The sequence below is a fragment of the Coturnix japonica genome, chromosome 3 (assembly GCF_054131305.1).
Source record: "Coturnix japonica strain WE chromosome 3, WE-NBRP24, whole genome shotgun sequence".
NCBI classification, from domain to species: Eukaryota; Metazoa; Chordata; class Aves; order Galliformes; family Phasianidae; genus Coturnix; species Coturnix japonica.
Genome location: NC_140665.1, coordinates 60,685,011 through 60,936,883, shown reverse-complemented (window position 1 = coordinate 60,936,883; position 251,873 = coordinate 60,685,011). Strand labels below are relative to the sequence as shown.

The 251,873-nt window shown below is 39.7% G+C and overlaps 14 protein-coding genes and 1 long non-coding RNA gene across 37 annotated transcripts; 8 read left to right on the top strand and 7 right to left on the bottom strand.

Moving 5' to 3' along the window:
• The first annotated feature begins 9,702 nt into the window (after positions 1-9,702).
• On the top strand, positions 9,703-42,274 carry DSE (dermatan sulfate epimerase). 5 transcript variants are annotated; one of them, XM_085541799.1, is made up of 7 exons: positions 9,923-10,198; positions 17,911-18,036; positions 21,542-22,006; positions 31,374-31,627; positions 35,267-35,506; positions 37,363-37,570; positions 39,241-42,274. In XM_085541799.1, exons 4-7 carry the CDS (start codon positions 31,519-31,521, stop codon positions 41,000-41,002), a joined length of 2,319 nt encoding a protein of 772 aa, XP_085397925.1. In that variant the 5' UTR covers positions 9,923-10,198; positions 17,911-18,036; positions 21,542-22,006; positions 31,374-31,518; the 3' UTR covers positions 41,003-42,274. The 5 variants fall into 5 exon arrangements, with proteins under 5 accessions (XP_085397924.1, XP_085397925.1, XP_015714102.2 ...); XM_015858616.3 differs by having other exon boundaries at positions 21,542-22,010; XM_085541798.1 differs by lacking the exons at positions 9,923-10,198; positions 17,911-18,036 and adding an exon at positions 9,703-9,830 and having other exon boundaries at positions 21,542-22,010.
• Positions 42,275-42,599: 325 nt separating this feature from the next.
• CALHM6 (calcium homeostasis modulator family member 6) lies at positions 42,600-57,568 on the top strand. 3 transcript variants are annotated; one of them, XM_085541801.1, is made up of 3 exons: positions 42,600-43,925; positions 54,808-55,133; positions 56,271-57,568. In XM_085541801.1, the coding sequence occupies exons 1-3, from the start codon at positions 43,847-43,849 to the stop codon at positions 56,679-56,681; spliced, it is 816 nt and encodes a 271-aa protein (XP_085397927.1). In that variant the 5' UTR covers positions 42,600-43,846; the 3' UTR covers positions 56,682-57,568. The 3 variants fall into 3 exon arrangements, with proteins under 3 accessions (XP_085397927.1, XP_015714107.2, XP_085397926.1); XM_015858621.3 differs by lacking the exon at positions 42,600-43,925 and adding an exon at positions 53,834-54,660; XM_085541800.1 differs by lacking the exon at positions 42,600-43,925 and having other exon boundaries at positions 53,836-55,133.
• A 4,447-nt stretch (positions 57,569-62,015) lies between these two features.
• TRAPPC3L (trafficking protein particle complex subunit 3L) lies at positions 62,016-79,567 on the bottom strand. 2 transcript variants are annotated; one of them, XM_015858630.3, is made up of 5 exons: positions 79,367-79,567; positions 75,140-75,237; positions 72,233-72,332; positions 63,607-63,792; positions 62,016-62,583 (listed from the first exon to the last, which is right to left on the bottom strand). In XM_015858630.3, the coding sequence occupies exons 1-5, from the start codon at positions 79,406-79,408 to the stop codon at positions 62,467-62,469; spliced, it is 543 nt and encodes a 180-aa protein (XP_015714116.1). In that variant the 5' UTR covers positions 79,409-79,567; the 3' UTR covers positions 62,016-62,466. The 2 variants fall into 2 exon arrangements, with proteins under 2 accessions (XP_015714116.1, XP_085397922.1); XM_085541796.1 differs by lacking the exon at positions 62,016-62,583 and having other exon boundaries at positions 63,658-63,823; positions 79,367-79,534.
• Positions 64,326-68,557, top strand: CALHM5 (calcium homeostasis modulator family member 5). Its single transcript, XM_015858624.3, has 2 exons — positions 64,326-65,100; positions 67,784-68,557. The coding sequence occupies exons 1-2, from the start codon at positions 64,561-64,563 to the stop codon at positions 68,171-68,173; spliced, it is 930 nt and encodes a 309-aa protein (XP_015714110.2). The 5' UTR covers positions 64,326-64,560; the 3' UTR covers positions 68,174-68,557.
• A 12,819-nt stretch (positions 79,568-92,386) lies between the features above and the next one.
• On the top strand, positions 92,387-96,018 carry CALHM4 (calcium homeostasis modulator family member 4). The gene is made up of 2 exons (XM_015858623.3): positions 92,387-93,076; positions 93,857-96,018. Exons 1-2 carry the CDS (start codon positions 92,519-92,521, stop codon positions 94,241-94,243), a joined length of 945 nt encoding a protein of 314 aa, XP_015714109.1. The 5' UTR covers positions 92,387-92,518; the 3' UTR covers positions 94,244-96,018.
• A 585-nt stretch (positions 96,019-96,603) lies between these two features.
• RWDD1 (RWD domain containing 1) lies at positions 96,604-103,686 on the top strand. Its single transcript, XM_015858629.2, has 7 exons — positions 96,604-96,708; positions 97,971-98,036; positions 99,551-99,681; positions 99,929-100,072; positions 101,028-101,160; positions 102,502-102,564; positions 103,375-103,686. The coding sequence occupies exons 1-7, from the start codon at positions 96,636-96,638 to the stop codon at positions 103,485-103,487; spliced, it is 723 nt and encodes a 240-aa protein (XP_015714115.2). The 5' UTR covers positions 96,604-96,635; the 3' UTR covers positions 103,488-103,686.
• Positions 103,687-106,107: 2,421 nt separating this feature from the next.
• Positions 106,108-139,956, top strand: LOC116653225 (uncharacterized). 2 transcript variants are annotated; one of them, XR_014944115.1, is made up of 4 exons: positions 106,108-106,316; positions 134,918-134,972; positions 138,485-138,582; positions 139,848-139,956. It is a non-coding gene; the product is annotated as an uncharacterized LOC116653225 (long non-coding RNA). The 2 variants fall into 2 exon arrangements; XR_004306743.2 differs by lacking the exon at positions 139,848-139,956 and adding an exon at positions 139,095-139,266 and having other exon boundaries at positions 106,150-106,316.
• On the bottom strand, positions 108,757-113,958 carry LOC107311777 (amine sulfotransferase-like). Of its 7 annotated transcripts, XM_085541786.1 has the most exons (9): positions 113,835-113,951; positions 113,493-113,613; positions 113,001-113,092; positions 112,089-112,259; positions 111,476-111,684; positions 110,909-111,035; positions 110,299-110,393; positions 109,366-109,546; positions 108,757-109,113 (listed from the first exon to the last, which is right to left on the bottom strand). In XM_085541786.1, the coding sequence occupies exons 3-9, from the start codon at positions 113,044-113,046 to the stop codon at positions 108,989-108,991; spliced, it is 954 nt and encodes a 317-aa protein (XP_085397912.1). In that variant the 5' UTR covers positions 113,047-113,092; positions 113,493-113,613; positions 113,835-113,951; the 3' UTR covers positions 108,757-108,988. The 7 variants fall into 7 exon arrangements, with proteins under 7 accessions (XP_085397912.1, XP_085397915.1, XP_085397911.1 ...); XM_085541789.1 differs by lacking the exon at positions 113,001-113,092 and having other exon boundaries at positions 113,800-113,958; XM_085541785.1 differs by lacking the exon at positions 113,493-113,613 and having other exon boundaries at positions 113,800-113,958.
• LOC146761430 (amine sulfotransferase-like) lies at positions 117,168-124,381 on the bottom strand. 4 transcript variants are annotated; one of them, XM_085541781.1, is made up of 8 exons: positions 124,312-124,381; positions 123,478-123,569; positions 122,646-122,816; positions 121,438-121,646; positions 120,871-120,997; positions 120,261-120,355; positions 119,306-119,486; positions 117,168-119,032 (listed from the first exon to the last, which is right to left on the bottom strand). In XM_085541781.1, exons 2-8 carry the CDS (start codon positions 123,521-123,523, stop codon positions 118,908-118,910), a joined length of 954 nt encoding a protein of 317 aa, XP_085397907.1. In that variant the 5' UTR covers positions 123,524-123,569; positions 124,312-124,381; the 3' UTR covers positions 117,168-118,907. The 4 variants fall into 4 exon arrangements, with proteins under 4 accessions (XP_085397907.1, XP_085397908.1, XP_085397910.1 ...); XM_085541782.1 differs by lacking the exon at positions 123,478-123,569 and having other exon boundaries at positions 124,277-124,381; XM_085541784.1 differs by lacking the exon at positions 123,478-123,569.
• LOC107311808 (amine sulfotransferase-like) lies at positions 127,544-134,968 on the bottom strand. 2 transcript variants are annotated; one of them, XM_085541793.1, is made up of 7 exons: positions 134,864-134,968; positions 132,756-132,926; positions 130,788-130,996; positions 129,670-129,796; positions 128,892-128,986; positions 128,572-128,752; positions 127,544-128,319 (listed from the first exon to the last, which is right to left on the bottom strand). In XM_085541793.1, the coding sequence occupies exons 2-7, from the start codon at positions 132,913-132,915 to the stop codon at positions 128,195-128,197; spliced, it is 897 nt and encodes a 298-aa protein (XP_085397919.1). In that variant the 5' UTR covers positions 132,916-132,926; positions 134,864-134,968; the 3' UTR covers positions 127,544-128,194. The 2 variants fall into 2 exon arrangements, with proteins under 2 accessions (XP_085397919.1, XP_085397920.1); XM_085541794.1 differs by having other exon boundaries at positions 134,899-134,968.
• On the bottom strand, positions 139,930-147,113 carry ZUP1 (zinc finger containing ubiquitin peptidase 1). 4 transcript variants are annotated; one of them, XR_014944113.1, is made up of 9 exons: positions 146,810-147,113; positions 145,084-145,200; positions 144,085-144,194; positions 143,616-143,784; positions 142,998-143,186; positions 142,512-142,694; positions 141,523-141,674; positions 140,987-141,207; positions 139,930-140,700 (listed from the first exon to the last, which is right to left on the bottom strand). XR_014944113.1 is itself a non-coding variant. In XM_032443817.2 (9 exons), the coding sequence occupies exons 1-9, from the start codon at positions 147,084-147,086 to the stop codon at positions 140,653-140,655; spliced, it is 1,452 nt and encodes a 483-aa protein (XP_032299708.2). In that variant the 5' UTR covers positions 147,087-147,113; the 3' UTR covers positions 139,930-140,652. The 4 variants fall into 4 exon arrangements, 2 of the variants coding, with proteins under 2 accessions (XP_032299708.2, XP_085397906.1); XM_032443817.2 differs by having other exon boundaries at positions 142,512-142,680; XR_014944114.1 differs by lacking the exon at positions 145,084-145,200.
• Positions 147,114-147,200: 87 nt separating this feature from the next.
• Positions 147,201-169,034, top strand: KPNA5 (karyopherin subunit alpha 5). The gene is made up of 14 exons (XM_015858619.3): positions 147,201-147,314; positions 149,291-149,424; positions 150,957-151,058; positions 151,140-151,239; positions 151,989-152,083; positions 154,162-154,293; positions 154,947-155,035; positions 155,953-156,052; positions 158,572-158,735; positions 159,405-159,483; positions 160,793-160,918; positions 161,367-161,494; positions 163,378-163,556; positions 165,405-169,034. The coding sequence occupies exons 1-14, from the start codon at positions 147,311-147,313 to the stop codon at positions 165,590-165,592; spliced, it is 1,620 nt and encodes a 539-aa protein (XP_015714105.3). The 5' UTR covers positions 147,201-147,310; the 3' UTR covers positions 165,593-169,034.
• FAM162B (family with sequence similarity 162 member B) lies at positions 166,086-173,019 on the bottom strand. Of its 2 annotated transcripts, XM_015858631.3 has the most exons (4): positions 172,554-173,019; positions 172,029-172,140; positions 170,104-170,212; positions 166,086-169,916 (listed from the first exon to the last, which is right to left on the bottom strand). In XM_015858631.3, exons 1-4 carry the CDS (start codon positions 172,822-172,824, stop codon positions 169,818-169,820), a joined length of 591 nt encoding a protein of 196 aa, XP_015714117.2. In that variant the 5' UTR covers positions 172,825-173,019; the 3' UTR covers positions 166,086-169,817. The 2 variants fall into 2 exon arrangements, with proteins under 2 accessions (XP_015714117.2, XP_085397921.1); XM_085541795.1 differs by having other exon boundaries at positions 169,859-170,212; positions 172,554-172,922.
• Positions 173,020-174,577: 1,558 nt separating this feature from the next.
• Positions 174,578-186,707, bottom strand: GPRC6A (G protein-coupled receptor class C group 6 member A). Its single transcript, XM_015858587.3, has 6 exons — positions 186,436-186,707; positions 184,410-184,713; positions 182,211-183,038; positions 179,899-180,111; positions 178,393-178,516; positions 174,578-177,707 (listed from the first exon to the last, which is right to left on the bottom strand). The coding sequence occupies exons 1-6, from the start codon at positions 186,627-186,629 to the stop codon at positions 176,587-176,589; spliced, it is 2,784 nt and encodes a 927-aa protein (XP_015714073.2). The 5' UTR covers positions 186,630-186,707; the 3' UTR covers positions 174,578-176,586.
• Positions 186,708-203,295: 16,588 nt separating this feature from the next.
• RFX6 (regulatory factor X6) lies at positions 203,296-237,283 on the top strand. Its single transcript, XM_015858800.3, has 19 exons — positions 203,296-203,620; positions 203,759-203,915; positions 205,610-205,733; positions 207,237-207,298; positions 213,437-213,514; positions 216,706-216,733; positions 221,229-221,336; positions 223,293-223,370; positions 223,464-223,577; positions 225,497-225,546; positions 226,314-226,473; positions 227,238-227,382; positions 228,561-228,670; positions 230,537-230,654; positions 231,740-231,862; positions 233,296-233,505; positions 234,048-234,557; positions 235,480-235,698; positions 236,445-237,283. Exons 1-19 carry the CDS (start codon positions 203,437-203,439, stop codon positions 236,609-236,611), a joined length of 2,745 nt encoding a protein of 914 aa, XP_015714286.2. The 5' UTR covers positions 203,296-203,436; the 3' UTR covers positions 236,612-237,283.
• The last annotated feature ends 14,590 nt before the right edge of the window (positions 237,284-251,873 follow it).

Here is a 251,873-nt window from a genome sequence, read left to right as displayed (position 1 = left end):
TAAAGACTCTTATAGTGATTATTCTTGTTAAAGAACCTCTGAAGATATTACAAGTCTTATTACAAAGCCCTCCAAAACGAAATAGAACATAAACCCAGACAATTGTTCTGATCTTCCCAAAAGGATCTGTTGTCCTAGTATCTTTTGATTTGGCCACTAGCCTGAGGAATCACCATTGCTGAGTGAGGCCTGGCCACCCAAAAGGCTGCTGGAGTGAAGGTCAGCAATGGAGGACCTTTGGGAGGTGGACAGGATAGCCCTTGGAAATGGAGAAGGCATGGGGATGACAGAGAAGAAATGTGAATGGAAGAAAATTGATAGAGCTAGCCCCTATTGAACAAGGCACTGTAAAAACACAGTCTTTCTTGTTGCTTTTTTTTCTCCCTGATTATTTGAACCTTTGGAAATCTTGAATATTTCTTGGATTCTGCTGTGAGAGATCTCTGACAGAAAGATCACTGAAGTGAGGGTGATGGAGCACTGGAACAGGCTGCCCAAGAAGGTTGTGGAGTTTCCTTCTCTGGAGATATTCAAGACCCATCTGGATGCCTACCTGTGCAATACAGTCTAGGGAGCCTGCTTTGGCAGGTGGGTTGGACTTGATAATCTCTGGAATTCCCTTCCAACCCCTGCAATTCTGTGATTCTGTGATCTCTGAAAACTACCTTAAGTATCAGCAGGAAGACATAAAGCTGAAAAGAGTCACTAAAATCACCATGTCTGTTTAAATAGCCCTGAAAGCCGCAGTTTGGCTTATAACTTGACATGACCAACAAATCTCTTTTGTCATCCACTTTGATACCAGGCATATGTGTCTCAATTTTAAAATAAAAAGAATTATTTCTTAAAGAAAAATTATCTGAATTTACTTTATAGATGAACATCAAAAACAAAAAGGAGAGGATAATGCTGCAACCTCCAATAATGCAAAGCTTGACCTACTGCAAATAACAAACATGCGAATCAACCGAAACACAATATAAACTAACATTTTAATAAATTAATACCTTTAATACCTATAGGAAAATCAGCATTGACAATGTGCAGAGGCCAGTGTGTTTCCTGAACAGGACTTGTTCCTGAAAATTAAAAGGCTTCTCAGTCCCCAGAGAGTAAAAGTCAAACAAACAAATGCAGATAACTTATCTGCGACAGCCAGCCAGCCATGGCCTTGCTGAGGCCAGCACTACCTGAGGCTGCAGGAAGGGAGCTCCTTACTTTCTTACCTTGCTGGGTCCCACAGCTGCCCAGTATCCAAGGTGTGAGGTGGGATGCCAATGCTGGCTCAGTTCCTATGGGAATTCCCAGGAAAATCTGCTTGTTCCAGTAAGTGATACTTTGAGATAACCATGCTGGTGATAGGCACTGGAAGCAGCAATCCTAAAACTAGTTTAAACCTACAGGTTACAGCTAGCTGTTGTCCTGGCTGGCATAACAGCTGGAAACCTAACCTAGCAGGGGAAATACTACTTATTAAAGAGGGGCATGGTAACATGGCAAGGTGGGTTCTGATACAACTATACCATAGGTAGGTCTCTGGGAATATGGAAAGATTCCATGGCATGCTTCCTCAGATCTGGTAGAAACCTCAGTTCTCTTTCCAGGAGTCCTGATGTAATCTGACGGAGGAGTCTGGTAGGGCCAACACTTATTACACTATTAAAAAAAGAGGTTTCCAATGTGGCCTTGGAGTCATTCTCTTTCCTGTGGTTGCACAGTCATGTTTTCTAGCTGTGTGGGATGATGTACAGTTTGTGATCATCCTTTTTTACCATCAGTAGAGATGTGGCTTTACATTCCTCACAGTGGCTTTGTTTGAAAAGTGTTTCTCCATGACTTATCTAATCACATACTGAGTAAACATTGTTCTTTAAACCTTTCCTCCTGAGTCCAGGTGCACATTAAATCATATCAAGGCAAGTGGGAGCAGAGTGTAAGGACATGGATTAGAATGAAGATGCCAACAATCAGAATATGATTACTGACCTTCAACATTCCATGTGTTCTTTTGTCACCACAGAGGACAAGAACACTCTAAGTCTAAAATATACTTTTGTACACAATGTTGATAATTTATAGTAGAGATAGATATTTCCTCAGAGAATAAGGTTTAGAAATAAAGTCCTGTACAAAAAGGTAAAAGACACACTAGCATGTAGAACTTGGGATCTGGTACAAAGATGTTGCTTGCCCAGAGTTTTGCCTCTAAGTTGTCTTCTAAATTCCCTGGTGGAGGGATATGAGGTCTACTGCACCTTGGCATTATGGAGGGAACAAGACAAGTTTTCTGGCAGGCCTGGAAGCAGCTATTTCCACTTTGTACATTTAAGCAATCAACATTTACAACAAAATATTCTTTTGTACACTTGCTTTGTGGCAGACAGTAGTTCATCTGAAGAATAGTTCATCAGGTTTGGAAGGGAAAGCACTTGGCTAAGCTACAGAAACCTTACCTCTGCAGAGTACCGGTTGTAATGGTACAGCTGTGATAATGATGCAGCCACAAGATGTGCATTAACTGCCCAAGAACCACCTCGAGCTTGCTGGCACAGTCTCCTGGAAAAGGCTCGGTCCCCTAATCAGCTCCATCTCCTGTAGCAGTGTTTGTTCAGTTCTGAGTGAGTGGAACATCAAACTTCCTCAGAGGGTCACAAGAAAGAAAAAAAAATGTACAGAAATAAAGAAAAAATGGAGGTGTTTTTTGGAAAGATTTCATTGCAAGAAACAAATCTTGCTTTACTGTAAGCACTATAAATAGAAATGCCTATTTGAAAACTGAGCATGGATTTGGGCCAAAAGAAAATGGAATCCAGGAAGTTAAACAGACTTGGGAATGTTTGCCAACAACTGTAGAGGGCAAAATGGGGATTCCTGTGTGCAGGCCAGTGGCATAGTGCTGTGGTCAGGGTGAGTGGTCATTTTCCTGAATGTAGGACTAAAACCAAAGGGAAATCATTCAGAATGAACTGAACACCCACAGCAGCTCTCTAACAGCATGGCAAGACCACAGCAGGCTTGCAGCTGACCAGATGTCACAGTTCATGGAAGGGTGAACATCTGAAGCACCGCATCTAACTTCTGCCCCCACCAGAGCTAACCTGATTTAATCAGAACTGCTAAAAACCCTGTGTGCTTCCCCCTTCCACTGCCAGGGCTCATGCATGTCTCTCACACATGATTACAACAGCTTTAAATACTTGCAGTGGGGGCAGAAACCATCCTAGCAACTTCAAAACCACATTATGGCTTCCATCCTTCTGCAAATTAGAGGGTGCAAGGCACAGACTGAGTGGCACAAGTGAATCATAGAATCATTGAATCATATGATCATAGAATGTTTTGGGTTGGAAGGAACCTCAAAAACCATTGAGTCCTAACCCTCTGCCACTACCAGCCACCATCTCAGCTGCCTGGGGCCCCATCCAACCTGGCCTGCAGCATCTCCAGAAATGAGCTTCTCTGGGCAGCCTGTGCTAGTGCCTCACCACCCTCTCCATGAAAAATTTCCCCCTGGCATCTACTCTAAATCTCTTCTCTTTTAGTTAAAAACCATTCCCCCTTGTCCCTATCAGACCACATGTAAGCTGCTCCCCCTTTCCTGTTTATAGGCTCACTTTAAATACTGAAAGGCCATACAGTGAGGTCTTCCTCAAGCCTTGTTTTCTCCAAGCTGAACAAGTCCAGCTGACTGAGCATTTATTTGCAGAAGAGGTGGTCCAGCCCTCTCATCATCTTTATGGCCCTCCTAGACGAACAACTTTTAAAGGCTCTACCAGCCCTGTGGAATAAAAGTATCTAGGTAAATAGTTCTTCACTTACTTACCTTATCTCAAAATAAAACTTGAGAACTGCTGTTTTCCTGCAGTGTCATCCTCTGGGACCTCAGCCCTATTCTGAGAATTTCAATGCGTGTCACAGCTGCTGAGCAGTTTGCATATTGTTATAATTCCAAGAAAGGAGATGGCACTTCAGACTTACTGAGAAGAAATGTTTTGTTGTGATATGGAAAGACAGGAATTCTTTATCTTACACCAACGGAACACTTATGAAACACAACTACTGGAGGGCTGCTGCTGGAACAGGTGCTGCAATATTAGAGTGATGGCACTGAAATTTCATGTCTTTTTCTTCCCTCAAAGCTGCCCAGAGACAAGGGTGGTAATGTCCACTCATATATACATCTAAACAGGCAGCAATTAATAGCAAGGATCCCATGACCTGAGAATGCAGAGACAGAGGGAATGAGGGAACGATCTGCATTTCATAGGAAGTTGGTTTTGTGTGGGGAGGTTGTTACTGTGGTATCTCACGATGCTGCTTATGCAAGTGTTATTGTTACATAGAAATGAGTCTCCAATGCCTGCACCCGTGTTTGATTCAAAGTCCCACCTTTGAGTCTCAGTTGTAACTGGTGCACAGCAAATCAGGGTGAGACAGTTCTGAAGAGAAGCAGAGGCAGCAACATGCCCAAAGGCAATCTCTGAGCCACACCTTCTGCACTGACACATCTCTAAGGGTAATGAGGAGAGAGAAATGGGAGCATGAAATACAATACTGAGGGGGAGGGGTGTAAGTAGGTGACGTTTAAACATTTTCACAAATTCCAGCAGTTGTGTAGTTGTCTGCTTGGCTTTCCACATATCAAGTGACTCCATAAAATAGGTGGATTCTGTTCATTGAAAACAGCATGTTACAAATGGAAAACATTATTGCGACATATCTGGCATCCAGAGAGGGAGAACGTGGCAGGCGGCTGCGAGGCAGTGCTGATGGGGCCCATCTGAAGGTTTCTCTGGGAATGAGCACTGATGCTTTGTTCTCCTGGGGACAGTGCTCAGGAAGGAGAGATTCTGACATGTTGTGAAAGATCACACATCTGTGTACAAGAAGTAACAGCAAGTTCTGCTGGAGGGCCTGCTACATCGTGCTCGGAGCCCAACCTGCTCCAGTCACACTCAGAGAAAGCAAGGGCTGAGCACTGAAGGAGCCAGTAGCATTGTACTGTGGCAGCTGCTGGGCAGCAGTACACCTAAACACAGCCCAGGTACAGAGATGCAAAAGCAATAACAATACCGTCCTTCTACTTTTTAATGCACCCTGCTGTTGGAAGGCAGAGACCAGAGAATACATGGCATTTTTTATCAGAGCCACATCTTTCTTCTGTGTATTGGGATATGCAACTTTCTACCTACCTTATGGCTGCTTCCTTCCAAGGCGTCTGAGGAACATGATAGTCTCCACTCACCGCCTTTTCCATCCTTGCCGAGGTTCCTGTCACAGTTCCTCACTCGCTGTGAAATCTGCAGGAATTTCTTCTGGTCTGACTTTGTCTGCTGGCCTCAGGCTAAACCAGGCTGAACACATGGTGAAAGCCAGAGAAAGGGAAGGAAAGGAAATGTAAAGCAGAGAAAGATGTTCCATTTACATATAAAAAAGTACTGTTTAGGAAACACAGATGGTGCCTTCCCCTTCCAGCTGCCTACCACTGCTTTGGCTATGAAGGAGTAAAAGACATCTGTAGGACGGACAGCACCATGCCCACAGTGTAGATGTAGCAGAAGACAAAGGGAGGAGAAGCTTTTTTTGCACTAAGGCATTGTGCCAATCCATAAATGTGCCTGGCACCTGACAGACCCATAGGAACATCAGGCTAGATGTTCCTGAGAGAGGAATTGCTCTTTGCCACAGTGTGTGTGACAGATCCTGGAAGGTATCTGAGCTAGTTGGGAAAGAGTTCCAGATCTCCAGTTCCTTCTGATTCTCAGGGCTGTTTTCAGCCACTCCTTCAGCTACTTGGCTTTGGAGTTGTGACTGTTTCTGCCCATTGCCTGTGCGGCGAGCCAGACCCCAAAATCCCCAAGTAGTAAATGGTATGAATCATGCAATACTCTCATAAACTTGAAGGACATAGCAGTAACAACTGAGTTAGGACACTGTCTGGTCCACACCCTGCCTGGAAAAGAGGCCATATCCAACATTTCCCCACATGGAATTAGGATAAATTGTGAAAATTAGAGCTCCCTTCATGTGATGCTAATGCAGTAATGAGGGAACCTCCAGACAGAGCAATCCAGAGTGAGGAGGGCAGGATGAGCATTATGCAGGATGTGGATCTGCGACTCTGCTGCTCAGTGACAAGAGGAGGCTGCCCCAGTGCTCCTATCCTGAGGATTTCAGCTCACAGAGCTGAGATCAGAAATCATCACAGCTGGGCACAAGAGATGAAGAGAAACAAGGATTATAGTCATAAGGAAATCAATTGTTTTGGAGAATTAGTAAAAGAATCTGGAGAATTTGGTACTTTTCTCTCTTTCCGTTTGAAGAGTTTTGTTACTTAACGGGAAAAGTAGAAGTGCCCCTACATGGAAATTAGAGACTGAACACATCACACAGAATAGGTCTTCAGTGAGAGGGTGGGGCTTGAAAAATAATCACCGAGGAAAAATAAAAGGAGAGAAATTACTGTTGCATTGACTTGGGAGGAAGGAAGACAAAAAAGGACCGAGGCTGTGTGTGTGAAACAGAAGGAATGACATACAGCTTCTCTCTGTAAATTAGCATCTCCAGTCCTAAGGAAAAGAATCTTTCCCACATTTTCACAGCTAATTAAGAACCAAGAGCTTTAAATTGTATGAAGCATCAGCAGGCATTTTGTGTCTCCTCCAGAAATGATGAGCCCTACCTCACTGCCTTCATTGTCCATTGTGTCTAAGGCAGTGACTCCTCTGTGCACACAAAAGCCTGCTGGTGCCATACGTTTTTCTTAGTCACAAAGGCACCAGGATTTTCATGTTGCTGGTAATACTGTCATTTCCAGAAAGGCCAAGGAAAAATAAATAAGGGTGAGTGACGTATGAATTGAACAGTTTCCGACCTGAGTAGTTTTCAGACAATTTCCATGGAACATGCTCCTCGCAATGGCCAAGCCAATGGTCTTCAGCTCCAATAGGTAAATACAGTTCCTCTCCTAGTCTGTTCTGGTGCAATGCCACCCAAAAGGTCAATGTGCTATATGTTTCAGTGTTGAATGATGTAACTTAAGGAAATGATATTTGCAAAATGTACTAATGTCAATGGTTGTTTCCAGTAAAATAAAAGGAACAAATAAAAAGGGCTTCTGATTCTTGGGAGCAAAGAGGAAGTGAAAGATGTCAGGGACAGAGGCACCACTGCAGTGGAAATTGTATAGTGTTATGTTAGTCATTTAAGCCAGCCCTGGTGTTGGTGGCAAGGACAGCTTGGGGGCATGATTCATCACCCCCTAAAGAAGATGTTTGAAACAGACCAGATGAATTCTATTCTGAAAGTTCTTAGTCTTGTCTATATTTATAAAGGGCTTCCTAATGTGTCAGGATCAGAAATAGTTCACAATTACTATTGCAAGCTACACCTGGAACATAACCATATAAAGAGGACTGAAAAGGACATGGACAGGCCATGTGGCCATAAGCAAGGTACCCCTCACTCTAAGGGTAAGACCTGAACTGTTCCTGGTAAATACATGCTTAACTGTTCTTAAAAGACTTCAGGGACAGAGATGCCATTTACTCCTGCTAGTATATTTACCCCTAAAGATATCTTTTTTCCCTACTTAGCTTAAAATTCTCTTCCTGCAGCTTGCAGGCTGCTCCCAGAGGATATGGATAAGAGATTATTCTCTTCAACAGTTTTTATGTAGCTGGAGGCTGCTGTTACATCTTCCTCCAGTCTTCTCCTCCCTGGTATAATTTTTTCCATCTCCCCATCCACATAACATCTGCTAGACCTGGGGTCTTTCTCATTTCTTTCCTCTCTCCACTTCTTAAATGATGTGGTGGCAGAAGCACGGCACAGCAGACCATCTGAGGCCTTATTTGCTTAGGGTAGAAAGATTTCTTTCCTGAGCCTGATATGTAATTCTTTTGTTTATGCACAAATGAATGGAAAAGTTAATAATTCTTCAGAAATTCTGGAAAAAGCCTTTCCTGATTTTGGGAGGATTGTGAAGTAAGCAGCACATTCAGGATGCAAAAAGAAAACAATTAGTCATGAAGCTGAAATTAAACTAGAATGGAAATTTCTTGCCTGTTGGGCATCTCCAAATGACTGTATAGAAATTTCATTGTTACTGAGCAGTAAAATAAGCCCCATTTTATGCAAGAAGACATAAGGAAGAGGGGCTTTGCTCCACCACTGCCCAATACCATGTCAGAGCAAGACCCAAGCACATCTCAACTCATCCTCTGAGATAGGAACCTGAGTGCATAGGCTCAATGGGATCACAGCACGCCTTGCCCAGGTATTCAACTGTGACAAAGCAGCATAGTGCAGTTTATCTGAAATACAGACGAGCACTACCAAGAACTGAGGTTTTGCGTTATGCCGTTCAGAACCGCAAGTTAACAATGCTGTGTTACTTAGATTCAATACATTTAAATACCTAATAACATAATGCTAACCTAATAACATAATGCTAACCTATGATCAGTATGCTGACATCTCCCTTCAGGCATCTCAACAGTTCTGGGAATTCCCATGCAGTTTCCCTCTGTTCCATGTCTGGCCGGTGGTGGACGCAGCTTTTCTCATGTTCATTCATGTTACAGCACCAATATTTTACAACTGCATTATCAATGCAATATAATCCAATACTGTTCAAATAGATGTTTAGAAACAGATCTTCTAATGCTTAATCTGGTGTTTGCATGACTGAAAATGAAGCATTCCCATCTTGTCAGCATATCACTACTGGTACAAAGCAGGGCTTCCTTCCAAGCTCTGGCACTACTCTGAGTTTGAAGTAACTGCTGGTGGATCCCAGTAAGATTGTTGATAGGCAGAGAAATACCTCAGAAGGGAAGGAATAAAATAAATGCATAGTTTCTAGTTTTGCCTCATTTCTACAAACTTATTAGTCTTTGTATAACAGCAGGAAATCACATTGCCATAAACCACAAAGCTTATTTAAAACTATCCTCGCAAAATCAGTTTTGTATTGTATGAACACTTATGGGCAAAGCGATGTTTTGTTTTGTGGTGGAGAAAAAGAACTCTGAGGGGACTTTTGGATCAGGTGTTCCACTGGGACTCTCACTACCAGAAAGACATTGAGGCTCTGGAGTGTCCAGAGATGGGCAACAGGTCTGTGAAGGATCTGGAGCACAAGTCTTATGGGAAGCAGCTGAGGGAACTGGGATTGTTTGATTTGGAGAACAGAAGGCTCAGGTGAGACCTTACCGGTTTCTACAACTACCTGAATAGAGGTTGTGGAGGGGGGGAAGTTGGCCTCTTCTCCCATATAGCCAGTAATAAGAAGTAATGGCCTTAAGTTGCTCTGAGGGAGGTTTGGGTTGGATATTGGGACAAATTTATTCTCCAAAGAGTGATCAGGTGCTGGAATGGGCTGTCCAGTTAGGTGGCAGAGTCACTGTCCCTAGAAGTGTTCAAGCCTTTAGAGGAGGTGCCAATGGATGTGGTTAGTGGATACAGTGGCGATAGGTTGACAGTTGATGATCCTTATGGTTCCCTTCCAACTCGGGATATTCTATAATCCTATGATTATGTAGCGAGTCCCCTCTGTCTGTTTCCATCTCCGCACTCCGTGCAGAGCCGTGCAGAACCCACAGTTCCGACAGCCGGGGTCGGGGGCCGAGTGCGCATTTCCTTTTGTTGTGCTTTTTTGCGACCGGCGTTCCAACAAGCGCACCCCGCTACAAGGGGCGGCCGCATTGCTTCCGTGCGGGAATGGCAGCGGAGCCGGGGGCTGCCATAGGGGCGGCGGGAGGAGCACGATCGTGCCGCCGCCATGGCGTGAGGGGCTGGGACGGGGAGGGGGAGGAGGACAGGGAGAGGTAAGGAAGGAGGGCGGGGAGGAGGGGGTGGAGCGGGAGGGGGTAACCGCTTTCTTCCTGAGTAGAAAAACGTCCCCCCCGCTCCGTGCCCCGGGGCTGCTCGGCAGGCTGCCGAGGCAGGAGCTGCGGGGCTGTGCCGAGTAGGGACCGCCAGCAGAAAGTGCTCGTCCCCGCCCCGTCGTGTTCCCCCGTCCCTCCGCTGGGCGCTGCGGGCCCAGAGGCTCTTCTCGGCGGCGCAGCGGGTGCCGGCGGGGCGCGGGTAGGGTCCCGCGTACTGGAGGTGCTTTGATCCGTGCCCCACTCCCGCAGCAGCACCGGAGCCGTCCGCAGGCGCTGAGTGGAGCCTCACAGACGTGCCCGTGTGAGAGGTAAGTGGAAGCATCCTCATCGTTCGTCTAGGGGAGCCCAGAGACAGGAAAAGGGAGATCTGCCCGATGCAACTTCCTGCCGCTTTGCTTTTTGCTGGTGGTTGGAAAAGTCGGAGTGAAAGGCGAGCGCGGCTGCCGTCTCCTCCAATGCCGGCGGCCCTCGGGCCGCTCCGTGCGAGACCCGCACCGCCTCGCAGTGCCTCCTGCATGCCCCGAGAGTGCTGCCCGACGGCGCTGGGAGCAGCCGCTCTGCGCCTCCCTGTGACATCCCTTCTCGAAACGACGTAAAGCTGTGCTGCTCCCCAAGCTGCCTTTTGGGACAGTGACAATATAAGAAGCGAATGCAGCTGGGAATGAAATGCAGGAATTATTGCTCAAGTAGCTGCAGGGTTTACTCGCCCTGAGAAGATCAATTGCAGTTTAAACAGCGCTCAAGTTTTAATACAGCCCAAACAAAGAGCAAGCAAATCTCGGCTGAGCATTGCCACGCGATGGTTATCACGCCAACAATGATCATAACTCAGCACGGGGTTTGGGGAAAGGAACAATAACAGTGAAGGGCAGCAGTGGGAATCAATAACTCAGATTCTGCTCATTGCTCTGAAAGTCTCTCGCTGGGCAGCCCCGGGCAGTGTGCCCCACCTCGCTGTGCCTCCGCTTCCCCCCTCATAAAGCAGATAAATGTGCCCACTGCCTTATGGAGGTGCTGAGAGCCCTAATTAATTAATAGAGTTCATAACTGCTCAGAGATCCCTGGGTGCATTTTTCAACAGAAGCGCTAAGTGTTACTCCAGCTGGGGGTTCTTGCATTGTGAGGCACTGCTCCTATGGGTTTCTTTTGTGACCTACATTAGCTGAAGTTTTTTAATGGAAGGCAACAAAGTGCCAGTTCTGGATTGGAATTTTCTTGACTGTAAATTTTGCTGGCAAGCAAAGCTACAATATACTTCTCATAAGCTGTTACACTGGGACTGCTAGTGCTTTAACAAAATGTTTTCTTGTTATTCAAAATAAGTTTGCTTTTGTTGCTGGAAGTATTGGGATGCTTAGCATTGACTGGTATTGCCATGGGAAAAAGCAAACAAACAAAAAGCTGGTATTATTTAATATAAGAATAAGATACGTTTATACATGTATCTGCATCCCATGTGTGGATGTTGATCTGAGGTCAGTGGCTCTGTCACTCTGTATCCGTGTACAGTCACTTCTAAGACCAGCACTTAGGTCATAGAGAATATGTCCTGCAAAGGAAGTGCTTCACAAATCAGTTACCTGTGGTAAAAGCTGATAGTTTCTATTCACACAAGTGAACTCAAGTGTCATCATAGTTTAATTGTTCTAATGAGGTACTTAGTAAATTTCTACATCACAGTGGAGAAAGAAGTGCATTTAATTACCTGGCCAAGTGTTAGGTGTTATTTCCATAGATTGCATGCAGTTATAATAAAGTTGAAGCTACTTTTTCAGCTACTCCTTTATTTGCAGTGATTCAGTTTTGGTGCTACTTCTTTTGGCACTTCTTCAAAAAAAGAAAAGGTTTTTCAAGACCGGGACAATGGTGGTACGAAATCATTGCCCCCAGCAGGCAGGTGGTGGGTTGCAAATGAGCATCACCATCTTGTTTGCAGGTGAAGAAATGGTCCCATCCATCAGTGGCTGGCAGCCTCAGCCACTGGCGTGGGGTGAAGTGAGGCTGTAAGTGAGGCCATGCAGCAGCAGTGTCTGCACAGGCCTGTGACTCAGTTCTCACTAAATGCAATCACAGAAGTTTGGTTAGAACTGAGTCACATTCCTACGGCTGTGTTTGGAAATTTGAACGTCTGGCACCCCCATCATACTCCAGCAATGAGCAGAAAGTGATTCAGTTACTACTGCTATTGTTCCTGGATATTTTGCAAGAAATAAGGTTTGTTTTCCCCTTATTTATTTATTTACTTAGCAGAGATTAAAAGTATAAACAAGGAAAGAACTTTCTGTATCTCTTGTTTCCTGGTTTAGACTTGGTAATCCAAGTGTGAGTATAGTAGAAGTGAGGATAAAGCCGTATGGCTTTTGCTTAGTGAGCTGCATTTGATTGGCAAATAGAATATCTCAGCAGCAAGCTTGTCCTGCCTGTTTGCACTTCCTTTCAGCTGGTTCAGATAAAGGAGTTTGGTTACAGTGTTGTACTCCCAAAGCTGCTATAGCACAGTGCCAGTTTGTGTTCACAGCTGTAGTCATGTCTTTATTATACTTAGGCTTAATATTTGGTTGAAAGCCTAATCCTTGAACTGTTCCTTGTTTGGGTGGGTGTGATTTGTGCCAAAGTGTGGAGCATGACCTGGGGATGACATTCCAGATACTCACAAGGCGCAGCTCTTCTTCACTGTAATCCAGAGGGCCAGGTCCTGCTCACCTTATGCAAACATCAGGATTTATTCACTCTACAGTTTCAATATTTTCTCACGTGAGACCTATGTTATGTGTCTGTTAGCACAGCTAATCATGGCGGGGATATGATGAGGTGTGACAGCTTCATTAGCAAAAGCCCCAGACCCTTATGCACTGTGCTTTTTCCAAACTCGATTATTTGTTCAGGATGGGAATGGAGCAGGGAAGGGGATTAAATTCTGCCAGGAAATAAGTAATACTGCTGACGTGATGTGGGTCCTTTCTCCCAAATGCTTGGCCAGCAGAAGCAAGGTGTTGGTAACATGGACCCTGACCTATGAGGTCTGGTAATTTGGGAGTCACGTGAAGGACATAGCACTGGGAATAGCTTCTCCCATCAGATTTTGTCACAATGAGGCCATTATTTTTACATGATTTGAAATTACCTTTGTTCAGTCCTCTTTTCTGTTTTCTTCTCCTAGCTGAGAGTCAGAGAGTGTACCATAGGGATAGGCAATGGTCTCATTTAGAGGAAACAATGGACTGTAGGGATTCTGGTCAGTTTTCTCAGATAGGTATTGTATTTCAGTAGCAGATAAGCTTAATTTTAACATTAGAGTTCTTTCAGCACAGCTTTCTTTATGTTCTTGTTTGTTGTTTTCATTTGTTTTTATCACAGATAATAAGTATGCTGAATGTTTGATAGAAACCATGTATCCCATTATAAGTTTTCAATTAATATTTGCTATAGCTATCAAAGTATTTCAAAAATTCCTCTAAAAATGTTTCTGTGGATGTCAAGTTACTTTAAAGCTTTTTGATCAGATCCTTGTAACTGTGCTATGTCACATTTCTTTTGCTGAAGGGCTACAGAATCATAGAATCACCAAGGTTGGAAAAGACCTACAAGATCATCCCTTCCAACAGTTCGCCTATTACCAATGGCTGCCACTAAACCATGTCCCTCAACATAACATCCAGTCTTTCCTTGAACACCCCCAGTGTCGGTGACTCCACCACCTCCCTGGGCAGTCCATTCCACTGCCTGACCACCCTTTCCGAGAAGTAATATTTCCTAATGTCCAGCCTGCCACAGCTTGAAACCATTCTCTCTAGTCCTATCACTAATGACATGAGAGAAGGGGCCAACCCCCAGCTCACTACAACCTCCCTTCAGGAAGTTAGAGAGAGCAATGAGGTCTCCCCTGAGCCTCCTCTTCTCCAGGCTCCTTCAGCCTTTGTTACCCTCCTTTGAACATGTTCCAGGGCCTCAATGTCTCTCTTGCAGTGAGGGGCCCAAAACTAGACACAGTCCTCAAGATGCAGCCTCACCAGTGCTGTGTACAGGGGGACAGTCACCTCTCTGCTTCTGCTGGCAACACCGTTTCTGATGCAAGCCAAGATGTGTTGGCTTTCTTGGCCACCTGGGCACACTGTTGGCTCATATTCAGCCAAGCATCAGTGAATACCCCCATGTCCATTTACTCTACACAGTCTTCCAGCCACTCCACCCCAAGCCTGTAGCATTGCCCGGGGTTGTTGTAGCTGAAGTGTAGGATGTGGCATTTGGTCTTGTTGAACCTCACCCCATTGGCTTCAGCCCAGCCCTCCAGCCTCTGTAGGGCCTCCAGATCTCTGTAGGGCCTCACTACTTCCAGGCAGATCCATGCTCCCAGCCAATTTGGTGTCATCTGCAAACTTACTGAGTACTTGTTTTGGTTGAGCTGTGAGAGCAGTGCCTGCACAGCACAAGGCCAGAAAAATTAGAATTTACAATTCTAAATTTAAAGATTAACCTATAATTTAATGGTAATGTTGAGCCTGCTCAAGAAAAATGGTTATGCCAAACATGAGCAGTTAAACTTTTCAAGAGTATGTCTTTGCATGTCTTAAGAGTAGGTGTAACTAATATAAAACCAAGGGTTAAGTCAGATTGTAACCTTTTTTAGATTCATGAGTTGACTAGTATAGATTACTTTGTTTTTTACCAGTGTTCCTTACATGTCAATACAACATAAATAAAGTTGTAGGATAGCTTTGTATACAAGGCTGAGTCACTGACAGGATATGGAGACAGTTAACGTGCACTTTGATCCCATAGCAAGCAAAGGAGGTGATGCATTCCCATCTGCTGATATGAAATTCTACGGATATGTTAACAAACATAAATATTTGATATCTTCAGCTGCTGAAGTTTGTAAATAAGGGCAGATATACAGAGAGAAAGAGCTGAGTTTATAGAACTCCAGCTGAGACATTAATCTCCATTCATCTTGGAGGGCAATTAAAACAATAAGTTTAAAGTTTAAAGTTAAAAGTTTAAAGATGTCAGTTATACATAGTAGAGGTGAACAACTTGGGGGTTGGAGCTACATGATCCTTGAGGTCCCTTCCAACCCGGGTAATTCTGTGATTCTGTGAACCAGCCATGGAACTTGAAACATTTATAAGTAGTAGGAGGAGTAAAGAGGAAGGCTAATAAAGAAATATTAGTTGGAAAAGGGAATAGAAACTAAAGTGAGAGATCGAAACACCGGTGCCAGAAGTTTCTGATAATTGGCCTGCTGAAGCAGCAAGGGAAGCTCCACAGCATGCAGCAGTCTGAGTAGGCTGGATTAAGCACAAGGAAGATTTTTGTTTCGACAGCAGTAAAATTGCCTTTCCCCTTTTACATGTATGATTAATTTTTGCTGTCCTCTGTTTGTGCCTCCTGGGCATTGCCATCACACAATGTTTTGCAGCTTTTCCTGAGCACTGTGCTTCTGTTGCTTGATCCGCACACAGATCATGCCCTGGGTAACCTCAAATAATCTCTTCCTTTGCTTATTTCCCGTGGTGAGACACTGTTTCACTTCTGGCCTGTAGGCTGCTTTTAGAAGTAACCTTCTGTGTGGTTCCTGTTACCCCAAGCCCAACTGTTCACACATTTCAGGCCTGCTGAATGGGTCAGAAAAAACTAAGCTTCTTAGCAGCAGCCAAAAGAATAACCTGAACTGTTACAGGCTTCTTTGTTCTGAGTTTCTGCACTATTGTGGTGATAGTTCCAGTCCCAAGAAGCCTCCTATATGTGGACAAGTGGTTTGCAGATTGACCTCTGGGACATCAGTGGAATGGGCAAAAGCAGTTAATACTTTCTAGTTGCTTTCATTAGTGCTAGCTTCAGTGAAAAATAATTATTTCTAATTATTTAAATGGCCTTTTAAAATTTCTTCCAGTTTGGGATAAAATAAAAAACACTGAAGCTCTCAAAGAGATCTTTCTGTGGAGTTCATAGTTTTATAGTCCTTGATGGTAGAAATGACTGAGCTTCCATACACTGAATGCCTTAGCAGGCATGTCCAAACTGGCTGGGAATTACTGCCTTTATGGTGTTGAGTACCAAAATTATTTTCTTAATCATTCTAGGCTGTGAATTATAGAATAAAGGATCCCAGTAAGAGTTAAGAACAGTAACGTTTGCACAACTGAAAAACTGAGAAAGCATTTGTGTAGTGGAATAAATCATAAACTAGAAGAAAATTCCAAATTCCCAGGTTATGGTTTGGGCATGCAGAAAATTTAAATCCTGTTTTTGCTTGAGGCAGAGAAAAGGTTATGCACTGGGTGTGTGTAGTCCGTGTTAATTTCCTTATATGGTGGTAAAAAAGACAAATAATATTTAAAATAAAAGGGCTAAGTAGAGGAAGCATCTGTGGCTGATAACTTACAGGTTCTACAGTGAACTCGTAAACATATTGCTGTTCTGTCTTCAGCACAGTGCAGAATTGAGCGCAGCCCGTCATGATACTCATACAGCTGCATGCTGCACTAAATAGATCCATTGAATTTTGTACGTACATCAAAGAGCAGGCACAAGTTTAAATCTTGACTGCTGACATGATGTCATAGACTGATAATTAGTTTAGGAACAGCTTCCTTCTAGTTGCCTTTGTGGTTTTTGGAGTTACAGCAATTGCTCAGACATGTGAGTTGATGCAAAACCTCTTTTAAGGTTATTTTAGATCATATTAGAAGAAGTGCAAAACAAACACATGGGTACCTGAGCTATGCTTTATTGCAGATTGTATTGTTAGTTACGTTTTGCATTTCAATATTTAAGCTTTTAAATACTTCTCAGATTACGTACTTACGGTGTAGCATTTTTCTCACAGTGGGAAAAAAAAGAGGAAGAAGCAATGTAATGTCCCCTGGTGGTTAAGGTTGTAATAGGTGTTACTCAAGTTGTAGGCAGTGGTTTTTCACGTTCCTAGCATTGACACTGAAGGGACAGATAATCACTGACTTTGGAGGAAGGACTCCCAGATGCAAGTCAATCTCCTGCACTTGTTGTCCAGCCCTGCAGCTCTGAAAGCGTCTCAGTAGTACTTGCTGATGTGGGAACATTAGTTCTCAAGCCATTAGGCTTGAGAGTTTGGACATGGGATTTGTTCTGTTTACTACCAGTGTACATTTAAGTTTATACTTTTCTTGGTCTTTCTTGTTGCCTAATTTTGCCCATAGATAAGTCTGTGAGTCAGTAGGAACTGAATGACAACATCTGGGAATTAGTCTCTATTGACTCTTTCACCTCTCTGTTTTTGTGGATTCTAGATGCATTGTTCTGTCCTTAAAAGTAACTGGTTTCTGTTAAATGACTTGATTGCACTCCTTGTTTGCAAAATACTCGAGTCAGTGGTAAAACTGATATTCTTCTGGTGAGACCAAGTGGGCAGGACTGGTTTGTATGTGTCCCAACCTTGGACTCCGGGGAGTTATATTCAGCAACCTGAAGAATCCATTCTGTTCTGATGGAAACTTTAATCACCAGAAAACCTACTTTTGCTGGTCACAGATGCAAGAAATGATGAGATATTATTTCAGAGCTGACATGTGGGTGAGTCTGGGAGATGCTACCAGGGACACCCACTACTTCCTTTTTCTAGGAGATGATACAAGAGCTGTCCCAGTGAAAATCATCCACAAAGTGCCTCTTCAGAACTGAAATCACTATTATTTATTTATTTATTTATTTATTTTTTAAATAATCCACATTGTCAGGGTACTTCAAGTATTACTGGTCCAACCAGTGCTGTCCTTTCCTCACAGCCATCCACCCCCCTTTCCTGCTCCTTTGCTCTCACTGCTGGAGCTGTCTTTCAGTGCACAAGCAGCTGGAGTCAACAGGGCCTCCATTTTCCTTTAGACAGTGTTTATTTGGTGAACCTACTGTGTATAACAATGTCCATTTAGCGGCATCAGTTTTACAATACTTTTTTTTTTTTTTTCCCAGTAGAATATCCAGTGTTTAATGTGGGTGGAGAGAATGGAAATAGTTAAGATTTATTCATTTTTTTTCCCCCTAGAATAAATGGTGTTCTCTACTGTTTTGTTTCTGCTGGCAGTGGAGTAGAAATCATGGCAAATGCTTTTTCAGTCTAGGACTGAGTGACAACCCTTCAAAGCGTATGGTATACTAACATCTTCTGCGGGTAAGCATCCTTCACTCTCCTTATTTTTAATACTTTATCAGGTTGTGATTTTCAAACTAAATAAAAAACTGTTTTCAGAAAAGGTTGAGTTGCGTGACAAAGTTGTTCTTGGAAGATGTGGTTGGTAATGATGTAGTGTAATACGAGAGTAAGGAATTCTTTTTCATTTAAAAAGTAGTATTGTGAGTGAGATTTAAGCAATCAGAAAGCCCAGGCTCTTTTTCATTTCAGCCCTGTTTGTTGAACAGACTTGTTGCAGGTTCATTCACAACTGTTAAGTTGGTGTTTATGTGGCCAATTGTCTATCCACGGCTTCACCTAAGCTATGGAGATAACTGGGTTTCAGATGCATGTTTCAACAGTGCATTATGGTTCTTTAGGTTTCAGTAGGCAAATAAGTTAGCTAAAGAAACATGAGAGTATGGAGTTCAACACATAAAGCTTATGCATTCTGCTTCAGTGGTTAATGGTTGTCATCCCCTCCTCCCTAAGGACATTCATACCATTGCATTGGATTTTAAATAGTCTATAAACTTTGTTTTTTACCAGGTTCTCCTGTCGAAGGTGAACTGGTTCTTCTGGAGTCTGTTGCATCTCACACCTGATAATTTTTGAAGTGGTTTTGTAGACTCCTTACAAGCCAGTTTAGTTTCTAACCAATTGCAATGAGGAAGAGTGCTGACACCTCAGAGCCATGTGGAGTTACTGGGAGAGATCAGTAAATCAGTATAATGTGTGGTCAAGCCTGTCCTAGTCTCGGGAGACCTCAGTTCTGCTTGTGGTTCAGGGCAGCTAAGCCGCTTGAAGTCCCTGGGGAACTGGTTTGTCTGGGCTCTATCTGTAACTACCCAGTCTGTATTTCTTCACTGGCTGATAGTTCCCATCCACATCTCTGATTCTTTTCGATATCACTTTTATTAGTCCTGGTCTTAAGGACGTTGCAGCTAAGGTAACACATAACACCTTTCTTTCCTCTGTAGCATCACTTTGGCCATGCTCATGTCATTCCAGGTCCACTCTGTGGTTGTGGCTGGGGCCTCCAGAGAGGTGCATGTGGAGAGGAAGGTCACTCTGTACTGGTGCAATTTGAACACAGATGAGTGACTTTGTAGCTCTGTTTTTGTTAATGCCCATTTACTTTCTTCCAAACCCTCATTCTGCCTGTGCTGGCTATGAATATACTGCATACCTGTTTTGCAGTTAATCCCATTTCTAGTCCAAATGGTGTGGTGTTGTGGTTGCCTATGGTGTATGAGGCTTACCTTCTTTATTAAATGCACACATGTATGAGGGGAAAAGACTGGGGAGGGGAAGAGGAGGGTGAGCGAGGGGAGGATAGAGGATATAGAATTCATATAATACAAACTATGGATTTTAGACAACACAGGAGCTGTTTGTTGTTGGTGTAGTGCTAGGAAATGTGTGTCCAAATTTGCAAAGGGGGATGTCATGGGAAACTTTGCAGTGTATACTCTGGTTGGAAGGACCCTAATTTAGGGAGATTTTAAAATCATCCCTAAATTCAGGCATGTGTGTAATTTCTCACTGATGTGTGAGAGTTCTTACAGGAATCAAACCAAGGCAAGGAATGCATGGAGTCCTTTCTGCTGTGTGGGATTTTAAGTGTTTTGTTTTCATTTTTTTCTTTTCTCACCATTTCAGAAGGATCATAAAGTTTTGTTGGTTGTTTTTTTTTGTTAAGAAATGTGATAATTTTATTTTATTTTTATTTTGGTCATGATAAAGCAGTTCTTCTCAACAGTTTTCATTGAGAAACAAAAATAATACACTTCAAAATGTTTTATTCAGGCTTTATTTAAAATATATTTACCCTTCCTTTCAAAATATTTTCCTGTATGTATTCATTATTTATAGACAAGGATACCAACAGAATTGAGTGTGTTTGGATAAACTACAGTGAATGTTTCTTTGTGTATGAGGTGAGCAAATCTGTAGACGTAGTACAAGTACTACCAACTAAACCACTCTTTGATCTGTGTAATGTGTCCTGTAATGATTGGTTTACATCCCAAAAAGGGCAGAACTTACCTGCAAAATGTATTAGCATACTATGAAAATGTCATCTTCCATTACTTGCTGCTAAAGCAATTATGTTGTGCTCTGTAATGCATAAATGTAGACTGTTAGAGAATATGATGTTATTTTTACTCTAAGGAGGAATGCGAAAGAGGAGATGTACTTCTTGGCCATAATTACTTTCTTCTGAACTGACTGAGCACAAATGACTGGGGGTCTGTGTACCCAGTTGTTGATGAAGGACCCAGTCCAATGAGATTGCCTCACTGTGCATGCAGTAATGACACTGTGGAATCAGGATGTGGGTCTCTAAACATGGTTTTAGCAGCCTACGTTTCTGTTAGGAAATGTTGGCTTCTATACATAGGGAAATGTGGGGAGAAATAAAAGGTTTCTTTGTACTTCAGCCTCTTACAAGTTTTATTACTGAATTCTATGAAACAGGTTTTCCATGGAAAAAAAGATTTCATATTTGTTTTCAGTTTTTCTTTCCTCCTGTCTATTTCTTTTTTCAATAATTGAAAACTACTGTTCATTATTTACATAAAGCTGTCTCTCTTGAGTCTGCTTTCTGTAACCTTTCCCCTGTGAAGAATTTTAGGAATTTGTTGGCTTTCCTCAGGGGAATCCTGGCCATGTTTTATCTGAGACTTCAGGCTTGATAGTTGGTGTTTTCTACGAAGTAGCTTACTATGTTTAAATACTTCCATTTTACCTCAGAAGAGGTTTGCCATTGGGGCACATTCTGAGAAGTTGTGTATGTAGGAAAATATGTACTTTACTTTAACCTTCAGCCTCTTTGGTAGCTGGCAGTAAATCTCCAAACGCAAAATGGAGAGCTGCTAAGGGGGGGTAGGGAGGAAGATACAAAATACCTAAATGCCCTAAAGGCTGGGTATTTCAGCTGCATTTCTAAGGCTCTGCCTGTTCCCTGTTCTCTTTATTTATTGGGTTTTTTTTTGTTGTTTTTTTTTTTTAAATGAGGACGTGTCAGAGCGCAGTATAAAATGACCCCTACGCAAACTCTAGCATTCCACATCTTTCGTTCTCCAGCTGTTAACATCAGCCAATGCAGCACGCAGGCTTGGCTGCTGCTAGCACCATCTCAATGGCAGTCCCCGCTCCTCCTTCCTTCCCTCTCCCTCCCTCATCTGTTTGCCAGTACAGTCAGCAGTGCTTTGAATTAGACACTACTGCAATTAATTGAAATTTTGTTGAGTCCCAAATTCTAGAACTGACAGTGTGTTCATTCACCTTGTATCAGCTCCTGATAGGAGTATTTAGGTTTCAAAACAGATAGGAGTTTCTTTGGGATGAATTGCTCAGCCTGAATGACCTGTAGAGAAATGATTTGAAAGCCACGTGGCTTTTTCAAGTCTCCTTGGAGTCATATTTCCTCAAAAGCATCCTTAATTATACTGCCTTACAGATTGTTTTTCTAACTCTCTTTTACATTTGTCTGCCGTAGGATATTTCAAAGATGATTTGGCTCCCACTGGGAATTGGAGATCTGATGCCACAATGAGGACTCACACCCGGGGAGCCCCAAGTGTGTTTTTCATACACGTGATGTGCTTCGCCTTTGCTTGTGGCACCAGAGAGGACGTGGATGCCATGGTTCCTTTTGTCAATGCCAACTACGACAGCTATCCCATGCTCTACTTTTCCAAGGGTGACGTGGAGGGTCTGCGCCTCCAGGCAGCAACCACTCACCGACACATCACAGCTCGGCTGATGGAGGCAGTGCAGACAATGCTGTCAAACCCCCTGGAGTACCTCCCGCCATGGGATCCAAAGGAGTTCAGCGCTCGGTGGAACGAGATTTATGGCAACAACCTGGGGGCCTTGGCAATGTTCTGTGTTCTCTATCCTGACAACACTGAAGCCATTGGCATGGCTAAGGATTACATGGAGAGGATGGCAGCTCAGCCTAGTTGGTAGATTTTTATCTTTTTTTTTATGGTGTTATTATCCTATAAACTGCCTGCAATTGGAAGAGTGAGTTTGTTAGATTAGTAAATTACTTATTTCAGTTGCTTCAGCATTCATTTTGACAGTAACTAACTTGCCTAGAAATCATTTAGTTCCAACCCCCTGCCATCGACAGGATTGCCACCCAGTAAATCAGGCTGATTTCTGAAGCACTCTCTTCACACTCCTTTGTTTTTCACACCTGATTATTCCCCTTTTTTTCCCTCATGCTTTCGTCATGAAGTTCATGCTGTAGCTCTGTCAGTTCTCTCCGTCATCCAGCAGTGGCTTTCTGGAAGGCTACAGCAATCTTACATCCTTGGGGCATGTATTACCGTGTCTGACTTTGATCAAAAAGGTCAATATGTTCACTCCTACAGCTTCTGAACAGGCAGATTTCATAAATCTGAGAAATATAGTTAAAAAATACCAGCAAAACATGTTACTGCACACACTTCTTCACTTAGAATAAGAAAGATGACATGTGCAACAGTTTTTGTCTGGTTGTTACTAGCAGATATTTAGGTGTTCTGGAGATAAGCCCTAAATAAGACTGGTCATGAACAATTCTTGCAATGTCACAGTAATGGAACTACTAAAAAACCCAATATTGTTCAGTCTATTTAATCATTTTTTTGTTCCCATCAGACTTTGAGGAAAATATTCTGGCTGATAAATTAAGAATATTATCCTTATTTAATAATTCGAGGGTAGATGCTCTTCACAGGAGAATGGGAAGAAAGAAGGGTTTTGATAGTACTTGCGTTTGGAGCCTTGAATGTTCTTAGACTTGTGTCAGAACTGCTCATGTCAGAGTAAAGAAGGCTTGTACAAAGAGGTATCAGCAAGTAAAGCAAATCTGGAGAAACGTCTCTCCTTAAACTACTTCTCTCACGTAAGTACCTAGACAGCCATGTGAACTGGCCTAAAATGACTTTTATTTCTGATGGGTAGTCAACATGTATTGGCAAGTTAGATCTGGCTGTCATATGAATTACTTTTTGGCAGCTAATTTCTTTCAAGAGTATAATCTGGATTTCTCTTGACTTCCATTTAAATGACATTGACTCTAAAGTAACTAGAATAAATTTTTTTTTTTTTTTTTAAAGTGTATTTTGGTACTGTGGGGAGTAGTTGGGTAGAATAAATCAACTTTTAGGCATCTCTGATTACTTGTTCCAGAATGTCAAAAGATTAAAGAGACTGACATTTAAAAAATTCGTCTTTATGTTAGTGAGAACCGTCTATAGTCCAAATATAGTTTTATATATCAGGGCACAGTTACGATAAAGTCTACTGGTAATTGATACATGCTTGGAAAAAGCATGTTATTAGGCACTTTTGTCTTTTCTCAACTACTGGAATAGTCATTTGTGTCACATAATAAAAGGCACCCTTAATTGAATTCCCGTTTGTGTAGACTAACACAGCTTGAGCTGTTTGTCATAACAACCGCTCCTGAGAGGCATGCTGCTCATAACAGAGCATCCGTAATTGCTACATCCTGGAGTAGGTTTACATTTAGATTAAACAAGGGGTCAGTGGCTAATAGCTAGCTATAATAATCATCAGAATAATATGGGAACAGGCAGTGTTTTGGAGGCTAGCAGGAGCAAGGAAATGTAGTGCATTAATGTTTTGATAAAAATAGATGAACTTATACTGTTTTGCCTGTAAAAATTAAAAGCTGGTAAATAACTTGCTTGATATTCCTGGAATTCAGTCTAAATGCTGCCTAAAAACATAGGGAAACTTTGTCCTTATTTAAGATCTGATTTTTTCAGAGAGGAAGATACAGATCAGTTTTCTGGCATTTTATCTTCAAGTCACCTCGCACACTCCCTTACCAGACATGCGTTGTTGGCTGAGGGATCTGTACTAGTGATTCTTTCCATATGCTGTCTCGGCCTCTTCCAGCACCAAGTGAAGTGATGTAATTAGAGTCAAACACCATGCAGAAATAAGAGCCCAGTCAGATTTTGTACTTGGACAAAGCAGTCGGAAAAGATTTTTCTTTACAAAGTCTTTTGTGCAAACAGATACTTCAGAAGTTCACAATTTCTGCTCCCTTTTCACAGTGGAAGAGATTTCCCTGCTTAGAACTGGCAGACAAAAGATTTCTGTACTGTTCTTTTTGATACACAGCTCATGCACCATTTTTTTAATGGAAATATACTACCAGTATACAATAAGGTGTAGGATTTGACAGTAAGCCTGACTTCATGGTTTCACATTGGAGATAAGTGCTGTCAAACACATGCAGACATTCCAAGGAAATAGAAGCAAGTAAATAGAAACTAACAGCCGTCTTCAACATAGCAAATCTGTGACCCTCCTGGTATCTCTTGTTATCCAGCAATCCTGTAGCCTTCTGTTAACCTATGCTTATTGAAAGTATTGGAGTATGGTGAAGGCTGTTGCCGTTAGTGTCTAGATGATGCTCAGCATTGAACAAAATGAATTGTAAAATAAAAATTCATGAATACAAATACTTAAATGTAGAAATAAAATAAGTTCATGTGTGGAGTTGAAGGCTCTGTGCTGAAACACAGATTTAGCACTTATTTTTGACTCCCAGTAATCAGCTGTTGGACACGTTCAAAGAATACTGAGGAGAATTTTGTAAGACTGTTGAATCACTCTACAACTTCCTGAAGGGAGGTTGTGATGAGGAGGAGCTTGGCCTCTTCTGCCAGGCAACAAACAAGACCCGAGGAAATGGCCACAGGTTGTATCAGATGAGGTTTAGACTGGACATAAAAAGGAACTTTTTCTCTCAGACAGTGGCCAGGCACTGGAGTGGCTGCCCGGGTAGGTGGTGAAGTCACCATCCCTGGCAGTGTTCAAGAGGCATCTGGATAGGGAGCTTGCTAGTAGATGGTTTAGTGGTTTTCTGTAGGTATAGTAAAGGGAAGATGATTGGACTAGATGATCTTGTAGGTCCTTTCCAACCTTGTGATTCTATGAATTTTTGCACATGTTGCGTTAGTATGTCAAAAGCTTGGAGGATGCTGTTGGGGTAGTCTCCTAGAGTGAGAAAGGAAAAGAATGGTAGGTGGATGAATTCAGTATCTGGAATATGCATTATGTTAGTAAGTGAAATATCAAACCCTTTCATTTTTATCATTTTCATATGTAGCATTTAAAAATAAAACTTGTGCATGACTCTGAAATTAAACTGCTAGCTGAAGTGAAGAGTTTCTCTTATATCTTCTATTTTAAAGTATGATTCTGGACTGGTTTTCTGGGAGATAAATCAGCACACAAGTTCAGTGGTGACTACAGGGAGCTTACCTTCCTAGTCTAAAGATCTGCTATAACCTGGAGCTTACAGTAAAGAGCTGGAGTTAACATAGCTACATTTCTTTACCTGCTTTACATAGAACTGAGAGTTACTGAAACAGATTTTATTAATATGTCAGTATAGAGGGGTCATGGTTAATATTAAGAAAGAGTAAAATTTGAAGGGGACTCTTATGATCAAAGGCAAAACTGAGAGAAAAGGATATGAAGGCAATTTGAGAATCAGTGGAATGATGGTTACAAGCCCATAGGGAAATTGAGAGAAAGAGAGAACAGAAAGTAGCTAGAGGTTTCCAAAGGAGTAAAGCTTCAGTTGTCTCCTCATCACATCAAGCAATAGGACCCTACTTGTATAACATGCTCTTAAACTTCTGAAAAATACATTGTCTGTGTTGTCTTTTTTGTGCTATGACTTTAGAGTTGTATATTTAAGCAGTCCTTTGTCTCTATTCTTGTGAACTGAGCTGAAGTGAGTGTGAGTGACTGCTGTTGAAATATGACATATAAAGGAATAGGAGCAAACTTGTGTTCTTTTACCTTAGACACCAGAAATAAAAATCTCCAGTTTTTCAAGGTCTTAACAAAACCCAAACTCAACCTGTTTCTTTTTACAAAAGACCAAGTACTTGCACTTTGCAGATTATGGAATTTTTGCTTTGGTAGCAAACAGAAAAACTTTGAAAGGGTGAAATGTGGGAGATTGATTTGGATTGAACAGAATTTTTCAAGGATTTTCTTTATTTATTTTTATTTTTAAAATAAAACTTGGAAGATATTCTTCTGTAAGTGAACAACATATTCAATTTGAGCACAAGAAAATAATTTGTTTTGGAGACTTTGTAAAGAAAATATTGGGCATTGGATCTAGTTTATAAAATAAATGCTGGTGGTTTCATTTCCCATGGTGTGTACACTCTCTCTTGGTATGTATGCTTCTTCTAATCAGGGAGAATATTTCTCTTGTTTGCCTGATGAGGAGTTGAAAGCTGTATCTCCTGCCCCCAGAACAATAGCAAGGATATCTAGAATGCCAGGGCACTAGCATTGTCATTAGTGGGTCTGTACAATTACGCGCTTGTACACAGGACTAAGAACTCACTTGGCTCTATTACATGCACTATTTGCATCATGCTTGGCATTTAACACGCATTAAGCTCAACCAAGCTGTTAGCTAGCTACCATGTCTAAGATGGACTGCACCTAAGTGCACTGAGGGGGGGTCCTTGGACTGATTTCCAGTTGAAAGTCTTGTGAATAGAGCCCTGATTCATTGCATTTGCATCACCCTAATGTGAATGAGAGTTTCACTACTGAGGAGTGATTTCTGTCATTGCATTTCTGCAGTCATTAGCTCAATGTGCCCTCAACCAAGTTATTCTTCAGTAAGCGTTTGTCATGAGGAGGTTTTGAAGCATTAAGCTTCAGGATGTGATCTATATTTGTAATGCATGTGTCAGGGCATGTTTAATACTTCATTCTAGATGCAGTGATACCATATTATTTTTTGATACAGAGGTTGGAGATCAGGTATCACACTGCCCAGAAGGGTGTTTTGTTTCTTAAGTCAGTATGTTATGTTCCTGTTTGCTTCAATTTGTTTTTAAGAATTGGGTGAAGTGAAGGAAGGGAGGTTCTAAATATCCTCTAGGCCAGGATCAGGGATCTCGCTTAAGCAAGAGAGTTTTACTTGGTTCAGTTCCTACCTTGAACTAAGCAGAGTGTTTTTTCCTCTTGGCTTTCACCTCCTAGGGAAATGATAATGGTTTAGGTTTTGATGAGGTAGAACTTATTAGAAACAAGGGAATTTATACAGAAATGAGGGAAAAATGTGTCAACAGTTTCTGAGAGAAAGGACTTCAGCAGTGTTAGTTGTGTTGCCAAGAAGTGGGGAGGTTGAGGTAGTCTTATCATGATATTTCTTGGTTTTGTTTCAAAGAGACAGAATATTGATTTGTTACTTCCCATACAAATTTTTATTCAGTTTGTATCATTTTTTAAAGTATGGGATCCCATTCAGTGGAGGTAACTTGTATGCTGTTAGTCTGGGACCGTGTGGTGCCTGCGTGGTGGTTCTTGGCATCATACGCTGATGTCTGTAGAGTTGAGCTCTAACCCCTTCCAGGCTTCATTGTTCATTGCAGAAGGTGGCAAATCTAAAACAGAAACCACCTTGCACTAAACCAGAGTTCTCAAAACACATAGGAAAAATACACTACTTACATTATCCACAATCCCTTAATTTCTCTGTGGTTTCCTTATGGATGTTCTATGTCAATGTTTAAAATGAAGTAACAAGGAGTATTTTAAACAGCAAAGATGAAGAGAACCTCTCAGGCATGTGTTTATGTTTGGAAGTAGTTGTTCTGTACTAAGGAATCTGTTGTAGACATTATTTACCTTGGATGTTTTTGGAGTGTCTGATACCTTTGAAAGACAAGAGAGGCTGCTACAGCACTAAAATAAAAGTTACTTGCTGCCTTCAGACACAGCTGCTAAGTTGTGGTTCATACTGTCTGATGTTTTACTCCTGAGAGGATTAGAAAATAGCTGTTCTCCAGCATGTTTTTACCCATCCTTATTTGAATAAATACAAACAACTTTATTTTTTTTTTATTTTAGAGCAAAGTAGTTTCTAATAGCCTTGAAAACTCTTTATTCACAGACCATGGTAAGTGCAGGCCTGTGGTCCCATGCTTTCCCACGGCTTATCAACCAGGCTGTTTCCCACATTTGACTCTGGAGATCTGTTTGAAAAATGAGAGTGCGGTTTAGATACAAGAAGCGTTTAATGCTTTCTACTTGTCCATTCTTCTTGTGTATCATTTTACACATTGTTTGGTGCATGTTACTTGATTCCATTGAGATTCATTTAATGGAGACACACTGATTTATATCAGCTAAATAGTTACTTCTTAGAAGGGGAGTTCATTTTAAGAACAAATGTTGGCTGTGATTTTTGTATGTATGAGAAATAAGGGTCTTTAAATGGTCATCCTTGTGTTGTTGTTGTTGGTTTTTTTGTTATTTGTGTGCATTTCTTCTGTTAAACCCTGTATAAGACCCGCTACACAGAATTGCTGTTTGAGGGAAATAATTACAGAACTATATTATCTAAACAGGAGTTGAGTATGGCAACATGTAGCCCTAGGAAGCCTAACATAAACTTTTTATATTGAATGGTTTGATATGATTTATTTTTTCTAAGGAAGTCAGCTTAAATGCAGTCATAACTGATCAGCTAATATCAAACCAAATATCTTAACAAAGAAATGTACATTACATTGGTTCCGTTGTAAATCACGCTTAAGATGAAGTCAGACAATGAACATTAAATAGTTTTTAATACATTCAGATGAGCAATTTGTATGTTTTTATAAGGATACTGAAATTTGAATTAAATATTTTAAATTAATTCCTTACATTTAATTATTTCATTATTCTTTCCCCCTCACTAATGTATAGCTTAGCCTCAAGCACTTGTTAATTGTTCCAGGCTGAAGTCTTTAAAGTGACATTTCCTAGAATCATAGAATTACTTAGGTTGGAAAAGACCTTAAAGATCATCAAGTCCAACTGCAGCCTAACCATAGTACCCTAACTGTAACAACCCTCTGCTAAATCATATCTCTGAGCACCACATCCAAACGGCTCTTAAACACTTACAGGAATGGTGACTCAACCACCTCCCTGGGAGCCTATTCCAGTGTTTAACTACCCTTTCTGTAAAGAGCTGTTTCCTAACGTCCAACCTAAACTTACCTTGGCACAACTTGAGGCCGTTTCCCCTTGTCCTGTCACCAGTGAGAAGAGACTTGCCCTGCTCTCACTGTAAGCACCTTTTAGATACTGGAAGAGGGCAATAAGGTCTCCCCTCAGTCTCCTTTTTCCCAGACTAAACAGCTCCAGCTCCCTCTCTCATAGGGCTGATTTTCCAAGCCCTTGACAAGTCTCGTTGCCCTTCCTGTCCCCATATGAACTTTGTACAAAGATTTGTACAAAGATTTGGAAAAAATAAAATAAAAAAGATGTTGGAAATTTGGATTCATGATATAGCTTATCAAAGATATGCATGTTCCGAGGGATTCTTGGCAGCAAACGCAGTGCCAGAGTGTTCCATATAACTAGTGTAGAGTGCAGGTTTATTTTTACATATATGGCCAATTAGAATTTCAAAGTTTTTCCAGTGCTAACCAAAGATGAAATAGCAGAATTGAAATAGATTGACAAATGACCAATTCACTTAGATTTTTAGTTTTTCTGGGTCAGTGATGCAGTATGAATGTATCTGGGGACTGTGAAGTGTTGCTTGCCTAGTTATGTTTTCTTGTAGTTTATCAAGAAGTATGGAAATAATAAGCACCTATGTAAAGTATTTAAATATTTTGGCCTACAGATCTATAACTTTTCCCACAACAATTAACACAAACCTAAATAAGAAATTTCACTGTATCTGGCCAGAAACTTTTGCTGATTATTTTTGAAACTGAAGCAAAACAGAAAAGTCCCAAACAGTGTCCACCAAAGAGTGTCATGAAGATATAGAGAAGATGCGTTGTACATTTTGAGAACTTTCATTCCTGACACTTTGGCTGTTATTACCACATTTTTAGCTTTCTGTCCTAATACTGTTCACACCTTTTTCCTGTCAATGCCTACCTACTGACCAAAAAAGAAATAACAATCTACAAACAAATTAATTTAGCCCAATAAAAACTTTGGTTTAAAACAGCATTTAATTATTTGTTGAATACATTCTTATGTTTAACTGAACATCCTTGAAATAATGAATTCATTTAAGAGAAGTAAAAACAATAGATAACTTCATTCAGGATAAAATGGGATTAAAACAGCTTAAACTGTTGGAAATTTAGCTAATCCAGAAGCCCTTAGAGACTTTCCTTACATACAGGTATGAATGCATCAAGGTCATTTGAGTTAGATGTACTGTAATAAAAACTGAACATCATTTTCCTTGCTTGCAAATCTTGTGACTTATGATAACTGCACTACTCTGATCCGATAGTCTTAATTTCTCAGTGCTTCATTCATGCATTTTGAATGCAAATAAATGCTCCTAAAGCAGAATGACTATATGTATGTATATAATCCTGTCCATTTCATATCTCTTTATCATCTTTTCACATTACTACTCATACAAATAGAAAATGAAATTGTATTTACAGAATCACAGAATAGTTGAAGCTGGAAGGTGCACATCTTCAGGAGCACAGCACAAAGCTCATTGATTACAGTAGGGTACTATCCTAACAATTGTAAATTAATTTCTATGGTAAAAAATTCATGCAGAATAAGTGAACAACTGGAACAACTGTGAAAGCATCTAATGGCTGTTAGACTTTTAAAACACTTTTTTCCACTGTGCATTCCTTCATATTTCCTTTTCTTGTGGGACTGTGGCCTGAAAATATGCTCAGTATAACAAAAGTAAAGTCTTTCTTAGCCAATATATGCTTGATTTAAGGGAAATATTTGTTCTGTGCTACCTCCTCCTCTGTTACGAATCTTCTTGGTACATCTTTACTATTTTGCCAGTAATTATTTTGCTTTAAAGTAACTTCAATCCCATAGCCACCATTGCTAACTTATTGACCTTTGACTCATTTGGAAAAGATTCTTGCAGATTTTTTGGAAGAATGTAAACTCTGGGATATTGTTTTCTTAGAAAAATGCTTTAAATTTTGCTTCAGATAAGTAGGTTATTCTTCTGTAAAGTCAATATTTTGCATATCTGTTTTTAGCAGAACCTAGAAATGTCACAAACACTGCTTTAATACTTAAGGATTTAACCTTTCTGGTAAAATTAATGACATTTGAAGGTTAATATTATCCTGACTTAGGACAGTATAGAATGCTCTCAAAGATTTGGTAAGTATCTTACTACCATGTTAAATTCAGCATCCATTGCCTGACTTTGGAGATGTTAAGTCATACAAACCTTTAAGTATATTCATAGAGAAAAATGAGTAGGTGAAACTCAATTAACTGGTATCTTTCTTTATTGACAGGCTAGTGAAGGATGCCCCATGGGATGAGGTCCCTCTGGCCCACTCCTTAGTTGGCTTTGCCACAGCTTATGACTTCTTGTACAGCTATCTTAGCAAGACTCAACAAGAGAGATTTCTTGAGGTAATTGCTAATGCTTCAGGATACATGTACGAAACATCATACAGACGAGGATGGGGTTTCCAGTACCTCCATAACCACCAGCCTACCAACTGTGTGGCCCTGCTGGCTGGAAGCCTGGTTCTGATGAATCAAGGTATGTGCTAAACCATAGGAATGTTTTCCTACAGCATATCAACTCAATTGCCCATTTGTGGAGTAACATGCAGGAACTGATACTCATGTTTTTTCTGCGGTTTTCCACATTAAGTACTCTGCCTATATGGCAGCCAGCTGCAAAGGTGTTCTGCTTTGTGTGTTTTGAGAGCTCCGTTGCATTGGGTTTGCTCTTATGCTGCTTAGAAAAAAATGTGTGTACTGAATAGAACAATAATCTGTGGGCAGATATACAAGTTATGATATATGTGCACTGTATCAGTGAATATATAAGTAGCTGCCTAACTTGTATTTCTTACCTCACTGTTGCTAAGAATTGACTCTTTCCTAATGTGTACCATTACCAGTTCAGGTTTGCAGGCAGTCTTTTAGGGTAGCTTATCAGTTTGGAGCTTGTTCTAATGCCTGCAGACAGTCTGGCATTAGTCTGCGTTAAGGTCAGTGGCCAGAAATGCCCTGGGCCCCAAGCTTTCAGCTAGACTATAGCACTTCAGTCTTGTTTCCCTGAGAGGGCTGCCGAGCTGGAATTTGATCCACCCATAGGCCATAGCTCAGTAACTGTCTCTTCAGCATCTTTTGCTGAGGAGATGAGCAAATCCTTACCCTTTTCCATTAAAGCTACGCCCACTCTGAAGGAGAGTGGGAGTAAAGGAAAGAGCAGGCAAAGCAACCTTGGCATAAAATCCCTGTGGTACTTAGGCTGCGAAGTGGAAGTTATGGAGCCAGCTCTAGCTTATAAACATGTGTCAATATTTTATCAAGATTTTATTTAAAATGTGCTAGACATATCTGGAAAACGCAGTGCCTGGTGGAACTTCTTACTTAGCACAAGTCAAGGAAAATCTAGTTTCTGTATGCTGATGGTGTTACCAAGCTGTTTAGTCCTGCCAAACAAGGGCACATCTGCTTGTAGTTGGACTTTTCAGACACCCAAAGAATGTGTGCTAGAAAAATGTGACACCTACTGTGCTGGGAGGTCAATTTTTTGTTAAGAGCTTTTCATGGCAAGTGCGTTCACTTATGTGCATACGCTCAAAACCAGAAGGGGTATAGATGGAAATTACTCCCTTTCCTTGTTCTGTGCTTTCCACAGATTGAAGGCTAAGACCATGCTTATTCAGTGGGTTTTGCTAAATTCCTTGCAATTCCATCCTTCCCTGATCGTCCGTTCTTGCAGAAGGCCGGCAGTTTGCAAGAGGTCTCTGCTTTTCATTAGAGTATAGACCAGAAGTGTGCTTTGTGCACACAATGGTACCATCACAAACACTGTTGGATAATATTTCATTCACCAAACTTCATATCTTTTTGGAAAGAAAATAAGCAACACTTAAGCAAGTACTGTGAATATTTCAAATGAAGATCAGACAATACATCCAGACTGTATTTCTAAATGAAAGTGTAGTTGTTGCAATATAGAGCAACTTCATTTAAAAAACAAAACGAAAACTTAAAGTTTCCCTTTTGATCAAAAATTACGAAAAAAAATAAAAATAAAAATCCCAGTTTCTTAAAAATTTTCATTCCAACATGAAAGACTTTTTCCTAAGGGGAAAAAAAGGGGAAGGATGGAGGGAGTAAACAAATCCTACTTGTATCAGGTTCAGAGCAGTTGCAAATAGTGTATCTTAGTGTAAGCATTTCTCCCATAAGGTTTAAACTTCACTCAACAATTTCAGCTAATGAAGTAGGTAGAGCCTAAATAACCACTGTAGAGTCATGTAAACACTGTCATAGGACAGAAAAATGAAACTAACTGAAATAATTTCTAGGTACCCACATATAGTCTTTGCAATTCATATACACTCAGATATTCCAAAAAGAGACATAAATAAGGCCTAATTTGACGTACATGCTGTTCATTACTTGTGGGATTAATTCTGGAGGTTTTGGGGTTTTTTGTGTAGCCTGGCAGAGTGTTGAGTTTCTTCCTTTATTTTTTTTTTATTCAAACATGTCATTATGTCATTAAGGTACATATGAGAATAGGCCAGTAGCATCAATATAACGTGAGTTAACAGAACATATGTGCATTACAACAGTAAATGCACTATGCTGAACCATGGAAATCACTGTTCTTGTTCAGGCAGTGTTCAAAGCTAACAGGTATGGCTGTAATGTCACAGTGGAAAATGAGGGTGGAAGTAGTTGGGGTTGTGTTCAGACGGACTGCTGCAGTGTCCTGCTCTATCAGAGTGAGGAAGCAGCATTGTACTGGCTGTGAGCAAGGAGGCAGAACTCAGTAGTGTGTCTCACTCCTCCTGCTCAGGCCTTCCTGGTCATGTTTCACTTTTCAGCCTAAATCAGGTTGTCTGTTTAACTTAGACTTCACATTTTTTTCCTCTCTGTTAACTGAGTAGGATTTGGCAGCCTTGACTGGTAGGAAGTCTGAATTGCTCATCACTCTGCTGAGCATGAATATGGTAGTTGTGGCAAAAAAGCAAAACATTCTTGGTAGCGGGTTTGAATGTAGCTCATACTCCCTCAACCTGGCATATGCACTTCATTTACCAGACACTGTTTCACCAAGTAATGCATGCCAGTTGCCCTAAAGTTGAGCTCTTCTATACGGCAGAAAGAATTCAGGTTAAATCTGTGCCCAGACACTTTGAGCTGCACAGACACTAGGTAGCCATACAGACATACAGGTAATTGTTTTCTTTTTAGTCCTACCTCTGTTGCAAATGGATCTAGAAGAGAATAAGAGAAGGCATGCAGTCTTTCATCTGCTAGGATCCACAAGCTGCCTTCCTTTTGCAGTTTATACAGGCGCTGCTAAGGATCTCATGCCTGTGGTTACTCCATGGTAAAGGCAGCTAAGTCCTGAGAAGGATTTCAGGCAACCTCTTCCCAGCTCATGGTTTGTGTGGAGCAGACCACAATAGTAAGATCTCTAGAAGTCTTTTCCTTAGAAGAAACATAACTGTTCAGAGCTTGTATATGTGAAGGCTGGAACTTAGTTGGAAGCTAGGGAAATGAAGAATCTGCATTTGTAATAAACCATGCAAATCTTTTCCAAAAGAACTTCTATTTTTGGATAACCCTGTGGACTGTACAACACTGAAAATGTAACTGGAATATAACATCTCTTAAAATAGAGCGTACTGTAGTAGATTATCAGTTAACTGCAGTTCAAGGGGCAGCTTTTTTTTTTATAAACTCCAAGAACCTTTTAGCACACTGGTGATCATACTAGTGAAAAATGACTGATAAGAATACTTGCTTTATTGGAGCCCTCTAGTGGGGGCTGTAAAATTGTTTTCCTACTGTTTTAACTTGAAATGCAATAAATGGTGTTGTTCTGACTCTTCTGTCTTTATATGTTCTGAATATATTAAGTAATTTTTCCCATTGGGGTGGATCACATAATCCCACACAAGTAAAAAGGTGTCTTGGTAGTTTTCTCTCCACGCAGGTAACCTTGCTCTACTGTGTTTAAGTATAGCATTTTATCTTTTACCCTGTAACCACAGAGATGCTGCAGTGATGGGTCATATTTTAGTGCTCAGGCAGCTTTCCTTGTGAATTCATTGCTATGAAGAATCCAACTGAGTGAATCAAGCGATATTATCTATGATTTACAGTGTTGTGAACAGATTTTCAAACACCTCTTTTCTTTCAGGCTACCTTCAGGAAGCTTACTTATGGACCAAGCAAGTATTGGCAATCATGGAAAAATCAGTAGTCCTGCTGCAGGAGGTCACAGATGGCTCCCTCTATGAAGGGGTGGCTTATGGCAGCTACACAACCAGGTCACTGTTCCAGTACATGTTTCTTGTCCAAAGGCACTTTGATATCAATCACTTCAACCACCCCTGGCTCAAGCAGCACTTTGCATTTATGTACAGGACTGTCCTGCCAGGTAGGTCATTTGAACTAATGAAAATTCATCTTCCAATTTTTGAAGTAATTTTGTACTTAAAGTGGGCTGTTTCCAAGTAACCTTGTACTTGGGCATTTGAAATAACCTTCTTCTTTCACTACTGCTTTCATCATCCATGGAAACAGTGATATCATTTTTTATCACTGCTTATTAAACACTATTGCTTATTGAACTGTTTTTTAGATCCAGATGAAAAACAAGAATGTTACTTGAGAGAAAAAGCAGTGCTTTAGAATTTGATTTCTGGTTTTCAGAGTTTGGCAGAGCTGGTGCTGGGGCTTTCTGCTTGATAAATAATATTCTTTGAGATTCTTACTGATTCTTTTTCTTTGCCAAAAGGAAAAGCAATCACATAAAAGTATTAGATGAAAGGAATGGCAAATCATGAAGGCAAGGTGAAAGTATCAAGGAAGTGCAGGGAAGTTTTTTATAGGATCATAGCATCCTTGGAGTTGGAAGGGATCTTTAAGTGTCATCTAGTTCAGCTCCCCAGCAATGAACAGGGATACCTACAGCTAGGTCAGGTTGCTCAGGGCCTGGTCCAGCCTGAGCTTGTATGTCTCCAGGGATGGGGCATCCATCACCTGTCTGGATAATCTGTTCCAGTGCCTCACTACCCTCACTGTAAAAGATTTTTTCCTTGTATCCAGCCTAAATATATCCCTTTTTACTTTGAAATCGTTTCCCCTTGTCCTATCCCAAGTGATCGTTCTAAAGGTCTGTCCCCTTCTTTCCTGTAGGTTCCCCTTATTTACTGAAGGGCCCGCAGTTTTCTGCAAAATGTTTAAATCCACTTTTATAATCTTTTTTAGTTTTTTTTATCATACAGAAAATGTAATTGGCTCAACTTGTGGGTTTCTCAGATATCAGTCCAGGAGTAAATGAACTTCTTTCTTTTGTCAGTGTGAGAATTAAACAGAAACACTGGGCACCTCTGGTGGGTCAGTTTTGCAGACTGTTTATGTTTTCATGCTGAATCTCTCCATTGTCACACAGTGCATTCAGCACTAGGAAATCCTAGTTTTGACTAAAAGACGGTAATCTATAAATATGCAAACAGTATAAGCTAATAAATATTCCCAACTCCTTGCAACTTTCAGATAAGATTCAGTTTCAGGTAGCCTTGAAAGTTTTCAGTAGTGATGATTTTGTGCTGCTTATTTATAGGACAACTCATTGGGAGCTTATATTGTTTAAACTTCTCTTTAAAAAGTTAGTATGATAACTTAATACATATTAAAAATTAGCTCCGTGTTTGAGGGCAATGATTGCTGCTTTGGCACGCCAGCACAGATGTGTAAGGAACTGCACTGAATCCAGGCTATACCTCAGGCATGTACTGGGAGAGAGGTTCCTAAAGAGCAAAGGAAACTCATCATAGCTATTTCAGGATGAAAGCTGGATTGAGGTTATTGGTTTGGTTTGGTTTGGTTTGGTTTGGTTTGGTTTGGTTTGGTTTGGTTTGGTTTGGTTTGGTTTGGTTTGGTTTTTTTTTGCTTGAGTGGACCTTTCTTTTGTTGCTGTGGAGAGTTTGGATTGACATGAGAGGAGTGAAAGCTGCAAGATCTGAGAAGTGAATGGGACATTGTCTTTTATATTTTACTTGCACTTTGGCTGGTTGTAGTGTATAGCCAAAGAAGAAAGATGACTATTCAAGTTATCTACAGGAGAAGCAGACAGCTCCTGTGTAACTCATGGCTCATTTATAAGTATAAACATCTGAGAAGTCAGCTTCTGTTTGTGTCTGTTTGTACCGCTTGGCTTCATCTTCATGCTCTACAAACATATCTGTGTTTATTTGTTCTTTCTCACATTCCTTTTAACTTTTTCCCAAGGGTTTCAAAGGACTGTGGCCATCGCAGACTCCAACTACAACTGGTTCTATGGGCCAGAGAGCCAGCTGGTGTTTCTTGACAAATTCGTCATGCGCAATGGCAGCGGGAACTGGTTGGCAGACCAGATCAGGAGGAACCGGGTGGTGGAGGGCCCGGGGACTCCATCCAAAGGGCAGAGGTGGTGCACTCTCCACACTGAATTTCTCTGGTATGAAAGGGAATGAGTCCTCAAAAAGGACTGGATGGCTGCATGCCATTTGTGATAAGATGTTATTTTTAGATTTGTACTGCAGAGGCAGAGATTATGCTATGCTGGTCATGTGTAGGACAGAGTTTTTAGGCTCAGAAGAACTTCTTAACTTAGCATAGATGTTCAGTGTACACTTGCTACAGATTACACTTTAGTCTTATCCTGTGTGTGCTTTTGTGTTTTCCTCCCATTGTCTGTTGCAGTTATAAAAGGAAACAACCCTGCACATATTCTTTCTTTTATCTGGTCTGTTCTAATGTTTAATCCTGTTGTTTTTTTAATGATTAATTAGGTAGATATTTAAAGTGTGATTTTGTTTTAAATGCTGTAAGTCCTGATGTAAACGTTCTGTAAAAGCTGAAGTAATGTAAAAGGTAGTGTTATTACTAGTTGTGTGACCATACTAATTTGCAAGCCAAATTTAGAAAAAAATATGATAAATTACTAGATCCACACCTTCCATGTTATTTACAGCTCTTCTAACTTCTGTGTCAGTTTACAGAAGTTAAGAAGTAAGATCCAAGGTGTAAATATAAATGTACATGTAAATTCCCTCTGTTTGTAGAAAGAACACATTTCTGAGCAGTCAGTGTAACTCTATTTCTCTCTTAGAAGAGAAATATTATTGAATGTATTGGTTTGTATTTAACTTATGCATATTAATTTTTTTCCTAGGCTCATAGCACATTTCAGTTTGTTATTTGAGAAATACAGAATCTTTCCTTTATGACCACTGTCACACACACACAAGCACACACATGGCCCCTTGTTAGCTGTAGAAGATAATTCTGATGAGCAACCATCTAATAAAAATTCTATTGATTTGAATGATGGTTTTGCTTATTAAAAATAAGGTTGGGTTTTGTTTCTCTTACTTTTGAGGGGTGAGTTCTTTTAATTCCTGTGAAACAAACAAAACAGAAATTAAAAGCATTATAATTTTTTTAGGAATTAACACCTCCTTTTAAACAGGATATCTTATGACCTGCAACTTATGCAAGGAAGCTGTAAATTTCTGGAAAAGGAAACTAATATAGTGATGTAAATTAAATGACATAAATAATATGTGTCCTTTAAGATGCTTTTTTATTAAAATTTAGTTTATTCCCAATTCTGTTTGGAGGCTACAGACTTCCTATGATCATCACTTTGGGGGTAACAGATGCTCTTTTTGACTCTTTTGGTTAGGTAGCAAGCAAATAGATGTAAATGCTGATGACCAGTGCAAAATAGTGCCTACAACCTGTTCCTGATGTGCCTATTGAAGTATTTATGTTGCAGTCAGTAGCTATATGATACAAAACAAAATGTGGCTTGTCTGAGAGTAGTTCACCATACTCTTATTTTTGGACTGCAAAAGGATTAATTTTAAGTGTGGAGTATATGCTTTCAGTTGTTATTCTATAAAAAGCATACAGTGTTAATTTGGCTCTTTCAAATTTACTTTGGGATTAGTAGGAGAAATATCATTACAATTATAGGCTTTATTTTTGCTCAGGAGAGACACTGGTGGGCTTTATATTGCTAGGTAGTTCTTTGATAAAGAATTGTTTTTTGAATTTTCTATAGGTGCTGATAGTGGAATTAGTCAAGTGATTTTTAAACTATTTTCTTCATTATTTCGGCAGGTATGATGCAAGTTTGCGCTCCATTCCTCCGCCAGACTTTGGGGTTCCAAAGCTGCATTATTTTGAGGATTGGGGAGTGGTAACCTATGGAAGTGCTTTGCCAGCTGAAATCAACAGGCCTTTCCTTTCTTTCAAGTCAGGAAAGCTGGGAGGACGTGCAATATATGATATTGTTCATAAGAACAAGTACAAAGAGTGGATCAAGGGATGGAGGAACTTTAACGCTGGCCATGAACACCCAGACCAGAACTCCTTTACTTTTGCTCCCAATGGTGTACCTTTCATTACAGAAGCTCTGTATGGGCCAAAATATACTTTTTTAAATAATGTGTTGATGTTTTCCCCTGCTGTGTCCAAAAGCTGCTTCTCCCCATGGGAAGGGCAGATTACAGAGGACTGTTCTTCAAAATGGCTTAAATATAAACATGATTTGGCTGGTGACTGTCAGGGACGAGTGGTTGCTGCCATGGAGAGAAGCGGGGTGGTTTTTATCAGGGGAGAAGGAGTGGGGGCATACAATCCTAAACTGAAGCTGAGAAAATTGCAGAGAAACCTCATACTTCTTCATCCTCAACTTTTGTTGCTGGTGGACCAAATCCATTTAGAAGATGACAGCCCTCTGGAGGCAGCAACCAGTTTCTTCCACAATGTGGATGTGCCTTTTGAAGAAACAGTTGTTGATGAAATCCATGGGGCATTCATTAGACATCGTGATGGAATATATAAGATGTACTGGATGGATGACACTGGCCACAGCGAGAAAGCTACCATTGCCTCAAGAATGTATCCCCGGGGCTACCCTTACAATGGAACAAACTATGTGAATGTAACAACCCTCCTGCGGCACCCCATCACCAGAGCCATTTACTTGTTCATTGGGCCCTCCATCGATGTGCACAGCTTCACTGTCCGTGCAGACTCTCGGCAGCTGGATGTTTTTGTCACCACCAATGAGCACTCCTATGCGGCTTACCTGTGGACGGTGGAGGACGGGCCTCGTTCTGCCTTTGCACAGGTTACTGCAGGTCGTCAGAAAATTGTCTTTGACCGAACATCTGCCATTAGGAACTTTGCAGTGCCAGAAGTGAAGGACTACATGGGGATTGTGGAGAGGAACCTGCAGCATTTTAAGCCTGTTTTCCAGCAGCTTGAGAAGCAGATCTTGTCTCGTGTACGAAACACAGCTAGCTTTAGGAAGACTGCTGAACGCCTGTTGAGGTTTTCAGATAAGAGACAGACAGAAGAGGCCATTGATAGAATATTTGCAATCTCACAGAGGCAGCAGCAGCAGCGTGGAAGAGCAAAGAAAAATAGAAAAATATCCAAAGGTTACAAATTTGTTGATGCTGTTCCTGACATTTTTGCACAAATTGAGGTAAATGAAAGAAAAGTGCGACAGAAGGCACAGACTCAAGCACAAAAAGAGTTGCCTGTTGATGAAGATGAGGAAATGAAAGATCTTTTGGATTTTGCAGATATCACTTATGTGAAGCACAAAACTGGAGTTTCAATCAAGGGCCGATCAGGGTTGGCACAGATGGTGGCAACCACTCGAAGTAGTGCCCCATCAATATCAGCTTCTTATACCCGACTCTTTCTAATTCTCAACATTGCTATTTTTTTTGTCATGTTAGCAATGCAGCTCACGTACTTTCAGAAGGCCAAGAGACTGCATGGCCAAAGATGTCTGTATGCAATACTTTTAGTAGATAGCTGTATTTTATTGTGGCTGTATTCTTCCTGTTCTCAGTCACAATGTTAGCAGAAGACCTCTACTAGTCGACCAATTTATGGTCATATATATCTATGCAAAAGCATTAACCCTAATAGGGCCAAAGTTTGTGTTCTTTTCTTTCTGAAACATTCCAAAAACAGCTAGGAAAATATTGGTTTCAGGCCAGAAAGGACTGACAAATTAGGCAGGCAATGAATTTCTCAGAAAATTAAGTACTTAGTAAGTACTCCTCCTTAGAGTTTTGAGTTGGGCCTCACATCTGAGGGAACATTATGCTTTGTTCTTCAGACTTCAGTGATACAAAGCTGTAATTAATTTTTTGGTGAGAAGAGCCCTCTTAAGATATATGTTTCTAAGGGCTTTTTTTTAAAATATGGAATTGGATTTGCATTTAGTGACTTTTCATTTCTAGGCTGCTGTGAATGCTTGTGGACATTCTCTTAAGGAAAAACTATTCAATCTCAAGTATGCAGGGAAGATCGTATCAGCAGATGCTTTTTTTCTCTGCCAAACCAAAGAATATTTAATTGTGGGACACTCCTGTATAATTATTTCAGACACTTCCATCATGTCATCTCTTCCATGCTTTACAGTCTGGCACAGCTGGAGATGGCAATCCTGTCAGTACTTACCAATGAGCAGCACAATGTTTAGTAGGCAGCAGCAGAAGGAAGAGAATAAGGAGCTGCTTCAAAGTACAGAGGAAGACAATTCTCAGGAAAATAATAAACAAAATCTTTTTCAGTCAAGAGTAGACTGTGGAAAGATGAATATTGTGGGGTCTGTTCTCGATTTTTACAAGGCAGGGTTTCACAAAAGTTTTCTATAGTTTAAAGTGCATCTTAGTAGAGAAATAATGTTCTTCAGCATGCACTTGTAAAAATACAAAAACCAAAGCAATCCTGTGGTAACCTCAATAATTGCTAATAGGGAAAAAAAAGGTATTATGGAAGTATTTTGTGTCTTTTCCTTCTTTTCACAAGGCTAGAAGCAGAGGACAGTTAAAATTATGTGAAAAATCTGTTCTCTATAAAGCACCAGGAAGGGTTCTGCAAGCTCATGTTGGCCCCTGGATCAGTAGAAAATAGTGGAAAATGGAATCATGTGGTTTACAGCAAAAATAAGTTTGACATCTCCACGTATGTCTCCTTCTGTTCATTAAACTGATTTTAAGAAATCACAGCTATTTGAGAGAATTGAAACTCTATGGAATCGGGGCATATCTGTATGTCTTTACAGGAAAGTAATTTTTCCAGTACATTTGTTAAATAAAAATATAATTTTCTCCAAGGGAAAAAAGATGTTTCTCTTTGATCAGAATATTTTTCTTATTAATTGCAGTAATAATGTTAATCAGTGCTTTGTTCAAACCATAAAACTTTGCTTCCTTTTCCTTACACCCATTTAGATATGTTATCTACACTGCTATTTTTAAGCCTTCTGGAGACTATGCATTGAAATATGCTGAGCTTTTCTTGTCTAAACCTTCTTAGTGAACAGATCAGAATATTTTCATTATTACATTCCAGATAGTGAGCCATATCTGCACCGTGTTCACATGCAGAAGCACTGCTACAATCTTTGATGCCTGGATTTAGCCAATAAAATTTGACATGTTTAGTCTAGGAAAAGGAAGCTGACTGGTTGCATGATGTTACTTACAGTGTACGTATGTCTAGATTGTGAAAAGCTGTGTGTCACTAGACATTTCCTTTTTGTCTTTGCACAGGAATAACAGGTATGTATGGAGAAATAGCTGTTGGTTATTTTCTTTTTTTAGTATTAGATACTTGTAGATCCGTGTCCTCTTTGGAGATGGTTGAACTTTTAGAAAAATGAAGATCTGTGATGACTGTGAGCCTTTACTAGACTAACGTAATCAGTGGCATTTATATAGATCTTTCACTACAATTGACAACTGTGTATGTTTTCCCTCATCCAGGTCACCATTGCTTTGCTGGACAGTCAGAAAGGTAAACTCTCATCACTCTAGTCCAAAAAGCTTTTGAGAAGTGCCTGCATTTCTTGTCTGGCTCTGTACAGTGTGCCATCCAAATTCTAGTACAGGATTAGTATGTGTGTCCAATGAAACTACAGAATTATGGAAAATAAGATATGGTTGTGGACATTACCTCTTGTTTGCATGATGCTTCTCTGCACCATTGTATCAATGAGAAGACGAAAAGGTGGATAGAAGAGATCTCTGTGCTCAGAGCCAGGTCTTACAGCAGCTTGTACAGCCAACTAGCATTTAAATGTGGAATGAGTGTACATGCAGTGATGGAGTGAAGGGAAATGAAAATAGTCTCATGTACTTTTTTACTTATTCTTTTCTACACTGGCACCTTTTAAGAAGTCCTTCTTTAATGTTTGTTCAAGTTTTGTTTCAATTTCTTGCTTCCATTCTTCTTCCTCCTTCATCTTTCTCTCAGTCCTTAGCAAAGTTTATCACAGAATCACAAAATTGCAAGGGTTGGAAGGACCTTCAGAAATCATTGAGTCCAGTGCCTCTGCAAGCAAGTCCCCTACAGCAGGCTGCATGGGTTGGTGTCCATGCAAGTCTTGAATATCTCCAGAGAAGGAGAATCCACAACCTGTGGCAGCGTGTTCCAGTGCTCTGTCACCCTTATGAGTTCCTTCACATATTGGTATGGGACTTTCAGTGCTCGAGTTTATGGCCATTTCCCTTTGTCCTGTCCCCAAAGACTGCTAAACATAAGTTGGTCATGTCTGTCTAACTCCCACACTTAAGATATTTATAAACATTAATAAGGTCATGTCTGACTCGTCTTCTCTCCAGGCTGAACAGACCCAGTATGCTCAGAAAGGCTCTCCTCACAGGGGAGATGCTTGAGGCCCTTTATCATCCTCATGGCCCTCTGTTGGACTTTTTCCAGGAGATCTCTGTCTTTTTGTACTGGGGAGCCCAGAACTGGATACAGTACTCCAGGTGAGGCCTTACCAGGGCAAAGTAAAGGGGGAAGATCAGGTTCACACTAGTCATGCTACAAAGCATTTCTGGCCTGTACCTCTGATCCCATTCTTAGTCTGCCTCTTTTTGCTTTCTTAAAATGTTCATGTTCTGCATCTCTGGCCACAGGAAAATATGGTTATTCTACAAGTGGCTTCTCTCAGCTTCGGTTCAGAACTTGATTTTTTGTCATGCAAATTTGTTTTAGGGATACAGTCTAAATTAACCTGGACTTAGTTCAATGCATTCTGAGCAGTCATTGGAAATTCATCTCACTGGTAGTTGTGTGAATCTTTAAGTGTGGAATCTGGTTCTTAGATTTGTAAGTTATTTCAGATTATCTAAAAACTGGATGTTTATGTTATATACATCATTGTGACTAAGGGAAGCAAAGGGAATGGAGCACATTACCTCATTTCTTAAATCTTTGAAGATTAGAGTTGATTCTTAAGTATTCTATCTCTGAAATGTATCAAATTATTCTGTTACCTATGTACTTTCCAGTGATTAATTTTTTTCTTAGTCTTTGAAAGTATATATTGTTTGGAAAACAGATTTTTGCACCAGGCTATTACAAGCATATTTATTGGGTCTGTTTAAGTCTTACTTTGGACCATATACACTACTGTCTAACATTAATCCTTTTGATCTGGCTACTCTTTTAGAATTCAGAAGGATAATGTTAAGCTGTAAAGTTAGACTCAGCTAGTGGAGACCAGATTTTATTTCCTGTCCTTTCTTGGTTGTTGACTCCAGAAGTCTGCACCAGGAGGCCTATGTCGTCCAGTGCTGGATGTATCCATAAGGTCCTCAGCACTCAACCTGTTTCCTAAACCAGTTCAACCTTGAAATAACTAATAAATATGAGTGGTTAATTTAACTCCATACTTCCCTGGTTTGCTACTCTAATAAACAGCAAAACAATTAATTTCATTAGAATTCAGATTTCATCTTCGGTTTTCAATGAATCTGAATATAACTGCAGTAGCCACAAGATACTAAGGAGAGTGTGAATCCATACAGGCAAGACCATATCCTCCCTCCTTTAATTCACATTAATAAAACTATCAAGGAAGCAATGTAAATCAACCTCTAGCTTCTGCGGTAATGGAATTATGCAGGTAATTTCCATGGGTGTGATCACTCATATCTCCAAAAGGCAGAAGAAAAAGCAGGAGGAGATGCTGTTGTCAGGTACATATGTATGCTCTCTACATGAATGTCTGCAGCACATACTAGAATTATTGTGGGAATCCCCTTTATACTGATGGACAAACATCTCTTTAGCCTTGGTGCTGAGAAAGCTGTATTTTTCTCAGTTGTTCTCAGATGAGTTCTAACTTGTTTTTGTGTAAGGTCACTTCAAACCTCTTCAGCTCATTGTCTAACTCAGGGCATCCTGATACATGGCCTTATCTATCTGAGCTATAGATATCCCCCAGTCACAGAAAGAAAAACACTGTAGGGTCTCTAGGTAAGAAAGCCACGAGGAATGGTCTGTCACCACCACCTGGGTGGCTGGTAGCCTACTGTGTCTGCTTGTGAGAGACCCTCAGCAAAGACATTGGTCCAGCAGGGTTTCTGCGACTCATCACAGTGGTGACAGTCTACATCCACGTTCCCTCTCTAAGAATCTCTTTGACAGGTGTGCAGGCAGCAGTGTATTTGTATCTGTGTGCATAGCATATAGGCAGTGGATTGGTACCTGTGGCATGTGTCTACCCTACTATGCATGAGTTGTATCACATTCAGTCATTTGACAGGACAGAGCCCAGTATGGATGTACTCTAAGACAGACAGTATGTCCCACCCCAATAGTGAAGTTGTGCATTGCCACCTAAGCGGATGCCAGTTACTTTTTCTTCATCTATCTATTGTAGGCAATAAATTGTAGCATGACCATATGACTCTGTAAAGACAGAAACTCCCAAACCACAGTGAGTTCACTGGTTTGACCTGCCTGACCCTGGAACAATGGAAAGGAAGGCTGCCCCTGCTTTGACCTCACAGCCTGAATCCTCTTGATTTCTGTTGTCAAGTTGGCTGTAGGGGAGTGACCTTCCCCTTTCATGCTCCCTTGAAGGTGCACACTTCCTTTAACTGCCTGTCTCCTGTGATAGCGTAAAAGTTCTTCCAGCAGATGGCATTGCCAACTTAAAAAGAGCATTACTTTGGTTCAAGTGGTTAATGAAAAATCCTGTGTTAAAGTCAGAGTGAGTCTTTTTGCTGAAGAGCAAAAAGGACCTGCAGCTGCTTTTCCCCTCTACACCCCATCCCAAACTCTCTGTCCCACCAACAGAGATGTGTTTACTAAAAGATCTGCTATTCATCCCTCCTACATTGCATCAGCCTCTTCATTTTTTCTGTCCCTAGAGGGAATTAGATCTGAAGCACTAAAACCAGATTATGTGGTAACAAACCATGCTTGTTGCTGTGAGTACCAGAAAAACAATTACGAAAATTATGACTTAGTTATTCTGAGGTCTTTGTACTTCAGAGAACCAAAATGGAGCAAGAAAGAAATATATGCACGAATGAGGTACAATATATGCAAGAATGACATTTGACTACAGTCAAACAAAAGTCCACATCAAGTAAGGAAGTCTTGAACCATGCTTACTCCTGTCTCCTGATGAAAGTCATTCAGCTCTGTTTCAGAGCCTCCTCTCTTTGTTCTCTGATTCTTCCCCAGAAATGAAAACACAAGTCTTCCACAGAGTTACAGTTTCTAAGATGTGAATTCCCCCATGACTGTCACCTTCTATCATGATGTCTTATATGCATATGCCTCTGGTAAGCAATCCTTGGCAGAAATTTGAATGAAACCTCCATTCCAAGGAAACCAAAGAAAGGATTTATTGTTGATGACAGAGATTTTATCCATATTGCAAGATTTATGTCTCCTATTTTTTATATCAGGTTCTAATTGGTTCTAAATTAATGTTAGAGTTGCTGGCTCACAATTTGTCAGAGTTTTCTAGCACTTTTTTCCATATGAATAGCTGGTTTGCTAGTAATCTGAATTTATTAAGAAATTACTTGCTTCCCTTAAAGGGAAGATCAAATGCTCGCTTCATGGAAACAGAAGTGGTAGTTCCTCTGTGTATTCTAAAGGCCAGATGAGCCTGTTAAACAGTTGTTTTCTGCCTTATGAAAGATACATAGCAATTTCTCAACCCAAAATGTAAAATGCATCTTGCTTTTCAGATGAATGGAAAACTACCTTTTCATCCAGAAAGAACCCCAGATGTTTAACAGTAAGCTAATAGTAATTTTCTCATGGTTAATTCACAGCCCTGCACTTCCACGTGTCATTCAATAGTGATATTCTTTCAGATTCGCTCAGTATTCACTCTAGAAAATACTCTAAATTTCCCAGAACTCCCCTGTTGCTGGGATGTAGATTTTTGTAGATGCTTCTAGACCAGGAGGTTTAAGTCTGCTTAGAATGGAGATGCCATTGGGGTGAAGCCGCATAATCACAGAAAAACAAACCCTGGTCTGACTCCTTGAATTTCTCTTTTTTTTTTTTTTTTTTTTAATCCCATTCAGCCAGGGGTTGCTTCTTATGTCCAAGAACGGACACATTTTTTCCAAAGTTCAAAAAAAGTTGAAATGTCTCCTGATGTACCAGAAAACCAGACTGTATTTCCCTTGGGAGCAAAACCACTCGTCTGTCTACAAAGTTGTCATTCTTTGACCAAAGATTTGTTAATACTCAAATCCACTTGAAGTGGAGGGCTGTCACTTCTTTCCAAAAGCAAAAGATTCAAAGACTTGATTCCACTTGCCCCTGACGTGTGCATACAGCAATCTTGAATAAATGTATGGCTAAAGGCCACATCACCTCCCCCATTTCTGTTATACTTGAGAAACGTGAGAAGTTTCTCATGGCTTCAAGCAGTTTTAGATAACACAGACCCACAGACTTTCCCTTGTAGATTGTACCTGAAGTTCAGATCTGTGCAGAGAGACAGAATTAGTGCAATTTAATTTTTTTTAGTTCTGTGTTGAATCCACAGAACTGAAATAGTCGAACAGTAAGTTGCCCTATAGACCAAGAGGAATTCATTAAGTTTCTTTTTGTCATTTATAACATTCTCACTTGATTTCATGCAGAGAAGTCTCTAAATGTAACAGCATAACTAAGACAGACAGCTACATTTGGGAAGCTTTGAAAGGGATAAGGTCTCAGCTCTTACACTGCCTCCCTGTTAGAAAAATGTCTCCTTGGGTATCAAAATTCAGACAGCTAAGAAGTCCAAGTTGGGAAACTGTAAAGAGCAGCATATCACCATGCACTGAAGAATCAACTAATTAAATTAGATAGAATGGTTAATTTGTTCAAGTTTTAAAAAGTGGAGAATAATTAATGGAATGAATCGGTGCAGAACATATTTTGTAGCATATAAACAGAAAGCATTAGGACACAGACATAGGAGGATAGCATCAAATCTAAGCTATTTGACAATCAACACAGCAAAATGTGGTGTCATAATGTGAAGATAGCCACATTCTTCTGCATTCCCATATATTATATATATGTATGTGTGTGTGTATAAAAATAGAAGCCATTGCACCAGCTTTCTCCTGCTGTTATTCCCTGCTGCTTTTCACACCAGCAGTTCACATAGGTTCCTTTCTGGATAGCTGGCTTCGTGTAAACAAATGGCCTACAGCCATCAGAGGGTTTTACTGCTCAACCTATATTCACCTACAATCTACATGTGCTGTAAGGAAGTCTGCATGCTTCTTTAAGCACTGGCTGTGATCTGTGGCATATTTGCAGAGCTTATAAGAAAATATGTAATATTTTCGTAGGATTAGAAAGGAACAAGTTGTCAGGTTTTATGAAGAAATCCAGAAGTGCTGATGAGGCAGATAAAAGAATTAATACATCTGTAGTCAGGTAATTCACCCTGAGAAGCCAATTAGTAACTTCCAAGAAAGCAAAGCTCGGTCTTTTTCCTCTAGTATGTCGAATGATATGGCATAAAACTTCTTTTATAATTATGAACACATTAAATCTGAAACATCTCTGTAATGTCACATTGAGCACCAGATTTCACCTGCAGAGCCTCCTTCAGAGCTGTGCTTCGTTTTGGTGTCCCTGTTCCTTTCTACCCATTAAAATTGCTTTTCATTCTAAACGTAATAAATGCAATGTCTTAAAATACCAGAGTAATGTACCCCAGTACATGCAAGCCACGCAGTGCTACTTCTCCGCCTACTGCTCTGCTAAGTATTAGTGCTACTAATGATTTACGTGGTGCTACTGGGATGTGTGACACTTCACAAACATGTAGGGCTGGTTCAATCATAAAGCCAGAATGACTTCCTTCGTTTCACAAACTGAGGTAATGGGCCTCTGGGGGAGGTCCGTCCACCTGGAGGGGAGGTGTGGGGCTGTGTGCAGACAAAGATCCCACTAGTAAAGATTTAATTTCACCAGAAAAGCGACAAAAAGCATTACAAGAATTTTCCTAGGATAAAAGGAATTTTCTGTCTTTTTTAATTGGGCACCAAGAATATAGCTTACAAATCTTTAACCTGAAGAAACAAGTACAGTTGTTATAAAAATGAAACCCATTGGCAACACTGTAGAGCTCAAGCTCTATTCTGTCCATGGCTTTTGGGTTAATAAAGTGAAGATGAATTTGGGCTTGGTAAGACTAATGACAGAAATTTAAGATACAATGAACTTTAATAGAAGCAGCTAGAAAAAGAATGATTTGCAAAAAATGAGGTAACATAAAACAAGATCCTCTCAATATTTACTGACAAATGCTGCAGTGAAGATATATACATACATCCTGCATTCAAGAGCAGCATCACACACTCAGTATAACAGCAAAACTACTTGGACTACAGCTATTTCCTCCCAGAAAGTATGTGAGATTCACTCAGCTGCAAAAGGAGGAATAGAATTTAAAACATTAAAGAGAAACTTGTTGAAACTTTGAACAAACTGATTTGCTTTGAGCTGATTTTTTCATTTCAATAAAGCATACTTCAAAATGAAAGGATATTTCAACTAACAAAATCGCCTTTTTATTTTATTTTTATATCTCTCTGTTTTTACAGTGACATTGTCTTTATCCCATTTGGTAGGCATGAAATTTAATGCCAATAAATGCAAAAATGCCAATTAAATTGGAATTCTGAGTTCTTTAATAGAAGCCCGTTTTTCTGAACACTTCCAGTTAACGCCTTACAGCTATTGTGGAGACAGAGGTGCTAATTTAATGGGCAGGAAACAGCTACCCTGAGAGAACAATGCTAACAGCAGCCTGGCCTTGCAGCTCCACAATTGCTCTGTCTCTCCATCTCCAGCACCCCAGTTCTTCAAGGCCGACCAGTGTTCCCCTCGGGCAGGATCATTGCTGCCCCTCAGCCTGCCTCATGACACAAGCATTCCCCTCCTTCCAGCCAGGGTGGTCTCCTCCTTCACCCACATCTCTCCAGTATTTATTGAAAATGCTCAGAGGGGAGGGTTAATCTTTTTTCACAGACAGATTTTTTCCCTTTTTTGATGAAACTTGTTCCTGTAATCATATATTTGATTACAGAGAAATAAAAGAATGCTAAAGTCTCAGGTGAATCACAGGATCATAGAATTGTAGGGGCTGGGGAATTGTAGGGAATCTTGAGATCAAGTCCAACCTGCTAAAGCAGGTTCTGTAAAGTAGGTTGCAGAAGAAAGCATCCAGGTGGGTCTTGAATATCTTTCAACCTCACAGTAAAGAAGTTTTTCTTCATACTTGTGTGGAATTTCCTGTGTTCCAGTTTGTGCCCATTGGCTCTTGCTCTGTCACTGGGCTCCACTGAAAGGAGCCTGGCCCCATCCACCTGACTCCTGCTCTTTAGATATTTATGTGTTGATAAAATCTCCCCTTGGTCGTCTCTTCACCAGACTGAACAGCCCCAGGTCTCTCAGCAGTTCCTTAGAAGAGAGACATTCCAAGCCCTTTATCATCTTTGTGCCCCTCCCTTGGACTCTGTCTAGAAACTTCCTCATCCCACTCCTCTTGTCTGGGAAGAGGTTTAGAAAAAACAGCTTGTTTTTTTCCCCTAGAAGGTAGAATTTAGATAGAAAATGAGCATTTTTCATAGCAGCATTTTTATGTAAGGAAAAAAAAATTCCCTAAATACCAGATTGTCACAGGTTACCTAGATTTACCTATACCCGTGACAGGGGGCAGCCACTCCATGGGGCCCCTGGCCAGAAAGGGAAGGGAAAAGGTGAATGGGAAAAAGAGAACAGCAGGGACAGTCTAAAGAGGAAAACTTATTTTACTAAATATGTTATCGGAATACAAGATAACACAATATAATACAATGTGATTGAGGCTAATAAATTGAATGAAATAGAGAGAGAGAGTCCCCAAAAACCAAGAGGCCTACTGTGAACTCTAGGCAACACGGCTGGAACGTTTCCCACTCTCCAAGAGTCCGAGAGAGAGAGAACTCCAGCCTGGGACCAAGATTATATATGTCCTCCTCCCTTGACTTATCTCACTGCAGAGTCCTCTGGGATACATAGTTTTCTTCTGGGAGCTGAGTATTCAGGTTTTTAATGGTCCATACTGCACATGATGTTATGATGTGGAATATTGACAGCAACATTACAAAACAATGACACAGATTTTCCCCAGAAAATAACGTTAATATTAATTATAAAATGAAAGAATCTCCTTCTGATGTTTGTACTGGGCAAATAAGTAGAAATTAAATTATATTAAAGAATGAAAATAGTATATACATACATAATCCTGAAGGCAAATTAACCTGACTTGGTTCTGGTTGGATTTCATTTGACAGTTTGTCCTGCAGAAGTTAAGAAAAATTAAAAGAGTAGGTAGTTCTGGAGTGAGAGAGGAAGTCCTTAGGGAGTTTTAAGTTTGCTGAAAACTGGAAAAAGTAGTGCATCTGTACTATGAACAATACTGCTTATATCTTTTAAGTGACCTGTAAGGGGTGAAAAACAAAACAATGATCTTCGCTAACTGTATGAATTTATTCTGCATAGTTAAAAACACACTGCTGATAAAAGAACCAGAAAGCAAAATGGCAGGTGCAGCAAAGTGGTGTTCAGATGAGATTCAGTCCTTTCTTCATATATAAACAGATATACTCTGAGCTGACTGAAAAGACTGCTTAGAACTTGTATTATATGAAACCTCACTAAAATGTCAGCACAGTGTTTCAAGCATGATTTAGAAATAAACAAATAAATAAAAGAAAAAAAAAATTCAAATTCTAGAAACTGTTAGAAACAGGATCATCTAGTCTAACCATCCTTCCATCGCCATTGCTACCACAAGCCATTAAAACATATCTTGTATTTCCTCACCCAGACACTTCTTGAACACTGCCAGGGATGGCAACTCCTCTACCTCCCTGGGCAGCCATTCCAGTGCCTGACCACTCTTTGAGGAAAAAAAAAAATAATTTCTTTATGTCTAATCTAAAACTTCTCTAGCACAACTTGCGGCCATTTCCTCAGGTCCTGTTTGTTGCCTGGGGGAAGAGTCCAAGCCTCTCCTCATCTCAGCCTCCCTTCAGGAAGTTGTAGAGTGCAGTGAGGTCTCCCCTGAGCCTCCTCTTCTCCAGACTAACCAATCCCAGCTCCCTGAGCTGCTCCTCATAAGACTTGCGCTCCAGACCCCCCACCAGTTTCATTGCCCTTTTCTGGACACTATTTCTAAAGCAGGCCAGGATGCCATTGACCTTCTTGGCTACCTGAGCAAACTGTTGGCTCATGTTCAGCTCAGCATAGACCAACACCCCCAGGTCCCTTTCCTTTTCACAGTCATCCAGCCACTCAACCCCAAGCCTATAGTGCTGTGTGGGGTAATTGTGGCCAAAGTGCAGGACCTGGCACTTATCCTTGTTGAACCTCATTCCATTTACCTTGGCCCAGAGATCCAACTTGTCTTGATCCCTCTGAAGGGCCTCCCTACCATCAGGCAGAGCAACACCACCTCCCAACTTGGTGTCACCTGCCAACTTCCTGAGGGTGCGCTCAATCCCCTCATCTAGGTCATCAGTGAACACATTAAACAAGATGGGCCCCAGTACTGATCCCTGGGGGACATCACTTGTAACAGGTCTCCAGCTGGACTTCATTAATCACTGCCCACTGGGCACAGCCCGCTTGCCAGTTCCTTACCCGAAGGAGGGTGTACCTGTTCAAACCACAGGCAGCCAGTTTCCACAGGAAAATACTGAGAATCTGTAGGTCTTGAGTCCAAGCAATCAATTCAGTTTTCTGAGCTGATGCTTTGAGTACATGTCAAAATTAATGGCCATTCTTTGTCCTGTGGTAAACTTTCAAGCCTCTTCTATTAGCCACATGGTTACTGAGACTGCTCTGATACCTAGACCATCCCTGACTCATTGTGTCCAGTTGCTTGGAGAAATAAGCTACTGCCTGCCTACTTCCCCCTCAGGTACTGTGCCAGAACCCTTAAAGCCATAGCCTGTCTCTCATAGTCCTAAGGCCACAGCTGTTGTTAATGTTCTTTTAGGCTGGGTGTAAGTATTTCTACTTTCATTAGTCCATTGCAGAGGTCCTTTTGACATTTCCAGTAATTACTTCACCCTATCATTCTTAAAAAAAAGTTCTCAGCCCATGGACATTTTGGGGTTCTGGAAGTTGGCAGGTGGCTTGTTTTTTGTCGGCATTTTAGCTGTCTCTGTACTCTCAGATATCTGAGATAATACCTAGATAAGTTAGTTTCCCATGCAATTTGAGCCTATTTTTCCCATACTCAGTAACCACTCAGTCCAAGCAAATTCAATAAAACATTCTTCTTGAGACTTTCCAGATAGCAATATATATCATTGCAACACAATTCAAAACCTTAACTATTTCTGTACTGTGCAAGTAAATGATACATAAAGAAAGAAACCAAACAACCTTTTCAGCAAATCCAAGTCCATAATTATAAAAACTAGTTATTCCTTAATTTTATGTTCCCTTTCGTGGAGCCAACCATGATGGAAGCTTTAGTGGCTGGATGAAAAGAAGTGCCATCATGCATCAAGAGAATCCATCCAGAACATACCACTTTCAGAAAAATAAGTCTTTATTTCCTTTTAAAGCAGGATATACTGTTTCTATGCTAAGAGAAAATAATATATGTGATAGCTTACTTGGTTGGCCATGTAGGTTGCTAATCTGTAAAGAGCAAATGCCATACTAGCACCTTTAGGTAAGTCTTAAAGAAGTTAGTTGTTCACCATGGGGCTCACCAGAATCTGTCGCTGACAGTGAACACAGCGGAAAGTGGTTTTCTCACATTTTGTTAATACTTTGAGCCTGATGCCTCATATAAGAAGAAATATAAGGTATTTTCTTGGAGAAAAAGACAAATCAGTACTGTTTTATTGCTGATCTCCACTGCAATGAGTTTTCACTTGACTGTTACACAATGCAGTAAGTTCATGCACTTCTGTGCTTCCCTTAAGGAGATGTTTCAAAATTGCTAACAGAAAGTGAAAGCTCTGTGATAGTCTTTAAAAGTTGTGGGCTTTGCAGAACTGCTCTTTTTCTTTTCTTTTACTGACTGTGACTGCACTGCCCTCAAAACGCAGAGAGGCCACTGGAAGCTTTAGCAGAAAATGGAAAAATTGCGCAAAATAATGGATTCTTTTATCAGCAACAAGAAGACTCTGGGTTACAGCATTGTGTCCCTGCTGACAATTGCCAGTGAGCAAATCTTTTCCTCCGTGGCCTTCAAGTGTCCCTGCAACTCTTTGAACACCCTGTATGGCTGTGTCTTCCTCCTAGTGCCAGCCCTCCTTCTCTTTCTTCTTGGCTACTTTGTGAATGCTAGGATTTGGCTCCTGTTTACAGGCATCCGTGTTCGGGAGAAGAAACACTGCTGTGGCTTTTGGGAAAAAGGTTGCTTCTACCTGAAAGTGCTGGCACCAGTGACAGCCGGCACCGTGGTGGCCCCCCTCACCTGGATTGCTGTGGCCCTGCTCAGCGCCAGCTTCTATGAGTGCGCAGCCAGTGGGAACCGCTTCATCAGGAACCAGGTGTGCACAAACCAGACAACCTTTAAAGAATGCCAGAAGCTGCTGGAGAAAATACCCTGTGATGAGAGTGCTGTCAAACCATTTCTGAGTGAGAATTCAACTTATATAGCTAAATTTGTCAGCTTTCGAGCACAGTCTCAGGTAAGACCTCTCTGCTCTCTTCTTCCCCCAAGGACTCCTGTCCTGCCTGCTTCACACCCTGGAACCTGCTAGCAAAAGTATATGGTTAGCAAAAAATACTTTGGTCAAAAAACACTAACACAGAAAGGCAATAAGTGGCTATTTTGTGCTAGCTTCTCTTTTCAGTGTTTGCATTGTAATTTCTAGGTAATGGCACTGGCAAAGCATTTGTCAGAGCTGGGCAGTAGACCAGCCTAGATATCAGCACTTTCCACTGCAGCTTTTTTCTTGTTTAAATTATGCCTGGTGCAAGCTTTTCTCTGTTACCCTTTCAAAGATCTCAAACTTTTTAAAGTATGCATTAGCTGAGAGGAAGCTGAGGTCATTAGCACAGGTGAGTTAACAAGTGAAACAAAGAATGACAGCTTGTTTGACCATGAACCTAAAAGCTTGACTCTATTACTAATTTCACATTTATAGTCTAGGTGAATGGTTAAAATATATGTGTATCTATCTTGTTAAAGTTTCCTTCTTGCACTGAAGGAAAACAGCATAATAAAAGATAACTCTTCTGAGTAGATTGTTTCCATTTGGACTGAAATGAAACCAAAGTGATTTGGCAGCACTCCAGTTTTGTTTCTGTGCTTGTTCCCCTTGACTCCAGGAGCAAATTAAATTATCATCACTTATTCAGGAAAACATTAATGCTGATTAATGTAGTTAGGTTTTACAGGAGATTATAATGACACACACAAAAAGTGTTTAAATTTGTTACATATTTATCATATGGCTTCTTCAAGAAAAAGCTGAAAGAGAAGATACTATGCCACTGAATTCTGACAGAGTAAGAAAGGAGCAAAATTGAGGAGGATTGGCTGTTACTGATATTTAACAAACTGGTCAAACACAAATGGAAGATGCGAGATCATTATTATGTACTTCATTTCTTATATCTGACCCACTTCCATCAAAATTAGGTGCCAAAAAGTGGTGTGGGTGACAACATTCCATATAAAATAGGAAAGATTCCTGTATTTGACAGACAAATCCTTGTTCTGCCTACAAAGCATAGCTTTCGTGTCTAGTTCAGCGTTTTGTTCTATACACCAGCACAGGACCATGTGAAAACACTATTAACCCATTTATTTATTTTTCAAGATCATAGGATGGTTGCTGGTAGCCACCATCATTATTGTGGCACTCATTTCAACATGCATCAGCCGCTGTCACTCCCCAGTTAGCTATTTGCAGATGAAGTTCTGGAAAATTTATATGGAAAAGGAACGAGAGCACTTCAAAACCAAGGCTGAAGAACATGCAGGTCAGCTGGCCAGAAGAAACATAAATTGCTTTTTTGAAGCCACCAACCCACCGCCATTTCAGACTCCTCACAGTGAAGACTGGCAGAAGACTTCATTCCCATATACCTTCAATAAAAATGATCAGTATTACAGCATGATACACAAATACATTGATACAAACAGAGGCAGTACATCTGGTGAAGGAGGTCAGGTTTTCTCTGTTTTTGGGTTTGTGGATGAAGCACATGCAAGTGATCAAGGGGTTTAGTTAAAATATATATATATATGCATACATATATATATATATAAGCAGTTTGTAGCACTGGTAATCTTTTAACCTTACTGATCTAATAGAAGCTTTATTCCGTGCTTTTACTGAAATCAATGAGAATTACGTGTTAAAGGCTGGTATTGTAAACCCTGGGAGACTTTTAAAAATAAGCTTTATACTTTTGCTTAAATACATTTAAATTAGAGCATGGTTCACAATGGGGTTTTTTATTATTATTATTATGTCAGTGATCATTAGGAAAAAGTCCTATGTGAAACAGTAAGCATCCACAGCAAAGATGTCAGCCGGCACTGCGTGATTACTACTAAACATCTTAAGGCATTTAGCAGCTGGAGTGACCAAGCCAAGCTTTCATGTTTGTCAGTAAAGGGAACGGAAATTTTAACCAGCATTTTGGCTTAGTATCTTAGCTATCATTTGACTTACTTAAGAATATATTTTTTCAGAGGAGAATGGAGGAAGCTCAGGTCCAAGATATTCACTATCAGACATTCAGTTTTTCAAGGCAAGGAGGATGTCTTTTAAGATAAGTTAGCATCTTGGAGCTACCTGCACACAAAGACTAGATATACAGAGAATGACTTCAGGTGGTCATCAGCTGGAATAAGTGTGCAAAACAATTCCAGCAATTTACTCCTTTGTCTCCAGCTGCCTTAGCTAATAACAGTGCAACTGAAAACTTCACCTGTTTTGAATTTTCTTTACCCCTGTCTGATTGTGATCAATTTTTGCAATAGGATTTTTTAATTAGCTTTGTTACTTGTTTCCTGTTACTCTAAAACTCTTCCATAGGAAAAATAAAAGTACATTTTGGATTGTTTCAAGGAAAGCAAAATAACATTAAACTTCCAGTTTATATTCCATTTGTATTGATTTCTATTTTATCTGACACATACATATTTATTATGTAGATATTATTACACACAGATTTCTATCCATGGTGTCATTACCTAAGCTTCTCATGGAGGTATCCACCACATAGACTGTTTAACTTCACTTTTCACCAAGTGTAAATGAGCATTAGGCTTATGAATAAGATAGTAGCATAGGTGAAGCTTATATTAACAGATCTGTATAGCACAGCTGTAGGGATAAGTCTGCAATCCCTATTAGCCATCAGCAATACTTTTATCAAAAAGTCTCTAATGATAAGAAATCGATACCAGTTTTGAATGAAAGATGACAGAATTCAGTTTTTTTCTTTAACAGCATTTCATTTACAAGAAATGAGTCAGTAAGCTTGATACAGGCCATAACTCAACTACAGTGTTACAGGGGGCCTGATGACCAAACACATTTCTGGGACATTCTGAAGAGGTACGTGTTCAACTAGTGACTGAGTTCCCTGTTAGTAAGTGGAGAGGGGGACATGATTGCATAAAAGGCAAAAGTCTGTCAAGTCTGGGTTTGTGCCCATCACTGGAAGAACTACCCTGTCTACTGAGAGATTGCTGAATCCAAGGGTGGTGATATCTCTGTATCTTTCTCTCTCTCTTTTCAGGTTATATTAGAATGCTACACCAGCCTTATCATCCAAACTTATTGCTGATAAGGTGTAGACACATAAATCTAAGTATCGTAGTAGGGTGCAAATAAACATTTAACTGATTGGTGTCATTTCACCTTAATTTACCCTGAAGGGATCTCAAACACTGCAACGTCTGCATTTTTCCAAGGGTAGTTTGGAGTTGGATCATGACAGTAACAAGTATCCAGTCTGTTACCCAGGAAGCACAATTATGCTTAATATATTTCAGTTCTCTCCTATTAAAGAACTCAATTTTTCACAGACATCTAGGAGGCACAAGAATTAAACACAAGAATTTCGGCTATTTTGACCATGGGGCAATCTACACTGCACCTGGAATGATGGCTGCTGATGCAAGCAGCCTGTCCCTGAGGGGTAAGAGGGTATTAGCTGAAGAATTAGCGGGACTCATTGATAGGTCTTTAAACTAGGAACGAAGGGGGAAGGGGGCAAAATAAGGGCTACTGGGGTTGAACGGTACATTCGAGGGATTGTACCAAACTCTGTGGGCAAAGATTGCAGAGTGCAAAAGGAGGGAGTAGGGCAGGGGGATGCTGGGGATGCCGCTGTTCTAGTGGATCCTGGTTCGCTTATGAAGGTGGTGAGACGGACAGCCCGGCTGAAGTGCCTTTATACTAATGCACGGAGCCTGAGTAACAAGCAGGAGGAACTGGAAACTGTGATGCACTCTGAAAATTATGACATTGTTGCTATCACAGAAACATGGTGGGATGACTCCCACAATTGGGATACTACCATCGATGGCTATAGGCTCTTTAGGAGAGATAGGCGAGGTAGGAAGGGTGGGGGAGTCGCCCTTTATGTCAGAGATTGGATAAACTGTGAGGAGCTCCCCATGAGAAACAGTCAAGAACAGGTTGAGAGCCTGTGGGTTAGGATTAGAGATGGGACTAATAAAGGTCAGCTGGTATTAGGGGTATACTACAGGCCACCTGATCAAGGGGAGGCTGCTGATGAGGCTTTCTTGCTCCAGATGCGTGAGGCGTCTGGCTCACGGGCTCTTGTCCTGGTGGGGGACTTCAACCACCCTGACATCTGTTGGGAAAACCACACGGCGAGCTGCAAGAGCTCCAGAAGGCTCTTGGAATCCATTGATGATAGCTTTCTGGTTCAGGTATTGGACAGACCGACCAGAGGTCAAGCGCTGCTGGACCTGCTGCTCACCAACGCTGAGGAGATCATCAAAGGCGTCAAGGTTGGAGGCTGCCTGGGCTCCAGCGATCATGCCCTGGTTGAGTTTGTGATCTCAAGCGATGTGGGCCTGGCAAAGAGCAGGACCAGGATGCTCAACTTTAGAAGAGCAGACTTCAAGCTACTCAATGGAATGCTGGCCAAGATCCCCTGGCGCGCTGCCCTCAAAGATAAGGACGTTGAGGAGAGCTGGCTACTGTTCAAGGATGCCCTCCTGGCAGCACAAGAGGTCTCCATTCCCCTGATTAAGAAAGTGGGCAGGAGAGGTAGAAAACCGGCATGGCTCAGCAAGGACCTGCTAAGAGAACTGAGGGTGAAGAAAGGGGTGTACAAGCTCTGGAAACAAGGCTGTGTCACCCGGGAAGAATACAGGGATGCCGTCCGAACTTGCAGATGTGGGATCAGGAAAGCCAAGGCGCAGGCAGAACTGAACTTGGCGAGGGATGTGAAAAACAACAAGAAAACCTTCTACAGGTACATTGGCCAGAAGAGACAGGCCAAAATGGACGTGCCTACTCTGGTAAATTTAAAAGGAGAAATGGCTTCAACAGATGAAGAGAAAGCTGAGGTGCTGAATGAGTTCTTCACCTCGGTCTTCACTGGTGGCCAGGATTCTAGTCTTTTTCACGTCCCTAAGTCTTGCACCCCCATACCTCCATGTGGGGACCAAGGAGGTAAATCCCTCCCCACTGTAAGGGTAGAGCAAGTCCGAGAGTGCCTCCTTAGACTGAATGAGTATAAGTCTATGGGGCCAGATGGCGTGCATCCCAGGGTCCTGAAGGAGCTGGCTGAGGTGGTTGCTGAGCCGCTCTCCATCATATTTGAGAAGTCGTGGCTGTCAGGTGAGGTCCCGGATGATTGGAGGAAGGGTCACGTCACTCCCATTTACAAGAAGGGGAGCAGGGACGACCCGGGTAACTACAGGCCGGTGAGTCTCACCTCTGTGCCTGGGAAGATTATGGAACAGATCCTCCTGGACAACATGCTTGATCACATAAAAAACAAGCATGTGATCCGAGACAGCCAGCATGGCTTCACCAGGGGAAGGTCATGCTTAACTAATCTTGTGGCCTTCTATGATGGAGTGACGGCGTTGGTGGATGAAGGGAAGGCGACCGATGTCATTTACCTGGACCTGAGCAAGGCCTTTGACATGGTCCCCCATCACATCCTCATCTCCAAATTGGAGGGAGGTGGATTTGATGGGTGGACAACTAGATGGATAAGCAATTGGTTGAAAGGCCGCAGACAGAGGGTGGTGGTCAATGGCTCTATGTCCAGGTGGAGGCCGGTAACAAGCGGCGTCCCTCAAGGGTCTGTCTTGGGACCGGTGCTCTTTAACATCTTTATTAATGACATCGATGAGGGAATGGAGTGCACCCTCAGCAAGTTTGCTGATGACACCAAGCTGAGTGGTGCAGTCGATACGGTGGAGGGAACAGATGCCATTCAGAGGGACCTTGACAGGCTGGAAAGCTGGGCTCGGGTGAACCTAATGAGGTTCAACACGGCAAAGTGCAAGGTTTTGCACTTGGGCCGGAAGAACCCCAGGCACCTGTACAGGCTGGGAGGAGTTGTCCTTGAGAGCAGCTCGGCTGAAAAAGACCTAGGGGTCCTGATAGATGAGAAACTTAACATGAGCCAGCAGTGCGCTCTGGCAGCCCGGAAAGCAAACGGGATCCTGGGCTCCATCAGGAGAGGGGTGGTCAGCAGGGATAGGGAGGTGATTGTCCCTCTCTACTCTGCTCTTGTGAGGCCCCATCTGGAGTACTGTGTCCAGGTGTGGAGCCCTCAGTACAAAAAAGATATGGAGATTTTGGAAAGGGTCCAGAGGAGGGCCACAAAGATGATCAGGGGGCTGGAGCACCTCCCCTATGAGGACAGGCTGAGGGAGTTGGGTTTGTTCAGCCTGGAGAAGAGAAGGTTGCGGGGTGACCTCATTGCAGCCTTTCAATACCTGAAGGGAACTTACTCCCAGGAGGGGAATAAACTCTTCGAAAGGGCTGACAATAGCAGGACACGGGGAAATGGTTTTAAGTTGAAGGAGGGAAGATTTAGGTTGGATGTTAGGGGAAAGTTCTTTACTAGAAGGGTGGTTAGGTCCTGGAACAGGCTGCCCAGTGAGGTTGTGGATGCCCCATCCTTGGAGGTGTTCAAGACCAGGTTGGACAGGGCCCTGGGCAACCTGATCTAGTAAATGTGTATGTTTGGTGGCCCTGCTAGGCAGGGGGGTTGGAACTACATGATCCTTGAGGTCCCTTCCAACCCGGGTAATTCTGTGATTCTGTGTGATTCTGAGGCAATAAACCTGCTCTGGAATGTTGTAAATTGGAAGTTAACAATGGGCCCTGAAATCAGCAGCAAGGTGTTCCTTGACTCAATGGAGCCAGGCCCATAGAAACACAGTAAAATTGTTCAGGACAGACTGAAAGCATCTGGGGAAAGTTATGCCTTATTTCTATCCCTGATGAGAAGGTCCTGTGAAAATGAAAGGCAGGAGGATGCCCAGTGTAAAGGACAGTGAGTGGCAAAACACTGCATACCAAAGCAGACAACTCACAGTGAGAAAATGCATGTTGTAGGATTTATTATACTTAACCACAGCCAGACAGGGAAATAAAGTATATCTTATTAACTGTGCTTTTAAACATCACAAAAACAAACAAACAAAAAAAAACACCCACAAAAAAACAAAGTCATGTTCACCTGAAAACAGTAGGTGTCTGAATGAATATTTTGCACCCAGCATGCACTGAATACTGACATAAAGCATCCATTCTGCTCAAGAGTATGGTTATGGGAAAAGGAAGAGTAAAGGCATTTTGATCTTTAGTACTGATATCTGTGCCAGGAGGATTAAGATTTTTGCTCTGACCTCATCTTTTCCTTCCAGATTTCTTCACCTCTCCAACATCTGGTGGTGCAGATGACTTAAGGAAACATTTCTACCCTGCATTTCATCCTCAGAAACAAAAGTTCTAAGGCATCCCTTAAAAAGATTTATTTTGACATTTCTTTCATTTATTTCTTCTTTGCTTTCTTGTCTTCAGCCTTCCTTAAAAATGTAATTCCTATTTCTGTCACAGCATCACCCCTCAGCCTGTCCTGCAGGAAGGTCACTTCTGCTGCCAAGTGTACCTAGGAAGAAGCAAAGAAGCACTGAGTTTGTCTCCTTCCTCTGGTGTAACAGCATTTTCATCTCTCTCTTACCACAAGGGGACCCTCTTTTACAGGTTTTGTAAAAAACAGATTTCATGATTTTTAAAAATATATTTTCAGACCAAATTAATAGAAGCCTACATACACTAGAATTAGCGTATGTTAATCAGTTAACCATCATTCCAGTGTTTTGCTTTGCTTTGAGAACAGAAGATCTGATTTTGTGATCACAAAATCTCCTGATCACTTACATAAGTTATTAATACTTCTGTAAATTGGTCAGATATCATATATATATCACATACTATGATTCTGGGACTGATTTACAGAAATAATGCTTACACAACTTTCAATTTCTTGAAACATAAGATGTGACAAATCATATACTTATTAACAAAAACACAATGCAGCCCAAATGTTATCATCCAGAAAATGGCACAGAAGTACTACAGCTCAGTGACATTCAGATTATGGCCTTTGTGTATTCTTTTGTAAAAGCCTTGAATGATTGGGGATGTCATCCGGTATACTTCTGATTATTTGTTTTTGTTCTCTGCATCCTCATTTCTGTTCTCTCTTTCACATGATGCTGCAGTTGTAATGCTGTTATGTGAGAAATTTTTATTGATTCTCACACATCAAGGATGGAAAGAGTCAGGGATGTTTTTACCAATAATATCTATGCAGAAAAAGTGAAATAGGATTGAGGAACAAATGGCAAGTCCAGCACAGCACGCTGGCTCCTCCTATTATTTTTAGCTAGCTTCTTGTCCCACCAGCCTTCAAAAAGGGCCCAGCTGAGAGACTGTGTTTAGTGAGCCAGCCTGTGTGCTTCTTGACCTCATGATCAGCCTGACCCTTTCAATTTCAGTTTAGACATTAAATCTGAGAAACAAATTTAATACTGGTAAGCTTCCTTCAGTTATCTGAGCAAGAGGTGTAGCATTTCTGCACCTCTGCATGTTAATAAAGAACAGAGAAAATGCACGTGTGCTTCCTTACCATTTCCAAGGCACCTCGAATCACTCCGCAGAGGAGGTTGCAGTAGCAAAGGGATGCTCGCTCCGCTGGCAGCTCCTCCACAAAGTCCACTAATGGGTTTTTGTCCAGGATTAAGGAGAATTCATTTCCTGCAGCACTACTGCAGCTCACACTGGGGGTGACCCCCAAGTACATCTTGAAAGCCACCTGCAAAAGGAGGATACTCAGCCACTTGAATCTGTTGGGCACAAACCAGAGGAGAAACTTTAGAATACAACATTCTGCAGACTAATTTTGCTCCAGGAAAGCAGGGGTAAGGAGCAGTTAGTCTTGAGATCATACTAGATTAATCTCTTCTGTGTTCTACTTTAATCACAAATTTGGAGTTATGTGATACTTTAGAGAAGTACACTGTAAGGCTGCTTGTTCTTTACTTGATGTTCCCGTATTTACAGCCCCATAAAAAAAAAGTTGTATTTTATTCCCTCATGCTTTCACAGTGTCGTTATGCTCTTCTGGAGCCATTAGCTCTATACTGGGCTCTACCTTGCCCTACATTGCCAGCAACTTTGATAATCACTGCTCAGGAACTCCTGTAACTGTTAAGTGTGTTTACTCAGTTCTCCATGTGCAGCCAAAATAAATAAATAAATAAATAAATAAGTGAAACTACAACTGAAACAAAAGAAGAAAGAGTAAAACTACAGGGATGTATTTGATAACAGGGCGGGATTTGCATCTCTGCCTCTACTGGTTAGTATTACTTTAAATATGCAACATCTGCTCTGCTGGTAGAGAGGTCCCATATGCATGCATTTTTACTGAGATCACTGTGTGACCCAGGCGGTGTTGAAGCACCAGGTTCACAGCAGCTGTTCTGTCTGTGGAGAGCTCTCCTGAAACACACAGCCACAGGCTGCTCCAGCTGAAGCTAAGTTTTGTTTTGTTTTTTTGCCTCTTTGGTGAGTATCAGACATGGATGGTTTCCGAACAATCCTGAAATTCTTTATGAACCGGAGAACTGCTATTGGCTACAGCGTTATGGCTCTGCTGACACTGGGAAGTGAACGTGCATTTTCTCTTGTTGCTTTCAGATGCCCCTGCAGCAATGAAAACTTCAAGTATGGTTTGGCTTTTCTCTTCTCTCCAGCTTTACTTTTGTTTGTTTTTGGATATTTCCTGAATAATAAGACCTGGAAGCTCTTCACAGGCTGCTGGGTGAACCCCAGAAAAATATTCCCCAAAGGGAATATCTGCCATTTCTTCATCATCTTTGGACAAATCACTTTAAATGCTCTGGTAGCCCCAGTGATGTGGCTTTCTGTGGCTTTGCTTAACGGGACTTTTTATGAATGTGCCATGAGTGGCTTGAGAAATCCTGCCTACTTAGATGCAATTTGCCACAACAAATCTGTGAAGTGCTTTGAGGAGCTGTACAAGGTGTCCTGTGACAAAAGCACCATGCCCTTTTCAGAGAGTGAGGAACTCAAGCTAACACTGCAGGCACACTCCCAGGTAAGAAAAACAAGAAAGAAGATATTGAAGTTCGCACTGCTGCTGTGAATCATCTAAGGAAGGTGTTAAAACCATTGGCTTTACATATAGTTTTGTCACAATGCAGCCCTGTAAAATTCAGTAATTGATATTTTAATTCCATTTGAACAATGACCTGTCTCTGGGGAGAGGGGTGGGCGGGTGGGCATGGGGGTGTGGATTCCACTGTAGTAAGGATCAGTAAAGTCAGACAGTTTAAAGCTGGTTTTCTGAAAGAAAAAAGCTCTGAAAAAAAGAACAGCACCGGACTGTTTAGTAGTCCAAATCAACAGGTATTACCCTATCTGAATGGTTTGTTACACTACAAATCCATATAACAATCATCTCCTATTATCATATCATTTATATCATTATATGTACCATAAGGAAATCTTAGATCGTTAGCAGTAGGAAAATACCGAAAAATCAGATTTGTGACTCACTGTCTAGATAACTTATTTCTGTTTGCATTTCTCAAGTTTATGATGCCAGATGAAAGCATCTTTTTGTCCTGCTTGCAAGAAGAAAGAAACACTAAAATGAAACAAGAGAATGCAAGGCTGAGATTACATGCTGCTATACTTGTGCATTACAGTTGTTTTCATTGTCTTGCAATGTAAATAAATTTAGAGATGAAAACAAAATAAAGGAAAGGAGAAAAAAATGCTATAGAAAATGATGGAAAGATTATTGTCAGCATATGTCAAGAAGCATTCTGTGGAGCCAGTAAGTTTTTATTAGATGATTGTATTCATCTGGAAATATTTCCTATCTGGGAGCTGTTTTTATTTTCATTTCCTCAGGCAAATAGGAAGAGATAATAGGAGACCACGAAGTGAGCAGAAAATGCATAAAATAATTCAAAATCATTCTTCCAAAATAGTCCCTAAAAATAATAGTTAGACAGACTTCCCTGTTCCCCCAGGGAAAATTCCCATGTTTCCATTGGCTAAATACAACTATTTACCAGGAGTTATTATTCCAACATTTATTCAAGAATTCCCATGAGGCAGATTGCAGCTTTTTGTGTCATCCCCATTAAGACAGTGCATGGGAAATCAGTTCCAGTTCATATGGGTCTCTGAAAATTAAATGATTTATTCCACATTGGAATTTGTCCCTTCATTTGGAAACAAGCATGTTTTGCAAATCTTGCACATCACAGTGGAAAAGGCAGGTGAAGCTGCTGGCTGTGACAGTGGCATTAGGTAAGAAAAACCTGCATCCACACCTCTGCTCTCCTTAAAGGAAATCATCCCACAAAAACAGTTGCTCACATTTTTTTCACCCTTATTCCTTGCTATAAATATGGAAGTTACTCTTTCCCTTAAAAAATTCTTAACATTATTTAGTAAAACTCAGAAGTAGCTACAAAGAACTTGAGGGATCCTGAAAAAAACTTGAGGGATCTCTGAAAATATGGCAACTATTTCTAATCAGTGTGTAAAAGAGTTGTGCTCTGTTTCAGTGCCAAGGCAGACCTGCTGATGGGTATGTTATTTCCTTTTTCTCTTGTTCTCTCCAGTCACAGAACTGAGCAAGAACATTTAAAAACAGTTTTGGAATGAAAAATGATTTTCCTCTACAAAGGGCTGACCTATCAAAGTCAAAAAACATTCACAGGAATGGGTTAGATTTCAGTGAATCTCCTAGAAAAAAGAAATGAAACAGACAAGGAAGAATTTATGTCAAGATTTTAATGTTAAAACATATATTCCTATTAACTAATTTATGCTAAAACATGGGATTTTTTTGTTGTTGTTTTTAATGAAATCTCAAAACAACACATTTAAGAATATTTAAAGTTTAAAAGGTTGATTGAGCTGGGAAAAAGGTTACTTATCCATTGTGTTTTTTTTTAGTTAGTCACAATTCAGAACTGTATTGCAATCCTAATTCTTGCTGAGTGATTCTATTTAATTTCTCAAGTGACAGAAACTCATTTACCATCCGGAGACTGTGCCTTTATATTCTACCTGTGCACTTCTCCCTCTATGTGGCAGAATTCAGCGAGCAATTCCAATATGCTACATGCCAGATCACTATATTTTGCAATAAATTCTCATCAAAATCCTCTCTCCATTGTCCAGATGTTATTACTTGCCCTCAGGTCCAATCCGTTTACTGTGCTAGCCATTATTCAGCTGGTGCATTATTTGACTGACCATTTAGACTCCTCTTAGATTTTTCTTTCTGTATGGTCTTGTATCTGAGGTCTGATTTGAGTTCATCTGTCCCTGAATTTGCTATTGCATTTGCACTGGTCTATTCAGCTGTTGTTATCCAAGTTCCCTTCATATAAGATAGGATCACATAAAACTAAGGCAAAGCCTATCTCTTGGTGGTCAGACAGCCTCTAGTATAAGCTATCTTTTTTTTTTTAGAGTTTTACCTCAAGAGCAACTTTCATTCACTTTCCTGAGAAAGAGACATCAAAATGAACAGTACAGAAAAGCCTCAGTCCTGACTTTTGTTTCATTTTCATTCAGATGTGTCAGCCTCATTAACACAAATGCCAGTCAACAAATGAAAACTGGGAAGATGTGTACGTGGTAGCTTTCCTAGAAGAGCAGCAGACCCACTGTACAAAGCACAGTCACTCTGACAGACATTCTTAAATAGTGTTCGCACTTTAACCTGAGGTCTGTTTCTTTTGTTTTCCCAGATTTTAGGCTGGTGTGTGATAGTGGCTATGGCTCTTTTCTCCCTGCTAACCACTTGCTGTGCCAGCTGCCAGTCGAAAGTCAGCCATCTCCAGCTGAAGTTCTGGAAGGTGTATGCTGAGAAAGAGAAGGAGCAACTGGAGCAGACCTTCCAGCTGTATGCCACCATGCTGAGCGAGAGAAACCTGAAGTGTTTTTTTGAGAACAGCAAGCCAGAAGTTATGCCCCTGCCAGCTTTTCAGGCATGGGAAGATGCTTCCCAGCTCCATACTTTCAGCAGTAGCAAACAGCATTACAGCACAATTCACAGGCTAGTAGAAGAAGGCCAGAAAGAAGTCAGTGAGGAAAGAGAGACAACATATGACTTCGTAGACAGAAGGGAAATACCATAGATCACATATATCTTCAGTCTTTTTCTACTGCACTAATATAGCATACTTCTAGCTTCTTTAATGTGTATATTTTCTTTCACAGTGGCCCTTTTCTTCATGATTACATTCAGTCCCTGTTTCATACTTGCATTTTATTTTATTTTTTGATGAAATGAAATTACTTCTCAACAACAGTGAAGACTGCAGTACTCACTAGTGCTTCAGGCTCATGCCCTGCTGATATCATTGGCTCCAGATCAAGAGACAACAGCAAAAAGGATTGAATAATGACTTTTGAGAGGGTTTGAACAATATCCTATGTAAAAGATGCTATAGCACACCTGTCCTGTATAAATCAAATGGCTATCACAAAGCAATGCAATTTGAAATGGGTGGACACAATAATAGAAGTTTGTTGCTTTCTTACAGTCCACAGAAAGTAAAGGTTTTGCTACCAGATCATTTCCAGTTACAGGAAGTATTGAGACACAGAGATGTTTGGCTACTCGGGGCATCTCAGTGTCTTTGGTCTCCTGTTGCATGTAGAACACCACAGATGGTCTCCTTGATAACCCGTCCTCCTTATTCCTGGGATGTCTTTGGGGGACACTGAACAGTGATTTCACTTCACAGTGAGATACCAGGTAATTACTGGGACAAATCTTGCAGTCAAACTTTTAGGTACCAATAATTTTGAAGGGCATTTCTAATGCTGCATAGAACCACCAATGAATACTAGGCCTGCAGTCAGGATAAGATAGAGGACTTGGAAGACAGTTCCGTGTTTTAAGATGAGAAAATACTTTTGCAGAGGACTGATTTTCATATTTTTTGACATCCTAGGAAATGGTGATTGTGTCTGGAGCCAGAGATGCAAGCAGGTCATCCAGGTGGGGCACAGTCCCTGCTGTGGATAAGGCTTCTCATTCCATAGATTTCTGCTTCACTTCATTCACGTGGAATGTACAACATGGTTCTCACATTGGGTACGTGAGCCTTTGCAAATGCTATATAAAAGGCATCACATTTCTGCCAAGTTCCTCTCCCTGAAATTACTCGGCGGGCTTTTATGCAGGATTTTACTGCCAGGCTCCCTGAGTCTGCAAAGAATCATAGCTTTGCACAGCTCTAATCAGGCTCTTATCAACAAAACAATATGCATTACCCAGCTCTTCACATACTCACTGTGTTTCTTGAGAAAAAAAAAAAAATCTATCTGCATTTACAGACCATTAATTTTTTAGTTCCACTATTTACTTAGACTTCTTTTGGTGGTTTTTTTTCTGTATATTAAGAAGTTTTTTTGCTCTTTGAGTAGTTTTACTGTTTGTTTTTTTCATCCTAGCTGCCTCACTTTGCAGCAGACTTACGTTATGTTATGCACCTCAATGTACATGCTGCAGCTGAAAGCCTAGAGGCAAGCCTGCCAAAATTAAAGTCATGACAGCAAGCAGGTTTGGCAACAGTGAGACAGACCTGCAGGTTGTCACAGAACTATGGCCTTTCACTTCACTAAATTCATGGCAGAAAATAACCAGAGCATGGGCGAAGCTCTGGGTATGTGTGATTACAACAGACAGGAAGGATGCTGTTTGTAAAAGCCCATATCACAGGTATTCTGATCTCACCCAGAAAACTATTCACAAACTAAGCTTTATTGGTGTAATGGCAGGGAGTTTGGAACTAGATGGTCTTTAAGATCCCTTCTTACTGTAGCTATTCTATGATTCTATGATTCCCTTTGATTTGTTCTCTTTACTTATTTTCTTCTGACATTCGTACAATCAGTCTCATACTGATCCTGTAGGATTTTGTATCCTGCAGAAGATGATGATCTTTATTATATGCAGTTTAAAAGGAGAGACAAAGCCTTCCAAAAGAATCAAATGCTGGCTTTTACTTCAGGCCTACTGAAAGAAAAATCATTTCTATTCCTCTGCTAAATTTTCCTTCCCAAAGCTGTCTGTTTACCTCACCAGCACCAAAGAAACCCAGAGCAAGCAAGGATGAAACAGAGAGTGCACTAAGTAGATTAAAAAGCTGATATGTTTATATAAGGAACAGGTTGGGTTGAAATAATGATGGGTTCTCTACTGTTCAGTAAGATCTGGGAAACAAAGGTTAAAGCATGTGTAGAAGATGAGGGAAAGGTGGGAGGACCAAGCGGACAATTTTTCTTCCACAGGAGGTAGAAAAGGAGCACTCCCCTCACTCTCCCTTTGCTGCATGCTTACATGTGATTTGTACTGAGAGTGTGAGGAGATGCTGGCTGCAGCTATCAACCCTCTGTTCTGGTCTGCTGAGAGCAAGATGCACTTAACAGCCCTATGGCATGAAAGATCTGATGGTTTTGGCTAGCCAGCTGCAGGGGGCTGCTGCTTCTGCATTCCCTTTTCCCTGTGCCTCATAGCATGGTCTCTACTTTGGAAGTACAGCTGCTGAGTGCCGAGTACTATGACAAGTGCCTGGTTGGAGCCTCAGTATCTCAGTGAACTTTGTTCCCAGGGCAGTGTTATTTTAGCTCTGCTCTACTTCCAAAATGTCTGTGATTTAATGCAATTGCCATGTGGTTCTTGGAATACTTCTATCAAAACAGGCAAAAATAAATTACAGTTTGACCTATTTTTTTTCAGAAAGAATCTGATTTTGGCAAATTTAACTCTATTCCTAAATCAGTTATCACAAAAAGCTTTTTTGTATCAACGCTGTCACAGAATTAAAGTTAAGCAGCTGCCACAGAAGATCATTTTCAATACTATTAAAAACAAAGTGATCAAAAAAAAGAAGCAGAATTGACATTTTCTCTCAGAAAATTTAGATTTTGTATTAACTTTGATTCCTGTCAAATGAGTCCACAAATAAACAGGAAGCATCTGGTCTCTTTCTATTCCACATTCAGTATTCCAATTTACTCACTTCTTCCCATCAGTGAGAACCAGTTTTCTCAGTTAATTTATCTTACCTCTTTTTCCGCTATCTGCTGCTCAGATTCTAAGCCTTACTTACAAGGACAATGACTAGTTAAATGTGTGAGGCCCTCATATGTTTTTGATTTAGTTTCATCTGGGCTTTGAATTATGGTATGACAAATCTTTCAAAATTCTGTTGTTAAAATTTCTGGTGCAAAAGATGACTTACATGGAAACTATGCAAATTCAGCAGCTGCTTTGCAGTGTAATAGAGCACAAAATGAAGGCAAAATTGAAAATTATATAGTGCAGATTTTTTAACTGTCTCAGTAATATAAGTAAGTGATTCACGTGCATACATAAGTAATTCAACAATTAAATAAGAAATGAGCTTTTATTATTTTATTATATAACTTTTTAAAGCCAGGCTGCCTGGAGAGAAACTCCTTTAAAACTATCATGCACAGCTTCCCTAGGAGTAGAACAAAGGCCTCTCAGTCTTCCTTTGGGACTCCAAAAGAGAGAGAAGTGAAATAAATAAACCATTTCAAAAGTTACATTTATAAATTTTCCTCATTTCCATCTGTATGAATTAGAATAAAAAAGAATATATGTTTAGATGAATATATAGGCTCTTCATCAAAATGAGCCTACATGAAGAAAAACAAACAGAACTGTTTCTTGAAAATGTGACTTGCAACTCTATGGGATTATATGTTGCTTAACATCAAACAAGAAATCCATGCAGTCAGCATTTAAAGTGTACCACAACCTTCTTTCAGATTCTCATACTGTCCTCGACTCAGATACAAAACTACTACGAACATGAATCAGTATTGTGGTTCTGATGACCCAGAAGCAAACTTGCCATTATCATAACCAACTGCAAAATTCTTATCTCATTAAGCATCACAGTTTTTGTTCTGTGTTTTAGTGCTTTAGGGACTGATATCTTCTCTCAAGAAGAAACTCTGTGAGCTAGTAAGCTGAAGTGAAATAGTACATAAAAGCTATATTTCACACAAGTAAAGCATGGGTGTGACTGTAGAAGTAAAACAATCCTCACATAGCAGAAAATGCAAGTAACACTGTTATGGAGCAAACTGATAGAGAAAGTAAAGCTAAGACAACTGAGGATAGCAAAGCTCCGAAGAACATAGATCTTAATTACCTGTGCAATCATGTCTGCCGTTTCAGAATAACTGCGACACCGTTTCACATCTGAATGAGCTAAAAAATCATCTATCAGTCTTATGCCAATGCCGTAACCCCTAAGGGGAGAACAAAGAAAGTTAGCATTCAAAAAGGGATAGCTTTCCCACCTGTCATCCTCCTAATCTGTTTTGTGTTCTTTCTCCATTAAAAAACAAAAACAAACAAACAAAACTAACAAAAGAGACATGCTTCTAAATGAACGGTTTTAAGAGCATCAGACTTTGTAGTCTAGATTCTTCTTTCTAACATATTTTACAACACACTAGGACATAGTTCATGTAGTTGTATAGGGAACTATACTCCTTTAACCATGATATCCCCAGCAAGCAAAGCATAATGCGAATGTTGTCTACATACACGTGCATATGTGTATTTGCATATATTAGAAATTATATGAATGAGCATAATATACATAAATATTAATATAAATATAATATTCATTATATTTATATATCATTATTATTATATATTATGTAAATATAAAATTATGTTAAATTCATATAAGTATAAATATTGATATTAATATTAATAGAAATTTAACATAAATTAATATAAATATACATAAATAATATCTAGTGAAGGCTGATTGACACTCTTCTGTCAATAAAGGATAACACAGAACAGGATTTCTCCATTCCTGTGCAATCCTCAGAGTTTATGTCACACCACCTCTGTGGAAAAGAACAAAGCAACAGTCCCTTTCAGTCACAGCACTTGTACATGCATTGGCATGGACTTTGGCAAATATCTATTTCCTTTATCCTCTTATCTTTTCATCTCTGTCTTCATTCTTCCTTCACAATCCCCTCTAACACATTTTCTCCCTTCATCTAATGGTTGAGAATGAATCCAGAAGTGGATATTTAATATACAGTTTCAGTGCACCACTACCTTTATTTTCTATTTAAAATACTGCAAGTTCAGAGAAATTAGGTTAAAAAAAAACAGAAGTTAATGACGATTTTTATTAAACAAAAATTAATTCCTAGCTCTTACATGTTAACAGAATTCAGTAGCTGCACAGAGTGAATAATAAATATTATCACTTCAATCATTTTTGGAACAAAAACCAAAGTTTATGCAATTGACAGAAATGTCACATAAAATATCTGAAAAAACTCAGAAATTATTTTAGGGATCTTCACATGTTCATGCATGCGGATATTTTTATTTCTTCCTGTGTGCCAGGGGCCTTACACCTTCAAGATGGCAGGCTGCAGTCAGTGGAACTTCTTACTGGTTTTGTAACACATCTTTGAAAAGAAGCCAAAGAGTGATCTGATGTTCAGTGTGATGACAAGACGGAATGTGGCATTTGGCAGCATGAGGTTCAAAACTGCAGCATGTTATGCATCAGAAAATGATGAAATTTTTATCACATAAATATCAATATCAATTAGGCTGGTAAATAAGTAATCAGCAGTTAGCAAGGCATGCATTAGTGATGCACAGATTTTCAAATTTTATGCATTAGGTTTGCAAAGTTAAAAGAATAATAAATTTACAAGCAGCAATTTGGCAACTATACAGTGAAAAACATTCGTCTCACTACAGATTGTGTATGTGCACTTATACAGAGGGAGAGACCAGAACTTTCCCATCTGCTACAGATCTTCACGCAATATTCTGCTACAATATTTCCTCCCAAAGTGAGGCTGTTTCTGTTGTCCCAGTAGTAAAACTGTTCATATTGCAGCAATAAAATCTGTCAATATTTTATCAAGTCTTTCTATTTAGTGAGAAAGATAAAAAGATTTTATAGAGACAGGTGTAAGAACAAAACCACAAGGATCAAAATACATCTATGCACCTTTCAAAAATAGCCTTTCCTAATTTCTACCGTAACGTCAGAAATAAGTCTTCTTTTGTGGTGTTGTTTTGTTTGTTTATCCTTTTCTCAATGTATGATTTCTATTAGAGCTGAATGAGGGTTTCAAATCAAATAACTATTTGAGGGATGTTGTTTCTTCACAGTTTGTGAACAAATTTCTTTATCAGATCAATGATATTTTACTTACTTCCATGGACAACTATTGGACTATCACCTCATTGTAACCTTTTAGTTAAGAGTGAAGCATCCATAATCCAGTAGAGCACCCAAGCGAGAGATCTGAATTATACCCCTCAAGGAAGGGTGTTAGCTATAGAAGTCTGTTGACTTGGTCACCTAAAACAAATTCCTACAACTTTGAATTATTATTACTTCTTAGCGTCCAAGTCAGAAAACCACTTTAGGTGAGGGGAAGTCAAAAGAAGGCTGTGTGAAGCACTGCTTAACAGACTGCCAGAGAACTTGTTGATGTCCCATCTCTGGTTGTGTTCAAGGCCAGGTTGGATGAGTCCCTGGGCAATCTGATCTGGTGCCTGATTTAGTGGCCAGCAATCCCCTGCCAGCAACTGGGGATTGAAACTAAAATGATCTTTGAGATCAGTCCCAACTCAAGCCATTCTATGATTCTATGTTAACTTGGAAACACCTGTGAAAAGCAAAAAGCTTTAGTAGTTTGAAATGACATGTATGTGAAAGAGTGGAAGAGTCAATGTAGAAGCTGAAGATTAGTACATGGAAATGGATGAAATTTAGAAGCCTATTTTATTAATTAATTGATCAAAAAGTTAACGAAGAACATGTAAAAACAATTAAAAAAATCCTGATGTGTTTCTTCTGAAATTTAAAGATAGCTGCTCATCATAATTCACAAATTAATGTTTCTATTGACAGAATATTTAACTTTACACACAGGTTGTCTGTAATCCTTGACAGTGCTGGAACCCATAAGACAGGAGAAACAAAGCTGAATGGTAATATATAGGTGATCAAATTGCATTATCAAGGAGGCTGAATATTTAATGCAGTACTTACATTTTGTCTAAACAACTGTTGACATCTTCGTCTTTTTCATAGTCCTTACACAGCTGGGCTACCAAGGCCCCGTATGTGAGCACAAAAAGTTCTCTGCTCTGCAAGAGAAAGTCAGAAATTGAAAATGAAACAAATTATAATCAAATTTTTCACTGTTTTGTGTTGGGTTTTTTTTTGTTTTTTTTTGTTTTTGTTTTTTTGTATGTGTGTGTTTCTTTTTTGGGCTGCTACTATATTAAAACAAACATTTACAAATTCCATTTATATTAATAAAGAGGCTTCCGTCCACTGACATGTAATCACAGAAGTCCGTGATTTAACTATGGCAGAGGCTGACTTGATCATCACTTGAGTATGTACAGGGATTTTTTTTTGTCAGAAAAACCATTTAATTCACTAGATTCACTAAATTCACTAAAGTATGATTGGTCTGACTCAAATCATCAGCTGATTTCCTTCCAGAAAGATTAGTAAATATAAAAAAATATTAGCTCAGAATAATGGAAAATTTCTGTAATTCAGCACAAGTATAAAGAATAACTATAAACAAAGAAGAAAAGAATCAATACTACTGACATTTTTTCTTCTTCACAAGTCTTTACAAGTAATCAGAGAACACCCCAAATTGGATGGGATCCACAAGAACCACAGAGTTCAACTTCTGACTCCACACAGAGCCACTCTAACTTAGTGTCAATACCAGCTCTCCAAATACCCAGACAGATGCATTGTGATAATACTTCCATCACTCATAAGCAAGCAAATAGGCATTGCTGCTAATGTGGCCTGCTTTTGAAGTTTCGTATCCTGTCAAACAGAGGGTAAAAGCCTGTAGTTTCTGAAAAAGACTTGATTACCTACATTTGGAAACACTGATTTCTTTTGAAGGATTTGTCTGCATTAGGAAATGTAATGTCAGTTATCTAACATCATAACTAAGTTAATTTCAACACATATTTGATAAATATACAGATTTATGTTTTTCCCTTCATTTAGCAAGTGGGTCTCCCTTTTCCAAAGTAGTCTTAGGCAAATTTTCTGGCCCAGATTTATAGCCATCGTTTGCTTATGCAGTTCCTCTACAGCCAGGTATGGTTGGCAGGAGTGTGCTGACTGGAATGGTGTGTCCGGTTCTGGGCTCCCCAATACACAAAAAACAGGGATCTCTGGAAAGAGTCCAGCAGAGGCCCACAAAGATTATAAAGAGCACTTCTCTTATGAGGAAAGGCTGAGCAACGTGGGTGTGTTTAGCCCTGAGAAAAGAAGACTGAGAGGGGATCTGATCAGTGTCTATAAATATCTAAGGTGCAGGAGGAAAAGGGATGACACCAGACTCTTTTCACTGGTGTGTGGTGATAGGACAAGGGGAAATGTCCACAAAGCCTAGAAATTACCTCATAAATATGTGTAAGAACTTCTTTATGGTGAGGGTGACAGAGCACTGGAACAGGCTGCCCAGAGTGGCCATGGAGTCTCCTTATCCGGAGATATGCAAGACCCACCTGGACACCTACCTGTGCGACCTGGACTAGGGAGTCTGCTTTGTCAGGGAGGCTGGAATTGATGATCTCTAGAGGTCCCTTCCAACCCCTACATTTCTGTGATTCTGTGACTGGTCTGAATGACTAAAATAATGTCACCAAAATTATCTGAATTGTTTTCAGCACACTGCTGGACATTACTTACAGTTGATGTTAACAACAGAAAAATTACATCAACTGTTCCATCACTCAGTTGCTACCAGAAAATTGTGACTGAAGGATAAATTCTTCTACATGGCACATGGTGCTGGACATGATTTCAGGCACAGAAATGCTCTTATTTATTGACATGACTAAGATACACTCACTTGTGATTTGAGGAATGTAGAGAACAGCCCAGACCTATATGAAAATGCTTATTATTTTCTGCAATATAATAAAAGTGCATTAGGATATCTATTAGAAGAACAAGAGGATTTTTCCCTGAAATTATTTTTTACATACAGACATGTACATATATACATGCATACATACACATATAAAGAAAAATTGTATTTCTAAACTTTCAGTTCCAGAACATCAAGATCATTGTACACCATGTGATCTGCAGAGAAAGGGAATAGATTGCTATGTAAATGTTAGTACTGCAATATTTAAAGAATTATAGGGGGAAAAGTGCCACAGGTTCATGCAATTCTACTTTTTTTTTTTTTTTTTTTTATGAACACCAAAATGAAGTAAAAAAAATGTGATGCTCTGAAATGTAAATGCAGTTTAAAGGAACTTATATATCATATTGGCAAGAATGAGTTTCACAGCCAAGTCAGATGAAATATTGGCCTATGGCTTACTTTCCTCAGTCTTGCCATACCAAATCTCTTTTTGATGTGGCTCCAAACGGTAACTGAGAATACTGGATTGACATTCGGTTTCCCTGTCTCCTCACATTCCTCTTCTTAATTTGTAATGAGAGAGTAGGCAATTGAAAGCAGTCACCTACAAATTAGGTGGTTAACATTAAACAAAACAAACCCTGTATTTGATGTGAATGATATAGCAAGATTGGCTAAAGCACAGGTAACCATTATGAAAAGACAGTGTCTGAGTTTCTCAGTACAGAAGATGTAGTTGGTATGGCTCTGTCTCATGAGCAACACTGTGGAGATGGGCAAAGATTACAGCCACCTGTCAAAGGAATATATAGAAAGCATGGGAAGCACTGGGATCCTTAGCTGTTCATTGATCCGGAATAAAGTTATCTTCCCTTCTCACCTAAGTCATGATCCTAATGGATCACATCTACGGCACTGCTGAACTGACTGTATCTAGCTGGCGTAGTAGCTGGTCTATAGATCTGAGAGACTAGGTTGACTGTCATTAAATTATTGGACAGAAATTAATCCATAGGAATGCTGCAAGCCTGTGACATGTGGGCGTATAAGAAATGCTTTTTATTTATAGTCAGTGGACAAAATAATAGTAAATGCCAATGAAAACAATGGAACAGGAAGAATGGCTTGGCAGAAAAACCCTTTCCTGCTCCCACTACATCAACAGCTTGAAGTTTAATAAATGTTTCCATTTTAATGTCACTTGCCAAAATGTTAAGTGGTGTGGAATTGTATCTTAAAGTCACCTTGGTGATAACTCCTGTTTACAATAGCATTACACACTTCAGCAAATTCTCATAAACAATTTTTTAATGCATTAAGTGGACATTATACAGATTCTGTATTGTTCTAGTCTCAACAGGTCAGTGTTGCAGTAAGACAAATGCCTTAGAGAAACATAAGCACAGTGTAACAACATAATTGACATCATTGGCCACTCTTTCAGTCTATTGGAGAAAGAATCTATTTGTTTGACATCTTTTTTCCATGAACTAATATAAGTTTATTATTTTACACACACACACACACACACACACACACACGTATATATACATACATATATACATATATATATTTCCCCAGTGGAGACCTTTGTCATCTGCTAATTCTTTTCTTCTCAGGAATAGCTACAATAATGTCTTGGAGGCTTCTTTTCCACTTTTCCACTGTGCTTATACATCAAAACTCACCATTAACCACCCAGAAAGCCCTGAGGCTCTAAGTTCTTGAAGAAAGATGTGGGCAGAATTGAACATCCAAACACAAAACAGATTTCATTTTGCACTTAATTTAATGACTACATAAACACAGAGACACATACACTCATCCGACATTTCTATTTTTGACCCTAATGCTCCCTGGAATAATTAAGTCTTCTGCTTCTGAATATACTCCTATATAAGTTACTGAAGAGTCAGTAACTTTGTGTCCATGTCTTTCTAAGCCTATTTAGGTCTTCAGAATCAAGGATGAATTAAAAAATAGTAATAATTAAAAAAGAAAAAGAAGTCAAGCCCCTGATAAGACAATAATTTTGTGTACAATTATTTATTGGCAACCTCATCTCTTTAGTTTGTTATACAGGTGTGTCACACTTACACTTCTAAGCACTTCTAAGCACATAAATTTACTGCCTCCAGTGGGGTACAAAAGACCACCCTCCTGATCCCTGCAACAAGAACAGTCCCTTCTACTCTGGGCAGCAAGCCCCTCAGTCTAATACTGGCAAACTCACTTCCATCCCATCTGTACTTTCAAGCTGTTCAGAAATATTTCTGTACAAAACACATCAATACAGTAATAGCTCATTCCTTCTCCATGCACTATTTCAGTTGCACATAGCAAAAACATCTTACTATTTTGTGGCTGTCCTGCTTTCTTCCCGGAGGCCGTGACATGTTGCTTGTGTAAAGCCTGACGTGTGTGTCAGGTTATACTGTTCCTTCTTCAAACAGCATTTTCTTTTTCCCTCTCCTAAAGGTCTCTCTTTTCTTCTGCCTTTTGCATGAGATATGCTCACTGCAGTCTATAGTGCTTCTGATGCTCCTCCTATCCTCTACGTGTACAGAGCCCTTAGGGAGGAATGAGGCTGGCAGACCCTGTACACAATATAAACTGATCCATCTGCGAGAATGGACTGTTATCAAATACACAGCAAACAGCCATGGGAAGCCAAACTGGGCAGCTACAAGAGATTTGCAGGTCTTATTTTTTTTTTTCCTTAGGTTTCAGTTAATCCTGTTGCTTGTGTTAGGTTTTGGTGTTTGGAGAGCTAAGAAACATTCTCTCTTTGAAGAGAAAAATCACACTGACATGATAATGATAAACAAGGTAATAAAAAATTAATCATTTACAACTTCAGGAACAATAGTCCTCTCTCTACCAGCTGTGACATCTTTAGTCTAGTGAGTTCATGTCTGCCTATGCAGGACTGGCATAGGTTACAAGTGCTACTGTCACTGTGGTTCTGAGGATGTAAAACTGGTGGGATGGAGCTGGAGCACCCAGATTCCCAAAGGAGTAAGCTAAGTACATGCTACAGCTGCCAGTTTTGGTAAATGACACTTTCATTACCAGTGTTTCATGTGGATTTTACATCATTCTTAGCCTGCTATTAACTTTGCATGTAAAACTCCCCATTACAACAGGAAGGTTTGGCTTTCTTTTCCTGTTTTCACCTAAGGTAAATTCGGCCTCTTTCTGATAGCTTAGGTTTGCCACAGATCTACTCTACAGTCACTAGTGAATTTGGAAATTAACCTGGTAGCTGTGTTTTCCTTATTGGACTCATCTCCTCATACAATCCCAGCAGAGCAAGTAAAGATATGTAGCCTGATCTGAATGTCATGCAGTTATGAGATTCTAATTCATTTGTAGATTTAGAGCTAGGGTAAAATTACAGATATCTATTACTTCAGACACACAGAAAGCTCATTTGGGATAAACAGAATTTATTCTTTTTTTTTTTTTTTTTTTTTTTTTTTTAAATGCTAGTTTAAAATAATGACATAAGTCAGCAACAAAAATTAGGACAAATAAAAGCATTCTTTAGCTTCTCCTTGTGAAACATAGCCATCCTAGCAGCTTTTGTTTTACCCAGAACAAGATGGTGTTGACAACTGTATGCACTTTTTTTCTCAAGGCACTTTTCTGACCCTGTAAAAGCTGACTCCATTTCCTAAGTGAAAATACCGTAGGTACTTTCCATATCTAATTGTAAGTAAATTGTAAAAGTCAGCATTAAAATTCTCAAGATAATCACTTGCATTTCTAAATGGAGTCTGAGATGAATTTGTTTCCTGGATTGTCTCCAACTGGCCACAAGTGCCGAGTATGTCTCTCATTGCAAGAGATGTTCCGTATTCTGTAGGAAAATGTACTGCATAGCATTTTAAAATACGGCTCTAAAAGATTATCATTAGCATAAATTATGTGCACTGAAACCATCACAAAGCACTTAAGGCTGCCCATAAGTGAACACCATTTTATTTATCCAGTTTTGAGTATAAGGATGAATTATTCTAAGCCTGCATTATTAATACTGAAATCACAAAGGAACACTACAGAGCAGAAAGTGAAATGTGTGATATGTGCATACAGGTACATATGTAATTTCTCACAGATAATATGATGTATTAGAGAGTATATGCTATATTTTGAAAGGGTGCACACACTACAGAAAATGAAGCTCAATGCTGTGTCCAAATAAACTGAAAATTAAATGATTCCAGAGAGAGTTGACTCAATGGTGGATTGAAACCATGTCTTCAGGATCAGAACGAAACCACCCCATGATTTTTAACTGCTATCTGATTTTGCATCCCCACATAATGTGTAGAGGCTGACACCTGGCAGCTGTTTTTAAGACTTAGAATAGGTTTATCAGAATATATCCGAGGTAATTTGAATAGTGAGGAAGTCAGAATGGCCCTCTGCCTCCCTTTTGCATTTGTCAGGAGAGGATTTTTGCCTTCAGCTCCAAGTACTAGGTATGGGGCACGTTGCTTAAGCACAATAACAGTTCCCTCCCTTCTCATTAAACTGGAAATAAATATACATAAAATATCTCCCAAAGTTCAAAAGCATGCATCAACACGGGCGCCAGCCCCCTGCCTCTTACAGTAGACTAGCTGTTATGGCAAAGCTGAAAACTGTGGAGCTAAGTGCATGATCTCCTCAGTTGTCCAGTGTCTTTCCCTCAGGCAGAAATACTCCAGAGTGCAGAGCAATATAAAGATCACTAATGCTTTCAGTATCTTAAAAAGTTATTTAAACCAAAATAAGAATACATTTCCCACCAAAGACAGGTCCAAATTTCTGCAGTACAGGACTGGGCTTTTGTTTGTTCTTCGTCTTCAACTTGATAGATGTTGTGTTAAATATTTTGCACGTAAAGTTGAATTATTTCAAACTTTGAGAAGGTAGGTGATGTGGTATTTGGAGCTACATGAATACAAGCAAACAATGTACTTGAACACGTCTCCCTCATCACAATGAGTGCTCTTTCTCAGAGGCCAGTGTGGCTGCCACTTTGGCCATGTTTCAGAAGAAAGCAATGGCATTGCTGACATTTTTTCCTTTTGTGCCCTATCTGGGAAGGATTTTGAGCATGAAATTGCTTGATTAGCCTATACAGCTTAAGAACAGTTTTCATGTCTTCAGAAGAAGCACTTATTGTTGTTGAGATTCCTGGGAGAATTTAGCTGACAGAAAGTCCAGCAAAATGACAAGCTAGAACACGACAAAGCTTTGCCCATGTATTGCTACTTGCCTCAGACATCAGCTACAAGCATCTCTTTGCCTCAGAGGTGAGCTGGCTGTCACCCCAACTTGTTGTATCTTGGATTGCATTCAGTCCTAACTCTTCTTGAGTATCAGATAAAGAGACAATATGTCTACTTGAGACATCAGGTTCCTCTGCAACGATGACTACTCAAAGGTTTGATGTGCTGCCCGAACTCCTAATTGGATCCAACAGTGTAATTTGTTCCACAATAGGATGACCCAGCATGGTTTTTCCAGCACAACATGAAAGAAAATGAAAAAAGAGTGGCTCTACAAAGCTGTTAAATTGATTCTATAAATTGCATCACTCAACAGCCTCAGGCTGACTATGAATATTTCAGTACTGTTCATCTCTTCAGCTTCACGTCTAATGTTCTTCTGGAGTAAACAAGTGTTGTGTGGGAAAGCCTGCTTCCGTAGTAAATAAAATGCGTTCCAAAAGAGAGCTCAGTAGCAATTACTGGAAATTTGAAGATGAACTGATGTAAAATTAAAGAATCTTATAAGACACATTTTCAAATTAAAGAATCTTATTAAGCACAATTTCAGTATAATTCTGCAAGACACAAGTTTGTTCTACGGAACCTGAAGGGTATAAATTTTATCAAAATATGATATTACTGACTTGAAAAAAGTACTAAAAAATCTGTGTTTCTGAAAAGAATTCAGACAGTGCTGGAATCTGTTATGGTATTACACTGCCCAAACAACCAAGAACTTATCAGCAAAGTCCAGAAAAGCAGTAGCAAAGTGATACTAAACGTTTCATCACATATCTCTATTACCTTAAATTTTGTGTAATAGTGTCACAGAATCACAGAATCACAGAATTACCTGGGTTGGAAGGGACCTCAAGGATCATGTAGTTCCAACCCCCCTGCCTAGCAGGGCCACCAAACATACACATTTACTAGATCAGGTTGCCCAGGGCCCCGTCCAACCTGGCCTTGAACACCTCCAAGGACGGGGCATCCACAACCTCACTGGGCAGCCTGTTCCAGGACCTAACCACTCTTCTAGTAAAGAACTTTCCCCTAACATCCAACCTAAATCTTCCCTCCTTCAACCAAATATCAGTAAGGCCCTCATTTATATATTAGATAATCAGATGTCCACCCTAAAAATACACTAAAGGAAAAGGTTCTTGCCTTGAGAACAGGAAATTCATCACCAGGGCAACAAGAGTGTTTCTATTATCCAAGCAGAGACCATGGGTGCTAAAACTACTTTTTATACTGGAAATTATTATTAGCAGCTCCTCCTCACAGGGACTGAGGAGGCTGCCAGACTCTATCATGCAGCAAAGCACAAGAAAGCTGCATGTGACCATCTGTACAACTTTCCTCATGTCCTATATGGATCTTCTTCCTGTTCTTGTTAAAAACCTTTGTATTACAGGCAATTAGACTTCTCAAAAGTTAAATCCTTGCAATTATTTGCATATTCAGTACCAAATTGGACTGGAGTGTGCAATGGACAGAACTGCCAGACAGCAAGACCCTAGACAAAGTGCAACCTGAAGAAAATCATCAACAGTGGCATGTTTTAAATGAACCTGCATTTAGGGCTTGATTTGTAAGAAGCATTAAGAGCCCGGATCATGCACTTCACTGCTCAGAAAATGGCTGTGAAAATGTCTAATTTCTATCTACCTGAGTCCACAGGATGGGATTGATGAGACATACATAAATCTGAAAAATGCAAAATGTGAACATGCTATATAAAGGCCAGCAATTTCCACAAGTACATCTGAAGATGACTTTGACACAGTATGAACAGCAGATTATAGATTGTCAAAGAAAATCTTTCTGAAGGAGATAGCATAAAGGATTGTTCAGTACTTCCAGTAAATGAGACGTGGTAGCTTCTTGCCCCTGCAAGTGAAGTGCTAAAATCCTAATGGACCAGCAGCTAACTGTGATAAAATGTTTGCTCATTAAGACCGGGATGTAGTAGCATTGTGGTGGAGTGCTTGTTCATTAGGACCGGGATGTGATGGTGGAATATGGAGGCCACAAGGGTTGCAGAACACTCTAATTTTATGGGTAGATTGTGTACTCTGCATAGTTACAGGCAAAGCGCGCCCTGATGGATACAAAGTTTCACGGAAGGACCAACCAAGGAACGACACACCAAGTGGCACGATCACGACCGACCAATTAAAGGACAATACACTCGGGATGGACCTTACAAAAGAAGTTGCAAGGGACGGGAAGGCGCGGCAGTTGGAGGAACGAGGATTCCCCTGTCGCCCAGCGCTGAATTGCCTTTTTGTTTTACCCGCTACAATTAATAAAAGTTTCTAATTGGAACATTATCGGCTCATTGCTTGTAAATTGATGACAATTTGGTGCCGTGACTCGGATGGGAATACTGGCGTGGGTACGAGCCTGAGGGGGCGCCCCGCCTAAATAGGTGGCCTCGGCTCCTATCCTCCCGCCCTACTCCTGCCGACGATCCGAAATTTAAAACACAAAGGCAAGTAAAAACCGGTTAACCCTTTAAATTTCGTGCACGAAAGTCCGGACGAAGACGCAGGACAGGTGAGTATAGTCCGGTCTGGGTTGGGAATCCGGCGTGTGGCGAGTGTTGTGTGCTTGTGAAGGGGGGCCGGCAGCCGGCACTAACCCGAGCGAGTGTGGACCCCACAGTAGTGCGGTTCCCATTGCCCGCGAGGGCGTGGGCCACGACCTGGGGGAAGCGAGTGAATGCAACACTGAGTGAGGGCACGCCGAAGGGTGGGTACAGGGTATAAGCGGGACCCTTTCACCACCACAACCCCTAGGGCTATGGGCTCTATGGAGGGTTATTCTTTGGTGTTCCCCTAGAGCTACGAGCACTAGGGATGATTATTATTCAGGTGTTCCCCTAGAGCTACGAGCACTAGGGATGATTATTATTCTTTGGTGTTCCCCTAGAGCTACGGGCACTAGGGATGATTATTATTATTTAGGTGTTCCCCTAGAGCTACGAGCACTAGGGATGATTATTATTCAGGTGTTCCCCTAGAGCTACGGACACTAGGGATGATTATTATTATTTAGGTGTTCCCCTAGAGCTACGAGCACTAGGGATGATTATTATTTAGGTGTTCCCCTAGAGCTACGAGCACTAGGGATGATTATTATTCAGGTGTTCCCCTAGAGCTACGGACACTAGGGATGATTATTATTTAGGTGTTCCCCTAGAGCTACGGGCACTAGGGGGAGCTACAGACGTTGAATAAAACAAGAGAGCAAGAAGTAAAGAACGAGATGGGGCAGTGTAAAACTAAACCACCCACCCCTTCTAAACGACCATCCATTCCTAAGGACTCACCTTTAGGGTTCATGCTAATTGCCTGGACGCACTATCCAGGAACAAGAAATAAAGATAAAGCAAAGATGATTTATTATTGTATAGAAATTTGGAGCGGACAACAAATTGGCCCGGCAGTATGGTGGCCTAAGTATGGTTCTAATGAAGATTGGGTACAACAGCAATTAAATTTTTGGGTAAACTCCAAAACCCCTTTCAATCAAGAAGAAAGTGACTATGCAGCAGTATGGGTCACTCGCCCAGAGGGTTTAGGAGTCCCCATTTTTAATTTGACACGAAAAGAAAAAGATGTCGAAAAACGTAAACCTCGAAGGGAAGAGGAGGCCTTAGTGGGACCCCCACCATATGCTGTACCACCAGCAATTCCCCTACCTTCTCCTCCTCAGTTGGATCATGGGCAGATGGATTCGAGAGAGGGAGAAGTACAAAAGATAGAAGGGGGAGGGCCTGTGACACGGGCAAAGGCACGACAAAATAACCTCTACCCTTTAAGAGAAATGCCCATGGGAGGTCCACAACCTCAGATGGGGTTTATATCAGTGCCCTTAAATTCAGGGGATGTTAGAGATTTTAAGAAGGAAATGGGTAATATACTAGAAGATCCCCTGGGGGTGGCAGACAGAGTAGATCAGTTCTTAGGGCCAAATGTTTATACCTGGGAGGAACTACAATCTATTCTAAGTATACTGTTCACAGCAGAAGAGAGAGGTATGATTAGGCGTGCAGGGATGCGCATTTGGGATGCTCAACATGCCCACGGGCCCGCTGCGGATATTAAATGGCCCTTACAGAATCCGCAATGGGACCATCAAAATCAACATCATAGGACTCACATGCAGGACCTGCGAACTATCATCATCCAGGGCATTAGGGAGGCAGTCCCAAGAGGTCAGAATATAAATAAAGCTTTTAATGAAAGACAAAAGAAGGAGGAAACACCCACTGAATGGCTAGAAAGGTTACGCAAGAATTTACAACTATATTCAGGATTGGATCCCGATACACCGATAGGCCAGGCTCTGCTCAAAACACAGTTCGTAGCTAAGGCTTGGGAAGATATCCGCAAGAAACTAGAAAAGATAGAAAATTGGCAGGATCGGGGGCTTGATGAACTTTTGAGGGAAGCTCAGAAGGTATATGTAAGAAGGGAGGAAGAAAGACATAATAGGCAGGTTAGGATGATGGTAGCAGCGGTCAGAGAAAGTAGGGAATTGGAAAGGAAAATGGGGGGATGGACGCAAAATCGAATTCCAGGACAGCAAAAATTTAGGAAGCCTGAAAACAGGGAGGAGGAGAGAATATGCTATTATTGCAGGAAAAAGGGACACATGAAGAGGGACTGCAGGGTTAGAATGAGAGACGAAAAGTCCTTCCAAGAAGACTAGGGGTGTCAGGGGCTCTATATATTGGGGACCCAGAAACAACAGGAGCCCTTGATAAAATTGAAAATTGGTCCCCAAGCTGAGGAGGTAGTGTTTCTAGTAGATTCAGGAGCAAAAAGATCTACTATACAACAGATTCCCCTCGGATGCAAACCTTCCCGGGAAACTACCAAAGTAATAGGAGCAAAGGGAGAACCTTTTACAGTAGGAATAGTTAAAAATGTAATGATAGAAGCAGAGTCCAAAGTGGGGTTGGGTGATTTCTTGATACTGCCTGAAGCGGAGTTCAATTTGTTAGGACGGGATCTGATTATTGCATTAGGCATAGGACTAGAAGTAGAGAATAAAGAATTGAGAATCAAACTCTGCCCTCTTAGGGTAGAAGATGAACAAGAGATCAATTCTGATGTCTGGTATACCCCCGAGAGTGTGGGACAACTAAAAATACCCCCTTTCACGGTAAAAATCAAGAATCCTGAAATCCCAGTAAAAATAAAACAATATCCTATTTCCCTGGAAGGAAGGAGGGGTCTCAAACCAGAAATAGATAGATTAGTGAGCAAAGGATTACTGGAACCCTGTATGTCCCCATTTAATACCCCTATATTACCGGTAAAGAAACCTGATGGAACATATCGGTTGGTTCATGATCTGAGGGAAATTAACAAGCGCACTGTATCTAGGTTCCCAGTTGTAGCTAATCCCTATACATTGCTAAGTAAATTAGGGCCCGACAACTTGTGGTATAGTGTCATAGACTTAAAAGATGCTTTTTGGGCTTGCCCTTTAGATGAGACATGCCGCGATTTTTTTGCATTTGAGTGGGAAGACCCAGATACTAACAGAAAACAGCAATTAAGGTGGACTGTACTCCCCCAAGGCTTCACAGAATCCCCTAATTTGTTTGGGCAAGCCCTAGAACAGATCCTGCAAGAGTATCAGCTAGATCCTGATACCAAATTAATACAGTATGTAGATGATCTATTAATTGCTGGAGAGGATGAGGGAAAGGTTCGGAAAGAAAGTATTAAATTGCTGAACTTTTTGGGACTGAAAGGACTTAAAGTATCAAAAAGGAAATTGCAATTTGTGGAAGAGGAGGTTAGATATCTAGGGCATTACCTGAGTAAAGGAGAAAAGAAGATAGATCCTGAAAGGATACAAGGAATATTGTCCCTGAAGTCGCCAAACAATAAGAGACAAATAAGACAATTGCTGGGATTAGTGGGATATTGTAGACAATGGATTGAAAATTATAGCAGTAAAGTAAAGTTTCTATATCAAAAGCTCAGTACCGATGGATTAATAAAGTGGGATAGACAAGATGAAGAGAATCTACAAAAGCTGAAGGAGGATCTCATCAATGCCCCTGTCTTGAGCCTGCCTGACTTAAAAAGACCCTTTTATTTATTCGTTAACATAGACAGTGGTACAGCGTATGGGGTTTTAACACAGGATTGGGCAGGGAAGAAGAAACCCGTTGGATATTTGTCAAAATTATTAGACCCTGTGAGCCGAGGATGGCCCACTTGCTTACAAGCAATTGTTGGGTGTGCGTTATTGGTAGAAGAAGCCAGGAAAATTACTTTTAACAGCAATATAAAGGTACTATCTCCCCACAATATTAGAAATGTGCTCCAACAAAAAGCTGAAAAATGGATATCTGATTCTCGTCTTCTAAAGTATGAGGGTATCTTACTGGAAGCCCCTAACTTAACCCTGGAGACCACAAGTCTCCAGAATCCTGCAGAATTCTTATATGGAAAACCCGAAAATGTGGGACTCATTCATAACTGTTTACATACGATAGAAGAACAAACAAAAATCAGACCAGATTTAGAAGAAGAAGAATTAAGAGAAGGGGAAAAATTATTTGTGGATGGATCCTCTAGAGTAGTGGAGGGAAAGAGAAGATCAGGTTATGCAATAGTAGATGGAAAGACCCTCCGGGTATTGGAATCAGGACCCTTGAGTAACACTTGGTCAGCTCAAGCTTGCGAGCTGTATGCTGTTTTACAGGCACTAAAAAGATTACAGGGAAAAGAGGGCACTATCTATACCGATTCCAAATATAGTTATGGGGTAATACATACCTTTGGGAAGATTTGGGAAGAAAGGGGATTGATAAATTCCCAAGGAAAGGACTTAATACATCAAGAATTAATAAAGCAACTCTTAGTGGCCCTACGAAAACCAAAGAAGATAGCGGTGGTACACCTTAGAGGACACCAACAGGGGACCGATTACAAGACTAGAGGAAATAATGCAGCAGACCTAGAAGCTAAGCAAGCTGCCCTCAGGGAATTGGTCCTGAGGCAGGAGAGGCAGGAAGAATTGACACATGATGAGGCCCCTTCGTTTACACCGAAGGAAGAACAAAAACTGAATCAAATGGGAATAACTAAAAACACAGAAGGGAGGTGGTATCTAGCTGACGGGAGAGAGGTACTGCCTAAGTCAATAGCATCTCAGGTGCTGACCCAGTTGCACGAACGGACCCACTGGGGAAGCCAAGCTTTAATAGATCATTTTGCCACTAAGTACATGTGTATAGGCCTACATAATCTAGCTAGACATATTACTCAAGGATGTATTACGTGCTTAAAGATAAACAGAGCCGTACAAAGAAAACTGCCTATGGGGGGAAGACCCTTGGCCACTAGGCCATTTTCTAGAGTCCAAATTGACTTTACCGAATTTCCTAAAGTAGGAAGATATAAATATGTATTAGTCATAATAGACCACCTCACACATTATGTAGAGGCATTCCCCACAACTAAAGCAACAGCTCAGGTAGTAACAAAAATATTACTCGAACAAATCATCCCTAGGTATGGGGTAACAGAAGTAATAGATTCAGATCAAGGACCACACTTTACATCAAGAATCACTAGAAATATAGCTGAAGCCTTGGGAATAAAATGGGAAGAACATACTCCCTGGCACCCACAGAGTTCAGGGCGAGTAGAGAGAATGAATGGGGAACTAAAAAAGCAATTGGCCAAATTAACACTAGAAACTAAGCTCTCATGGATAAAATGCATTCCCCTTGCCCTCTTAAACCTTAGGGCCCAGCCCCGGGCTGACATAGGAATATCTCCCTTCGAAATGTTATACGGAATGCCATATGATGCAGGAACCCCTAAAGATCACCCGGGGGTGGTAGATCAGAACATTCAAGCTTATATCACGGAATTAATGAAGTATAAACAGGAATTGTGGAAAAAGGGACAATTGACTCAAAGACCCCCTCTGGACATTACCCTCCATCGAATAAAGCCTGGAGATTGGGTTCTGATAAAGACCTGGAGAGAAACCACACTGCAGCCTCGCTGGGAAGGTCCCTATCTGGTGTTATTGACTACCAATACTGCCATCAGAACTGCTGAAAAAGGATGGACACATGCTAGTCGTGTTAAGGGTCCAGTACAAAATCACGAATGGAGAGTCACTAGTCCAGCGGGTGATTTGAAAGTAAAACTGTCACGAAACCCTCCGTCAAGGAAAATGAGAACATGAATTAACAATGATTGTATAAACGTATCAGTATAGAATTTAATGTAGAAGGGAATATTTTGACTATTGTGAATGCAACTGTTGGGATATGTTTTAGAAAGGTAGTGGACCCACTGCGGAAACAGGGATACACAAATTGGTTATTAGCCTTCAGAGTGGCCGTGGAAATTTTAATAGAAGGGGGTAAACCTGGGGGTGAATTTGGATCCTTACCAGCATCACTTAAGTGTATAACCAGTGGGAAAAAGAATAGGGTGCAGTACCCCAAAGACCCACTTAAAAGGGAAGCAAAACCAGCCCCTCCTGAAGAATACTCTTGCTGCCGAGAAGATTATACACCCCATGGCTCGAGGCAACCGAGTCGATGGGCGAGGCAGAGGAGATAAAACATGTGGAGGAGTCTGCTCCATTATGAATGAATCCAAAGATTTAGGATCCAGAAGATACCCCAAGACTGGAAATAACTCCCCCGAGCAATTAAAGACTCACTACTGCAGTGGGAAAACTGCCTATCTAAAACTAGCTCAATTGATAATAATATTAAGTCTCATTAATGAGGGTTGGGGTACAGAGGTACAGACACATGAGCCATTTAAGTGGTCCCATCAGAAGTAGTGTTACAAAATAGAAGGGGGTTGGATCTTCTCCTATTGCAGCAAGGGGGACAATGTGTGGCTCTTAAAGAACAATGTTGCACCTACGCTGATCAAACGGGGGTAGCAATAGATACAATGGCTGAACTAAGAAAACAGAACAAAGAAAAAGAGCCCAGGAGTCGACAAGAACTAAAACGGTTTAATGAGCAAAACAAAATAGTACAATAAAAGAAAAGGGGGGACTGTGATAAAATGTTTGCTCATTAAGACCGGGATGTAGTAGCATTGTGGTGGAGTGCTTGTTCATTAGGACCGGGATGTGATGGTGGAATATGGAGGCCACAAGGGTTGCAGAACACTCTAATTTTATGGGTAGATTGTGTACTCTGCATAGTTACAGGCAAAGCGCGCCCCGATGGATACAAAGTTTCACGGAAGGACCAACCAAGGAACGACACACCAAGTGGCACGATCACGACCGACCAATTAAAGGACAATACACTCGGGATGGACCTTACAAAAGAAGTTGCAAGGGACGGGAAGGCGCGGCAGTTGGAGGAACGAGGATTCCCCTGTCGCCCAGCGCTGAATTGCCTTTTTGTTTTACCCGCTACAATTAATAAAAGTTTCTAATTGGAACATTATCGGCTCATTGCTTGTAAATTGATGACACTAACCATATTTCGTATACTGGGAAAGTAAATTGAAACAAAACCAGAATTGCCATTAAACATGAACAGAACTGGGATTCCCAACTTCATGCAGCTTATTGAATATTTTCCATTTTTATTTTAATGTTGAAGCATTTTAAAATATCTCTGCTGCTTTCTTTTATCATCAGTCCACTTAGCAAGGCAATGGTTGTTGTTTTTAATGAAGAATAGTTGTAAAAAAAATCCATTTTACTCTTTTCTCAGTATTCCTTTTTCCTAACCTGATGCCATGCTTCTGCTAATTACCATTGACTGGAAAACAGCTGACCAATTAACCCTGGCAAGGTAGTCATTAGTTTGTTGGCACTGCCTGTCTTCCATCAGGCAGAGAGGACTGATTGGTAGGTTCAGCTAATTAGCAAGGAGCTGGCAGAGCCCACTGTTCCTTAAATGATGAACAGCCCCAAACCACTGAGAGAAATTACTGGATCATTTAAAACACATGACTGAATATCTTCAAGTAGATAAAAGCTAGTAAACAAGGCTATAGCTCTTACTAAGCAGAGTCAGAAACTAATTGGAGAGGAAAGGCTAACAGGCTTTCTATTGTTGTTGTGTTGGAGTTTTGTTGTTGTTTTATATTTTAAACTATTGAGATTGGTTTGTTTCCATTGTAGTCTACCATTAATATCAGTTAGCTATAATTAAAAGCTAGTAGTGACTTAAGAGGATCTATTTGATAAACAGTGAGACCTAAAATGACTTTTCTTCCAAAGTGGCTAACTTTTCTGAAAGGCAAAGAAGTTGTTATTGCTAATGCTATAATTGCAATACTGACAATTGGTGGGCAGCAACTCTTCTCTTTCTTTACATTCAGCTGCCCTTGTCATGAGGGGCAGAACCTCATCTATGGGTTGGCCTTCCTAGGCGTTCCTGCACTGATTCTTCTGGTTCTTGGCTATGCTCTGAACAACCAGACCTGGAGGCTGGTTACAGGCAAGAGATCTCCTCTCCTGGCAGAGAGCACATGGAATCACTTACTGCAGTGCAAGCTGACCTGCTTTGTACTGTGCAGCATCACTGGGAGAGCACTGGTTGCTCCAGTGACATGGCTAGCGGTCACTCTGATAAATGGCTCCTACTATGTCTGTGCTGTGAGTGAATATGCCTCTGCATATTACTATGGAGACATTCCTAATGTGACTATTAGTGAACGTCAGAGGATTTTGGCTGCATTTCCTTGCAGTCAGCTAGTTCCACCAGAGCTGAGCAGGGCACGAGATGAAGTGATCCTCCTGCTCCGGTACCAGTCACAGGTGAGTAATCAACATTGTTTCTCCTGCAGTTCTAACAATGGCACCACAGTTTTTTCAGCAGGCTAAATGTGAGGATAGAACAGGATCAACGTCTTCTGTTTTGACTGCCAAATCTTTTTAGTGTTTTGTGAAGCCTTTGTTCCCATAGGTGGAACTGAACGTTCAGTACATAAATTATTACTTCTGGTCCTCCCGTTTGCTACTTGCTACTGGGAGATGCATTCTTGTGTATTGAGAAGCACCACCAAGTAAGACAAATGGAAGTTCAAGAGTCACTGAAGGGCAGGAGGCTTCTTGTACTCAAGCACAAGAAATGTGACTCAAGGGTCCAGACTGAGAGCTCTACACAAACAGAAGTCCTGTTGTTGCTTTTTTAGGTCAGACTTGATTCTAGAAGCCAATATTCCAGCTAGATAGTAGGGGGAATGTTAAGATTATTACTTCAAGGAAAATTACTTGCAAATATGGCATAAGGTAACCTGGGCTAGGAACTAGAGGGTTTTTATGTTGCAGATTCACAATAATAGCTGTAGAGGCAACATCCTTAAATTATTCATCAGGGCTTCCTTAAACTTGATGGGAAGAAATGAGTTTGACACAGCTGTCTGCAGTAGTCAGGGATTGCGATGGCAATAGATACAAGCCATTCTTATCTCCTGTTAGCCTTCTTATTCAGGAAAAGCAACTGAAGATTGTCTTAGATTTTTATTCTGTTTTTTTTAATGCCCAAAAAGTACCACTGTGGTTTCAGCTGTGATCTTGTTTGCTTGCTTCTGGCAGGTGGCTGGCTGGCTTCTGATTGCTGTGGTAGTCATCACTGTCTTCCTGTCTTACTGCCTAGCAAGCTGTTTTTCTCCGCTCAGCTTCCTGCACTTCAGATACTGGACCAGCTATGTCCGTAATGAGCAGGAGCTCTTTGATGAAGCAACAGACCAGCATTCCAAGCTCTATGCCATGAAGCATGTGAAGAAGTTCTTTGGATTTGTCCCAGGAAATGAAAATATAAATGAAATCCGTATCCCATCACTTAGAGAGTGGCAAGCCATCTCCGGACTGGCCTTCCTAAAATTAGTGGATGAGGAGCACTACGACTACAGCCTTCTTCATGACTGGGCACTCAAGGACTCAGCAGACAGAAAATACCTGAAGCTTGATGAAGACCCCTGACCATAACTTAGCTGTGAGGTTCTAAGCTCCTTCCAGCACCTTGTGGAAAAATCAGGGGTGTCTAGCTCCGTTTTAGACCTGAACTGCTGTGGAGATTTTGGATATCATATTACATAAAGGACACAAATAAGTACTTTGTTAATGTAGTCTTTCAGAAGCTTATACACTGTTCTTGATGTGATGGTGTCTGACCCTGTGGGATGCATACGTTAGATGCCCCATCTGACTGTGGTGGGCTGTTTTAAGCTGAAGCTTCACTTTCTAACAGTTCTGCAAAGGGGATGAGTTGTACTGGGTAAGAAAGCTATACTCAAATGCTTTCTCTTCCCACTTGTTAAAAAGTCTTTAATAGTGGCTTCTGAACGATTAGATCCTATGAGCCTGATCCACTATGTATAAAGTAGAAGCAAGATATCTAGCTTTGTCTTAAAGACCTCCAGCAGAAATACTTTATTTTTCCCCTTCCACTTTCTTATATAAAACACTTCCTCAACCAACGCTGAGTCTAAAGTAGTATGAAAACTTTCAGTGAGCAATTGATATTTCTAGCAGAATTGAGATGCACAAGATGGAGGGGTAAATCATATAGCAGTTCTAAGGGGAGAGGGGGAAGGATGGGAAGAAGAGAAGGGGAGGGGAAAGAAAACAACAAAGCAAAAAGGACACTTTACATGTGGAAGCTTGAATTTGAGCACTTCCTAAGTTGAAGCAGTATCAAGGTTAGTTTCCTGTTCCTTTTGCATGTACCCCAAAATGTGTCAGATTTTACAAATAAGCTGGCCTACTATGCAGGGAAATATCCTTCTGAAGTTAGGTTTGCTTTGCCTCTGAAAATGCTAAAGTTCAAGTCATACTATTGTGCCCACAATTATTGCTGCGGTTATTGCTTCCTGAATTGCCTTGCAGAGTGTGTGCTACCTAGTCATAGGACAGGCTGCACAATGCTACCTACTGGGGGGTTTTGTTTGTTTGTTCTTGTGATTTTATTAAAAACAACAACAAAAGAACAGTCTTGAAATAGGAAAATACATGTAGCACTTTCCCTTGCAGAATGCAGGAGCTGAGAGCATGATAAAAAGCAGGTCTTGGTAAGTGCGTTTGCGTTTCCTTTGAGAAACTTCTAAGCACAGACTTGAAAAAGATGAAGATGCTGAATAACTGGAGAAATGCGTATTTTACATCACTGAAAATTTTGCAAATCTCACATGTTCCACTTGACTCCTGAAGTTTCTATTAATAGAACTGTATGGTATCTAGGTTGAGTTTAGGAAGCAAAGCATCTGTTAGTGAATACAGTCTCTAATTTCACTTTGAATTCATTGGTGTTTGGTTTTGGTTTCTTTTGTTGGTTTGGTTTTTTGTCTTTTTTTGAAGATGGAACACTGTGCACAGTCTAGAAGACAAACAGCTGCTTTGTGTATCTGAAAGTTTCTCCTTCTCTCTGATTGGAGTAACAAAAACTAACTGCTACCTGTTCTGTGATTCGTTTTCCTTCCTGCTTTGTTTTATAGTGCCACTATGAAATGATGCAATGTTTGTAAGAAAGCGAGCTGTCAGCCTCTTACTAATAGTGAAACTATGACTTTTAAATCTTCATGTTCTCTAGCTTTGTCCCAATTGCTGTTTTTCCCTTGTTTTTAGAGTTTATTTAAAAATAATAAATCTGGGTAAGAAACTTTATCTGTTATTGTGAATTTAGCCTGCTAATGTGCATAGTATTGCCTTGTTGGGATATGTTAATCCATAGTATTAAATACAGATGTATCATGATGGATTATGGTGCATTTCCCATCATTTATCTTTTCCTTAAATATGTTATGGATGGGTAATGAAATAAGGCACTGCCTCCTATTTGAAGTTAGAGAGAAACCCACACAGCACTGAACAGCCCGTGTCTGCTAACACTAGCATCACCTCACCCCAATTAACCCATCATTTTAGAGCTGCATTTTCTCACTCAGACTGAGAATGACTATTCCTATAGCAGTAGCTCCCTTCGGCTGCCCTTAGACCCCCACCACGTATTTCCTGGAGCTCGTTTTGCATACCCTGCTGACCCCTGCAGGTTTCCAACTGAACAACGGCGTTAATCTAACAGAGCAGCGATGTCCTTTTAAAAGCAACTCTGCAGGTGCTGAACTTTCCAGGTAGAGCACAGAGCTCTCCAGGTGCCAGAGGCTGAACCTCAACTGCTGCTGTTTACCCAACTAAAGTGGATTTAAACTAAAAAGATCAGATCCACGATGGACAGCGAACACAAGAGTGAGTCCCACCCCCAGCCCTAAGCCATCCACAACCGAGCGAGTCGCGCGGCCGGCGCCAGGCAGTGCCAGCCGATGCCGGCGGCCGGCGCATGCGTTGGGTGTGTGGCGGCCCATGGCCGTTGGAGGCGATGACGGACTACAGCGAAGAGCAGCGGAACGAGCTGGAGGCCCTGGAGTCCATCTACCCGGACTCGTTCACGGGTGAGCCGCGGCGCGCAGCCCGCTCCGCCCCACGGCTGCTACGAGGCGGTGGAGGCCCGGCCGGGTACGGGGCGCTGCCTGCCGCCCCTTTTGGCTTTTTGGAAGTGAAGGTTGAGCGGAGCGTGGGGTGTTTGGGTGCCGGGGTGCCTCAGTTCCAGGCCTGGGGTGGGACTAGGGTAGGCTGGGTGCAGGGTGTGCACTCGCTGGCCGGCATCCGAGGGGCTGCAGTTGTAGGCTGTGTGTCTGTGTGATTTTTGCACGTTCTCGCCTTCCTACCTGCGCTGCCCCACGTCCCGCCTCGTTTTACTCCGCACTAACTTCACTCTGTTATTTACCCGCTGCGTTTGTTTGTTGCTTTAATCTGGAAACGCTTCTGGTTCTTCGTTTTCACGTTAAAGCAACGTGGAGTGGTATCTTTTAGGTGAGGATGCTGAGTCAGTGACTTATACGCTTTCATACAGTCAAGTGTTTATTCTGGTTTATTGTTTGCTCTGGTAATAATGTACTTATACCCATGAAGAAGAGGGATCACAGAAGTCTGTAGTGGTGGTACATTAGCAGTTGGGCAACATTCAGTTAACACTGTTAGATCACATATACTACATTGGTTATAGGTTACAGCAGTGGTACAGTGCAATCCTTAATTAAGGATTTCACCTGCTGCTCACTCAAGCAATAAGATGAAACCATCTAGTCTGTGACAGCTGAACATAAGTTTACCCATTTTTTGGTCTATTAAGCACCAATGTCTGTCTTTCAGCTACCTTCCTTTTTTAGGCTATTTCTAGAACTGTGCTCTTGAATGAAAGCATCGTCCATCACATTTGTTTGTTTTAAGAACCATTTTTCACATCAAGCAGTCTTAAATACAGTAATAGGAACAGATTTACTGTAAAGGTAGTCTAGAGTCAGAAATAGACTGGTTACCCATTGTACCTATCTAGCACAATAAAGTGATCTGGCTTTGGGACCTTTCTGCTTATACTGGCTTTACTAGTTCAAGTCACTCAGTGGTAGGTAAGTCTGTACTCTTGGTGACTTCTTGCTATTGTGCATGTTACATGCTGTTATTTAAAGAGCACCTCAAATATCACATCATGTGGAAAACAGTAGTTAACTGGAAAGCACCTTTTAATGATTTTAAAGGCTCCTAACACTGTATCAAGGCTTCTTTACCTTACTAGTCCTAGAGAAATTCAGTTTTAGTTATGTGAAGAAGTTTTATAATTTAAAGTAAATGTATTTTTCTCTTTTTTCAACAGTGTTGTCAGAAAAGCCAACGACTTTCACAATTACTGTGACATCAGAAGCAGGTGAAAATGATGAAAGTAAGTTGATTATGTCTTAATATACAGGAAGGGAGATTATTCTATGTAACTTCTGAGTTTATATATATATATATATTAGCTGTTTCGATGCATGTTTCTGTATACCCGGCTATTTTCCAAAGTCTGTCTTTAAGCATCTTACGTTTATGAAACTGCTGTAGGAAACATTGATGCTGTTTTGCAAGAGGTGGGTAAGATTCATCTCTCAAGTATATAGAAGTTGTGGATGTTGATTGTGATGTTTTTTGTTGGTGTAGTGTTAGGAACCTGCCTAAACTGTTCGTGCTGGCACCAGAATGGTTGGTCTGTTCCATGCTTGTTGCCATAAAATGTTGATTTGGTTATTGTTGTGGAGCAGCCTCTGAAAGATGAGATAACTGTTTAGGGCTTGGTAGCCTTGGTAGTTCACTGAATCAGTTCCTTGCAGTGAAGTTCTGAGCAATGGCTTATTCAGTGGAAGATTTCCCTATTCCTTCTTCCAAACACATCTTTTTTAGATGGAGAAAAATGTATTCTGAACTACTTTAAAATAAGGTTCTGCACATGCAGAAAGCTCTTAAATGTTATCATCTAGTGAAGTATCTGTCCAAATTATCTTCTCTTTATGAAAGGGCTTAGGGTTCCATCATCATCTGGTGCTCTTCTGGCACGGAAAGTCTATATGGTAACCTGAAGTACGTCTGCCTTCTGGCATGTTCAAGAATGCTTTATCTCTTTTGGTATCAGTGATTACATGAATTTGTTGTAAGCAAATTTCATTTCAGATAAGTTCAAGAGGTGTTATTCTGTGTTCGTGAGTTAGAGGAAAGAAAACTGCTGTCATCTCCTTTGGCCTTAAAGGAGTAGGCACTGTGCGGAGCAAGTGTGTGTTAAAGGGAGATCTGAGCTACCAGAACTGTGAGTCGTGAACTGAAGGAAGGTTCCTCCCTGGTATTCTGTCAGGATAAATGAAAGGAAGGAATGTAATTCTTTCTGGCCTTACTTCCTTGCTGGACTAGCTCTCAGTTACATCGGGTTGAGTGTGTGTTCTTCAGGCAGTTTTTCTCCTTGCTTATTAACTTCTAATGGACATTTATGTTCGTGTCATATGTGGAGCTGTTGGCTACCACACCAGTTGTTGCTCCAACTAGGCATGCAGAATTTAAAGCAGTAATATGCTGAGATTCTCTCTACGTTTGTTTGTTAGGACTCTTGCTTCATTTTCTCCAGCATTAAGTGGGATGCCAAGGAAAAGAGGTACCCACTGTACCACAGAAAAAAATTTCCAGTCTTTCTAAAGTCTTTTAAATAGTCTGAAATAGCTTATGAAAGGGTAAACTTCAGTCTTAGTTATTTACTATTCTTGCATTATATTTAAATTTGTTCTGTAAGATGTAATATGTGTGTAAGATGACTGGTCCTTTAAGACAAGTTTTTTTCCTACCTTAAACTATTTAGGCTGTTGATGCAATAGAAAAATGTACAATCAGAATTAGGTAAGATAATCACTGTAATGTGTGTTCTTTGTCTTTTAGATGTCCAAACAACCCTTAAGTTTACCTACAGAGAAAAATACCCCGATGAAACTCCCCTTTATGAAATCGTCTCTCAGGAGAATCTCGAAGATAATGATGTCACAAGCATAATAAACCTATTGGAACAACAGGTAAGGAACTTCATGATCCTTGAGGTCCCTTCCAACCCAGGCAATTCTTTGATTCTGAGAGTGACTTTAACTTGTTTATTTGGCCAATTGACTTTGGATTTTACGGTGAACTTTGAAATGGATGTAGAGTGCCTCAGCTGTGTTATCTGTGTGTATGCATACAATTATGCTTTCTGAACAGCTATGTGTATTAAGCTTCTGAAAATATGGGGTTCTTCTGCTTGAGTTTGCCTTCTTTGTGTTGTAGGCAGAAGAAAATTTGGGAATGGTAATGATCTTCACTCTAGTGTCTGCGGTACAGGAGAAATTAAATGAAATAGTGGATCAAATAAAAACACGAAGAGAAGAGGAAAAGAAACAGAAAGAAAGAGAAGCAGAAGAAGAGGAGAAAGTATGTAAAATATTGTTTCTAACTAAAGATTTAACTTTTCTTGATGCAAAAGAGCAACTCTGAGCTGTAGTAGTAGAGGAACATCTAGCCCAAAGTTGATATAGTTAATGCTTAAGGTCCACAAGGCAGTTCATTGCACTTCAAAGATCTTTATTTACTTTTCCCCTCACTTTCTAAAGCAATCTTTTCACAGATGTGTTGCGTGTTCACAACCCCCTCCAGCATTACTCCCTAAGACTGAGGCAGGGTTTTTTTTTCCCAAGTGAAAACAAAGTCTGTAGTCAGTTTCTTATTTGAAGTGGAAAGGATAGAATATGTAGCGCTGTGCACAGACTGCTCTTGTTCTGTAGAAGCAAGTCTTCCTTGGTGGAGCAGAAGCAGTAAGGACCAGTCTTCAGGATGTGGTTTGTCCTCCCTGTACATGTACTTTCTATCAGTCATCATGGAATACTTTTTCTATCCATGGGACATATTGTGTTAACTACTGATTATGTGCTTTCTTCAGTAGCTAGAGGCTGAAGGAACATGAAATGTTCGCTATGTCTGAAATAGTAGGAAAAAAAAAAAAAACTGCCAACCTTTTTTGTCTGTCATTGAGAGAGAACAGTTAATGTATTTTTTAATAGAAAGTTTCAGTCTAGATTGCACGTAGGAGTTGATAAGTGCTGCCTACTTAAGCATAACCTTTATTATTGCACTGTGGGTCCAAAATGTATTGCTTGGTGTTTTTCTATAATTTCCGCCTCAGTGCAGCTCTCTGAAGGGAGAGACCTGTGGGGAGAACAGAAACAAGCAAGAATGTGTTCTTTGTATGTGCTCGGGGTTAGAATTAATTTATGAGAATGCTTCACAGCAAGCAAATGCTTCTAGGGTGCTACAATGTAAGTAAGGAAGAAAATGCTCATCTTCACTTGTCGATTGTATTTGCAGCCTTGTTTTTTGTTTGTTTTTTCAGCAACGCTTTCATGGCACTCCTGTTACAATTGAGAATTTTCTGAACTGGAAAGCAAAGTTTGATGCGGAACTCTTAGAAATAAAAAGAAAAAAGATGAAAGAAGAAGAACAAGCAGGCAAAAATAAATTAAGCGGTATGGTTTAAAACTGTACTTGAAACTTTTGCAGTGTTCTCAGACTATCAGGATAAGCCTTAAAGATAATCCTTACATCGATAGATGATAGTAGTAAATCAGATTTTAAAGCAAAATTAAATAACTGTTCACATTTCTCCAAGTTTTCTGGGGTCTTTGGTGGGCTAAATAGAAAGCTGATTGGGAACCTTAATGACTTCAGTAGAAATCTTGACCCAAACTGTGTATTCAAGCTTCTTTTGGTTTTATGCCAGGCTGTGTACTGCTTTGAGCTCCTGCTGATGAGCATTGCTCTGGCATAAATTGCTGAGGATTGTCAAACAACAGAAAGAATCTACACTGAGCAGTTTAGTGATTTGGCTTTATTTGTATTGGAGCATGCCATGACTTAAAATTATTTGAAGGCATGTAGGAGTTTGGGATGTTGCTGATGGACTGAAGCAACACAGCAGCTGTCTAGTATACGCAGCAAGCTTATGATGCCTCGTGAGAGTGGTAGTTCTGCTACTCAGTATTTTGGAGAAGAGCTGTCATAATGATGGTTTCAGGATGTATTGTCTGTAAATCCCAGTCCAGCAGAATCCAAATCTACTGGGAAAAAAATGCAGAAGAAATTATTTTAAGAGCCTGTATGCAAAAATAAGTCTTAAATAGCATTGTCCAGACTCTCTACAGCTTAACTTTGATTCTCCTGTGATGATAAATCTACTTTCTAACCTGACTGCATCAGAAAACATAACTGATGTGACTGTGTGGTATCACTGTATGGCAAAAGGAGGCTACGACAGCGCCTTCTAATGGGATACAAGTACTGCAGAGCAATAGCAGGGAACAAAGAAGAAAAATTGGCTCACCCCTTCCTAAAATCACTGATGGTTCAAGAGGAACGCAGTCTCTACCCAGTGAGATGCTGCTCACTTGGCTGCTAATGATGAGGAAGGGTGGATCCAGGCTTCACCTTTTCACTTGTGTATTGCTTGCACCTGAGCTCCCTAGGTTAGCCACACCTTCTTACCTGGTACTTAACCACTGATTCAGGCTGTGGCCTGACAGTTCCACTGTGCTTGCTGTTACCTCCCCCTTCTCTTCTGAAGGCTTTTGAAACCTTTGGGTAATTTTGATCAAACTTGATAGAAGTCTTAATGGTAGTAAGTCTTGTGAAATCTGTACAGAATGCTTGATTCGCTTATGATTGGAATGTGTTTGGGCATCTGAAAAGAGTCACTTGAAATCTGACTTCTGTTTTGGTTTTTTTTTTGGTTGATATTTTGTTGGTTTGTTTTTATGTTGGTAGTTGTATAAACAAACAGCATTTTGAAATGTATACATTTTAACTTCTAGGGAAACAGCTGTTTGAAATGGATCACAACCTTGATACATCTGACATCCAGTTCTTAGAGGAAGGTAAGTTTCTGTTTCTGCACCTGGAAGACAGTGGTTTAAAACATGTAAAAATTCCTAAGCAAAGTCTGTATTATAATTCTGACTAAAATCTCATGTCAGTGTCACTTTTAATTTTAAGATGGGTTATTGATAGAACGTTTTCCTGCCTTGAGAAGAATAGACTTCGCATTTGAATTTGGGCTCTGTTCCCAAGTTATGGGAACGTAACTTTTAATGTTAACTTTTAATCCTGTCACTATCTGTTATTTAAAAACTCCTGCACTGATCAGTGTTGTAATTTTAAATTGAAGTTGTTAATAAATAACACTGATTTTTGTAGTTGCTACAATCTAATGGTGTTATCTAGATGGAAGCAGTTATAAAAGGCTCCTTCAAAAGCAGTGAAAAACAGAACCTTTTTCAGAGGCCAGAAGATGTCGCTATTGATACATACAAATAAAGTAGTGGTTCTGAAGTTTTGCTCTTAAGCTTTGTCTATTTTAGAAGAAAGTATGAAAGCATAGAAAGCCTCATCTTGCTTTTAAAATTTAAACCTAATAAATATATATTTTTTACATATCAGTGCCTCTCTGAAGTAGTTGTCTGCCTTTCAAATTTTCTCCTGGAGAGAATTTAAAGGATAATTCTATGTGGTCTGCTGTTATTTATTGCATGTGTGTATGGTACACACACACACACACATGTATTTATTTATACATAATGTGCATATACACACCGTGCTTTGTACTTTTTGTATTCTGAGACTGTATTTTGTTGTTCAGGTACTTTTTTTCTCTTTGTGTAATTTCTTTTTTTTCTTTTTTTTTGTAGCTGGAAACAGCGTCGAGGTTGATGAATCTTTATTCCAAGAAATGGATGATTTAGAGTTGGAGGATGAAGAAGATGACCCTGACTACAACCCTGTTAATTTAGATAGTGATTAGATTTTTTTGGAACCGGCCCTGTCATCAGTATGGACTTATGTAACGAGAGAGAGGCAGGCAGAAAAACCACAGCATCTGTGGTTGTAGTAATGTGTATTGATTTTCCTTTTTTCAAAGAAAAAAAATATTTTACATCTAGGAGTATGGTCTTCTGATGACTGTCATCATAAATAAATCGACTAATATTTCACATGAAAAACTTGAGGCATACTCTTCTGATTATTATTGTTATTTCTTCCCTCCACTTCTTTAAGCATCCTCAGAAGAGAAGCGACAACAAGCAAGAAGGAAAGATGGCATGGTGATTGTTAAACACACCTGCATGTGGAAGCTGAGTTCTACTGTCTTCTTTGTAGGATATGCATGGGAAAGCGTATTGAATAGAACGGTTTACGTGCTATGCAGGTTTTTTTTCTTTGAAATTTTATAATGCAATAACTGACAGTCATTTCTGATACCCCAAATTATTAGCCGAATAGCAGTAGATAGGCAGCACTAGCCCTTTTTTAATAAGGCATAGCATTTTTAATGTTGAATGGAAGCCACTTACATATTAGAGTGAAATTTTGTTTGCCGCAGCTTCAAAATGAAATGGTTGATTTTAAAATGGTTGATGTGTTTAGAAAGCCTTTTTTTTTTTTAAAGTTCTTGTGAATCAGTGAGCTGAAAAAATAATTTGCTTTCGGCAACAGTGAATGTGAGAACACTGTCAGAGCACAGAAGGCAGTAATAGTATTTTATAGTGGTGCTTCCATTTGTGGTTGCTGAGAGTTTTTTCGAAGTAGATTGTTGGCCATCTGTGAAAGTCTTAGCATAGTAAAGTTAGCATCCGTGAGTTGCTGGGTAGCATGTTAACCCATCTGAAGAGTTCCTTGTGGAGCTACTGGCTTTATGTTAGACTCAGCCTCCCTTCAGACCTCCAAAAAACCTAGAACACTGAAGAAATGTGTGTAAAGTGTTTGGGACTGTGTCAGGTGGAAGGCGGTGCGGATGAAGGTTTCAAAAAGCAGCTCTCTGAACAGATAACTGCCAGGCACCTTGATGATTAGAAGCTTTGTGCTGGATTTTAAAACACTTCTGGTAGATTGCCTTAACTGCTCCAGCTTCAACCATTTAAAAGAGGATTGCACTGAAGTATCTATGCTTAGAAGACTAATGGATTTATGAACTTCAATATTTGGAAATTTCTTGCTCACAATAAGAAATTTGATTTCAGAAATAATATAATGATGTTTAAGATTCTCAGCTCATGCCATTTGAGAGCATCTGTGCGGATGATCTTGCATAACGTTTCAGTAGTCTTGTCTTTTTATACTCAAGAGGAATAAATAAGAGTTCCCAGTAGATAGAAATAAATATTAAAGTACCCTGTAAATGGTTTTATAAATGAACCATGTGCCTTTGTTCCTACCATCTTCTGTTTGATGTTTCTAGTTTTGGCACCTCAGAACTTGAGACAAGCACCTAAGTTTCAGTTGTAACATTGTGTGTTTCAAAGCAATAAGGAGGATCTGTGTTCCAGCAGGTATTACCAAATATATTTAAAAACTTGTAAGCTAATGTGATATTTAAAGTCTTGACTCTTCCAAAGATGAAGTGGGATTGAAAGGTTTGTAATAACTGTGTCCAGTTTCCTGTGTAATTGCTAGCACGCTTTTAAATGATGTTTAGCACAGAACTTCATTTTCTTATATGTCTCATCAGCCATGAGAGAGCCTCCCAATGTTGCTTTCAGTTGTCACTTTCTTTTTTTTTTGTCTAAAGGAGTGTATTTTTCCTAAAAGCACTGAGTAAGTTCTCTTCAAATCTGGACTGAATCCAAGAATGCTGTATAGTCTGTGCAAAATAGGGATAATCTGAGAGAGTTTTCTAAGTGGGTCACTGGTGATACAAGAATCACATCAATGTGAAAAAGAGCTTCTTAATACTTTCTAGATGAATGGGGTTTTCTGTTTTGTTTTCGCGCTGTGTTTATTGGTTTTTATGCAAAGATTGTGTAGCTTTAAGAAGTAATAACTGTAAAGTTCAAAGTATATTTTCATTGCTACTTACATCTTTTTTTTTTTATCAGCGGAAATATGGGTTGAAATGACAAAAAATTTCCTCAAGTCCATTTCTCCAAGTCTTTGAAACAAGTTTCAGTGACTCAGTCTAAAGTTCTAATTTGTTTATTAGCAATTAGCGTTTGTGGAATAAAAGGTAATTTTACCGAGTGGACTTGGGTGCATCTGTATGACTTTGTTTCCAGAGATGGAGGTTGATCTTTTTATTTTTTATCAAGAAGTTCAGATGAAGTATTTAAAACTTTGAATTAGACTGAAGTTGAATCCGTATTAGCCTAACGACGTTCCATCAGTTGAGTTTGAATGGATTTTAGTAATTCCAAGTCACCGTACTGAGAGCAGAGCTGACAACCTTCCTTGTACATTGGTCACTCTGAAAGTAGTGCCTCCTATTTCTTTTTCTAGAAACTACAACAGATAGGAAGAGCACCATAATGCTGTTTTGTAGCTGGGAATTTGCTCTACCAAACACTTTTTCAACACAGTCGAAACACACCAGTGATAAGCAAGAGCCTGCATGCCACGCTTATAAAAATCTGCACCGGCAGGGGTGACCCATTGTCTCTGCTGATAAAATGCACCACCCACTGCCTCACTTCAGTCTTTCTACTAGGAAACCTTTAACCATCAGGCTGTGATGTGTCCTGAGTATCTTCGGTTTTAACTGTGTGCTTGCTGAAGTAAAATAAGAGTTTGTTGGAGGAGAAGAGACTGCACCTGTATCCAATGTGCTGATATCCTGAATTATGAGATAAAGAGCTGTCAGGTAAGTTGCAGAATCTGGTATTTCATTTCTGTTTAATCTAAATCAGCCCTTCAGTGCATTGCGACTTGGCTCCAATTGGGAGAGGGATTTTCAGTTCTTTGGTGTAATAGCATTTATTGAAAGGAACTCGATTTTCATTTCTGCACTGAATGCTGGTGAAATCTGCAGCTGCAAGAGTTAACTGGTATCTCTGGGCTGTGTCATGAGTGTTAGGTGGACTTTTACTACCGTGATGGGACTGAGTGTAGTCTACCATTGGAAAAAAAAAAAAAGTAAAAGTTCAAGGTCCAACTTGTAATCTGTTTTATTTGTACTTAAGGCAAACTCAGCAAAAGGCCTGAATTACTATTCTGACTTTGAACTAGTTTTATGTTTTCTGTGCCCAGGGTAATAAATATGTACAGGTGGAAAAAAACAACAGTCTGCTTGTCTGAAGTTCAGGCTCATATATCAGGGGATGTGGTGTTATGTAAATCATGGATGTTTTGTGTAACTTACTTTCTTGATATCGAGGACATGAAGTTCTAGAAGGAAAGATGATCTGGCTGTACTGCTGGGGGTACAAAAGCCCTATTCTTCTTGTTGGCTTTGTCTAAATAAAGCAGCTTGCGATTTCATCTGTATGAAGTACTTGCTTCCAGAAAAAAAGCGAGTAGAATCTATCAGAAGGTGAAAACAGCTGGATTGAAAAATGAAAAGAAAATACTGATCTTTGGTACCAGTAAGGGAAAAACAAAAAGTATTTCCTTTTTTTTTTTTTTTTTAAAGCGATTTGTGGGAAAGCCAAGTTAGATGCTGTTTGTCAAGTTAAAGTGATGATTTGGAATGTTTCTGTGTTCAGAAGCCACGTCCTGCTTTGGCTGGTTGTTAGGATGTTGATTTAACAGCAACCAAAAGTGGTCGTGATACTTCGATTGTGTAAGCATTATAATGGTAAGAGTGAATGAGAGTTCAGACCCTCTAGAGAGTGCAGACGGTGTCTGAGAAAATGTTGGAACATTTCTTCCTTACATCATGATCTGCCCACTTGAGTGAGGCTGTACTGAAGAGAACAAAAGATTATCAGAAGGAATAAATGCTGGAGAAATATCAGAGACCTGACAGTGTGAATGCGGGGAGGTGAGGAGCTTGAGTTTTAGCTTGGTATGATTGCAATGGATAGAGCTAATAAATGTGGAGGAGATGGACTGGCCCTTGTAAGCAGTGAGTCAGACTGACATATGTGAGATGCCAGTATGATTGTTTCTGCATCAGCAGGAGCAGTTTCAAAAGCATCTTGTCTCAGTGTTGTTAGCCAGTTCTGCAGTGAGATTTGCCTGGGGGAAGCTTCCTATGTTTCTGACACAGGGATCTGACAAGCAAGTAAGGCCAAGGCTTTGTTGTGCAGGTAATGGGAGTTCAGCATGCACCTTATCTTGAGGTGATCCATTTTTTCAGATCAGCCCTTTATCTCATATCTGTTGGCAGTCTGGGAATGAAAGACTTCAGTGCTGTGGACATGCATGAGGTATGGCTCTGGTACCCAGGTACACCAGGGTACACTGGTACCCAGTATCTGTAACTCAGATGCCACAGTTCCTGGTGCAGCTGAGGACATATGGCTGGTATGAAAACTCAGATCTTCAGAACAAGAAGTGAGAAGATATTTGTAAACATTTTGGGATAAGGTGTCAGCAGCTGACCAGGCTGAGTCCAAGCTGCAAGTCTGCTGAGGAATGCTTTGTATCTGGGATGGGCTTCCTTTCCCTATCTGAAAGCAGTAGCAGTGAGGCCTAGAGTTGCCAGCATCGTGCCAGTGGAGGCAGTGCAGAGAGGTTGGGTTGGCGGTGTGAAGGCACTGTTGCTTTTGATATTTTTGGCATCTGAGAAAAGGTGTGGAACCCAGCAGGAAGACAGCCATGCTTCTGTCAGTAAGCAAGGTGAGAGATACTCAAGTACGCACCCGTTGTTAGCTGCAGAGGTAATAATAGTTATGTCTCTCAAATTCAAACACATGTTCGAGGTGTGTCATTGGCCTCACAAATGTAATTAACTGTTAAGTAACCAAGTTTTAGTGTTTTTTTTTTCCTGTTTGTTGCTGTCTGTTTGTTAAAATCATGAACAGATAGATCATGGGCATCATGGACAGATTAAACCCTGATAGTGAGTCAGTGCTGGTATATGTCACAGACTGCTGGTAGCTTCCAACCACAGCAGCTCTAGGAAGTAAATCTGAATATTAGAGGGAGCATTCACCAAAAAAACTGTTCTGCCTATGACATGTTTTTTTTATCAAAATTTCAAGGAGAAACTTGCCAAATCTGACCTGAAGAACTGTAACAGGCAGTGTAGAGAAGCGTGTTATTCAGTAGGCAACATCAGAACATGGAATATCAGAGCTACTTCATTTGCTGCCTGTAACAGGGGTGTTATAAAAACCAGCGAATGCAAATGGCGATCATGAAGAATGGAATGCATGGTTTACTATGGAAATTAACTAAAAGAATTCATAAAATTACAAAGAGGAAACTGAAGAAATTGAATAGCAAGATCAGATAAGTCTCATTTTCTGAATGGCTTCTCCTATTTACTATCTCTACAACATAGTTGAAAATTGTCATGTTTGGTTCTTCCTGGACTTCAGGCATGTCCATCCTCAATGAACTCCAAAGAGTGACAAAACTCAAACCAGACTACATTTCGCTGTCAAGATCCCAGGTGAACTTGATAGGCAGGGTCTTTATTTTGTCCATAAGAACTTCATCAAACCTTTCATTCTGCGCCACTGTCATTGTGTTTTTCCAGTCTCCAACGGTGCCTGAGGAAAGAGGCAGCAAAGGGAGGTGAGAAGGCAGGCATCTAACTGAAGTTGGACTCCCACCACGAAGATCTATGCTTAGGAAGCTGTTCCAGGCTTCCTCAGCATCTTTGTATTGCTGGACCTTCAATTAGGGCTTTGTGTGCTCTTTGGAGGACACTGTTCCAAATCTGGGTGCACCTCCCCCTGTAATCTCTAGGAATTTCCACCTTTGCTGTGCTGCAGGACACTTTTGCAATGATTATGTTTTACCTTTCCGTAGAAATCTGCCCTTCCCTTTCATTGCCAGGTCTTCTGGCATGTTCGCGTAGTTTGCCCTGGGGTCTTTTTGCATGTTCTCAAATGTAGCTTGTCTCACAACACTTTCTATTTCCTCTTCACTCAGCTTCTTGCCTATGAAGTTGCAGATTTTCAGCACAGCGCTTCTGAGATCCTGCAATAAAGTAACCTTGAAGCATGTTGATGATGTGAAAACCAAATGCATAAAGCAGTGGTATATGGGATTGTTAAGGACATCGTTTTGAATCCAAAGCTGGCCATCATTTTAATGACATGGATAGTCTGGCTTTTGGCCTCTTGAGGGCAATTAGGCTTTAGCTTGCTGCCAGAGGTGGACAGCTTGGCTCACCTCCCTGTGTCCTGCACCAGCTGCCCTGGCAAAGTCTCCCGTCACCATGAAGGAAGGCACTCACCCTGTGGGGTTTTTATCAGTCCTCTTGTCCTAGCTAAGGGCTAAACTCTCTCAAAGGTTAGCCTTGACCAAAAAGGCTTGAGGGACAGTCACGGTGGCAGGCAGTTTGGGCTGCACTACTGGGTCTATGCCTTCTCCAACAGAACGGCTGCCACCGTGGTGGAAGGAGAAGTTGCACTAAAGCACGGGCAGCCACCAAGCAGCAACCTTCTAGTCCGAAATTACCTCAAGTACCTCAGTGCCTGCATCTTAGGAACTTCTTTCCTTTATACCAGAGAGGTTTTTTGGGGTGCAAGCAAAGATGACTCCTGTTAGATGGGAAGATAATTTTTCCAATAATTCTGCTCAAAAAATTCTGTTCAAAGTCTCAATTTGTTTGTCCTCCACTAGGACAGAGTGTACTCTGAGCTTACAGATAAATCTAAAGACCTGTCTGAAAATGCATTCAGTATAGGAAGAAAATATCTGGAATACACTAGTACAGTGGACCTCACCTTTTTCATCTCCTCATAGGTCAGGAAGAGTATATTGAAATCCTTTGCATGGTTACACCAGCCTGAAACGTGATCAAACCAGGCACTGGCAAGCACTTAGGAAAGGGAAAACAAAAACAAACAACAACAACAAAATGGAATGTGAGGGAGATTTGCTGCTTACAGCCATCAGCTCAGTAAAACAGAAGAATTATCAGCCATGCTCTGGCACCTTTAGCCTCTAGGACAGGAGTGTATTCTTCCCTCTCTTCTGTTTCTGCTTTTCCATGAGGCTCAGACTGGGGCTGTGCCCACAGGGGCCCAATTATTTTGGCATTTACAGACAGTGGAGGGACACACATGGTCACAGACAATATGTCATGATGTTTATACTCTGAACAAATACCCACTTCCTATAGAATAAGCAGCTTGCATGTATTTGCAGAATGGCAAACCTTGTCTGTGTTCCCTCCTATGGGAGGGCCACGCTCAGGCATCAACTCTAGCTTTGGTTGCAGATAAGCATAGCTGAGGATACTGGGTGCATGATGTTTGTTATTATAATTAATCCTCATTCTCTCTGACATCATGGAGTAGGGTTTAGGCTCCTTAGTAAGAAAAAATATCCTACCTTTTCCAGCTAAAAATCTCTCCATTAAAATGTTAAAATCTGGTATTTCCTCTAGAATTACCATGAATTTGGAGAAGTGATAATAAGAAACCAACACGTCCTTAGGGTTCCTGGAGACATAAATAACCTGCAATACAACAAGGCAACAAGTCTCAGACAGATCAAAGGGCTCCAATATCCTGACTACACCATATTGTCTATCATGTGTAGTAAATTCTTGGTACTGAGTCACTGTTGTTTTGCTCATAGGCAGCAGTATTCCCTTTGTGGTTTTGGGAGGCTTTTTTCAAGTGTCATTATTTCACTGGACCTTGAAGCTTTCACAAGGGTGTCATCAGTCCAAGGCTTTTTCCCTTTCTTATCTAACTGAGTTACATTTCTGTGCCACCCTTATTTCTTGCAGCAATGGCTAGAGGAAAATGGAATAAGCAATTTCTAGATTTCCTCACTGTTGTTAAAGCAGTGATATTTGTACCAAGATGTGGAAAACTAAATGAAGAAAAAGGCAGGACTGGGGGAAATTGTCAGGATGGGATTTAACTACATGGTAGAAATAAATTCACTTACACGTCCCTTTCTGTTTCTCAGGTCTCTTGGAGTTAAGTAGTAAGGCAGGTGAGTGGCAAAAACTCGAGGCAAAGGAAGACTATCAAAATCAATGTTTTTTATATTATATTCCACCCAGGGGATTCTGTCCATGGTCTCCATGTTTTCTGTTCCATTACGGTGGCCTTCGTGGAGTATTAAGCTCAAAATATTCTGGGTCCACACTGTTCCTGATAAAGAAAATTTTTTAATCTGAATTTTAATTTTATTAGAATTATTGTTAAAGTTGATGGCAGGGAAGATCTGAGTTCTGGGTGTCTTTTCCCCTTTATGCTGTTTGCCAGGAAAGAAGGACAGCTGAGAGAATTCAGAGCAATGTAGAAGGGTGGCAAACTATTACTGTTGGCTGACTTGTACAAGCACAGAGAATGGAAGGCATCCAAAACCCAAAGCATAGTTCTGAAGACACACCTAGGAAGGAAGCTTTTGATTCTTAAGATTAGACTGTATGTGTGTTATAGATTTAAATCCACAGAATAAGATCAATAAAGCAAAGCTAACAATCTTGGGCATAAAGTTAGATGAATGACTAAAAGATGATGTATTTCCCCATTGGATTCAATTAAATTCTTACCTGATTTTGGATAAGTAGCTATAAATATATCACTGTCTTTGATTTCAAAATTCTCCAGGGAAGCTACATGCTCAGGTGTAGTATTTACGGCAAAGTAAAACCCTTTGTAGTTGAATAAAAACTCTTTTGATGGTTCCATCGCTAATCTGTTGTCGCTCATGGATGAATAAGCTGCAATAAGAAAACATAAGATTGTAGATTTTTGTTTTGCTCTTACAGGAAAACAAACAAAAAACAAACACAAAGAAATATCTTCCCATAAGATAAACATAAGATTATAGATTTTTGTTTTGCTCTTATCTCATTGAAAATAACGATAATTTTTTAAAAAAAAGAAACATAGAAAAATTCATGTTGTTGTAACAATTCACTGAAATTAAGCTTTAATTTTTCATAATCATAAATTCAAAAATGAATAAAGAAAATAAAAAGTCTGATACCATGTTTGTTTATTCATATACCTGTGCGTTAACTACACCAAAAAGATGATTTAAATAATGGTACTGCATGTAAATAAATATTTGTCAAAGTTCCATTTAGAATTTCGAAGTCTACTATTTCCTCTGGTCATCACCAGCCTTTTCTCAGATCTTACTTAGATAAGTTCTCCTGAGCGTTATTAACACTCTCCTGCTTAGGCTTTCCTGCCCTTTTGCCTTCTCACTCCTAGAGCTGCACTGACTTCATGCTCACACAGCATTGCCCTTTTTTGATGGGGGTTGTGGTGCAAACAAGGACTGGCAATGACCCTGTGCCCTTGGATTCACCTGTGGTCAGCCAAGGGCTTGCCTACATGAGGCACATGCACGTGGACATCACCTATGCGACCAGTGTTCCCTTCAGCCCGTCGGTTGCTGTCCAACCACGAGGCAGTGCCAAAGCAGGGCAGTACTGGGACTGCATGCAACTCACCTGGGCAGCCTCCTATCATGGCGTGATATGACTGGACTTCTCTCATAGTGCTAGGTTAAGTAACTCGGGAGTTGCTAATCATATCAGAAACACTGGTAGCAGTTTTGAATTCAAGTCATGAAAAGAAAACCAGTACAAAGGGCAGAAAAATGTGGTGAATAATTGAATACTTTTAGGGTTGTGAAGTAAGAGTGAAGAATTTGTAAGATACAGAACAAAAATGCATTAAATACACAGTCCATAGAAATCCTTTTTGATCTCATTCTGTCAAAAAACTGAGCTTTCATATGGCTCTCAGACAAAGGTTACTGCCCTGCTTTTTTCTTACGGACACGGGATTATATAACCAGGGAATGTACCAGGCAAGAAAAGCCACGCCACCCTTCCTAGGAAACATTCAGAGTCTAGTGTTTCAGATGGGAGAAGAAATAAACATTCCAATACTCTCTAAGCAGCCAGAAATGCATTTGAAAAACATATCAAAAAATCAACCTTCATTTGCAGACATAAAGGTGTCCACCTCTTCCTCTCCTACACCTATGGGGATCTGACCCTTCTGCTTTGCTCAGGGAGCCGCCTTGCAGCCATGACTCCAAACCCCTGCTGAACAGTCCTGAAAAAGGGGGGTAAAACTCAGGTTGCAAGACCAGCTGTCAGAGCCCAGCTCTTATGGCCATCCCCCCCTTGGCACATTCCCTGCTTCTCTAGCAGCATTTCTCAAAATGTTTGACAGAAGAGCTCCATGTGCAGCTCTACGCATCTTACCAGAAGAGCAATCGACACAAAATTGTTTACTCACCAACCAACAGCTCCAACAATGTCAGGCGTCCTTACCTTCTGTGTTCTCTTCCAGTGCTCACAGAGATGAATGTTACTATTACAGTAAACGTGAACAGTTTGAAAGAGGTGTGAGCAGTCACATTTTCTTTTTAACTACCCTGATTACCTGTCATTCAATACTTGCTTATCTGTAATGCAGATAGAGATTAGTGAACTGGCATAACCCTTTAAAAGGTTAATGCACTCCAGAGAGAATTAGGAAATAAGTTACTTGAACACAAGTTTAATTCTTGTTCCCCAATTTTTCAACTGAGTAATTGAAGAAGAGAGAGCAAAGAGGAGCACAAGTGACTACAAGATTCTTTCTTTCTCTCTCTTTTTTTTTTTCTGTGTGTGTGTGTGTGTTTGTGTTTCTTACTCAACTCCCACAAAGCTTTTGCCCACACTTGTTACACCTGCACACTGCATGTGGCAGAACTCTGAATGAACAGCCTGAGTCCACCACCCTATCACAGTGGAGTGAAATCGGACAGACCCAGACTCAGCCAAGAGCTTCTAGGAGGGAGTTCTTTGGTTGCCTGTGTATGAATGTGTCCATGTTATTGTTTTTCTGCAACTACCTTATAAGCAAAACAAAATCTTGCCTGAGAAAGGCACTCACTGAAACTTGCACATCAACCAGTTTACACAAAATACAAATTTTGTCCCCCAGTACTATGCCTTGTTTTGTGTAGGGTTACTTTTTAACCTGGATCAATTGCCCAGGTAGTCCCCAAACATGCACAACAGGGCTGTCAGCCAAGGTGGTCAGGGGACAGGCCAGAAGAGTAGGGCTGAATTCTTTTTCACAACAGAGGGTAGTTTTAAACCCAAAGATTAGGCCTGCACTGCTTTGCTTTCTGCTTCAGTCAGGCATGCCCGGTGTTCTGTAGCTGCGAATTCTAGTCAAGGACTTTAGTATGAATGGAAGGTAACAGCTCTTGATCCTAAAACAAGGCTCAGAGATCATCCACAGGAGTTCTGAAGGGGTCCAAAGAGCAAAATCTGCTGTCACCAGCTCTATGTTCAAGCCAGGGCACCAAAAAGTGTGACTTAGGGCAAGATGTTGTGTTTTCCTGGAAAAACAAATAGGCCATAAAACTATTTGGCCTTCTGACAGATGGTGAATTGGCAGAGTACACAAATTTGAACAATATCATAAAATGACAGCATCAAGAAGTTATGAGCTGCCCCTGATTGCCACTAGTCTTGAACTACAGTCACTCAGCAGCTAATTGAATGTCGTTTCCATGTATTCAACTCTACTATCTGTTCTGGGACAAATAGTCCTTTAGAGTGTAAATAATTAACCTCAAGATCCAAATACTTAAATTATACTTAAAGCGTAGTTCTTAAAGTTGCACAGAGTTAATTTGGAGACTGTAGAGGAACAAATACTTGTCGTTTATTGTATGGATTAAAGCCAACGTTTTCAGTATTGTTATTTTCTACCCTTCGTATTCTTCCCTCGTTGTTTCCTCTGTTACTTTCACACAGCATATCCCATATCATACAATCCATCACCGATGCTTACTAAATACTGATAGAGAATCAACAGTAGATGCAAGCACAGTGAAACAATGGGTGGTGCATTTCAGCAGCGGTGACTGTCAGTCAGCTCTGTTGGTGTAGGTATTTTTGAGTGTGGCATGGAAGTTCTTGATCAGCACTCATGAAAATGCAGTGTTGATGGTAGAGACTGTGTTGAAAACTAGTATGCTGTAGCTGAGAATGTTGCTCTATCAAGCTGTGTTATTATGCTCTTTGTATATGTCATAGTTTGTACAGAAATAAGTAGGTGGCAATACTTTCAGCGTGACCTATTTTCTCTCCCTCTGTTTTACAGAGTTAATATTTTGTAGTATGTTAATTTCATCACCATTAGATAAAACACACTGACTGCTTGTTTTCCAAGACAACATGCAAGTTTTCCTACAAGTAAATACAGGTTCCCTGTTCAGTTTCCCTGTGAATAGTATTATCAAGACTAATCTCAGTACCTTTGTTGAGTCAGTTAAAATCAAGTCAAAGGATTAACTCATTTTTACTTGGAATACCTCAGCAATATTATATCAGTATGCTCATTATTTGTCACAAGCATATTGAGCTTGCATTTGCATTGACAAAATTACTGCCAGTATTGTATATTTTGCTCTATTTTTCTGTATACAATATGCACATGTTCATACTACATGTACTATTGCATAACCAGGTCTTTGTAATTGGTCCTGTAAATAGTTACCACGCTTTGTGTTGATGGGACTGCTGGTTTTTACAATTTTTTACATCCAGATTTTTTCTGCCCTTTTTCCAGCTATTAAACATCAAATAAAGGTTATAAATTTCAACTTGAGAAGTGTGGAAAAGAGCATAGAAAGACTGCATGAAGACAATTCATTCTTCATTTATTTATGGTTTTTTTTCTGAATCAAATTAGTATATATTTAGAAAAGAATATTTGTCCTTTATTCAATCTTACCATAAAATCTGGACAGAGTAAGCAGCTATTGGTAATAGGGGAACGGTTGGACTGGATGATCTTGTAGGTCTTTCCCAACCTTGGTGATTCTATGTTTCTATGATTCTCTCTGAGCTGTCCCTGGTAGAAGATTAATAAAATATGCCAGTTCTTCTGGTGCTGCAACAAGAGTGGTTTTAAAGTGCCAAGGTGTCCCTAAGAGGGCAAAGGCAAAACAGGAGCCTTTACTGGTGAGGTGCAGTGTATGCAAGTAGAGCAGAGCACATTCTTTGATGCTGCTGTCTATGGTAGGAAAGACATGGTCTGGAGCAAAGTCCTCGCATTCCAAGGGTTTGCAGCATCCTGTTCTACCTACATGCTAATTCCTTTGACCTTCTGCAGACACACAGGAGGCCTTATCAGATCAGTTATATTTGACAAGACAGTGAAAACATCCTGATGTCAGGTCTCTTTGTCCTGGTATCAAATCAAAGTGCTCCTATCAGCAAAATATTTCCCACTGCTTCAAGTATCAGTAAAACAGAAATTTAAGAGGTTATCTTGACCACAGGTAACTAACAAAGCAGTCTATGCATTCAGCTGTGCTAGCATACGGCGTTACACTGGCCAAAGTGAGCTGATCGATAGGAAGAGATTTGTCAGTGTTCTGGCTGCTTCTGCTTTGAGCTGCAGTGTGAACCTGACTGGGACTTGTAATGTCCTTCCAGTCGCTCAAGTTCAAGAGGGATGCAGTGACTGCTGAGGGGATGCCTGCTGCACCACAGGCATTGGGAAAAGCAGCTGCCTGGCAGCTGCATGTTGGAGGCACCTTACCAGCACTTCTTGCCACACATCTTCAAACAATGAATAACATACTTCTCTACAGCAGCTGAGTAAAGCAGATGCACTTTTTATTTACCTACTGGGTATTTTTCTAACTTTTTAAGCCCTGCAGTAGCAGACATAAAACACAGAGATGAACATTCAGATGCAGATGAAAGATACAGAGAATGGAATGGGGTCGGTTACTGTCTGCAATCAGAATAAAAACAGGTGTAGAAATGAAACATTTGCACTCTTGTGCATAGACTTCTATAGCATTTTTCCATAAAGTATTTCCTGTACATATACTAACCTTCACCTCCATCTAACAGTGAGGTTCCCCGGACAAGTAGGGGGCAATAAAGGACACAGAAACACCAACTTATGTGAGCAAACAGAATGCAAGTTTCTTGAGTCAAGAAAGATAGCTGCAAGGCTGATAATTATAGAGACTTTACAGAAGCATAAACTTCGCCCATACAGCACTGTTTTTATTTGAACATCATGGAAAGAGGTGAAGGAAAAGTTCAGGAAAAAGAAGAATGTTCTGTAAATAGTCATGACAGAGTAGATATTTAGAAATAATTTACATTTAAAGTTTATTATATTATACAAATATCTGCATATATAAACACATAATTTCATTGGCAGTAATGACTATGTGGAATGAGAAATAGGAAGACTGATGAAGGAGTATTTAAACACCAACATCCTGTCCAGCTTTAATCAAGACTTGCCATATCTCCTTTCCTAAGTACTTCAGAGAAAACCACTGTTATGCACAATAGTAACTGCTTTGGAATACTTACTGAGATTAAACTTCATATTTTCTCTCTTTGAGAAATTTGGCAGATTTGATTTCTCTAAATTGATTATATTTTGGGGGGGGGAAAAAAGAAAGGAATGGAAGACTCAGAGATCCTTAAATTTTCTATAAATACAGTCAGTCTGCAAGGAAGTTCTATATTAATTGTTCTATTTAGGGAAGATTCATCACCTCAGTATTAAGAGTGATTTGAGAATGGGTTCATCCATGAAGCTGAATTTACCACTGATAGTATTAGAATAGATGGAAATAAAAGATTACTTTATGCTCATGTTAAACTACAAAGAAGCACTGATGTATGACAACTGGCAACATTTAGGAGATAAATGCTAATAAAAATAGTAATGTCTCTCAGATTCACACACATGTTCGAGGTGTGTCATTGACCTCACAAATGTCATTAATTCTTAAGTAATAAAAATTTGGTGTTTTTTTACTGTTTTGGTTGTTGAAGTTTTTTGTTTTGTTTTGTTTGTTTGTTTATTTGTTTGTTAAAATCATGAACAGTTCATGGGCATCATGGACAGAATAATCCTGATAGTGAGCCAATGTCTATGTAAGTCACAGACTGCAGGTAGCTTCCAACCACAGTAGCTCTAGGAAGAAAATCTGAATATTAGAGGAACACAGGCAGTGTAGTGAAGCATTTCAGTCAGTAGGCAACATCAGAACATGCAGCATCAGGGCTACTTCATTTGGCTGCCTGTAACAGGGGTGTTATAAAAACCAGCGAATGCAAATGGCAATCATGGAGAATGGAATGTGTGGTTTACTATGGAAATTAACTAAAAGAATTCATAAAATTACAAAGATGAAACTGAAGAAATTGAATAACTCCTTCAAATAAGTTGAATTTTCTGAATGGGTTCTCCTATTTACTGTCTCTACAGCACAGCTGAAAATTGTCATGGTTGGTTCTTCCTGGACTTCAAGCATGTCCATCCTCAATGAACTCCAAAGAATGACAAAACTCAAAGCCAGACTACATTTCGCTCTCAAGATCCCAGGTGAACTTGATAGGCAGGGTCTTTATTTTGTCCATAAGTACTTCATCAAACCTTTCATTCTGCGCCACTGTCATCGTGTTTTTCCAGTCTCCAACGGTGCCTGAGGAAAGAGGCAGCAAAGGGAGGTGAGAAGGCAGGCATCTAACTGAAGTTGGACTCCCACCAGGAAGATCTATGGTGGGAGATGGGAAATCTATGCTTAGGAAGCTGTTCCAGGCTTCCTCAGCAACTTTGTGTTGCTGGACCTTCAAGTAGGGCTTTGTGTGCTCTTTGGAGGACTCTGTTCCAAATCTGGGTGCACCTCCCCCTTTAATCTCTAGGAATTTCTACGTATGCTGTGCTGCAGGACACTTTTGCAATGATTCTGTTTTACCTTTCCGTAGAAATCTGCCCTTCCCTTTCATTGCAATGTCTTCTGGCATGTTCTCGTAGTTTGCCCTGGGGTCTTTTTGCATGTTCTCAAATGTAGCTTGTCTCACAACACTTTCTATTTCCTCTTCACTCAGCTTCTTGCCTATGAAGTTGCAGATTTTCAGCACAGCGCTTCTGAGATCCTGCAATAAAGTAACCTTGAAGCATGTTGATGATGTGAAAACCAAATGCATAAAGCAGTGGTATATGGGACTGTTAAGGACATCGTTTTGAATCCAAAGCTGGCCATCATTTTAATGACATGGATAGTCTGGCTTTTGGCCTCTTGAGGGCAATTAGGCTTTAGCTTGCTGCCAGAGGTGGACAGCTTGGCTCACCTCCCTGTGTCCTGCACCATCTGCCCTGGCAAAGTCTCCCCTGTCACCATGAAGGAAGGCACTCACCCTGTGGGGTTTTTATCAGTCCTCTTGTCCTAGCTAAGGGCTAAACTCTCTCAAAGGTTAGCCTTGACCAAAAAGGCTTGAGGGACAGTCACGGTGGCAGGCAGTTTGAGCTGCACTATTGGGTCTATGCCTTCTCCAACAGAAGGGCTGCCACTGTGGTGGAAGGAGAAGTTGCACTAAAGCACGGGCAGCCAACAAGCAGCAACCTTCTAGTCCGAAATTACCTCAAGTACCTCAGTGCCTGCATCTTAGGAACTTCTTTCCTTTATACCAGAGAGGCTTTTTTGGGGTGCAAGCAAAGATGACTCCTGTTAGATGGGAAGGTAATTTATCTAATAATTCATCGTAAGTTCTGGAACCAACGAGAAAAAATTCTCTTCAAAGTCCCAATTTGTTTGTCCTCCACTAGGACAGAGGATACTCTGAGCTTACAGATCAATCTAAAGACCTACCTGAAAATGCATTCAGTATAGGAAGAAAATATCTGTAATACACTAGTACAGTGGACCTCACCTTTTTCATCTCCTCATAGGTCAGGAAGAGTATATTGAAATCCTTTGCATGGTTACACCAGCCTGAAACGTGATCAAACCAGGCACTGGCAAGCACTTAGGAAAGGGAAAACAAAAACAAACAACAACAACAAAATGGAATGTGAGGGAGATTTGCTGCTTACAGCCATCAGCTCAGTAAAACAGCAGAATTATCAGCCATGCTCTGGCACCTTTAGCCTCTAGGACAGGAGTGTATTCTTCCCTCTCTTCTGTTTCTGCTTTTCCATGAGGCTCAGACTGGGGCTGTGCCCACAGGGGCCCAATTATTTTGGCATTTACAGACAGTGGAGGGACACACATGGTCACAGACAATATGTCATGATGTTTGTACTCTGAACAAATACCCACTTCCTATAGAATAAGCAGCTTGCATGTATTTGCAGAATGGCAAACATTGTCTGTGTTCCCTCCCATAGGAGGGCCAAGCTCAGACAGCCACTCCAGCTTTGGTTGCAAGTTAGGATAGCTGAGGATTCTGGGTGATTGATGTTTATTATTATAATTAATCCTCGCTCTCTCTGATGACGTGGAGTAGGGTTTAGGCTCCTTTGTAAGAAAAAATATCCTACCTTTTCCAGCTAAAAATCTCTCCATTAAAATGTTAAAATCCGGTATTTCCTCTAGAGATGCAATGAATTTAGAGAAGTGATAATAAGAAACCAACACATCCTTAGGGTTCCTGGAGACATAAATAACCTGCAATACAACAAGGCAACAAGTCTCAGACAGATCAAAGGGCTCCAATATCCTGACTACATCACAATATCTATTATGTGTAGTAAATTCTGGGTACTGAGTCACTGTTGTTTTCCTCATAGGCAGCAGTATTCCCTTTGTGGTTTTGGAAGGCTTTTTTCAAGTGTCATTATTTCACTGGATCTTGAAGCTTTCACAAGGGTGTCATCAGTCCAAGGCTTTTCCCCTTTCTTATCTAACTGAGTTGCATTTCTGCACCACCCCTATTTCTCACAGCAAGGGCTAGAGGAAAATGGAATAAGCAATTTCTAGATTTCCTCACTGTTGTTAAAGCAGTGATATTTGTACCAAGATGTGGAAAACTAAATGAAGAAAAAGGCAGGACTGGGGGAAATTGTCAGGATGGGATTTAACTACATGGTAGAAATAAATTCACTTACACGTCCCTTTCTGTTTCTCAGGTCTCTTGGAGTTAAGTAGTAAGGCAGGTGAGTGGCTAAAAGTCGAGGCGAAGGAAGACTATCAAAATCAGCATTTCTTATATTATATTCCAACCAGGGGATTCTGTCCCAGGTATCTATATTTTCTGTTCCGTTACGGTGGCCTTCGTGGAGTATTAAGCACAAAATATTCTTGGTCCACACTGTTCCTGAGAAGAAAAGATTTTAATCTGAATTTTAATTTTATTAGAATTATTGTTAAAATTGATGGCAGGGAAGATCTGAGTTCTGGGTGTCTTTTCCCCTTTATGCTGTTTGCCAGGAAAGAAGGACAGCTGAGAGAATTCAGAGCAATGTAGAAGGGTGGCAAACTATTACTGTTGGCTGACTTGAACAAGCACAGAGAATGGAAGGCATCCAAAACCCAAAGCATAGTTCTGAAGAAACACCTGGGAAGGAAGCTTTTGGTTCTTCAGATTAGACTGTATGTTTGTTATAGATTTAAAACCACAGAACAAGATCAATAAATAATTTTAGGAACCAGAGGAGCAATAACTTGGCAAGTGCCCCTCCCAGCTGACAATCTTGCTCAGCTTGGCATCATCAACCTGGACAATTTTGCACAGCGATGGAACATACTCTAGACAAATAGTAAGGAAGAAAATGGGTGGTGGAGCAGGACAGAGGGAAGGATGGAAATGGGAAAAAGGTGGCATTCTGTGCAATTCATAATTCAAAATCATATTTCTCCTCCTTCCTTTCCCTTTGCAACACAAAACTTCCACTTCCAAAGAACTTTTCACCTCAGTGGATTAGCATTTAGACCCCTGAAATCTTGCCTTCTCATCCTGCCTCACTGCCTGACCTGGACAGGTTCTCCCAGCACTGCCTGATAATGAAGTAGCATCTCCTGGTTTCCCTGTGTTCATCTCAGTACCTTAGCGTTTTGACATCTTAGGTCTTGCCTTCTTCTGAGCACACCTGCCAGACTGAATCCAGGAGCCACATAGATCAGCTCAGCAAGACACAAGCAGGAAACTTGAGTCTGATTGTTAAGGCACTGGTAAGCAGGACTTGTACATTATGATGCAATGCATGTACTCAGAGATGGTTTGGAACTAAAAGCAAAGCTAACAACCTTGTGCATGCAGTTAGATGAATGACTAAAAGATGATGCATTTCCCCATTGGATTCAATTCAATTCTTACCTGATTTTGGATAAGTAGCTATAAATATATCACTGTCTTTGATTTCAAAATTCTCCAGGGAAGCAACATGCTCACGTGTAGTAAGTTTATTAAAGTAAAACCCTTTGTAGTTGAATAAAAACTCTTTTGATGGCTCCATCTCTAATCTGTTGTCGCTCATGGATGAATAAGCTGCAATAAGTAAACATAAGATTATAGATTTTTGTTTTGCTCTTATCTCATTGAAAATAACGATAATTTAAAAAAAAAAAAAGAAACATAGAAAAATTCATGTTGTTGTAACAATTCACTGAAATTAAGCTTTAATTATTCATAAACATAAGTTCAAAAATGAATAAAGAAAATAAAAAGTCTAATAGCATGATTGTTTATTCATATATCTGTATATTAACTAGACCAAAAGAGATGATTTAAAGAATGTTACTGCGTGTAAATAAATATTTGTCAAAGTTCCGTTTAGAATTTCAAAGTCTACTATTTCCTCTGGTCATCACCAGCTTTTACACAGAACTTGCTTAGCTAAGCTCTCTTGAGCATTATTATCACTCTCCTGCTTAGGCTTTCCTGCCCTTTTGCCTTCTCACTCCTAGAGCTACACTGACTTCATGCTCACACAGCATTGCCCTTTTTTGATGGGGGTTGTGATGCAAACAAGGACTGGCAATGACCCTGTGCCCTTGGATTCACCTGTGGTCAGCCATGGGCTTGCCTACATGAGGCACATGCACGTGGACACCATCTATGGGACCAGTGTTCCCTTCAGCCCGTCGGTTGCTGTCCAACCACGAGGCAGTGCCAAAGCAGGGCAGCACTGGGACTGCATGCAACTCACCTGGGCAGCCTCCTATCATGGCGTGATATGACTGGACTTCTCTCATAGTGCTAGGTTAAGTAACTCAGGAGTCGCTAATCATATCAGAAACACTGGTAGCAGTTTTGAATTCAAGCCATGAAAAGAAAACCAGTACAAAGGGCAGAAAAATGTGGTGAATAATTGAATACTTTTAGGGTTATGAAGTAAGAGTGAAGAATTTGTAAGATACAGAACAAAAATGCGTTAAATAAACAGTCCATAGAAATCCTTTTTGATCTCATTCTGTCAAAAAACTGAGCTTTCATATGGCTCTCAGACAAAGGTTACTGCCCTGCTTTTTTCTTACAGACACAGGATTATATCACCAGGAAATGTACCAGGCAAGAAAAGCCACGCCACCTTTCCTAGGAAACATTCAGAGTCTAGTGTTTGAGATGGGAGAAGAAATAAACATTCCAATACTCTCTAAGCAGCCACAAATGCGTTTGAAAAACATATCAAAAAATCAACCTCCATTTGCAGACATAAAGGTGTCCACATCTTCCTCTCCTACACCTATAGGGATCTGACCCTTCTGCTTTGCTCAGGGAGCCGCCTTGCAGTCATGACTCCAACCCCTTGATGACCAGTCCAGAAAAAGGGGGGTAAAACTCAGGTTGCAAGACCAGCTGTCAGAGCCCAGCTCTTATGGCCATCCCCCCCTTGGCACATTCCCTGCTTCACTAGCAGCATTTCTCAAAATGTTTGACAGAAGAGCTCCATGTGCAGCTCTACGCATCTTACCAGAAGAGCAATCGACACAAAATTGTTTACTCACCAATGCACACCTCCAACAATGTCATGCATCCTTACCTTCTGTGATCTCTTCCAGTGCCTACAGAGATGAATGCTACTAGTACAGAGAGCGTGAACAGTTTGAGAGAGGTGTGAGCAGTCACATTTTCTTTTTAACTACCCTGATTGGCTGTCATTCAGTACTTGCTTATCTTAATGCAGATAGAGATTAGTGAACTGGCATAACCCTTTAAAAGGTTAATGCACTCCAGAGAGAATTAGGAAATAAGTTACTTGAACACAAGTTTAATTCTTGTTCCCCAATTTATCAACTGAGTTGTTCAGGAAGAGAGAAAAGGAGCACAAGTGACTACAAGATTCTTTCTCCTTTCTTTCTTTTTTTCTTGTGTGTGTGTGTGTTTCTTACTCAACTCCCACAAAGCTTTTGCCCACACTTGTTATACCTGCACACTGCATGTGACAGAACTCTGAATGAACAGCCTGAGTCCACCACCCTATCACAGTGGAGTGAAACCGGTCAGACCCAGCCTCAGCCAAGAGCTTCTAGGAGAGAGTTCTTTGGTTGCCCGTGTATGAATGTGTCCATGTTAATGTTTTTCTGCAACTACCTTATAAGCAAAACAAAATCTTGCCTGAGAAAGGCACTCACTGAAACTTGCACAGCAACCAGTTTACACACAAAAAAAGAATTTTGTCCCCCAGTCCTATTCCTTGTTTTGTGTAGGGTTACTTTTTAACCTGGATCTATTGCCCAGGTAGTCCCCAAACATGCACAACAGGTCTGTCAGCCAAGGCACTCAGGGGACAGGCCAGAACAAAGAGTAGGGCTGAATTCTTTTTCACAACAGAGGGTAGTTTTAAACCCAAAGATTAGGCCTGCACTGCTTTGCTTTCTGCTTCAGTCAGGCATGCCCGGTGTTCTGTAGCTGTGATTTCTAGTCAAGGACTTTAGTATGAATGGAAGGTAACAGCTATTGATCCTCAAACAAGGCTCAGAGATCATCCACGGGAGTTCTGAAGGGGTCCAAAGAGCAAAATCTGCTGTGTGTCACCAGCTCTGTATTCAAGCCAGGGCACCAAATACTGTGACCTAGGGCAAGATGTTGTGTTTTCCTGGAAAAACAAATAGGCCATAAAACTATTTGGCCTTCTGACAGATGGTGAATTGGCAGAGTACACAAATTTCAACAATATCATAAAATGACAGCAACAAGAAGTTATGACCTGCCCCTGATTGCCACTAGTCTTGAACTACAGTCACACAGCAGCTAATTGAATGTCGTTTCCATGTATTGAACTCTATTATCTGTTTTGGGACGAATAGTCCTTTAGAGTATTAATAATTAACCTCAAAATCCAAATACTTAACGTACACTTAAAGCATATTTCTTAAAGTTCATTTTGAACTTTAAGATGCACAAAGTTCATTTTGAGACTGTAGAGGAACAAATATTTGTGGTTTATTGTATGGCTTAAAACCTGGGTTTCCAGTGCTTTTATTTTCTTCCCTTCATATTCTTCCCTCACTGTTTCCTTTGATACTTTCATACAGCATATCCCATATCATACAAAGCATCAACAATGCTTATTAAACGCTGATAGAGAACAAACAGTAGATGTGAGCACAGTGAAACAATGGATGGTGTATTTCAGCAGCGGTGACTGTCAGTCAACTCTGTTGTTGTAGGTATTTTTGAGTGTGGCATGGAAGTTCTTGATCAGCACTCATGAAAATGCAGTGTTGATGGTAGAGACTTTGTTGAAAACTAGTATGCTGTAGCTGAGAATGTTGCTCTATCAAGCTGTGTTATTAGTGGTATAGTATTTGGGTAAATTTTGACAGGCCTTCAGGAAAGCTGTTTTCTTATCTATTGCCTGGTAAGCACTCCTGGTAAGCCTTGCCTACCTTCTGGGGCAGTAGTTACAACGCACCCACTTTTCTCCCCTATTTCTCTTCATGCAGACAAATACCTGTACATTGATGATGTGGAGTGGAACACTAATACATGACTTATCTTCTGTTTCAAGGCATTTGGAACTGCTTTTTGATTTAAAAGTTCCTGAAAAGTGTTGTGGATTCCCACAGAGGGCTGGATTTGGTGATCAGAGCTTAGCGCAGCCCTTGCGGCGGCAAAAGCAGAGTGAGGAGATCATCTGGAGGACAGTGGTATTGTGTTATGATCCTCAGGTGGTGTGGCTGGAAGACTGTGTAGAGGAAAAGATCTGGGGGTATTGATTAATGTTCCACTGAACATGAGCCAACAGTGTGCCCAGGTGGCCAAGAATGCCTACAGCATCATGGATTGCATTAGAAACAGTTTTGCCAGCAGGAGCAGAGAGGTGATTGTCCCCCTGCACGCAGCTCTGAAGATGCCGCATCTTGAGTACTGTGTACAGTTTTGGGCCCCTCACTGCAAGAAAGACATTGAGGCTCTGGAACGTGTTCAAAGGAGAGCAACAAAGCTGGTGAGAGGTCTGGAGCACAGGCCTTATTAGGAGAGGCTGAGGGAGCTGGGAATGCTCAGGGGACACCTTACTGCTTTCTATAACTTCCTGAATGGAGGTTGTAGTGAACTGGGAGTTGGCCTCTTCTCTCATGTCATTAGTGATAGGATTAGAGGGAATGGTTTCAAGCCGTGGCAGGGGAGATTCAGGCTGAAGTTTAGGAAACATTACTTCTCAAAAAGGGTGGTCAGGCACTGGAATGGACTGCCCAGGGAGGTGGTGGAGTCACCGACCCTGGGGGTGTCCAAGGAGTGATTGGATGTTGTGTGGAGGGACATCATTTAGTGGGAGCTATTGGTAATTGGTGAACAGTTGGACTGGATGATCTTGTAGGTCTTTACCAACCTTGGTGATTCTATAATTCTATGATTCTCTCTGAGCTGACCCTGGTAGAAGATTAATAAAATATGCCAGTTCTTCTGGTGCTGCAACAAGAGTGGTTTTGTAGTGCCAAGGTGTCCCTAAGAGGGCAAAGGCAAAACAGGAGCCTTTACTGGTGAGGTGCAGTGTATGCAAGTAGAGCAGAGCACATTCTTTGATGCTGCTGTCTATGGTAGGAAAGACATGGTCTGGAGCAAAGTCCTCGCATTCCAAGGGTTTGCAGCATCCTGTTCTACCTACATGCTAATTCCTTTGACCTTCTGCAGACACACAGGAGGCCTTATCAGATCAGTTATATTTGACAAGACAGTGAAAACATCCTGATGTCAGGTCTCTTTGTCATGGTATCAAATCAAAGTGCTCCTATCAGCAATGGTCCCATTTCAACAAGCCAGTGATATACTTAGAGGTTTTCAATTTTAATTTTAATTTTAATTTTTTTGTTAAAATCATGAACAGATCATGGGCATCATGGACAGATTAAACCGTGATAGTAAGCCAATGTTGGTATAAGTCACAGACTGCTGGTAGCTTCCAACCACAGCAGTTCTAGGAAGTAAATCTGAAAATTAGAGGGAGCATTCACCAAAAAAACCTGTTCTGGCTATGACATGGGTTTTTTCTCAAAATTTCAAGGAGCAACTTATTAAATCTGACCTGAAGAACAGTAACAGGCAGTGTAGAGAAGCGTGTCAGTCAGTAGGCATCATCAGAACATGCATTACTTCACTTGGCTGTCTATAACAGGGGTATTATAAAAACCAGCGAATGCAAATGGCAATCACAAAGAATGGTTTGTGGGGTTTACTATGGAAATTAACTAAAAAAATTCATAAAATTACAAAGAGGAAACATGGAATTGAATAGCACCTTAAGATATATCACATTTTCTGAATAATTATTTTGCTACTTACATACTGTATATTATATAGCAGATATTCATACGCTTATTATTTCTACAACATAGTTGAAAATTGTCATATTTGGTTCTTCCTGGACTTCAAGCATGTCCATCCTCAATGAACTCCAAAGAGTGACAAAACTCAAAGCCAGACTACATTTCGCTGTCAAGATCCCAGGTGAACTTGATAGGCAGGGTCTTTATTTTGTCCATAAGAACTTCATCAAACCTTTCATTCTGCGCCACTGTCATCGTGTTTTTCCAGTCTCCAACGGTGCCTGAGGAAAGAGGCAGCAAAGGGAGGTGAGAAGGCAGGCATCTACCTGAAGTTGGACTCCCACCAGGGAGATCTATGCTTAGGAAGCTGTTCCAGGTTTCCTCAGCAACTTTGTGTTGCTGGACCTTCAAGTAGGGCTTTGTGTGCTCTTTGGAGGACACTGTTCCAAATCTGGGTGCACCTCCCCCTTTAATCTCTAGGAATTTCCACCTTTGCTGTGCTGCAGGACACTTTAGCAATGATTCTGTTTTACCTTTCCGTAGAAATCTGCCCTTCTCTTTGATTGCCATGTTTTCTGGCAAGTTCTCGTAGTTTGCCCTGGGGTCTTTTTGCATGTTCTCAAATGTAGCTTGTCTCACAACACTTTCTATTTCCTCTTCACTCAGCTTCTTGCCTATGAAGTTGCAGATTTTCAGCACAGCGCTTCTGAGATCCTGCAATAAAGTAACCTTGAAGCATGTTGATGATGTGAAAACCAAATGCATAAAGCAGTGGTATATGGGATTGTTAAGGACATCGTTTTGAGTCCGTAGGAAGAAAATATCTGGAATACACTAGTACAATGGACCTCACCTTTTTCATCTCCTCATAGGTCAGGAAGAGTATATTTAAATCCTTTGCATGGTTACACCAGCCTGAAACATGATCAAACCAGGCACTGGAAGGCACTTAAGAAGGGAAAACATGGAAGAAAAAACAAATGGAGTGAGAGAAGGAACTATTACTTACAGTCATCAGCGCAGTAAAGCAGCAGAATTATCAGCCGTGCTCTGGCACATCTAGTATTTTTAAGGACAGGAGTGTAGACTACCCTCTCTTCTGTTTCTGCATTTCCCTGAGTCTTGGAAGGGGGCTGTGCTCACAAGGGCCCAGTTAGTTTGGCTTTTACAGATGGTCACAGCCTTTGCTTGACACTTCTTTATGTGATGTTGCATATGCTCCCTAACTACTGGTAACTGATACTGACAGAAGCAAAAGCATTTTTCTCTAGTTTTTGTTTTGCTTTGTTTTCTGTACAGTGTCTGTTCCTACTGTTTCAGCTCCACAACAAAGAGCAGAAAATATTACTTAATCCTCAGAAACAATGCTTATACTCTGAACCAACACCAATTTCTGATAGAATAAGTAGCTTGCATATGTCTACAAAGTGGCAGTACTTGACTGTGTTCCCTCCTATGGACCAGCTATATTCAGGAAGTAGGGCCAATCTCAGACAGCCACTCCAGCTTTGGTTGCAGATTAGGATAGCTGAGGATTCTGAGTGACTGACGTTTACTACTATAATTAATCCTCATTCTCTCTGACATCATCGAGTAGGGTTTAGGCTGCTTTGTAAGAAAAAATATCCTACCTTTTCCAGCTAAAAATCTCTCCATGAAAATGTTAAAATCTGGTATTTCCTCTAGAGTTACAATGAATTTGGAGAAGTGATAATAAGAAACCAACACGTCTTTAGGGTTCCTGGAGACATAAATAACCTGCAATACAACAAGACAACAGCTCTCAGGCAGATCAAATGGCTCCAGTATCCTGACTACACCATAATGTCCATGACATGAAGTAAATTCTGGGTACTGAGTCACTGTTGTTTTGTTCATAGGCAGCAGTATTCCCTTTGTGGTTGTTCAGAGCCCACTGATATCTCTTCTTGGGGTCAGTGTTACAGTCTACACTGATACCATTCAGTAGTACAAGGTAGGCAGGCTGCAATGTCAGCCCTACAGAATCATTCTAACATCCCTGTTGATTCAGCATCACATTTCTGCAATGCTCATGGTGAAACCTACAGCCATCTCTGGTAAGTCACAGCTCTGCCACGGTGTTGGTGATGTCAGCATTCAGTGAGCTCAACTGTTGGCCTTTGCGGATGTGCTGTTTTTCTCTGCATGTGAATTTTCTCCTCCAAATTTCACTGGGATTTTGAGCATGACAGTGCAGTGAGAAATGGAAGATTTACACTACACCTGTGTCTGTAAAGAACTTAACAGCAGCACTGCCAGCTTGCCTCCACAGCTCCTGTGATTAGAGCTCTGCCCCAGCTATAGGCTCCCTCAGGAAGTCCTACTGCATGAAATAAGAGTGGAAGGGGCAAATGTCACCAGGACTTCTATATGAGGAAAAGCAGAAACATCTTTCCATTTGACACAGGTAGCCAAGTTAGAACTGATGAACAGACAGTTTTGGCAATTTGTAAACAAAACAATATTTTCCCTGCATGGCTTCAGATTTTCTTGTGTGCCCACATTCTCAAAGTGAATCTCTGATTCTATGGATTATTTATCTCTCATTTACCTGAGACACATATTTGCCCCAACCTTCTATCTAGAAGTGCTAGGGCTGCAAGATATAGCAAGAGGAAAATGAATAACAAGGAAAACTAAAAGAAGAAAGAGGGACGATTTAAACCAAATCTATGAGGGAAATTGTCAGGATGGGATTTAACTACATGGTAGAAATAAACTCACTTACACGTCCCTTTCTGTTTCTCAGGTCTCTTGGAGTTAAGTAGTAAGGCAGGTGAGTGACAAAAACTCGAGGCGAAGGAAGACTATCAAAATCAGCATTTCTTATATTATATTCCAACCAGGGGATTCTGTCCATGGTCTCCATGTTTTCTGTTCCATTACGGTGGCCTTTGTGGAGTATTAAGCTCAAAATATTCTGGGTCCACACTGTTCCTGAGAAGAAAAGTTTTTAATCTGAACTTTAATTTTATTAGAATTATTGTTAAAGTTGATGGCAGGGAAGATCTAAGTTCTGGGTGTCTTTTCCCCTTTATGCTGTTTGCCAGGAAAGAAGGACAGCTGAGAGAATTCAGAGCAATGTAGAAGGGTGGCAAACTATTACTGTTGGCTGACTTGTACAAGCACAGAGAATGGAAGGCATCCAAAACCAAGGCCTAGTTCTTAAGACTCACCTGGGAAGGAAGCTTTAGGTTCTCAAGATTAGACTGTATGTGTTATAGATTTAAATCCACTATTTCTTTAAATCAAGAAATAATTTTCAGAACCAGAGGAGCAATAACTTGGCAAGTGCCACTCCCCAGTAATCAACCTGGACAACTTTGCACAGCAATGGAACGTACTCTAGACAAATGGCAAGGAATAAAACGGGTGGTGGAGCAGGACAGAGGGAAGGACGTAAATGGGAAAATCATGGCATTCTGTGCAATTCATAATTCAAAATCATCTTTCTCCTCCTTCCTTTCCATTTGCAACACAAAACTTCCACTTCCAAAGAATTTTTTACCTCATTGGCTTAGCATTTAGACCACTGAAATCTTGCCTTCTCATCCTGCCTTTCTGCCTGACTTGGACAGCTTCTTCCAGCACTGCCTGACAATAAACTAGCATCACCTGGGCTCCCTGTCCCTTCCATCTACTAACTGTGACATGTCAGAGTCATCTGATCCCACCGCTACCTGTACCACTAAAACATCTGAAGCTTCCTTCCGCTTCCTCTGGGCTCCCCTTCCCCTCTTCCCTCCAAAATACCCTTCCATCTCTTGTATTTTACTGAGGAATAGTAAATTCCAGCAAGATGTTCAGTGCCCCCAAGAAATGGAAGCCTGTTTGTAAAACACTGGTTATGTTATCTGAAGGTCACCCCTCTTACATTGCTGAAGTACTGTGGCAGAAGTTCCCAGAAGCACAAGCAAGACTGGTTAGCAAAAGACTTGAAACTACAAGAATAGATCGTTACCAGAGATATCAAGGCTGTAGTTAGAGATCATTGTTTAATGCATGTTCAAGTCATTAAATAATAATTGTTTAGGACTTGCTGTTTTGAGAATCACATTGACCTGTTTTAGATTACGAGGTGAACCTGTATTAAGACACACAGGTGTAGGTATTTCAGGATTTTATATTACATGTGAAGTCAGGTGGCCTCTCAGATGCTTTTGCTTCACAAGTGGAAATGAAGAATTCTATTTATATTTTATACTAGTTGTCTGTATTGTTACACAGATAAAAAAATGTATAAATTGATGAAATTAAGTATAATTCATTGAATCATATTTGCTCAGTTCTCCTTCTTGCTTCTTATTTGAATGCAGCAAACATCAAATCACCTTCCATCTGAACCCACCAATCAACCAGGATGTCCCACAGCCACCTTCAACCCCATAGATCCCAGGCTCGGGGAAACAAAATATGTGTTTTGTGAGGCCCAGGACGTCAGCTTGGTTTGAATGGATCTTCTTCTGTGCACACCTGCCAGACTGAATCCAGGAGCCACATAGATCAGCCCAGCAGGACACAAGCAGGAAACTTGAGTCTGGTTGTTCAGGCCGTGACAGGATTTGTACCTAGTGCTGCACTGCATGTACTCAGAGATAGTTTGAATCTAAAAGCAAAGCTAACAACCTTGGGCATGCACTTAGATGAATGACAAAAAGCTGATGTATTTCCCCATTGGAATCAATTCAATTCTTACCTGATTTTGGATAAGTAGTTATAAATATATCACTGTCTTTGATTTCAAAATTCTCCAGGGAAGCTACATGCTCAGGTGTAGTATTTACAGCAAAGTAACACCCTTTGTAATTGAATACAAACTCTTTGGATGGTTCCATCGCTAATCTGTTGTCGCTCATGGATGAATAAGCTGCAATAAGTAAACATAAGATTGTAGATTTTTGTTTTGCTCTTACAAGAAAACAAGCAGAAAACAAACACAAAGAAATATCTTCCCATAAGAAAAACAAACAAACAAAAAAGCCTCCAATAATGAAGGAGTAATTCAAACAAGCTATCCCAGTGCAGGCCAACTTCAGTAAAATGCATTTTTCTACAAAAGCGTACTTTGTAATTTTCATGAAAATCAAGATATAAAATGAAAAATAAAAGATTCATAGCATGATTCTTTACTTATATCCAATTCTGTGTTAAATGCTCTTAAATATAACATGAACAATGGCAACCCATATAAAAAAAGAATTTGTTAAAGTTCCTCTAGGATTTGAATGGCTAATGTTTCCTTTGGATCACCAACAGCTCTTAAACAGATCTCGTTTAGCAAAGCTTTCATAGTGATCTTTGTGACTGAAGTTGTGTACAGCATGCTTTATTTTAAATTCTAACTCCTTCTAGTTCTTCTCCATCCCTTTCTTAATGTTTTTCCCATAGTAAGATTTTCTGAAAACAGTGATGGATAGGATCAAACGTGATATTTCATAAAAGGCTAGTGATGTCATTAGATATACTTGAACCTTGTTATCAATATTGCTATGTACATGTCAGAAAAATATATTAATCATTAACGTTACTTAAGATATAAAAAAGCAAAATCTAAGTTTTCCAACTTCAATATCACACAAGTTGTTCTATTTTGGTTAAAGCACACTTTGAAACAGACAGCTTTTTATCTGAAGCTTTACCCATTTTTCTGTTCCCTGCCTTCTTCCCTGCAAAGTATAGGTGACTCTTGCTCTTCATTGTTTGCTGTTTCTTCATTATCCCTCTATCACTACCACTCAGGTTTGCCAAGTCAGCTGCTTATACCACTTACACAAACCAAATGACCCAAGTTCACTACAGCAGACAGTTCTTGGAAAGGAGGTGCTTAATCTTTACTCTCTCATTTAACATTTCCTGCCCTTTTGCCTTCCCACGCCTAGAGCTGCACTGGCTTCATCTTCACACAGCAGTGCACTTTTTTGATGGGGGGTGTGGCGGAAACAAGGACTGGCAATGACCCTGTGCCCTTGGATGCACCTGCGGTCAGCCAGGGGCTTGCCTGCATGAGGCATGTGCACGTGGACACCACCTATTGGACCTGTGCTCCCTTCAGACCGTAGGTTGCTGTCCAACCAGGAGGCAGTAGCAAAACAGGGCAGCAATGGGACTGCATGCAGCTCACCTGGGCAGCCTCCTCTCATGGCATGGCCACAGTATGCATGTGCACCCCCCAGACTGTCTCTGTGGCCAGGCTTGGCCTGCTTCACCCCACACCCAGCCACTCAGTCATGTCAGTATAAAAACCAGGCAAAAATGTTCAGAGTTAAACAACTGGAGAATCACTAATCACATCAGAAACACTGGTAACAGTAAACCCACTGAGAAAACCAAGAACAGATTTGAATTCAAGTCATGATAAGAAAACCGATGGCACAAAGGGCAGAAAAATGTGGTGAATGAGTGAATGTTTTTAGCGTTATGAAGCAAGAGTGAAGAATTTGTAAGATACAGAATAAAAATGAGTTAAATACACAGAACATAGAAATCCTTTTTTATCTGATTCTGCCAAAAACCTGAGCTTTCATATCTCTCTCAAAGGTTACTGCACTGCTTCTTTCTTACAGACATGAGATTATGTCATGAGGAAATGTACCAGTCAACCCTTTGCTAAGCAGTTCCGGAAAAATGGGGGTAAAACTCAGCTTGTGACACCAGCTGTCAGAGCCCAACTCTGTATGGCCATCCTCCCCTCAGCACATTCCCTGCTTCTCTGGCAGCTCTTCTCGAAATGTTTGATAGAAGAGCTCCACACACAGTTCTACTCATCTTACCAGAAGAGCAATCGACATAGCATTGTTTACTTACCAACCAACAGCTCCAATAATGTCAGGCGTCCTTACCTTCTCTGTTCTCTTTCAGGGCCCACAGAGATGAATGTTACTACTACTGTAAACGTCAATAATTTGAGAGAGGTGTGAGCAGTCACATTTTCTTTTTAACTGCCCTGTTTGGCTGTCATTCAATATTTGCTTATCTGTAATGCAGATAGAGATTAGAGAACTGACATAACTTATGGTTTCGTAATTTGGTTCGTGTTGCTGTTCCACATCAGAACATCATGTGGGATAATGGGAGTTAGGGAGACAAGTTTTTTCTTTTTTTCTTCTTCTTTTCTGTGGACTGCTTTAAATGGGGATTGGGGGAGAGGGCGGCACCGGAGGGAAGGTCGGGAGGGGTATGGGAATTTCGGCCTCCCCTCCGAGGAGATGTCATGGAGCTTCCCACCACCCGCAGACCGTCAGTGAGATCTGGACTTGTTTTTCTCCTTGTTTAAACTCTCTTGTTGTTGTTTAGTGTTGTTGGGTTCATTAAACTGCCGTTCGTTCTCAGATCATTCTTTTTTTTTTTTTTTTTTCATTTTTTCCTCCTAGACCCATTTGCAATCTTCACTTCTCCTCTCTGGGAGAGCACGTGGCAACGCTGATTAGCGCTGTTACAGAGGGGAGGTACTTTGTTCCTTCTCTCCCCGTGTTTGTTCCTGCTGTCATGGAGAGAGCTCTAGAGAGAACTCCGTGACAATAACCCTTTAAAGGATTAATGCACTCCAGAGAGAATTAGGAAATACATTACCTTAATACAAGTTTAATTCTTGTTCCCCAATTTATCAACTGAGTTGTTCAGGAAGAGAGATCAAAGAGGAGCACAAGTGACTACAAGATTCTTTCTCCTTTCTTTCTTCTTTTCTTGGGGGTGTGTGTGTTTCTTACTCAACTCCCACAAAGCTTTTGCCCTCACTTGTTATACCTGCATACTGCGTGTGACAGCACTCTGAATGAACAGCCTGAGTCCACCACCCTATCACAGTGGAGTGAAACTGCTCAGACCCAGCCTCAGCCAAAAGCTTCTAGGAGAGAGTTCTTTGGTTCCCCGTGTATGAATGTGTCCACGTTATGCTTTTCTGCAACTACCTTATAAGCAAAACAAAATCTTGCCTGAGAAAGGCACTCACTGAAACATGCACAGCAACCAGATTACACAAAAAATAAATTTTGTTCCCCAGTCCTATTCCTTGTTTTGCGTAGGGTTACTTTTTAACCTGGATCTATTTCCCAGGTAGTCCCCAAACATGCACAACAGGGCTGTCAGCCAAGGCAGTCAGGGGACAGGCCAGAACGAAGAGTAGGGCTGAATTCTTTTTCACAACAGAGGGTAGTTTTAAACCCAAAGATTAGGCCTGCACTGCTTTGCTTTCTGCTTCAGGCAGGCATGCCTGGTGTTCTGTAGCTGTGATTTCTAGTCAAGGACTTTAGTATGAATGGAAGGTAACAGCTATTGATCCTCAAACAAGGCTCAGAGATCATCCACGGGAGTTCTGAAGGGGTCCAAAGAGCAAAATCTGCTGTCACCAGCTCTGTATTCAAGCCAGGGCACCAAAAACTGTGACCTAGGGCAAGATGTTGTGTTTTCCGGGAAAAATAAATAGGCTGTAAAACTATTTGGCCTTCTGACAGATGGTGAATTGGCAGAGTATACAAAATTGAACAATATCATAAAATGACAGCATCAAGAAGTTATGACCTGCCCCTGATTGCCACTAGTCTTGAACTATAGTCACTCAGCAGCTAATTGAATGTCGTTTCCATGTATTCTACTATCTGTTTTGGGACAAATAGTCCTCTAGAGTATTAATAATTAAATTCAAGATCCAAATACCTAACATATACTTAAAGCATAGCTGAAGTTGCACAAAGTTATTTTGAGACTGTAGAGGAACAAATATTTGTGGTTTATTGTATGGTTTAAAACCAATGTTTCCAGAGCTGTTATTTTCTACCCTTCATATTCTTCCCTTGTTATTTCTTCTGATACTTTCACACAGCATATCCCAGTTCATACAATTTTTGGCTTTCCTTTAAGAAATGCTTACAGCACTGGTAAACTGAGAGTCCTAAAATAAGTCTCCATGTTCCCTGGGCAGAAAACCGACTAACTTCCCATCAGTATATTCAGTGTGATTAAAGAAAGAAGTAAATATCTTAGTTAGGCACATGGAATTTCAACATCAGCTTCATGCATCAGTACAAAATATATTCAATCTGTTATTGAATATCTGTTATTGTTATAATCAGGCCAAACTCACTTAAACCACTTTGGCCCTCATTCTCGGTACATGCATAGGAACAGATAGTTGCTCCACCTACAGTGACAAAGGTTTGCAATACATTCTTTTCCTTTAAACATTCCTCTGTTACACTTATACTCCATTAATATCTGGTATTGCCTGTTATTGCCCACAGTTTGTGCCACAGACATGTGATGCCTGGGTTACTGGGGTCATTTCTTAGTAAGTTATTTCTCAGTATTATCTAAGGGTGGCAACTAGTGGCAGGCTAAATGTCTGCTCATTCCTTATTGGTGAATGTGAGGACAAAAGATCAGTGTGCTTGGATGAACAATCACACACAAATATGCTTAGATATAGCTGTATGAATTTATTGCCCGAAAAGCTGTACTTTCATAGCATACAGATGAGGGTGTTCGAAAACCACACACGCTAGTTGGAGGAAAGTTACTGCAGTAACAACCCTAAACCCTCCCTTCAAAGCCATGAGCCATTCATTCTTTTCCTAGAGGTGTCCTTGGTTCTCATGCTGTTTATCCTGCTCCGCAGCTGCTGCTCTGTGAAGTCCGTATCTTGCTCCATAGCTGCTGCTCTGTAAAATTCTTCTTGTATTACCACAATTCCTCTGGGATTTCTGTCACTGGCATACTCTGCTTCCCTCTTTTTTCCAGTCCACTGTGAGAGGTGGCCAAAGAGTGGCAGTATATCAAATTGCTGTCTGACATAGAAGTGTGTATGAAGAAAAGGTGTGGGACTGTATTCCTGCATGCAGAAGATGGCAGATGGTGGTAGTATGACAGTAGAGATTGAACATTCCAGCCAATATTCCATTGCATTTTCTTGATGTGGAACAGATGGCAGCTGTTGTTTACAATAACTTACTTTTTACATTTCTGATTTTCTCCATTTATCAAGATTCAGCTTCTGGTGGAACACCGTTACACTTTTGATACCTTCTGAATAAGAATTCTGTCTCCTATCTCATCATTTGCCTTGGGGTCATTTTTCACTTCTTCAAACTTAACCTGTTCCCACCCTGCCTCTGTGCCGTGTCTGATGCATGGACTCAGATGTGAATGGTCCAAATCATTTATTACAAGTTCTCACATCACTTATATACCTTCACATGTTTTCTTTTCCTAGCTTTCCCATCCACCCTACATGTCAACAAAACACTCCACAAACACTCTTCAAATATTCATGAGGGCGCTTATCAAATCAGAGCCGCAAGCTGTTCTTCCTTCATCTAGATGTGTCCTTGGTTCTCATGCTGTTTATCTTGCTCCACAGCTGCTGCTCTGCACAGTCCTTCTTGTATTGCCACAACTCTGTTTTTTCTTTAACACAGATCTATTTTATTTCAGAGCTGCGGATTTTCTGCACAGCATCTCTGAGATCATGCAGAAGGCAGAGTCTGAAGCAATGCCCCACTCCAAATCGCATGATAATCCATTGAAATCAGGTTTGTTGCAGCAGTTTGACATTTTAACTCACAGTGTCACTTCGAACAAGATTAACTTTTTTTGTTGTCTGTATTTTGTGTCATGGTTTTATGATTTTTGGTTACTGGTATTCCACATCATAACATCATGTAGTGCACTGGGAGTTAAAGTGTTAATGCTCCAGTTCTGGGTTCCTGTTTGGAAGAGAAGAACTACATTCCCCAGGAGCCTTTGTGGTCAGAGAGGAGACAGAACTCCTTGCAAGGTCACCTGATCTCTCTCTTCACTCGCTTCTCCTTTGCCTCTTGCTGCTGCCCATCCTGTCTACGCGCATCACTTCAGCATTAGTGTACAGCCTTCAGCTTTTCAGACAGTCTTTCTCTCATTATATTTGATTTATTAGCTTCAGTTCTAATTATACTATATTATAGTGTGTTATCTTGCCTTCTGATACCATATTCAGTAAAATTGGTTTGTTTCTCCTCAGATTGTTCTTGCTGTTTTTAATTATTTTGGGGTTTCCCTTTTCCAGAGGCGTGGATTTTGTGAATTCCTTCCACCGTACTAGGCACAGAATGGGGTCGAATCAGCCTGTGAACTGTTGACAAAAGAGGAACTCATTGTCTCTGGATTAGAACAAACTAATGCAAAACCAAAATAACAACAAGAAAATATTAATGGAATAAATTTGCTTATTCTGTGTGCTTTTAGCTTATTCTTCTCAAACTGAGACACCGGGCAGTCAAAACTGTGGGACATGTCTCTGGGGGAGGGCTCTATGGGAAGGAACCTGGGTTTGCTGGTGACAGTAGCTCAGCAAGAGCCAGCAGTATGCCCTGGTATCACAGTATCACAGTCTGGTGTGGGTTGGAAGGGACCTTCGAGATCATCGAGTCCAACCCCTGGGATTCAAGCCTTCTGTGTAGCAGAGCGGCACTTCTACCACTTGCGCCACAGGGGGGATTCGAACCCAGGTCTCCGGTGTTGCAAGCGGCATTCCTACCACTGCGCCACCGGAGGCGCCCAAGGTAGCCAAGGGGCAAGCCGTATTTTTGAATGTATGGGGAATCGTGTGGGAAATGAGGAGGAGCAGTTTTGAGATGCTCAACTGCCTGCTTGCTGGTGATAAACCACAACACTGATAGACAACACTGAGAATTAAAAAAAAAAAATCCTTCCTTGACAAGCATTTAAGTACATGCCTGACATTAGAAACTTGCAAGAAGCTTCCAAAGAACCAAGCAAGCAGGACTCATAGCATCCTTTTGGTTTTTATATGTTGCAGATGGTACTGAGCAAAATGAAGTCTGATAGGATAGAAGATGCCCTGGAAGCATGACTTTTACAAACATTATCAGAGCAACACCTTAATTAAAAATATATATATTTATTCACTTTTTTTTTAAATTATTATTATTTCCACACTCTAATGGTTTGTTTCATACACAGCCCTGGAGCAAAAAATCCCCATGCTGTACATTACAGCCTCCTCATGCCCCATTACTAACACTGGCCCACTTCAATAAGTGCATTTTTGCTAGCAAGGGGAGCACCATGAGAAGGCAGACAACTAAAAGGAAGTACAGTAGTAAATGAATCCCTGATGAAACAGATCATGCCAGGTGAAAACACTGAATTGCTTCAGTACTTAACAAATAGTTGCTGGAGAAGTTGCTGAGATATAAAAGATATTTCTCAATCAAATTTTACAAGAGGTGGAACATCAACAATAAAATGAGTATAATTGTACTTATAAAGATAAAATTGACCAGGCACTCCAAAAATGAATTAGTTTCATAGTATCTTTACCTGCTGCTTGTTGAGAATTAACTAATAGTGCAAAGCTTGCTACAGAACAGTGGGTGTTACTTCATCATTTAAGCAACTAAGAAGCTAATACTGAAGAGTTATACTTCACCCCCAGGGAAGTGTTTTGAATCCAGATTAAAATTACAGGCTTAAATATGATGTTGCACTTCTCCAAGCCCCTAGATGTAAGTCCAGGAATCGTTAAGTTAGTTAGAGTCACAGTCCAGTAGTTCAATGTTTTGCATCCAGTAGATTGCAGAAAAAGGCAGTGAAGAAATCCTTTAGGGAATCTTCTCTGATGTTAAGATCCGAGAAGCCAGACAGCGAGCCTAAAAGGAATGAGGAGCAGAAGAGTGAATAGTTGAACAAATAAAACTTAACTTTAAATCATTAATTTAGAAAACACACTTAAGAGGTTATATTTCATCCTGAATGTGATCTTTCAAGGTAATATTCTAAAGAATTCATATTTTAAAATATAAATAAGATCTTTGAAAAGAAGAAAAAACGCATGTTCCACTCCCCCAGGAAACAATGCCACTTTAGCTACTGTGTTCTGAATTTTAATGCACGTTTAAGTTTTCTCACACAGAAACTATTTCCTAAAATACTTACAGTTTTCTCTTCCAATGTGAGGATGCCATCTACAGCGACTATCTGGTATTGCTTTTCTTTTAAGCTACCCATAAACTTTCGAAGTAGTTTGAGACCAGCGCCATCACTGCTAAGTTTTAGCAGTTTCTGCATTTCTTGAGAAGGACATCCAGGATCAAATAGTAGCAAACATAAGGCTTTATTCTTCTTTTCTTCTATGCCTACGACAGTACGGCTATGACCTAAATGCAAACAGATTTTCAGTATTTTAGAGAAACAGAATTGCATTCACTTGCTTGTAACATCCTGCTTGTTTTTAAATCAAGGAAAATATTAGTTGAAATTTAACATAGTGATTGTAATTAAAAAGCAAATGTCAAAAAGCTGATATTCCACTCACGCTCTTCTACCCAATAAAAATACTAAACTTTTACATTTTTTAAACAAAAAAGTTGACGATAAATAGGCCTTTGATTAAATGAAGAACACAAGTCTGCTCTAAATCACAGAACACAAAGAGAAAGTTAGAGAATGAATCAGTATGTTGTGATGCTGACCTTGATGTTGCAAGTAGATAGGTGGCCTGGAAGTGCACACTACCTTTGCAGCACCTTCATTATCTGTAGAATAGTAACGTAAAATCCACTCAAATAAACGAGGGTGTGTACCCGCGGGACCAGTTGGTTTGTGAAAGTCAATAATTTGGCACCTGCAGGACATTAAAAATTAAAACGAGCTATTGAATTTGAAGCACTTCTTAAAAAAAAAAAATAATAAAAATCACATCTTAGTCCCTCTCTTCTTCGGGAAGAATGCTTCATAAACTGCAGCAATTCCAGGCACTAAGGGGTCATTCACACTACTTTTGCTGTATCACAGAATGACCTGGGTTGGAAAGAACCCCCCTGCCTGGCAGTACCACCAAATTTCCACATTTACTAGATCAGGTTGCCCAGGGCCCCATCTAACCTGGCCTTGAACACCTCCAAGGACGGGGCAGTATGCTGTATTGCTGTATGTTTTTTCTTTTTTTTAAATACAGGCATTGAATGCAGGTTAACTACAAAGGAATGCAGTAGGTATTGTTCAAAACCACAGTATTTACTCTGAGGCAAACAAATACTCAATTCTGTTCAGCCTAACAAGAGCTCAGGAACTTTGCAAAAATCCAAATATTAGATTTTTGTAGAAATACACCAGAAAGTAAAATCAAAAGCTTTCAGAACACGCAAGCGAGTAGCTGAAATTCAGATTCTTCTCAAGGAGAAACTAAAGAGAAAATAAGTTCTTAAATCAATACTTGATTTTATGCATGTATGGCACAATTCCTCCTCATGTCTCAGTGAACTAAATAGATATTCACCTTGCTTATCTGCATAAGTAGTTACACAGCTTTGATGTGTTGACTACATCGTATCCACTTAAAGGCTGGTTGAATTTGAAGTCACTGTGGTGGATGGTTTGTTGACATAGTTGAAAATTTTGGCTCTTAGAAGGTATGTGCTTAATTACCACTTAAAAATAATAAAGAAAAAGTTATACTTACTTTATCCTGAGACTGGTTAACAGTGAGTAAATTTCACATGCTCCTATCCACGCCTTCGTACCACATAATCGGTTGTTGAAGTGAGATGCCCCATGAGGATCAAAACCTTCTTTCCAAGCATCTTCAATCATGGACTGAATCTTTGGTATGCTAGGAATTAGTGCAGTATCTGAAACATAAAAGCTTTTGAATTGCAATTACAGTTACCAAAATAATCCATTATGAACGTCCAGCCTTTTTCTATAAGAGATAATTGATGTTAGAAAAACACCCCCCCAAAAAAACTAAAGCTTCAACCATATCATGCCTTACCAATATTCACCACCCTTCCCATTCTTTTCACAATATGCACAAGAGTTATAACAAACATTTAATAGGTATAATTGACATTGATAAGATTTGCTTATCAAAGAAAAAGGCAAAATATCAATCAACAGTTAGTCATCTGAGGTATGTAAAACAAATAGGAAGTATTTTGATTGCTACCTCTCAAGCAGTCATTATACAAGCTGTTTTGCAAGAGTGAGGAAAGGAGCATTTGGAAATTCCTGTAACCACAACCCCAGCCTTTGTCACCCAAAGATGAGTGGAAGTGATCTACTCCTGCTGAAAGCCATACACGCCTCACGTCTTTGTTTTCACTCTGGTAGTACTTGCACAATGCCTCAGTGATTCCTAGAAGAAGAACAAACACAAAACTTATCTGTAGAATGAATTGCGATGTGCTGGAAAATATTACAACTAACTGAAACACAATACAAAAAGCTATTATAAATTTGAGCAGCTATACAATAGCACTAGGTAGTAAACAATCATATTATCTCAAAGACAACCCATATGCAACAGGAGATTTTTATCTTATGATACATATCGTATTTGGGCTCTTAACCATGCAATGCAATTCCAAAGTATCACCCTCCCCTGGACCACCCACTTTGAAAGAAAATAAAAATAGGAGGCTGGTTGTTACAGACATGCTCCAGATTAATATTATTTGCATCCTAATACCAATCTGAAGCGGTGACATGTTTTGTTAACAACACCTTTGTTCACCACAAACTATGCCTAAAAGCTACATGCTTCATTTCTGAAATGCTCTTTTACCTGAGGTTTTTGTTTTCCCATCATCTATACCAAAAGCCAAACATTCCATCATGTCAGCTTTCCTTTTGTGATATTCAAAGGGCTGCATCCTTCCTCTATTAACTTCTCTTTCCATATTATTTAGGAATTGCTTCTTGTAGCCTCCAGAACTATCCATGCCATACTGTCTCTGTTAGGGATACAATATGCATAGTTTAGATTACATTTTTAAAACAATGATTCAATGATTTAAAAAGCAGCACGCACAATCAGCAACACCAAAATACAGTGAACAATAGGACATAAAACCTTTGTACTTACAGCACAAGTTGATCCTGCCACCAACTCTTCAGTACAGCCTACCTGACTGCATAGGTCTGACCTGGTAGGACTGCTCTTATTTTCATATAATGTAGGAAACAGTTTCAACATCATCAGCTTCAAATGGCACAACTCATCAAAATGTTACCATTTACAAATATTATTGTACCTGTAGCTTTTTAAATTCTTCTTTCTCTCGCTTCTCTTCTTCAAATCTCCGCTGTTTATCTTCTTCAGTTTGAAGCTGTTGAGCCAGTTCCAAATCTCCACTGCCTCCACCTATTCAGAAATAACATTCTAAAATCAGAGAACTTTACCAGGAGGTTAACAGTGCTTTGATGGATTGTTTACTTGAAGATTCTTTCCTAAGAGGATGTAGATAAATACAGCTAGGCATCACTTTTGAAGATGAATCCCACACTATGTTGAGCTATTAGCAAGGAGTACTAAATATGAATAACAGCATTCACTCTATTAAGACCAAATTCACAACTTAGAGAATGCATATGCAATCACAAATGCAATTGCTTGGCAAATAATGCAAGCATAGCTCTACTACTAAGCGAACATCTTTTGGTTACTACGCTTTACGTAATTATTAGTAAGAAATCCTAGATTTTTGAATAACACAGACCTATCAGTTTCTCAGATACCTGCTAGTAATCTCAGGAGCGACAAAAAGAAACTTGGGATCAAAGAGCTGGATAGTGAATATCCAGCATTTTATTAGCCATACAAAAAAAAAGCAAACTTATTTTGATTCCTTTACCTTATCATTATGACCCTGAGCATTTACAGAAAAGAACCGAGAAAAAAATCAGTAGTTTTCAAAAGACTGTTTTGAACTCTTCACATGGGAACATGCTACTAGATTCTGCAAAGACAATTATTTTATAGAGCTAGAGGATGTAATAGGAATATTCAAGTTTTAGTTTTACCTAACATCTAATGCATTTACTGAACAAGCGTGCATAGAAAGACACTTCTCATAGCACATGTAATTAAGCAAAGCACAAGGGCAAGTGATAGAACTTGCATTTAATTTTGTTACAAATCTATTTAGTTCTCTTTTTAAATAAAGAAATATTTAGTTTAAATGTTTACGGGGTTATATACTGCAACATGTAAGTGTTTCCAAAGATTATCAAGCTTGCATCCTTCCAAGTACCTTCCGGAAAGCTGTGCTCCTCTAAGTGTAAATCCACATGTTCCTCGAGAATTTGAATGTCTGTACAGGTAAGACCACATATTGGACATTCATAAAGCTGTTCAATGCTCTCTGTATCTGTAAAAGAAATACAGCTTCTTGCTTAATGCAATTCCTGTTTATTCTTTTCTGCTGTGTGTTTTTGTAAGAATCATCCCCCAGTAGCTCAAGAAAAACAAAGAGAATTGTGCTGGTATTGAAATTCCCCAGTGGAAGGCAACACATGTTAATAGCTATTTATGAATTCATATTTAAATACCTGAAAAGTTTGAAGATATGTTTTCCCTCTTCCTATTCAGCAAAATTTTCCCAACTTAACTTACCACAACTTGCTATAACATTTTTTATTAAGGAAGGCCTACAAAATGCCAATCAAATATCAAACCTTTAATGAAAAGATATGTCCTGCTGATGGAAGAACAGTTGCTTACGAAATCTTAAGTCTTGTATGACAATACAGCAGTCAGCAAGCAGAAAAGAAACTACAATGCTGTCATTTTTTATTAACCTTCCTGTGTTTCCTCAGCTATTTCTACTGCACTTTTAGTGTTACTACTAAAAGTAGCTAAGATTCAGAAGATCACCTGGAGATCACCAGGACCCTCAAGCCACGGTCACGTCAAACAGGCACAGGGCCTTTTCCAGTCACTTTCCTGAGGATGGAAACACCACAAAGTTCTCATTGCAGTGTTTGACAAGACTCACAGTAACAGCTTTCTTAAGTTTCAGTGGTAGTTCCTCATTTCACTTGCTGCCTGCAGTGCTGTCACTGCACACTACAAAGACAAACCCAACTGAACCTTCAGTGCCCTCTCTTTGAGTCATGTAGCTTCAGAATCCAACTCGTTTTGAGTTGGAAGGTGCCTTTAAGAGCTATCTAGTCAAGCTGCCCTGTGAGGAACATAGACAACTACAACTCGATCAGGGTACTCAGCCCCATCCAGCCTGACCTTGTGTGTCTCCAGGGATAGAGCTTCCACCACCTCTCTGGGCAACTCGTGCCAGTGCTTCACTGCCCTTATTGTAAAAAACTTCTTCCTAACACCTACAATAAATCCCTCCTCTTTTAGTTTGAAACCATTTCCCCGACCTATCCCCACAGACCCCGTGGTGAGGAGACAGTTCCTTCCTTCTTACAGTTCCCCTTTCGATACTGACTCTGGTCTCTCCTCAGAATCTTTTGTTCTCCAGGCTGAACAGCCCCAGCTCTCTCAGCCTGTCCTTATAAGAGATGCGTTCCATTCCTTGGATCATTTTTGTGGCCCTCCTGATGCACTCCATCAGGTCCGTGTCTCTCCAGCAGAACATGAAGAATAACATCAGAACATACCTCGCTGTCACAGAATCACAGAATGACCCGGGTTGGAAGGGACCTCAAGGATCATGTAGTTCCAACCCCCCTGCCTGGCAGGGCCACCAAACATACACATTTACTAGATCAGGTTGCCCAGGGCCCCGTCCAACCTGGTCTTGAACACCTCCAAGGACGGGGCATCCACAACCTCCCTGGGCAGCCTGTTCCAGGGCCTAACCACTCTTCTAGTAAAGAACTTCCCCCTAACATCCAACTTAAATCTTCGTCGATTACAGCGTCACATTCTGCATTCTTAACATCATTCTTTTTCCCTGCCAGCACAGCCAACGCGTTACACCGGCAATACCACCCCGTAGGGGAACCACCACCCACCTGCGCCGAGCAGCCGCCCGTGCCTGGCCCTGACGTGCTCCTCCAGCTGTCCCCCCGCCGCCTCCCCGCAGAACGGGCACCCGATCTCGGGGCTGCGGGCGCGGGGCTGTGGCTCCGTGTGTGCGGTTTCCACGTGCCGGCGCAGCTCCTCGTAGCCCATGGCGGAGGCGCTGCAGAGCGGGCAGCGAGGCTGTTTGTCCGGGTGGGCGCGATTCGCGTGACGCCGCGCCGCCGCTTCCGAGGGCAGCAGCCGCCCGCAGATATCGCACACCGACATGGCGGCCCGACGCTCCGCTCGGAAGCCGCATCCCCTTCCCGGGGCGGCGGAGGCAACGCCCGCCTGTCGCCGCCGCGCGGGGCCTGCTGGGAGCGGCGAGGCCCGCCCGTGGGCAGTGCGGCGCGGGGCGGAGTGGCGGCGGCCATCTTGCGGTCCGGCTGGGGGCCGAGCGCCGCGGGCTCCTCTCGCCTTGGGGGCGGCGGGCGCGGCGCGTCCCGGCTGCGATGGGTAAGAGCCGGTGGGTCGGAGGGGACCGTGTTCAGTGCCCCGTGTTGCGTGACCGCGCTTCTGCCTGCCCGGGGGCGCTGGGCTGTGGCGGGGCGTTGCCGCGCGCGGTGCTGGGACTGTCCCGCAGCGCAGGGACGGAGCCCCTCAGTCAGGGGCTGCCTTCATCCCGCCGCCGGCAAGAGCGCTTCCCCGTCGTCTTTTCGAGGGGCGCAGGCGAGAAGCGTCGGTAGTTGAGCCCGGGGCCGGGTGTCCTCCGGCCGGGCATCAGTCTGGATCTAGGCTGGATCTGACGCGGCGCCCGGTTCTGGGCCGGGTGAGATCTTCCCGGCCCTCCGGGCACTGAGGGGTGGCGATGCTGCGGGCACAACAGGTGGGCGGCATGCAGGATGTGGCTGCTGCAGGGATATGCTAACACAGGCATAGATGGGCGTAGCAGAAATGTGGTCTGGATATAGTCGTGGTGGTTGAGTAGATAAAGCACCCCCTGGCTCTACCCTTCTGGTTCATGTTCCAATGCCCTTGTGGGACAGGGGCCGAAGCTATGGTTTCGATAGCTTTTCTTTTTGAGGAGAGCTTCCTTCTGCTTGATCTCTTGTATAGAACTTGTGTAACTTTGATGTTACTTTTAATGCAGTCTTCTCATCTTTGGTTTCTTTCTTGGCCTGGCAGGTGTACTGGCCCAAATCATTCCTCAAGGCGTGTGTGATTAAGAAGGTGATGATGTTTGAGGACTACTTAAGCCACAAGTGTTGCTAGACAGAATGCTCTTCTTTTTAAATTGCAATTCTGAAGTTCTGTGAATTAGAAGATAACTTCATACAGCGTCTCATGCAGCTCTGTGCCCAGAAGTGGCAATAATCCGTAAAGGTTCTCATGAAGCAGTTGTGTTTGGGTGAAACAGGTTGTTGAGCCCTTAGAGTGTCCTGCTGGTGCCAACCTAACAGCGGGGACTAGTTGCTTCTTACAGCCTGTGTTTGTTACTCAGCAGGCCTTGATACTGCTGATATTAAACAAAATGTGAAAATAAATATCTCAGCACGGAAGTTGGCAAAGAACTGTGCCTGTGGGTCAGATTGCCTTATGCATGTTTTCTTGTTGTGAAAGAATTCCAAACAACTGAGTTTGCTTGAAGTCTCGAATCACAGTTTTGAAAGTTGCTTCTCTGAATGAAGGTGACAGTTTTAGCTTTGAATATTAGCACTGGGCTGTTCACAACCTTGTTCAGTCAGTTTGATCATTTAACATAATCATGTGTTGCTCTTTTCTTTATGCAGCTGATATGCCTGAAATGACAGGCAGATTCTAATCTTCCTTGTACATCAAATGAGCTGTTAATTAAGGATGAGTCATATTATTTTAAATTGCAAGGGAATACTTGTCTGGATGCTGTTAACTGTTGATGCTCTTTTTTCATGTAGAGTTTTTCTGTATTAAAAGGAAATTTAGCATAGCCTTTAGTTTTGTGTTTTTGTGATTAAAAAGGTATAAAAAAAATAATGAAGAACCTATTCTATGCAGTGAGGCATTAAATCGAGCAGTAATTACAGCAGGTTTTCTTCTGGGATTTGTTTTTGAGGGAAGAAACAAATTCCTGTACTTGCTGATGGTGGCAGACAATTGTTCCTTCCAATTTAGGTCAAAATTGAGCAACGTGGTGGTTTTGCTTTTATTGTCTCATTTTGCTCCTAAGATCAGTAACTTGTTGCTTATGCCCCTTAATGAGGTGCCTGATCTCTGAAGTGACCTGTGCTTTAATGTGCAATTCAGAAATGCCTGTGTAGGCAAAGATTTTTCTCTTATTTCTCTCTTGGAGATTTTTGTTCATGAACTGGGTATTGCCAGCAGCTACTGGAGTATATAACTGTTGCTTTAGATACTTCTCTAGTATGAGAGATGGTAGGTTTGCCTTTCAAGCTCTGATGTTTTGGAGTAATTCTTTTCTTTTTTTTTTTTTTTTTTTTTTTCTTTTTTAATAGACATCATGTCGAGCCCAGGGAAAGATAACTTCAGAATGAAAAGCTACAAAAATAATGCACTTAATCCTCAAGAAATGCGCAGACGAAGAGAAGAGGAAGGAATCCAGCTTCGGAAACAGAAAAGGGAAGAACAAGTAAGCATCTTGATAAGCTGCTGTTAAGTGTTCATGCAGCCTAATTCAGATATGTAAAAGAACCTGAGCAGATTTCTTCTGTGAAGTACGAGCCAGAGCACCAAATTAAAAGTCTGTTTTCTGTGTAGTCTTGGGAAGCACCAGGCACCTCTCAGTAGGATTATAAATCAAAAAGGTGAACAGAAGCACTGTAAGTCACTGTGGCATTTGAAGTAGAGACCTGTGTTCCTTAAATCTAGTCCTTAGTCTCATTTTCAACATGTGAGCTGAAGACTGAGCTGAAAGGCTAACCTTATTTCTGGTAAGAATGGGAAAACCTTCATTCTCTTCTAAAGTTTGGGCCAGAGAATTTATATTAGTTGGGCCAGAGAGGTAAGAGTAAGAAGAAGTATGCTGCAGGGGCGTTTACCTGTGATTGAGTTGATCAATTGCAGCTCCTGCTGAAAGTTCTGTGTATTTTGTAATAAATGCTCCGTAGGCAAATTATTTATTAAAACAAAAAGAAAAACATTGTTTGCCGCACTGAATGTTGTTGAGAATATTTTGGCCATAATTGACTGGTGTTTTCAGCTCCTTTAGCACTGGTTGGATCAAGTTTGTGTAGGGAAGTGAGACTGTTTTTGCTCCAGAAGAAATTATAAATCATAGATAGACTGTCTTCCTGGACAGAAATGGTTTACATTTTTTTCATTTACATTTTTACAAGATCCTGTATGGCATTGTTGAGTGCTAGGAAGAATGGCTGATTTTCTAAAAGAGGAACATTGATTCTTCTTCCTTATGTGGATTTAAATGGAATTAAAACCTTGTTTGTGTTCAGGACTGTGCAATTGTTAGGGTCCAGCTTTGTGCCCAATCCAGAGTTTGATCAAGCAAAGGAGAGAGAATGCTTTGTTTTAGGTTCCTATCTGAAATATAACTACATGTAATTGTGGTATTGCTTGTTCAGTTTTGGGTATGTGAAACTACAGATGCAGATGTCTGTAGACAACTTTGTGAAGAAAACTTTCTTCAGGACTTAGCAGGAGTTTTTATTATTGTGATTACTGATGAAATCTGAGACACTCAGTGGTCTGAGATTCTAACACTTATTTTTAAAGTTACCAGCATGTTATTCATAGAATTGTTAATGATTATAGTTGTAAGTGTAGTACTAAATCAAAGGTACATACTTCAGGTTTGGTCTGTGGAAGTAAGCAGGCTAACATGATTGTTAGGTTTGCATGCTAGAAAATGAGGAGCCACTCATTAAGCATAACTTATTAAATACCGCAGCACAGGTATGTATTTTAAACATAGATAGTGTTTGAAGCCAATACCAAAATGTTTTTTGGATACAGAGAACATTTAAGGTCACATAATCTGAAAGTTTTAAACTTTAAAGCAGAATTCCATTTGTGTGGATGAACAGGAAGGTGAGTGGTTGAAGTGCTTTGACCAGTACAGGTGAAAGCCAGTCTCTTCAAGTAACAATCAGTACCTGTTCTGTGATAAACTTCCCCCACATTTCTCCACATTTCTTCTTTGTTCAGCTCTTTAAACGTCGAAATGTTTCTCTCCCGGGAAACGAAGAATCTATGGTGGAAAGTCCAATTCAGGATCCCGACGTCAGCTCTACTGTACCTATTCCTGAGGTAATCACTCTAGGATATGTCTAGAATATTATGTGTTAATGTGTTTGTGCCAATCCTACAAAGCTGCCCTTTTCTTTTTAGGAGGAAGTTATCACAGTAGATATGGTACAGATGATTTTCTCGGATGATCCTGATCAGCAACTCACAGCAACTCAGAAATTCAGAAAACTGCTATCTAAAGGTATGCAAGCATTGATTTTTCTTTTTCCTCTTATTTTATTATTACAAATTTTAGTCAGACAGTCGGTCAACACTGAATTTTGCTTTACCTTAAAATAGAGCTTGCAGAAGCTTCTCAGTTTGTTTGTAACAAAACCAGGTCCACATCTATTCTAACCTAATGACTAAATACAAAAAGATTTATTGTTCTGTTGTTCAGTTTTCTGGACAAAATAACAAAAAAAGGATATTTTGATATAAGTATACAGGACAGTAACTGACAGTGACACACTAACATTACTTGAAGTATGTCTTGCAGTAATAGATTTTCTGATTCTGTGTTTGAGGGGATAAAAGTGATATGACTTGCCAAAAATGGGTGTAATTTTGTTTTGTTGTTGTTGTTCATGTAAAACATCGTCTTAAATTCATGCTGCTATTTGTACAGTCTACTAGACAAGAGTATACTTGATTATTTAAAGCTGTATTTCTGTTGATTGAGGGAAGAGTGTTGTGCTTAAATGCCAATAGGCAATTATGTGTTATTGTACAGAATAGAGCAATCACTAAATTACAGCACTTTATGAGATTATCCAGCAGTCTTATGAAGGAAAAAAACTCCTGCTCTTGGGATTAAACTGTTTGAAGGCTAGAAATGTATGTTTTCTGAGAATCACTCATGTTTTGTGTCATACCGAAAAAGTAATTTCAGTGGTCTTATTTTGTTAGTCTTATGCATGTGAATTGTTTTTGTTTTTTTTTATCCCCCAGAACCCAATCCGCCCATAGATGAAGTCATCCAAAAACCAGGAGTAGTACAGAGATTTGTGAAATTTCTCGAGAGGAGTGAGAATTACACACTGCAAGTGAGTTTGGCTGGTACTTGTTTAGGGTTTGGAATGGGGTTAGAAATCCTGAAAACAGCTTTGGAAAGCATGTTGATTTTTTAATTTTTGTTAATTTTTGTTTTAAATAGGAAAATGTAATTATATCCATCAAAGCTGTAAGTTTTAGATATCCTAAGTTTTAACGCTTGCCACTCGAATTGTAGCTCAAGTCTTGTGAATTTAGTAGTCTTCAGGGTGATGTATTCAGCTGGTCATATATTTGGATGTGGAAAGCAGCCTTTGTGACCATGAAATGGTAGAGTTCTCTGTTCTCAGTGGAGCCAGGAGGGGGAGCAGCAAAACTGCTACTTAGGACTTCTGGAGGGCGGACTGTGAATTGTTTAGAAGACTAGCAGGGGGAGCCCCCTGGGATTCAGTCTTAGAGAGTAAAGGGGTCCAAGACAGCTGGTCGCTCTTCAAGAAGGAGGTCTTATGGGTGCAGGAACAGGCTGTCCCTCTGAGCTGCAAAATGAGTCAGCGGAGAAGAAGACTAGCGTGGATGAATAGGGAGCTATTCTTGATGCTCCGGGAGAAAAAGGGAATCTGCTTACTGTGGAAGGGATAGGTGACTCAGAAAGAATATAGAGAACTTGTTAAGATGTGTAGAGAGAAAATCAGAAATGTAAAAGCCCAGCTTGAAGTCAACCTGGCTGCTGGGGTAAAAAAGAACAAGAAGCTCTTTTACAGATACATACATCAACAGTAAGAAGACTAAGGAGAACCTCCATTCTTTACTAGATGAGTCTGGGAATGTGACCACTGAGGATAGGAAAAAGGCAGAGGTTCTGAATGCCTTCTTTAAAGATCAGACCAGTTATCTTCAGGGTTCTCTATTCTCTGACCTGGTAGTATTGGCTGGGGAGCAGACAAAACCCCACACAATTCAGGAGGATGCAGTCAGAGACCTGCTGCTCCAACTGGACTGCCATAAGTCCATGGAGTCAGATGAGATTCAGCTGAGAGTGCTGAGGGAACTGGCAGAAGGTGATAGCCAGAGCTGCTTTCTATCGTCTATCAGTGCTCCTTGTTGACTGGTGAGGTCCTAGAAGACTGAAAAGCTTTGCCAATGTGACTCCCATCTACAAGAAGGATTGTAAGGAGGATCTGGGGAACTACAGGCCTGTTAGCCTGACCTCAGTGCCAGGGAAGGTTATGGAGCAGATTGTCTTGAGGGAGATCATGCAGCATGTGTGAGACAACTGGGGTATCAGGCCTAGCCAGCGTGGGTTCACAAAGGGCAGGTCTTGCTTGACCAACCTGATCTCCTTCTATGACTGTGGCCCTGCCAGGCAGGGGGGTTGGAACTTCATGATCCTTGAGGTCCCTTCCAACCCAGGTCATTCTGTGATCTGGTGACCCGTCTGGTGGACGAGGGAAAGGCTGTTGATGTAGTCTACCTAGACTTCAGCAAAGCCTTTGACACTGTCTCCCACAGTATCCCACAGTCACTGAAGCTGGAGGTGTTCAAGGAATGTTTGGACATTGTGTTGAGGGACATGGTTTAGTGAGAAATATTGGTGACTGGTGGAAGGTTGGACTGGATGATCTTGTAGGTCTTTTCCAGCCTTGGTGATTCTGTGATTCTGTTCAAGATGATTTCCTGAGTGGTGTATTGAAAGCATCAGTGTAGATGTCTGAGCAGAATCTGGGTATTTTTTTAGTTTTGGTTTGTTGTTTTTTTCTTGGAAATAGTGTGTTGTTCTACAGTTGAAATCTTACAAAAGAAATAAAAATACATGAAAACTTGAAAGCTAAAACTCTTGGAAAGCAATCTTGGGAAAAATATGTGTCAGACGATTAAGAGTAACTGGTAGCCTTGTGCACATTTGCATTAAAATAACATTTGTACCAGTTAGTACAGATAATCTTACGGCACAGAAATTACAGTAATAGTAACAATTACATTGCGGTGCAAAGGAAAAAAGTTGGATAAGTAATCTCTGGAACTCTTGTATTAAACTGCTTGCAACAAATGTTGGTGTTTGGTTGTTTTTGTTTTGATTTTTACTGCTCAGTTATTTAACATGGTAATTTTTTGTTTTTCTCCTCCACAACAGTTTGAAGCGGCTTGGGCTCTAACAAACATAGCGTCTGGAACTTTTCTACATACTAAAGTTGTAATTGAAACCGGAGCTGTTCCAATTTTTATAAAATTGCTTAGTTCAGAACATGAAGATGTACAGGAGCAGGTAACTGTTTTCTTGCAGTGTCTTATAACTATAAAATTCATTTAGGAACGTCTTCCCTCCTCTCCAGCATTTTTATTTTAATTCAGATAAAAAGATCTGAAGTCCCATTGATCTGTTATACCCGCTGATTTGACTCCAGGAAAACAGTGTTTTATTTCCCTTATGATTCCCCAGCCTCTTCCAATTTTTCCAAGTCCTTGTGAGCCTGTTGTGGTTTTTTTTAATATTCTTAACTAATGTGAGGAAAGCACCTCATTTCCTTTGTGCTGTGTACTGATGGACAGAGTCTCAAACAGCATAACATAGTGGAAAACAAAATGTGATTTTCTTTTTCCTAGATTACAATGCAGCTTTATTTCTTAGATCCTTCTTCTTACTGCAGTTTTCATCAGTGTCTTCCTGAATTTGTTATTTTTGTTGTTAGTTTTTCTTTTATTTTTATCTTTCCATAATAGGCAGTTGATTTAGTGTATTTCACAGAAAATTCAGAATATAAATCATTGGTCTTCTGAAATGTTATATTCAGGATTGTGCTGAGATTTCTTTGGATTCCAGAGTGTTTGCTGTAAGAATATGTGGATTATCTGTACAGATATGAAGATTATCTGATTTGCAGGCATGTGTAAATTCACTTGGATGCTTTCATTTTTAAGGCAGTGTGGGCTCTTGGTAACATTGCTGGTGATAACGCAGAATGCAGAGACTTTGTATTAAACTGTGGAATATTACCACCCCTCTTGGAGTAAGTATTGTAAATTGTTACCGGCATAGGGTGGGAAAGATTATATAAGTTGTACATTTGTGTGATTCTAACTGGTTGGCTTCTCTATTTTTTTTGTCTGATAACTCCAATCTCCAGTGTTTGGTTGTTGAGATGTGCCAGCAGACTGGGCATTACATGAGCAGTGTTCTGCTGGCAGATTTCTCTTCGTTACGAGTATTATTCCACTGCTTACTGTACTTTCGCAGTGGGCTCTGGGGAAAAAACTACCCAACAGAAATAGTATTCAATTTATTCTAACTTAAAATACCAAACTGACTTAAAACATATTTAAAACAGCTTAAAGTAACATGATGTAATTGCTTTCCTTGAGGATTTAAAGGCTGAGGGTTTGGTAAGTTTTGATTTGTATCTGAAAGTGAACCTGATTTTTCAGGTATTGAATTTTTCCCAGTCTATTCTGTTAAAAACATTAAAACAAATGAAATATATATATAAAAGTTCTAATATTTTATGCAGACCTTATTAAAATATTAATAGGGTCTTATGAATTAAAACATTATAAATTAAATTAAGTTAAAATGTGATGTAGAGGTGGGTTGTTAGTTAGGGTAGTATGGTTGGGTCATATTTGGACTTCCAACCTAAATGATTCTATGGTCAGCTCTAGGGTAGGTTGCATTTTCTTATGCCTTTGGAAAGGATTTTTTTGTATGAGCAGTAGCTTACTTTATAAGCATGTGTGCTTTAGGAATGTGATGTTCATGCATAAGAAAATAGTTAAAGCGATAAAGAGAAATAACATAAAACTAATGCCCAATAATAAGATTGGGGTTTTTTGTTTTGTGATATAAGGCATTGCTGATAATAGATAAGAAAAATACTTAACTTTTTCAACGATTTTGTTTATTTTATTTTTCATTCTCTCTCTTTGACAGACTGTTAACAAATTCAAATCGTCTTACCACAACTAGAAATGCAGTCTGGGCACTCTCAAATCTCTGTAGAGGCAAGAATCCACCTCCAGACTTCAGTAAGGTATAATGAAGTACTCATTTCAAGAAATTGGAAAGCTAAAGGAAACTTCTGTTTGTAATGTTAACACAGTCTTTGAATCTGGAGATAGGCGAGAATGTGTGATCACATTAAAAACATTAAATTGAGTCTGTATTGAGTTGTACCTGCTCAGTGTTTTCTACTTTGACCTGTTAGCAATAAAATTAAATAATTGAATGACAGAGAAGTTATTAGGGCAGATGCATTCACTGAAACAATGACAAGCAAGGAGTACTTTTGGCACCAAATCCTTTTAGTCTGTATTTTCTGCAGGCATGTGTTAGAAGATGTGAGTTGTGATTGAAGCTTTTCTCCCTTCCTTCCTTCCTTCCTTCCTTCCTTCCTTCCTTCCTTCCTTCCTTCCTTCCTTCCTTCCTTCCTTCCTTCCTTCCTTCCTTCCTTCCTTCCTTCCTTCCTTCCTTCCTTCCTTCCTTCCTTCCTTCCTTCCTTCCTTCCTTCCTTCCTTCCTTCCTTCCTTCCTTCCTTCCTTCCTTCCTTCCTTCCTTCCTTCCTTCCTTCCTTCCTTCCTTCCTTCCTTCCTTCCTTCCTTCCTTCCTTCCTTCCTTCCTTCCTTCCTTCCTTCCTTCCTTCCTTCCTTCCTTCCTTCCTTCCTTCCTTCCTTCCTTCCTTCCTTCCTTCCTTCCTTCCTTCCTTCCTTCCTTCCTTCCTTCCTTCCTTCCTTCCTTCCTTCCTTCCTTCCTTCCTTCCTTCCTTCCTTCCTTCCTTCCTTCCTTCCTTCCTTCCTTCCTTCCTTCCTTCCTTCCTTCCTTCCTTCCTTCCTTCCTTCCTTCCTTCCTTCCTTCCTTCCTTCCTTCCTTCCTTCCTTCCTTCCTTCCTTCCTTCCTTCCTTCCTTCCTTCCTTCCTTCCTTCCTTCCTTCCTTCCTTCCTTCCTTCCTTCCTTCCTTCCTTCCTTCCTTCCTTCCTTCCTTCCTTCCTTCCTTCCTTCCTTCCTTCCTTCCTTCCTTCCTTCCTTCCTTCCTTCCTTCCTTCCTTCCTTCCTTCCTTCCTTCCTTCCTTCCTTCCTTCCTTCCTTCCTTCCTTCCTTCCTTCCTTCCTTCCTTCCTTCCTTCCTTCCTTCCTTCCTTCCTTCCTTCCTTCCTTCCTTCCTTCCTTCCTTCCTTCCTTCCTTCCTTCCTTCCTTCCTTCCTTCCTTCCTTCCTTCCTTCCTTCCTTCCTTCCTTCCTTCCCTCCCTCCTCCCTCCCTCCTCCTTCCTTCCCTCCTTCCCTCCTTCCTTCCCTCCTTCCCTCCTTTTTTTTTTTTTTTCATGTTATGATTACTTAAAAGATGCTGCAAGAATAAAATTTTCCTTGCTGTTTATAGAGGAAAAATTCAATGAATTCAGACTACTAAGAGGTGATTTGCCTGTGTGCTCTCTCATTCACTTTTTCTCCACTTTTCGAGACAGTATGAATATAGTCTGTAGTTAGGAGCATTAGCTTTTTATTTTCAGTATGAAATTTAATTTCTGGTAATGGCAATAGAAGATGGAATGGAATGTTGAGTATTGGGGGTTGGAACTACATGATCCTTGAGGTCCCTTCCAACCCGGGTCATTCTATGATTCTGTGATTCTGGCTGATGTTAAAATGATCGCTGAATGTAATTTGGAGTCAATTTGCATGTCTTAAAACTTCACTCACAGAGTACTGAGTTACTACTTGTTACTCTCTCTTCAAGATTTACTAAAAAATGAGATTTCCAATATCAGTTAATCAGTCTCCTCACAATTGCTGTAGCTAAATTACATCTTCCAGTAGTGTTTCATTCTGGCAGCAATTAAAAAAAAAGGTTCCTTACTTCTTAAGCTATTTTAACTTCAGTGGAAGAGGATATCCTGTATGCACTTGCATATAAGAATAGCTCCTTTCCTTCTTGCCCTTAGTCATAGTACTAGCTGGACACATAAAACAGGCTGAATTATATAGCTAACACCAGGTTAAAGGATTAAGTTCTGCAAAGAATGTGAAATTCCCAATCTGTTTTTGTTATAACTTGTCAGGTTTCAGCCAGTGGTAAGGTAAATGTAGCTCACATTGCTCCATCTGTTTGTGTAGAGCCTGAAGAGTATGATAGCCATAGCTTGTATGGTTCAGTGAATGTTGATTTTACTCTGAGATTCTTAAAGTGACTGTAAATTGATAATTACAAATAACCAATTGCACTTCTGTATAAAAAATGATTATTCTTTCGAGTGATTCAGGAAAGCATCAGTAATTCCTGATCATATGATTACCTCTAGAAGCAGGTAGTTCTTGTTAAAGCTGAGCAACTGTGTACCTAATGTAGTACCTGCAAGTAAGTAGGCTGTTAATTGAAATTTAGCCAATTCACTGATTCAAATTGTGTGTCTAGTTTAATTGGAAAATGTTTCAGCAAGGTCTTGAATCACTAAATGAACTCATGGTTTGGCAGTAAATAGTTTTGCACTTGTATGCCTTTGCAGAATGTTTTTTGGAATACACAAAACACTTAATTTTGCAACATTTTTCTTTAACCTAGGTTGCTCCTTGCTTAAATGTATTATCAAGACTGTTGTTTAGCAGTGATCCGGATGTATTAGCAGATGCTTGCTGGGCCCTCTCTTACCTTTCAGATGGACCCAATGATAAAATCCAAGCTGTTATTGATTCTGGAGTGTGCCGAAGATTGGTAGAGTTGCTTATGTAAGTTCTCTCTTACACTGAGAGTGTTTTTTCACCTGAAGTCTGAATTTATTTCATGAAACAAAGAGCATGATATCAGTCTGAAAACTTTTCAGCTATTTGCTAGCTTGCTTGGCTCCTGGGATTATTTTTTCAGTGGTTGACAGTGAAAAATGCTTTTTCTAAAATACTTCTTGATGTTAAATGAGAATAAAAAGTCAGATTTCATTTGCATGGAAGAATAGGAAGGTGATGGCTGAAGTTTTAATTGTAAATCAATCTCTTTAAATTAATTTAATTTTCATGCTGTATTTTTCCTTTGCCTTCCTAGGAGATGTAGTTGAAATACATTGAAATTTATTTATTTGAACTCATAAAGTCTGGAGGCTTGGGCTAGTTTGGAACTGTTGCAGAATACTTACATTATGGTTTGTTATTTTCCTAGAAAAGGAGAATTAAATCCCTGTATTTGTTTGGGAACTGCAGCATAGATCAGATGGTAGCTGCCGACACTGACAACAGAGTATGGGTCCATTTGGTTGCACCTGTCAAATTTGTTTGAATAGCAGGAGAATAGGATGAAGTAATGCTGTGTTCTCTAACAGTTTACCACCCAAAACAAATCACTGCTAAATGAAAATGAAAATTATAGTGTGCTACTTGGTAACACCAAGCAATATTTGTCTCCAGGCATAATGATTACAAGGTGGTATCCCCTGCATTAAGAGCAGTTGGAAATATTGTTACTGGTGATGATATCCAAACACAGGTAAGATGTGTTGATTTGAGAAAAATGAATTGTCTGGAAGAAAAGTAGTTACAAAAATATCATAATAAATTACAGTAGAATGTATGTCTAATACAGGTGTCTATATATATATATATATACATACACATATATATATATATATACATATATAGAACATGTACATTAAGGATGCAAAAAAACTTCCAAGGGTTGGAACACCTCTCTTATGAGGACAGGCTGAGAGAGCTGGGGCTGTTAAACCTGGAGAAGAGAAGGCTCCGGGGAGAACTGGTAGCAGCCAGTGTTTAAATGAGGTCTGTAAGAAGTAGTACAGACTCTTTAGCAGGGTTTGTTGAGATAGGACAAGGGAAAATGCTTTCAAACTAGAAGACAGGAGGTTTAGATTGGACACAAGAAATTTTTTTACAGTAGGCGTGGTGCGGCACAGGAACAAGGTTGCTTAGAGAGGTGGTGGAAGCCTCATCTCTGGAGGCATCCAAGATAAGGCTGGATGGAGCTCTGAGCACCCTAATCGAGCAGTAGTTGTCCTTGTTACTTGCACAGGAGTTGGGACTAATGGTCTTTAGGTGTCCCTTCCAACTCAAAAGATTCTATGACATGAAAGTGAAGGAAGCTAAACAAATCTGTACAGCTCATTTCAGTACAATCTGGTATTTTAATCATAAAATTCCTGCAAGAAGGAACACTTTATTACGGCACTGTATGTAGTGCATTGCTTCATTCTTGAGTGGTATTTCAAATGCTTCTTTCCTTTAATAATGGAATTATTTATTTTCCTTATTGGGAGATTTGGTTGTGTTGTAATTCTCTTTTTCAAGCCTTCAGAAGCAAAGTTCTCATTGTTTTAAGCAGTGCGTATGCTTGTTTTGTCCATAAAAATGTGTATGATAGTCTGACTGATGCAATTTGTTACAGTGAAATCAGATAACTGCCTAATTTATTGTGAGCTCTATTGGGGCAGTTTTCACTAAGGAATTAGAGAATATCTGTCCCTTTAAAAGCAAATGAACAAATTAGGTTTACACTTAGGCATGTAAAAGTACATGCTGTGGCATTAGGCAGCCTTATGCAGTCTTGGTGTCTTTAGTCTTCTGATGTGAACTTAGTTGAGGGCAGTTTCTTTCAAATTGTATAGACAGTTGGATTGTTGTTTAGATGCTAAAGTATTGAGCAAATGCTGAATGTTATTTTTGATACTTTTTGTAACATAAATGTGTTGCAAAGTACCCTTCTTTTGAAGTTACCTCTAATGTGATTTATCTGTGCATATACATACACAAATCAATCTCCAATTCTCCAATTATTTTAGGTGATTCTAAATTGCTCTGCGTTACCCTGTCTCTTGCATTTGCTTAGTAGTCCCAAGGAATCTATTCGAAAAGAAGCGTGCTGGACAGTTTCTAATATTACTGCAGGAAACAGAGCTCAAATTCAGGTACAAACTGTATGTAGTAATTTGGTGGGTTTGTTTTTACTAGTTCACTTGATTTTCATTCACAAAGGGAAATAAGATGCTATGTTGATTGCATTAGCTGTTGTAGTTCTAACAGTCCATAATTTTGTGTAAGTTCTGGATGTCTTGAGATCAGGTGAGGCTTGCTTTCCAGTTAAAAAATTCAAATTCTGTGCTTATGTCCTATAGTTTTTTAATAGATCTATCTGGTAAGATGTATCCTGATCACCAGGTAGAAATCAACTAATTGCAATGCTGTAGTAGTTCTGAATTTGTTTTAGCATTTGTAGTTAGTTCAAAGCCTTCTAAGGAAACATTGTTTCCTTTGATATGAACAGGCATTGCTTACCACTGTAGCAAATGTATTAATCTTTTTGCCCTGTATATATTAACCTTTATCAATAATTATTATCCTCTTTTTTTCTCTTAGGCAGTTATAGATGCAAATATTTTTCCAATATTGATTGAGATTCTTCAGAAAGCTGAATTTCGTACCAGAAAAGAAGCAGCATGGGCCATAACTAATGCAACATCAGGAGGAACCCCTGAACAGATTAGGTAAGCTCATGTATATTGCTATATTCTCTGCCTAGATACCTTTTCTAAGGCATTTTCTTCCTTAAACTGAATCCTGACAAACAGAGCAACAAAAAAACTAAGCATAACTAATTGTTTTTCAGCTCTGTTTGTACACTGACTTAAACATATAGAAGCTTGGAACAAGTGACAAAAAATTATGCAATAGAATTAACAAATTAACTCAGTTAATTTGGTTTTGGGATATTAGACATAAACCTTTAGTGGGGTGATTTCCCAGAGTCAATATTATGCTGTCAGACCCTATTGAAACAGTCAGCAAATAATCTTGAGTGTTTTGAAAATGGAAAGCTGTAGGACAGTTGCTTAGAAAGTTTGTCCAATTTGGTTGCATCTCTCTATAAGAGGACTTTAGGAGTTTCAGTGGTTTCTTCATGTACTTAAACTCACTAACAGTGCTACATTATGTTGATATCTAACTTTTTCCAAAGTAGAATTTGATTTAAAATCTACTTAGCAACTATCAAAGTACTACAGAGAGTGGATCTTTTGAATAACTAGGATAAACTGCTCTCTAGTACTATTCGTAGAATGCCATTAACATGTTAATCAATTTTAATCAATAGTTGATAAATGGATTTTAAAATAATAGTGTGAAGCACTGAAAATTTAAAAGCCTGAGCACATAAAGTTATGTAGCAACTCCACCAGAGTGTTCAGGAGATTTGTTGTAGTAAGTATGTGTTTGTTTATTTAAAAAAGAAACAAAGAAAAAACCCCCACCTCATTCTGATTTCTTACTGTACTGCCACTGCGTGTTTTCAGTGGTAAGGAATGTTTGTTGGTATTGTGTGTTTATTGTTGTTAGTTTGGGTTTGTTTTTGTTACTTGTAATTGCTTGCACAATGTGATATCTTAAATTTAATACTAGATCTTCAAGTATTGAACATACAAGTAATATCATAAAGGTTGCTTCTTACCACAAAATACAGAGATGCTATCACTGTCATGAAATTTTAGCCCTTCTAAGATTCCCAAGGTACTACTGTCCAGCTGCAGGATAATTGAAAACAACTAATAAATATTTAAACAGTCTCTTGATTCAGACAGACATTAGTGTCATCATTTTCCATGCAGACTAGAAACAAGAACACAGGTAATGTCTTCCAGAAGTTAGGATTTGGTGCAAAATTGAAAAAAGAATTAGGCTGCTCAGAATCACAGAACTTGGTTGTATTTACTGTTGTGTCCTTTACAGTAGGTAATGTTAGTATCTTGATGAGTTAGCAGTATGAACTGTGTTGGTTCAGAGCAGTGTGCCCTCTTCTTACTCATTTATAATGTGTTTACATGATTTTTTTTCACTGCAGTGTTTTAATGTCTGAGAAAAGAACTATCCTTTGTCGACCTTTTTCTCATGTACTCATTCTCCCTTGCCCAGGGAGGTTGTGGATGCCCCGTCCTTGGAGGTGCTCAAGACCAGGTTGGACGGGGCCCTGGGCAACCTGATCTAGTAAAGGTGTATGTTTGGTGGCCCTGCCAGGCAGGGGCATTGGAACTACATGATCCTTGAGGTCCCTTCCAACCTGGGTCATTCTGTGATTCTGTGTGATCTGTCTGAAGATCATAAGTGAAAAGAAGTTGAATAGTCTACAAATGTGGGAGTCCAGTTAGGAATGTACATTCAATTTTCTCATTAGGATAAATTAGAATACTTACTGCATTTCAGACTGAGATTATCTTTGTGTTTCATGCTTTAGGTTATTTGTTGTAGTTGTTTTGGCCATTTCTTTTATAACTAAATGATGGCTAATGTGTGACAATGTCGTATAAGTGTAAATGTGCTGGTTTATCAGTCCTTCTTTTCCACCCCAACCTCTTCTGTTTTTTCTCCTGTCCTAAAGGTATTTGGTAGCACTAGGTTGTACCAAGCCTCTTTGTGACCTCCTGACTGTGATGGATTCAAAAATAGTACAGGTGGCTTTGAATGGACTTGAAAATATTCTGCGTCTTGGAGAACAAGAGTCTAAGCAAAATGGAATGGGCATTAATCCTTACTGTGCCCTTATAGAGGAAGCATATGGTAAGAATTTACTTACTGTAGGGCTACACACCTAAACTTACCTGTTCCAGGGAAATGTTAAAAATGTATTGAACTATTTTGGTGAGTGTTGTATAAGAACTTTTAACTCAAGCATAAGTAAGCTTTAAAGCATTGCAAATTAAGTAGTGTAGTTTGGTGGGAGAAGCAGTTAAATGCAGAAAGCTTTTGGATGTTCTTGTCTGTGTTCATGAAATGTGCCTAAAGAGGAACATTCTGAGAAATGCTTAACAAACAGGTATGCTCATCTGTTGGAACCACAGCTGGCATAAATTTATCACCTAAACCTGAAGCATAGTTTTATTACTTAAATATATAATTCTGTCTTGTTCAGTTTCATTACAGTGTAGGGATGAATGATCAGAGTTAATTTTGCTTGTTCCTGAAGGCAGACACTCGTTAACATAGTAAATATCAGTAATTGCAAGAATCCATTGCAGGTGATAATATAAGTTTATATATATGTGGAAGTATTTTGTTCTGTTTCTTCTTTTAAGATTTGTGGAATTGAACTACGTTTCAAAAGCAGTTTAAACAATCAAAACTAAAATTGCATTCATAGCATTTCACGGCTAAATAATACTGACTTACAATGTAAACACAGATTTTGTTATCATAACGAGTTCAGCATTAGTTATGGAGGCTTATCTTTTTATAGTTTCTGACAGCATAGAAGTGGCAGATGTCTGTGTTTCAACAACTGGTCGCAACAGTTCTGGATGACTGTATTATATCTGACCAGATGGTCCTAAATGTTCTTCAAAGTTAGGCACTACATCTGAATTCTCTGTTTAGGAGCTGCATTTCTAAAATCTGCAACCTGCGGGACCTTCTTTGTAGCCTAACATACAAAGGGGATAAAAGTATTTAGCTCAATTAAATTTATTCTGGTCCAAATCCTGAGTCTGTTGTAAACTTCACTTACAAATAGAGAACTTAGACATTAAATTTGCTAGTTGAGTGGGCTGTTGAAGCTCAGTAGTGGAAATAGCTGATGGCATCATGCTTATTTCTCCATCTTCTGTCATCACCAGAAGATTTTATTTTTAACTCTTCCTAATTTGATGTAAATTGAAACTGAAATGTCTTAAACAGCTAAAAATGAGTTCTGAGACCTCATCTAACTGACCTCCAGGTACTCTGACAGCAGGTTATTTCCTCCAGCTTGCCCATGATAAGCCCTTGGAAACAAAGCAACATCAAATCAAAGACTAAATTTGAGGGGGAAAAAAGTGATTGTAGTCTGATAGATGTGATCACAGAATTACAAGGTTGGAAAGGACCTACAAGATCGTCTAGTCCAACCGTCCTCCCTCCACCATACCTACAGAAAACCCCTAAACCATATCTCCTAGCTCCCTAGGTGATGATAGAATGAAATGAAGGTATTGGAAATTGCTGTGTCAAGCAGTTTTGTGCCGTCCTGACTGCATACAGGATACAAATCTGTGTATACAAATTCTATTTCTACGTAGATGCAATAGGCTCTTCCTCCCTAGATTTATATTTATAGTTTAAAAAATAGTTGAAACAGCAGAAGGTGTTGCAGAAAAAAATGAAAGCTAGGTATACGTGGGTTAAGAAATTCAGTAATGTATCCATTAGGAGTATTTGGCATGGAAGGCAAAAATAAAATTGGGGGTTGAGGGGGGAAGAAAAGCAACCGCCCCCACTGAATGTGAAAATCAGTTATATTAAATAAAACAAATGCTACCCCAATCCATCTCAGTTCATCTGAGTGCCACCACCAAGTTTTCATACTTAGAACCAGTTTCCCTTTAAATTCTTCTGAAGAAACTAGATTATGAAAATGTTTTCTTTTGAATTTAGGACTTGATAAAATTGAATTTCTTCAGAGGCATGAAAACCAAGAGATCTACCAAAAGGCTTTTGAACTCATAGAGCATTACTTTGGCGTTGAAGAAGAGGATTCCAGTATTGCACCTCAGGTGGATGAAAGTCAGCAGCAGTTTGTTTTCCAGCAGCAGGAGGCTCCAATGGAGGGATTTCAGTTGTGAACTATTTAAGTGAAGACAAGTATAAAATGTATACACTTGTAGAGTTTTCGTTTGTTTTCCAGAAGTCTTTTCTTTATGGCCAAAGTTAGAGGGAAGGTTGAGTGTGTTTTGCAGAAATGGATGAAGAAGCAGCTCATGCACTTTTATATTTTGTTAGATACAACTGTTCTTTGTTCTGTATTCGTTTGGGTGTGGTTTTTTTTTTTCCATTCTCATGTGTACAGAAAACAACTGTGAGTAATCATGTCTAAAGCAAAGCATTACATGCAATTTAACAGGAACTGCTAAGCTAAGACTTCAAAGGATTTAAGGCAGTGGTTCTGAATCTTTCTTGTAGTCTCAAACTGCATATCAGCAATACAGTTACTGGCAGTTGTATTTTTGGCAGTAGGCTTGACTTGCCCAGTCTATCAAATCTACCTCTTGTATTGAAGCATTGAACATTGCTTCAGAACTAAGGCATGAAATAAAGATGAGCTTGTTAGAAGCTGAATTGGAATGTGAAAAATATTTATTTAAATTATGATACTTCCATGCATTACTTACTATACCACACACTGTTGGAATTTATTTATAAAATGTATTTAAAGACATAATACATATATATAATGATAATTACGCAGTATGTAATATTGAGTACCTGAAAAAGCTTTTACATGATTATGTGGGAAGAAACTGTTTCAGAGGTTTTTCAAATTGGAATCAGCAGAGAGCTTGCTGGTCATTTGGTGCTTGCTCTGTAATTAAAGCTGCTAAATGGCATTTAAAGTCAGCCACAAACACAATACTTTGCTGTGGAAGCAGCCGCAGTAGTTACCACAAGAATGCTGCAATCATGGATGACGGAGATGGTCATTTGTACAGTTGGAAATACAAAGCAGATGGTTTACAGCTGCCTCCTGCCAAAATGTAGTAACACCACTTCAGTTGGGGAAACATTGCAGTGTTACTCTTTGTAGTAACAGTAGCTTCTTCAAGGTTGAGAAAGTAGGTGTTACATTTTTGACCAAGTATGCCCCCACCTCTGGAGTTGTTCTCTAAGTTTGCTGACTCCGTTCTCATCTGGTAAGACTATGGAAATACTGCAGTGTGGAATGAAAAGAGAATCACTCCTTTCCAGCTAATTGACAATTTGTTATACTGTAAATACACATTAAGTATGTGGACACCAAAACTAACTAGAAGTTACTGTATTCTAAATATTTAGGCTCTACAGTACACGGTGTTTGCTGTTTAAACACTAACAGAAACAGAATTCAAATATTCACGTTAACAGTTTTGAGTACAGAAAAATGTTTGCTGTGCTTGGACTTGCATATTTGTAGTGATTCTGGAATATTAGTAGTATGTTTCATTTGGAGAAACTAATACTTTGGATTAACTAAAGTATGACTTATTATTTTTTATCTGTAATTAATGTATTATCTTCAGACTCCTGGGTTAAGTGAGTTGGCATATGACAGCATTTCATACTTCATAAAAAGCTGCAATTCAGACATGAAATCACTTATCCCACGGCACTGTGCACAATACTTTAATGCACTGAAAAGTACTTATTAAGGTTGATATCATTTACAGTATCATTTTCTACTTAGATTTTTTTTTATGTGCAAGTTAGGATTCTAAGATGTTTTGCTTTGATGTTGCAGCAATATATGATGTATTGTAATCGAATGAGGGACTTGAAGTGGATTTTTAAGATTAATGGTCAGTTTTGACTAAGATATAACTGGGAGGAACAAAATCTCTTTTTGAAGTCTTTTTACTGGAATTTAGAGGTGTAAGAAGCGTGTATATAGGAGTGCTGTTACTTTATGAACTCTGAATAATGAGATATTTTATCAAATGACACTTTAAACCTAGATTTGTACAGCATACAATGGTTTTGAGTAGTGTGATAATCTGAGTACAGCTGCCAAATTTTCATATGATATTAGATGATTGTATTTGTGCCCTTTTTACTCTTACAGTTTTCAGTTTGCATATGCTGACCTTCCTTCCCACCATCTGCTCAAAGTACAGGGTAGAGATTGTGGAAATCTACTAGGATTGCTAGTAAATGCTGAATTTCAATGTTCTTCTAGTGTAGAAATAAAGAATTCAGGTAACAGGGTATTCCATTATTTCTAACAGACTTGATTCGATAATGTTCTGTAACCAGTTGTGCCTGCTTTTTATTTGGAGGACCTTACAAACACTACATTGATAAGCCTCTCGAACTTAAACCAAATCTGAACTATCAAAATCTCGATTAAAAGACTTGAAAATGAGACGAGGGGGCGTACAAAGTATTATATTTGTTTTGAAAGAATGTCTTCAGTTTTGTGGATATATTGTCTGAACAGTTAGTGACTGCACTTTATGCATTTAGATTAAATATATTTCATGTCTGATATATTTAAGTGTAATAGTTTAAAAGGGAGATGAAAGTGATGGACTTTAGCTAATGAAACAGTTATTTGAACTCAACACTTGGTTTATTCTCATGTTGTTTAAAAAAAGAGAGATGTTCATAAGCATAAAAGATGGTCCTTCCTGTTATATATCATTGGATTTCTTGCACGTTTGATTAAAAGCACATTAAGGAACAGCATAAAAAGATGACGTCTAATAGTCATCTGTTGTGTAGTCATCTATCAGTACAGATGTGAGCCTGACAGTGTTGCCTAAACAGATGAAAGCAGTGAAGGGGAAAAAAGCAAACCCAAACAACTAAAGAAAATCATTTTGGTGTTTGTATGATATTACCGATGTACCCCATCAGTTGTGAAGTCTGTTATAAAATACAGTTTGGGGGGTGGGTGGTATTAATAGGGTACCATTTGTTTTGCTTCAATGCGAATACCAGCTAGCTGATCTATGCAACTATGCAAAACATGGGATTTATTTTTCAGTTCTCCACTCTTGACACACTGTATCATATCTGATTTCTTCATCATTGCACTTTTGTCTGAGGACTGGTTCACACGGCTTTTTAATTTTCTAGGATTTGCTTTAAGAACTGTTGCTAACAGCAATCAAAAAACAATAGTAATCATGTTGGCCCAGAAATAAGTTGTAGGAGAAGCTTGCAACTGGAACGTTTCTGTTGTCAGGTCTGTCTTTAAAAAGGATGCACTATTGTCTGTGATTCATGGCTAGTGCTCAGTTGGTCTAAATGTATTGAGTTGTCCAACTGAGGGGTTTGACCATTGTTCTGCCAGCTGGGAAAAGTTCAGCGGTGAACCTCGGAGTTCACTGAAATCCGGAATGAGAAATTTCAGTTACCACACAAGGTCTTCACATAACAAACCTGTATTACCTTCAGGTAGCAATAGTGCATCTTTAAATCCAGGCCAAAGGCCCGTTACTGTAACAAACCCCACGTGAGTAGTATGCAATATTACGGAATGTTAAATCTCCAAATACCATACGGAAACCAATAAAAACCTATTTTGCAGAAGTGTGTTGTGTTTGGTGTTTTAAATGGGTGTGGCTTCTTCACCTAATGCCGCTTTGAATACAACACTGAGGATAATGAATTCAGCAAGGCTGGTTTGTGCACTGTGATGGAGCGCCTCTTGTTTTAACAGAGATTTTTAAACATCAGACCAAGCATACAGTAGTGTGATGGTCACATACAGAACTGACCACTTGTTTGGGGAATTCCTATTGAAGTTTCTAAGGAGTGGAGTTTGTTTCCCTTGCCTTCATTTCCCCAAGCCTTCTCTTCCTGGTATGGAAAATCTGAAGCATTCTTGCTGATTAGTTTGTTACATGCTTAGAACTACAAAACATTAATAGTATGTCCCCTTATTTTTGCAGTTTCAGTATTGTCACATCAGTACTCTTTGGTCTACTATAATTTAACCTTTCATTGAGGAAAATACAACTAGTTTTTCAGTAAAGAGCTCTGATCTTTTCAGTAGAGCTCAACATCAAGCCTTGAAAGGAAGGTTTTAAGGCAGATTGCGGATACTTGGCAAGCCCTTTACCTTTCATTCTTAGGCATCGACCTGATCTTCTTTGCAGTTATTGGTTTTAATTGTGTAACAGACTCTGATGTTAATCAGGTGCAAGTGTGTACGCTTTCTTTAATAAATACCTCAGTTTCTGTGATCTCAGAACCAGTGCTGTTAGCTCCAGTTTGTGCAATGCTGCAGTTGTCCATTGGGTGGTGAAATTAATTCACTAACCACTCCTGACTGCTAACTTGGGTCCTACAAGGACATGGGGCAAGGACAAGTTACTTAGGCTTTGACTCCGCTGCCAGTGCAGCCTCTCTCCTCCACTTCTCCTTCTTTGCCATGTTCCAGCTTGTCAGGGACTCGTGCCGGGCCGCAGCCTGCGGAAGGAAAACCCTCCATGAGAGCAACGTTGTGAGTCACCATCAGCTTGGAGAAATGGGCCTGGTCTCAGGATTAACCATCAACCAAATGCTTTGTTTCAAAGCAATAGGAGCGCCTTAAGTTCTCACATAATTTCATCGCTTTGAGGTATGCTACACAGAAGCAAGCCAGCACTATACTCACCTTCTTGGCTGAAGCAATCACTGCAAAACAGGCAACGATCGAAAGGCCGATCATGATGTAACAAGCTTTAACACGGGCTTTGTTCCTTGCCCTGTCAAGCATCTCTGGCCTGCAAGTAAAGTTTTGGAATGGAGTAACTAAAAAAACAGAAGCATTGCTCAAGACCTCACAGTTGTGATGTCACTACTGCAGAGTGAAAAATGAATTGGCCATCACAGCAAACATTGCAGAGATTTCAGTGAAGCCATTTCCTGAGCCAGACGTGGCACTTGGCAAGCACTGTTCTACGATGTTTGTTATAATGCTGGATGTGTGCTATTTTCCTTTAGGATTTTCTTAAATCGGTTTTAGATATACATGCATAAATAAATACATATTTCTCAAAGGTTTTACACAGTGGAAAAGCACAAATCATAGGCAGCTCTGCTTTACTTCCCCCCCCCCCAGTCCTCACAGCACACGCACCAGGATGCAGGGCAGGTTCCTGGCTAATGGTTGGCAATGCCAAGGTTACAAAGAGCCCTTTTCATGTTACAGTGTAAGCACAAAGTCTTTAAAACAAACCGCAGAACAGACTGCCACCTAAAGCCATTAATCCAGAAGCCATTTGTAAGAACAAAAGCAAAGCTCTAAGTGTTATTGGTCTGGCTTATAAACCTAATTCTATTTCTCAGTGCACTAATTGAAACTCTTCAGAAGCAGGTTTTCACTTTCTCCTTGCTTTCTGTCCCTGCTGTAAGGAAAACAGACCTTATTATCTCCTCTAATTGCACATTAGGGCCCTTGTTACTCAATCCTTCATCAAGGTCCTGGCTAAGCCTCTGCTGAAGGCAGTAACAGCTGTTTGCTGTCAATGATTTAAACATTCTGACTGAGGGCTGCAGGTTTGCCTCTCAATACCACACACCTTCAGCAGCCACATTTTCTTCACAGGTAGCAAACAGTATCTTACAATGCTTTCTAACACTGGAAACTGATACAGTTCACCTTCAACGTCTTAAAACTAACTTCTTTTGGAATGTCATGTTGAGTGCTAGAAATATGTTGTCCACACAGAAAGCAGAAAGTCAGTCCAAGTGGTTATTGTGCACATGTGCAGGGCTTAGCAGAGGCCTTTTACAAACACCTCCCGATGACTTCAGTAGTGCAAATAATGCTTCTGAGACCTGCCTGAACCTTCCTGTAAGCAAAGGCAATGGGGTAAGCACAGAGCGAAAGCAGTTGGACTCTGGGAATCTGCTCAGCCCCAGGAACAGCAGCAGTGCTGCTGGGAACAAACAGGAGCAGGAAAGTGGGGGATGCCCTCACTGCTTCATACAGCTCTGTGTGCTGCGATGGCACAAAGTGGTGTCCTGCAGACACCTTGGGAAGAGCAACTTACAGCAAGTTGAGGTGAGCAGAGGGTCAACCAGTGGCTGAGGCTGCATTCAGTACTCAGCTGTCCTACTATTTGCCTTTGGGGATTTTTTTCTCACAATCTCTTTATCTATTTTTTTCCTCATGTTCTTCTTTAAGCTATAATAAATTACAGTTTGGCTGATGTGATCATTTAGCAGCTCTCAACTCCCTTAGAACTGTTTATGGGAGCAATAAATAGAACAGGCAGTTTATGATAACATCCTTCTCTGATTACACAGCAGGAATAAACAAAATAAACAAGGTGGTGTGGATATATACCAACTATAAGCAGAGACCAAGGCTCTTTGCTTAGAAGAATCCAATTCTTAATTATAGCATCTGGAGACTCCAGTAGGGAACATTTGTTCTCCCTAACCTATGAGCAACACAGCAACGTTCCCTTCCTGCTAGTTCATTTCAAAGCTCTCAGTGCTTCCCAGTCTGAGCTCTGCAGAGCACTGCTGGGCACCCTTTGCTTCATGTCCTTCAGCTCAGTGCTACCCTCGGAATACACCTGGAGCACTTACGGGATCCTCGGAGGAATTTCTTCTTCTGTCTTGAAGCGACCAGTCCAGAGGAGGATTTTCTTGTCAAACTTTGAAGGTTTGTAGCTTGCAACCACCTTGTGGGCCTGTTCAGCTGCGGGATTGGAAAGAAACACCCCATCAATCTGTGAGGAGTGGCAGTAATGAAGGAAGGAGCAAATCCCTCTTAGTGCCCTTGTGGTTGGTGGGGAAATCATATCAGAGAATTATCTTTGGGTTGCAAGGGACCATCCAGGTGCAAACCCTTGATGAGGGCAGGGTTGCCCCCCACCAGCTCAGGCTGCCCAGGGCCCCATCCAACCTATCCTTGAAATCCTTCAGGGATGGAGGTGCTTATTTCTCAGCACAGCCCCTGGACCATCTCCCTTGGGGAGCATCCTCATGACTCTCATTTATACATCTCTCTACCTACTGCCTTACACCTGAGCATTTAAACAAGAATGCAAAGTAACGAGGCCCAGGGTGACAGCGGGGAGCCCCCAATCCCCAGCCCAGCCCTACCCTTACCGCGGGGAACTGCTGGACCCCGCCCGGGCCCGTCGCTGGCGGCGGCTCCTCGTAGTGCGACCGGGCGGAGCAGCGGGGCACTCCTCACCCGCCCGGGGCGGAGGCGCAGTGGCAGTGGCAGCATGGGCACGGCCAGGCAGCCCGCACCACTGGGTCCCTCGCTCTGCTCTGCTCTGCTCTGCTCTGCTCTGCTCTGCTCTGCTCTGCTCAGCTCTGGGGGGCTGATAGGAACCGCCTGCCTCACTTCACCCGCCCACCTTAAAACAGTCATATGGAAATGGTGAGAGAAACACTCGGGGCGGTCCAGGCTCACTCAGTACAAAAATGGAAAACAAATAACAACAAAAAACAAGCATTTAAAGGAAGTCTGGAAACAGGTACAGAATATGTATTTAGCAAGCAGCCTGTGGCAGTGCCGTGCAGGTGGCATATAGTGTCTCAGCCAGAGCATCCCAATGCCTGAATCAGCAGGTGATGGTGTTACACCTCCTAGTCATGACAGAGCAAGGTCAGGTTGGTTATCCAGAAAAGATTCACCAGAGGATGGTCAGGCACTGGCACAGGCTCCCCAGGACAGTAATCACAGCCTTAAGCTGTCTGAGCTTAAGAAGTATTTGGACAGCACTCTCATACATATGGTCTGATTTTTGGGTGGTCCTTTGTGGGACCGGGAGCTGGACTTTATGATCCTTATGAATCCCTTCCAACTCAGGGAGTTTTGTGATTCTGTGATTCTATGGTCCAGCCAATGCCAGAACCCCAGAATGCATTGTTGTCTGTTATCAAAATGAATTCCATAAAGCCCTTACGGGGCTGCATTGTGAGGTGGCAGCATGCTGTGCCCAGTGAGAGAGTGAGAGGGAGAAGACGTGAATCATTTGTAGCCAAAACTTGATTCCCTGTTCTCAGAAGCACAGCCTGATGTAGGCAGCTCTTTCTGACGGCAAACTGTTGAGAAAATGAAAACCGACTTCCCACATTCTACACTGGAATAAAATGTCCTGCAAATGAGACATTCTTTAAACAAACCAAGTTTATCTGAGACCTGTGCAAAAGCCAGGCACTGGCTTTTTCATGTCTGTTAACAATTATAGAGAGGAAGAACAGGACCACTGCTCATGGACAGAGCAGCTCTGCCCTTTTCTATGATGTCTCTGGGGAGATGGAAAAGCACCAAAAGAAGGGACCAAGAGCTTCAGCATCCATTATTCAGCATTATTGCAATAGATGACATTCAGCCCCAAAAGGTGAATAGTACAGCTTCACACTCTTCACTAACAAACATCTGGACATAGATGTCTGGGGATCATGTGTCCTCTCTGACCCCTTCAGAGATTAAAAAAAAATTTTAAGATGGGTACACACGCACATTAGCATTGTGTCAAACTGGTGGGATATTTCCAAAGGAAGAAGGCAGAGCATGGCCTGGTTTGGGAAGAAAAACCCTCCTCTTTGGCCCTGAAGTCACATCCACACCGATGTTTAAGGACATGCAGCAGAGATTGGAATCTTTATGTCTATTTTATTCTGTTTTACTTAATTTTATGAGTATTTTCTGCCAATAGTAGCTAGAAAACCTGCTGCATCCCCTCTTCCAGGTCTGGCTGATTATGCTTTGCACAGAAGTTGTGAGTTGCTGGAGAGACAAACAGCTCACAGAAGTCATAGACAAAGGGGACTTGGTGGCTGTGGCAAAGTGGACCAGAGGTGTACATGCAGTTTGGAGGTCCGCAGGAGAATGGAATATATTCGTTCTCTCATGTTCTTCCCCCGAATTTCTGCCTTTTGCAATCCCTTTCATTAAGGATAGCTCCTGCAGAACTCTCGTGCTGCTGCCATCGCCCATTAGAGGTACTTCCCTCCCTGTCTGGTAGCAGGGACAGCCCGACTGCACTCGGCCGCCGACCCAGCGGGCATTGCAGGAAGTGCCCCGGCTTCTGCGGGTGAGAGCAGTGAATGGTGGGGTTCTGCTACTGCTGCTCGCAGCCAAACCAACCTGCCAGTGAGGAACTGAAGCAAGCCAATTCAGTTTTCAACAAGGACATGACTTTAATCACCCCATTGTTCAAGAAATGATATGCTCACTGCTTTTGAAAACAATAAATACATGTACAACCCTTTAGCCAAATTAGCCTTTTGGATAGTCATCATGAGACGAAAGCTTTGTGTTCTACTTTTTGCTGCACTGGCAGCCAAGCTGTAGGAGCAGCCAAACTCCTAGACAGGAGTTTGTCTATCTGTAGTCCTATAGAGAGATTTGTATTCCAAACAGTACTCACAACAATTGAAGCACAAGCAGCAGTTATCATACAAATACCTGCAGTATTTCCAGTCAGCTACAGAAAGTACATAATTGCTCAAATATATATATACAAATTGCACCCTTGCCATTCAAATTACTTTAAAAAGTCTTCCCTGATACATATGACATATGTAAGTCCGCATCTCAGTGATTTCAGAAGTTGTGTCCATTGCTGAAATTTGATCTATAGACACTTTAAACAAATTTGAGTCAAAAAGTCATGCAGATCTAATTTGCAGCATACAAATAAGAATGCTAGAAAAATAGATCTATTGCATATAACAATAATACAACATGTAACAACAAGTCTGCCAAGCTTTGTTTGGACCCACAACAGCATTACATCATTCCACATCTAAACAGAAGCATGGACCAAACTGAAGAGGTCAGCATCTTTTCTCAGTTATGTGCACAGAAGTTAAAGCTGCAAAGCAGGGTTTCTCTGGTCCGGGTCAGAGGCCTCATGGACACACAGAAATGTTCTTCACAAGACTTCGCTGCTCAGTGTCTAAAGAAGCTGTTCCCCTCCAGCCAGGCTATGAGACAGCACCACAGGAAAGCTGTGCCCTGCCTAACACAAGACTTGGCCATCCCTTAACTAGGAAATGCAGTGTAGTCACTCCAGATGACTGGGTCCTTCCTGGAGTGTGTCTCATGCACAGGAGATGCTGTGTAGTCATACTTGTGGAGTTGCAAAGCAGAGACTTGCAGTGCAGCAGCTCATACTGGTGTGATTTTAATGCACTGGAGTGGTGTAGTGCCCTGTTCTTGTAAAAGTCAGACTTTTCAAACAAGTGTCAGTAAAGCTAAAATTCACAGGGTGCATTCATGCTGATTGTGATCATTATATTGTTTACGCTAACGAGGGGAATCAATTTGTGCTTGTAAGCTTTGATGTTACACTTTGTGGAGGAGATCATTTCCTTCCTTCAAAAAAGAGAACATTTGGGGACAAGTGTGAAGGGTCTTCTCTGCATGAGTTAGAGAAGGTGTGTGGGGCAAATCAGTGTATTTCTGAGTACAGGAAGGAAGAAAATGAGCCTACAAACAACTGCAGTGGTTCAGGTAAATCCTTCCAGTTTTACATAGCCCTTTCTCCAGTTCATTATCTCTCTGGTAAATACAAGGAACCTTGAATGCTGCTGCAGCACTCAGATGGAATAAGGCACACAATTTTGGGCACATAATTTAAATCAAACAAAGGATTCATCCAAACTGGGTGAAAAGGTTGCTTTTGGATGTTCAGGAGAATAGAAAGCCTATCTGAAAAGTGGAGACAAAAGGTCTGGGCTTGCTTATCCTGGCAAACAAAGACTAGGAGGGAGCTCTGTTTGACCTGTAAAAAAGATACAGGTGAGAAGAAGAACTCCTTAAGCAGTTGGGCAGAAAAGACATTAGAAAAACTGTGTGTGAGTCCATGCATTTCTGCCTGCTTGTGAGAAGTAAGACCTTCCTGATGCTTCTGTTTGGCTGAGAGCAGTGAAGTCCTGGGAGATGCTCTGGTGGCTTATGTGAATGGAATGGGGATGAGGATGGGGAAAGTAGGGAGATACTGGAGGTTCCCATGATAGCAGGGGCTTCAGGAAAGCCTTTCAAACCTAGCAATGAATAACCACCAGAGTATGGTTTGCACGGTTTGTTTTCCTTGGGTGTACCAGAAAGAGAGAGATCTGAAGGAGAAATGTCTCACTAAAATGGCTTCTCTTCTTCTAGTACTTCAACAAAGCCCAGTCATATGCTGGACAGCCTTTTCCTGGACAGAGTCCTTGTTGCTTTTTTAAGAACATCTTCCTCTTTTACTGGTGTCGGCCCAGGCACTTGAAAATGGCAGTTTCCATTCACAGAGCTCTTCTCAGCATTACACGAGTCTGATGCAGTGATTCGGGAGCTGGAAGACTTTGAGTCCAAGGAAATCTGGCTGACAGCAACGCTGCCTACACTCTTGGAAGAGTACGTGTAAATCATCTTGAGGAAGGCAGACTTCGTATTTGTTTCTTGCTTGTAAATTATGATATAGCACTTAGGAAAAAATGTGCAACAGAGAATCCCATAGTTGGATATTAATATAACAATGATCTCCACTGCTGGTAAGTATTTGCCAAATGTAGTTACATAGACAGGGATAAATACAATCCATGCTATAAAGTAAATTAACATGCCAAAAGTTATGAACTTAGCTTCGTTGTAGTTCTCTGGTAACTTTCTGCCTTTAAAGGCACATATGAAGCAGATGAAGGCTAGAGCAGCTATGTAGCCCAGCATAATCCCAAAAGCCACAACAGAGCCCTCATTGCACTCCAGAATTATGGCTCTCGGAATAGAGAAATTTTGCTTTACAAAAGGCGTCCGAAATATTAGCCAGAAGGTGCAAATGATACCTTGAATCCCAGTGCAGATGAATACAATAAATATAGGTTTATAGGCGCACTTCAAGAAATTCTGCAGCTTGGGATCAAAACTAAAGGCTAGTAAAATTTTTAGTGATTTTATTAAAATGCATGAAATGCAGAGTGCAAAACTTATGCCAAAGAGGGCTTGCCGAGTTCTACATTTGAATTCAGTGGGTTCTCCTATGAAGAACACAGTGCTTAAAAAAATGAAGAAGTGGCTGAGGAGGATAATATAGCAGACAGTTAAACCTCCAGATGCCTTTACGACCGGTGTGCTCAAGTTTTTAGTGAATATTGCACTGATGGAAAAAATGAGCACAACCCCAAAGGCGGAGAGGAGAAGCAGGAAAATAGCAAACCAGTCTGTCCAGCCGAGGAAGTGGATCGTTTTTCTGTAGCATGTAGTGCTGTTCACGGGTGCCCAGTAGGTTTTGTTGTGGCACCGGTAGCAATAATCCATATCTGAAAGCAAAAAAAAGGTGGAGATAACTCAGGAACCCAAAGAAAATAAACTACTGAGTGAATGGTAAAGCCTTGTTATACAAGAAAGTGGGAAGGGTTATGAGGCATGGGCCAGGCCTGCAGCCACCTGGAGTACCCCTTGCCGTAGACACACTTCACTGGCAGCATGGTGGTGGCCTGGGTTTGAACCAATTGCCCTACAGGGAGTGGAACTGCAGCTCTTTCATTTACCTAGTTCAACAAGAAAAAAATCTTTCTTTGTTCAGAAGTCTTTTGAAATGCAGCAGCAAGAACACACACTGATGTAGATTCCACTTTCAAAGGTTACTTTTCCTGTGAAATTCCTGTTATCAGCTACAAAGAAATGTCAGAATTGTTTGAATAATAAAAGGGAAAACATGCAATTTCTTTTTTCTAACTATCAAGACTTCAGAAGTACATTGTACCCCAGTTTTCTTAATTCCATCTCTCTTTTCCATATTTAATTCCTTCCTTTTATAAACCTCACTCAAACTGTAAATGAACCAGCATAAGCATCAGATTTGATAGTAATACTACTGCACTGTCATACGAAACATCACAGTACTTCTACTTAAGATAAAAACATGCCAGCAAGCAAATAAATAGCCCCTGTACGATTCTGTTGATCTGTAAATAAACCTTTATTTGGATCACAATTCTTTACCTGTTTGATTGCTGTAGTGGTTTTCTGGGCAGTAAACGCACTCATAGCAACATGTGTGTGGACTTTCTGTAACCTTCTTCATCTGCCCTGGTCTGCAGTGCTGGGAACATGTTGATGGGACCTTCTGCAGCGTGCAGAAAACAAAACAAAGTAAAAATAAATAAGCTCAGGCATTACCGGTTACTATGAATATTTAAAATAAACCTTCAGTAGTACCATGATTTGAACTCTTTGTATCTAACATATTTTTTAGGGAATCTGAAAATGATGTTAAAAATGTGAAGTAGGCGCTGTATTTCTTACATTTTCTCCAGGAAATGACAGGATGGGGCCCTATTTACCTGACCATTTCACTTTTTGGCCCTTAATCAGTGCAATTATATGTAACTTTAAAATCCACAGCCAAGTGCCTCATTCAGTTTTGAAACTGGAAGATAAACTGCTGGGATCCAGATCCAGAGAAAGAACAGAAGCATCTGGGAGGGGTTTCAGATGGGCCACACCACAAATGCAGTCCTGACACCCTGCTCAGCAGCAGTGAGACCAGAGCAGATTCCCTGGCTCTATGAGACATGTTTCTGCCATGTCACCCACACAGCAGCTCATCCCTGGGTCATCAGGCACTATTCCAGGTGTGTGTTGTCAGGACCTTCTCTCAAGAGCTGGATTCAGGGTCTTATTCCAAAGATAAGCCTTGTAAATGGAGTGACAGTCCTGAGGAATGGTACTCTTTCTTCTCTTTCCAGGTTAGGGCTTACAAGCTGCCATCCTGGGCAGTGCCACAAAGAAGGACAAGACAAAAGGTCTTCTGTCCTTAGCCTCTTCTATCTACACAGAAACTACATTCATCCCACCTTGTAAACAGCCCTTCCTTTGGCCTGCTAGCACAGAGCCACACTGAGTTAGAGCTGCACAAAGCCCCAAAGCCTTCACCATGCACAGATGATATTATCTAGCTGGAACTGATTGGGGCCAACTACTCCTCTTGTCTGCACTGGTGCTGGGGCTCCATATGGTGCCACCTACCTCATACTCCTGTGTTTGTGCTGACCCCAGATCTAACAGGAGTAAATAATCAACAAGGCCTTTTTTTTTCCCCAACTGTAGACAGTAGACACGAATCTACTTGTGGAAAATAAATGGTTGCCCCGTGTAAGACAGGAGACACATACAAGTAGTCATTTTCTGTTCTAGAACACATTGTCACATTCTGGAATAGTATCCTTTGGACAGTTGTGAGTTCTGATTTACTCATCATGGGAAACCTCTTAGGGGAACTGTGGAGAAATAACTTAATTTCAAATCACTGAGAATGCTTACAGGCTCATGCGTTTCTCAGGATGCATAAATGCAGTTGAATCTTATCTGGTGAGGATGCATCATTCTTAAGGGAGAATATGTTAGCAAATGAGTGATTTTTTACACACACTTCAGATGCCAACACCAGAGGAAGGAGGGTGCATATAAATTAAATTTTAGGTGTTATGTCAACAAATTAAGAGTTACCTTTAAATCCAGAAAATCTTTTTTTTTCTCCTCATCCTCAAAGATGAAGTAACCATTTTCTGGGTCATATTCTGCCATAGTGGTGATTTCCATGCGGCCATCAACTTCTTTCCAAAGAAGTACATCATAACCAGAGCTCATATCACCTTTGGAGTCAAACTTAATTTCTTTATCATCATCAATGATTGTAACTCTTTTAAGTTCTTCAAGGAGCTGAAGATAAATATAGGAAACAATGACTTACATCAGTGTCATTTCAGTGTGATACACTAAATAGTTTAACATTACTGTGATAATATCAAAGTAAGAGATTTTTTACAAGTGTTATAATCTTAAAAGGGATCCATACAGCTGTTAACCTTATGTCCTACCAAGATTTCTATTATTCTGACAATCCTTGTTGATCTTAAAAATCTATTAAGCACAAATAGTCAAATAAGGCATACAGGACACAATCCCAGTTCATGAGGAGACTGCAAGTGTATTTTCATTAGCCACCATGGCTGCAAACTGAAGTACTGTTTTTATTGCTTTGCAAGCTTAACAACTTTTGGCAATAAGTGTTAATTAACAATAAAAAACAAAACAAAGATTCAGTGAATGGCTGAATTTGGCTGTCCCTTGAAAAGCATTTTTACATGGATCCCTGTGTGACAGTAATAGCATTTAAAGAATATGCTGGCACACCTATTATTTAAAAGGCTCTGGCATAGATAGATATATGTGTAAAAAAAGTCTGGCATTTATAATGTGTGGGTTTTTTCTTCATATGCAACATCACTTTTTCACAATTTATATATTCTCACTACCTGTCTACCAATTTATGAAGAAATAAAACATGAGTCTAAGTGACATTTCATTTGATCTGGACATTGTGCATTCTTGCATCTTCAGCTTCAAAAAGAAGGATCTAGTAATTAGTAACATCGTTATTTAATTTATATTTATTTTTGCAAATATGTAATAGCAATGACTGCTATTTCCCTGTATGTTGAAAGAATGATATGGTTTTGCTGTATCCTTATTTTTAAATATACCCGTTTCTGGAGGGGCTGGAGTTAGTTTAGAAGAAATGTGTTACAGAAACAGCACTGGGAGAAGAGCTCTCTCTCCAGTTTCTCTTTCAGTTTCTCCAAAAATTCTTGGCCTCTTAAAAAGACGTTAAATTTGGATGGTTTGGGATTTAATTCAACAATGATGTAAATACAGCTCCATAAAGTTGCATCCCCTGTAGAACAATCATGAATTTGTCCCATCTGCATTTACAAAGTCATGGAAGAGTTTGATTGTTACTGTGGCTGTTGTTTTTTCCAAACCCCTTATCTTGGTTTGACCTGCCCTGACCCAGGATAAGAGGTCAGAGCAAGTCAGAGTGCTTCAGTGGGTGTTTGACTTTTAAATGAACTTTTGTTTAATCCACTGAGTAAAAGTGTGTAAAAGTGAATACTCCTGAGCAGGTTCTCAGGTAAAAGGTCAGGTCAGGTTTACTTGTCTGATTTTTCCTGTTCTTTTCCCACCTTGTAAAGTCTGATAACAAGCACCTCACTCATCTTCAAGATTGCATCACATTTTTCTATCAGTCATTTCCCTGAAAATCACAATCAGACATGAAAATGGTCTGCTGCATTTTCATTTCCAAGAAAAATTACATTACAGAGGAGTGTTACTACTATAACACTGTAATACTGAGTATTACAGTGGTTAGCAGGAACAAGACCAATCATTAGTGGCAGAATATCTATGTCAGCCAGACTGATTGCATGTTTATGTTCTATCCCGTACAAGTAAGATGTTCCAGCAAGCAGCTTAGAGACTGGAGTCTTCATCCAAGCTGATGCCTTCTTTGATGATGATTGGGAAACTGTTAGGTTAGCTTGTGGATGTCCAACTTTTTGTCTTGCCTGGGCCATACTAAATGAAGAGGAACTATCTTAGGCTGTGCACATGTAGTTTGCTCTAAAAGTAATGCCTCCTGTTTATTTCCATGGATCAGGTAGTTATCTGTATATAAACTGCAGTAATACTTCTCAGTCTACAGTAGAATACAGACATGGCTTATCATCAGCAGTTTTCATGCCTGTGTGGGCCAAAACAAGGGAAGAAAGCTAGATTCCAGTTGTCATCACTAATTAACAACTGCTGCTCTGGGAGATGAGCTGTGGTTTCACTTGGCTCATTTGGTGTTGAGGAAAGGCAGAAACAGAGCAGTCACTCAATAGAAGTACTACACAAGCAAATCCAGGAATGCAAGAGGAAAAAATGAGACGGAAATTATATATAGAGAACGAGACCTCAAAGGATTAACGCCTTACCTCCCAGGGGGTGAAAGCAGAGGGATCCTTGCAGTTTCTGTCTTTGCATTGCCCTTTTATGGCATGGGCAATGGCATAGACTGCAAGTATAGTACTATGGATAAATCCTGGTTCAATATTGGCATTCAAAAAATCATCTCTCCAGATCTGCTGTTTATTCTCAACGTTTTGCATCAGATCATACTGTGATTGGCTTGAAATACACATTTGAAAATCGTAGTTGTCCAGGTGTGCACAGACTGACAAAAGCATAATATATTCAAGTAAAAACTTGTTGTTTTCAGTGGGCCTTTCATGAAGATTTCTCAGAAAGTCTTGAAATGTTGACATGTCCTTGTTTTTAAATCCAAATCCCACAACAGTTCCCAGCTTTCTGATGTTAGGCATTGTACTGATTTTCACTGCAGTTGACCAGTTATCACTTGCAATCCAAATCTTTTTTACCTTTCTCTCAATTGCCTTCTTAAATAGTTTGAGCACATGGAATTGTCTCATAAAGACCACAATAACGTTTACTCTGGTTTCCTTGACAATCTTCTCGATTGCACGATCAACTTTTGTATGAAAGGTGTTATCAGAGAGATAGGCAGGCAGCATTTCTTTAAAGGCTATGCAAACACTGTTTGCCATGGCCTGGACACCAAAACTCTCCACAGCAAAGCGCCCGTTGTCATCATCTGTGGCTATTACTCCAATCCAATTCCACCCAGACTCACAGATCAGGTGGGCCATTGCTCTTGTCTGATGGAAATCACTGGGGATAGTCCTCAAGAAAGAAGGAAAACGGATTTTGTCACTGAGGATTTCAGCTGATGATGCAGGACTGACCTAGGAAGAGATAACTGTTTAGTTATGGAAGTGATCTCCTCCAAAAGATTCTGAGAGCCCCAAAACTTCCACTATTGCATTTCCATCTATCCTGTGACTGAGTGCAAACACAGGGCAGCCAAACAGGGCAGAATTCCTAACCCTGCTGTTGGAACATAGGCCTGTATCCAGCACCCTTTCCCTCGTTTTCATCCTTGTGCACCTACTTGCTTTATTGAAAACAGAGAATAAAACATTGTAAATTGATCTGACAGTTATGTCAGTATAAGTATTTTGATTTAACATGTAGAAATACCTTCACCACTATTCAAAACAATACTTAACAAATTGGAAGTACTCAAATGTCAGGTCTGTTATTAAAATTTCCAGTAGGCCAACATTTTGCAATGTTGTTCTAGCACTATGTTAGTACAGTCCACCCTCTTATTTATATTCTCTCAAAAATTTAGTTACTGTGATTTAAGGGGGTCACAAGGTCTGTTAGAGGTTCCTATCAGAAAAAAAAAAGAGTGTCTAATACTAAAGAAGGATATATTTTTTCCTTATGTAGAAATTTTAGCCTTACTATTGTGAATGCAGCAAGAAAAAACATAATTGAAAAAAAATGTAATTTAAATGTATTTACTTTTTAACCTTTGTCTAATTTGTTGTTTTTCCTACTGTAATATTTCTTACCTTGCTTGACAGTTCTTAACAAGTCTAAGCTTCCCAAAATGAGAGCCACCTATCTGGTGAAGTTATCAAATCTTAATGTCAGCAGATTGCAGATGCTATTGATGAGAAAAGTCTAGTAGGTCACCTTTTCCATCTCTGTGTCACAATCTAAATTTGTTTTATCATTTTCCTTTTAAGTAATTTCAACTGCAGCTCTTAATTTATATATCAAATATGGCTCCCATGGTGGAGCTGGAGGCCACAGTTATTTCCTCCCAATGTGGAGGACAGGATTCAGAAGTTATTAGAAGTTATATTTAGTTCATATTTCAAATATTTTGCATGTTTATGCTACTTTGCATTACCTTCAGGTAATATATGTCAAATTACCAAAATCAGTGTGCAGCCCAAAATGAATTTGGTTTCGATCACAATTTTTTTTCTTGTAACAGTGAAAGTAATAATGGAAGCACCAGCCTAAGTGGAAGCATAGGACTGTATGAACTAGAAATAGCACTGGAGTAGCTGGAAATAGAGAAGGATGTTTGGGGAAGGAGTAGTCATATTCCTTCTCTTCTATAGCTGCTTGAAGAGCAGCAGGACTAAAACTTTTTTTTTTTAGAGCAACTGTGACTTGCAGTCCCTCCAATTAGAGACTCATCTAGCCATGGTAAATTTGATCCTCTGTCTCAAACGAAATAATTCCCTTACACCTACCTGTGGGATTAGTTGCAAAGCCAATAGCCTTGAAACTGCCATTGACACCTCAGAGTAGCTGGCTCCGGTGACTGCCTTAATTCTTGGTACATAGTCTGAATAGTTACATTTGAACTCTACAATATCCTTAGAAGTATTGGATTTGGACAGGAACCTCAGAGCAGATGCCATGGCTTTTGTAACTTCTGCACAGGTATCATAGATTTCATAGCCCAGAGTAACTCCAGATAATAATGTCGAATTGTTGATCATTTCAATAGCATGTATCATTGCAAGAGTCTGAAGAAAAATTTGGATTTCAAAGCTGTCAGGAAACACAGAAGTTTCATTTTAGAAAAAAAAATATTTCTGGAATAAGACTGAAGCAAATTCTGTTCACATCCTTTAGCTTTGCCAGCTACTGAAAGGAAATGCTTGGTGTGAAGTGCTTGTGTTATATAGAATTAGATTTAGAGAATATCACAAGTTGGAAGAGACCCACAAGCATCATTAAATCCATATCCCAGCTCCACAGAGGACCACTCAAATTTTAAATCCTATGTCTGGGAGTGCTGTTCGAACACTTCTTGAACTCCAGCAGCTTGGGGCTCTAACCACGGCCCTGGGGAGCCTGTTCCAGTGCCTGACCACCCTCTGGTGAAGAACCTTTAAATAACACCCAACCTGACCCTCCGTTGATTCAGATTCATGCTGTTAAAAAAATAGAAAATCATATTATTTTCTTTCTCACTTAAGTGGTAGGATAATCATAATCAACGCATGACTCGATGATCTCTAAGGTCCCTTCCAACCCGCACGAGACTATGAGACTATGAGATGAAACACTTGAATTATACCCAAATAAAAATACTTTTCTGAAAAACAGGCACTAAATCCACAGTTACAGCACCAAGTGAAATCTTCAGAAAGTATCTGTCACAGTCAGTTCTAATTTGCCCCATTCAGCCCAGCAATTTTTGTTTGTCTCTTTGTTTGTTTGTTTCAATATATTTACTTTCACCAAAAACATGAAACAAAAGACTAGAAGAAAACATTTCAGAAGTTAATGTCTTCTTGCACTTGCACAGATGCTCCTAACGTCCACTCTAAGACTGACAAAATCAATAGAGCTATTCTCTTTATCTTCATTCGATAGTTTCTTAATCAGAGCTATGCTAATACAGGCTGCCTGCAATGCAACCAACTCTCTTCTTAAGCACGGGTCTCTGAAGTTTGTGTATCTTGAAACCAAAACAAATTTCAAATGGAACTGATACAATATAGGACTGTAGAAAAATAATAAAATACAGACAAAATGCCCAACTTTGACATCATTTTGAAATAAACCCATATGGATTCCCTATATTAAAATAAAACTTATGGATTTGTGCCTGTATTAAAATGAAAGAAAATGCATCTATGAATTTATACTATATCATATTCTTGAATTTACGAAACGCAGAATATGGAGTCAATGAAATAAATATTTTGACGTGCTGTATAAATGTGAATGCATACATGACATGGTGTCTATTCTGTTTATCCCATCATACAATGCCACAATTATAATACAAAAAGTAATTTGATAACTGATTACAATGGTTGCAACATTGACAGTAGTACAATAGACTACTAGCGTGGGTGTGAGGGGCATACTGCTATATGTGCTTAGACTAAATTGAGCAGCCTGTCTGTGATCAAAGTATTTAGGTGCAACTTCACAACTGCAAGCCAGAGTTCTTCAGATACAGAGCAACAAAACTGCATTAACACGATAATTAAATGGTTCCTCAACAAAAACTTCTAGGGCTATGTGATTCAATATGAAGACTGAAAATAGGATCAAATAACCATTCCCTTCCCTCTTCAGTCATGGTATTTTCTATGACATCCTAGTTAAGTTATGAGCAATTTATTTGATGTCCAAATTCTTCTAAAAACTGAGAAATGCAAGAGAAACAGATTCTGTTGATCACAATACTAGGTGTATTTGCCTGATTTTGGTGATCTCCAAGCTGTTACATGTGTAATTTGCCGTGTTACTCACCCAGCACAGTTCTGAATTACTGGCTTGATAGGATGCTCTTCTGGATGCAGCATTTCACTGTGAACTGCAAACAAACCTCCTATAATAATGTCTCCTGGAGAACTGGCACCCACAAAGTCATCCGTATTCTGGCAAGCAGAAGCAGCGTCAGAGCTGATCACAAAGGGAATCAGCATTAAGCTGAACAATGCCATGCTTCTGCTTCACCTGCTCGATCCCAGCTTTAAGTCCATTAGGCCAGCTGCAGTGCCAGCAAGTGTTTCTATGTCATCTATAAACAGCAGCAAAGGAGAAAAGGCAGAGCTCCAAAGTTAGTCACATCTCATAAGGTGCTTGTATTTGCTTCACTGACTCAGGTTACTTTATTGGAACTCCAAAGCAATGTTGTCACTTAAAGCGTGAGAGTGCAGGGGAGTGAGAGGGAAGGAGAAAGAGCTATGAATTTAAAAGGAAGTGCTGGACATAAATCTGTTCTGTGGTGTTCAAAAGTTATTATACTTAATCTGAAACACTCAGTAAATATTTTTGTATAAATTTGGGCTTGCCTTGGACGCTTTCCAGCTGATTGCTGGGTGGAGAAATATCATGTAATATGGCAATGATGTTACTGCCACTGTAATTTAAGAGTCTGATCCAAAGAGTACAGAAAAAAAAAGGCCCTGTTGCTACAGTGGTCTTTATATCAGACTGAGGAAAACAAAAGAAAGCAACAACAACACACAAAAAAAAAAACCTAAACAATCAACAAAAATAAAAAAGTAAATCTGAATTATTATATTCTGCCTTTTTTTCTCACTTACTCTTTATAGATAGAGTATCCATTTGCAACAGAACTATTAACCACAAATGCAAAAGCTAATCATCTATTAAATCACCATTCAGCAGCTTCTTTTTTTATAATACAGAACCTTGCCTTTCTTTCTCTGTGGTAATCTCACTGGTAGTTCACTGTATACAGTAAACAGCTATCTACATTTTCTTTAATGTATCTAATGACATGCACTTATGAGCAGATTAAGATACCAGTTTATTCTGCTTTGTGCTGACTTGTAAAAATTTAATTTATTCCACAGATATTCCTCTTGATTTATAGCAGCATAAACATAGTTAGAACCTGACCCCGAGTTATCCACCTGCAAAAATACATGTACCTACTTCTTTCCACCCAAGTAATGCTCCCTCAAGCCTAATTCCAGATACCCAGATGTTTAACTTTCCCTGACTTTGCATATAATTTCTAAACCTTCTGACAAACAATACCTTATGCTGTTAAAGTTTGGGATTGGAGGTAGTCATTTTGTTGAGCAAGTCACGAGAAATCTGCAGCTGTGAGCCTCTAGTATAAAATGCACCATTTAAGCAGCTAACACTAAGTACTACTTTAAGCATACAATGGAAATAAAATCAGAACTTGAAATGTATTACTGTTTTTTATTAGAAGCAGGAAATAAGCATTCCTCTGGCCAATACCTTAAAAGATATTAATTTATATAGAAGAGGATTTTACCTAGAAACAAAAATTCTTGCTTGCTCTCTCTGGAAAGTGGAAGTTGACAAAATAAACATCACAAATAATTGGTTCCCAATTTCTTGTTATTTATAAAAACACAATGATATGAAGTGTGCTTTACATTCAACTACACTGAGTTTGTGTCATAGTGCATTGCAGGGACAATATTTTCACAGGGAGGGGTCTTTTATTGTTATTGCTTGTTTTCAAGACCCACATCTCATAACTATTGCTAGTGGTGAGGAATACTTTAATGTTTTATTGAAATAAATCATCCTACTCAGGTATTGAAGAACCAACTGTAAGCGCTTGTGAACATGCTTTTTCACTGATAGTTAAGTACCAATAGAAGTAAGTGTATAATAAAATTGTTCTTTGTAATTTAATGACATATCATTGGATTTTCACAGTCTTCTCAGTTGTCTGCACAGGAATATTTCTTGGGGAAAACACAGGAGAAGGTGACACCTCTATATGTCTGCAAGATAAGACTGCAATCAGTTCAAGTGAACTTTAGTATCACCATGTCTAAGAAGCATCCTTTAATAAACTGTGGAAAGGCAGAAAGCATGACTTACCAAACCCAAAGATAAGATGAGAGACACAGGTGAATTATAAGAGGCCTTAGAAGATCGGGGTGCAGACAGAGATACTCTGTTAGTGTCACTATATGCCTCAGAGTGTCTTGCTACCGTGCCAAGATGTTTTTTTCCACATGGTCTTCAGCTTCCTTTTGAGAAGAACCAGAATAAGAGACTTTTAGGAAATGGTCTTGCCAAGTTCAGCATTAATCCTGCAGGCGGCTTCTTGCAAATTCACAGCTTTTAAGTTTTTGGCAGCAGTGGCACATATATTCAAAGTCTCCACAATTCAATATGTGCAAGAGAAGCCAGAGATAGCTGTGTGGATACAGCAGTGGATACGTGCAAATGGACCACCTGCTTCCCATCTTTGCAGCCCCTAAAGCTTGACAGGTTATGGTGTCTGTGCAGAAGGAAGTTTTGCAACTGCCAGTAGCTTGGTCAAGAAGACTGTTCCATGCAGGAAATAAGTACTTCTTTGACTCAGATTTAGTTATTTTATGGATATATCAATGCACTAAATTCTAACAGAAATACTTTATCTGTAAAGCCCTATATATATAGTCAGACAGTGTTAAAGAAGAAAGATGCTTTTCATCACTTCCTATTGAAAACTGACTGCAAAGCAGTCATGTGTTTTCATATGAGCCTTGCTCTAGGTGTCTATTTCAATATCATATCTACATTTCAAAATCTCAGACTGCATCTATACTAAGAACTACAACAGCAAAATAGTTGGAATTGAAGTAAAAATATCATGAAGAGAAAATATTGGTTAGAATTGCCAACTTTGTAGATTAATAGAACTGTTGTAATCAACCCTAGGATGTTACATTACTCAGTCTCTGAGAAAGAATTTTAAGTAGAAAGAAGCAGATATTGAATTACTTCACTTTAATTATCTCTAAAAAAGTATTCTACTAACTGGGAATAGACTTAGCTTAATATCAATGCTAAAATTAAAGAATATAAAGGAAAATACCAATTTTTTACATTTGTGTCCAATTAAAAATCATCATTAATCATTAAAAAAAAAAAAATCCAAACAAAAAGCCAGCAGTGAAATAGAACCTGGGTGAAAGCCAAAGAACATTAATTCCTGAGAAGCAAACTAACTCAATTTTCAGGTTCACTGGGTTTGTCCTCTAGAATGTGTCAGCTGAGCTGAGCAATGGAGAGGACGAGTCCTTTTTTTCTCCATCAGGTCACAGCATTATAATGTGCCCCATGATTTTCTCTGAAAGTTGAATGTCCTCTGATGCAAATGGCCCCGTTAGATTACTTCTAGTGGAGAGCCTAAGAAGAGGTTGTGACAGCGCCTTTACCTTCCTGCACTAGCTGTCAGCGCATTCACTGGGCTGTCCCACAGTAATTCCTTCTTCAGAAAGGTTAATAGTCAATGCTGTGTATGCATCTCTGCTGTTTATGCTACAGTAAGCCTATAAGAAATTGAAGTAGCTCTGGTTCAGCAAAGTTGTGTGTATGTAGAGGGAATTACAGATCATTTCTAAGATCCTTGAGTTCAGAGCAGACATTTGTTTATTTTCTTTCTCTGATATTTGAACATGCTTAGATAAGCCTTTCAGCCAAATATAATTTCAAAATGAAAAAATCAAGTGAATTTTACTTTTCTGACACTAAGGAAAATCATGTTAGTCATTCCAAATTTGAAGTTGCCAGTAAATGGAAGTATTTATATTGTTGGTTTAGGATTTATTGCTGTTGTTTCAAAATAATCTAGCAAGACTGTTTCTATCCCACCCAGCCAAGTTGGTAATCATCTGTGTAGGACAGAAGCAGAACAGTTTTTCATGAATACACTGTGACAGCCATCATCCAGTTGATTAAAGTGCTATTTCCGGAACTATTTACCAGGATTTCTTTTTTTACCTTTTTTCCATATTCTCTTCTCTTTCTAGGAAAACAAATAAAAATGTCATTCACCCATTGACAGTGCAAATATCTGGGCCCAACCTGTAGTACAATCCAGAGGGAAAGCAAATCTCTAGCCCAGATATTTGGACTGTCTCCTCAGAGTGTAGGGCCCTGTGGCCTTTCTGCCAGCAACTACTTGGTGTTTGAGTGAGACCCTTGATACATAAAGGAGATGTCTGAGGTCTCTCCACTCCCAGTGCCCCCTACTCATTGCTATGACACTGAGGATTTGTTTGAGAAATGTCTGCTAGCCTGACAGCTAAAAACCATGCTAAGAGTGTCAGTATGTTTTTAGAATTTCTTAGAAATTCTAATTTACAGTTTCTTAGAAATTCCCATGTTTGTGATGCCTAGTGTATGTGACATGTTCTTGAAATTCCTATCTGCAAGAAAGCCAGTCTAGGGATCATCTCATATGCAAATATCAAAGTCTAGTGAGACTGAGGGTGATGCTTAACTTCTAGTATTATTAATAGTGAACAAATCTTAAAATAGAAAATTAATTTTAAAAATCTAAGTGTTTAATTACTTTAGATATTCCCAAAGGAATTGGACATGGGCAACCTTAATGTTGGACATGGAGTTTTCAAAGAACAGCTAGTTTCCTAAATCCAAGTAGTTGTTTTGATGACCTTGTACTTGTTCTCACTGAATCACTTTTGCGAATAATACTTTGTGCTTGCTTGTTTTGTAGTTGCTGTTCTTTAAAAATATGTGCTTTTATCTTTTTTTTAATTATTATGGAGCTGAAGTAGATTTGACAACCATAAGAAATCATTAGAAGATGAGGACTGAAAAAATACTGTTTTGGGAGAACACATTGAAAATCAGGTGACCCTGCTTTTAAGAGAATGTCTTTGATTCTAAGAGATGTTGGGGAAATGCTCTTTGACTCAACCTTCAGTTAGTGCAGATATTATTATGTGTGAGAATGATAATTCATTTCCTTCCCTTCCTCAGCATAGCTTAGCAAGAGCTGTTCTGGAAAGCATAGGTTTAAATGTTTTCAGATAAAAGGAAAAGTGGAGACCATGTCTCCAAAATGTGTGGATGACAATATCTAGTATGGTACATGCATTTTGACAGTTTTTTGAGCACTGATTCAAGGTTGTCATCATCACCCGAATTTTGGACTTTTAAAAATTATTTAGTATTTTGAGATCTTAAAAGAACTCAACTTACATTACAAGGCTTAACAGATTGTGTTATAAAAGTAAGCATACATCTGCAAAAAGCGTACAGACAGAACAGGTGACACTCATAAAAATTCCTTTCAGATAAGGAAAAGAACCCCAGACAGTAAACCTGCAGGAGTCACTCTGGATATTGACTCAATCTTCAAAGCTAAAAACCCAGAAAAAAGGAATTATTTCAAACTGGGAATGGTTCCTGGTAAAAACTCATTCTTAAAATCTCTTAGAATAGAACTCAACATATTTCCTACAAAATATTTTGCACTGTCAGTTAAAAAGAGCTCATATACACAAAAATAATGTACTATTTGCTTTGACTAACCAGAAAAATGGAAAAAAATATTTAAACCATTTCTCCTCTCTGACAAGTAACTGTCTTTTAATGTATACCACAAGAATATACAAGTCATTAATCTACAGTTACACACCTGTACATGTATCTTTAAGAAATACATAACAGAGTGGTTAACAGTATATAAAAACATGAGTGATATTAATTTTGATATAAACTTTTTTGCAGTCATCCAGTGCTTGAACTTGGAGTTGTAGAACAACTATTATTATCTTCTTTAATTGGAAGAAATAAAGTCAGCTGCAAGTCAAAAGATTGCAAGAATTGATTAAAATCTATAAAGGATGGAGAAAAATGAAATGTGTCCCAATGTAGGACAGAATTTGCATGATTTCATAGAAAATTGGTAGTGTTTTTTTGTTTGTTTGTTTGTTTTTTTAAGTTAGTATTTTCCTAGAGAGACATTTTATAAATGTTATGTCTTTCACATGAGTTTTGTATTAAGCTATTCCCTTTAAGATTTGAGAGGTTGAGCCCTAAACGTTTTACTACGTTACTTTGAAATCTTCCCATGTTTCAGCAGCAAAAGGGTTTGATATCGGCTTTTTAATTCCATAAGACAGAAATAACTCCATGAGAAAGAAAGAGGTATCAAAAGTTTGAGGCCAGGACACGTAGAATTTTCCCATCTGTTTTCTTCATGTTTTTATATCGGTATGGTTTCCTTCTTTTCATACATCTTTCTTTTTTTACTTGGAATTACATTACTCACTGAAAAAGTCCTGCTTTCACTTTTGCTTCCAGTGATAAGAAAAGTCACGCTTGTGAGACACCTTAGAAAAACATTAGCTTAAAAACATTAGCTTAAAAAATTGCTCTATTTAAAAGAAAATATAATTGTATTTTGTAACTAATGGTTGCCTAACTTGGACCATAAGCTAATAATAACTTTCATATTCAAGGTGGTTAAAATCCTTTATATACCTCAAACACAATAAAATTAATTTATTATCAGTCTCCATGAACTACAGAATAATTCTTGTTTACATGGATGAAAAATTCCTTAGCATATATAGTACTCTAGGTTGTATGTGGGCAGCAGATTCTGGAGACCACATATTATTCTTACAAGGTAATTTCATTATTATTTTCACAATTAAAATGGAATGATACTGATAATGGTGGTGGTGGTGGGTAGCATTTCTATTAGTTTTCTGGCATCTAAATCATTAGAGTCTGTGAATATATATTTAAATTAACTAAAGGTGATTCATAATTACAAGATTCGTAGAAGTGAGGTAGTAGGAAAAGTCTCTGCATAGGCACAATATCTAGTTCTATCTCATTAGTAAGAAATTAGGAGACAGAAAACTGAATTCTGCCATGAATCACACTAGAGTAATTCACAGCTTGGTTCTACGGAGGTGTCTTGGATAACTGGACTGCTCTGTACATTCCAGTACTAAACCATGGCAGACCTTTTCCAGACTTACTGCAACACTATCAAATTTAGAAATGCACCAATATATCCTTAGATAAATTCTCAGTACAATCTGTTAACTAACAAGGTTTATGAAAAGAGCATTTTTATTACAGAGAAGTGTAACAGATTCATTGCATTAATAAAATCCAAATGTTAATGGAAAAATTAAAGAAAATAAATAGAAATGGTAATGACTCATCAGAAAGCAATGCATGCTTTGGATATTTGCACAAGGGGCAATGAAAACAAGATCTAGAACCAGGAAAACAACTGCAGAATATTGTAATGAATATGGCTTTACAAAGGGTTCTGACACATCATTCAGTATATGTACATCAAACAGTTCTCCTCCCATCCTCTGTCTGAAGGGCAGCACAAAGAAGAGGAGGATAATCACATAAACATGATCTAACTTTTTCCTAGTCATCCAATATGACAGCTTGATATCCCTGAGCCAGACATTGGTGCTTGTATCACCGGTCCTACCCCTTTTACCAAAAACAGCGAAACTCCTTTAAAGTAGGATAACAAAATGTAGAAGCTTACATTATGTTTAAAGTACAGCTGTTTGAAGACTAATTTAGGCATACAAATTTTAAAAGTAATTCTTTAAATTGTCTTTCCAGGACTAATTTAATAGATGTTTGGAGAAGTTACTGTTGTTTCAGTTGCCATTAATGCACCTTCTGTAATCCACATAAAATGCATTTGTAAATGCATAAGTAGGTGTTCAACAAAAATATCATACATGAATCTTAGAGCTCTTTATTCTCGTAAATCCAACCCAAAATAGTTTGAAGAACTTAATCTCCAGAGTTTCTCATCACAAATTATATTCCCTTGAGAGCTTTCTCATCATGTCTAGCCCTAATTTAGCCTGTTTTGTTTATGTTCTTTCTTATTTGTAAACAGTGCATGCCCAAATGCCTTCCTTTTAATGAAGTGTAGCAACAGCATTTGATTGGAATTTAGATAAAGGAGCAGATAAATCCGTTTTCTGTAAGTTCGTATGCATATGTATGAGAAATTTAAAAAGTATTTTGATAAGGCTGATCTTTGATACAACGTCTTATCACACAGAACCCAAAATAGAAAGGATCAACAAAGTCCTGTATGAGATTCCCCTATATGAAATATAAACTTTATGAGACAACCCATTGTTGAATCCTTATAAAGAATAAGTGGAGGGTTGCATGGAAAAGTAAGAAGACTTTACAACTAAAAAAAAATGAAGAACTTCTTAGTTCTGTGAAGAATAATTGTAATATTCCTTTAAATAGATATCAGCACACACTATTACTTGTAATATTTCTGTAGCCTAAGATGGAACGAAAAGGCTGGAGCAGACTCTGTCCAACATGTAAGAAAAGACAATCCTTTCCCTTAACAATGTACAAGTTAACTGAATTCTAGGAACCATTCAATTTTATTTTACTGATAGAGAAGGTCACTTTCCCAAGGACAAATCAGACATTCTGTAAGCAAGCTACAAAACCTCTACTTTATACCACCCTTTGTTGAGTACTATCATAATTACTCAACCTTTCCTGTCAGCCAACAAAAGAATACCTGACAAAAAATTGACAGATTAAAGTTTGAATGAATCTCTGCTCAGATGATACAAAACCACTGTAATGTTGTCCAGTTTTGAGATGTAAATCAAAACATTTAACATAGAACCACAATCACTCAAGAGCTGAGGCACAATCAACCTCTTGCTTGTGTCTTGCTTTTTTATGATGTGAGTGCTGAAATGGAAATAGAAAAATACTTCCAACTGCAGTGACACTTTGATATACCATGAATTGCAGCACACAGTCACTTGGTTTGCAATGGGATGCACTGCTAACTCCAGCAGATTTGTCCTGTTCAATTACTCTGTTGATAAGAGACACAGCCAAGGCCTATCCAATGTTTTCACAACACTTAGCAGATTCAGCAGGTGCTGGCGAAGCAGTTCCAGGAAAAGGAAAGGACTAGCTGAGGCTGGCTGGTGCTGAAGCAGTATTCAGGTTCCCTTGGCTTGCTGTGCCAAAGGAGAGAAGGTAAGCAAGATTACTCATTTACTATCAGTGTATGGGAAAGTGCCCTACCCACCAGCATCCTGACCATTACTGAGCCTACCTATCTAGTATTTCTCTGCCAAGCAGCACACATCAGCTCAGATCTCCATCTTCTGTTGCTTGTGAGGCTCCATGCAGCTCCCTCTCTGGGACACATTTGCTTTTCTGCCCACTACTCATCTATCTCAAGGATCTTGCTCTTGGCCAGCATTTATGCCTAGCAGATCTGTAAACATTGAAACCTCTTTGTGTTTGGAGACACAAAGCCTTTGACAGTAAGAAACATTGCTTTCCTGACATGGGTATCAAAGACCATTTTCTCCCCTACCAGATACCAGAACCTGTCACTTGCAAGAACTTGTGATTTTACTTAGGGTTCAATACTTTCATGACTGTGTTCACGGGGAAAATTGAACTTTTATCTTCTGTTTGCTTAGCAAATAAGTACCCAATCAAGAGCCCATTGAGGTCAGTGAGCAGAGTCTACTATTGCTTTTGGATAACATACTGAATTGCTGTGAGGGTGTATGTCACCAAATATACCTATTATATCAAATGTTTTTAAAAATTTTATCCAAAGATACAAGGCAGAAATGCATCACATTTTCTTCATCTGTCCCATGTAAGAGTAGCTGTCTATAATACATCCATTTTTGACAAACACTGTTGTGTAAGTGACAATCAGAAGTAGAGAACTGCAGGCAGTTGGTCCTGACCTTAGAAAAATCCTACTGCAATTACCACAACTCAGATATAAGCTACTGAATTAATCTCTCCTCCCAGGAAACAGACTCAGTGCCCCACTCCTACATCAGAACACAAATTATAAGCACAATGGCAAGCAGTGGTCTGGCTTCTGGGTTGACTGAAGACCAGTTTCCAAGTGAAAGCATTGTCTGTCCTTGAGACTTTCTATGGCAAATCAATTCCAAGAAAAGAAAAGATTTTGTAATGAAAAACAATTTTAAAGAAAGAGAATACCCAACTCAATTCACATATATCCAGTAATTCTGGCTTCCAATTATGCCTAGCGGGAAGAACATTAATCAAATTATATAGAAATAGAAACTTGAGTTCTAGTATTAGAATAAAATATAAAAATAAAAAAGTCAGTTAACAAGTTAAAGAAGCATAATGCTGAACAGTATCTGTATGAGATCATTTTTCAAAGAAAGCCACATAAAAGCATCTTTTGTCAGATGCACATCACCATTGCAACCATGAGCAGTTGCATGGCTCCACGTGCAGTTCAGCAGATCTGACAGATTAGTTCTGCAGAAGGCATGAGATCTCACTTCCCCTCTATTTTCACACAGCCTCTCCCCTCTCTGGCCTAAACAGTCCTCCTTCCCTTTCCCAGATGCAACACCCAACCCATTTTCTACCTACCACTCATAGCACTCATTGGCTGATATCACTGACTGAAATATTAGAAAGCAGGTCATGTTTTTGTTTTTGCTTTGTTTTCTTTTTTTTTTTTTTTTTGTTTTCTTGCTCTTGTCCTCATGTCAGTGAATTAAACCAGCACATGGAAGTGACTGACAAGAGCTGAAGCTGACGCAAATCTAGCAGCAGGGGCTTGTGTCCAAGAATAGGTAGAACAGCAAGACACAGAGAGGGAAAACAGCCTGCTGTCAGCGAGTGCTGTGTTGCCTGTGAAATGCAGTGCACTATGGAGCTGCACTCACCTGGTGGCAAAGCATTTAGGACCTGGCTTTACATGATGAGAATAGTCCCTTGACTTCAGTGGTTTGCTTCTATTAACACCTATGCAGCAGTTATTTGCAGAGAGGCTAGATATACAAGAACAAGTATTGCTAACAGAGCTGTTGGGAGTATCTGTATAAATTCTCAGGGTCGCTTCTTCAAGGGTGAACATATTCTGTATCCTCAGCTCTATTCTTGGACCATTCCCAGTGAAATCAGAGATATTTATATAGCTGCCCAGATTAAAACGCAGCTGGCCTTCTTACTTTTCTTCCCAGGGATGCTGCCCATGAAAGCACAGTGCAAATACATGAATAGTGAAGTGGCTGTTCAGTCTGCAAGCTCGTAGGAGCACATACTTGTAAGAATACAAACATTTTCTTACCATCAGGCAAAAGAAAAAAGAATACCTTACCACTGAAAAACATGTATAAAAACCATGATAAGTAAACTAAGATAACTGTCTAACAAACTCTTGACAGGTGAGCAAGAAACTCTTTCATTGATGTAGATATGTAAGATTAGACTATGAAGCTGTGGTTTGCCTCGACCACTACAGAACATGGGATCTCTCTGGTTTTATAGAGGATGGAGACATACCAGCTGTGAATGGATTACTGAAATACAAATGTATAATGACAGATTATTTAGTCTGACTTTGGGGAGATAAACAAAAGTGTTCATTTCTCTATAAAAGAGAATGGTTTTCAATGCAGTGATTGTAAGAGCAGGAAATTAGTAAAATACTCAAATGTAAAGAAATGGACATGTCTGGCTGTGACAGCTGGACTCGGAGAAGGAAATACATTATTAAACATCACCATCTACTGGAAGCTAGTGTTTATTCCTTGCAAGGATCCCTAGGTTGCTACAGTGAATTAATCTGTGATACAAGATCCTGTTTTCCCAGGTCTGGCACTGCTCATATGGCTGTTAGCAGACCAACATCTGTGGACCTTTCCAGCACCAGGATGAGAAAAGTGTTTCAGCATTTTAAATACAAATGCAAAAACTTTTGTGTTATACAATGCAAACTGAAGGTGTTGAGAAGCCACAATGGCAACTTAAAAAACAGTTTGGTAGTAAAGTGTTGGGGCCTGATGGAATGCTACCTCCTTTCCCACTGAGGACAGAAACCTCTGGTCCCATTAATATTCATGGCACTTCTTTGCCTAAAGTCCGTTCTCCATGTCTCTCTCAATCAGCTTTTTTCTTCAAGTTCCAGAGAACCCATAGTGCTGTGTGGCAGCAAGGGAAGATGCAAATACCCACCTTTGCAGCAGAAGGCAGATATTATGGTGAAGTGTTACAGCTGTGATGGCCCTTTTCCTCCTTTTCCTCTGCTTTCTCCTCCTTTCTCCTCTTTCTCACTACTTTCTCTCTATATTTTTTTAATTTTATTTTTAGAACGAGGTGAGGTTCAGGTTGGATGTTAAAAAAATGTATTTCTCAGAAAGAAAGAAGATGTACTGGAACAGGTTGCCCAGGGAGGTGATAGCATCACTGTCCCTGGAGGTGTTCAAGAAACATGTACATGTGGCACTAAGGGACATGGTTATTGGGCATGGTGGGGATGGGGTGATGGTTGGACTAAATGATCTTAAGGACTTTTCCAACCTTAATGATTCTGTGATTTTGTCATTCTAACGTTACATTTTGTTGCATTTATACAAACGGTCAAGCAGACCTTCAGAATATTCATACATTCTTCTTCCCTTGGGAAGGGGTTTGGGAAAAAAAGCTACAAGAATTGTGAAAGGGCAAAGAAATTTGCATGAGTGACAATGCAAACCCAACTCTATTTCTATCAAAGGGAGTGTTTGGATAATTATTGAAAACAATAAAGATCATGGAAGATGCTTCAATGCTTCAACCCTTTAATACATAAATAGATACTTTTCTAAATAAACTTGTGTGATTAATGAACTTCCTTCTGGATTCATTTCAACAGAAGGCATTGGCAGTGACAGGGCTGAATGTGGAGGGGCTTATAGGTGTGTGCAGATTGTTTTTGTCAAAAGCAAAACACTCTTTTTTTTTTCAAGAAGTAAACACCGAACTGTGTCAAGGACAAAGGACAAAATAAAGTAATAAAGAAGGGGGAATAGGTCTTGTTTGTACTACGCTGGTAGAATTACACCAACATAAAATTCACTCAAAACCAAACAAGCCTTCCTCACCGCATACATGGCAGAGAAACGAATTTGTGAGAGGATGATTTCTTCCAACCAGTAATGTGCCTTGTACGATTTATTCCTGGGAGACATCATTTTTCTCCACTATGAAGCGAGGTTGCAATAACCACCTCTGAAACAAAGTTAGACAAGATATATCAAATGCTTCTTGTACAGGGACAAATATCATTATTGCAGTTATCAAAAATGTGCAGCTTTGGTATAGAAAAATAGTAAAGAAACAGATTCCGGTATAGTTCATAACTTAGCTTTCATTCAGTAATGAGCAGCACTGATAGAGAATCTTCATTGTACCCAGCACCAAACACTATTAAAATTCCCAGTCAGCTGAAATGTCTATGTTATTATTCCATATGTCCCCAGCAAGACCAACTCCACATTTGCCCTCTCCCTTCTGTCTTCTGAAGGCAGAGACAATAAGTGCTGGGTGGATTGCCCATGGCAGACTTAGGGGGCTCAAGTGGGGGAAGGGGATTGCCCAGCTACCTCAGTTTTATGTGTCCTTGCTTTGTTCCAGCAAAGAGACGGAGCACACTTTGCTGCTGCTTAGAAGCTGCAAAGAATAAAGTCATCAAGAACTCAGATGTGGAGTTAATCATGAGAAAATGAAAATTACCTTCCAGCCCAGCACAAACCACCTGGAGCCTCCCCGGGCTCATCTCCAGTGTAGCAGTGCACAGTGTTTTTTTAATATATAGTCAGGAAATGATAAAGCACCGTTCTCCATCCTTACCTCTACAGCATAAACCAACCTCCTGACTGATATGAGAGCTGTGTTCCCATCTTTCTGCAAAACTTTAAACCCAGCTCTATGGAGCAGCAAAGAAGTTTTGAAACATATATGAAAATCTGACTTAGCCTTTGGGAAACAGTTTTCTTTCTTACAGTGTTACTACCTTACATTTCTATTATTTTTTTTAGGCAAAATATGAAATATCATGCTCTAAAATACTGCTGATTTGTTTTCTGAGACACTAGTAGAACACAGCAGTGTGCTGAAACTAGATGATCACTGTGTTCCTTTTCAACCCAGGCCATTCTATGATTCTTTGGTTCTATGATACACCCATAGTCAACAGAGATATGGGAATTTTAACCTCATCTACTACATTATTTGTTAGATGCTTCTGTGTTCAGACTTGTGCACAATGCACTAAATAACAAACAACAACAAAAAACCACAACAACAACAAATGCAGTTCCTACATCAGGAGGCTGAGTCCAGGAGTCTGTTATTGACTCCTGGACTCCTGGGCAATAGTTTAAAGCAGGAGCTACATTCTGGCAATTTCTATCATGGAAACCATTGTGAATATGTTGGTTTTGCATTTGCAAGATGTTTGCTAAAGGGTCTTAGAGCACATTTCCAGCCTTGGCATAGAGCACCAGGATAAGAATGCTAATGATAATGAAAGCAGTGTGTTTTGTTTATATGTAATATGACCTTTCCATCAGGATGAATGCTTCCCAGATTATATCAAACTTCAGAAAACTAGGAATTAACTCCTTCGAGTAAGGCCAGTAGTATACACTGTGCTGGCTATTTTGCAAGAGATCTTTTCAGTTCCCTTAAATCAACACTTTCCAATAAGCAGGTGTGACAACTTCTCACATTTAAGGTCCATTAAATAGAAGATGGACTTCTGGTATTTTGCTTATGATGAAATAAGTGCTTCAGAACGTTTTAGTGAGGAAAAGGGTTTGGGGCAGTTAGGCAAATAAACATAATTGATAGCAAAATTGTCACTGAAAGCAAATTTCAAGCAAGGAACATCCTGCTTAACATACTGTTGGAATTGAAAATTGAAGGAACGTGGAACAAAGAGAGTGATAGGAACTGAATGGAAACAGGAATGGCCTGAAAGAAAGTAAAGAGCTGAAATAAGTAAAATAAAAGATGAAGACTAAATCAAGGGCAATTACCTTAGCAAAGAAAATTACTTGCAGACTGCAAACTTGCGGACAACTCTCTCGGCTTTTTGACTGGTTTTGGCAAGCCATGTCAGGAGTTTCATGGTGTCACTCAAATACTAGGGATGTACCACACTGGCATCAGAGACATCAAATTTAAAACTACTCTGTGAACTCCCTGACTACAAATCACAACAGGATGGCTGCTGAGAAGTTAACATGTAAGGGAAAGAAAGCTTCTGTGGTGATAAGAAATATGCCATTGCTGCTGACCCCTGCAATCCCTGTGACTTTGCAAACAGACACAGCACCAACTATCAGTGTCTCATACAGTAGACAACGTGGAGTAAAATCTATTCCATAAAGCAGAGGGATCTGGTTGTTCTGTGAGAGCACAGCTTGAACTCTAGAATTTACCTGTCCCTGCCTGGACAAATATTTCTCTCCTATAAGTTATTTTCAATACCAGTGATTTCATGTAGAATATTATAAAAACAATTAGATTTTATTAAGGAACACTATTCCCTGTCAGATAAGTATAATTTGTATGTAATTTATCGTTACTTACAGGAAGAACTTCCTCATTTCTGTTTATTACAAAACAGATATGTTTGTTCACATATTGGCAGTGGATGATGCACTTTTCTCATGCAGTCTTTAAACATGAGTTTGCTCAGGAGCACTAGCCAATCCATTTTTCTTTCTTTACTGATGCAAACATATGCCCAGTTTCATACAGAGCTGTTAATGCTGCACGATAGCCATTCACTTGCTTTGGAGGAGCTAGTAGAGATAGGAGTGTTTGTATGAGCCTGAGGAAGTTATTAAATCCAATAACTTTCATTTACCAAAAGAGTTCTTAAATCAGTATCAGCTTCAGGTAAATGGGTGGCCAGCAGGGTGAGGGAGGTGATTGTGCCTCCCTGCTCTGCCTTTGTGAAGGCCTATCCAGAGTAGGAAGTCCAGGCCTGGGGCCCCCAGTATGGGAAGGATACAGTGCTGTTGGGGTGGGTCCAGAAGAGGCCCATGAAGATCAGAAAGCTGGAGCACCTCTCCTATGAAAATAGCTTGAGGATGCTGGGTTTGCTCAGCTCAGAGAAGAAAAAGTTCCAGTGAGATATCGTCACTGCCTTCCAGTAACTGAAGGGATGCCTGAATGAAAGTCACAGGGATGTTACCCTGAGTGGTCTCAGGGTTGGGGCGGTCCAGAGGCAGTGCAAAGGGAGAAGCTGTAGATGCCTCATCCCTGGAGGTATTCACGGCCAGGTTGGATGGGCAGCATGATCAAGTTGGAGGCAGCCCTGCTCATAACAGCAGATTGGAACTGTATGGGCTCTAAGGTCCCTTCCAACCCAAACTGTTCTGTGATTCTACGATGAAGCAGCTCTTGACCCACAGATGCAACAGGAAGTGACTACAAATGACTGTTGCCCAGGGGTGGAAACGACCTGGTTCATGTCTTGGTGGCTAGAATTTGTGCCATGGAAGATATTCTGAAGTAACAGTGAAGGAGAATCCTGTTCTTATACAAGGGATACCACAGTTAGCTCCATGTTACCAGGAAGACAGTGGCATATAGGATTTTGCTTACTAGAGATTCATTGTAAATTTGTAGCTGGAAGGTTTTATCACACTGTAGAAATACTGACCCTCGTGGGTCAGGTTCTGAAGTACTTAGAGAAGTCAGAGAACGGGTTAAGATTTTACTGTAGCCTCAGAACAGAAGCTGAACTATCTCTGTGAGTTATGCTGAGAGCTGACAGAAGTCATATACAGACACGGTGATACGAATGAAGCTGTGTATAGCATCACGACTGAAGTAAGGAGAGAACTCCGAGGCGCTCCTCCGCACACAGCCGGCAGTTAATCATTAAGCCCCTGCAGACCCGTTCTTTCGTGCCCCCAGCCCCGACTCCCCCGGGAGTTGCCGTCAGGAGGGAGGGGCGCCCTGAGCCCGCCGCCTCCCGGGTCACACCTGTTTCTCTCTTCGCCTTTCCTCTCCTCTCCTCTCGTTCGACCATCCCCGCCACCGCAGCCTCGCACAAGCGGCCCGCACTGCCCTACGCCCGCCCCGTCCCGTTCGGCAGCCCATGGGCGCGGCGGCGAGGCGAGGCAGGTGCCGCTGAGCAGCATGGCCAAGGGGCCCGAGCAAGAGGACGCCTTCCTGCACCTCCCGGCCACGCAGGCGATGTCCGCCACCGCCGGGCCGGAGGAGTGCTACGCGGAGCTGCTGGCGGGCGGCTTGCTGCCCTACGCCGAGGAAGGGCTGGGAGCCGGGAGGGGGCTGACGGAGTTGCCCGCTGCCGTCAAGTCGGGTGAGGACCGCGGGGAGAGCCGCTGGGGAGGGCCCGGCCGTGGGGCAGCGCCGGTTTAACGGGATGCTCGGGGGGACGGTGTGCTGCCGACCTAACGCCGTCCCCGGGCTGCTTCTCTCTTCGCTCCCTCTCGCGCAGAAGTGCCTTTTAACGGCGAGACTCTCTCCTCGGAAGAAGAGGATGCGAATACTCGCGACGGCAAACTGAGAGCTGCGGACAAGAGCCCGTCCCCGAAGAAGAGCATCACGCAGATGATGAAGGACAAGAAGAAGCAGACGCAGCTCACCCTGCAGTGGTAGGGCCGGCTGGACGGGGGGGGGGGTCTCCCATAGGGCCGCTCCTCCGCCTCGGGGCTGCGCAGACAACAGGAGCGGCACCGCACCGCTCGTTGGCCGTGGCTGCGTTCGTTGGGTTCCTTGAGCTTATTCCAACTTTTGATAACCCTTGTCTCCCTCAAATTCCTGATGCTTTGAATTAGCGGAGGTTTGCCTGTTAGCAGAAACCTCTGTCTGGTTCCTTTGGCACATGGCTGTGAGAGGTGATGGAAGATCAGATTTATTCGGGACAGAAAGCACTGTGGATCAGCTTATTGTACCTGGACGTGTGATCCAGGCATCCAATATGGAAAGAAACTGCGCTTATTTAGCTGGTCATCCTGGCTTAGTAGGGATACTGTACTAACATGTATATAGTCGTTTCTCTGTTATTTTGTTTCAGTAAAATAACATTGTAATGTCTTCTTTGCAGAAACATTAAACCCAAATGTCTTTAAAAAGTTTTGAAACGAGAAATTACCTAAGAATTACATTAGCTTTTATTACTCTAAATGGGAACAACAGTTACATTTTCATTGTTTCTCGCTGTACTTTTTGCATCAAATTCTACCACTCACAGACGCCCTAACTCTGTTTTAGTTTGGTAAAAACTAAACCAAAGTGGAGCTCAAATTCTGTAGGCTTTATCTGCTACAGGTCTTTCTTAAAGTACTCTGGAAGTTAGTGAGCAGTACTGTTGAATTAAATGGGAGCATAGTTACCAGACACAGGCTGTAAATCTAGAGTTTTCCTTATAACCGAAAAGCAAGAATAATGTGAATATCTCAGTTTCTTACTTTAGTTTACATCTGACTTAGAGCAGACAGTAAACTGTAAGGATTTGAGTCTGAGGACTTGTAAATTATTCCATGTGCAATATTTACTGCTAAGGTATTTTCTTACACATTTGTGTAGTTTAGAAAACAAATTTATTGCAGATAATTCCAGGAGTAGCAAATGATTGATGCTGACAAAGAAAAGAAACAATCAGGAGTGGACCACCTTGCTGTTACCAGTAGCTCAGCTAAAGAGAAGACAAATGGCTTTTGCTTGTTTTTAAATTAGACTTTGTTGACCACTATCAGGCGCACATATCTTACAAACAGATGCACAGAAATGTGTACTCTTCAGAAAATGTCAGATCTTTGATTTTTACCATGGTTTGGTCAAGAAACAGCTTCAGATCCCACATGGAAATTGAAAATCCAAAGTAGGAAGAAAAAGAGAGACTTAACTACTGGTGTTAAACGTACACTGGGGCAGATGATGCAAGATGAAGTCCCTGCTCTGTTCAGAAGTCAGACTTAAACCCAGGTCTTTCACTGCGTAATTGGTGCTCATCTTTTCAGAGCAAGGTTGGTTCTTAGGTGGTAGTCATTGAAATAAAAATCATTTAAATCAAATTGCATTGAAGAAGACTCATTAGGAAAAAGGGTCCTGGCTTCAGGTGTTCCATATTCTGCAGCTGCCTTAAGCATAGTCAGTTTCAATAAGTGTAGTCAATTTCTGGTGTCTGTGTTATTCAGTAGAAACTCTTCTATGTGCCATTGTAGAAATCTTCAGTAAAATGGAAAAAAAACTTAAAAAGAGGGCAGTGTCAGAAAAAGGGAAAGGAAATAAAATGGGGAAACGCGCTGTGTTGCTTCTTACCCTGGCAGTTTCTTTCTCCGTACAGGCTGGAAGAAAACTACATTGTCTGTGAGGGAGTTTGCTTACCAAGATGCATCCTTTATGCACATTATTTAGACTTCTGCAGAAAAGAGAAGCTGGAACCTGCCTGTGCTGCAACTTTTGGGAAGGTAAAGAGTAAATATCTTCATCATTTGTTAGGCCAGTTCTTTGATAGACTTAGAGACTGGTACACGTGTTAAAATGTCTAATGAATTCATCGGTTTCTTTCTGTTGTTAATGCACATAATCAAACTAATTAAGTGATTAAATATGAAAAGATTTTATGACAGCAGCTTTAGGAGAATTATGAGGAACTCCAGCTTCTTTTTCTTTGTTTTATTTTCTCTCCAACTGTTTTCTTATTTTTTTCTTTTTAACAATGACATTAATGTGGTTCTTTCCATTAAAATAATAATAATAAAAGACATAGAAGGCACTTTTAATTATACTAAAGTGCTAAGTGAGAAGTGATATGAGAAGGGGAATAAAGTTAATAATACAAAGAGCTCCTGAATGGGAATAAAAAGAAGTTGATTTAGCCCCTTTTCTGCCTTTCCCTACAATTAATCCTGAAATCATTTTAATGAAAGAGAGATGGGAGCTTTCCTAATTAAACTCTGAGTAGCTGGTGAAAGAGGAAACCAAAAATGCTGATCTCTTCATTGTTCTTAGATAGCAAAATGCATCAATTTAATTAAATAATAATAATGGATTTCAAATCCAGTTCATAAAATTACTTACTAATTTTTTTCATCCCAAATAAGATACACTTTCTCAGTGTATATCTAATTTTCATTACATGGTTCCAGCATAAATGAGGAAGACATCAGCTTTCCATTTAAACTTTATTTTGACAGAGGTCTATTAGCTGTGTCTACTACTTCTACTTCTATTACTGAGTTTTGTTCTCAATAAGCATTGTTCTTTATGTTCCCATAAAGACCATTGGGATGATTTTATGGCAGTAATCTGAATCTCAGGAGTCCAGTGTCAGAATGTTTTTCTTGATTTGATTTAAATCACATTATGTGCCTAATGTAAACTTTCATACTGTTTCAGTGAGCATAAATATGTTTAAGACTGTGCAGCCTTTTGATAGTGGAGGGCATAGAAATACCTGCAAGGCAAGGAAATATTTTTTTCCTTAGCTTTCTGGTCAGTTTTGAAATCAAAGTTTGATTTATTTATTTTTTTCTTTTTAATAAAATAATCAGTTTATCTCTAGCTGTATGACTTTGAAAATTGAATGGCTAGCAGCCAAATCTTTCCCTTGGTTATGTTTAGATCTCTGAAGCTAAAGATACAGATTCAGATCCCCTAGGGATCTGAATCTAGGGGATCTGAATGGGGCAGGATCATGGGGAAAAGACTTTGCATTGTAGAAGTAAAAATGGAAAGGAAGTCCAGAAAAGGAACTTGGGAAGAGTGGAGGTACACAAAGAGATGGACAATGTTGGAAGGACCTCTGCAGTATACAATATGCTTAATTGCTTATGTTTTGTCTTATTTGTGGCACATACTTATTTACAGACTACATTAGGCTGTTCATTTGTCCTCCAGTTTCTTCCATGAGAAAAATGCCTAAGAAAGTATGCCGCTGTTAGACATTAACACAATTCTTTTCTCTTTAGACCATTCGACAGAAATTCCCTCTCCTTACCACAAGGCGGCTTGGAACAAGAGGCCATTCCAAGTAAGGCGCAGTTATTTGTGTATCCGCTTACCGCATACATTCTAGGAATCAAATGTATTTCCATGCCTTTCTAATGAGTACTAATTGCTAGGAGGGGTTATTCGGATGGAAAGCTCTAAGTGATAATCTGTGATGTACATGATGAAACTGAAGTAGCATTTAAGTAAAAACATTACAGCAGGCATAATTTCTAAAAGTAAACTGATTAATTTTCTAAAGCACAATTATTTTTGTAGAGTCATACGCTTCTTGAGGACATACATCACAATGTTATGTATGTGTGTATAAAACATTTTATAACATATATCATCATTACATCTGCTCACCTCGCTATAAACAATGTGCAATTTAACTGTGATTTCATTTGCCTATTGTAAACCTGACTACTTTCAAACTGTTCTATCCATAACGATACTGATTAATTTAAAGGCTCTAAAAAAAAAAAGCATTGTCTTAAATTTAGAAGAAAGTATATATCTGGATAATTTTTAAAAGCTCTGATAAGTACACAGCCTGTTGCATGGTCATTTCATATATGATATATCCATTTGAATTGTACATTTCAACTGCACAATGTTAAAATGTGGAAACAAATTGCAGACAGTTATGTATTATTACTTGTGGTGAAAAGTTTTGTTTGCTCTGGTTCTGGCACTGAATTTTTAGTTGCGATATAGTGAGTGTAAAGCAGTGGTGAACAGTGTAACAACATCCCTTACCTCCACTCTTTCCTCTATGTCCTCATGCCAAGATTGCTGAGGATGAACTGATGAATTGTCCCTGGTCTGATTCTTTTTTTTAACTTTTAGTATGGAAGTCTCCCTTTCTGAGTATTTGAAAATGTACTGGTATAAGGAATGTAGAGAAGCAACGATCTGCAGATGCTGTATGGACAGTTTTTAAGGAGTTTCACATTTAGAAAAGCCATGTATAGGGAAGAATAGAGATTTCATGCATTTTTTGTTGTGCCAAATTTCAGCTACGGTTACAGGCACAAGATGCTACAGATTTGGTCAGCTTTGCAGATGGACATTTGCTGTTGTGTTTAAATTTTTGAGGGGTATGGCATTCATAATCTGTGCAGAAATATTTGGCAACCTTCCGATTCATGAATTCTTCTGTTAAGTCTTAATCACGTTCACAAGCCAGCATATTTAAAGATATACTTTCAAGTTTTAACAAATGAGAGAATGCAAAGGCAAAATACTGCAAAGACTCTCATTATATTTTTGATCTGATATATCTAATAAATTCATAAACAAGATCCAAACTTCCAAAACATGTCATATATCTAAGTAATTAAAGCATAGTATGTTAGCATCCACTAAGTAAAGAGGTATGTTTCAAATCTTGTTTTTTACATGGGAATCTAACTATAGACTTAATTGCGTCTCTATAACTCTTTTTACTCTGAGACATTTATCTGTGCTAGTACAGATATACTTCATACATAACATTTCTTCAGCAGATCCAATAGCCCTACTGACCTTGATGGTATTATGTGCCTTATTTTCATATGGATTAACTGTTCTTGGGCAATTTCCTCAAAGGAGGATGAGGCATCAGCAGGTTTTGTTTGAACATCTGGCGTATTTTTCTCCTTTTTTTTTTTTTTTTTTTTTTTTTTTCCACTGGAGGTTTCCTCTAGCAATTAAATTCCGTATTTTAAGCATGGTAGTGGAAGTGACTTGTTTTGTTTTGTTTGCTGTTTTCATTCTCAATTTTGTTGTTGTTGTTATTGGATATAACATTAGAAGAGCAGTAATAGCACTAGCTATTTCTGGCTGTTGTTTGGTGGTGTGATATTGCCTGGAAAGCGGTTGTTGCTCCAGAGCATGGAAATGCTCTCCAGTGGCATTATTCTTGTATTACAAAGAAAAGTAAACTCCCTAGGTAGCCCTGCACCTACCCTGTATGCACACATGGTAACAGTTTGATAGAGCCTGGCTGTGGTCAGAAGAAAGCAAAGAAAATCAGTTCTCTCTTCTATCAACTTGAAGGTGACAAAAATTTTCTCCTACACCATACTCAAACTGGATATTAGAAAACACTGCTGTTCTATGATGTGAGGCAGGGGTGCTGCTCTAAGGTGTGAGATATACAGACAAATGTTGGTTTATCCTCAGATTCTGAGCAGCATTTGTTAACTGAGGTTCCAGGGTGGCCTTAAAAGTGGTTCTAATAAATTCAATAGCTTGGGTCCTCAGTCAGAACATCCCTCTCTCTGTTTATATCCAACAGTATATTTGTACAAAAAATGTAAATACTAAAATACTCATTTAAGCATTTGACCAAAAAAGTACAACATATTGGGCAGAGTTTTGTCAGCAGTGTTCGTGTTATCTCTGATGCCCATGCTGATCAGTCCAGGTTGCTAAACAGCAGAGGCAATTTCTATATTCCATCTGACTGAAAGATGGCACAGCACCACAAATAAATAAATGTTGCAAACTCTTTTCTGAGAATACCATTTCTTAAGCAACGGTTGTTTGTAGAACAGGTTCTGAACCCTTCTTTTTGCACAGGCAGTTTTGAATATACTGTGGCCACTAGTAGAATTTAGTTTTGGTCTTCATTGTACATGAGTTATGATGAGCAGTTATTCAGGAAAATACACACAGTAGGCTGCTGAGCTCAAGTTACAATTTAATTTCTACGTAGACTTTGACCAACATTGAATCTTAGCTTTTATCCATCATGTCTGAAAACTATTATCTTATTTATTAGGAGTGATTTAGTGGGTTAATAAAACTGATATGGCAGCTGGCCCCATGATAACAAGTTATTGCAAGTCCCTGAGCAGCTTAAGCCTATCATTTCCTTATCAGCTATCATTTGTGTCAGTGTATGCTAAAATCAGGGCTACTACTTGCATAGGAACATATGTTACAATAAGCCACTGAAATTAAGAGAAAAGCAGTTCAGTTTGTTTTTCAATAGATCAGTTACAAAAATCAAAAGTAGGTTTCTTATGCCGGCTGATTTCATGTTACGAATTATATGATAGAAATAAAACAGTAGAACACAAGTATAAGGAGACAGAAAGAGGGTACTTGAAGTTGTAGGGTAAAGATTTTTGATATTACTATCAAAAACAAGTCGAAAAAAAAAAAAAAGAAAAAAAGAAAAAAAAAAGATATTCAAATAATCACTTTGGGCTGCAAGAGAATAAAAATCTTTCTATCTATGAAGCATGCCAGACAGAACTTGAAAAGCACAGATTGTATTTTTATTGCTTCTGTGCCATGACTAGAAGGCTGTACTATTTTACAGTTATTACAGTTATTTTACAGTATTTTTTAGTTAACATTAAAGGAAATTAGAAAGATAGTTGCTCTGCTTTTAGGGCACACTGAATAAGTACCAAAAGCTTCTATTCTTCATGAAATAAAATGTCACACCTGAAATTCTGATATCCTGGGGCATTCCAGAACAGTAACAAATGTTTCACCTGCTGTTACAAACCCGGGAATGCAAATCACGCAACAGTCCCTGCTTCTAACCCCAAATCTGTTAATACTAAGTTACATATTGAATAATCTAGATCTTGATTCTTGACTTATGAAGAAATCTTGCTTTTCTTTGGCTTCTGATTTAACAAGAGGGAGTTCCAAATTTGTGGAGCAAGTGTGAAGTTTTATTTTTAGAATTTAAAGAATGGCACATAATCAAAACTGAGAGGTTTGGGATGTCAGAATGGATGCAGAGAAATGTTTGCTTGTATGGCCAACGCCAAGCACACTGTTGTGTCTATAACATTTTTAAAGAAGTAATCAGAGCTCTGTTCAGGTTTTCACCCTGTGCAATGCACAAACTTTGTAATGTCAAGTTAAGTACACACTGTTCTTTCACAGGATCCATACATATGCATTTTCAAAACTACTTAAGTCACATAAAAAATAACTTCACCTTCATGAAAGAGAAAAAAATGTTCATGCCTTTAGCATTTTTGTCAGAAGCCTTTCAAATATTAGGCATTTTCTGATATGGGTGTTTGGCCCAAGTCCATCTGTTTAATGGCCCTAAAGCAAAAGTAATGTCTGAAAAGCTTCAGGACTTTAATTCACAATACAGATGATGCACTAATGGATCTGAAACTGAGGACAACTGTCCAGCATTTTGGCATTTAATGAAAGGTCATATTTAGTGTAAGGTATTCTAAACCATCTTGAGGTGTTCCTCTGATTTAGTTACTCAGCTTTGACTTTACTCAGTAAAAAGGGAACTGTAGTAAGCATATATCATTATGTCCGATCTTCTGACAATTAAAAAATATTTTAAAATGCTCTGTTCATCACATAACCATCCCAAGAGAAATGTTTTTTTTTCAGGGAAAGTTAATCTGTAGTAAATAAATAGTTGAGAGACATTTGGCCTTCTTAAGGGTTTTGCCACTGTGATCTATCAGTAGTACATAGATTCATCAATTTCTGACAAACAGTAAAAGCCATGATACTTAACAGCAGCCACCTTTTTTGCCACAGTTGTTTAGCTATGAAATTCTGGATGCACCCAATGAAAACAGAAATGAGTATGTCAGCTAAGACCTTCAGAGCTAAGCAAACTTATCACCAACAAACTGTTTCTTACTATATTTTGTATCTGATGTCTTTAGTCATATTTATAAAGAATAAAGCATTTCAGCTTTTTGTTCTTATCTACAGCTACCCCATGCAAAAACAAACTGTAGAATAGTAATTTTTATTATTATTATTTTTAATAAACATCATCAGGAATAGCAGAAATGAGCTGAAAATCTTCATATAGTCTATGAACTACTAGCTGGAGAGTATTACCGTGTCCAAGTCTGGGGACCCCAGTACAGGAAGAATGAGGAGGTGTTGGAGTAGATCCGGAAGAGGGCCACAAAGATGATCAGGTAGTTGGAGTATCTCTCCTATGAAAATAGTCTGAAGGAGTTGGGCTTGTTTAGCTTAGAAATGTGAAAGCACTGTGGATACCTCATTGCAGGGAGTACTTAAAGGGAGCTTACAGGCCAGAGGGAGACAGAATTTTTAACTGGTATGATAGTGATAGGGCAAGGGGAAATGGCTCTAAACTAAAAGAGGGGAGATATAGGTTAGATGTTAGGAAGAAAGTCTTTTCTCAAAGGATGGTAAGGCACTGGCATAGGCTGTCCAGATAAACTGTGGATGCCCTGTGCCCTGGAGTATTCTAGGCCAGAATGGATGAGGTCAGGGGCATCCTGATCAGGTGGGCGGCAGTCCTGCCCACTGGCATGGGCTCATAACTAGATGATCTTTAAGATCCCTTCCAACTTAAGCCATTCTATGATTGTATTTTAAGACTGAAGTTTTTGAGAAGTTTTTGAGATGTTTTAGTGAAATCAGTGCAATGTGGATTTTTTCTATGGCCAAATCTCGCTCTTGCACTCTGCTCAGGAAGGTCACTTCTTCTGTAGCAACATCAGTGGAAAACAGTATCTTATGCATAACCAGATTTCTTAGCACCAGCTCTTAATGTTAAGGTGTTTTGCTCAGAGCAGCAGGAAAAATACAGTAAAAGTTTCTTTCTTCCAGTTCTGTTCTGGGGGCAATAATTTTCAGGAGAGCAGTTTGGGAGGGGAATGGAGATGTTATCTCCTTAAGCAGCTAAAGCAGAGTTAGTCAGCCTACAACTTGAGAGATGAATGAATGAATGAATAATGCATTAGCATTGCTTCTTGCACATGGATGAACACTAATTTATAGGGAAGAAAAGCAGTAGGGAGTTACTTTTACCTGAAAAGCGTTCTGTGAAATCTCCTAGATATAACAGTAGTATACCTGAATAATTACCCCTGGTGGATCAAACCTTTGCAACAAGCTGGAATTAAAATGAAAGACAATGAACATTAAGAAAAAGAGATGCAACGTAGATATATTCCTCCAAGTAACATGATTGTAAAAGAGAAATTGTTTTAAATTCAGAGAAAATGTTAGCTTTGAATTTTGGATCAAATCATGGCGACTCTATTTTCTATGAGATCAGATTATCTTTTTCCATGACAGTGAAAGAAATTAGTAGAAACTGTAAAGGAAAGTTTTCATATAGCACTGAATTTGACAGTTTACTTTATCTGACATGTCACACAGAAATAAAAATACTCTTTTTTTTTTTTTTTTTCCCCTCCCACAGGTATCACTATTATGGAATTGGCATTAAAGAAAGCAGTGCGTACTACCACTCCGTGTATTCTGGCAAAGGCTTAACCAGGTACAGTAGCATACACCTGAGATATAAAGCCTCTGACCCTGCTTTAGAAAGACGGTCAGTGGAGGTGCAACTTAAAACTTCCCTAACAAAAGTATTTGTAGGACACTAATTACTGTTGATACCAGAATTAATATTGCTGTAACTGTCAATATCTGGCATTCAAAGATTTAGGTACCAGTTTGCTCCCAAGAGACATAGATTTTTGTTTTTATAGCTTGATTTGGATCTTTTACTCATATCTACCGGTATGACTTCATCATAGTCAGCACAGAGCTGCATCAATTTATTCCATAAGAGGATTTTTTAGTATAAGACAGCAAAACACATTTTCCAGAATACTTGTCTCATTTTGTTTGCTTGTGCATCATCCTGTGATTTCTTTCCCCAGGACAGCTTCCCATTATGAAACGTCTGGAGAATGGTGTGAAGCTGGCACCTGTGGGTAGGAGGGAGGAGGGGTTAGTGTAGATTAATATTTACAAGTCCTTTAACTGGCTAATATCAGTTTAAACCTAACCCAGGAAGCTCTAATTATATTTATTTAAGGGACAGCTAGCAGGATCAATATGTTACGATAGCTGCCTGTTGGTTTGCCAAAGATTAATAGTTCGTAAAACAAATGTCTGTGTTCACATACAGCTTGAATGACGGCTTTCATTGTCTATAGCAGTGTGCCCGTGTAAGTGGGAACTACGAGAAAGGAAAAGAGTAAATGAGCTTATAATCGCACACAGAAAATTCAGCTGCTGTCAGATTCAGGCTATATCCAAAGAGCCTTCTTCCAAACAACAAAACAAGTGTAAAAAATGAGGGTAATGTCACCAGTAATGTTGGAAAGGAGAGTTCTATCTACTGAAGGCCTTAAGGTGTAATAGAATGGAATATGCTATTTCCTTACCCATTATTTATCCAAAGCTGTGGAGGTGTTGCTAGATAATTTTTTTCACAATTTAGCATTATCTTGAGCAAATTGCTCATTGAATTGACAAAAATCAGTTCTTTTCACTTAAAGGAATATAGTTATTCTTAAACCTCAAGTCAGGGTCAGCAAATGCCCTTTTTGTTGAAAACAAAAAGTTTGTGAGTACTTAATGCTTCTGAAAAACGTTTTTTCATATGACTGAGATAGCTGTGCATTTTTGAAAATCCAGTACTCTACATGTCAGAATCTTTAGGCCAATTATGCCAAATACACCAAGAGAATCCAAAGTGTTGACGAGTAACTCTAGGTATCCCTATCTTGAATAAGAAATGTGAGAAAAGGGACTAGACTCTGCTTATCAGCTGCTTAGGAACTTTTTATTTGTGTCTGGACTTGTACTCTCATGTTGGAGCCATTGAATTTTCAGGGTTCAGCAGTCACTAGCTGATTTAGAACAGAAGCTCAAATGCTGACTTTGCATAGTCAGGGCTATCATTGTGTTTGGATATGGCTGTGTGACAGTGACGCAGTAGTCTGGGGTTAATAGCAGACTTGTAGGGGAGAAAACTCAGGCAGTGAGGGATGACAAAACAGAGAATGAATATCCCAGTTGCTGGCTGCTAAATATAATGATCCATCTTTAACCTTTGCTCAATCACTGTTCTAGAAGTGAGCCATAAATTTTTTTTCCTGGATCAATCTCAGAGCAGAAATAGGCAGTGAAAATATACGATTTGATGATATCAGATCACACTATTCCAACACAAACAAAAGCATGTGTAAGTCCTTACCACAACACATGTTAAGTAGATGGCAGCTTGTGAAATGATTAAAAGGGGCCTTGGTTTAGCTACCTAAATATAGGCCTGCACTTCCATTTCAATGTAATTGACATTTGAGAGTTAATATCCTGGTAATCAAGCTGACTACAGTAGTCCTTAAATGTAGGATTGTTGATGACTGGACCTGTTAATTTCACTATAAATTTGACCTCCTAGTTCATTTAAATATCAAACTTTGCACCACAAAAGGAGAGCAACTGACACTAAAGTTACTGATATACACAGTATTTTGAGAAGGAGAGCTTTAGTTGGTGATTAAGGCTCTGGAGGAGCAATACTATCAGATGCTGCTTAGTATTTTTGCTGTACATCCTGTGTATGTTATACTATGAATATGGAAATTAACAGTCCATAACAAAAACATTTAGCTATGAAGCTAATCAGCAACTCATTGTAGTCAACTGAGAATTATGCCTTCATTCATGCTCTTCTATCAGCAGACCCAGGAATTCTGTGGGTAACATAATCAATCATCATATGTTGGAAATTGTGACTGGCCTGGGCAGGTGGAATTCATAGTCTTTCAGTCTCTGGTTTTCAGTCCTGCCAGCAAAGCATCTCAACAATATGGAATGACCACATTGCTGCTAATAATTATAAGACATTGTGTTGCCCACAGTATCTTATCAGCTGGCAGAAGAGGAAGTAACAGTGATCAAACAAGCAGTGCTATCTTGCTCGTTTATCATTATACTGATCCTTTAGAGTCTCTATACTTACACATTCTCTAGTGAAGTAGCTATAATTTAAAAGGTGTGTTTTCTAATGTCTGCCTCTTAGTCCATTGAATTCATCAGGAATCTCTGGAATGGACTATTAAAAGCACAGTCACCATACTGCAAAGTATTTTTGATAGTTACAAAATATTTCATTTTAGAAATGCATTTTGCTTGTATCAAAGTAGTGCTGTGGTAAAAGAGAGTGAGAGATTACTATGTTTTCTTTGTTTTCCTGGGAAGTATAAATTCTAGATACTTTTTTTTTTTCCTACTCTGACTTCACTCAGCAGCATCCAAAAAAAAAAATAAATAAATAAAAAAAAATTGAGTTTCCACAACCTCATGGACTTGCATCTATGTTGCCCTGATGATATTTGTGAAGTTGCAAAGATCCAAAGAAATAAACTGAAATTTTTATACTTTACTTTTTTGGTCAGTGGTCTGAATCTTCCTGTTTAAAAGCTACCTTCAGTAAGTTTCCCTGATGTACTCATACACTTGCAAGTCAATGGAACAAGTTTAGAAAAAAGTGTGGGTTTTACTATTATCATAGTTGGAGAAATGTAAGTCATTATTCTAATCAAACTATTTTATACATAGATACAGATGTGTAAGTATGTGTATATGACAGAATGATTGAATATGCCTGTATGTATATGAAAAATGTTTTGCTTATGAAAAAATAATAAAATAAATTTATTTTCAAAGGTTCTCTGGAAGCAAGTTGAAAAATGAGGTAAGTGCTTCAGTTGGTTTCCTTTCACTTCTATCATGACCAAAATAGTATTTGTGACCTGTGGTTTTCTTCATTCACTTCTTTCAAAATTTCAGTAGTATTTTGCATTAAAGAATAGACTGCAGAACCCTTTTTTTGTGTGTGTGTGTCACTGAGTATTTGCTCCTCTAAATACTTACAGGAAAGTAAGACTGAAAAGCAGATTCCAAGGTTCGTGTTCCAACCTAGTTCCCTGCTAGTACAGCAGTTTGTAACAGAGCCTCCTAGACAGTGGCTCAAGGTCTAAGTTTTTTGTATCCATTACTTTTGTAGGAAGGCTTTCTCAGAATCTCATTGATCTGATTGGAAATTAATGGGTTTTGATAAGTGGAATTTTATGCCTCTTCACCATTAACGTCTTCCTCTATTTTTGACTCTTTATAACATTTTATTATGATGGTTACGGAATGTTCCCAAATTGTTCTTTGACACTGTTTAACTGTCATGGCATAGCCTGCATTCGTACTACTGAACATCTAATCCCCAAAAACAGCATAGTCCCTTCTCATTGCCCTCAGCATGAAGTAACAGTTTAAGCATGTCTGGGAATTGTTTAGAAGAGAGTTGTATCTGGTGTGAACTGAAAAAAATGCCAGGAAACATTCTGAATGATATAGATTTGATATTGTCTGGGGACAGTTCTTGACACCATTTAATTTACCAGATTAAATATAGTTTGTGTGATGAACTGATAGAAAACTGGTCTTTCTCCTTTTTCATTTTCAGATAAGCAATTCCTAGCTGATAGCAGAAATTCTTATTGGTTCCTGAGAGTGTAGCTTTACTCTATTGATTTTCAGCCCCTTTATTGCCTTTATCTCAAAGCCATCCAGATATTTCTACATGACCTCTTGGTCTTCCTCTTTACTGATCATTTCATTAGCTCATGTCAGCCAGTTTAACCTATGAAATACTCTGTGACATCAGTCCCAAGTCTGGTCTTTGAGAATTTTCACTTCAGTTCCTTTTCAGCCCTGAAGTTTCCCTGTAAACAGAGCTTGTTTAGCTGGAGACACTTTCTTAAACATTTTACATTCTTCATCTAATCCCTACTCTCACCAGCATAGCCTATCATTTCCTATGGTAGCACCATATCAATTATTTTAGTGAGGTTCCTATAGATTTGCTGAATTTTTTCCTGTTCAGATAATCAGCTGTCTTATCAAACGAAGATAGTCCTATGCCATTGGATACAAACATATTCAAGGATTCATCAGCAGTATCACAGCATTCATTTTTTCAGAGTTTAGGAATGAAACATTTCTGATTCCCTTGGCATAAATGAATACATGCTTTAGTTCCATCTCAGAGGTGGGAGTCGTGTTTCTATAAACCTATCTCATTTCTGCCCCAGACTTCAATACCTTGGTCCTCTCAGAAAAATAATCACAAAGAAGTCAGTGGAAATAAGTGAGAAAAGAGCAAGAGATCTCTATTTTGTAGATCCATGTTGTCTGAAATTACTAAGATGGCTCCTTAGAGAAAAACATAGTTTTGTAGTCAAAACTGAATTTTAATTATCTCAAGTTATTGAAAAATTGGCAACATACTTTCCATTAAAGTGAATAGTGATATGTCCTTATTTATAAGCTTGAAAGTACATGCAATTAGTTATTCCAGAAACTTTTACAGTGGTTGCATAAGTAGGAACATAAAGACATTGAAAAGATGTTAAAGCTCTGATTGTCTAAATATACTGAGTAAATGGCATTTGAATGAACACTTACTAAGTGCCAGAGACACTGTTTACTTCTGGCATGTTTTATCACATTTTCTAGTATTCTCTCTGCAGGGGGAGATATCAGCAAATTCTTTTATCTAAACCAGTTAGTGCACCATTAGAGTCTGTATGGTTAATTAAGCAGGTATTATTACTGTCATTATCTTAATGTTAAATGGCCATTAGAAACAGATGGCATTAAATTGAAAGGGCAAGTGGCAGTGGGTTAAAAAAGCCTAGAACTGAGAAACAGTAGTATAAGCCCATTAGCAAGGTACAAAACATTGCAAATTATTTTAAGTCACCCACCAACATCATTGCCTTCTTTTACATGAACTAATCCCTTCTGAATAGAATTTCTAGTGTATTTCATGAGTAACTGCATCTTAAAGTAATTGAGATTACTCCTGTTATTAAAAAAAACCACAACAGATAAACATACAAAAAACACAAGCAGTTTCTGATACTTACAGGCAAAGTATTGACACGAAGAAATATTAATGCCTTGAAATTTCTACAATTTCTTTGACTTATAGCTTGTATGTAGATGGGTAGTAGGTAGCACAAGCAAAGTTTGTTTACCTATTGTAACTTCTACTTCCTGGTTGTTTTGATAGAGATATCACCCTATAGAAATAGAGGGGATAATATACATGGTGAATAAATCAGCTACAGATATATTTTTGTCAGTATTTTGTCTCATAATTCCACTTGAAACTGACCTCCAGTTGGTGAGTCAACATTTTGAGAGAATATGCCCTTTTGTTCTCCTTCATGCAATATTTTTCTATAAGCCTGCTACACCAGCTAATAGTGAAATTTGACTGTATGCAAAGGGGTAGGAAAATGGCACTTAAAGTGTTATTCGAACAACTAAGACATGGGTAAAAGTTCCATTCACTAGTACAAAAGGAATCTGCTCAGATGTAATGGATTTACCACAGGAATATGCAGAAAGTCTCAAGGACCTCTGCCAAGTTTTAACATGAGGACTGGGTGGACTAAAATGTAACAATGAGTTTCAGCCAAATAATCTCTTCTTGATGTGAATGAAGTCCTCTGAGAAAAAGCATGATTCAGTAAGGACAACTTCATAACACAGGTTCTATTGCTTCTCTTGTGGATGAGGGTTTCATCTTATATCATTTTAGAGCTTAATAAGCATGATATGGTGCATGTTATAAATATAGGCATAGTAACATTATATCACTGCAGGATGTGACTGTTGCACTATGCGGAGGAACAGACTAAAACAGACTGTGAGATTATGAGGATAGGAATTTAAATGAGTTTAGATTTACCTTGTATTGCTTCATGGTCAGTTTGAGAACTGATGCAGACAGGGTGGCTGTTGTCCACCCAAATCCCATCTCTCCAAAGGTTCACGTTTAATAATTATTCCAGATCTTTTCTCAGTCTGCAAATATTATGTGTCTATAATATTTCAGAATTCAAAAGCCAAAGAGACTTGGAGAACTCGAAGAACTGTGAGAAAATCTCAAATCAGCAGGATTTAGTGTAATTCAAGACAAATGTATCTTGTCTCTAGGTCAGTGCTGACAATGCATCAACAAAGAAGCAGGAGAACACAAAACCACAGTAAGGAAATCATCCTTACTAAGATACAAAACTGAGATCTTAATGCTAATGAACACCCTTTCTTTTTTAATTCTCTTTCTTGTTGTTAAAGAGTTAGCCCTAGAAAAGCCATATATTTATTTCCTATATGAGTTCCTTTGAAACTGCATTTCCTCTTTCCATCTTCATTCTTTGACTCCTGACTTTGAATTTCAGGATTGAAATGCTTTACAGGATTTTATTTTTTTTTTCCTATTGTATGAGTCTATGTTTTTTCTACCCAGTGTAATTTTATTTTGTTCTTATAGACAGAAGCAAAATGCTACAAAGATGTTCACTGAACCAGATGTAGTCTCTCTGAAGTGAACAGCCAAACACTCACTTCAACAGATTAGGAGGAAGCCAGCTAAAATCAGTGCCATGACACAGAAGAGCACACAGCTCAATCTGTCTTTTTTTCTTTTCTTTCCTACATGAGTTTATGTGTGTGCATGTTTCAGTACGGTAGGAGACAGGACTAGAAGAAATTTTCTGGAGCTTTGTGTCAATTCTGTCATAATTACTGGGAGCTATGTAATAAATACTTAGTTCAGAAGTGTCCCTACATACCATCACACCGATAATGCCATTATATATTATCAAAAGTTATGATAAAATAAAATGTCAGGTATTGTAGTAAAGCAGCAGAACCCACTGTCATAGTGCTATCAGAGCAGGAAGAGAATAGGGGAGATCCTTAGCACCGCCAGTACCCAAACTCCTTTCACAAGAAAGATGCGTATTAAATAAATCTTAGTGTTGCCCTGAGGATATCACAATCCATCCAGTAGAACAGAGCAACTGATGATATTCTACAGAGTTTTTAAACACAGACTAAATTCAAAGCTTATAGAATTCTGTGAAATAATTTAGTTCCAAGGTCTCATTGTTCTGATAACTGTAATTGGTGGAGTTTGTATTTAGGCACATATTTAATTACCTTTCTGATCTGAAATACAGGTCTGGATAAGCATTGTTATTTTGAAGACTAATGCGAATGTAAATATTCTAGAATGTGGAGAGACTCTTCAAATAATATTCAAGTTGAGCATGAATTCTTGATTTCATTTGAAGTTGAATTAGATATTTCAATGCTACTATTTTTCACTCTCATTTCAGGGTGGTTTCACTCGGAAATATTCTCTGAGTTCCAAAACTGGAACTCTCCTCCCAGAATTTCCAAGTGCTCAACATCTTTTACTTCAAGGATGCATTTCTAAAGACAAGGTAAAGTATGAGCTACTTCTCCTCTGATTTACAGATCAAAAATTGCCACAATGTTTCTCCATATCTTAGCCTTTGAGGTATTGACATGAAAGAGCCAGAAATGTCCATAATCAAACAGAAGTGACTGATTTATAGAGGGGGCAAACCTTTACTAACACCGATTAACTGGCTCTCTGCTGGAAAGATGGTTGAATTATTTACCTATTAACTGACCTAGTATTTTACAAACTCATGGTATGTAAGATGGGGAGAGCAAAACAAACAAACAGAGTTGTCATCATTCCAAATGCCTTTGGATTTAAGGTAAATTTTGTTCTGATTAGATCAGAACAAATAATTCACAGCAAATAATTAGATGAACTTTACAATCATTCATGAATTATTTGAAAAGACTCTGTGAAAATCAGAGTATACAGGCTTTTTTGGAAGTTAGTATAATTGTATTTCAGAAACAAGTATACCATCTTTCTTAACCAAAGAATCAGTTCAAAGCACTGCTGTAGTATGCTTTATATCATAAACTTAGTTATAAACTAAGTTATCTATCACAGTTCAGGAACACAGCAGTCTCTAATGTGAACAGAAATATAATACAGACATCACAAAGGAAAGCAGCCTTATGCATTAGCATTTGAGATTCCTTGTGGCCCAAGTACAGCAGCACAAACAAAACTGGATTTTACCACTCCAGCAATGAAGTGTAAGATGAAACTCATTTCCTCTTCATTCTTGGACTGGCACCAGTGTAGCTGCTCTGGTACTGGGACCAGATGACAGGAGAGTCCAAGAAGGCTTTAGGGGTGAATCCCTTCTGAAGACAGGCTCCTGGAGTTTTGAAGTGGCTGTGGGAACAGAGATATATTTATGTGTCTCCCTCTCTTCCCCTGTTACTCCTTTATTCCTTTCTTGGTAGTAGGTTTCTTTTGTTTGTTTGTTTGTTTTTGTTTTTGTTTTTTTTAATTTCCTTTCTTTTTTTCCTCCCTATTTTTTCCCACTTTTAGCTTTTTAGCTTATCTGACGAATGATTACTGAGCTCTTTCTAGAAGTCCACACTGTTATCCCTCCACTTGCTATCTCATCACTCAGTCCCTTAAACTAAGATGCATACAAAATGGACACACGGATTTTTACATCTCTAACAGAGGACAAAAGAGAAGTGTCCTTCCCAAGTCTTTTAAGCAGAGGAAATGTGTAATTGATCCTTAGATTATCTGTTGAAGAGAGCACATGCATGAAATTTGACTGGAGTTTGGTGGAGTGAAAAAAGCTGTAGTAAAACTTTCCATGTTTTTGTGCAGTAAGAGTGATTTTACTAACATCCATATTTCTTTCCTGAAAATACTTTACAAGATTCTTGATTTATAATTTATTACAAATTTTTAAATTTACTGTAATTTTTTACAGACTCTTGTAATAACTCAGTGGATTTCTTAAAATAAGGGAACATCCACTTAGATAAATTAGCCTGATGAGATGAAAGGGAGTTTTGCTTTTTAAAGTTCAGTTCCTGTAAGGCAGTGATTAAACTTTGACCAAATGACTGGCAGCTGTTTTCTCATTTGTCCAACGAGATGATGTTTCAGAACACTCATAGACGCCTATAGTAGCCTAATGATTAACTTGCACTACTCTTTAGGATTAATCTTAGCTTTCAGAAAGATGAATTTACCATCTGACTGGCTAATCTATCTATTGCCTTACTTTGATATTCACATTTTCACATTTTGTAAGGATTCAGATACTACATTTCTAGCAGCAACATTGAAATTTGAAGGTGTTGATAAAAAATAGAGATTTGTGATATTGTTTCTGAAGACCCTACTTGTAAATATGCAATGCAATATAATTTGTATTTTATGGTTAAATTCCTGCTACACAAAGCAGAAACATAGATATCAATTGCAATACAGGAGAGAGATAAGAAACTCTGTTTAATTATTCTTTCTTCCAAAATAGGTAGATACTCTTATAATGATGTACAAAACACACTGTCAGTGTGTCCTTGACAATGCAATTAATGGGAACTTTGAAGAGGTAAGATTGTTTGAACGCACATTCTTGGTATATATACATAGGGAGCTAAGAAAACATTATTTATGTCCGTAATTCTGGTTCTTACTCCTTTAGATTCAACATTTCTTATTACATTTTTGGCAAGGAATGCCTGACCATCTTCTTCCCCTGCTTGAAAATCCCATCATTGTTGACATCTTCTGTGTTTGTGACTCAATTCTGTATAAGGTAGGTTAGACATTTAGTTGCATGGATTATCTCAGCCACCTTATAGCTTATATCCATGTAAAAATAGTGTCAGAGTTATAGCAGCAGGATGTCATGCCTGTTTTCTGCATCTGTCTGTGTGAATCAGCAAGTAGAACTCCATGACTAAAAGAAGCCACTAATGGTGAAATCTTTGCCTGCATTTTTGTGTTTAGCTAGAAGAATGCTTGTATGTTTCACTGATGAGGCTGAATAAGCTGAAAATTGAAGTCATGTTTTTACATAAAATACTATTGCAATTTCTACCAGCAAAGACAGTCTTCAACATATTAACAAGGTGATTCCACATGTGGATCTGCTACACAAAGGCTATGTGAGGCCATAGTTTCATGGTACAGGGCAGGAATTATATTGGATTAAGATGTACCCACTTTTATTGCCTTTTAGGATTCATTTCCATTCCCATACTTATAGATGTATCAGCAAAGCTTTAGTTGGTTGCATTCTGAGCTGATTCAGTTTTTTTAAAAAAATAGTAGGAAACATCTGTTTTGTAGAATTTTTATGCCATATCAGCTCTTAGATCTTTTTTCCAGCATGATCACACACATAGCTGTGCTAGTGAAACTAAGGAACATTGCAAGGGCACAAGTAAGTAAGACTGGACTGGAGTAAAATAAATTGGCAAAGTAATGCCACCAAAGTTCTTGTGTCTTTAGTTTCAAATATTTTAAGTTCCTGTGAAATAGTATATTGTTCAATTAGGAAAGAATTTTCATCCTCTCTTTAACACATTTTGCAAATATATATCAGTGAGAGGAAAAAACTGATGGCATAACAATGAACACTGTGCAGTCAAGGGAAGATACTTGAGGCTGTTTAGCACTGAGTGCCTTATTATCATGTATCTGTCGTTCTTTAATGCACAATGAGGGAAAACTTCCAAGGGAAGAAAATACGTATTTCTTAGATGCATAACAAGCTATAAAGTAAGAAGGTAATTATCACTGGAGATGGTAATTACTACCCTGGAAATGAGCCATTATACCTAATTTGTTTGCAGAAGATATATTGTACACTATGTTTGTGAGTCTTTTTCTGCTTTAAACCTGCTGGCCCAGCAGATGCAATACTAACTTTGTTGATATTAATATTTAATGTAATGGACAAAGAAATAATAGAGGAGCCCCGAATTAGAAATCTGATAAAGAATTATGCAAAGTTCATGAATTTATCACTGCCCCTCCTCTCTGTCTCTCACCATTTCTTTCTTATTATTAGGTTAAACATTCTTGTCAGCACATCCTAGGAGTTGTTCCACTGTGTTATCAAACCATTTGAATTTTTAGTGGAAAAATATTTTGACAATATAGGTTATCTAACAACTTTGCCTTCTGCAGTAAGCTGCCCCAGAAGGCATGTCAATTGGCAGTTTGTTTTGTTGGGTTTTTCTTTGCCAAATGGTTCCATTATACCACAGTTAGCTATAAGTGATTTGTCATAAACTCTGGAGAACTTCAGTGCAATATGACAGTAGGAAGAGACAGCTAATAGTGCTTGAGGACTTGGGAGACTCTTGAATATCTGCTTTATGTTGGGACTAACAGTGATATCTGAGAAGTCAAAATGATTAGGCACTAATCATTCTACTGACTGCTCTACTGTAAGGCAGGAGTGATAACACTATTATTTTACTAACATGCTGCAAAAAAGCATACATTAGGAATGGGAAATATCTAGGTGTATAAACATCTCACATACACCTATCTAGTAGTGATGGGAGAAAAGATGAAAGCAGTGAGAAATCTGGACAGTAGTTTGGATGTCTTTACTTTGTATAAATTCACTGTCGTTATCATTTTACGATCTAAGTAGACAAGAATGAACAGAATGAAGTGTCCAGTGGAAGTTTGATACCATTTTATGTTACTTTTTTGAAGGTTCTTACAGATGTACTTATCCCTGCAACAATGCAAGAAATGCCAGAAAGGTAGGTATAATAATGATACATTCTAATTGGTAGTCATGTTCCAAGAAAATGGAATATTTCTTGGAATATATTCCAAGTAAGTAGCAGAAATTTTGTAATCTAGAGATTTTTTCTCACAGCCTTTAAGCTCATTTTAATACTACTAGCTGTGAGGACAGCTATAGAAGTAGAACAGCCTTAAAATATTAGACAGTATTTTAATGTTCTGTTTTCTGGCTTGTTGAATATCTTGAAATATGTTTTTTCTAGTCAAAAGCCTTGGAAGAGCAAAAAAGAAAGAAATATACTCTTGCTGTATGAGGAAAAATAATTATCTTCTTTTTTCAGAATATTTTTCGGTTTTGTATTGTATACATGCTTCATCTATGCATTTTTTTTCAACACAACAATTGCAAGAGGATTATCATGAATTACCTCTGAATCTTCTCACTTTTCCTTTCCCTTGAAGACTGTCACATTTGGGGTTTTATGTCTGTCTAAGATCTTGAGTTTCAGACATCTGTAATGGTTCTTGGATTTCTTAAGGTTTATTCTTAAAGCTAATTGTTTTCAACCTATTTCAATTGGCAGATAGCTTGCTTTTTTTTCTCAGAGGAGATACAGATCAATACATAGTCAGTTTTGGCCTTCTGATGATCAGTCATTTCCTGTTTCAGAAATACCTGAAGAGTATTTCACAGATCTGTCTGGGATTCTATGAATTATTTTTGAACAAATGCAATACATTTTGTATCAATATTTCTCTAACATACATTTTTTTATTGTAGTTTACTGGCAGATATAAGAAATTTTGCAAAAAACTGGGAACAGTGGGTTGTTTCCTCTTTGGAAAATCTACCAGAAATCCTGATGGATAAGAAACTGCCAATTGCTCGAAGATTTGTTTCCTCCCTGAAAAGACAGACATCATTCTTACACCTAGCACAGGTAAACAGAGTAAGACTTGTACACAAAGTTCATCTTTCTGGCTAGCAGAAGTTAATTCTTTGTATTTTAAATGTTCAGCCATGGAAGACTTATTCTTTGTAATTTTCAGTGAATAAGAAGGAAGAAACCATAAATAGACCTTATCTAGACATGCTGAAATTCAAAATTTTTTAGTAGAGCGGGGAGAAAAGACCTCGGGTACAGTGAACTACTATCATAGGAACATTTGGCAGTCATATGATAAAGTGGAATATATGGGAACTTTCTTTAGTTCCTTCTTGCCTTGCAAAAGTTCACTGTCTTGTCCACAGTGTCCTTTAGTGAGTTTATCCCTTCTGAATTTTAACTGCAAGGAATATGTGATAGATAGCTGAAGGCTCCAAGGCTGAGTTGTTAGGATGCAGGTATCTGCAATTAGAACACACCCCCACATGGAGGGTTGGCAGATTGCTGACAAGGATAAATTACCTTTTTTGGAGCTTACGTGATAATGATTCAAGCTTTTGGGAGAGCAACTGTCAGTCATAACTATAGATGCACCATATATTCTTCTTGACTTAGACTTCTGTTGTATAAATCTTAAGACAAAAGTAGCATGTGGGTGGTGGTGTGAACATTATATGGACAGGAAGGCCCATTACAAAAATATTAGAAGTCTAATAGAAAGAAAACATTATTCCATCTGACCTGCGATAAACACAGCTAAGAAAAGACAGCTACTGAAGGAGAAGCTTCTCAGCATTTTGTCTTACTCTCTCTTACAGATTGCCCGGCCAGCACTTTTTGATCAGCATGTGGTGAATTCCATGGTTTCAGACATTGAAAAAGTTGATTTGAATAGTATTGGCTCTCAGGCACTCCTTGCAGTCTCAGGGAGCACAGACTCTGATGGAGAGATCTACAGTGAATGTAAGTCCGTGGTGATGTATTTGTAATGTTAAAGTAAATTCACTCTCCATTCTATGCCATACTATGAAGAGACTGGAAGAGAAGAGGGACAAAGACTTTGCGTTCTCTGATCTAGCTCAGCATTAACTTTAGCTTAAGAAAATCAGTTTGTTGCCCCAGCATGTCCTACAAAAATATAAGCTTGAGCTGGGAGATCATCCCAGATAGATGATTTTAAATGGTTGTTGAAAAAATAACAACTTCCATGTCAGTTGCTAAGTGTAATAAAATCTCTTTTGAAGTTCAGTCTTATCATGTTGGGAGTATTAACATGGATTCTTGAAGAATGTCCCCAAAATCACATGTAATTATAGCTTAATTTAATGAATATTCAGGCTAGATTACATTCTTTGTTTTTGTTTTTGGTTGGTTTTTCTTTGTTTTGTTTTGTTTGTTTGTTTTTCCCAAAAAACTGATCTATTAAAAAAAAAAAAAAAAGAAAGAAAACAAAAACATAACTTTCTGTGAAGGACAACAGCTATTTTAATAAAGAAAATTGAGTGAAGTACAAGTGCAGAGGATGATATTTTTTTTCCAGTTACTTTTATATACACTTGCTACTGAAAAAAAAAAAAGTTATTAAGCTATATTTTTTTTAAAAGATAATTCTTGTCATGAGATGCATGTTGACCAGAGTTTGGAGAACTGAAAGAATAATAGCAAGGTCTTGTCTTCTGTGTACTGTTATTTTGATCAGAAAACTTTGCTCTTGTACATAATGAATCACAATCCTATTCAGGCAGTTTCTCAAGAATTGGAAATAGAGAAGTTAACTTGTAAGATGTAAAGAAAACCAAGAAGTCTGTCACATTACAGACAAAGATGTTCTACTAAGCTTAGTAATAGGTAGGTTTTCAAGGATAAGCCTTAAAATGAATGTAAAACAATAGTTATATACTTTTTTTTGCTTTTATTTTCTTGTAAAACTATATTTTATCATTGTAATGCTAAAATAAGTAAGATGTATATGCATTATAGGTGTTTGTCTACTTACTTCACTGAAGAGTTGTTCACTTCTTCACCGCTCTAATTCTTTGCCTTTCCTTTCCATGCTACAATATTGTCATATGACTGGTGAGTGGCTTTTTCTCATGTTCAGAAGAACATGGAATGATATATTCTCCTTTTTCACATGGTAGATGACTCTATTACTGTATTCCAAGAACTGAAGGACCTTCTAAAGAAGAATGCCACTGTGGAGTCATTCATTGAATGGCTGGATACTGTGGTTGAGCAAAGGGTTATCAAGGTACCTTTCAGATATTGTGTCTGACTCAAGATTACTTAATTAGTTCTAATTAATCATGTTGAGTGCTGTTGAATATTTTTACGTTTGTGAAAAAACTAAGCATGTTGAGCCAAGTTTGTTTCTTAGAGAAGCAGATTTTTCTTTCATATTACTGAGATGTTACTGCATATAATATAGGTTAATACAATAGATGTATCCAGAAGTAACTAACTTGTGGAAGGCTTTCTAAAGACCAGAACTGAAGATACCATGTCATTTTTTTTCACAAGGTGCTTAACTTGGTAATTGAGGCTTTTAATGTGGTTATTTTTTTTACCAGTTTTACAAGTTACTTCATAGTCACAAATATTTCATACATGTATATTTACAAATGATCACACTTTCTTGGGAGCATGATTTATCAGAGGGTTGTTAGAGTTCAGGTAATATGGTCAGGTTGCAGTTGGACTTGATGATCTTTAAAGGTCATTTCCATCCTGAGCAATTCTATGAGATTCTACTACAGTTCAGAAAAAGTAACTTGAGTTTTCATCTGTAGCTCAAGGAAGATATATTAACCCAATTTGTGAGTTAATGTAAACCAACAGAAAGAAATGTAGCATGTGATACTGCTTGCTAATAGCTCCGAAGACTTGTCTTTTTATCAGGTCCGATGCTGTCTGGAAATGCTATGATACTTTATCCATCATTTTAGGGACCACCTCAACATGGGTGCAAGATGAGGAGGCAGTGCAGTTAGCTTTGACTTGCAGAAGAGTGCCTCTGCCACTTCACAGAAGCTGACTTGTTATTTTCCCTTTCTTTACTTGTTTTCCCAAATTTCACTGGGTACATTAATATTTTCTCTGAGTTTACAAACATTTAGTATCATCTCTGAGCAGCACTGTGAGATGCTTTGGGTGAGTCAGAGCAGTATAAAATAACCAAGTTCTCGAAAGCACTTGCCTGGGCACAAAACTCATGCTGAAGCTGAGCAATCACAATTTATTTTAGAACAAATTGATTACAGTCTAAAATTGACTCTCCAAATTCAAAACACAATTCTAAATTAAAAAGCCAGGTAAAATCAAAGAACCACTCTCCTGTTCATTGTCTTCTATGTAATATTGTATTATTAAAATTAAAAGGTATGTTTCCCAGCATTGTTCTCCTGTAGTTAGGATTAAGAAATACCAGCGAATCATTATATCATTCTAAATCAACTGAGTAGGAGCTGAGCATTTACAGAACATGTAATCCTTCCATTGTTGTCTTCTGATCATGCTGAAGTATGGTTACTTTCAAACTCAAGCAACACTTCCCATTTACTTGCTATTTCAGAAAGCAACAGTGCATACTTTTACATGAACAAATCAGAGCATGAAAAGCCCCACTGTTATAATAATAGGCACATCATTTTATAAGAGAAGGCCTGGCAGGTATTACACTGGCAGGTATTACACTGAAGTATAGAAACTAATTTCCATTCCCTGTTTGTGTGGAATAACATGGCACCAGAGGATATTTTTTCTTCTTATCCTTTACACATGTACACATACATAACTATTTCCCATCTTCATTATTAGAATATGAGCTTTTTTATATTCCTTCAGGCCACAGCAGCATCCAAGTGGTAAACAGTTTACTTCATTGAATGTGGTCAGATCTCTACTCTGGTTGCACTGAAAAGAGTGAATGCTGCTGTTTGTCGCTTTAGGACAGACTTTATGAAGACAGTTTAAATCAGGCTGCTTGAACTCCTCTGCCACATGAGCCTGAGTCAAGAATTCCTCAGACTTTCAAGCATATTCATTTATCCTTTCTCCTTTTCTCTGTGTAGAAAGCAAGTCAGCATAACTACAGTATTCTGCTACTTCTGTCTTTCAGGCAAGCAAACAAAATGGGAGGTCATTAAAGAAGAGAGCTCAAGACTTTCTTCTCAAATGGAGCTTTTTTGGTGCACGAGTGATGCATAACCTCACTTTGAACAACGCCTCAAGTTTTGGTACCTGGACTTTGTATAAACACTCATATTTTTGTACATATGTGGCAACATTTATCCACCTTATGCTGTTTTCTCAGCAGAGGAGCCTCTCCTAGCCTAAAGATTTTTTTATCAAAGCCACAAATGCTGTGTAATGTGCTTTTCAATCTAACATTTCACAGTAAATGACAAATCATTTATTGGTGATCTGTGTCTCATGTTCATTTTCCAAATAGTTTTTATTTACATTGCTGTTTGATATTGCCTGGCCATTTGCAAACTGGAAACTGTGTTTGCTTTAATCTGACACTTACACTGAATCTTGAAAGAAGACAGAAAATTCTAATTAATTATTTTATAAATGGACAAAAAAACCCCACTATTGTTATTGTGCATAAGGAGTTTGTTTGTTTAGAAGAGCAAAAAGGATTTGACAGGTCAGTTTTGTTTTCAGTTCTGAAATGAGCAAGCATTCAACAGCATTTTGTGGTTTTTAAAAATTAAGTTTCACTTGTCTGTCTTTAGAAATGTTTATGTTTCTGAGGACTTTCGGAAACAGTATTTTATAATATAGAAATTTTTCTAGAGCAAATGAAATTAACTTTAAACACTGTGCATCATTTCTCAGGTTATCTTTGTAGTTGTAGGTACTTCATTATCTAAAATTCAGCAGCTATTTTAAATGTCTACAAGGACAGACACATTTTTAATGTGATACATCCTTGAAATAAGGTCGAAGACTTCATCAGTTATTGTCTGGTTACTTAGCAGAAAGTAAACAGAAATAGAGCAGAGGCATTCTAGCAGACTTCAGCCTTATCTAGCTCCACTGTGTGCTCTCTTCAAGTATAAAGCATGTCTCACTTTCATCAGTATTTTTCTTTGATGTAATTAGTGGTCAAATAGCCTACAGGACAGTAAACAATTGAGCTATGTGGGCCAGCACAAAGAGAGATTAGAGCTAGAAGTTAGGCACTATCCAGTGTTGGTCTTGCCAGGTCATTTAAAGTCCACAATTATTTGTTTGTTTCACCAGCTTCTTGTAGAGTGTTGAGAGATGGTCACAAAGATAACTTGGCTGCTCTCCCTCTTTCTCCTCCTTAAAGGTTCTTTTCATTTGATCCGCATGCTGCTAGATGAGTATATCCTGCTTGCCATGGAGACACAGTTCAACAATGACAAAGAACAAGAACTCCAGAATCTATTGGACAAATACATGAAGAATTTAGGTAGCTAGAGCTCGGTTCTTTTGAATGTATTCCTGCATTTTTAGAAAACTGCTTATTTGTTTAAACAAAAGTAGATGTATGCTCTTTTTTCCTGAAGTTGTAGGTTTAGGTCACATTGTCAAAACCACTTGAAATAATTGTGACCATCAACTCAGCTTTTCATTCTCACCATCAACCATAGCTGATGTTCAGTTAATAAAATTTATGGGAGGTGAATATTACTGTGCAGGATCACTGAAATGATCTTGGGTGTAACTAACACTCATGTCATTGCAACTGGAGGGCCACAAACTGGTGTGAAAAGGATGTTTAGTGTAGAGAGCAGAATTTCCCAATCCAATTTTTCAGCCAAATCCGAAATGCATAGTTACACCCTGAACTAGGAATGTGTTCAATGTTAACAAAATATGAATGTCCCTTCAAGTTTGGAACACAGGTTGGAGGTGTACTTAACAACTGACTGAAATACTACCGTGAAAGAGAAAACAAAAAGAGCTTAAAATAACATCTTTAATATTTTGCTGATACTGGGATTCTTCAGAATTAGGCAGTTGGAAGACACATGCTCAGGGTCTTTCGGTATAAAATGAAGCAACATTAAGAAATGGCATTTGAACCCTAAGACATGGATTAAATTCTTGTCCAAGTTAATCCCCAAAAATGTAGTGAAATTCCATTGGATTCTGCTGAATTTATGTTGATTTACAGTAGCATCTGTGATCAGTATAGAAGTCTTTGGTTATTTTTACTCTATTTAATCTGCACTGTGCTGCAAGAAACTTGCATAGAATTTGTCTGACATTAGATGGCTGCACCTTTTCTCTTCATCCTCAGGAAAAACCTTTGTAGTAGTTGCCTTTTCCTGAGAGGTTTTGGTGAAGTCCCATAGTGTAAAGCCACAATGTCCAGAAAAATAACAAAATTTCCACTGAATTTATCAATAGTATGTGGAAAACTTAAAAAGCTGCTGATGATAAAAAATGCTTTTATTCTAGATGTCAGTATGAAAATAGATATGCTTCATGCATTCTAAAACTCTTATTGTTAAATCTTTAAGATGTGTTATCATGAGCCTCAGTGCAATGTACTTGACTTCATTGCTGACAGGTACTTCAATGGAATAAATCTGATTCATATCCATACTATGATGATTTCAGTAAGGAGCTGATAATAACATTGACATGTATTACATAGATCTGTAGCCTAGGAATGTGATTTAGACAATATCCATTCTGATCTGGGAAGATTAAGGCTAAAGCAATATTTATTTTCAACTGCATACAAGAAATGAAGGCTCCACTGTTTTTTTAAAATAAGCAAACAGAGTTTATGAACAAATCAGACAGCTCATGTGCTATTTATGTATTGGTGTTGAATTTATGTGCAATGAGCACACATAACAGCCACCAAGAGTTTTCTACTTATTATTCCAGATGCAAGCAAAGCCACCTTTACTGCATCACCGAGCTCTTGCTTCCTAGCAAATCGTAACAAAGCTGCTTCTCTGCCCAGTGATGCTTCAGTCAAAAATGAGTGTCTAGCAGAGCAAACCTATGTGTCCTTGTCAGCTAGTCAGCCTAGCAGTGTGACTTCAGGTCTGAATCCCTTTGCCACAGGAGACGGTGAGAATATGCAGCTGACAGGTATGTAGCAGTTCTCTTTGTCTTTCCGTCCTTTGTTTGCTTGTTAGACTTTCAGTTCAAAACATCACATTACTGTAAAATGAACAATGACCGTATGCATAGTAATTTACGGGAAACCTCTGGTAGTAACATTCCACAAGCTCACCATCTGTGCTGATTCATGGAAGGGAGCAATTTTAGAGACCTGCCAGTAATACATCCTCTTGATACAATGATAAAAATATCTCACATGTCATGGCTTGATGAGATTCGCGTGAGGCATAAGCAAACATAACATCCTGAGAATACAAGGCTTTTAAATGCTGGGATTTCACACTGAATGTGCCAGTCTCCAATCTGGCAAATGGCAGTCAAAAACTTTCTAACCCAAAGTCATGTATTAAAGAAGCAACACTGTGTAGGTGGGAGCCAAACCATACACTTTGTAAAGGTTTCAGATGGTAACATGCACTTCACCAGAGAGTTAGTGTCTTAACAAATCTACTGTATTCATTAGAACTGCAGTATGAGCAGTAGTGATGGCTAATGCTTATTTATTGCAGGTCAGATGGAGCTGCCTCAAAGCACTGGCCACCTGATGACTCCACCCATTTCACCAGCCCTGGTCAGCCGAGGAAGTGTTATCAACCAGGGGCCAATGGCTGTGAGACCTCCAAGTGTAGGCCCTGTGTTATCCACACATTCACAGTGCTCTTCCTACTCAGAACCCCTTTATCAAACTTTGTCACAAACTAATCAGAACTACTATGGAAACAATTCCAGTTACCAGGCTATGTTCAGAACTCAGGCCCATTCCACTTCAGGAGTTTACCAGCACAGAGCAGAGCACAGCCGATTCAATGCTTTGAGTGAACAGCAGTTCTCCAGAGACTACTTCAACAGCAGTTGTGCTGTAACTCCATACAGTGCCAGATCACCTTCCAGCTATTGTCCCTCATCCATGACTCAGGATGCACACAATATGCAGTTTCTGAATACAGGAAGCTTCAATTTCTTGAGCAACTCAGCATCCACTTGCCCAGGAGCAACATATCCCCCTAATGCTTCCAACGGTATAATACATCCTTTATTTTTCCCTTTTGTTTCTCTTTCCTTGCTGGAGTGAAATGCTTTCTGTCTGCCTTTTTTTCTATGGAAGATATTTCAGCTCTTTATTATGCCTTCATGTTTTTTACTTCTCTGATGGCATGCGTAGATAGTAGAACAGCTTAACAAGCTACTTCAGGATTTATTTTCCTGTGGGGAATCCTCAGTTGACTTCAAGAGCCTCTGCTACACCTCTACCAGTCTTCCTTTAGCACCATTGTCATGTCTTGCACAAAGCAAGAAAAACTAGGATGACTTTGCCATCTATCAATCTCTTGAGAATTCCCCAAAACATTTACTATGAAACTATTTCCCAGAATTCAAGAGTAAAGCTTTTGCCACAGTCTTCTTCAGAGATGTAGTCAGAAAAAAACACCACTCTCTTCTGGAGGAAAAAATGCAATGGAAATAATATTGCTCATATGTGAGTTTGTATATGACAAGTATGTATCACCATGATTTTTATTTTTTTTTTTCTTTCCTGTGTGTATTTTCCTTGTTTGTCACTTTCAGAAGGGATACTTAACTCCCCTCCACAAGTCCACATGACTGATATGAGTCCACATGGTGACTCTTCTGGCCACTGATTGCAGGGCACTGTTTAGTTCTGAATTTAGAATGTGATACAATGGAGATGCAGTTCTGTACAGAAAGCACGACTGATCTAGGATTTGTTTTGCTCTGATGTTACCTGTCCCCCTTTTGGGTCCATCACTGCATGAGTTATTAAGGTGACTAGGCCATGTGTGTACGTAAATAGCATTATTCTCAAGAAACTCAGCCAATAGCAATTACCTTGTGCTCCAGCTTACCACAGGCTCCTACTCTACTAATTCTCTTCAATAATAATTTCACTCTACTTTCTTTTTTCCAATCTCCTGTCAATAGGATATTATGGAAATAATATCAGTTATCCAGAATCTCACAGACTTGGATCCATGGTGGATCAACATGTTTCTGTAATCAGCAGTGTAAGTAGCATTCGACCATTGCCATCATACAATGATACACATGATCCACTGAATATCTTGGATGACAGCGGAAGAAAACAAACAGGCTCATACTACACAGAGTCCTCACCTTCAATTGTCTGTCGAACTGCTATGTGTAAGTATATCCAAGATGGAGGAGTTAAGAACTTTTTAGCACTTTAACAGGAGCTGGGAGTTAAACCATAGTTCATATGTATAACATCTAAAATGCAATATACAATAAAATAGCTAAGTGTGTGGGATGTGTCCTAAGATGTTTCCTTAGATTTTCAGGACAGTGGGCTGAATAACTTTTTGTTCCTTTTAAGAGAACTGTGATTCATTGTCCACAGGATTGGAAAGGATGGCCTGAATTGCAGAAAATTATGTATTAGGAAGCTCTTTTTAACTACTAAGTGAGCTAATAATGAACTGGGCTCCTCTAAGGGCTCTTCAGGATCCTCACTGTCAAGCAGATCAAATGAAACCTGGCTCAGTAATGTCTAGATGTATACTTCCTGTATTATAGCCTCTTCCCTCCCTGTTCTTCAATAACTGTGTGAGTTAGGCAGATTTCCTACTGACAGTGAATTACAGGTGAAATTACCTAATTACCAAATGTTTGTTTTGATATGTACATTACACTGAAGAAAAACTGTAGAAGTATATGTAAATTCAAAAGAATAAAACAGTTGAAATTTCAGTTCTGCACATGGTGCACCTGGTAGATGAGGGTTTCTATCAGATGAAGTTGTATTGTTTTTGATATTGCTTGTTTGTGGTTTTTTGTTTGGGTTTGTTTGTTTGTTTATTAATTCCAGTAGATAGAAAACTTGCAATTATGTTAACCAATTTTTTTATTTTTTTTTTTCTTCCCCACAGCTTCAAACATGCAAACCACATCTTCTTCGCAGTGTATGTATGGAACACCTAGTCAGTTCACTCCTCAGGAAAATCTGGAGTCCCATGAACCACCAAACAGAGACATGGTATCATCTTTACCACCAATTAACACAGTCTTCATGGGAGCAGCAGCTGGAGGAACCTGAACTGGGAGAGGCGTGTCAATATCTTAAGCTTACTTCAGACATTAAGGCTATATGACAATCCGTTTAGGTTGGCGGACTACAGAAGTATTACATATAGCTGGAAAATGAACCATTTTAGGGATTTTAGCACTCCTTCATGCAGCAGAGCAGAAATATTCACTTTTTTTTTTTCCTACTTGTGAATCACTCAGGATTGTTTTCATTATAACTTTTCAGTCAGAAGTTCAGAGTGAATATAAAGAACTAGTGATTCTTGTCATCAAGACTAACTTGTAAAGAAATGATTACATCTCTTCCTAATTTATTAAAAATGGTATTTTAGTCTTTCACATATCTTTTATATTAAAATGTTTATTTAATGCCTGTGTTGCTCACTATTTATTAGGACAACAGAGTAACTGTTTACTTTTTCTTATTTGACAAGTGTCAAATTGTATCCTACCTCCTATGGAAATGTTTACAAGGTCAGTTTTTAGTGTTTAAAATGAAACTAAGCCAAATTCTTACTTTTTTTTTTTTTTTTTTTTTTTTTTACTAATTTCAAGTGTCTAGTGCCTACCTGTGTAAATGAAAGTTCTCAGGAAATAAATAAAACATACTGTGGGACTATTTTCTTTTGAAGTAAACTGCTTTCTCTTAAAGCCAATAAAACATGCAGATATCATTAGCTAACCAATGTCAGTAGCCTGTTACTGTAAGTGGATAACTGAAACAAATGAAACTATGGCACAAAATGTCATGAGATTTTTTAATATTACTTGTGGTTTGAGCCCCAGGTTTCTACTGGTGGAAATTCACAAAAAGGTGTCCATCTTATTTCATGAGCTCAGAAAAGCTGTGGATGTTCAACTCAAGGGTAGTAAAGATGATCAAATGTGTTGCAACTCTCCAGATCAGCTGTTTTAATAGAAAAACTATTCTATGAGTGCCATGATATTCTGCATACAAAAATGTATTTACATACTTTTCTGAAGAAGCAAGGTGAAGAATATTAATGTTATTAAAGAGGATGAAGAAATGAGCACACTTATAAAACAAGCTTCTTACTATGTGTTCATGAAATAGCAGGTGTTATTTTATAAACATATGGACACATTGTCGGATTCAGATTTGAATTTAAGTCCAGACCTTCTAATTGTTTGAGGCTATTTCATGTCCATTTTCCTTTAGCATGTTTTGTAATTAAATTCTGACTGCAGGAAAACAAATAAACAAGCAAACAAGAAAGCCGACCACAACTAAAAGAAAGAAGCATTGGCAGGAATAACTCATGAATAATTCCTGACAAAATATTTTATGCAGGTTTGAAATTTCAGAGTTCAGTAATTACAAAGAAGTCTCCCATTCAATTGCTTCCTAATTCAGGGTGAGGTCTTATGTTGAAACCAAAATGCTCTACTGATACAAGAATGTTTTAATTTCAACAAAAAATCCCAATGATATGTTGTGGGGCAGGGCTTTACAGCAAGTAAAGGAACTACTGCAAAATTATTATTTCTTCATAATTATTTAGAACTTCATATATTTTCTCCTAATATTAAAGTTCTAAAAGTCAGGATCCTCATCTGGTCGACACAAGTTTTAGCTGTAGTCAGTGTAAAGAGATCCCTCCCATTCCAAGTGGGATCAGATGGGGAAGGGGAGTGAGAAGGGAAGAGAGATGCCACTTTCCTGAAATGCTTGGCTCCCTCCACAGACAAATGGCAAAGCTTATACTTTAAACTGGAATCTTCTAGATGATCGAATTTATGTGAGTAAATATGTGTAATTGAGAGGAAGTAGGCAGCCACTAGCCAACAGAGTCTTAGTCCATCAAGTCCTACATAAAAAGCACAGCTGACGGTACATAGTGTCTCCTATGAAATTTATATGCATCATTTCCAGTCATTTTTTTATGTGAATCATTTCACATTCATATTTTTATTTATTTATTTTGGGGACTATAAACTAATTTATCTGTACTCCATCTAAGATAAAAAAGAATAGTCTACCATTAAATGTGCAGATTTTCATGATGACTGCAAAACTTAGAGTAGCGTGAAATATCACACTATTGTAAATCACAGTTCATTATCGACAGCAAAGAGCAGGAAAAAAGCAAAGCCACCCTAATACTCAAGGAGAAACCTCTCATAGCATTGCATAACAAGGAAAAAATAAATAAATAAATAAAAGTGGTTGTATCCAGCAAGACCAAATGAGAAACTATCATCTTATGACTTTGTGACCTGTCAAATATGTAGTTTGATACATTCAAGAAGTTTTACCCATAGGATGCAAAATCACTCTCTCTGTTCTTGGGGACAACTCATGGGAAGGTACTTACTTTTGGTTGTTTAGCAGCATCATGGTAAATAATGTTGAGAAAGGAGTGGAGCCAGGAGCTGGACTCAATAATTCATATGGGTTCCTTCCAGCCAAGAATATTCTATGATTCTGTGAGTGGCAAGTTGGGATTCGTGGTGTGTAATTACAATTTTATGTATGCAACAATATGTTGTTTATAATATATATGGGTCAGAAAATCTGAGACAAAAAATAATAGATATCAAGTACAATCCACATCAAATGTATATGACTCAAAAGTGTCTTTTGTGTGCGTGTGTATTTGTTTCGTTTTTCTGTGAGAAGGGAAAAAGAAAAATCTTTATGGTCTTTTTATCAGTAACAGGAATTCCATGATCAAAGGAAGTACTAGACTTGCTTGTAATTGTGACATGTGAATGATGGATGCTAGATGCTGGCTTTTTCCACATGTTTCTTGTTTTTTAAAAAAAACAACACTCAAATTTGGGCTCAGGCAGAATTGTTCTGACAAAAATAATGCCTCATCTTTCATCATTTGACCCAAAAATATTTGTTAAAAAGAGAAAGGTTGTTAATTTGTGGCTGGACTTGATGATCTTCGAGGTCTTTTCCAACCTGGGTAATTCTATGATTCTATGATTCTAATTTGTGTTGCCCAGAGCACTCTCCATTCAAACACTCTTGAACTAAAAGGACCATAGGTATCTATAGCCTCTAGGGAGATGCTGCAGCATTGCTAATGATAAAACATCAGATAGTCAACATTACTGCGATGATGGAAGCAGATCTTTACACAAACTATGCTGCTTCCATGGTCACCAGAGATTTGCAGAGATTTCAAGGCTCAGCAAAATCAGTTCTCACTAGGACCTGAGCCTGTCAACAGAGACATGAATAGGGAAAGCAGGAAAAAAGCAAGGCTGAGATCTGAAATGGAGGAACGCAGGACTACATGCTCATTTCATAATTAGTGACACTAGATGCTGTTTCTCCATATTCTGGATTCTTTATTACTTGCGCAGTTTTCTTCCCATTTAACAATGCTGCATGTAGCAATGGTTACACAATTGGAAACACGTAGATTATATTAGCGATTGAAATAGGAAAATATACTTCCCTTCCTTTTGGCTTAGTTGATTATTATCCTTGATCAAACAAAGGGCCACATGTTCATACTGCCCTTGTGCCCTGGTTGCTACAGTAGAAGGAGACATACAGTTAAATTCTACATTGAGAGTTTGATATTATGCAGCCTTTTTATTCTTGTCATCTTTAATTCTTGAATCACTCTGTTCAGGAGATGACTATAACTCAGTAATCAAGATACATGGATATCACTCAAAATTTAATTTACGTTTTACACTACAGTAAAAATATCAAGTCTATATAATAAAAGGATTAAGAAGATGAACAGCCCTTCCTTTGTCTCTAGTAGGGTCTTTACCAAGCTTCATATTCAGCATGATCAAAGTCTAGACCCAATGCACAGCATCCTCCAGCAGCATCCTTACTTTGACCCTACGCACTTTTTGACAAGTAGCTGTGCTTAATAAACTGAATCAGTCCTGTACACCTAATGGGCTCCTCACAGCCCACAGCCTTCAGCTCTTGGTAACTAGAGTAATTTTAGAGATTACATAGCCCATCTCTGTACACACTTATGATAGCAGCTATTCAGCTTCCGGATCTTGGAAGAGAGCCGATGTGCTCCAAGTGTAACAGTTCTCTTTCAATTCCATTTTGGAAACATTTTTTTACCATAATTTTTTACCATAATAACCATTATTGTATAAAAAATCATGTGGATAATTTACAAATAAATTTAGAGTAAATAAAGTTACCAATATTAATAACTTTCTTTTGAATTAGAAACACAAAATTTATTCTAAACAGTGAATTAGTGGAAAACTAATTTTAAACAAGCAAAATATTAAGGATGAGTCTGAAATGCAACCAGTTTGTTGTACCAGAGATACAGCACTTCTGATTAAATAACTAAACGTGAACAGAATTACAGATTAAGTTTGCTATTGAGCTATTAGAACTGATCATTATGTTTGCTCACTTGTAAGAAATTAAGTTCTCTGGTCTTGTTTTGTCATGTTGAAGTTTACATGAAGTGGAACAGTGTCATTGGGAGAAACTAAAAGATATCGGTATTGTCAGGTTGGTTTGTCTCTCTGCTTCGCAGAATGGCCTTTATCTCTCCATCATGCAGTCTGTCTGGTATGACAAGTACATCTCAGCTTCACCTTGGAGCCACACACTACCCTCTGCAGGAAAGCTATAAATCAAGCATTCATCCTCTACAAGGTTCCCATATGCTCTGCATTGTTGATGTGATCAAGAAGTTTCTTCACAGCCCTATTGTTTTCTGAGGGTGTCCTCACAGGTCTCTTGCTCTATTCAAGGATTTAGGAATGAGGTGCAAACTACTTCTTCCAGAAGTCAAGGTATGACTTACCATCTATAAGTGCTATGTCTCTGAACCCTGGACAACTTGGACACAAGCAAGGCTTGTTAATTCTGCAACTATGGCCCTCTCTCTTCTACCTCTCAGGTTCTGGCAGATAGCTGTCCCTGAATAACATTTTTTCTCAGTAAATCCTTTTGCTTAGCATTTGTTGCTCATACAGATTCTTAGTTGTGACTGGTAGGATTTCCATGTGAAACACAAGATTGTCCATGTGTCATACAGACGTACTAGACCACTCAGCCTAGGCTCAGCATTCTGTTTGGAAACAGAATATCTGGTAGTTATGCAGGAGGGTACTTGACAGTTTTTATTCCCTCAGTGGCTGTAGGCCTTCACAAGTATCAGTGCAGCTGGAGAGGTCAGCATGAGACATATGGTGATCTGCTTGGGCCATGCAGGAGTTGGACTCAAAGATCCTTATGAGCCCTTCTAACTGGAGATATTCTATGATTCTATGCTGCAAACCTCAGGCTGGCTGGAGCCCTGCAACAACAAATCAACAAGCATAGCAACAACCTCTAGGAAATACACAGCCATTTAGCAGAGCAGATTGAACTGAGCATCACACAGCTTCGGAGATGAAATGAATCGTGTCCAGACAGTGTGTAATGGAGAAGGCGTGTTTTAGAAACATCTAGCTACATATCACAGGTCCTGGACCCTAACCTGGAAGGGGATGAGACCGATCACCAAAAAAGCATCAAAGCATTTTTAAAAATAGACTTTGGAGTCTAACTTTATTAATACAGATGAACTTTCAATGCATATGAGGACCTTATCTTTAATCTTGTGAGTAATAGAAGGCATTCTCTAAAAATGTTGAGCTACTTTATAGAACATTCATTTCTACAGTAATACCCAACCATCTTTAAAGAATCAGACCTTCTTCCTTGCAATGCTGAGCATAGCAGCAAGTTTAAATGTGTAAATAAAACCCACACAGCTGAAAGGCCAAAGCCTAAAAATGCTAGCTGTGGATCTTTCAGCTTATTGACAATTAAAACAGTGACTTAATGTTTCTCTATCTGCATTTAGTTTCTCAATTAAGCAAACAATTTTTCTAAAGTGTTGCACACTCAGCAGTTCCTGCTTACTGGCATTAATGAAATTACTTTACCAGAAAAAAAGATGTTGAAGAACCACAGAGATACAAACAAAATTCATAGAATGGGGGTGGGTGGGTTGGGCAGTTTTTGCTTCACATAACTTGCTTAAAGTACCATTGGTACAAAAACTGTGCTTTTTCAGAAACTATTGCAGCATGATACAAGGGTCCTTGCTTTGAAAACAAAATAAATAGAAACACCTTGTTTCCTTCCAAAGGGAAAATAAATTGGTGAAACCCAGTATCATCAGTTCCAATCTCATTAGGGCACACATACAAAGCATTCAGCTGGCTTATAAAGAAAAGTAGCTTGTGGAGAACTAACAGTGGTTACTGATGTCACACAGGACTAAAACAGACAGAATCTCTCATGACTACAATCACACTGCATTGACCAATTTCATCCAGCTGCAGGAACTTTAAGGAGGAAGTTTTACAAAGCAAATTGGTGGGGCTGGCCATGCAAGACACACCAAAGGGTATCCATCCTTCTTTCTGGACATGCAAATAAATCCCTAGCATGTCTGTACTACTTAACAGCAAAAAAAACAGTCTCTCTTGAGCACTATTTTATCTGTTGTCCTCTGAAAAATCTTCCAAAGCTGTAATACCAAACAAGCTTGTGTTGAGATTAAAGCCCAAGGTCTACAAGAGGTGTGTATTTGGCATGATATGTGGGAGAACAATTGGACCCATATATTCGGATTTGTAGGGCATTTGTCATCTGATTTTAGTACTTTTGTCTCTACTAGCAGGAATTTCTTTGGCAAACCAGAAGAGGAAAAAAATGTAAATTATATTTGGTACAGCTGGGAAGATCCACCACCATTTGTATCTCTCTCTCTTTCTCAAAATGTTTTAGGCTTATATGAAAAAAAGTGAGAGTACATTTTTCTCATTCACTGGTCAGAGGAGGTCTGCCTCAGCACAAGGAGCTGAAGGGCTCTCCACATTCTCTGTCTGACTGAGAGGCAGATGGAGCTCAGCTGGGACAGGAGGTGCTGTGCTGAGGTGTCATCTCCTTTCTGCTTCCAGAGCAGGGATAAGAGAAGCCAGCAGTGGAAGACCTATGTGCACATCCCCTCGCAACAACTGGAAGTTCTATGAGTTGTCTTAGAAAAAGGAAATTACCCTCATTTTCCCTCATTATCCCCATCATAAGAGAGGTTGTGAAATCTGCTGCTTTGCAATTAAAAACACTATGGCGCTTTGTGCTTGGAGAGTAGGGGTAGGGGTGGAGGTGGGGAAATCACCCATACACCACAACAGATGGTTTAAGTACAGTGATTACAAAATCCTGAAGTTAAAATAGTTTAATTACAAAGTCAATACTGCCTCCAACCTCTGCTAAGCCTTTAGTGTAAAAACAACAGACGGCATAGTGCAAACGGTGGGACAATATTTAACCAGAACTTTGCATTAGCTACTGCAGTACAGCTCTCCATCAGGCCTTCAGTAAACGGAAGATCAACTGATTTTCCCAGCTTGTATTTGTTAACCATCTCTGCTTTAGTATCAATGGGCTGCTGCAAGAGTCACAAACAAACCCAAGGAAACAAACTGCAATACTATACTGCAAGGTGAGGCTCAGTGACAGCGTGTGTGATGTCCAGCACTGCAATCACACAGCAGAGACAAATATTAACACCAGACTAGAAATTAATTAATACAGAGGTAAGAAATAAATTAAAAAAAGAAAAAGGATGAGCGAGAAGATGAAGTTATTTATACATAAAATGAAAATACCATTCAGTTAAATAAACGGTGTTTTATTTCAGAATATGTAAAAAAAAAAGTAACAGAGTATGAGAAGGAATATAAGAAGGAAAGATGAGGAACAATGGCACAATTTGGCTAATATCCCCAATTAGAAACAATGCTACAAACGTCACAAATTTGACCTTTCACATGGAGGGAGGCAGAAGCCCTATACAGCAACTGCTAGGAATGTTTCACTAACCTGTACTTCTGCAGCTGAGAGACTTGGTCTTTACTGAGTGTGTAGATCTTCTGTATATTCTTTAGCATTTACAAACACTCCCTCTGTTGTCTTGTGTTCCTCATAAAGGCTATGTTAAACATCAGAGGAAACCTGACTCTGCTTTATTAGCAACAACTTAAAGTCTTGTCCCATCTGCTTCCATCCTGACTCATCATAGGATAATCACCGCTCAAGATATGTACAAAGCGCAGTGAGACACTGCGGTGTTACCACCCTAGATTGATAAAGCAGAGTCTAATGTGCTGACGACAAGACATATGGACTCATAAAACAAAAGCAAAAATGAATAACTGTGAGATCATCTTCAAGACCCCTTCACACTGACATCAAACCAAAATCAGAACCTAAAGTAAAAGAGGAAATGGGTTCTGGCAGTTACACTACAACTCTTAGGAGTTCTCACAGTTGTGTTACAGCTTTTACATTTTTTTACAGAGTTTGGGAGATGAAGAGAGTCCTTGGATGTCTGAGATCATACTCACTAAGTTAAATAACAGTTTCTAGTAGGTGATCTCTTTCCTTCAGGTTATTAATAAGGGTTGAGAGCTACACTGGCTAAAGTGTGATGCAGGAAATACCCTTGTGAATCTAAAGAATAATCCTGTTTAATCATTAAGAGGAAAGAGGAAACATTGCTAAGGCCTGGTCCTGCAATTTTCTACATATCCCAGACTCAATTTTATGAAATTAACTTTATATACATAAGTAACAACGCTAACCTTCAGTTAAGACAGTGTGTAGGGTAAGTATTTAATTTCATTAGAAGCAAACACATTCTCTGTAATAGCAGAAATAAATAAACAAATATTTTAGTTGAAAATCATACCATGATTCTGGCATTGGGTGGACAGCAGAAAGTAATTCGATCTGTTATTTCTAAATGAATGGTTTTGTTACTTTATCTAAAAACAAATAGTCCTTCAGAGCTTTTGTAGAGGCCTTCTGAATTTCTAGTCATATCTTCCGTATTCATGGAATTACATCTCATTTTTACCCTAAGAATGTATTTAGTATCAATTCAAAGTAATTAGGCACAGTCACAACATTTTGAAAAATCTGAGCCCAAGGCAGAACCCACAAGTATGTGCCTTAGTCTCTTCTCACAGTGCATGCTGGATATGGTTGCCATTTCTGCTCCTGAACTACTTCTCTGTTTAAGCAAATCGCTCCTTAATAACTGCTCGAATGCAGAATAACCATGGCCTAAACCTTTAGTGCACAATGCTGGATTCAGAACTCTTCTTGAGCAGGAGAGGAACATGTTGCTGGGCGTACACTTGCCTGGGCAGATACTTTGAGGGAAAAGTTATTAAGAGAAAGCTCCACTTCTTTCTGAACTCTAATAGGAACAAAAAATGAAGGCTGCCTTTTATGAAGAGCCAGCTACTATCAGGATATATCACATGGATCATATACATAAATTCTAGCTGGGTGTTGGTACTACGTAATCTTCATCCTCATCTCACCTGAACTGACACTTCATAACTGGTTCTGACTGTTTTTTTTTAGTCCCAGCATCACATTCAGTGCCCACTGCTTGGAATGGGTGTTATATCCTGAGCACAGTATGAGAAAATACATTGATTTCAGTGACTTAGCTTGAATTGGATACTGCTAAATAGAGGAATGCTAAGAATAATGAAGTAAGACTGGGAATTTTGGCCACTATCATTACTCAATAAACACATCACCGAGATAAGTATGCTAACATAGCAGGTCTAGTGTTATTCAAGAAACAGCTCTTTGGAAGCAAGTATTTCTCATGATCATGCTAGTTAGTCAGGCTACCAAACAGTGGTCATTTCACATGAAGTACACACAGTAAAACTTTTGTAGTCCAGCTACAAACTGTGCTTCCAAACTTTGTCTGACATGCTAAGTCTTGATTTTTATTAGGATTTTGTTAGTAGGCCAAATAGAATTTTGTCCTAATCTTGGGGGTGTTGGCTTCACACACACTTACAGATGAAACTACTTCCATGGTAGTCCTTCTTCATGGGAGATCTGCACTCTGAAGACAGCTGATCTCACTCCAAATTCGGTGGCAAGGCTCTGAATACGTATTGACCACACAAGTGCTATTGGTGCTGCCACTGCTGCTGTCTCTGTTCCCAAAGAACTTAGTGATGCTGACTGGGATGGTGATTCTGTGGCACTGGCACATGGAGGAGGAAGGCCCTTCCCAAGACTATGGCCTGAAAGGAACTGAAGGAAATGAAATGACAGTATGAGCTTCTTCAGGGCGTTCAGAAAATCAGGGGATCTGAATACAGCCTGAATACAGCTTTTGCATAAGAGCACAATATACATTTTAGATAGAGGAAGATATTTTATTTTCATAAGCTAAGTGGTGGAAAATGTATTGTTCTAGGCCTGACCATACTTTTCTTCCAACAAACATTTGCCCAGGACTATGTGACTTTTGTAATCCATTAGAAAGTAATACTGTTGCATGACATAATCAAACGACCAATGCAGCAGAGCAGAAAGGCCATATCTGTATCTAAAAAGCCTTTGCTTTTTCAAAGCCTTTCACTAATGATAGCAACAAAATTATTGAGGTCTATAATAAGCCGATCTCCCGTTAAAAAAGCCTTCTTATGAACAGTATTAAACTTTATATCTGCTTTTAAATTAAACACTTTGGATTTATCAATGTTTCCTTTCCTCTCCAAATTTCTTTGTTGAGAAGAGGTGCCAGAGGAAACATACTAGCAACAGTAGGATGTGAAGTATAGTTTAGAATACATTAAACATATGTTGATGGGGCCATTAGCAGTTTATAGATACCACCACCTGTCTCTTATTCCACTTGCCATTACTTTAGTGACTGAAAACCTACTGCAAGAGAGGTGGTATGCTGTCATTAAGTCTTTACTACTGCGTTAGAAAGAACCTAAGAGCAAATTCATGCCTTATTGCTAAAAGATATTCCTATAATGGCTCACTTATTGAGGTAAATAAACCTGAATAGATGAGAACAGTGGGGTAGAGGCAAAATTATAAATATCACTCTGTTTGAGATACAAGAAAGCCACCCTGTTTTTGCAAGGGAAATATTCATTGTTGTAAAAGCATGGAAAGGGCAGACCATGATTTTGTTTGTCCTTTTCAAGCTAACAAACATATTCCTCAAATCTTACAGTACAGGAAATCAAATGAAACGTCTTCCTGCAAAACAATTAAAAAGTAATATATATAATAAATAATAAAAAGAAGAGAGGAGAGAGGAGGGGAGAGGAGAGGAGAAGAGAGGAGAGGAGAGGAGAGGAGAGGAGAGGAGAGGAGAGGAGAGGAGAGGAGAGGAGAGGAGAGGAGAGGAGAGGAGAGGAGAGGAGAGGAGAGGAGAGGAGAGGAGAGGAGAGGAGAGGAGAGGAGAGGAGAGGAGAGGAGAGGAGAGGAGAGGAGAGGAGAGGAGAGGAGAGGAGAGGAGAGGAGAGGAGAGGGAGAAAAAAAAGAAAAGAAAAGAAAAGAAAAGAAAAGAAAAGAAAAGAAAAGAAAAGAAAAGAAAAGAAAAGAAAAGAAAAGAAAAGAAAAGAAAAGAAAAGAAAAGAAAAGAAAAGAAAAGAAAAGAAAAGAAAAGAAAGGAAAAGAAAAGAAAAGAAAAGAAAAGAAAAGAAAAGAAAAGAAAAGAAAAGAAAAGAAAAGAAAAGAAAAGAAAAGAAAAGAAAAGAAAAGAAAAGAAAAGAAAAGAAAAAGAAGTGGTGATGTTTCTTTAGATCACACTGACACACACATGAAATGAAACAGGGACAGGGCAGGGGAGGGGAAAGGCCCGGTATCGGTCACAGGACTGAGGCAGAAGCAAACTGCCGAGGCAGCACCGCTGCAGCCCTCCGGACACGGCCGGGGCCGACAGCAGCGGGGCCGAAAGGCAGCGCAAGCCTCCATTAGGGCGCCCCCTGGCGGGCGCTGCACAACAAGCGCAGGAAACGGAGTGGGAGGAGTGGAAGGTGAGGGAGAGGTACGGAGGTGGGGAAGGGGGAAGATGGGCTCAGAGCCGTAGGCTGGAGGTGGGAATCTAGTGAATGCATCCAAAAAGTTGGGTTTGGATGTTTCAAAAAGCACGCCTAAAATCTAGGTTGAGTTTTCTGAAAATTTTTAATTTCGAAAATGTTCCTCATTTTCCCAGAAAGCATCAATCCTGCCCCTCCTAAACCCTTGGGGGGGGCAGTCAAATAAGCGTGCAGTGCTCACGGCTCTCCTCCGTAAAAACACTCGTGCCAAGCATATAGAGCAAGTAAGAGAAGAGGGCAGCGGTTCCTTGCAAAGCACGTGCTGATACCGCTGGAGATCAGAGGCCATTTATTGGCTTTGCTGGGGAGGAAGAATCCGCGCTCTCGCCTCCGTCCCGCTCAGGATTCAGCCGCGACTCGCCGACATCCATCGGGAGGTGGCAGCACAGCCCTGGAGAGCTGGGAAAACTCTGCGCACCCGCTCCCTGCGAGCAAACGCCAGGACGTTCGAGGAGGCAAAGTGTGCCCACTGGGAGAAGAATTTAAAAGGCAAAAGAGTCTGGTGTTTGAACTGAAATGTAAAGAATCCCATTAAAGATCAAAATATGAAATTGCTCTTGGGCATTACAAGAGTATTCAAGCACTACGCTGGCAGCACAGCCTTCCATACAGCTCTGCAACTTGCTGCAAAAGACCAAAAATGTCCGCTAAGATGGGTTGAGAGCTCATTGCTGCTACTAGTTTACATGGCAGCATGCACCGATGGATCCACAAAACTCCATAACAGAAAGACAAACCTGTGAAGATTTTCTGTCTGCTTCCCAGTATTTGTTTTCAGTGAGTGAAAAAGGTGATCAAAAATCTGTCAGTGTGACAAGCAAAGCTCTATGTCAGACTCTCAAAGAATCTGCTGCTGCATGCATAGAGAACTGATGTAGCATTGCTATGTCTTTACTGTTTTAATTCCAGGAGAAAATAAATACTGAACCTATACAAAATATTACATACCCATAGCAAGCCTGTTGCTAAGTCAGACGAGTCTGATCCAAACTACAGCTGCTACAGACAGGATGTTTCTCACTTATTCCTGGGTGAGATTTTAGATTGGAGCTGCAGGCAGAGGTATTATTTCCAAGCCATGTATTTTGCCTCAGAATTCAGGCTCTGTCTGTATGGACTGAGGAATGCTCTCAGACCTGCAGGTATTGTCAGGAAAAAGCCTTGCAATTCATGAGGTGGTGCTGAAACGCCGTGTTGACCCTGCCAGTGTTTTCCAGACTTGGGTGCACATGTGACCTCTAATGAGGAGAGATGCTATTTGAAAAGCTGTTTGGAGTTAGTTTGGTGTGAATTCTGGCACTCTGGTCAGGTTCAAGAGCGCTTGATATTCAATGAATATACAAATCAGACCATACAATCCTTCTTTTTGCTCTCCAGCCTATCTGTGGATCCATCTCAATTTTGACACTTATTTTAGTATCAGAAATATTCAAAGAGTGAAACAAATGGAAATTTAGGGGTTAGCCAGATTGTATCAGTTGTTGGTATTGGAACATCAATGAAGCTCGAACAAGTTTCACTTGGCGGGACAATTGTACGAAAGCATTTGATGTTGAATCACAAGCTATTTCCAAGGTTCGTGCAGACAAAGGGGTTCAAATACAAGCAAATTAAAGCCCGGGTATTAACAAAATATGTTTTTGTTTCCTTTTCACTTGCCAACTATTTAACCTGGTCAGGAGATAAATTCCCATAGGATTAATTCTGTTTAGCCTACCTCAGATTCCTCCTGGGTTTCCTTGAAATGAGGTATCCTTCACTTCCTATCCTGCACAGTTTTGTAATGCAGCTGCACATTGTTGAAAAACTGCCACAATTCATGGCAGGGTGGCTGCACTTCAGCAATGAGAGAAGTCATTTGGACTACATACATCGATATTTGCATGCTTGTGATGGTTATGTGTCTGGCTTGTTAGACCTTAGAAAGCACCCTTCTTGATGGACAACACCATGATGTGCAATGGATGGCAATGAAGCCATTAACGTGAGTAAAGAGAGGCTGATCCTCAGCCCTGAGGCCTCCAAAAGAAATCTGAAGTATTTTTGTACTTCAAAAAGGTGAAGCAGAAGAACTTGCAGAGAATGATGAAAGGGCAAAAATCCTCTCCATCGTATCTACAGCCATGCAGAGAAGACAGATGGTGACTCCTGCATGCTGTACAATCTGGGGATCACCCCTTAGGTTTATGGGGGTTTCTCTATGCCATGCCAGTGTCAGTGGGCAGAGCCAGGTGGGCTCAGGGGCCTTCTCACACAGGGAAACTGTGAATGGAGTGGTGCCAAAACACACTCCCTTGTGGAGCAGGGTAAGAGAAAGGAAGAAACAGATGTTGTGTCTGTAGTGTCAGCCCTGTTGCCTTTCCAAGGAACACAACCATTCCAGCACTGTACAGCAAACAGCAAAAAAGCAACACAGTCCTCCCTCAGAAGAGGAACACATGAAGGGAGGAGAGGAGGGGTTTGTCCCATGACATACCAGAGGATGACAGCCAGGGTCTGCAAAGGGCTCAGCACAGCCTCAGTGATTTTATTCCCCAAGAAAAAGATGCAGAATTTGGAAGAGAACAGCTGGAACATACCGGGGTCAGGTAAACACCTGCACTGCAAAAATCACTCACAGGTGCTGGGCAGGGCCTGCTCTGTCAGATCTGCAACTGGGATGTCCCAAAACCAGCAGAGCCCCATTCCCCATCAGCACAGAAGCTGGGAATGGAAAACAATTTCAACATTCACAGCCTGGAGTCCTGCCCTTCACAAACACATTTGATGTTCATACATGGTCTCTTGGCTGCTGCTGCTGGAGACCATCTGTTGAGATGGCTTCGTGCCTGATCAAATGGTGGTATGCCAGTTTCACTGGGACATGGAATGGATGCCAAACAAAACGCGCCTGGTTTTACTTCTATTACTCTGAATTCAAAGCACATGCTAATACTAATCCCCATTTTAACACTGTTGTGGTGCCAGTAAAACCTTCATTTTTCCCACTCTATGTCAGATTTCTACCATGTACTTAGGTGCTTAAAAACATCCTGCAGAAGTCAACTCTGTTAATGTCACGTAAACATGGCACTGTTTGCAGGGCTTTGATGAGATGTCCTAGCACTAATGACTAAAGTGACAGTATGAGTGTTTCCTACAGATGTAACACAGGATGATCCCCAAATGAGCTAGATGAAGACATTTCTTTAAAAATTCATCCTGAAACCTCATCCAGCTTTCCTAAATTGTTCTCCTTAATGTAAATATGACTTATCAAGAGAAAAATGGTACAGTAAACTAGGTATAGTTTAAAAACCAACCAACCAAACAAACAAACAAACAATCAAAAGCCTTCATCTATCAAATGTGGAAAG

What these genes read in the sequence shown, in the direction of transcription:
- TRAPPC3L (XM_015858630.3), bottom strand. Translation starts at nt 79,408, where the DNA reads ATGTCACGGCCTCCGGGAAGAAAGCAGGACAGCCACAAAATA. An exon ending in AGCAGGACAGCCACAAAATA is followed by an intron (nt 75,238 to 79,366) that starts GTAAGATGTTTT and finishes TTTCTCTTGCAG; the next exon opens with AGCAGAGAACTTTTTGTGCT. An exon ending in TTCGAGGTGCCTTGGAAATG is followed by an intron (nt 62,584 to 63,606) that starts GTAAGGAAGCAC and finishes GCTTCTTCCTAG; the next exon opens with GTACACTTGGCAGCAGAAGT.
- CALHM6 (XM_085541800.1), top strand. Translation starts at nt 54,573, where the DNA reads ATGGAAAAATTGCGCAAAATAATGGATTCTTTTATCAGCAACAAGAAG. An exon ending in GCTTTCGAGCACAGTCTCAG is followed by an intron (nt 55,134 to 56,270) that starts GTAAGACCTCTC and finishes TTATTTTTCAAG; the next exon opens with ATCATAGGATGGTTGCTGGT.
- GPRC6A (XM_015858587.3), bottom strand. Translation starts at nt 186,629, where the DNA reads ATGGCATTGTTCAGCTTAATGCTGATTCCCTTTGTGATCAGCTCTGAC. An exon ending in CTTTGCAACTAATCCCACAG is followed by an intron (nt 183,039 to 184,409) that starts GTAGGTGTAAGG and finishes ATCTCTTCCTAG; the next exon opens with GTCAGTCCTGCATCATCAGC. An exon ending in CTGCTTTCACCCCCTGGGAG is followed by an intron (nt 180,112 to 182,210) that starts GTAAGGCGTTAA and finishes ATTTATCTTCAG; the next exon opens with CTCCTTGAAGAACTTAAAAG.
- DSE (XM_085541798.1), top strand. Translation starts at nt 21,595, where the DNA reads ATGAGGACTCACACCCGGGGAGCCCCAAGTGTGTTTTTCATACACGTG. An exon ending in ATGGCAGCTCAGCCTAGTTG is followed by an intron (nt 22,011 to 31,373) that starts GTAGATTTTTAT and finishes CTTTATTGACAG; the next exon opens with GCTAGTGAAGGATGCCCCAT. An exon ending in GTACAGGACTGTCCTGCCAG is followed by an intron (nt 35,507 to 37,362) that starts GTAGGTCATTTG and finishes CTTTTTCCCAAG; the next exon opens with GGTTTCAAAGGACTGTGGCC.
- LOC107311808 (XM_085541793.1), bottom strand. Translation starts at nt 132,915, where the DNA reads ATGAGCGACAACAGATTAGCGATGGAACCATCCAAAGAGTTTGTATTC. An exon ending in CCTATGAGGAGATGAAAAAG is followed by an intron (nt 128,753 to 128,891) that starts GTGAGGTCCATT and finishes ACTTTATTGCAG; the next exon opens with GATCTCAGAAGCGCTGTGCT. An exon ending in GGGCAGATTTCTACGGAAAG is followed by an intron (nt 128,320 to 128,571) that starts GTAAAACAGAAT and finishes CTCTTTCCTCAG; the next exon opens with GCACCGTTGGAGACTGGAAA.
- FAM162B (XM_085541795.1), bottom strand. Translation starts at nt 172,824, where the DNA reads ATGACTGTTTTAAGGTGGGCGGGTGAAGTGAGGCAGGCGGTTCCTATC. An exon ending in GGGTCCAGCAGTTCCCCGCG is followed by an intron (nt 172,141 to 172,553) that starts GTAAGGGTAGGG and finishes CCAATCCCGCAG; the next exon opens with CTGAACAGGCCCACAAGGTG. An exon ending in GAAATTCCTCCGAGGATCCC is followed by an intron (nt 170,213 to 172,028) that starts GTAAGTGCTCCA and finishes CTTTACTTGCAG; the next exon opens with GCCAGAGATGCTTGACAGGG.
- RWDD1 (XM_015858629.2), top strand. Translation starts at nt 96,636, where the DNA reads ATGACGGACTACAGCGAAGAGCAGCGGAACGAGCTGGAGGCCCTGGAG. An exon ending in AGCAGGTGAAAATGATGAAA is followed by an intron (nt 98,037 to 99,550) that starts GTAAGTTGATTA and finishes TTTGTCTTTTAG; the next exon opens with ATGTCCAAACAACCCTTAAG. An exon ending in AAGCAGAAGAAGAGGAGAAA is followed by an intron (nt 100,073 to 101,027) that starts GTATGTAAAATA and finishes TTGTTTTTTCAG; the next exon opens with CAACGCTTTCATGGCACTCC.
- CALHM4 (XM_015858623.3), top strand. Translation starts at nt 92,519, where the DNA reads ATGACTTTTCTTCCAAAGTGGCTAACTTTTCTGAAAGGCAAAGAAGTT. An exon ending in TGCTCCGGTACCAGTCACAG is followed by an intron (nt 93,077 to 93,856) that starts GTGAGTAATCAA and finishes TGCTTCTGGCAG; the next exon opens with GTGGCTGGCTGGCTTCTGAT.
- CALHM5 (XM_015858624.3), top strand. Translation starts at nt 64,561, where the DNA reads ATGGATGGTTTCCGAACAATCCTGAAATTCTTTATGAACCGGAGAACT. An exon ending in CACTGCAGGCACACTCCCAG is followed by an intron (nt 65,101 to 67,783) that starts GTAAGAAAAACA and finishes TTGTTTTCCCAG; the next exon opens with ATTTTAGGCTGGTGTGTGAT.
- LOC107311777 (XM_085541785.1), bottom strand. Translation starts at nt 113,046, where the DNA reads ATGAGAGAAGTCCAGTCATATCACGCCATGATAGGAGGCTGCCCAG. An exon ending in GAGATTTTTAGCTGGAAAAG is followed by an intron (nt 110,394 to 110,908) that starts GTAGGATATTTT and finishes CCCTTTCCTAAG; the next exon opens with TGCTTGCCAGTGCCTGGTTT. An exon ending in CCTATGAGGAGATGAAAAAG is followed by an intron (nt 109,547 to 110,298) that starts GTGAGGTCCACT and finishes ACTTTATTGCAG; the next exon opens with GATCTCAGAAGCGCTGTGCT.
- ZUP1 (XM_032443817.2), bottom strand. Translation starts at nt 147,086, where the DNA reads ATGTCGGTGTGCGATATCTGCGGGCGGCTGCTGCCCTCGGAAGCGGCG. An exon ending in AAGAATTTAAAAAGCTACAG is followed by an intron (nt 143,785 to 144,084) that starts GTACAATAATAT and finishes TATCCCTAACAG; the next exon opens with AGACAGTATGGCATGGATAG. An exon ending in TGGGAAAACAAAAACCTCAG is followed by an intron (nt 143,187 to 143,615) that starts GTAAAAGAGCAT and finishes TTCTTCTTCTAG; the next exon opens with GAATCACTGAGGCATTGTGC.
- RFX6 (XM_015858800.3), top strand. Translation starts at nt 203,437, where the DNA reads ATGGCCAAGGGGCCCGAGCAAGAGGACGCCTTCCTGCACCTCCCGGCC. An exon ending in GCCCGCTGCCGTCAAGTCGG is followed by an intron (nt 203,621 to 203,758) that starts GTGAGGACCGCG and finishes CCTCTCGCGCAG; the next exon opens with AAGTGCCTTTTAACGGCGAG. An exon ending in TCTGGCAAAGGCTTAACCAG is followed by an intron (nt 213,515 to 216,705) that starts GTACAGTAGCAT and finishes TTATTTTCAAAG; the next exon opens with GTTCTCTGGAAGCAAGTTGA.
- KPNA5 (XM_015858619.3), top strand. An exon ending in CAGAAAACTGCTATCTAAAG is followed by an intron (nt 151,240 to 151,988) that starts GTATGCAAGCAT and finishes TTTATCCCCCAG; the next exon opens with AACCCAATCCGCCCATAGAT. An exon ending in GTGATGATATCCAAACACAG is followed by an intron (nt 159,484 to 160,792) that starts GTAAGATGTGTT and finishes CAATTATTTTAG; the next exon opens with GTGATTCTAAATTGCTCTGC.
- LOC146761430 (XM_085541781.1), bottom strand. Translation starts at nt 123,523, where the DNA reads ATGAGAGAAGTCCAGTCATATCACGCCATGATAGGAGGCTGCCCAG. An exon ending in AGCTACTTATCCAAAATCAG is followed by an intron (nt 121,647 to 122,645) that starts GTAAGAATTGAA and finishes TTTTCTTCTCAG; the next exon opens with GAACAGTGTGGACCAAGAAT. An exon ending in GAGATTTTTAGCTGGAAAAG is followed by an intron (nt 120,356 to 120,870) that starts GTAGGATATTTT and finishes CCCTTTCCTAAG; the next exon opens with TGCTTGCCAGTGCCTGGTTT.